This window comes from Callorhinchus milii, unplaced genomic scaffold (genome assembly GCF_018977255.1).
Source record: "Callorhinchus milii isolate IMCB2004 unplaced genomic scaffold, IMCB_Cmil_1.0 Scaffold4, whole genome shotgun sequence".
NCBI lineage: Eukaryota > Metazoa > Chordata > Chondrichthyes > Chimaeriformes > Callorhinchidae > Callorhinchus > Callorhinchus milii.
Genome location: NW_024704745.1, coordinates 72399020 through 72655067, shown reverse-complemented (window position 1 = coordinate 72655067; position 256048 = coordinate 72399020). Strand labels below are relative to the sequence as shown.

The 256048-nt window shown below is 40.5% G+C and overlaps 2 protein-coding genes and 1 non-coding gene across 5 annotated transcripts in view; 2 read left to right on the top strand and 1 right to left on the bottom strand.

The window, feature by feature from the left end:
- ccdc169 (coiled-coil domain containing 169) overlaps positions 1–33585 on the top strand; it is a 35966-nt gene extending 2381 nt beyond the window's left edge. The window contains exons 2-8 of the mRNA XM_007891257.1: positions 1325–1407; positions 2328–2438; positions 2992–3032; positions 18917–19015; positions 23810–23863; positions 32180–32247; positions 32862–33585. Coding sequence (XP_007889448.1) covers positions 1325–1407; positions 2328–2438; positions 2992–3032; positions 18917–19015; positions 23810–23863; positions 32180–32247; positions 32862–32964 — 559 coding nt within the window. The 3' untranslated portion in view covers positions 32965–33585. The remainder of the gene's footprint in view (positions 1–1324; positions 1408–2327; positions 2439–2991; positions 3033–18916; positions 19016–23809; positions 23864–32179; positions 32248–32861) is intronic.
- On the bottom strand, positions 5325–5396 carry trnag-ccc. The gene has a single exon. It is a non-coding gene; the product is annotated as a tRNA-Gly (tRNA).
- A 39977-nt stretch (positions 33586–73562) lies between the features above and the next one.
- dclk1a (doublecortin-like kinase 1a) lies at positions 73563–241128 on the top strand. Of its 3 annotated transcripts, XM_007891263.2 has the most exons (18): positions 73563–73910; positions 74322–74708; positions 85249–85595; positions 154501–154603; positions 163679–163840; positions 178297–178391; positions 186861–186948; positions 188459–188567; positions 188819–188876; positions 189803–189922; positions 190347–190493; positions 201434–201567; positions 203125–203202; positions 207654–207750; positions 213714–213794; positions 214025–214138; positions 222204–222277; positions 239956–240079. In XM_007891263.2, the coding sequence occupies exons 1-18, from the start codon at positions 73907–73909 to the stop codon at positions 240011–240013; spliced, it is 2256 nt and encodes a 751-aa protein (XP_007889454.1). In that variant the 5' UTR covers positions 73563–73906; the 3' UTR covers positions 240014–240079. The 3 variants fall into 3 exon arrangements, with proteins under 3 accessions (XP_007889454.1, XP_007889453.1, XP_007889455.1); XM_007891262.2 differs by lacking the exon at positions 222204–222277 and having other exon boundaries at positions 239956–241128; XM_007891264.2 differs by lacking the exons at positions 73563–73910; positions 74322–74708; positions 85249–85595; ... (1 more) ...; positions 163679–163840; positions 222204–222277 and adding an exon at positions 175543–175693 and having other exon boundaries at positions 239956–241128.
- Positions 241129–256048: the final 14920 nt, after the last annotated feature.

The following is a 256048-nucleotide window of genomic DNA, read 5'->3' as shown; positions in this document are numbered from 1 at the left end:
ACCCACACATACATGTACACATACATACACTCATACATACATACACATACATGAACTCACACACACATACACTCACATACACTCACACACACACACACACACACACAACAACAATACCAACTTGGATTTATATAGCGCCCTCCACGCCATACACTCACACATACACTCACACTCCTGCAGCCTTAACCTCGGGCGTAGTTAATACTGCAGCTTTCACCTCGGGCGTTTTTTTTACTGACACGCAGGCACACACACACACACAAGTGTTACTTCTTCAATATGTCCTTTCCAAATATGGGAATTCTCACGTGTAGATGGCCCTCGTAGAACTCAGTTTGGTTTAGACACTCTCAAGCACAGTTATAAGGTTCCCCTGTGAGTCATCTTCTCTCAAGACTGAAGAGGCCTAATTTGTCTAATTGTTGCTCAAAGCTAACACTGGGAATCATCCTCGTTGCTCGCCTGTACTGTCCCCACAGTAGCACCTCAATGGCTGCCTTGTGTTATGGTGGCCAGAACTGTATGCGGTATTCTAGGTGCAGTTTGACCAGGATACTATACAGCCTGACTTTAACGTCTGCCGATCTAAATTCAACTAAAATCTAAATTTAGCAATATAGCCCAGCATTCTATTTGCCTTGTTTATTGCTGCCTTACATATACTGTTTTGACTTAGTGAGTGATGAGTCCATTTTTTTTTGGAGCCACCTGGGTGTCTGATACGTGGAAACCCATCACCGTGCTTAAGAGTATCCCACATACATGTAGAAACCCCAGAGATAGATTGTTGGAATGGAATGCGCTCTCTCTCCCTGGAGGGATGCATCCTGCTTACCCAATTCCGGAAAGTATTTGGCAAGAACCAAGGGACCCCATAGTGTTCATTGGGATACTGCTGGTGTCTAATCAGCGAAAACTGCATATCTTGCTATTGATATCGCTGTCTGACAAGCTTTCCTACTGTTTGTTCAGCTAGGATTGTTCTACCTCTTAGGGCTTTGGCTTGCAGTGACTCAACTAACATCCTTAAGCCTCTTTCCGATTTCCCTTTGGCAAATTCCATCCTGCCCATGGAGTACTTCTTCCTATTCTTACTTCCATGGGTGAGGACTGAATCAATCACAGCTGTGATGTCCTCTGCAGTTGATTAGCCTGTAAATTGCTCACTATGGGCAAGATATGGGTGAAAGTAGAAGGAAAAGAATAAATTGGGATAATTTTTTTTCTTCTGAAAATTAAAGTTTTTTTTCACTGAAAATGTATTGATTGCTGCTTTATACTATAATCTCTGATTATTTATTGTAATGATTTGCCCGTGACACAGGGATGTCCTTGATCAGTCTGCTTTGGAACTACGCAAGACAGTGTCTCAATTGGAAAAGAGATTAGACCACGTTGAAGATGAAGGTACATGAAGGCAACAGGCCTTAATGTAATAAACATTCATTTTTTGTGAGTTCAAATAACTTTTTTTTATGGGGGAAATTGATCATCTTTAACAGAATGCATTCACTTATTAAGGTCCATAATAATTGGCTGAAATCACAGTTTAAAATATTTTTGTTATGCATTGTTTGTTTTTTGTGTAACCTTGTTCTTTCTTTTTCCACATTGTTATTTAATTCATACTTAAGTTTAGACCCATATTCTTTTTGTTTATTAAGAAAAGCAATTCCTGTATTCTATTGCTTGGTAACTTGATTTGAAATTATAATAATGATAATCCTTGCATTTGATATAGCGCTGTTCACGTCTTCTAGACGTCTCAAAGCGCTTCACAGAATATACTGTAAAGTGAATTGACTGTATATTTGTGAGTGAAATGCAGCAGTCAATTGTGCACAGCAGTGAACCACAAACAGTCGTGGATTGAGTGACCAAATTGTTATTTATTTATTTCCTTGAGGGATTATCAGGTATTAGGAGTAATAATATACAATAATAATAATCCTTGCATTTGATAAAGTGCTTTTCATGTCTTCTAGGCGTCTCAACGAAACTTGCTCAAGGTTTTGCCCTACTGAGAATCAAACCCAGGTGTCTTGGTTGCGAGGCGAGTGCTCTAACCACTGAGCTAAAGGACCCAAACGTCCTGATAGCTATAAGTGGGCATTAGCTAACCCTCTATCCCTGGCTGCAGTGTTACCTACTATTGTAGAGAACATGAACATATCCTTTGAGTAATACAACATGAAATGATTATATACAATTAATTTAACAGTTTGTTTTTACATTTAAAATACTCTATATGGGTTAAAATTGCACCTTGTTTTAAAATGTACTTAATATGCACAACGATTATTTTTAAAAAAACTATTTTTTATTAGGCAGTGAATGGAAGACTAGGTATGAAACCCAACAGGAGCTGAACAGACAGCTGAAAAAGCAAATTGTACTTCTCCAAGAAAAGGTGGAACATATTCGTGGCAATCCTGCTGGTAAATTGTTTCACTTTGACCTCCTATCACCCTCCTACCCCTACCCTCCCTGTCCTCCACTCCTCCTAATCCCAACCCCCAGCTCCGTTCCAGATCCCTGACTGTCCAGCGTCTTGGGATGTACTTCCGATGTGAAAGCTGCTATACAAACATAATCTGTTGTTGGTGTTATAATTACACATACAACAAAAATATCTAATTCTTCAGTTGTGTAGTAGAATCCTTGAATTGCAAATCTCATCAACTCCCTCTTTGGGTTGGATGAATTTAAAATGAAGTGAAACTGGGATGGAAATGAAGTAAAAATTAATGCACCAAAAACTGGAATGGTCGAAACTTCTTAAGGTTCATATTTGCAGAGAAACAAATTTGACTTCTCCAGAAATTATTATTACAATTCCAGAATAAAATGGCAGTCATTTATTCTACATTTTTATTTTTGACATTCCATTTAAGTACAGTATTTTACAATTTTGTTTTGTTGCACAGCCTTGATCTTAGTAAAAATGCAATGGAACATTCTGTTGGGTAATCTTTTGGGTTTTATTTACAGACCGACTGTCTTCTGTGCGTTCATATGAGGAAATGCCAGAGGTAAGTGCAGTACTTTGAAATCTGTTTGCTCGTTAAACAAGGGTTCAGTTCATAAACTCACAATTGTCGTTGGATTAGGAAAAATATTTGAACAGAACATGAAATATTACACGTCTACTACACATCTATGCCAAGATAATAACAACATCGGAAGGAAACCCTGTATAAATCATGAGTTAAACCTGTTCAATTGTGGTCAACCCACTTTAGGAAGGATGTCAGGATCATAGAGAGGGTGCAGAAGGGATTTACTAGGAGGGTACCAGGGAAGACTAGCTTTGAACTATGAATAGAGACTAGAGGAACTGAGCCTAATTTCATTGGAACAAAGAAGATTGAGGGAAGACTTTAAAATTAGGAGAGGTTCTGATTAGAGAAACATCGTGAAATTATTTCTACTGGTTTTAGTCAGTAACCGGTGAACATCAATTTAAGGTTAGGGATCAATTTAAATCAATTTAAGATTTTTTGTGGGATCTGAGGAAAAGGCTGGCAAATGGGTCAGCTTGATTGCTCTTTCAAAAAGCCCAACACGGACACAATGGGCAAGTTGCAAATAATCTGTGTTGACACCAAATCTAATGTTTATATACATATCTATGTATACATAACATTTTGTGAGGCAAATCATAGAATTTTCATTTCTTTCCAACATTTTCTTTCCAAGCATTTATAATAATCCTTGTGTTTGATATAGCGCCTGATCACGTCTTTGAGACATCTCAAAGCATTTCACAGAATATACTGTAAAGTGAATTGACTGTATATTTTGTGGGCGAAACGTGGCAACCAATTGCGCACAGCAGTGTCCCACAAACAGCTGAGGACTGAGTGACCAAATTATTATTTTTTTTGAAGGGGCTATTGCCCCTGGGATAAAGTGATCCGCCAATCGATGGGGCTCCTACTTACCACTAGGTAAGCAGAGGCGTGTGGAGTAAGGAAACCTGGCAAATTAAACCCTGGTCCTCTCGCTTGCGAGGCGAGTGCTCTAACGACAGAGCTACAGGACTCCATTTAATTTAAATAATCAGTGATTTTTAAATGTAGAGATGTGATACTCACTATAGCCACACAGTGGCATCATGTGTGTTTCTGCAATGCTTGGAGTCTTATTTTCAATCTTTGCAAGATGATTTTTAAGCAGTGAATCCAGTGGACAACTGGAAGTGCCTGAGCCGAAATTTCAGAACCTCATTTGAACGCCAATCTCATGTTCTACTTTTTGTGAAGCTAGATTTGGACAAAGGAAGCTCCCAGCCTTGTAGACCTTGTTTCTGAGTGGAGTATCAGAGGGTTCAGCTGCAAATATACCTGAGAACCTGCAGGCTGCACTGTTTCACATATCCGGTTGTGAATTCTGATAATCAGGCACCCTATGTTTTTGTTTAAAAAAGGTACAGCGATAACTTTTTTACAGTATCACCTCTTATGTTGGGCAAGTTTCCTTACTCCACACATCTCTGTTTATCTAGCTTAAGTAAGTGGGAACCCGGTGTTAGTCGATTGGGGGATAATTTTTCCGGGGAAAATTCCTTCAAACTAATAATAGTAATAATAATAATTTCATTACTCAATCCACAACTGTTTGTGGGACACTGCTGTGCACAATTGGCTTTCCCTTTTCGCCCCCAAAATATACAGTCAATTCACTTTACGGTATATTCTGTGAAGCGCTTTGAAATGTCTGAGGTCATGATAAGGTGCTATAGTAAATGCAAGGATTATTATTATTATTAAATACTTCCACACCCCAGTACCTTTCTATCTTCCTCGTATCCTACCCTACTCCTCTGCTCACCCCCTCTGCTCATTCAGCTTGGATTGCTGTGTATCCCGCCCCCTCTCAACCCCACCTTCAGATACTGCGTATCCTGCCCCTCCCTCCCTCTCTTTCTCACTCCTTCCCTCTACCTCTCCAACTCATCCACTAAATCTCATTTTAAAATCTACCTCTTCAACTTTGGTCGCCTCCTCCTCCGTCTCTCTGCCATTCCCGACTCTGTTTTTGTAAAGCACTTTGAGATATTATCCTATATAATAAATTATAATTCTTGCAGTTGATATAGCCCTTTTCATGCCTTCGAGATGTCTCAAAGAGCTTCATGGAATACACTGTAAAGTGAATTGTCTGTACATTTGCGGGTGAAAAGCAGGAGTCAATTGCACACAGCAGAGTCCCACAAACAGTCGTGGATTGAGCGACCAAATCATTATTTTTATTTATATTTGTTTATTTTTTCTTGAGGGATTATTAGCAGGCGTGTGGAATAAGGAAACTTGCCCAAGGTTTCACCCTGCCGGGAATCGAACCCAGGTCTCTTACTTGGGAGGCGAGTGCTCTAACCACTGAGCTACAGGACTCCACGAAGGGCGCTATTTGAATGGAGGTTGTTGTTATAAATTTAGAGTTTAATAAAAAAAAGTTTCTTTGTTACCAATAAATATATATTTATATTTTAACAATGATAGTCAGATGACCTTGGGTGCTACATGTGACTAGTAGTGGAAAGAATCCTCTAACCTCCCTAGAAGTGGAATGAAAAGGAGATCCTGGCTCCTGCAGACAGCATCTCCTATCTTGGCAACGGTGGCATCTGCTGAGCAACAACCAATTACATTTGTATAGTGCCTTTCATGTTGGGAAGACATCCCATGGTGCTGGACAATCAGGGATTTGGACCCGAGCAGAGGGTTGGGATCCAGGGGGTGGAGGGCAGGGAGGGTAGTGGGAGGAGGGTGACCGAGAAGGAGGATCCTAAAATGTGCCTTGAAGGAGGCAAGGGAGGGAACAAGACAAAGGAACTGTGGGATGCGGTTCCAAAGCAGAGAAGCTGAAGGCCCGACTGCCGATGGTGGGGTGGGGCGGCCGGGGCGGGAGATGTGGAGCAGTTTAGACACTGCTGAGCGGAGGAAACAAACAGGTTGATATGGGGTTAGCAAGTCACAGAGGTAGGAGCGGGCAATGCCGTGAAGGGCCTTGAAAGCGAGGACGAGTATTTTGAACTCTATCCTCTGGGGGATGGGGAGCCATTGGAGCCGGGCGAAGGTGGGTGTGATACGGTCTTGGAGCCTGGTGCGGGAGAATACACGGGCTGCAGAGTTCTGGATGATCTGCAGCTTGTGGAGGGAAGAGTTGGGAAGGCCGACAAGCAAGGATTTGCATAGTCGAGCAATGGTTGAAACAGCCTGGCACAGAGCACTCTGAGATATCCTTCACAACCCAGCACTAAAACCACACTGTCATAAAATTAACTGCATTGTAATTTATGTGGAACCTGCTGATGAAATCTAATGAAGGGCAATTAGTAGAGCAGTCAGGGAACAAATTAAGAAGGAAGTTTCTTTCTGTATTTTTTCTGATAGTCATTTTAAAACCCAGGTTAGTGTCTTTCCACTCGTCCTCCCGTTTACAAAATTAACAAAATTCTGCAGTTTTCTTCCAAATGGTAATCTCCAGAAGGTAAATATACATGCCTGAGCAGCATCGGAAAGCTTTCTCTATTGTCCCTGAGACAGAATGCTCCAGAGCACGATGTAAAATTTCTCATTATGCTTTGTGATGTCCAGGCTATCTTCGATTCAATGTTTAACTACAATATTCATCTCAATAAGGCAGTGTATTTTCAAGTGCAGCGAATGAACCACAAATGATATTCATAGAATCATATAAAGTTTACAGTGGAAAAGCAGGGCATTGTGCGTCTGTGCTGGTTTTCTCACGAGAGTCATCCACTCTAATCCCTTTCTCCTGCAATTTCCTGAAAACCTTTAAATACTTTGATTCTGAAGCCGAAGGAACACAACACTTGTGAATAGTTCAGTATGTATATTGTGAGAATGGGATGAACAAAATATTATACTCATTTTGTTTTACTTTAGACGTGACAAAACCCAATGCATGAAAATGAAATAAAATTTAAGACCCAAATTGGATTTTTGAGGTGTGTAGAAAAGACCTGGTTGGAATCTCTTTTTGTAAGATTAAGTGATGTTTTTCATTGCTGCATTTACTGGAGAAATATGTTCTCTTTAGATGAAGTGCACTTGAAGAGTGCAAACAGTGCCGTACATTTTCAGCTTTTGTACAGTGTCAGAAATGTAGTAGTATTTATTCAGCAACTAGATCTGAATTGTGCTTTGTAGTATTTGCCTGTTTCTTGTGCTGGATAATTAAGGGATAAATAAAAACAATGAGTGACAAGTCTAAATACACTGATCAGTTTTACCTGCTTTTCAAGAGTCTCCTTCTCACTGTGCACCTGTGACGATGAGATTTCAGTAGCAAATACCAACAAAGAGTTTCTAATTTCTAATGTTGAGGGTCATGCAGACCTGTAAGGGCAGATAAATGTCGGAGGACACAGAAGGCAAGATAGATAACAGTTTCAAGCAGGAATTGACCATTGGTCCATCTAGCTTATCCAATTACTGACAGTTGCATGTGGCTTTCGACTCAATTTTGTCTCGCCTGTGGCCTGATTTCAGGATTGTGTCACAGTGGCCAAGTTCAGGTTTGCTCGAACAAATCGTGGCTTTGCTTCGCACAACAGGCAGGAAATTATATCGGCAGCGTCCATTTTACAAGAAACACATTAGCAGTAGAGATTTTTACAAGAAGTGATATAAGCTTTGCTTTACATGAAACCAGCCTCCTATGCCCCGGTGATTCATACTTATCTGCTCAGCCGACCCTGAAGGCTAAATGTTTGACATCTCTGACTTACAGGAACTGAAGTCAAACTAGCGAATGTGAGAACAGTTGGCAAAAAGCCTGAGATTGCTTTAGGCGGTAATGAACTGTGCATTTCCATATTGATTATTCATGGTTGTTGATGAGGTCAAAATGTACTCAGGGGCTAGATGAGTCAGCAGTGACCCGTTTGAATCTATTTCAGTCGGTCTTGGCGATGGAGAGGAAACCATACATTAATGTCTGACAGATAACTATTTTCTCAGAGGAAGGGATGAAAGGGTGATCAATAATTTACTATGTGTTATACCCTGAGTATCTGTTGTAATGTATAGATGTTGTAATGGCTCACTGAGCTTGTGTTCAGTCTCTTCCTGATACCAGCATGCTGCAAGTCACAAGATTTTAGATTCCAGTAGGAAATTGATCTCCTGTTGTAAAAATGGTGCAGAGGGCTAATACCCTGACTTTTTCACCCATTCGATTCTGGTTTAAAATCAGGTGGATTGTTCACGAGAAAGGTTTGAATGAAGAAAACTTCAGCCAATTTGATCTCATCCTTCCATAGTGTACACTGTAAAATATAGGAGTATTATTTTATTACCTGGAAGAATTTAAATTTAAAATCCAATTGCTAGATTTCAGTGGAATCAAGTCTTGTGAAATGCAAGGCTGCTTGTGGCATAGTGATGCATATAGGAGCACTACATTCTGGATTATAAGAATAGTGTCAAGATTCTTCTGTCTTGTGTTAACAATGCTATTGTAGTTAAGCACTGAAAGGATATCATTAGCACAATATGACATGGAATTAAGGGCCAAAACCTGTGTTCAGACAAGGTATAAATTCACTGTAAGTTGTAGCTTGATACTTAGAGGAATTGTTTGCTACAGCTGTAGCCTAATATATATAGACTGAGAAATATTGTACCAACTTTTTTTTAAAATGCAGAAAAACAGAAATACATTTGGAATAGTATTTAATTGCAGATTTTATTCCAATTAATTTTGCATTCATTTTAATTGTAGCCCCAAAATTTCTAAATTGTTGTTCTCATGAATTTAATAGAAATATAGTAGAAGTACTACTATACTGTGGTACATGTCAAATGGACACTGTAACTATATGGCACAAAAACTAAAATGTGAACGTTTCACAGTTTCAAGGAATGTTTCAGGGTTACTGCGTCCATCTGTGCCAGTCCTCTTATAGAAGAAACTACGTTATTGAGCAGTTTCATTAAGGTAAAATACAGTCTTTGAGGTAGCAATCCGAGTAGTTATCCTATATCAAGGGCACTATTGTAAAGGCAAGTTATTGTGAGGCACATCTACAGGGTTCAGAAAAAAAAGCATAAGTTGTGTTTTAAATTCATTCTGGAGATGTGCTTGGATCCCTTAGTGAGGATCTAAATTGAAACCAAATTTAAAATCTCTGAATATGAAGTTCTTATTTAGATTTTTTCAGAACTAAACAGAGCCCTGTTATATGGATGACACATGGGGCTGAGAAAATGATGGTGTCTGGGACATTGGGTTTGCTGCCAAAGTGGCTTTCTGCACACTGCAAATGCACAAAAGTGTGCAGGAAATGACATCAGTATGATGACCAATGACCCAGTATGACCCAATGACCCAGAAGTATTCTTTTATTGGGAGAAATTAGATTTATCTTCTTAGAAATCTCTGTCCTATCCTTTTGGGTATTTGATGAGATTAAATTGTTTCCAAGCTTGGAGTCCATTTTCACAACTGAACTTAATTTGCCCTCCTCCTCAGTGGAGTCTAATGTCCTGCCTTTCTCTGGTAAAGATTACATTTTCTACAATTGTAAACCTTCAGTATTGCTGCACAGTAGTTTTAAAAGGATAAGGACCTAATTTCTGGTTAGTTCTCTCTAAACCTGAGGACCTGGGTTTGATTCCCGGCAGGTCGAAATGTTGGACAAGTTTCCTTACTCCACACGACTCTGTTTACCTAGCAGGAAGTAAGGTACCCGGATGTTAGTCGATTGGCAGATTGCTTTTCCATTGGTAATAATTAGTTTAAAAAAATTTATTCACTTAATCTGTTTGTGGGACACTGCCGTGCGCAATTGGCTGCTGCGTTTTGCCCACAAAACATAGTCAATTCAATTTACAGTATATTCTGTGAAGTGCTTTGAGATGTCTAGAAGATGTGGTAAGGAGTTATATCAAATGCAAGAATTATTATTATTATGGTAGTTCAGCTGATTGAAATAATGATTGAGAATGTGTTTGGAGATTTGTGGTGCAACTTACTGTTGGTGGTAATTATCAAGCAAGAGAGCTGAAAATAGATTCCTTTATAATTCAATTGCAATTCGCTGCCAAAAAGAGCTTTTAAACCCACACAAGGAATGTAGGGAAGATTAATTTGGAAGCAGCATCTAATTACTTTTTCTTGAAATTGTAATTCTGTCTTTCAAACTATCCCAGCATAAAAATAATGAATGTACCCCAAAATATCCATCAGATCTGACTGGTTAGGTGAATTAGACGAGATGGAATCCCGTCACTATGCTGTTTATCTAGCAGTAAGCATGAACCCTGTTGTTAGTCGATTGGCAGATCGCTTTCTGGGGATATTAATATATCAAAGGCAAGGATAATTATTATTATTATTATTATGCTAAGAGTATCCAAATCAAACTGAGTGTTCCACATATACATGCAACACATACATGGAAATTTCCCTCTGCCTAGGGTAGAAAATGTACTCTTTCTGAGGAGGAATGCAGTCTGCTTACCTGATTCTGCAAAGTTTTGGGCACTGTAGGCTGGCTAGAGCCAAATCTTTGGCATCCCAGCCTCTCAGCCCCTAGGCTCTGGAACTCTATCCCCCAGTGCCTTCGCCTTCCCTCCTCCCTTTCCTCCTTCAAGGCCGGTCTCAAGACCTTTCTCTTTGACCGTACCTTCAGCTCCCCTCTCGACTCCCTACCCCCTCCTCGCTCCCTCCCTTCCCTCTGCTCACCCTGACCATTTCCCCCCTGCTCGGGTCCTGACCTGACTGTACAGCGCCTTGGACGTCCTCCCGACGTGAAAGGCGCTCAATAAATGGAATCTTGTTGTTGTTGTTGTTGTGGGTTGGGGTCCTGCTGGAGTCTAACCAGCTAAAGTTGCATAGTGGCCACTGTGTGGCAAGCTTCCTGACGAGTGTCCAGCGAGGACCACCTTACCCTTTAGAGCTTTGAATTGCAGGATTAACCTGTACTGAGGAAATAATCTCTATCCCAGTGACCTGAATGCCGTTACAACAAGCTAGTCTTTCATCAATAGTGACTAGTCAGGCACCTTGATGTTCAGTGCTGTATAACAGGCTTACTCAACAACATCCACTTAATCCAGGCACTCTTTTAAAAATAGACATGTCCAATTGACTGTTCAGCAAAGGTCCCTGCAACTCCTTCCCCTTTTACAGAAAATCCTGAAGGCAAATTTAGCAGCCAATTTGTGCTCAGCAGTGTCCCATGAACAGCCACGAAGTGAGTGACCAATTTTATCTAAGAAATTGTTGGCCAGGACACTGGGAGAAATTCTCTTTTTGAATAGTTGCACTTGGATCTATAACATCCACCTGAACAGGTACAACAACAACAACTTGCATTTATTTAGCGTCCTTCACGTCGGGTGTCGTTCCGGAGCGCTTAACAATGGTAGAGTCTGACTTCTCCCAACGCTGCACTGGAGATCAAAGACTGTGAGATCAAAATCTGACGTGGGTTTGAACCCACAACTTCCTGACTTAGAGGCGAGAGTGCTACCACCACTGAGCCAGGCTGACACCTAATTTTTAATTATCTTTAACGATACCCACAAGTAGCAAATTCATGAAGGCTGTAAATGCATATTTTTGGGTTAAAAGAAACTTTTCCCAAATAGACTTTTGTTGACATTGAGCAATTGCCTCCACGAATCTGCACTCCACAGCTCGATTCATGAATATTTTGCATTCACATCACTCGTTGGATTGTCAAGATACTATACAAGTCCAAAAATCTCATTATTTTAGGTGAGTTCTCATTGACTGCTAAGATTTCAATATTAATGGATTGCATTTGTCACAAGCAGTATTGGTGGACACATGTCATTTTGTTAACATTCATTTAGAAAGTTCATTAATTTGTTTGTGGTATTTGTAATGGCATGAGGAATATCAGATCCTAATTGTCTTGTCCTTCTGAATTAATTGTGCACTATCACAGTACTTGATTCACTGGAAACAAGTGGTAATTAAATCAAAAACAGGATGGGCTGCCCTTCTGCCCCCTAAAATACTTAACATTTTCTAAGCTATAATTAGGCAGCGACATTACCGGTTTGAAATATTCTTGCTGCATTTGTACTTATGTGAACCTGCTTTGCTCCTGAAGCTGTTATCTGCTGTGAATTTCAGGCTGAATCACTATTGCACCTCTCCTGACTTTTGTTTTAAATTGCTTCCAAGTCTACATTGACACCATCATCCAACCCCTGCAGAGATTTCTAACAAGTATGTCAGAGGCATCACTATGGATCAGTTTTCAAACCCTCCATGGGCATCTGAAACAACAACAACAAGATTACATTTGTATAGCGCCTTTCACGTCAGAAGGACGTCCCAAGGTGCTGGACAGAGTACAGCATTTCAGACCCGAGCTGGGGTCAGAGGGGGAGCAGGGAGGGGAGGGGAAGGGGGGTGGCCGATGGCATGGTCGAAGAGGAGGGTCTTGAGGCGGGACTTGAAGGAGGGAACGGGCGGGTTGGTAGGGGGTTAGGAGGTCACAGAGGTAGGGTGGGGCGAGGCCATGGAGGACTTTGTATGTGAGGACCAGGATCTTGAACTGGATCCTCTGAAGGATAGGGAGCAAATGGAATTGGGCTGAACTAAATGAAAATCCTAAAGCAAGAGTATTAACTCCTTGAGGAAACCTCATTGCTCAGGTTTTAGATTCAGTTGAATATCTTGGGCCATTGTGTCTCTCAGCTTGAACAATGCTGTATGTATAGGTCATTGCTGTCCAAATAACTACTGTATCATGTCTGAGGATCTGTTTCATCTGATTTTCACATTTTTAATCACAGAACACTATAGATTTTGTTTTGCTTGCTATTGCACTAACCACAGTGTTGTGTTTAAAATACCCAGTGAGATTTCCTGGCTGCTCGCAGTGCCCTTTTTACTGCTGATTTTTTAGACAAGTTTAAGGTAAAGCTGTTTAGAATGACCAGCATAGTGGACAGAATTTCAATTGCTAGGAATGGCATTTATAATCACTGACATCTCTTCCTTAATCACTTTGTAGTCAGTTGATTCCTGTAGCACAACCCACCTAGAGTGTGTGTAATGAACATACCTTTGTTGTTGTTGTTGTTGCTGTTGTTTTTTGTGGAGATCTTTAAATTTGTAAAATGGTTTGCTGTTCAAAATAGGTGCAGTTCGTACAACAATAATAATCCTTACATTTGGTATATAGCGCCTTTCACATCGAGAGCACATCCCAAGCTCTTCACAGGATATACTTTACAATGTAGTGTGTATTTTATGGAGGCCAATTTTCTTATAGCAACGTCCCACAATCATTCATGAAGTGGATGATGAATTTTATTTGGAGAATTATTGGCCGGGATACTGAGAGAAACTCCTCTTTTCGAAGAATGCCATGGGATCTTTAATGTCCACCCGAAGAGGCAGACAACACACCAATTTAACATCTTTGCAATGCAACGCTCCCCCAGCATTGTATTAGATTGTCCACCCAGATTATACATGTTCCAAGTCCTGCATCCACAACCTTGTGACTCAGAGGAGAGATTGTTACCAACTGAGCCAGGCAAACACACACATTTGTTTTGTTCTCGTAGGAAATGTGTCTGCAGTTATAACTTTAAACCATACATTTTCTTCTTATCTCTACTTATCCAAGCCATTGTTTTAATCTGAGATGTTAAAGGATGGAAATTATGGTTGAATAATATTAGTGTTTTATCAATGAAGATTAAGTGGAACCTCATTCATCAGGCAATGCAAATGATCTCTTCCATTATGGCAAATAAGTGACGTTCCCCTATCTGAGTTGCCTCCATTTTAACAGAATATATAAAAATAAACTTAGATTTGTTATAGCACCTTTCATGTCAAGTGGATATCTCATAGATCTTCACAGGATAACAAAAAAATTGGATTTGTTTAGTGCTCTTCACGCCGAACAGTGTCTTGGAGCGCTTATAGATTGTACAGCATGGTGACTGTATTTATATGCGAACTTGACATTGAATTGTCGCACAACAATGTCCCACAAATGGACAGGAAATGAATGATCAGTTATTGGCAAGAACACAAGGAGAAGCTCCCTTGTCTATTTGAAATGTTCACCTTAACAGGGAAACAGGACCTTAGTTTACCATGTTATACCATGTTATAATAAATGGAATCTTGTTGTATCTGAACAACTGCAACAGTGCAGCACCACTCCTGGCACTGCACTGGAGTGTTAGCCTAGACTCTCAATTCAAAGTCATGATGTGGGGCTTGAAGCCACAACCTGCTTGAACCCACAACCTGCTTGAACCCATAAGCGCTCGCTCCAAAACGCGTGAACAAGACCTATATAAATGCAAGTTGTTGTTGCTGCTGACTCGTATGTTATGATGATGAAAGTTTAGACTAGTGAGATTAATTTGCACTACAATTGCCAACTAAGCCAAAGTGTAAAATAAACTGTTTTCTTACAAGTGGGAACAATGTTGGTACAGTGAAGGAACATCTAAAGGACCTTGAACAGCGGGATGCAGTTTGCTGTGGATCAAAGCATTCCTATTGACCAAATTATATTGGTGGTCACAGAATCTCTGCTCTCATAGCGAGTTTACAGAAACTGATTTTTTAGATCATCTGTTGAAATGGAGTCCTGTACCTTAGTGGTTAGAGCACTCACCTCGCAAGCGGGAGGACCTGGGTTTGATTCCTGGGCAGGGCGAAACGTTGGGCAAGTTTCCTTACTCCACACGCCTCTGTTTATCCAGCAGTAAGTAGGATCCTGGTTGTTAGTCGATTGGCGGATCGCTTTTCCAGGGTTAATAATCCCTCCAAACAAAATCAGCGACTATTTGTGGGATACTGTTGTACACAATTGGCTGCCAAGTTTCCCCCACAAAATATACAGTCAATTCACTTTCCAGTATATTATGTGAAGTGCTTTCAGATGTCTCAAAGGCGTGATTAGCACTATAATAATAATAATAATCCTTGCATTTGATATAGCGCTTTTCACGTCTTCTCGACGTCTCAAAGCGCTTCACAGAATATGCTGTAAAGTGAATTGACCGTATATTTGTGGACAAATATATCAAATACAAGGATTATTATTTTTTATAAATGCTGATCCTGTTATTTGGAAAACAAAGTTGAATCACATCCGAATGACCAGTCAGTACCATAAACAGCTATAAAAGCAGCTGAAATGCACTCTGTACGTGACTTGATTACTATCTTTGGTTCCAATAAATACTGTACATACTCCATCTTTTGTTTCCTGGCTCCCATGCTGATCATTTTCTATGAATTTTATACACAATCAGAGGTATAGCCCTATATAACCTCCAAAAGATCTAGATTCTTCAGAATCAGCCAGTTTCCCGCTCAATGAAAGCAATAGCTGACTTCCAGGTGATTAGTACATCTGCCGCCAACAGATGTACTGTATGGTGACCTAATGAACTAGATGTCGAGGTGAATGCAGAAGTGCTGACTGTCAATCACCCTCGTTGTAATGTGTGTTACAATTTTATGGACCCAAACTACCATCATATAACTGGATTCTACCCATCCTTTGGATGAGACCTTAAACCGATGTTCCATCTGCCTGTCCAGGTGGATGTCAAAGATACCAAGGCATGATTCAAAAAGAGAAGGACGTTTTTACCTGTTTCTTGGCCAACAATCCCTCAAATAAAGTTGGCCACTCACTCCATTGCTGTTTGTGGGACATGGCTGTGTGCATACTGCCTCCTGCGTTTGATCACAAAATACGACGACACCAATTTCACCACTTTACCGTAAATCATAAAATTGGTCCTGTGAAGGGTTTTGGGATGTCTTAACAGTGTGATAAGGTGCTATATCAAATGCAAAGATTATTATATAATACTGTTAATTTGCCAAGAGATATTTGTCTCTGTAAATTTATGAAATTTTACTTAATGGCAATATGCATAACGATTGTAATTAAACCTTGACAGTAATGCCTGAGTGCACTGTGATGCTTGTTTCGTGCTTAGGAAAGATTTGGATGTTAATAACACTCACTTGAGTAGTATTGTTGCCATGGAAACCTGGTTGTGACCATGTAATCCAGAGCTCTGACTTATTTCAAATACGGAAATACATTCATATCTTTTAGAAAATAAGGGTCAACCTAGCTCAGTTGACAGTACTTTCTCTTGCTTATTATATCTACTCCCAGAGTTTTGGAGAAAATTAACAAAAGCCAAGGCTTGCGGACCCGAGAGTGTGTCTTGAGGGCACTGCTGGAGTTTAACCAGATAAAACCAGTTTATTGGTGAGTTTCAGTAAGTTTCCCCTGCTTTTCCAGCTCAGACCACCAAACACATTAATAATATAATAATCCTTGCAAATTTTTTGTTATAAATCAGATTGCAGAGGATGATGAGTGGCTTATTCTTTCAGTTCACATTCTTTAATCATGCTTGGTGCTAAATCTTACAATGCGGCATTAGATAGATTTACATGGGTCTGTACAGCATGGAAACAGCCCACACGGCCCAACCAGTCCAGGCTGATTTTTAAAAAAATTTACATTACAATATAGTATATTTTGTAAAGCGTTTTGAGACGTCTCAAAGACATAATAAGGCTCTATATGAAATGCAAGGATTATTATCATTATTCTCCACATGAGACTCCACCCACTCATTACTCCCTCCCATACCCTCCTATTCCTTCCCCTCTCATGTGTGATATCTAGCTTCCCCTTGAAGGCATCTACATTATCAGATTCAACCACCACTTCACCCAGCGAGCACCACATTCTCACTCCCCTTTAATACTAGATGTTACAGTAAAATACAAATTTAAAGACTTGAAACCTGCCTAATGTAAAAATCACACCAACATTAGAATAATTGCACAGACCCTGTTGGTCAGGGTGTAATAGACATTGCTACTGATGGAGGTAGCTTGACATCTTTCACTGACATATATCCAGCCTAACTGAATGTAAATGCAAATAAGACTAATATCAATGAGGGACTTGTAATGAATTTTGCTGTATAAGGAAGGCTCAGCTGATCTGGAACAAACCTATTAACAGTAAAACCACAGGTAATATTTTCTTCTGGTAAATACAAAACCTGGTTCATTTTGTGTTAAGTCACAACATGAGTTAAATCAGCTATCATGTAGGTTTTTACAATCTGCAAAGCTGGGAGTGGGCTGTGAACCAGTACAAATGAATGGGCAAGTTTAATGTCGCAGATGTGACCAAATAGCCCAGCGTTTATACTGCCTAAATATTATCCTAATTACAGTGCACAATGCAGCCAGCAAATCCTTTCATCAACCAGGATTTGTCATTATGCAATGGTGTTAGCATCATACTCCTAATAGTTTGATTAATTGACTTGTGTTTGTTATCACAACCATTTGTGTCTGTCTGTTTGCTGCAAACTTGCTTCATTTATTCAGCTACAGAATGTAATTCTCATACTTGTAATCCTGCTGGATTTCAAATGTATGATCTATTTATATCTACAAATTGCTGCTCATGACATGCATTAGGGTAGTGTGGAAAGCAGTCTGAGACAGACCGATAATCAGTCGAGTCTGTGGAAATTGCTTCAGTGAATGATACGGTTAAGATATTTTAGGAGATTACCAACTGTACAGGTAATTCTATGACCCAACAGTGTGCTTTGGATTTTGATGCAAATCATGCATTATTGGTATTGTCAGTTATATAATCATAATCCGTGCGTTTGATTTAGTGCCTTATAACGTCATCGAGACACCTCAAAGCTTTTACAAGAATTTTTACTGTAAAGGCATACTGACTGTAGTTTTGTAGGTGAAAGTGACAGCCAATTTGCACATAGCAATATCCCAAAGACAGCCATAAAGTGAATGTTTAGTTAGGATTGCCCAATCCTCATGATTGCAAATTTGAGTTCCAGTCTTGACCGACGTCTTTGCTTGCGTCCATTGATCAAGTTTCACCAAGTTTTCTCTGAAGCACGAGAAAGCTTCATCTCAGGAGATATTAAAAAAAAGCTGCCAGCCCTTGAAAAAAATCTAGCTTTTAGTCCTTCCTGCTGAGCAAAGAGCAGTGTAGGAGGGCTATACATACATCTGCAGCCAAAGATTTTCCCGAGCTAATAGCAGAAGGAGTAGGTGTGGCACCAGAAGGTAACGGGGGAGGGGGGAGACTCAAAAAGTAAGCGGATATAAATAACAAAGATAACAGCCATTTATTTGAGATGCATTTCCTGTGAGGTTAAGTTCAAATGGAGGTCAAGGTTATATTTCAAGTCTGTCTGATTTTTGTCAACAAAATATACAATCGATTCACTTTACAGTACATTCTGTGAAGTGCTTGGAGATGTCGCAAAGACATGATAAGGCGCTATATCAAATGCAAGGATTATTATTATTTATTACAGCACATACCTTGTTCTATTTCCTCTTGTTTCTGTTCATGAATAAATTTTGGTGCATGTTGTCATAAAATACCCACATCTGACTTGGTAACCAGACAAGGTACTGCAGCTATTCCTCTCACATTAAAGTGTTTCTAATTTATAAATGATTTAAACTTTTATCCCTTTGAAATTAGTATTCCATAGTATTTATCACTTATCAAATTAGTATTGGTAATCATGAAACTTTGGTATTTTGGGGGTTATTGCAGGTCATTTTAATATGTGGTACAGTAAGTAGTGCTGTGTAATCTTTTTTAAAAAGTCTTATTGCTTGCCTACTCAAACGACAGAAAACAGCCATAACATGGTCCCTGAAGGTTACTTCAGATATTCTTCACTGAACTCACTGTGTGTCCTGGAAATCAAGAAATCTTTGCTGGAAAATCCAGAAGTGCCAAATATTGCAGTTGCCTTTTGCACCAAGAGGCAGTACAGCAGATCACAATATTTTCGTTTTACAATGATGATGTTTTTAGGGTGCACTAAAACAACTGATAAAGCAACTCGAAAAAGAGAAGAAAAGCCTTCAAAACCAGCTGAAGGATTACGAATGGAAAATAGAGCATGAAGCAAAGGTTTGTCTGTTTTTTTTAAAGCTTTCTTGACCAGTGTTGAAGCTTCTTGATGGCAACAGCTCTTTGCTAAGCAAAGATTTTCTCTTTAATGATGAATATATGCACTAATCCTAAATGAAACTACCACGTAGGTAAAAATCAGTATGCTACTTGTCCACTCTAGTCTACCATATCCATTAGGACTTTGGAGTGAAACACGATCTCTAACCCTAGGAATTGCTGTGTATCTACTGGGATCATCAGTTTCATAGCTAATTCAGCCTGAGGGAGATGACACTTATTTTTAGACATTGTAATTATTTTATGGACTGCTAAGGAGCGAAAGGTTGGATGGACCCAGAAGGATTTGAACTCACAAACTTCCTCTTCCAAGTCTGGTGATCAAGCATCTGATATAACCAAGTAAAATATTAATCTGTCTCTAATAGCAGGTGATCCCATCCACTCAATTCATCACAAATAAGATTTTTTTCCCAGTTATTTTATTGAATTATACAAAGATTATATGCTTTCTTGGATCCCCGTGCATTAGAAGTGACATGATACTTGCAAATAAAATACTGAGGATCTTACTCAGATCCAAGGTCATTCCTTGGCAAGAGGTTTGTGCCAAGCAGAATGTGATTTTCATACATCAATGGCAGATTACACAAAATTGACTCAATTACACTGGCTAGACCTAATTCATTTAGTGAAAAAGCGTTCATTACTAAAGTCTATAGTCCTTGTTTAATTACAATCACTGAGCAGGTGCAAAACTGCAGGCAGCCACGAGCTGCTCTCATTTGACTTGGTCTTGAACTGTAGGCAGGAGGTGGCTAGGGTTAAAGGGTGCTCACCCTCCCCATCAAACTTGATCTATAGCTCACCTCTTTAAGGGGAGTGGGAGTGGAAAGCCCCGAGTCTAGGACGCTACCCTGCCTGAGGGGTGCTATATAAATGTTGAGGCTGAGGACCACAGCCAGTCCTCCAAACCGCCCCAGCCCATGGCTTCTTCTTGCCCCTCTCCCCACTCATCAGTGCCCATTCACTTTTGGTCCATCATTCTGCTTGTTGGGATGCCTTCACCTCCTATGGCCGATGGCTCTATCAATGAAGCCAATGGCTCACCTGTCTTTAAGGGGACTGACCCTTCCCCTGAGTTTTACTCCGTTACACCCCACCACCCAAGAATATTTTCACCCACCTCCCTATGCCTTGGATGGTACTTTAGAAATCGGACTCTTTGAGGTTGTTTCACTGATCGCTAAAAATAGGCATTTTTTGCTGTATCTTTAAAATGTAACATTATTTTTCTTGGAAGTTGTCTAATCTGCAAAGGTCCTCCTGATTTGAAAGGCACAATACAAATGTGATTTGTTGTTTTTGTTGGAAATGTTTTGATCCCAGTATATGGTAGGACTAGGCCTCTATTTTCCTTGAAATCTGGTTATTGTTAGCGTTGGCATTGCAGTGTGGGGAGAAATAGGTGAAAATGAGAGCTATAATAATAATAATCCTTGCATTTGATATAGCGCTTTTCATGTCTTCTTGACTTCTCAAAGCGCTTCACAGAATAGACTGTAAAGTGAATTGATCGTATATTTGTGGGAGAAACACGGCAGTCAATTGCGCACAGGAGTATCCCACAAACAGTCATGGATTGAAAATGACCAATTTTTTTGTTTTTTTTGTTTTGGGGGGATTATTATTAGGCGTGTGGAGTAAGGAAACTTGCCCAAAGTTTCGCCCTGCCGCGAATTGAACCCAGGTGTCTCGCTTGCAAGGCGAGTGCTCTAACCACTGAGCTATGGGGCTCCACAGGAGCTGCAGGTGTGGGACAAATTTGAAAACTCACTGGGTGCAGATGAAGTCAGTTCCACGTCTGTGGCACGAGAAGAACTGAGCCAGAATCTGTTAAAATACATCCAAACCTTAGTAGTTCTATAAAGTACAACAACAAATAACATTTGTACAGTGTCTTTCAAGTCAGAAGGCACTGGACAGTCAATGGCACTGGACCCGAGCTGGGAGTTAGGATCAGGAGGGGTGGAGGGCAGGAAGGGTAGGGGTAGGAGGGTGACCAAAGGCCCAGTTGAAGAGGAGAGTCTTGAGCCCGGCCATGAAGGAAGCAAGGGTGGGAGCAAGGCAAAGGGACTGTGGGATGGAGTAACAAAGGATGGGGGCAGAGAAGCTGAAGGCCCGACTGGAAATAGTGGGAGCGGACAGGTCTATATGGAGTTAGCAGGTCGCAGAGGTGGGGAGGAGCAAAGACGTGAAGAGCTTTGAAGGCAAGGACAATGATTTTATATAAGTGCACACAAGGTACTATATAAGTGCACACTACTGTTTGTTGATATGATTCCATATCTACAGAGCCAGAAAATAAATCAATGAATTGAAGCAATTTTTACTTTTTCAAATAAATTGGTGCAGTTCCATGAAATCTTGAGCAATGAAGTGGAACATAAATTGGCGTACATTGGATTTCAGTTAGCAGGCAGGTCATGAAACTAGCTTCATGGGAATAACATGGGACAGTGTGTACTTATTTGGCATAGCTTGAGATGAGCCATGTTGCACTGTTTACAATAAGTGATAAAATTCATTGGTTTTGTCATGAGATGGCATGGCAAATACACAGAGTGGCAAAGGTGTGGGATGGACTGCCTAGGAAGGCAGTGGAAGAGGACTTTTGTGCACAAATTCAAGAGAGAATTAGGCATCTACTTGGCAAAGAAAACTATTTATTTGTAGGCATAAATGGTAGAGTGGAAAGTCTCAAACAGTCTTTTCCAGTCTTGTGTGCTCCTTGTGCTAATTATTTGTAATCTGAGCACATTTGATGGGGTGGAAGTTCTATCAGTTTCTGGGTAAGATTCCAGCTTTCAGATCCATAGAGTAAGATCACAAACAGAAGACTGAATACGTTTAAATGGGAACCTCTGAGAGTGAAAATGTTTCAAATCACCCTTCAGACACTCTGGGGAAGAAAAATCATTTAAAATGCCTTCTCCCTGAAAGTGAAAACAGATATTTCTATTTGCGTTGAGTGCTTCATTCTATCCCTCCTGGGGGCTGTTGCTGTAGTTAGAAGGGCCTGGCTTCTTTACCAGTTTCGGATAATAATTCTGATGCATTTTCGTGTAATTAAAAAATGAGGTTCCAGCCAGCACTAACTATTGTGGTGGAATTATTGTGCCAGGATCAATCCTAATGGGATCCAGCAGGCTGCCTTTTGACAGGTAGAATTAGGAGTAAATTATTCAAATTATTTTCCTCTGGTTTCTTGGGATATGCACTCTGTGCCCCACGCCCCCCACTAGTCAGCTTCCATTTTAACTGCGACATCACACAAATTGACCTGCTTTCCATATGTCCTCAGCTTGACTTTCAATAAAACTCTTGCCTTTTGTTTTTAATTCATTTCCATCTGCTATTAGAGTAATAGATCAGCGGGATTCTTACTTAACATGCATCTGTTTTCACACAGCTGCAGTGGGTTACCAGAAAGGGTGGATGAGGCTGGACTCTTAAAGAGAGTTCTTCCATCAAAAGGAACAAGGAAGTTTGAGGGGTGACCTGATAGAGGTCTTTAAAATGATGAGGAGTTTTGATAGTCAGTAGGGAGAAATTTCTACTGGTTGGCGAGTCGGTACTCAAGAGCATCAATTTAAAATTGTTAGCTAAATGAGCAGATGGGGAGGTTAGGAGAATCTTTTTCCTGCACAGACTGGTTGGAATATGGAATGCGCTGCTGGGAAAATTGTTTTAGGCAGAATTTGCTTAAGCTTTCAAAAGGGAACTAGATAAATATCTAAAAATAAGTAAACTGCAGGATATGGGGAAAGGGCAGGGACTGAAAGGATTGCTTTTAGTAACCCGCTCGGATGCAATGGGCTGAATGGCTTTCTTCTGTACATTTATAAAGTTCTAACCTCTTTATTCTGCAAATGGGAAGATGATTGCGTCAGTATTCTGAGATCAAACACGCTGGAGCAGGGGTTACCAAACTTTTTTTGCTGCTTCCCCCTTTGGAGATTCATGTCTCATGCATGCTCCCCCTCTTTCTAAGAGACAGTATTTTTTGCATAGAACAAGAGGATGTTATTTTCTCAGCTAATATAAGCATAAACATACAACAGAAAGCAATGTAAATAGCACAGTAACACTACTCTACTACTGAATAAACTGTGAGTTTCATATACCTCTCGCTTGCACTAGGTCTACATTTTTACATCGTATTTACCATAAAAAGCAGCTAATGTTTAATCAAAAAGTACTTACCATTAGATTACATAAAAATACATTTACCTCCCAGGCTCCAACTCTCTTCGCATCACTCTCCACGCAGAGAGGTACTAACAAACACTTATACAGTACCAACATAAATACACACAGTAATACAATAATAAGTTTAAACAGGTACTAACATACATACTTATTCAGTAAATGAAGGAAGGGCATTCCATATTCCAAACACTCTATGTGTGAAAATATTACTCCTAACCTTCCCATTTGCTTGTTTGCTAACTGTCTTAAATTGTGAAAATTGTAATATAAAGCAGCTGTCCTGAGCAGGAATTACTGGTGAACAAAACAACAACTTGCATTTATATAGCTCCCATCGCACAGGGTAACATCCCAGAGCGCTTGTTCCAAAAGTATCAACAAAAAAAATCCTTGCATTTGATACATCATCTCATCACATCATTGAGACAGAATGTATTGTAAACAGAATGTATTGTAAAGTGAATTGCCTGTATATTATGTAATCAAATCAGTTTCCCATTTGCTATCTTTTTGTTGTTGCAGGGTTACCATAAAACCATTGATGAACGTCGCACATACCTAGCTGAAATTGCACAGGTAAGCTGCCATTCACATGGATTAAATATGTTGGAAAACCCGTGATCAATAACAACAACAAGATTTAATTTATAGAATGCCTTTCATGTAGGGAGGACGTCCCAAGGCGCTGGACAGTTGGGTCGGGACCCGAGCAGGGGGGAAATGGTCAGGGTGAAGGGAGGGAGCGAGGAGGGGGTAGAGAGTCGAGAGGGGAGCTGAAGGCACAGTCGAAGAGAAAGGTCTTGAGACCGGCCTTGAAGGAGGAAAGGGAGGAAGCAAGGCGAAGGCACTGGGGGAACAATGGTGACATGTTTAAAGAGATTTAAACAACAACAACAACTTGGATTTACATAGCGCCCTCCACCCCAGACGGCGTCTCAGAGCGCTTTACAGTAACGGATCCCGGGGCCGAGCCAGGGGGAGGGGGAGGAAGGTGACCAAAGGTGCAGTCAAAAAGAAAGGTCTTCAGGAGAGACCTGAAAATGGGAAGGGAGGGAGCGAGACAAAGGGAGTGAGGAAAGCAGTTTTAGAAATAAAAAGTGGGATGTTAAAGATTCATGGGACGTGCTGCTTTACATGGGTCCACATAAAAGGAAGTAATTAAATTCTGTCCCACGGCTGATTTTTTTTTCAAAAAGTGCAGTAGAAATTGCTCAAATTAAATTCTTCACCCTTTCCTACACAAAGGAGACAAAACAAATGCTAAATTCTCCTGGGAAATGGCGTAAATTCCAGTAAATGTCTCTGCGCAATGGGTTACATTTTTTTGGACCGCGCCTTTGGTCACCTTCCCCCCCCCTCCCCCTGGCTCGGTCCCGGGATCCGAAACTGCAAAGCACTCTGAGATGCCGTCCGGCGTGGAGGGCGCTATATAAATCCAAGTTGTTGTTGTTAACATAATGCAGAATTTCAAGACTGACAACTCTCTGGATTTATCAACATTGAGAACCTATCTGGGAAGCAAAACAAAGCAAAACATGAAGATATTAAAACACTTTGGGTACATTCAGAGTTCAGAGCTACTTTGTACCTTGCTCTGATAACTGTAGAGAGTAAATATCGTGGAGAAAAATCCAGAATGAAGCACTCAGTTGTTGATTGCGAATCTGAAAAAAAAGATTAATTAATAGCATGGTTAACAGCAATATTTAAACATTTGAGTGAGCATGCTTGATTGCAGTGCGAAATGTAATGCAGTGATTTCTACTAATCCCCACTGAAACAGTGGTTGCTTTCAGACAGCGGTCACAATGTGGCAATATAATATGGACTATAGGTGGAATTTGAAAAGCAGACCATGACATAATTAATATCACCACAATATCAGTGACTTGCTGCACAGATACAGAAAGCAATGCAAAATAGAAGCAGGTGATTCGGCCCTCTTTGCTTGCACTGATGTTTACACACTCCTCTTATTCCCCTCACGTATATCCCTCTATTCCCATTATTACAAATTTATTTTTGAAATTTATCATTGTCTCTTTAACATGGGCAAAGTGGAGCGTGAGCCCAAGCTAGGAGGGAGTCAATGGATGGGGTGGGGGTTAGGGAGGGTAGGCAAAGATGCAATTAAAGAGGTGGGAGATTGATGGGTTTTGAAGGCAGAGAGAAGGGGTGAGATGGAGGGCTATTGGAAGAGAGTTCCAGACAACAGGGGTAAAGTGGCTGAAGCTCACACACCAATAATAGGGCACAGTTTGGGGAGGGGCGGTGAAATAGATGAGAAATAGTCGAAGCAGTGGATGGGGAGTAAGACTTGCAGAAGCTGGCAGAGGTAGGATGTGGTAAAGCCTTTTTGAAGTCATTTGAAGGCAAGGACAAGGATCTTACATTTGATCTGCTGGGGAATAGGGAGCCAGGTGATGATGGGTGCTACAGAGGCCATCACTATTAATCTGGGTAGTGTTATACTTTTCACAAAATTTCAAATACCATGAAATACCCTTAAAATATCAGGTGAAAATTTATAAGCAAGTTAGATGGTTCAAATTATTGATTATTCAGTATATCCCACTGAACATCTTTTTACATGCATGGATTCGTTTGCGACAAGATTCACCGATAGCAGTCAGTCAATGAGGTAATCTCACTGGTAAGCGAAGAGCTGTCCTTCTGAGATTTCCAATCCATTCACAGAGGTGGGAAACTGTGAGTCAGCTGTGATATCGTGCTTGTTAACAGTAAGATTCTGTGTTGGAGACTCAGGTACTATTAATTAATCCTATTGCAAGCCAATGCTTTTTGAATCCTGTAGGTGTCAGCCTGGCTCAGTTGGTAGCACTCTCACTTTCGAGTCAGAAGACACATGTTGGGACTTTGAGCTCCTATAATCAGGCTGACACTCCAGTGCAGCAATGAGGGAGGAAAGGGGTGGGTGTTGTATTGTTGGAGGTGCCATTTGTCAGATTTGTTCAATGTCAGAAACTTGAACCCAATGACTTTATCTGGGTGTTAACGATCCCATTGTACTATTTGAAAAAGGAGTTTTCTCCTGGTGTCCTAACCATCAGTCCCCCCCAAAAAAAGTGGTCACTCACTTCATGGCTGTTTGTGGGACATTTGCTGTGTGCAAATTGGCTGCTGCATTCACCTATTTTTTAAAAAAAGGCACAACATGTTACAGTAACTCCTGTGAAGCACTTTGGATGTCCTCACAGTGTGAAAGGCGGTATATCAAATGCAAGGATTATTAAAAATGGATACTGTAGTGAATATTGAATAATGGAAAATATTTTGAACATTGTTGTAGAGGATTTAAGACGCTGAATTTTGATAGCTGATGCTATTTAACATACACCATGGGATTTTTGAGGTCAGAAAATAGTGCTGGGTCAGAAATAATGTATCACAAATAAAGCCTCAATATTCAACGTGGTATTTATAACTGGCATGACATAAATAATTTGTCTTATAGCAGTGAAATATGGAATAAGTTTCATATGCTTTGTAAGTACAACATTACCTTAGCCATGGACCGTATCATATACAAAATCCATCATAGCTATTGCAGTGACAATTAGAGTCCATCTTGCACTATATTATAAGCAAGAGAATTTAAACCTTTGCAGTTGTCTAGAGATGAATAGACACTTGAGTAATTTATACTTCACATGACCATCCCTGCTATATGTACTTCCCTGAAAGATATAGTGGGATTCTTGCACCATAATATAATGAGATTGCTATTCAAGAAGCGTCAGGGAAATTGATGACAGGCCTGTAAATTTCCATATTTCTATTTTATCCTGCGATTTCATATTGGAAATGTAAAGAGCTTTCCATCTATTGAGGTGGAAAACATGTTGAACACTGTCAAAAAGAATATTCAATAGTCAGCTCACAAGCGTGTTTAAAACAAGTGAAAAAAAATCACGTTTAAATAATGTGTTTATCTGTTATTTACATTCTTGCTATAAACAGTTACAATTTCCTCATGAAATAGTCAATTGGATCCACTTATTTAGAGCCATTAGATTTAATCTTGTTCAAGGGGTCATATTAAGATTGTTCTGTTCAGTTTAATAGCTTTCTTGTTCAGATTCCAGATTGTATAGTGTTTGCCTGGCCAAATTATACCTTCTAATCTTTGGCAAGCATTGCATGATGTTTATTTGTGTAACCTAGAACAATTCACATCAGGAGGATATCTGAAAGCACTTCACACAGCTGACTGGGAGCCTGAGCTGAAGGGAGGAGTAAAAGATGACTGAAAACGTAGTCCAAGAGATTGGTTTTAAACTGGGTTTTGAAGGTCGGGAGGGGCAAAACAGAGAATGGGCAAGGCAGAGTGTACGTGGGATGAAGTTCCAGAGGCTGGGAGCAGAATGGCTGAAAGCTCGCCTATCGATGGTGGGATGAATTGTTTGGGGGGCATGAAGGAGGTTGGTATGTGTTAAGTGAAAGGAGTGGCCAAGTCAGTAGGGTTGCAAGAGGTTTCTGAGGTAGTGTGGGGCCAGGCATTGGAGAGAAATGAAAGCAACGACAGGATCTTGAATTCGAAGCAATACTGGGGAGAGCAATAATGATAACTCCAGTGCTAGAGGAATGACTTACGAGAAAATTAGATAAGCCAGAGCTCCATATTCTTAAAAGGACATCTTAGTTGCCCTATAAAGGTATATAAAACGCTTTTATAATCATGTTAGCTTTTACTGTCAAAGAAAATGAGCACTTATTGTTTTGGGCAAATAAAGCTTTTAAAGGCAAGTTAGGCAGGCAAATTCAGACATGCGTTGAATGGGGGGGGGGGTTAGATATTCACCAATGAAGATTCAGACCCTTCAAAGATGCTACAGACATTCAGCTACTGGTCTATCTGACCAGCATCAGCATCCAAGGCTGCACTCTCCACCTCTCAAAGCCAGTCAGGAACCTCGGTGTTCTCTTCGACCCTGAGCTGTCCTTTCTCCCCCATATCTGCGCCACAACTGGCACCGCCTTCCATCACCTCCGAAACATCACCAGACTAGGGACTACCTCACCCCTCACGCTGCTGAAACCCTGGTCCATGCCTTTATCTCCTCAAGGCTGGACTATGGGAACTCTCTCCTCGTCGGCCTTCCCGGCACCTCCCTCCACAAGCTGCAGGTCATTCAGAACTCTGCAGCTCATGTACTGTCCCGCACCAGGCTTCGGAACACATCACTCCCACCCTCGCTCGCCTCCACTGGCTCCCCATCCCCCAGAGGATCGAATTCAAGATCCTCATCCTCATCTACAAGGCCATTCACGGCCTCGCTCCCTCCTACCTTTCTGACCTACTATCCCCCTATCTACCTGCCCGTACCCTCCGTTCCTCTGGCTCTGGTCTGCTCCACATCACCCGCCCCAACCGCCCTAGCATCGGTGCCCGGACCTTCAGTCCCTAGGCTCTGGAACTCTATCCCCCAGTGCCTTCGCCTTGCTTCCTCCCTTTCCTCCTTCAAGGCCGGTCTCAAGACCTTTCTCTTCGACCGTGCCTTCAGCTCCCCTCTCAACTCTCTACCCCCTCCTCGCCCCCTCCTTTCCCTCACCCTGACCATTTCCCCCCTGCTCGGGTCCTGACCCAACTGTCCAGCGCTTTGGGACGTCCTCCTGACGTGAAAGGCGCTCTATAAATGGAATCTTGTTGTTGTTGTTGTTGTATCTCCAACTGGCCCTTCCTATTCCAAACTATTTATCCTATTCCTAGGATCACGGTGTTGCTACAGAACTTTGTTCCTACCTCTCCCTTCACTTCTTACTCAAGCCCCTGCAGTCCGGTTTCTGTCCTCTCCGTAGCACTGAGACATCATTGGGAAAGTCAAGCTGTCATCTCACCTTGCGATGAAGATTTCCTGTGGCACTACTCATAATGATTAACTTTCTTCTCTTATCCACCTGTCGTACCACACGTTCCTGGTTCCAATTCCTACATGACCCATGGTCTCCACTTCATTTCCTCCAGTGGGTTTCCCTCTTACCCGCACATTGTCACGTGCAGTGTATTTCAGTTGTAACCTCTGTTCCCACATTGGTCTCATCTAATGTAATCCCCCTTGATGATATCATCCACAACCATGGCGTTGGTTTCCACATACACTCGGATGACACCCAAATCTACCTCTTTCTGAATTGACTCTTTGATATTTGTTTTGACTCTCAGCTCTTTCCTTTCTCACGTCTAGTCTCTGACCAAGACCATTTTTCTCAATATTCACCTAGTAACATAACATAACATGTAGGAGCAGGCCATTCGGCCCTTTGAGCCTGCCCCGCCATTCGATCATGGCTGATCTTCTAATCTAACTCCAGCTAATAACCTGACCCTGCCTTATCCCTATATCCCTTAATCCCTTTTGCAATAAGAAATCTATCCATCTCAGTCTTGAATATGTTCAAGGACTGAGCGTCAACAGCCCTTTGGGGTAGTGAGTTCCATGCATTCACCACCCTTTGAGTGAGGAAGTTCTTCCTCAACTCCGCGCGAAGGGTTGGCCTCTGATTTTAAGTTTGTAACCCCTTGTTTTAGTTTCTCCAATCGGGGGAAACAATCTCCTACTATCTACTCTATCATGCCCTTTTATGATCTTATGGGTTTCTATATGATCCCCTCTAATTCTTCTATATTCTAGAGAATATAGGCCCAAATTGGTCAGCCTATCCTCATAACTCATCCCATTCATCCCTGGTACTAACCTATTAAATCTACGCCGCCCCCCATCCAAGGCAAGTACATCCTTCCTTAAATAAGGAGACCAAAACTGCACAATATTCCAGGTGTGGTCTCACCAGGGCCCTATACAGTTGCAGCGAGACTTCCCTACTCTCATACTCTAATCCTTTCATAATGAATGCTAACATACCGTTCGCCTTCCTAATTGCTGCTGCACCTGCAGACTAACTTTCTGTGATTGGTGTACAAGATCACCCAAGTCCCTCTGGACGCTAACACATTCCAATCTCTCCTCTTCTAAAAAATAACCCGCTCTACTGTTTTTGCTACCTAGGTGGATGACTTCCCTACATTAGGTCACCCGCCTCCATCCCTATCTCACTCCCAATGCCACTGAAAACCTCATTCATCCTTTTGTCGCCTCTGGACTCAAATTTTCAAATCCCTTCCAGCTCATCCAAAAATCTGAAACTGTACAAAACTTTCCATGGCCATGAGCCTCATACCCAGTCTACCAGCAGATTGACTACAAGGTCCTCACTCTCGCGTAGAAATTCCTTCACACCCTCGCTCCTCCTTACTTCTGCAATGTTCACCAGTTTCTCTCACTTCTGCTCACTGCCTTTGCTCAACAAACCAGAGCCCCACCCACTTCACCCCACCATCAGCATCTGAGAATTCTGACACCATTTCCACCTTCTGGAACTCCCTCCCTCAACCTATCCTTCTAGTCTCTTTCCCCCACTTCCTATATATTCTTCAAAAGCCACCTAAAACCTACCTCTTTGATCACATCTATGGTAACCTCTCTCCTACTACCCTCTCCTCACTGTGAAGAGTCGTCTCTGCAAAACACTTAGTCTTCGCTCTTTATGAAATGCACAGTATTAATGCAAGTTGTTATACAAACATTGCAACAGAATGGGTTCCTGGCGTATTTAAATTCCGGTATTCTTAAAGAAAAGGAAGATCTATTTAAAAGGAACAATCCTACTTATCCCACAATGTTAGCATTGCCAGACGATATTTCATTCTATCCTGTTTAATCCAGCCCAGTTGTCTTTAAAAGCTCAAAAACAATTGTTTAAGATTGATTCAATATAAATTTTGAAACATTCACCCTATGTGAAATAAGCCATAGAAGTATAAACAGTCACTACACAGTAAATCCTGTGAAACGCTTTATGTCAAATACACGTATTGTTATTTTAAGATGTTGCACATCAATAAAATGTTACAGGTATAACTAAGTGGAATATGTAATGAGTGTGGGTGACCAGTTTATTAATATTTTACTGGTGAGGATAACCTGCACAGCTCATTATAAAGGGAGTCATTTGTTAATAATAAGGTTATTCTCACCAATCTATAAATAGGCAATTCACATTTCCTCATGGGCACAATTCTGCTGCATTTCAAAACGTGAACATAAATATGTGACATGCAAGCATTTTATTTTCCTTGCTTTCCCTCCATTAGCAGAAAGTGTGATGTTGCATTACTGAGGAGGGTCAGTGACACCAATATACTGAGGTAACATCAACAGGAAGAAGTTGAGAGAAGCCCAGTGATTCATCAGGTCTGGTCCCAGGAGAATCCCCCACTCCACCCACCACACATTATTCACGAACATCATTCCTGATGTTGGCCACTCGGTCCTCCCCTTTAGGAAGCATAAAATCCATGTGTCCAATTTGAGGTGGGGAACAAATTATTCCTCCCCATTCAATGAAGGTTGTCGAGCAGGTTCCAGGAGATCTGAGCTACCAACACCACCAACAACTCGCCCTTCACACGGGGCAGTGTCTTGCAGCGCCTAACAGTGTCAGAGCCTGACACTGCAAGAAGGGCAAGGAGCGGGTGACAATAAACACAGGCGAAGAGGAAGGTCTTTAGGGAAAGGAGAAAGCAACACATAAACAGCGTTTAATATCCTTCAGTACCAGCATTATTATAAAGCAACTGACATCACACGGCAGAACTGGTTTCTAGTCTGTAGCTAATGCTTCATAGTTCTGGCAAATGCTGTTGCAAAATTTATGTTTTTCTTAAACATTTGGAGCCATCATAATGGAACGGTGTTAGTTATAAAATGAAACACTTTCACAATAAAATAAATGCAATTGTTGCCATTCTGTGCTAAATGAAATTATCTCTGGGGGGGAAATAAAGCCCCATTTTTTCTACCAATGATCTAGATATCCTTATCTATTGAAACATCAAAGAAGCAGCAAGCAATGGGATCCAGAGAAAAACAAGCTTTGAAGTAAGTATTTTTAGCACTTAATTTTCCTTGGTCTCTCCAAGCAATTTTACAAAATTTTTTGATGTAGAATTTTAATTCAAAAAAAATTCATTGACGTCTGCACTTCTCTTATTCTTGCTCTTGAGAATTTAAAGATTAGCAAGATGCAGCAAAGAAGAGCAGATGGCACAGCAAAGTACCTGCACAATTGTGCATGCGGGGGTGGGTGGGGGGAGGAGAACACTTGCATGTGGAGCCAAGGTTACATTTGATGAATGCTAGATTCTTTGGTTACAGCACTGAAAGTTATCTATCTGATGAAGTAACTGGGGGAGGGGAGAAATCTTTCTACTCTGAGCTCGAGTCAGAAGAGCAGAAGGCACAGAGAGAGAAAATAGGACCGGAGAAAATTGCATATATTTGGTGGAGAAAACTCAGAGGGATTTGAAAAGCAGAGGTGGAGGGGAGAAGAGGAGGGGGAGAATGGGTGTGCAGGATTTTTTTATTTCTATTGATACATCAATTAAATTGGTTTAATTATGTTACGTAAATTTAGAAGCGCTGTATTAAGATGCTACAATGGTTTGTGAAATCAGTGCAAATGAATATATAACAGACAAATCTGTTTATTTCAGAGGAAAGTACAATGTGCCAACTACTCACAGGATATTAGATCTCAAGAAAGGACCAATTAAAAAGACTGCAGCAGTGAAACAGCTCCCAAAATTGAAGCATTGACGTTGGAATATTATGGAACAGACGCAGCGTTCTCTATGTGAAAGAAACATGTTAATTATAGTATTTATGCCCAAATTTAGAAGAGTTATTTAACTGTCACATCGCCTTTATTGCAGATATATTTAGTTTTTTTCAACCTGGGGTGATTTTAGGAAGTTTAAATAATATTTTACAGATTTAGTTATTTTTAAACCGTATTAGTCATGCTTGAAAAGTTTTTCTTCATTTGATTCCAACTCCTCAAATGCACTCTTTGGCTGGGAATGAGTGCAACTTGAATTATTATTCTTGTCAAAAATAATTGTTCAGGCTCCACAGCAACCCACTGAGTCACTGTAGAGACCTCTCCCCAATGCGTTTTGGGAGAACATCATTCTTGCCTTTAGTTTTACAGTCTGTAAGTAGTTGCATTTTTCTCCTTCAGAAAAATCTTTCAGTCCCACTCAGATATTCTAAAGTTAGTGTACACTTCTTGGGAGATACTAGTCAAAAGTGTCCATTTTCTTTCTGTTTAGTCTGTAGAGTTCTTAATTTCTTAAGCATTTAATCAAAATAATAATAATAATCCTCGCAACAAAAACAGAAGTCACTGGGAACACTCAGGAGGTCAGGCAGCATCAATGGAGAGAGGAAAGTGAGTCAACGTTTCGGGTCCACGACCCTTCATTGGAACTGGGGCAAGTTGGGAGGGAGAGGCTTTTAAGGACTAACAGAGAGGGGGAGGCAGGGCAAGGAAGACAAAGGAGAAAGTGGAGTAGAGGACAGGGGATGATGGGTTAAAGAGGTGTTAATAATGCAAGACAAAGGTGGGGAAAAAATAACAAAGCAAGCAGACCAGAGAGAGAAAGGGTATGTCTGGGACCCAGACGATGTGGTAATGGTCACAGAAGAAGAGGAAGGTGAGCTGTTATGGTCTGAGATTGTTGAAATCAATATTGAGGCCAGAGGGCTGTAAGGTCCTAGCAGATAAATGAGGAGCTGTTCCTTGAGCTTGCGCTGAGGCTCAATGGAACAGCGTAGGAGACCGTAGATGGAGAGTTCAGAGTGCGAGTGGGAGGGAGAGTTGAAGTGGCAAGAAACCGGATGCTCAGGGTTGTGCTTGAGGACACAACAAAGGTGTTTGGCAAATCGGTCACCCAATCTGTGTTTGGTCTTCCCAGTGTAGAGGAGACCCCATTGTGAGCAGTGAATGCAGTGAACTACATTGGTGGTAGTACACGTAAATGACTGTCTCACTTGAAAACTGCGTTTGGGGCCTGGACAGTGGTATGGGAGGAGATGAAAGGGCTGGTATTGCATCTCCTGCGCTGGCATGGGAAGGTGCTAGTGGGAGGAGAGCAAATCTTGGTGGTGATGGAGGAATGATCCAGGGAGTCACGGAGGAAACGGTTCCTTCAGAATGCTGAGAGGGGAGGGGAGGGAAAGATATGTTTGGTGGTTGGTTCACGCTGGAGGTGCTGGAAATGGCGGAGAATTATTTGTTGGATGTTGAGTCTGGTGGGATGGAAGGTGAAAACTAAGGGGACCCTATCACAGTTAGGGCCCCCCTAACCGTCTTCGAGACGTCTCAAAGCAGGTCACAGAATATACTTTACAATGAATTGACTATATTTTGTCGGCGAAGTTTAAGTTACATTATTGTGACTAACAGTTCAACTAAACCTGTTAACTTTACTTTGTCTTCATAAAATTAACGCGTAATGAACAAATTGTTGTTTTGAATAAAAGAGTTTTTAATAAAGCTCAGAATAGCCTTTATTTAAATTGAAAAAGACAGGCTCCAGCAGTATAGTTTATGCTGACACTTCAGTTCCTTCACTGTACCAACATCGTTCCCACTTGTATGAAAATAGTTTATTTTACACTTTGGCTTAGTTGGCAATAGTAGTGCCAACTGTAACAAACGGATTCTTACTTACTGCTAGGTGAACAGAGAGAGATGTGTGGAGGAAGGAAACTTGCCCAACATTTTGCCCTTCCAGGAATCGAACCCATATCCTCTCGCTTGCGCGGTGAGTGCTCTACCACTAAGCTCCAGGACTCCAGATTTGGTAAGCGGGGTCTCCTTCGAGCTGAACTGGCTCCAAGTTGACATGCTTGGCAATGGAATGTCAGAACCGAATCAACCCTCTGTGGTAGTCCGGTTTGTGAGCCAGGCGGGACTGTAGTATCACAGCCTCCCTGGCTCCAGGACCTGGAAGGGCAGTCAAGTCACTGGGAGTCATCCCACTCAGTTCCTGTTAACCCTGCAAGCCAAACAGGTAGGGTGGTCCTAGCCGGACAAGCAGCAGGATAGCTTGCCAGACAGCTAGATCAATGGTTTTAGCTGGTTAGACTCCAGCAGTTTCCGAACACAAATTCTGGGGTCCACAAGCCTTGACTCTTGCCAACCTGTCCCTAATACTTTCTGGAATTAGGAAAGCAGGATGTGTCCCTCTGGGGAGAGAGTACACATTTCATTTCTAACAATCTATCTCTGGCATTTCCATGTGTAGGTGGGACGGTTGGAATTACACAGAGACAGCGCTTGTCAAAATCACAAATGACATTCTTTCAGTGACCAGGGCTCCCTCTGCCTCCTCATCCTCCTGGTTCTCTCTGCCGCGTTTGATATAGTCGATCGTGCCATCTTCCTACACTGCATCTCCTCTCTCATCTACCTTCGTGGGACTGCGCTCACACGGTTCGAGTTCTACTTAACCAACCACCTCCATTTCATCTCAGCAAATGGTTTCACCTCCCGCGCCCACCCAGTTACCTGCAGGATACCCCAGGGCTCCATCCTTGTCCCTCTTCTTTTCCTTATCTATATATTCCCTCTGGGCGATGTCATCTGCAGACACGGGGTAAACTTCCACATGTATGCAGATGACACACAAATCTACTTTGCCTCTTCCAGTACCAACTCCAGGTTCGCCCATGTTCTATCAGCTTGTCTGGCAGACATCAAGGCCTGGATGAGTGTAAACTTCCTGCAACTGAATATGGACAAGACGGAAGCCATACTCCTTGGCTCCCATCAACGTTTTCACTCCTACAAATCTAATCTCCTCAACTTCCTTGGGCTCTCCCTCAGACTCACCAAACCAGTGCACAACCTAGGCGTCCGGTTTGACCCCCAACTGTCCTTCCTCCCTCACATCCAGTTCCTGACCAGGACCGTACAAGACTATTTTAAAACCTCCTGTAGTTCTTACTGTCATTATTTGTATTAAATTACTAATAGTGGTGTTCATTATGTAACTTGCAACACTAGAGCCAATTTTCACTTAGTTCCATTTGTACCACAGGTGAAATTTATTATTGCTCTCAGGAAACCAGATCAAACTCTAATAAACAAGATGAATAGACACAATCATTCCAGTCATTAGATTTCCAAAGATGATTTCAGCAGAAGGTAATAACCTCATTACAAAATAATTATGACCAAAGAGCTAGCCAGCCTCCAAAGTAATCTGCAAAATAACAGCTTAAAAAAATTCATTAAAAATTTCCTCATTCATTTATGCTTTGCATGCCATGCAACTATTATTAATCCTTTTAAACCTAATTGATGCATCAGAACCAGATGGGCTGGGTTTGAAGAGGATCTGTGACAAGAAATTAGATTCTTGAGGAGATGCTGTACACAAAGAAAAACCTTGTGTTTTTCTTTGTGTACAGCATAGGGCTTTTATAGGGCCTTTATGCCAAACAGAGCTTTACTATAAATTACCATCAAGAATAGATGTTTTGTAGGCAAACACAGCTGCCACTTTGTGCATAGTTAGATCCCATAAGCCTCAGTGAGGTGAAAGACCAATGTTTTCTGGAGGATTGTTAATCAGGACAAAAGGGACAGTGAGCATCATGTAAGATGCTTGATACAGGTGATAAAGGGTAACAAGGTGTTTGTGGTGAATAACTGGGTATAAAGAGTTAGAAGTCCTTTTGAGGGATACCTCTAACTGGAGCTGTGCAAGTTTGGGGAATGATCTGAGGGGAGGGGAAAATATTGTAGCCAAAAGGACCCTGGAATTCCACTGGAAGGGTTACAGCGACTAAAAGGGCACTATGGTGGACAATCTATACTGTTATTCCATTTGATGAGAGCTTGGTATTATTCAGTACACTTGTGGAAGAGAGTGTAGTATCTCATCTCCTCTCCCCTCAGTTAACCTCTGATCGCGCCATCAGTCCACTACAACATTTCTACTGGAGAAGTACTGCAATAATTGTCAACATTTAAGATAAATCTCTAAAGGAGGATCTTTGCAGCTGATTCCCGTTTGGTTCTTTTCCAAATGTATATGTAGTACAGCTCCAGCAAAGACTCACACAGGATTAACTGCAAGACTCGCTTTCAGACCAATAGTATAATTTCTTGGAACACTTACCTTTGCATATAGAAGTTGCAATTCGGAATAAACTAGAATTGTTAGAGAATTCAGGTTAGAGAAAAATCAGTCAAGGAAGTTTGACAGGCCCATTGCTTTTCTGATTGTAGTTTTGAGGTCAAACCTCTCTTGTAACTATCACTAAATTGTACACTACTGTTAGGAATATTACAACGGTTTGTGAAATTGTTCTGCTAAGAATAAATACGAACAGTTAAAAGCAATCATTGTTACAGTACCAAACAAAATACAATGTGTATCCATTTTAACACTTAGTCTTCCAACAATAGATTCAATACTACTTGTACTATTCTATGTGCACACAAATGAACTAGCTTCCTTAAAATTTGGGAAGGAAAGGAGGATAAAATTAGAATTAAAAATAAAATCGCATTTGATATAGCACCTAATCACGTCTTCGAGACTTCTCCAAGTGCTTCAGAGAATATACTGTAAAGTAAATTGACAGTATATTTTGTGGGCTAATTTTGCGCATCGGTGCCCCACAAACAGTCGTGGATTGAGTGACCAAATTATTATGATTTTTTAAATTTTTTTTTGAAGGGATTATTACCCCTGGAAAAGCAATCTGCCAATCGACTCACAACCTGCTTATAGAGGCATGTGAAGTAAGGAAACTTGCCTTGCATTTCTATCCTGTAAATGTCTAATTTCTCTGTGGTCCTTAAATATTCATCATTTCTTCAATAATCTGAAAATGTTGGGAGATGGCAGAAGAAATAGAGTTCCTACCAATGATTGTTATTACATATCTAAATAAATACATACAACAGGTTAATCGGCATCTAAAAGAAAATTACAGATAATTTGGTTTCAGACATGACTGTTCATCGGAAAAACAGTGGGCTAAGGACTCCATACAAATGTCATAACCCTGGTTGAGTAAAGCTAATTTGGGACATAAATATTGCAAATGTGCATGTACAAATGAACCAGAGAAATTAACAAAGAGTATGAAAATTAAAACATTAATAGCATCCACTAACTTAATTGCTACTTCAACAAGTTCATTAGTGGTTTCTGCACAGGTAGCCACTCCACATTGCATATTGAATGGGGTGTTTTTTCCAACCACAAAAAAGTGGAGCTAAGGAAAGCATGTCTACAGAACCATTAGGTTAACCGTTCCAATTCCCAGAAGATCCAGAGTTCCCATGATAGACAGGAAATGTTAAGACAAAATAGACACTAATTGACTGATGCAGGAATTTCCCAGCCTCATTTTTAGACAGAATTACCAAGGAAGAGTATGTTGCACTAATGACAACACTGAGACTATCGTCTCGCACCAGGCTTCGCGACCACATCACTCCCACCCTCGCTCGCCTCCACTGGCTCCCCATCCCCCAGAGGATTGATTTCAAGATCCTCATCCTCACCTACAAGGCCATTCACGGCCTTGCTCCCTCCTACCTCTCCAACCTACTATCCCCCTACCTACCTGCCCGTACCCTCCGTTCCTCTGGCTCTGGTCTGCTCCACGTCCACCGCCCCAACCGCCCTACCATCGGTGGTCGGACCTTCAGCCTCTCAGCCCCCAGGCTCTGGAACTCCATCCCCCAGTGCCTTCGCCTTGCTTCCTCCCTTTCCTCCTTCAAGGCCGGTCTCAAAACCTTTCTCTTTGACCGTGCCTTCAGCTCCCCTCTCGACTCTCTTCCCCCTCCTCGCTCCCTCCCTTCCCTCCCCTCACCCTGACCATTTCCCCCTCCTTGCTCCCTCCCTTCCCTCACCCTGACCATTTCCCCCCTGCTCGGGTCATGACCCAACTGTGCAGCGCCTTGGGACGTCCTCCTGACGTGAAAGGCGCTTTATAAATGGAATCTTGTTGTTGTTGTTGTTGTTGTAGATATATTGAGATAATTTAGGATCCAAAGTAAGATACCAAACAATGGAGTATCTGAACTGAGTACATTCTCTGAATCCTGCACTGAACCTGGTGGTGTAGCATCAGCAGGTCATGGGAGGTACGGTTCATTCACTGGGCCAGGGATTGTCTGATGTTAAGTCTGCAAGCTAGAGCCCTAACAGACAGGGTGATCTGACCTATAAGCAGCACAAAGCACATTTTGAAGATAAAAAGAGAGCATGCACGACAAAGGGAATTAGGGAGAGAATTCCAAGAGAAGGGAACAGTTTGGTTTGCCCACTGTGGTAGAGCAGAGGGGGCAGGACATGAAATAACAAAGTAGAGGGAGAGGGCTGGATGAAGCATTCCACTAGTGTATGTGTGGTGGAGGTGGGGTGGGTGGGCATGAAGACATACAACAACAACTTGCACTTACATAGCGCCCTCCACGCAGGGCAACATCTCAGAGCACTTAACAGTGGTGGAGTCTGACTCTGAGCCAGAGGGTGGTGGTGACTGTAAGCAGGGTTTGAAAAGGAAGGTTTTAAGGTGGGATTTGAAAAAGGGAGAGAAGGGGCAAGGCGGAGGGATTGAGGGAGAGTGTTCCAAAGTTTTGGGGTGTAGTGGCTGAAAGGTCGATCTCCAATGGTGGGGCGGAGGGTGTGAGGGACGAGCAGGAGGCCGGTGCCAGTCGGGCGGAGGTGCCGAGTGGTGGATTGGGGAGTGTGGAGGTTGGAAGGTTCCGAAAAGTGAAGCGATTTGAACACAATTGTGAGGATCTTGAAGTCAATCCATTCGGTGATACAGAAACTCCATATGCCCTTTTTACAGTGTCCATGACAGCATAGCCAGGCTGGTTCATTGGCAGGACGTGGAAAGGCACACAAGTCACTGAGGGCAGGGACTCTTCCCACTCAGCTCCCATTAACTCTGCAAATCAAAGCCCTAACTATAGGGTGGTCCTAGCAGCAGGAAAGCTTGCTGGACAGTGCCTTGAATGACAAGCTATGCAGTTTTAGTCAGTTAGACTTCAACAGTATCCCAATGCACACTCTTGGGTCCCCAAGTCTTAGGGACTCTTGTCAACCTGCGCTTAAGACTCAGTTTGGTGTGGATACTCTTCAGCATGATGATGGGTTTCCGCACGTGTCAAACACCCGTCTGATCAAAAAAACAAACAAAAAAAACACAAACCATTTTTTCCTGAGAGCAAAGCTGACATAACCACTCCCCTTTCCATGGCTCAAGCAGTAGACGAGGGGCTCAGTTAAATGCCAAACAGATCCTCTAAACTGGCAGGTAGATTGACTTTCATTGTTATTTTCTGGCCACTTCATTTCACAAATTACATCTTATACAGAATTCAACACTGCGTAGACGTCATTCACACTCCCACTGCTGAAATTATAGCGACATCATGTCGTCCCTTCAAGTCAGCGAGGCCAAGGGTATATTAGGCACCTGTTTGGCACAGCCTTTCTTTTGTCTGTAAACTCCCTGCTGACCTGCCACCACTTATTCCATAACACACCACTTCAATTTCCCCTCCCACACACTCATTCCGAACTTCTCCATCCTTCAAGAGTTCGTTAATTCGAAACATTCACATTGCATAACACCAGTTAGAATCAGAGATTACAGCAGAGGATAAGGTCATTCAAACCATTACATTAGTGCTAACAGCTCCATTCCCAATTCCCTGATCTTGCCTCAAACCCTTTTTAATATTTCGTCAAATATTTATCCAATCCCCTTTACAGTTGCTTGTGATCTCAGGATAAACAAAAAAAAACTTGCGCAAAAGTATTCCGTGTTCAAATAACCCAATGCATTACAAAAACTAATCTTCCCTCAATTCACCTGGTGATCATCCAGAGGCTGTGTCCATTTCCAACCAGCAGGAATAATCTCTCACTATTTATCTGTGTCAACACATTTGTGGTTTGTTATCTTGTGAGCTACTAGAGTCGATTATAGTTTTATTGCTTACATAGAAATTTTTTNGAGAACCTCCCCTCCCCCTGCCCAAACTACTAGTCAGACAATTCCCAAACTTCTCCCTCAAATCTCATTTCATTCATTTTCTATTGCTAAGAATTCCATCCCCAAATACAATCATGGTTGGATTACGGTGTATGGTTACGATGGCCCAATTTAAATCCCCTGTTCAGAAAAACTAAACACATAGAGTTCCCAAATCTTATCTTAAAAACATTCCCCACACACAGCCCTTTCTGACAAATGGAGATTGTTATTGTGTGGCTCTGAAGTATTGGAAACAAACAACAACTTGATTTTACATAGAGCCTTTAAAACTCTTTCTTTCTCTCCCCTTTTCCCCCTTCTCTTTTTGTCCCCCCTTCTCTATTTATTTATTTTTCTTTTTCTCTCGCTATTTCTTTCTCTTCCTTTTCTTTTTCTCACTTTTTCTCTCTCACTTTCTCTGTCTCTCGCTCTCTCAACACAGGTGCAAATCTTCTTACACAGCTTTTCTCTGAATGCCCAGCAGTGGCAATAGGAGGCTGGTCTGCCCATTGAGTCCAGGTGAAGTTTGTTAGACACTAATAAAACAGAGCCTGCACTGAGCTTGGGAGTTGTGGTTCCTACTGGAATTCAGTTTGTCTCTTTAACCTTGCACGGTTATCTCTAAACTCCTTTCCCCTTGTCTATTTGTCTGGTCTCTTCCCCCCCACCTTCCCTTCCCGTTTTTCTTAAGTACTAGCCAAGTGACATGCCATGCCCACCTCGAGAAAAAGACATGCTGCTGCGGGAAAAACAGATAAAAAGGTAATTTTTTTTGCACGTCAAAATAATTGGTTAGTTTATCTTTGTGTGGGGTGGGAAAGAAACTAAACCATTACAATCTCAGTGTAAAGTGAGATGATTTGCAGCCCTTTCAGTAATAACAGTAATAACACTCACTCACACTCTAGTTTAAAACTGCATATCTGTGTTTTCATTGAAATAATGATAATAATAATAATAATGATACCAGGGATAAGGGATGCCTCAATGGGTGGTGAAAGCAGATTTGATAGCTCTTTCAAAGAGCTGACAGAGGCACGATAGGCCGAATGGCCTCCTTCTGTGCTGTAAGATTCTATGATTTATCGTTGAGCATCAACTATGCCAACAAACTCATGGACATGTGATTCGTGATTCTGTGACAGTACAAAATAGCTTCTATTTTAGATTAGTGTGAATTTTTGTTTTGTTTGTTTTATTGTTTTATCTGAATTCTCTAATGTTTGCAAGAATGTTAACTGACAGTTATTACCATCACACATATACTTGGTTTGTTATTGATGCAGATTATTAGGACTCCAGCAGATATCCTGCAATGTGTTAAGATGATGTGGTGTACAGTACATAACAGAAGTTATAATAATAATAATCCTTGCATTTGATATAGCGCTTTTCACGTCGGGAGGACGTCCCAAAGCGCTGCACAGAACAAGCTGTAAAGTGAATTGACTGTATATTTGTGGGCGAACGTGGCAGCCAATTGCGCACAGCAATGTCCCACAAACGGTCGTGAATTGAAAATGACCAATTTATTATTTTTGGTTTTGGAGGCATTATTATTAAGCGTGTGGAGTAAGGAAACTTGCCTAATGTTTCGCCCTGCCTGGAATTGAACTCGGGTCTCTCGCTTGCAAAGTGAGTGCTCTAACCACTGAGCTACAGGACTCCATGCTATGCTTGGTAACTGTTAACTGCTCCTAACAGAGGTTTTTCTTTAGGTCAGTTGGATATAAAATGCATGCAGAAACCCATCACCGTGTTTAAGTCTCAAAATCAAACTAGTGAGAGTTCCACATATGTATGACTTATGTTTGCATTGAAGTTCCTACTCCTCAGAATGATGCACCTGTATTTATCTAATTCCAGAGTGTTTAGATGCAGGTTGACAAGAGCCAAGGCTTTGGGGATCCTGGACTGTTGGAATTCAACCAGCTAAAACTGTTGAGATTATCATTGCAAAGCAATGGTAAGCATCCCTTTGTTTGTCTCTATCTGGTAGGGCTTGGCTTGCAAGGTTATCAGTGGGAAGAATACCTGCCACTTATGACTAGTCTGCATCTCCAAGTCCTTCCAATGAGCTAGGCTGGTTGGTCAATCATTAGCTGTTGAATATGTTGGATCTGCCTGGCTTTGGTATTGCACTACTGAAATCGCTATAGACGATCAATTTGATTCTGGTCTTCCAATGTTGGGCATGTCATCTTGGAGCCAAATCAGTCCCAAAGAAACCCTGCTTACCTCCTCTTCCCCCAAAGTAGAGGAGGTATTAGATTTATTCTTGAAGTTTCAAGGTTTCTGAACTATAAAATGAATAAGTATTGTAATGAATTATCATAAAGAAGCATCAACAACAAAGCATGTCAGGCTGGGCTATAAGAGTGATGATAATACCAAGAGAATAACATCTTAACTTAGTAACTGATATCTAACGTTTTATTAAAAAATAAAACAAAATAACCTGCTTAGACAGATTTCTGTGCTGATACCTATTATTGCCACACTCCAATAAGTCTGCAGTGTATGTTACTATAATCAAAGCATAATAATTCTGTTAAAGCTCCTGATCACATTGTGATGTGTCTCAAAGTGACATGTCTCAAAGGATCACAGGATTTTCTTCAGGACTTCACTGTAAAGTGTAGTGACTGTATATTTGTAGATATCCTGAAGTTTCAAGGTTTCTGAACCATAAAAATTACAATGGATTTATAATGAATAATCTGAAAATATGTTTTAAAACTGATCCAAAATTTCCATTCTATAATCAAATTTTATTTCCTGAAAATTGTGTATATATTGTAAATCAATGTGTTGATTATTTTACAGTAATATATTTGATGTTCGTTGTGATGCTGATTCTGATGTAATTAGATTCTTCTTCAGATATTTTTCATGTTGCCAGGAGCAAGGAGTTTATGTAGCAAGGAGCTTATTTAGTCTTGATGTGAAATAACAAATAGTACAATAATTCCAAAACACCAACCAATTGCACACAGTAGTGTCCCACAGTTGTGTATTGAGAGACCAAATAAGTCGTTAGTTTCATTCTTCATTGAATGGTAATCATAACATCTCCAAGACTTCACCCACCTCTTTCACCCCACAGCCCCTCCCCGCCTCCGCGCCCACCCCACTCTCCTGCCGCAACAACTTTGTCAATTTAACACTACCAACAACTTTAGTGTCTTCTCCCAATTTCCTTCAATGCATAATTTCCTTTTCTCAGGTCACCCTCAGTGACACTCTTCACCGGGCACTGCAAATTGTGAGAAAATCAAGGAGAAACTAGCTCACACTTTCTCTTTTCCCCCTTTTTCATTGGTACCTTCTCTTGAGGCCTCCCAGTGAAGATGGGAAACTTGTAGAGAATTAGGGCATGGCAAAGCAGGCTGGCATTAATGTTTTAGAACTCTGAACTATTAATGTTTTAGATAGCATCTGTGTCCCACATAAGGGATGCAGTAGAAATTTGGTTGTCTATGAATATTGCAATATGGAATATTATTCAAGAATTTGTTTTTGTAATCTAAAGAATGCTGTTTGTTTGTAGGCATTTCACATGGAAGAAACAGATATTCTGGTTTGGAAGGTTCAAACGATACTGTGGAACTTAAATATGTCAAGGACATTCAGAGCATCAATTGAAAATCAATCTTCCAGACCTAGATCTGTTTGTATGTGTGTGTATAAATATATATACATATAAAATACATACATTTTAGGAAGTTGCTTTTTACCAAATGCGCTAATGTTCTCATTTTTCTAATGGTGCCTATAAATTAAGCTACAACTTGGGAAACAAAGAAGGTTTGATCAAACCTAACTTGTTAAAAATAGGAATGAATGTTGTTGCCTTGGAGATCTCCTGCTATATTGGTTTTAGGATAAAATTAATCATTTATTCTTTTTCTAATTTCAGCCAATTGACAGCTTTGGCATTTAGACATATTAACGAGCTATAGGAATGGTGTGTGAGCATTATTTACACCGGTCAGTAAGTCAGGGACTAGAGGGCATTAATTTACTGGAACAGGTTGCCAGGGAGAACGGCTGAGACTAGGACCCTGGACGCATTTCAAACATTTTTTTGGGATGAAGTGCCTTCTTCATCCAAACCATTTGTGAGATGATTAGTAAAGCAGCAAAGGGAGAGATGGGAGGATTTTTTTACACAGTAAGTTGGTAAGATGTGAAATGCCCTTCTGGGTGCTGTAGTCGGGGAAGAATCAATATTAATTTTGAAGAGGGAACTGGATAGATATCTGAAAAGAAGTCATTAGCAGGGTTATTGGGAAAATGCAGGTACATGGGACTGAATGGATTGCTCTTTGAAAAAGCCAGTACAGACACAATAGGCCGAATGGCATTCTTCTGTACTATAAATTTCTATGGTTCTGTGTTCACGGTATATTCAGAAGAAACTCTTTATTGTGCCCTTTGATAGAGCGCTCTCTCACTTATAGCACAGGTTTCCTGTCTTCTGACAGCTGGTACCGTGCTAAACTTAGCGGACTTCTGGGTTGTCAGGTTTCTGCTGATGTTCCTTCCTTTGTTTTTAGAACTTTGCTTATAATGAAGTTGATAAGACACTGGACCCATCTGACTGCATTATAACAAATTGTATTTAAAATTGACATAAACCTGCAAAGCTGTATCCTTGCATTGTGTGCTTTGGATAACAAAAACCTGTGCAATGTGACTCCCTTTGTCTAAAAGGAAACAGTAAATGTGTAAGAACATTAAAATTCTATGACATATAATCTGTTTATGGTTGAAGAATATCTCTTGTTATGTAAGACACCGAGTTATTTACTAAATTGCTTCTGAAACGATTTGTCTCTCTTTATTTTCCAATTGCATTGTATTAAATGTTGTGTTATGTCAAGCTATGTTTTGTTCTGTTCCAGACAGAAATTGCTGCTTTGGCTGTTGGTAGTGATGATGCTGTTGAAAGAGTTATAGGAACTCTGCAAAGTCTCCTTGCAGAAATGGCAACCGTGATAATCATGAGAAGCAACTTGAGCAGTGTATCAAACCTACTGGATGATTACAATTTCAGCTTTGTCTTCTTGGTGATCAATTCCTCACCTACTCCAGAAGAGCTACGATTCGTCAAATCCATCAGGTATTTAACAAAATTGAAACAAAAACCAAATCTGTATTTTTAAAAGCTGTTCAAAATTGGGATGGCAGGCAAGCAAAACCTTAAAAAAAAATCAACCTGTTATTTTGGTCCTCTATTGTTTAATGAATTTCAGTTCACCCCCACCCTGACCCTTTTGATGCTAAAGTGCATTTGCAAATTGAATAATTTACTTATCAGCTCAGCTGTCAAATTGGGATAGAACATGAAAATACAGCATTTCAAACACAAGAACGTTAGAGCACTCGCCTTGCAAGCGAGACACCTGGGTTCAATTCCCGGCAGGGCGAAACCTTGGGCAAGTTTCCTTACTCCACACCCCTAATAATAATCCCTCCAAAACCCAACACAATTATAAATTGGTCATTTTCAAGACATCTCAAAGTGCTTCACGGGATATACTGTATGTAAACTGGATTGATTGGACAAATCGTGGGCAAAACACAGCAGCTAATTTGTCCACTTCAATGTCCCTCAAACAGCCATGGAGTGAGTGACCAAGATACTCACCGAAGATTGTTGGCCAAGACACTGGGAGAAATTCCCCATTTATTTTCAAATAGTGCCATGGGATCTTTCACGTCCATTTGAACAGGCAGACGGGATCTTGGTTTAACACCTCATGTGCAGGACAGCAGCATTGACAATGCAGCACATCCTCAGCACTGTTATTGGAGGCTCAGCTTAAACTATGTGATTCCAAGTCCTGATGTGGAGCTTGAATCAACAACTTTCTGACTCCGAGGCGAGAGTGCTACCACTGAGCCAGCCTTACACAAAGGGAAGCAAGGGACTCTTGTTTTATCTTGGAAGACTGCAGAATGGATATAATAATAATCCTTGCATTTGATATAGCATTTTTCATGTCTTCTAGACGTCTCAAAGCGCTTCACAGAATAGACTCTAAAGTGAATTGATTGTATATTCGTGGGCGAAACGTTTCAGCCAATTGCGCACAGCAGTGTCCCACAAACAGTTGTGGATTGAGTGACCAAATGTTATTGCTTTTTTTTTCTTGAGGGATTATTATCAGGTGTGTGGAGTAAGGAAACTTGCCTAAGGTTTCACCCTGCCGGGAATCGAACCCAGGTCTCTTGCTTGCAAGGCTCGTGCTCTAACCACTGAGCTAGAGGACTCCAATGATAATCATAGTAATCATTGTATTTGATATAGTGCCTTATGTCATCGAGATGACTCAGAGCACTTCACAGGTTGTATTGTAAGGTGGTTTGACTGTATCTTGTGGGCAAACACGACAGTCAATTTGCGCGCAGCAACGTCCCACAAACAACCATGAGTGAATAACCAATTTTATTTGGGGAATTTGTTGGCCTGGACACTGGGAGGAGCTCCCTTTTTTGGGATAGGCAGACAGGACCCAGGTTTAACATCTCATCCAAAGGACAGATATGTAAAAAAGGATTACAAATTTATATTAAATTCATTAAAAAAAAAGATTTGCACTTGCATGTCAAGCATTAAAACATGGTCATGAGTCCAAGACGTATTACTATCCTCTACCATTGTGTCTGTAGAATATTGAATTCAAATATCTGATAAGGGCATATGGGGAAGGCAGGGGATTGTTAATAATTTTGGACTGAATTGTGTAAATGTTACTTTTCTAAACTCTTCTGGGTTATTCTGTTTATTAATCTTTGCTGTCTGCTTTACAACAATTGCTTACTAACTGTATTTATGTACATAACAGGAGAACAAATTGGAAAAATCAGACCACAATAATCATTGTTATAATCCCTGAAAACTGTACAGGTATGTAATTAACCATTAACATTTAATGCCAACTATCCGAGTTGTAAAGCTGCCTAAAATGTATTTTTTTTCATTTTAGAGGATTTCACATCCCTTGGAGTAGATATTATTCTAACTGAACCTTTAACACAAGAAAAAGTAAAGTCAGTTGCTCAATACTGCCAAATCACTGGTGAGTAAATATGATTTAATTATAATACTGTAATAGTCATACTCTACTTGGATACAGTCAAGTTTATTTTTCCAGCAAACTGTTGATTATAAAGGAAGAATAGTTGTTATAACTTAAATGACATTGTAAGTAAGTCTTGAGACATGTTGAATGTTGTTTGAAGGAAAATGTTTGTATTTTAAATGATCTGCAAAACTTCCTGTAGTGTTGCATCCTATCGTTCACAGATGGCAAGCAAAAGTTGGAAAGATTTAAAGCGATGAAATTAGTCAAAGAGACTCAGCTGAAAGATCACAGTTCAACCATTAATGAGGCTGAACATAATGTAACTGTAACTAGAAGGTAAGTTAATTGCTTACTGTAATTAGTGTCAGAAATCCAACTGCATAGCAAAAAAATGGTATCTAATGTGGTTTCTATCAATCAATGCTCCTTGAACTAAACCTTTTAACTCTCAGCTCAACTATGATGAGATCATCTGTATTCAATTTAAAAATAGCAACTGCTTAAAACCGAGAAGTATTTTATGTGAAACTACCTGCATAACTAAGAAATTCCTTTCTTGAAAATCTTAAATCTGAATTCGGATGAATTTCTTTTGTGAATATCACAAAACATCAAAACACATACCCATTGAGGGAATCTAATGCCGTTCATACAGTGGATGCCACGTTATAATTCCAACTCGACTGGGAAGCGGCTTATTTTGACTAAAAAGAACATTGTGCGATTTTTCAGAATTGTGGAAAGGAAGATAATTATTTCATTATCTTGTACCTTAATCAGCTCAGAACCTCAGAAGGACAAAGTATCATGTGAATTGGACTCGTCAGTATTGCAAACCTCAAAGTTGATTGCCAAAAAACGGAGCGTAGATGCTTTAGTACACAGCACCAAGGAGAGAATGAGGAGGTAACAATAAGTTTATCGTGCTGCTATTCTTTTGATGTAGGACAAAGCAGAGGTTCATGTAAATCGCTTCAAAGCACTAATTTTTCATATGTATTTATTATTAGAGAACGCATTAAAGCATGCTGTGTCCAGCTGCAAGCCCTTCTACCTCATGTAAAGGGTCGACAAACTGATGTGGCATCAATTCTAGAGATGACTGTGGAATATATTAGATACATTTGTGAAAGGATACCAAAGCCTATGGTGTCAGAGGTATGAACCTTTTTAAAAATACTTTTGACTATGGAAATATCCTAAGAATGTAAACACTGACATTACAATATGCACAGCTTGCAGTTCTAAGGTTATAAATTCTGTCCATCAAATGCAAGGATTATTATTATATCAATGCTCCCAGCAAATCATAGTCCTGGAACACATGAGAAAATAGATTCATACAAGTGGCAAGAGTATGCAACTTGTACATATTCCAGGAATGTTCTTTCATTAAATTGCTCCAGGAAAGACTTTATTAACTCTCTTTTAGGTATTTGAAAAATAATCAAAACACTGTCATTCGCAAAGGCTAGATGAGTAATGTATTTTCCTGAACTAGCATTTGAAACCGACACAGTAAAAAAAAAACTACTTATTGGACATATTTCCAACTTCACAGAAGAATTGATCCAAATTGTATGTGTTGGTGATGCAGTGCAGAACTAGTCTATTTACACTGTGCAAGTATTAAAGCAACTCTTTTTTAGATCCAATTAGTTACCTTATTAAAATGCAAATTTGAACCAGAAATTCCACAGCATTTGTTGTTGCATTATTTTGAAAATCTAGTTTAAGATCCATAAATACTATATGTCTATACCTGAAAAGCCTAGAAGATTACTAGCTTCAGTTCTTTAGTTCCCTGAATAAATTAGAGCTCATAGTTCACCTGCATTGTATAGCACGATTGTGGGAGGACTCCTTTTGGTAGCTTTGTTGTGGAGAATTGAAGCCAAGATCAAAAATTAGACTGAAAAATATTGATTGATTGAATAATCTTGCAACTGACTGAATCAATAAACTCAGGCAGGTGCTGTACGGAGATGGTTATTCATATCTCTAGGATTTTCAAATTCAGAATAGATACATTGCCTGGAGTACAGCACTCTGACATCTTGTTATTAGTAATCTTCTCTTCACAACTTACGAAATAATACAATTCAATAGGACTTTGAACTTGATGAACACCTTGACTGCATTTTAATACTGTCAAAGTTAATGGTTCCTTGTAATGTTCCATCTATATTGGTCAAGTGTATAGATCAGAGCAAAGTCTTTGGGGGTAATTTATTCTGTCTTTTAGGTGCAGTCTCTCAAATAGAATTTGAAACCCTGAAAATCAGTTCCTGGAGCACAAAGATTCAGTTTATATTAAAAAAAGCTCTTCCCTTTTTCTGAAGGCATTTGATTTTTTTCCCCCCTGTTACCGGGGGTAAGGTTCGAAAGGCACCAGGTGCAAAGTCACTCCTATTCATGTACGAGTCTTGATAGTGAATATTGACAGACTATTCAACTATGGAAAGCCTAGCAGCTGAACCTGTTCCTGTCTTCAAGTGACATGTGCACGTAGCGTAGTAGATTTTTCACAAGATTGGTCAGGATAAAGAAGGCTTTTCAGCTCATCTAATCTCATGTCTCTAGAACACCCATCCCACTATTCCCCATTGCAGCATCAAGCTGGTTTTTCAAATGAATCCAGAGACCTGACTTCTTGCTCCTCTCCCACCCCTCCCCCACTGATCGAATTGTGCTGAGGCCAATTATAACAAAGAACTGCTCAGATCAGCTAACTCCACACTAAGACTTCAGTCATCCCGATTGGATGTCTTAGTGCTGCATCATACTCTCATCATACTAAAATAATAATAAATTGGTCACTCAATCCACGACTGTTTGTGGGACACTGCTGTGTGCAATTGGCTGCTGTGTCTTGCCCATAAAATATACAGTCCATTCACCTTACAGTATACTCTGAAGTGCTTTGAGACGTCTCGAAGACGTGATTATGCTTTATTCTTTCGCCTAGCAAATTCTTATGTTTTTAATATCGTCTCAATAGCAGTTTTTTTTTCTTCCATTTGACCAATATGATTATGGTCTTTAAGATTCTGAAGAGACTAGATAATGTAGACCATGATATGCTGTTTTATCTTATACTGAACAGTAGAACCAGAGGACATGGCCTGCGATTGAAAGGGGGAAATTCAGAATAAATCTGCGGAAACACTACTTCAGGGAGCGAGTAGTAAACTTATGGAAGAGGCTCCCTAGGGAGACAGTGGAACCAGAAAATGTCATTTGTTTTAAATTAGATAGATTTGTACTGGAAAATAAATCTCAGGATACAGTATATAGTTTGGGACACAACATGTCAAGCGACTGCCAGGATGGTAGAAAGTGAACTAGATGGACCTTGGTCGTCTTTTGTCTAACAAATTCTTATATCCTTTATACTATTGTCTCAAAGGCAGATTTTGTCTTCTTTCTTCCATTTGACAAAATTAATTTAGTTACTATTATTCCAATGTTTGAAAGACCATTGAGTTTTTGGCAATTTTACATATGTAAGTTATTCTAACTAGGATTTTGCATTAGGCCAGTGGGTATAATGTGTACAAATCCTTTCTTGTGTATTGACAATTTACTTTTCTAACGTTGCAGATGACTGAAATCTTTCGGGCAAATAAAAAGTATTGTAAATATCTGTGGAAAACAGAGAATCACAGATATCCTCAAAAACCACTACCATGTGGAAATGTTTTAACAAACAGGTAAGTTAAGATTAAGGACTTTCTTAATTGGAGGTATGCTATTTTAAGACTGCTGACATGAGGACTTTATGAGGGCCCATTAGCTGTAGATTGATAAACAAAACACAAAGGAACTCTTGCGCTAATTGGCTCCAATTATTTAATGTTCAGCTTTGGCAAGGCATTTCAGTGACAATAGTGTTCATTTCCATTTATGATCCAGTTTGGCTCAGTTGATAACGTTCCTGGCTCTGGAGTAAAAGGTTGTTCATTCAATCCCAATGTCGGGATTTGAGCTGTTTATGTAGCACAGTGGCTGGAACATTGTGTTTTCAGGTGAGTTGTTAAAACGTGATCTTGTGGCTGTTAAAGATCCCATGCCACTAATAGATAAATGCTCTCTCTCTGGTTGGAGGGGCATTTCTGTGCGTAAAACAATCTGCCGCGTTTCGCCTACAATTGTACACTTTGTAGTAAATCCTCCTGAGGTGAATGAAGCGGTTTCAGACATAATTTTTTCTGAACAAAAGAAAAACTAACACACACCTCTGTTTACCCAGCAGTAAGTAGGAACCCAGTTATTAGTTGATTTGCGGATCACTTTCCGGGGGTAATAATCTCTTTAAATTGAAAAAAAATTATAATTTGCTCAATCAACCCACGACTGCTTGTGGGACACTGCTGTGTGCAACTAGATGCCACATTTTGCCCACAAAATCCACAATCACTCCACTTTACAGTATACCTTGTGAAGCACTTTGAGGCGTCTCAATGACATGATAAAGCACTATATCAAATGCAACGATTATTATTATTTATATTATAAGAATTATGCAGATTAACTGGTCATGTTGATTTGTAGGACTTTGTTGTGTGCTGCCAAATTTGACTACATAAACAGTCACTACATCCTACTACGTGGAGTCCTGTAGCTCAGTGGTTAGAGCACTCGCTTTGCAAGCGAGAGACCTGAGTTCAATTCCAGACAGGGCGAAACCTTGGGCAAGTTTCCTTAGTCCACACGCCTAATAATAATCCCTCCAAAAAACAATAATTAAAATTGGTCATTTTCAATCCACGACTGTTTGTGGGACATTGCTGTGCGCAATTGGCTGCCGCGTTCGCCCACAAATATACAGTCAATTCACTTTACAGTGTGTTCTATGCAGTGCTTTGGGACGTCCTCCGGACGTGAAAAGCGCTATATCAAATGCCAGGATTATTATTATTATTGACTGGGGGGGAGGGAGACACATATTTGAATCGTGATATTGCTTGCCTGAGTTGCAGCAAATGCCCAGTCTTACCATGGTGTCTCACTACTGGATATCTGTTGTGATTTGTATATTTAGCTGTAGGCATATGTCCTAGTTCAGTTTTCTTCAAAACACTGGCTTCCTCTCATTGTTGCTTTCTCCCTTTCTCTATGTTTGTTGTTGCTTCTTGTTTCTCTCACCTGTTTCCTGCGCTCCCAATTAAATTTGCCTACAAAAGAAATATGCAGTCACGATACTTTACAATGAAATCCATGAAAGGTTTTGAAATGTGCTTTTGAAGTGAAAGGCACTATATCCTTTGGAAGGATTAATATTACAATATTTATAAGGGCTTTTCCCCCAGACAGCTTTCCCAATTCATATTTGTTCTCTCAGCTTCAGAGAACCATTCAATTTGTGAAAGGGACACAGCCAATTTTGACAATGGATGGACTGTTATAGTAAACACTGCAAATTGAATTGTTCATTCAAACCTTGCTGTGACTGAAACTTAAAATAATCGAGACAATGGTATTTTAAAACTCTGCAAAGCCTTAGTTCTTTCAGTTTTTCCTTCAGGAAACCAATGGATAAGACTAGTTTAAAATCGTTAAAGTGACCAACGGAGAGATTGGTGATTTCATTGGATTACTGGAGTTTACAGCAAGAAAGCGTTACAATAATAATCTTTGCATTTGATACAGTGCCTTATCACGTCTTTGAGATGTCTTAAAGCACTTCATAGAAAATGCTGTAAAGTGAATTGACTGTTTTTGTGGGTAAAATATAATACACTATCAGTTATCATCACATTATCAAATCCTCACACTTGTGCTCAAATCGCTTCACTCTCTGGCGCCTCCCTACCTCTCTGACCTCTCTCCCCAATCCACCACCCGGAGCCTCCACTCCACTGGCACTGGTCTCCTGCTCCTCCCTTGCACCCTCTGCCCCACCATCAGGGGTTGTGCTTGTAGCCTCTACGCCCTGAAACTCTGGAACACTCTCCCTTACCCCCTCTATCCCCTTTTTCAAGTCCCACCTGAAAACCGTCCTCTTCGACGATGCTTATGGCCACCTCCCTCACCCCCACCCGGCTCAGTCAGCCTCCGCCACTGCAAAGCGCTCTGAGACACTACCCTGCGTGGAGGGCTCTATATAAGTGCAAGTTGTTGTTGTTTATAGCACACTATCAGAAATGACAATTTTAAACTAGAATGGCACAAAGTATTACACTATACTGGGATCTAGGTTCATTTCCCACTAGACTGAGGTTTGGTTCTTCTGTTGACTAAGTTACTGTGGCAGAAAGGTCATGATTGGTTTTCGTGTGGCCCAGGAAGACCAACAAAGAGAAAAGTCAAGCACTCTGAGAGGCTATCCTGTGTGAGGGGTGGTAAATAGACACAAGTTGTTGTTGAAAGGTAACAGACCTCTTAACAATGTTTTTATAATAATAATCCTTGCATTTGATATAGTGCTTTTCATATCTTCTAGACATCTGAAAGCGCTTCACAGAATATGCTGTAAATATATATTTGTGGGCGAAATGTGGCAGCCAATTGCGCACAGCAGTGTCCCACAAACAGTCGTGGATTGAAAATGACTAATTTATTATTGTTTTTTGTTTTGGAGGGATTATTATTAGGCATGTGGAGTAAGGAAACTTGCCCAAGGTTTTGCCCTGCCTGGAATTGAACCCAGGTGTCTCGCTTGTAAGGCGAGTGCTTTAACCACTGTGCTCCAGGACTCCATGGGATGTAGGGCTTGTGTCCTGGGTCGTAAGAAAAATGTTGAACGATTGACAGCAATGAAGCATTACATAACTTGACATGTATATCTTGATATTTAAGTTCAATTCTTGTAATAAATATAATTCCAACAGTCAGCGCAACATCTGACAGATTGGAAATGAGTGAAGAATCAAAAACAAGTCAATATTTAAATCCCCTCCAAACTCCCATATTTCGTACTATTTATAAATTCATCTTTGTCAAACTCTTTGAAACATTCACCCTATGTGGAAAGATGCTATATAAGTGAAAATTGTTGTACTACCTAGCTTTTTTTTAGGAAAATCTCATTATTCAGAAATGTGAGACTGGGAGCACTGTGGGATAATTTAATGGAAAATTCAAAACTGATTACAGGCATCACCTAGTTATCTATTCAAAGCTGAACTTTACAGAGGTTGTGTTGATTATATAAAAGCAAGTTCATCCCAATCTATTGATAATTTTTATTATTTTATTGCTAATCCAACCTTTGCTAATATTTATGGAGTCTCAGTGAGCTGCATAATACAATAATTGCATGCCTTACAATGATCTAATCCTTATTTTGCAGGAGTAACAACTTCATGAGAGATTCTTCACGAAAAGTGCCTGAAAGATTTCAAATTGATCCATTTGCAACTGTGGGAAATGAACATCTTGGGATGAGAAAACACTGTAAGCCAGGTACCGTATCTGCTTATAGTAGCACTAAAAGGGCAATACGGTGCTATGCCAGCAGTCTAGAATCATTCCATTCCCTTCAGCAAATGCAAGATGAATTCCATTCCCAGAATGAATAATGAAAATTCACTCACAGAAATTAATTTTGTTGAAGTGCAAATTTGTGTAATTCCCAAATGCAACTAAATCTGTAAGACAAAACTGCACATAAATTGATAACCAACTGACTTAAATTTGAGGGAAATTGGAATTAACAAAATGCTATAAACATCTAACAGGATGTTTGTTTACATTGCTCAATCTTGTTAATCATTACATGAGTTTAGATATTCAGACTATCATAATCAAGTGATCTGAGCGACATTATAGAGTGCTCTGGTCATATAGTTGTTGGTACCATGACAAAAGGGAACTAACCAGGATCTAGACCCAGTGCAGAGGAGAGCAATGAGGATAATTGTGGAGTCCTGTAGCTCAGTGGTTAGAGCACTTGTCTTGCAAGCGAGACACCTGAGTGAAACCTTGGGCAAGTTTCTTACTCCACACGCCTAATAATAACCCCTCCAAAAAACAAAATAATAATAAATTGGTCATTTTCAATCCACGACTGTTTGTAGGACACCGCTGTGCGCAATTGGCTGCTGCATTTCGCCCACAAATATATAGTCAATTCACTTTACAGCATATTCTGTGAAGCGCTTTGAAACGCCTAGAAGACGTGAAAAGCGCTATACCAAATGCAAGGATTATTATTTATATTATGATCCCTAGTGTTAGAGGAGTGAGCAATGATTACACAAGCTAGGGCTCTTGAGAGAAGAGAAACTCAGAAGGGACTTTATAGAGTTGTATAACATCTTAAATGGGATTGAAAATCTAAACCCAAATAATAGTTTAGTAGACTTTGAAGTGGGCTGAATGAAGTAATAATAATATAACTTTTTTTTCAGTTGAAAATGCTGTCAGCCATGGTGTCGAATCTCAAAAGTCAACATTTGATTCCAATTGTTCCAACTCTACAACAGGAAGATTAATGCCCCAGTTTCTGACCAATATTCCTCATCCAAACATTCTTACTTTGTCTCTCTTTTCTATGCAACATGGTCAAAATAATTACCTTCCTAATTTACCTGGGATCTCAAATTTCCCCTCAACTTGTTGCCCCAGTGGTTCATTTCCAACGTTTGTGGTTTCTGAAAGGAGACCTTGGTCTTTTGATAATACCAGACCTATTGCATCCTGTAATGGTGTGTCTTCTTTGCTACCTTTTACTGATTGTCTGAGTTCTTCATCCTCAGTTCCCCAAGGATATTCAATCAGTTCTTGTCCTGTGATGCCTGCATCTGTTATACAGACTGCAGGAAGAAACCTAGGTCCATCCTTTGCTTCCACATTTCCATGCAGTGCCACAAATTGTACACCAGTTAATTTAGCAGCTCTATACCCCACTGAACCAAGTATGCCGTGGACAGTCAACTGGGACCAACCAGAAGGAAAACAAAATATTTCCAACTTAATTCATGAAAACAGTTCTGCCTCTGCAAGGTAAATTTCTGTGTTTGTCATTATATTGTAGGTTTAATATTCTACAACAAACTCATTTTCACAGCCACTCACATTGAATATTGCCCTGGCCAACAATCCCCCTAAATAAAATTGGTCACTCACTTTCCATGGCCGTTTCTGGCATATTATTGCGTGCAAATTTTCTGCCACACTAACCCCCCAAAATGCACAGTTACATCACTTTATAGTATATCCTGTAAAGTGCTTTGAGATTGCTCAACAACTTGATAAGGTCAAATAGACGATTATCATTGAATGAAAAATTTGGCATACACTTCAACTGGAATGACTGTAAATGTGATGAGTGGATTACAGAGTAGTTCCAGTATCAACATTGGGAGGGTTTGTCCCTGCCCCCACAGTGTCACCTGCTCTCAATTTGTGAATTACAAAAGTGGTCTAAATAGGTTCATTGTTGGAAAATGCAGTTATGAATAAACATCACCAAACACTGAAGCTTAGATTTCCCCCCACCCCTCAAAGATGCGTCATGCTCCATTCATTAGGCTGCATTTCTCTTGTCATTTTGTAACCTTGTGTTACTCAGACAACAATCAGCAATTTCTTAGAGTAGTAGATGAGCAAAAGCTGTCAAATGTTATTTCTGTACATTATCTGTTCAGATAAATTTGCATAGCAAGTGGGGAGAAATTTCCTCTGGGTCTAGATTTACTCTTATTTGTGTAGATTATTGGAGTGCCCAGAATCATTGAATTCAGTCTCAATTTTGAATTTTTTTTTTGCAGTTCTTAAAAGAACTTAATGAAACTGGCTTCAAATTAAGAATTTGCAAATCCTGCATTCTCTGAAAAGATGCATAAATAGAGTCAAATGAGATGCAGGTGGAGTTTGTTCCCCATTGTTTACCAACATAAGAACTACAGAAAAATAAAGGTCGGTTGGTTGGAAGTTCATCATACCATTTCATAAGTTTCATAATCTTTTGAACAATTTAATAGAACTGAAGATTTTCAACATTGGCCTAATGCTGTGGAGCTCCTGTAAATATGCCACAGATGATTGAGGTCAACTATCCTGTGGTAGCATTAGCCCATGGCAGGAACTCATCACCTAAGCTACACATGGCCCCATCACTCACTGTAACTGAGAGATTGTACCTTAGTGAAGGGGTACTTTGATAGAGAAGCAAATGAAACATTTCATATTGTGTTGTGGCAGCAGGAACACAATAAACATTTGGATGAACAGAGAGATTTTGAAGTTGGACATTGTGCACACTTACCTATGCATATTTTCTCAACTAGTCTTGTACATACTTATTTGTAATCATCAATTTGTCATTTGTGTTTAGCATTGCATTAAATTATCTTCGTTTGCACAGGGCATTCTGCTGAAGGCACTTGTGGAGATAAATATAGTTACAAAATCAAAAGATCACCACCCTCACCAACCTGGATTTTCAAATATGAGGCCATAGGTTTCAGACCATTTTTCTAGACTTATCACCAACTAAATGTAGAGGCGGCAGGTAATCCTAAACATTAAGCATGAGGCATTGTTAAACTTTCAAATGTAATTTTTATTAACCCTAATAAGAATATATAGCTGATTCCATTGAAGACGAGAAAACAGCTATATTGAAACAAGATTTTTTTAAAAAAATCACAGAGCAATTGTTAAACCGCTTGTAGTTTTATCATTGCTGAAAATATGAAATTGGTTGAGTCAACAGTTTTAGTCTTATATTAGATTGTAACTCTTTCTCCAAGCTTTGATGGTAGATTGTTATTACTAACTATGTGAGGGAGGTAGGAGAGGAAGAGAATCTCGAGACACTAATATTGATATTGGCAGATTAGTTGACTGTGAGATGAAGCTGCTGCACTATATTTTCTTCTTTTCCACTAAGCATTCCTTGATAGCATTTCGTTTTGGGAATGTGGGAGCAAGAACATTTTGTACCCAGACTGAAATGTACCATTTTATTTGATACCAACAAAGGAACTATGATAAGAATATTAGCAACTGTAAGCAGTTTCTGCTATTTATCTTCCTACTTCGAATGGCCTATAATGATTTAAACAGTCAATAAGAATATAATTTGCAGTTAGATGGACTAAAGCGTTGTTTAGCTAAGGGAACGTTGTAAAAACAAATGGATTTATTACTGCAATTAAATTATATTACTAAAAATGCACTCCTGCTTTTGCACAAAGCCAAGTTTTCATTGAAAGTGAAGCAGTTATTCAACTGACTGATTTAGTTTATTTTTATGCTAATTATTGCATATATTTCTCTAGTTTATCTTGACACTATTTATTGTTCCCCTCTGGAATGATTTCTCCAATGAATAGGTGATTGCATTTCAAATAAAATTATATATGTTATTTGAATACAAGGTACATGTTGTAATATTTTCTATTCAATTCCATAACATTTTGTTGAGCGTTTGCATCGTTGCTTTCTTTACTGAACTGGATTATTCACTTATCCAATCAAACATTGCCATAAGTGAAATCTTTTCTTTTTAATTTTTTTTAAACCTTAAACTAATTACTAGTTAACAAACATGCAATGTCCTAATGCTTAGAGAAGTTTAACACTGCTGTGACTTTTCTGCAATGAATGTGTTCAATAAAAAGAATGATATACATTATAACAATGTAACATATGCTCTCTTCTTACTGATTTATCAATCTCCTTATTTCCACTCTATTTTAGTAAAAATCTAAATGTATAATTATTACATTAATAAATATTTGGAAATTTGATATAATGTGGAATTGAATAGTCTATGGATCCTTGAAATCTGCTGTTACCTATTTGAGGTTTTTGATAGTATATCAGACACTTGAAATGCATTGGGTGAGTTAATACGTTGAGTGCTTTACTCCTTGTCGTGAACCCCAGAGTGTGTATTAGTACTGCTGGGATTGAATCAGCTGAAACTTTGAGTTTACAATTGCAAACACTGGTGAGGTTTATGCTGCTTTTGCAGCTAGGATCACCCTACCCATTAGAGGTTTGGCTTGCATGGATAACGGTCCTAATTGAGGACCTCAAGCCCCATTGACTGCTCTGCTCCTCCAAGTATGTCACCTTGGAGCTAAATGAGCTCCAAAGAGACTGCAGATCTTTTAACAACAATGGCCCACCCTATCGCCATACCCTTAATACCTCTACTACCCAAATATTTGTCTTTTTCTTCTAAATATTCCTATTCATTCTGCCTCTATGGCTTTATGGGGCAAAGCATTCCACATCTTCACAACCATCTGTACAGAAGAAATATTTCCTGACAGCTAAGTGTCTTACTCTGATTTTAAGGCAAAGTTACAGCAGAAAGACAAAGTTAAGCAAAACTACAGTAGACAATGTACATTAGTAACAGCAAACAAAAAGATGTGTTGCGACATGCTGAAAATCCAAGAACAACAATTGCTAAAATAATTTGAGCCTACTCAGCAAGGATCTAAGAATCAGACCAAGGATTGGAAGGACTCTGAACAAAATAATAATAATCCTTAATAAACCTTACATTTGGTATAGCACCTTTCACATTAGCAGTAAACACTTCACAGGTGACATATATTTTGTGGGCAAACGTGCCAGCCAATTTGAAAACAGCAATTTCCCACAAACAGCTACGCAGTGAGTCACCAATTTTATTTGGGGGATTGTTGGCCAGGACACCGGGAGAAACTCCCTAGCTCTTTCAGCATTCCTTGTGGCAAGTGGTCTCTCCCTCTTTCAGTTATAATAATCTTTACATTCAATATAGCGCCTTTCACATAGGGAGGTCATCCCAAAGTGCTTTACAGTATATCTTGTAAAGTGCATTGACTGTATTTGTGGGCAAATGAGACATGATTGCTGTCATCTTTGATTTCATTGATGTTATGTACATTTTAGCCTGGAGAGCTGTTTTTTTGTTTAAATGTTTATTTTCAAGGGTTGGTCTAGCAATTGGGTGTGGAATCTCTTTCCCTGGGCAAAGCATAACAACCTCCTAATTGTGCTACTTAAATTGTTACATGATTAAAAAAAGGAGTGGGATTTTAAATTACCACAGCAAATCTCAAAATAATTTATGAACTAATCTGATTCCAGTGTTTCGTAAACCATGCAAGACAGGAATTTTTTTAACCAAAAATCTCTGAAACCGTATGTGTTTCCACTCAACTTATACCTTCCAAAACATGTGGGTTTTTTTTTCTCCAAGCCACTCAATTTCCGAGCTCCACTGATCAGATTTGGACTGCTACCAACCTTTGTTATTGTGAGGTAAGCACTTTCAATGGAACTCTATCAGTTGGAAGGGGAGACAAAAATAGTTTTCCCATTATGTTTTCATATTCAATCTCTTATGCATATAGGCACAACATCATCAGTATTTAATCCTTTAGAAGGACCATATTCTAGTACATAGCCAAATTTCCCTACATGCCTACAACAACAAAATTACATTTGTATAGTGCCTTTCATGTCAGGAGGACGTCCCAAGGTGCTAGACAGTCAGTGTTTCGGACCCGAGCTGGAGGTCAGGATTGGGAGGGCAGGGGGGGGAGTAACAACAACAACAACAACAAGATTCCATTTATAAAGCGCCTTTCACGTCAGGAGGACGTCCCAAGGCGCTGCACAGTTGGGTCATGACCCGAGCAGGGGGGGAAATGGTCAGGGTGAGGGGAGGGGAGGGAGCGATGAGGGGGGAAATGGTCAGGGTGAGGGGAGGGATGGGAGGGAGCGAGAAGGGGGAAGAGAGTCGAGAGGGGAGCTGAAGGCTCGGTAAGCAGGGTGATCAAAAGCACGGTCAAAGAGGAGGGTCTTGAGATGGGTCTTGAAGGAGGCAAGGGAAGGGGAGAGGCGGAGGGACTGCGGATGGAGTTCTAGAGGATAGGCGCAGAGTGGCAGAAGGCCTGCCCAGCAATGGTGGTGCGGGACGTGAAGCAGGCTGGAGCCTGCTGAATGAAGGGAGCGGACAGGATGGTAGGTGGTTAGGAGGTTGCAGAGGTAGGGGGGAGAAAGGTCATGGAGGGCTTTGAAGGTGAGGACCAGGATCTTGAACTGTATCCTCTGAGTGATGGGAAGCCATTGGAATCAGGCGAGGATGGGCGTGATGGGGTCTCGGAGTCTGGTGTGGGAGAGCACATGGGCTGCAGAGTTCTGGAAACTAAAATGTTTCCTTAATTATAGATTATTATTCCTCTGCAGGATGTGAATAACAAGGATCTCAGCCAAATGGCACAAAGCACTTGATTTTTTTTGAGGCAGTTTTCACTAAGGCGGAAATTAAGTTATATGTCTTATTGCACTTGGGAAAACTTACTGTTCAAAGAAAAGTTTGTGTTTTACTTAATATTATTTGTAAGGTGTACTAAGAAAATAGTTACAGAGAGTGATGCAGCATGGAAACAGGTTATTCGGTCCAATTAATCCATGCTAGTGTTTATACTCCAGAGGAGAGCTCCATCCCTTATATTCCTTTCTCCCTCATGTACATCACATTATTCTTAAATACATTCATGCTATTTGCTTCAACCACTGCCTCTAGCACTGAGTTTCACATTCTCAACATCCTATATGTGAAGAAGTTTCTCCTGAACTCCAAATGAGATCTGCTACTAGCTATCTTATATTTAATTAATTTAGTTAATTTAATTTAGTTAATTCTCTCTACAGTATATTCTGTGAAGCACTTTGAGACGTCTCGAAGACGTGGTAGGGCGCTATATCAAATCAAGGATTATTTTTATTGTTATTATTATTTATGCCCTCTAGTTGGGGACTTATAGCAAGTGGAAACAGCCTATCAACATCCATCTTATCAAATGGTTCCATCAATAGATACACTGATGTGTTCTTCTCATAAGTAAACACTCATTTGTGGCTAAAATGCTAAAATGCTGTCTGCAAGACCCAAAAGCAACTCACTGGAAAAAAGCTTAATCCAATTGTATCTGGTATCAGTTTTTTTTCAATTGTAGGGTATTGTGGACTATCAAACTTGGAGTATAGTGCGATGTTACTGATGGTTGTAAATATGCACCTCTTGAGGAAGAGTATCCTGTAAGGCATGTGTGCTTTTCATTCAACTACAGATCACAAATAAAGTTGAATAATTCCAAGTGAAGGTAACAGATTGAGAATAAATCACTCTGCTGACATTATGAACATTGTAAGGAAACAAAGTATGCTCTTCCATCTGTTTGACAATGCTCAATGTTCAACAGTTTGGGCACAGGGAGTGCAATTTTTTTCTGGAACTTTTGAAGACCATTAAATTCTGCCTTATATGCGGGTGATCTGTTGCTGTAAATTAGACCATAAAACAAAACTGGTGTATTTAGGGTTGCTGGCTGCAGACACATGTAAACTCTTCTCCGGGACGGAAGAAAGCCAGGCAAATTTCAGCTTAGTGAAACAATAAACACTGCAGATTTTAAAAGCCTCATATATAAATCTAGCATCATAGAAAAATGCTTTAATAAAGAATGATAATAATAATAATCCTTGCATTTGATATAGCGCTTTTCATGTCGGGAGGACGTCCCAAAGCGCTTCACCGAACACACTGTAAAGTGAATTGACTGTATATTTGTGGGCGAACACGGCAGCCAATTGTGCACAGCAATGTCTCACAAACAGTCGTAGATTGAAAATGACCAATGACCAATTTATTATTGTTTTTGGTTTTGGAGGGATTATTATCCCCAAATGTCATGAAACGTTATCCTTCTGGGAAAATAACTTTATTGGATTGTGAAACAGCCACTGACAATAAGAAATTTAAATGGGCAAATTATTTATTTTTATTCCAGAGAATCACCAAGTTTTGCAGTAGGAGGTTATTTGTCCCATTATTCTTGTTCTGGCATTCTGAAAGTGTAATACTATTTGTTTATTCCTTTCTCCAACCTTTTATCTTATTGATCAAGAAAATAATGCAGATTATTATTCCTCTGCAGGATGTAATTAATGAGCGTATCAGCCAAAATGGCACAAAGGACCTGATTTATTTTGGAGGCAGTTTTCACTATGGACGAAATGTAAGTTATTTTTCTTGAAATTTGGAAAACTTACTGTTTGAAGAAAAGCTTGTGTTTTACATAATATTAATTCTTAGATGTACTAAGAAAATAGTTACATCGAGTGATGGGGCATGGAAACAGGTTTATACCCCTTGATGTATCTCCTTTTCAGATATGTAATTCCCTCTTAAAAGTTAATACGTATACTGTTTTAATCGTCATTCTAGGTAGGGTATTCTATGTCGCTAATAGCCCTCTATGTGAAAAAAAATCCCCTGATCTCTCCCTTTTGCTCTTTTGGTGATAACCTTAAATGTATGTTTTGTGGTTACCAACTCACCGACCAATAATTTCTCCTTTTTTATTTTATCAAAATCCCTCACAATTTTAAAAACCTCTATCACGTCTCCTTTCAGCTTTCCATGTTCTAGTGAAAATAGCCCCAACACCTTAACTCTCTCCTCATAAGTAAAACCTTTCATCTCTGATATCATTCCAGTGAATCTCACTTGCAGCCTTTCTATGGCTTTGCCATCCTTTCTATAGTGGGATGGTGAAAACTGGTAACAATGCTCCAACTCTAACAATTTACACAGGATTAGGATTGCTCCCTTGATTTTATATCTGTGTCCCGATTTATATGATGTAGAATTCCATTAGCTTTTCTTTCACAGCTTTGTCAACTTACCTTCTCAGCTTTAAAGATTTGCATATATTAACCCCTGGGTCTCTCTACTCTTCCACTTACTCCTTTTAAATTTTTAGCATTTAATGTGTAATTTCTTGATTCTATCTCCCCAAATATACTCTTCTGCATTAAATAGCATCTGCCAATTGTCCATCCAATCAACTAGTCTATCACTGTCCTTCAGAAATTACTTACAATAGTTTTGCTTAGTTAGCCACTAACTTTTTTTGTATAATCTGTATATTTTGATATTATGCCCCTTGTACTTGAGCTCCAGGTCATTCATATAATTGAGGAAAATGAGTGACTCTATCACTTGACCTTTTGAGTATATCACTGTTTACATCCCTACAGTCTGTGAAACACCAATGTATGTCTATTTTCTGTTTCTGTCATAGAATCATAGAATATTACAGCACAAAAGGAGGCCACTTGGCCCAATGTGCCTGTGCCAGCTCTTTGAAAGCGCTATCTAACTAGTTCCATTACCTCGCTTTTGTACCATCGCCGTGCAATTTTTTTCGTTTTTAAGCACCTATCCGATTCCCTTTTGAAAATTATTATCAAATCTGCTTCCACCACCCTTTCAGGCAGTGTATTACAGACCGCAACAACTCTCTGGGTAAAAAAAATTTCTCCTGGACTCCTCTGGTTCATTATCTCTGGTTACCAACCCACCCGCCAGAGGAAACAGTTTCTCTCTATCTTCCAGAACTCCTCATAATTGTGAACACCTCTATTTAAATCTCCCCTCAACCTTCTCTGCTCTAAGGAGAACAATCCCAGCCTCTCTCATCTCTCTACATAATTGAAGTCCCTTATCCCTGGTATCATTCATATAAATCTCTTCTGCACCCTCTGCAAGGCCCTGACGACAACAACAACAACTTGGATTTATATAGCGCCCTCCACGCCGGACGGCATCTCAGAGCGCTCCACAGTAACAAATCCCAGTGCCGATCCAGGGGGAGGGGAGGAAGGTGACCAAAGGCGCGGTCGAAAAGAAAGGTCTTCAGAAGGGACCTGAAAGTAGGAAGAAAGGAGGCGAGGTGAAGGGAGTGAGGAAGAGAATTCCAGAGCCTCGGGGCATAGTGGCTGAAGGCACGGCCGCCAAGAGTGGAGCGGAGGACTCGGGGAATGAGGAGGAGGCCAGACCCAGAGGAACGAAGGTAACGGGTACTGTTTTGAGGAGAGAGGAGGTCAGAGAGGTAGGGGGAGGGCAGAGGAGTGCAGGGACTTGAATACAAGGCTGAGGATCTTGAAATCGATCCTCTCTGGTATAGGCAGCCAGTGCAGTCTGGCAAGGACTGGGTTGATTGCGGAACGTAATTTGGTGTGGGTGAGAATGGAGCGGCAGAGTTTTGGATGATTTGGATTTTATCGATGGTGATGGATGGGAGACATAAAGTGTGGTGCCCAGAATTGGACACAATACTCTAACTGAGGCCTAACCAGCGACTACTAAAGGTCGGCCTTCAGCAACCTTTCTATTCAAGTGAATTTGTAAGTGAACATGGCAGCAGATTTGCACACAAGGTCTCAGAAACAGCCATGGAGTGAACGATCAGTTTTATCTGGAGGATTGTTGGCCAGGACACCAGGAGAAACTCCCCATATTTGAATAATACCATGGGATCTTTAATGTCCAACTGAATAATCCGATTGGACCTCAGTTTAACATCTCATGTGAAGGGTGGCATTTCTGACATTCTCGGTACTGGAACGCCAGCCTAACTATCAGCTCAAAGTACCAACGTGGAGCTTGTTGTGAGACATCACATTCCCTTAGCATATTCTTCGATTAAAAAAAGCAAAATTGTCATCTAGTGTTTCTGCCATTTCTTTAAATTGAAATGTCCTGATTCCTCTCCAATTTGGCCTACGCTTTATTTTCTTTTTATGTGTTTATAAAATCTTTTAGGATGTTACTTTGCTTCCCATCAATAATAATAATAATAATAAACCTTGCATTTGATATAACACTTTTCATGTCTTCTAGACGACTCAAAGCGCTTCACAGAATATATTGTAAAGTGAATTTTGACTATATTTTGTGAGTGAAACGCGGCAGCGAGTCGCGCACATCAGCTGTGGATTGAAGTGACCAATTTATTGTTATTATTTTGTGATAAGGTGCCATATTAAAACCAAGGATTATTACTTTTGTTATTATTATTCAGCCTCAACTGACAGCTGATCTAGTGTGGCTCAACTACACCTCTTTTTTCAAAAATGATTCCTTTTTTAGGCTGATATGTGCAGATCCGCACATCTTCTCCCACCAGATAATTGTTTAATCAGACTTGCCTTGGGGCGCTAGGCCGACTCTGATTAACACAATATACAACCAATACATTAACAATTAATACAACACTCATAACCTATTGTCTAGGACATGGCATACTCATTTTCTCCTATCAGCTACCTGGAACATTTGTCATGCTTAGATAGAGATTCTGCAATTCAGCTTAATTTAATTAGAATAGCAGTTCTACAGGTCAGCCTGATGCCAGTTAACAAGCAAAGCATACCTAACTTCACTAACGCAATAATTTAAACAGTAATTTATTTCTGTTATTATTTCTGACATTATTAACATTCTCAGATTCACATATGAATTGTTGTCTTGCCTTTACTAATTGATGATGACGGTGCATCTTAGAAAGGGTTAAAAAAAACAGACTGAAGGCCCTTAGGTATCCTGCAGAGAGAGTGAAAGAGAGCGAGAGATCCACAACAATAGAGGTATGAACTGAACACTTTACCACATCGGAACCACATAGCAGTTGTCACAACAACCAAAGTGTCATTGTCCATTTTCACTGCCTGGTCTGTGAGACGGGCCATTTGCTGAGTTGGATCATGCATAAGGTGTTGTAATTTGTCGACCGTTCCCTATCGCTGCTTCAGACAATGAGGTCCGAAGGTCACATGTCACACCTACATATCAGGCAAAGTCAGTGGGTCTCACAACAGGTTTGAAACGATCTAGGGCATGGTTTAAATCATTCACCATTACAACAAACAATTGTATGACGGTGCTTGACGAAGGTCAGGTTGTCATTTATATAGTGCCCTTCGTGCAGAGTATCCATCGGAGTATGATAGTTACCCAATGGGTAAACATTGCCAAAAGGCTAACGGCAGGTCACTTGGAGAACCCTGAGTTTGTCCTTCACCTTAGGGACCCCATTTGACTGTCAAACACGCTACACACATCTCAGTGTTTCTTGGGATCAAATTTCCCAGCCATAGAGGCTACGTGTTTTAAATCTCCACATGCCTCTGTTTACCCAGCAGTACGTAGGAACCCGGTTGTTAATCGATTGGTGGATCCCTTTTCCGGGGGTAATAAGTCCTTTAAAAAAAATCATAATAAATTGGTCACTTCAATCCACGATTGTTTGTGGGACACTGCTGTGTGCAATTGGCTGCTGCGTTTTGCCGACAATAATATACGGTCAATTCACTTTACGGTATATTCTGTGAAGCTCTTTGAGATATCTCAAAGACTTGATAAGGCGCTATAGCAAATGTGAGGATTATTATTATTATATGACCTGTATCTGAGTTTCCTGGTGCCTTACATCTGTCCTGCATTGATCTATCTCCCATGTAACAATAGTTTTTTTGGGGGAAACCTTAACCATTTTGTCATTTAACTTAATTTGGGAAGATTGCCACACTATGTCTTGGAGGGAACAGAGCTTTATCATCTTTCCTGAGATATCTTAGTTTTTGCCTTGTAAACTTAAACTTCCTTCTGTTGCTTCAGTAATTTACTCACGCATCACATCTGCTAAATCACGTACAGGGAATTTAGAGGGAATTAGATCAATAAACGAAAAGGATATGGGGAAAAGCCAAGAGAGTGAGATTAAACAGAGAGCTAGCACTGGCACGATAGATTGAATGGCCTCCTGTGTGGTAATTTTCTATGGTTCTTACAGCATTCCCAAGCCAAATTTGTCTCACAAATCCCAGAGTGAAACAAAATGAGTTACACAGTTTTTGAATTGTCCAAAAGTTGTTAGAAACTTTAATTGGATTAGAAGTCATGCACTACTAATACAGTCCTTACAAGTTGTTTTGTTGCCATATGTTGTGAAAAACAATCTGTCATGTTAATATATTATAATTTTAACCAGTTTTATTTGAGCAAGTTTGGCAATTCTCCCATTGTCTTCTTGGACATTTGTCTGTTTAACTGAACAGAGGAAAGTAGGAACAGGGGAAACCATTTGGCCCATTTCACCAGTTTATTGGATCTTGGCGGAGTGATTTAATCCCAATGTTCTATCCTTTCGCCATACCCCAAAATAACTACTACCCAAGTATTTGTCCATCTCTCTTTTAAACATCTCTGACAGCTGATTTAGCTTTCTGGGGCAGAACACTCCATATCTTCACAACTCTGTATGAAGAAATGCTTCCTGAACTCAGTTTTAACTATAAATAAAACACTCACTCTGGGATTGAGTGACCAAATTGTTAATTTTTTTAAAGGAATTATTACCCCCGGAAAAGCGATCCGCCATTCGACTAACAACCGTGTTTCTTCTTACCGCTAGGTAAACAGGTGTGTGGAATAAGGAAACTTGCCCAACGTTTCGCCCTGCTGGGAATCAAATCCAGGTCTCTCACTTGCGAGGCAACTAACCACTGAGCTACAGGACTCCATCTTAATAATCCTTGCATTTCATAATAGCGCATCATCACGTCTTTGAGACCATTAAAATTGGATGTGCTCAAATGTTTGCCCCCACTGATGATGAGGCCATTTGACTTGAAATGATGTATAATAATGTGACCAAAGCAATATTGTGACACCTCACAACATTGGTTACTAATAAGATATGTTTATTTTTGCCTTTTGCGCATCATTCATCCATTGACAATTAACTAATGTTTTTTAAATCTCTTTATTTTATGAGCATTTAGATGGAATGTTGTATTCCACTTAGCTCCTCCTCCTTGGACATTCCAATGAGATCAACATTGTGCTGTGTATTATCAACATATATTTGTATCTGATCTCTCCTCCTGAAGCAAAAGGCACTTTATAAATGTAAATTGTGTTGTTTTGTGTTGTGTTCATTATAAATCTATATGGTACTCCTCGACGCATCTTTCCGATTTGACCAGACCTTCATGAATTTTATCCTATTTATATTAGTCATCTTTTACCTGGAATCATCAGCACATTTTATGTTACAATAAATATTTTTCTCAAAATAATTTCTCAATACCAGGGAACTTGAACACACCCTTTTTGGAGCTGCCCAGATGGAGCTTTCTCTATTGATCTATCATTACTCAACTAGTTTTTAAGCCAAATAGCTCATTTGCCATTAATTTCATGATCTGGCTGCTCATTGATGAGTCAGAAATCTTTATTTTATGTGTATAATGTGCAGCTGTTGTCTTGAGAACTATTGGGAAGGTATTAGGAATATTTGCTGGGTAATTGACAATAATATTTCTTTCAACAGTACCCTTTAAGAAATTAGACAGTTACATTCTACTTTGCTCCAAGATAATGGCATTGACAGACACAAACTTATTAAATTCCTATATACATCATTACTGCTCTCTGCCATTACTAGGCACGGTTCAGGTTATGTCAGGGATGCACTGTATTTGTCTGGTCATTTTTATGTCAAGGAAATTCGTTATATTCGTTGGGCCTTTCACGTTGGGAGGACATCTCAATGCGTTTTACAACAACAACATTACATTTGTATAGTGCCTTTCACGTCAGGAGGACGTCCCAAGGCACTGGATGATCAGAGTTTTGGACCCGAGCTCGGGGTCGGGATCGGGGAGGGTGGAGGGCAGGGGGTGAAGCAGGGAGATTGAAAGCACAGTCAAAGAGGGGGTAACTTGAGATGGGTTTTGAAGGGGGCGAGGCGGAGGGACTGTGGGATGGAGTTCCAGAGAGTGGCAGAAGGCCCGCCCACCAATAGTGGGGTGAGCAAGGCGGGGGGCGTGAAGCAGGCTGGAGCCCGCTGAGCGGAGGGAGCGAACAGGATGGTAGGGGATTAGGAGGTCGCAGAGGTAGGGGGGAGGAAGACTATGGAGGGCTTTGAAAGTGAGATCTTGAATTGTATCCTCTGTGTGATGGGATGTTAGTGGAGTCGGGCGAGGATGGGGGTGATTGGGTCGCGGGGCCTGGTGCGGGAGAGGACGCGGGCTGCAGAGATCTAGATGATCTGCAGCCTATGGAGGGAGGAGTTGGGGAGGTCGACAAGCAATGGGTTTGCATAGTCAAGCCTTGATGTTATGAAGGCGTGTATGAGGGTTTTGGTGGCCTGTGGTGTGAGACTGTGGCGGAGCCGGGCGATGTTGCGGAGGTAGGGGAAGGCAGAGCGGGTCATGGCGCAGATGTGGGGTAGAAAAGATAGTTGAGGATCAAACAAGATGCCAAGGTTCCAGACTGGCTTAGCAAGGTGGAGTGTGCAACCATGGATGGTGATGTTGTCAGCACCTGAGGTGTGGAGGCGCTGACGGGAGCCAATCAGGAGAGCCTCAGTCTTGTTGACATTCAACTGAAGAAAGTTAGCTCTCATCCAGGACTTGATGTCTGACAGACATTCTGTCAGTACAGCAGTAGTCCTGGAGTCAAGGGTGGAGGTAGAGTTGGATGTCATCCACATACATATGGAAATTAACCTCATGTCTGCAGATGATGTCACCACTTTACTGTAAAGTGGAGTGACTGTGTTTGGGCGAATGAAGCACCCAATTTGTGCAGACTGATGTCCACAAACAGCCATGATGCGCATGACCACCTTCATTGATCGATTGTTGGCTGAGATAATGGGAGAAACGCCCTTCTCTTTTTGAATAGCGTCTTGAACAGCCACTTGAATTGGAAATTCGAACTTTATTTAAAATCTCGGTTAATGGTGCAGTGGGGCAGGATTTGAAGAAACTAGGATAGGGGCCGTTTGCAAAGATTTGACCCCATCACACACTGCAAATTCCCTCTATTTTTTCAAATCCATATTTATAATTCATCCGTTCTATCCAATTCATCTTTCCATCTATTTTCTCACTCAACATGTTCATGCTGCACTCCACAGAGATTCATCATCTCGAACAGAATCTGAAGTAGTTATGTTAAAAAAATCTGTGAGATGGAAGAATAAATGAACATTAAGGTAAGAGTGGTCCCCTTGTAATATTATTCATCATTATTATTAGTTACAGCAAAAATCATGCAATACATCATGATAAACAGAACTGCAAATAAGATGCAACTTGTCCAATACGATAGTTTAATGAGGAATACATACATATTTCAATTGCCTCATGCCTGCTCACACATTGTGCACATTTATTAAACTGCGCTGGATGGTTCTGTGCATCATGCAAAAAAGTATGTAAACTCTAGTTTGAAGCTCACCTCAAGGCTAATCCATTCATCCTTCTGCATATTAATGGCTAATGGATTCCCTACAGTACCGATTGTGTCTTGTGTATAGATATACAGTAGATTGTTTTTGCTGGGTGGGTGACACAGATGCAGTTGGGGTTTGTTGCACCGCGCAGCAACATTGCTTACTTTGATGATTTTAGATTGCGCTCAAAAAGGCAGGGATGCTCCTCGCTGAGTCATGAAAGCGCACAAAACGTGACTGGAGTTAAATACCTGTTTTCTCTCCCAAACCAGACCTAGCAAAGCGATGGATTTGAAATGCCTGGTGTGGCGGAATACATTTATACGGAATACCTTTTTTTTAGCATTTGACTGGTAACTCTCTCTATAAAATGCCATTGAGGCTGAGCCAGTCTCAAACGCACGACTTGACTGTTGTCCTATATTTTAACAGATGCCATTGTAAGATAGGCTTGCCTATTGTCAAGTCACAGCAAATAATCACAGAGCCAGTCTGATGGTATCCAAGGAGACAGGGATACATCAATCATCCAAATAATATGCTAAACAACTGCTGCATAACATATATAAAAATAAATAACTCCATGAAAAATTGGACCAAATTTACATTTTTGTGTAAGATTCATTGCATCTGATGTCCTTTGCAAAAAAATCCTTCCACACACGTACACCGGCTTTCACGTTCAACGATTTGGAAAGTTGTGTTTGTCTTGAAATCATCTCTGATCAGTAAAATGAGAATTTGACAGTTTATGTGATGTGAATTATATACACACACACATATACACCCATAATATATATTTCCCACCACCGAACCAGAATAATTTGTTCTCTTGCTAACCCTGTGGGAGTGTTAGCTCTGCAGATCACCACAACGTGAAATCTACATTTTTTTTTAGCATTGAAATGAACATGAATTATCATCACTGAAATGCTTCCAGACAGGTTTTTTTCACCCCCCCCCCCACCCACCCACCCTAGTAAGTCAATTTCCCATTCACATTTCCCACCCACGTCTTTTCTGGTTATTTATTCTGAATCTGGGCAGATGAAAGCTTATTATTTTTGCTGAGTGCAATGTGAAATAAGTTTGATTAACTGGTGAGTTGGCTATCAGCTGGATGTGATGAGGTGGTCGAGATGGGAGGGTGTTGGTGTTTGCAATCCGTTAACAGTTTGTCTGGGGAGGATGCATTGAGTGTGTGACTGGTGTGAAGGATGAATTTAAATGAGGGACGGACCAATGCAAATTATAGCTAAAAGCAGCTGCAGCCCACACTCTCCTCTCTCTCTCTCACTCACTCACACACACATACATACATACATACATACACTGAAAAATCTGGCGACACAACAAAGGCATTCACTGCAATTTCTCTCCCTCCATACCTCTTCTGCTCTCTCTCTCTCTTTCTTTCTTTCTCTCTCTCTCTCTCTCTCATTCCACACCCAAATAACAAAGCATCTGGGAAGAAAATCTTCTGGAAATAAAAGCTTCTCTGTTGATCTACTCTGTTCACCTCCATAAATGGGTATGTATGATTTACATATATATATAGATATATATATATATTCCTTTGCTATCAAACCCATTCATTGTGTTTGGATGTAAATGAGATTAATCATCATCACCATCATCAGTAGAGATGCTTGCTCAATGACTATTTTCTAAATTGACAATTTTAAGAAGAAACAGGTTATTTATCACTCCCTCTCTCTCTTTCATACATGTTGTTTAAACCGAGGCATCCCTTTTTTGATGCAATGATTTCTCTTTGTTGTACAGACAGACAGACAGACAGAGAGATCAATGGCTTTGAATGCACATGTTATATTAAATAAAATGCAAAGAAAAGCTGGAATGGATTTACTGTGTCTCCTTTAATAATAATTTAATTGTTTGTGTGGGTTGTTGTTTGTTGCTTTTAAAAAAATAATTCCAGATCAGCTCAAGATGTCTCTTGACAGAGAGTTGGAGTTTGAACATTTTGATGAGAGAGACAAGGGGATGAGGTACAGCAGAGCATCCAGAGTCAATGGCTTGCCCAGCCCCACGCACAGCGCTCACTGCAGCTTCTATCGGACCAGGACCCTGCAGACTCTCAGCTCGGAGAAAAAAGCCAAGAAAGTGCGCTTTTACCGCAACGGGGATCGTTACTTCAAGGGCATAGTGTACGCTGTGTCCCAGGACCGGTTCCGATCCTTCGAGGCGCTGCTAGCTGACCTGACCCGAACTCTCTCTGATAACGTCAACCTGCCCCAGGGAGTCAGGGTCATCTACACCATCGATGGCTTCAGGAAGATCAGCAGCATGGATGAGCTAGTAGCAGGTCTGTGTGTGTGTGTATATATATATTTATACACATCTATATTTTACATATATTCAGAATTAACCCCCTCCCCACCCAAATAGATACAGCGTACAACACCCTCCTGACATCTAGCATGATTGTCATATGTGTTGCCCACAAAATACACAGTCAATTCACTTTTACAGTATATTCTTTGAAGCACTTTGAGACGTCTTGACGACGTGACAAGGCGCTTAATAATAATACTCCCTGCAGTCCACACCAGCTTGCAGAGCAGGCAGACAGACACACACAAACACTTAACAGCTATGGGTTGTGAGCAGTTCCACCACTTTTCAGCCTCGAATCTATTCTGCCCCACCTTCCTATTCTTCGAGTCTGTGTTATCATAAAAAATGATAATAAAAAGCAATGAATAAACACTTCACTGCGATTCCACACAATCGATATCAATCAGTTGTAATTGTGGGTGGGAAAAAAAACCATTTCAGGCCATATAAAAATATTACCGGTTTAGATTATTTTCTTTGCATTGTCAATAGCTGAGCTGGGTGGACCCGATAAAGCCATTTAAAACACTAGCATTCTTCTAGAATAGCAACACTGTACATGACAATCTATCCGCCCATTGTTTGTGATTGTTTTATGTAAGAATAATAATCCTTGCATTTGATATAACGCTTTATCACATCGTTGAGACGTCTCAAAGCGCTTCACAGGATAAACCGTAAAGTGGAGTAACTGTGCATTTTGTGCGTGAAATGTGGCAGCCAATTGCGCACAGCAGTGGCCCGCACAACAGTGGTGGATTGAGTGACCAAATTATCATGATTTTTTAATATTTTAAATGTATCAGTATGTACACGTAACACGTTTAGTATCACCTTCAGAGCGGTTCTTGTGTTGAGCTCGCCCTCGAGTCAAGGGGCAAGCTTGAGTTGGGGAAGTGTCTGTATCTGAACAATAGATGGATGGATGCTTGAATAAATTCTTACAATGGTTCATGAAGGCACTCTCCTTTGAGAATAATGTAGCTCCCAATCTGTCTGCGGGGGAGGGGAAGGTATGACTGTATCAATAATGTAAGCCGGTTGTCATTTTGAATGGAATATTTTATTGCTGACACGAAGTAAGAGCATACAGTGAATTCAAGGACTCGGTTTCAGAATGGTCCTTATTCTTGAACACAGAGATCATCATTAAATAAAGGGTGGTGGGGGGGGGGGAGATGCAGTGTAGGTAATGTACAGGCGACCTGTGACTTCATAGTTGCCAGAGGTCTCAATTAGAATACAATGATATTAGTTATACAGAGACAATTAATGAATGCATCTCCGTGATACAATTCACCTTCAGAGCAGCCCCACCCCCATCCCCCCACCCCCACCAAGAGCACAAGATTGACTGACAATCATGCAACGGCTTCTTTGGAATAAAATGTTGAAAGTTTTGGGTTGTGCAGTGCAGCTGTTTTGATAAATACAGTAGATTGTAAGGCTGTAGGAAAGGCTGGGGTGTGAGGCACATCTGCACTCACACACACAAAGGGGAGAAAGCTGGGTGGAGCTTGTCTGCTTTCTTCAGTCCTTGTGTAAGGAAGGTGTATATACAGTATTGTCCACGGTTTCTCGTTGCTGATTGTGTTTAAATGAACCCCGTTTTAGTTTTGGGAAAAGAATATTTATTAGCAATAGTCCTAAGCAATGCATGTGTTGATTGTTACCTGCTCTCACTGGTGACTCTTGTGCTAAGAGATCACAAGTAGCTCTCTGGTCAAGAGCAATTACTCCACAAGTGTGGTGTTTGTCACTCACTGATGTGCCAGCTTGGCTTTATTAAAATTAATATTTTAGTGGATTTTTAATGAAGTAAACTGGGTGCCAAGCTTTTATTAGGAGGCATACCAAAGGCTTGTGGCCATTTTGAATAATCAAGCTCTCAATCTGTGATGATGATGGATGGGATTTGATGCACAGAACTGAATGTTGGCAGTTTAACAGAAACCTAATTCATTATATAATTTGTAATATATACGTAGATATTTATGTTTAAAATTGAGCATTATCTTAATTTGCATTTCTGAGAGCAATGCGCTGAATTTGAGTGGTCTACTGATTAAAATAAGGAGCCGAATGTGGATTAGATGATCTATTCTGAACAATATGTCACTGCCCATTCTGCAATATTGGTGCGAATGGGGACATGGCTGCTTCTAGAAATAACCAAACTCAGAAACAAACAGTATTGCTTGAAATGCATTTTAAATGCCATCTCCCCAGGGAAGTCAGAAACCTGCTGGCCTTAAATCACTCCCAAAATGTCAAGTAACCTGCCAGAGAACCCAGGTAACTAAGGAAATAACGCACCATTTTGTTACAGTTTTAGTGCCTAGGATTTTTTTTGTGTGGAACAAAATGTCAAAATGAACACTTTTCTGTCCATGATGTTATTATACTGTAATAACAATTGAAGTTGAGTTAAAGGTACAATATTTTACAATCAATCAGAGTGTTGACTTCATGTAGAAGATAAGACGGTAGTGGAGAAATTGTACATTATCGAGGAGCATTGTGTAAGAAACGTCTTGTAACTCAACTATCCTTCAAGTAATATTGCAATGAGTGGAAGCAACTTTTGAAAAAAAAAAGCATTAATAGGAATCTATGGAGGGATATTTCTAATTCAGAGAAATACCTAACTCAAACCATTGCAAATGTTATTTTTTATAAGTGATTTTAATTCTTCCACCTCCCTTGAAGGTGACTCCATTTTCATGACAGTAGAATATGGATCCATGACTTTCACAAATGTTCTGGTGTATTGCCCAAGCATGCATTCCTCATCTTTGAACGTAGACAGTGAATATTGGTAATTAATGGTAACGTATACTGATAATGCCTTGCTCGTTTGCCTACAAAATATAATCACTATGTTTTACAGTAAATTCTGTAAAGCGCCTTGAGACGTCTTCCTGACTAAACCTAAATGAAAGGATTATTATTAATAGTAATAATAGTAATTGTAGTATCCAAATTTAACATATGTAAACTCCCAGCAGAGTTGTTGGAGAGTTATTTCTCCCCTTCTTCATGCAACAACAACAACAACATCTTGGATTTATATGGCTCCCTCCACGCCGGATGGCGTCTCAGAATGTTTGAAAGCAGTCATAGCATTTCTAAAAGGCATCCAGGGCTGTTAATTGTTTTGTTTCTCATTTTCCCTTTCAATAAACATCTCTGGAACTTCCATCTATAGGTGGGATGCATGGAATTCTCATTTTGGTTTGGATATTCTTAAGCATGATCATCTTCTCTCAAGATTAAACTGTGCTGTGCTCTTTCCCGACCTCACCTGGAAATGCTATGGAATTATGGTCACCATCACATAAACCAAAGCCTTGACCCATACAGGCTGGTGATCTAAACCCTTAGAGGAATAGCTTTTGAGGATCAACTAGATAAAGTCGGGCTCCTCAGTTTCAGAAAGAAAGATGTAACAGGGTAAAGCTGAATGGGTCTGTGAGATAATGGGTTAGAGAAAATGAACAAAACTTTCAAATATGCCAAGGCACCAGGAAATAGGGACACAAGTTTAGGGATGTGAAAGTTCACCATCGCTCTTTATAAAGAGGGCAATTAACAGTTGAAACAGTTAACCAGGAAGGGTGATTGAGGTCAGGACATTAGACCCATTTAATGATGTTATAAAACGGAGATGATAAAGATGCTATTCTAGAAGAATGAGATCAGGTGTCAGCTATGATCCATTTGGTAGCACTCCTGCCTCTAGGTCAGAAGGCAGGGGTAGGCTGACTATGTGGGAAATTGGGAAATTTCGCGAGTGAATGGTTCTCAGGCACCCCCATGAATGTCTCCCAATACTTATCACCCCATATAGCCTAGTTCAGAAGTTCTATTTTAGCCCCGACAAAGTTTTTAAACGCACAGAGGTTTTATCAATGCACCCACAAATTGGAGCCCCCAACTCATCGTCCCTATTTTACAGGATAATCCCGAAGGTTTTCAGGAGCCAGTTCGTCACTGTCGGAAGATTGTGAGTTCAAGCCTCGTGTCCTCTGCCCGACCTCCCCCATCATGGGAGAGTAAACTTTCAGCCATTTTGCACCCGCACCGTGGAACTCCATCCCTCCTGCCAACCCTTTAAAGCCCTCCTTAAGACCTTCTTTTTGACTGTACCTTTTGGTCAACTATCCCTTCCACCTTCCTCAGCTCCCCCCACTCCCAAGATTATGCTCCCTGTCCGCACTGTGAAGCACTTTTGAAACATCCTCCTGATTTGAAAGTCGCTATATAAATGTAAATTATTATTATTGTTATTAAATGCATAGTCCAGGCTGACTCATTATTGTACAGGGGCAGGACTATATTGTCAAAGATGGCATGTGCTCTCATCTACTCGCTGAGATGGACTTTAAAATCACAGGACATTATTTGAAAAGAGAAAGGAGTTTCTCTCAGTGTCCTGACCATCAATCTTCCATATAAAACTGATCATTCACTTCATAGCTGTTTGTGCGTCATTACTGTGCACAAAATGTTACTGCGTTTTCCCACAACTTTTAATATAACAGCAATTAATATGACGTACTTTTAGACATTTTGACTTTGTAGCCTATATATTTAGCCTATATAGGTGCAAGGATTATTATTAAATGGGCTGAAAATGTTCTTCATCCGAAAGTCTTTTGTGCTGCCTGGCTCCAATCAGCAAACTCAGCACAGACCTGGGCTAAATCTTGCGCCTTAGAGGAGCTTTTAAAATGTATTTATTATTAAAAAAAAATCTGCCTTTATGATAATATTGAAGGTGGGAGGGAAGGGACAAGGCAGATGGAGTTCCAGAGAGCAGCCGTGTTTTAATTTGTAATGTGCCACACTGTTTATTCAATAAACACCGAGTCCAGGTAATTCATGGTGATTTTTTTGTCATTATTGTGAACTTCATTTATATTAAAGTTGATTGAAGCCTAAATGATCCCAGTGATTGCTACAGTAGTTGCTGACTCACTGTGTTTGGCCTCTGGAATCAACTGACCCAGTTACGAATCCAACTCTTGATTTGACAGTTTTAAAATGTCAGCAGAGGACAGTAAGAGATAGACTTCCTGTCCCAATTTTTTGGTTTATATAAGAGTACTATTATGTTTCTGGTATGATTGGAGTGCTTAGCAGAAAAGAACACCATCTATTTTATACAAATTCTACCTGGGTTGTGTGGCAATAGACATTTTTCCTTGTGGCAACACCAGCCTTTACTTTATCATTGGGGCTGATTATTTACTAATGGTTGAGATTGCATTTCCAGCCGAAGTAGAGACAGAACTTTACCAAATAATCTGTATTTGGTAAATATTATCATATTATCATAATATTATCATAAATGCAGATACATTTGAATAATAAATACGTTTTAAAAGCTCCTCTAAGGTGCAAGATTTAGCCCAGGTCTGCATTGAGTTTGCTGATTGGAGCCAAGCAGCACACGGGACTTTCGGATGAAGAACATTTTCAGCCCATTTGTGATTGCATTTCCAGCCTAAGTAGAGACAGAACTTTTACCAAATAATCTGTATTTTAATCCAAAGGTTACTAATGATGAAAAATGTACCAACTGATGGGTTGCACATAGTACTAACGGTAACCTCATTATAATAACAATTATAATGCTTGCATTTGATATAGTGCCTTTCACATCAGGAGGATGTCTCAAAGCTCTTCACAGGATTTACTCTGAAGTGTTGGGACTGGATATTTTATTGGGAAAACCAAACCCAGCAGACACTTTGTACACAGCAGTTTCCCAATCAACCAAGAAGTGAATTGACCAATTTTATCTGGGTGATTGTAGTTGATAATGGGAGAAATTCCCCTTTCCTTTTGAGCATGGGATCTTTAACATCCATCTGAACACGCAGATAGAACCTTGATTTAATGCTTGATCCAAAGGATGGCACCTGTCACCTTCAGCACTGTATTGGAGTTTTAGCCTAGACTTTGAATTCAAAGTCCAAATGTGTGGCTTCAACGCACAACTTTTCTGACTAAAAAACAACAACAAAATTACATTTGTATAGCACTTTTCATGTCACAAGAGCTGAGCCAGACTGCCATCTTTCATTCTGTTCATAAAAGCTGAAATAAGAATCCTGCTAATTCTACTTTCACATAATTTTCATGCACAATTTAATTGATGCAATATTTGATTAATGATATTTACACAAAAAAAGTGAAGGCTTTTCTCAAAATCAATATGCTCTTGGCCTGAAAGAAAGCAGCTGAAATCCTAAATTGTGTTTTATTATGACAATAAATAAGTTTAAAGTGTAAGCACGGTAAAACATGATTGTATTTCAGCAATGTTTCACTGACTTATCAACTATACTTTAATATCGTGAATGTTGACACCTGCCACCCTCAGCTCTGTGTTGAATTCCTTTCTTGATGTATGAAGTCTAACTAACTTGTCAATTGGACGAATTATTGACTTTGGTTATTGACTTGGATTAGATTGATGCAAGCCAAGCTTGATTGGTAGAAGAGCTTAATATTATGTGATGCATTTTATTTTATATTGCAAACTAATTACACAGTTAAGGTCATAGTCCAGCTCTAAGGCATAAAGGTGCTGTTTGTATTCTCAATTTCACAAAATCATAAGAAAGCTTAAGAAGAAAATCTTTTAATCTTGTTCGTTCTGATCCATCTAGAGTACCAACATTTCAAGAAGATCCACTCTTGGGACATCACTCTTCAAGGCTGAAGAACCCTAGCTTATCTTATCATTTTTAATTGCTCTTCCCTTTAATGTGAAGGATCGGTTATATTGCTTTCCTCTGCAGTACCTTTAAGGCTTAGGTGGCCTCCTTATATTGTGGCAACAAGAACTGAATACAACAACAACAACATGATTGCAATTATAGAGCGCCTTTCACGTCGGGAAGACGTCCCAAGGCGCTGGACAGTTGGGTCGGGACCCGAGCAGGGGGGAAATGGTCAGGGTGAGGGGAGAGAAGGGAGGGAGTGAGGGAGTAGAGAGTCGAGAGGGGAGCTGATCGCACGGTTGAAGAGAATACTGTACTCCAGGGGTAGCAGGACTGAAAACATTGTACAGTTTGAGGAAAACTTTCAAGAATCTGAATTCAACTCAATTGGCAATGTAGCCAGGCACCTGTGTACCTATTTTCATGCTCTGATTGGCAGAGAGTTCAGGGAATGAGAAGTGATGTCCCATAAGGATAGGTGTTGGGGCCTCAGCCTTTCATGCTATATATAATTAACCTGGATATAGGAATAGAGGGGTATGTATCAAAGTATGCCGATGACATTAAGATGTGCAGTACATTGAATGACGAAGTGAGCAGGAAATTGCCAAAGAATATTGATCGATTAAACCAGCAAAGCAATAACAGATGTAGTTCAAAGTAACAAAATGAACACTTGTAAATCTTGGATATAAGATTGCCAGGTGCAAATCCATCCTAAATGGTGAGATAATGGATGAGGGGTCTAGGGATGCAGGTACTAAAGGTATTAAAAACTAGTTCATAGGTGCCGAGAGGAATCAAGAAGGCTATTGGGATGCAGAGCTTTATCACAAGAGTTCATAGATGGGGCTATATTGCTGAAGAAGTTGAGCTTAGATCCCCAGAAATGATACTCAGACTATCTAATGATCTGGTCAGGCTACACCTAGAGTACTGCACACTGTTCTGGTCACCATGATATAAGGGCACTGCCCAGGCCCTAGAGACAGTGCAGAGGAGAACAAGGATGATCTTCAGTGTTATGGGATCAACAATTAGACAAGCTTTAATTTTGAGAGATGACAACCTTATAGAGATGTAAACATTTTAACTGGGATTAAAAAAATAAAGCCAGAACAATACTTCAGGATGCACCTGAAGAGTAGGACATGAGGACATTTGTTTTCAGTTGCAAAGGGCAATTTCAGGATAGATGCTAGTAACTTTTTGTTTACCCACAGGGTAATTAATGACTGGAATAAATTATCAGGAAGGTTGATTAAGGCTAGGACATTGGACTCAATTAAAAAACAAAATTTTAATCTGTGATGGGAGGATAGTAGGGTGGGTATCCTGAGGGATCAGATCAGATGGACCAGAGGGCTTTCTTCATCCAGATTTGCCAAGATAATAGTTTGGATCAAAGGATTTAACGATGGTGAGATGCTTAATAAACTGTGGTTATACAGGTTTTTTTGAAGACAGGATATTGAGGGATGATTTGATTGTTGTGAGTAGGTATTGCCAAAAAACTATACCAAAACACATCTCTCTATTTAGGGAATCCAAAATAAATGAGCATGATCATAAAGCAATGGCTAAGTCAGTGAAACAGCAGGATGGCCCAGAAAAAACAAGAATTAAATGTTCCTAGATATCACAAGATCAGAAGATTGGTCTGGATGAAGAAGGTCCTTTGGCCTATAATAATAATAATAATCCTTGCATTTGATATAGCGCTTTTCACGTCGGGAGGACGTCCCAAAGCTCTTCACAGAACACACTGTAAAGTGAATTGACTGTGTATGTTTGGACGAATGCGGCAGCCAATTGCGCACAACAATGTCCCACAAACAGTTGTAGATTGAAACTGACCAATTTATTATTGTTTTTGGTTTTGGAGGGATTATTATCCAATCATATCCCTACAGAACACCTTCCCTAGGGTCAGTTGGGGCACTCTAAAGAGAGGTAGATAAATACTTACCTTGTAAGGATACAGTATTGAGGGAAAGAGAACAATTGGCAGAGAAATGGAATTAAAGGAGATTCCTGTAGACTTAATGGTGGATCATGATTGATAGGCTAAATGACCTACTGCTGTTCCTCTGTTTCTTTGGCTTGATGTTTGCTGTCTCATACTGTTTAGACATGATGAGTAATGAAGCACTTAACACTCCTTTCAACTTATTTCTTGGAAAATTCTGCCTCATCATTTTTGCTTCTCTTATGTAATACCTTGTATTTATCTGTATTGAATGAATTTGTCAGTGTTGACAATGAGGAGCATAGGCTTGAAGTTGTGGAAGGAGGAGAGAGGGGAGATTGGGTGAGGGGTGATGGAGGAAGAGGAAGAGACAGCTGAGTGAGCAAGATAGTGAGTTATCTTTTCCGTTGTCGACATAAGGAAGCCCATCACCTTGGATTTCACGTTGGATGGAGGGGTGAGGGGAGGGAGTGGAGAGGGTGATGCAGATGAGCAAATCCGCTTAATTTTCAGCACGAGTAAGGACATCAAAGGTCACATAATATGATTTGTATAGAAAAGGGAGTTTGTCCTGGCGAACAATCATCCAAATAAAAGGTCATTCACCATATTTTTGTGGGGTTTTGCTGTGCGTAAATTGGCTGCTGCATTTACAAGCAAATACGCAGTTATTGCCCCTTCACAACAGTGAAGTTGTCGTATGTGCTGTGTCAAACGTAAGCATTATCTTGTTATGAAGTTTACTGTCCATCCACTGTAGGAGCATTGAGTCTATTTTGAGTGTCACCCTTTGGCAAAATCAGCAGTGCTGCAGTCTAGACTTCTGAATCCTGTTGGCAGAGAAATGACATTGATGACTGAGTTTCCAGGCTATACAGGGGAAATCTATTTATCTAATAAAGTCTCATGGTTTTGGGAGAGGAAAAATCATTGGGGGTATGCTGCAATCCAGTGACTCCTAATGTAAGGTAGTTGCACGTGATGTTGAATGAGACAGTATTGTGTTCAGTTGTAATTGTTCTCACAGTTGAATAACTTGCACACTATTAGGAACCCAAAAATCGGAGGAGGCCATTCAAGTAGTCAAACATACCATTTCATTAGATTCACCCACAAAATATACAGTCAGTTCACTTTACGGTATATTCTGTGAAGAGCTTTGAGACGTCTCAACCACGTGATAAGGCTCTATATCAATTTGCAAGGAAGGATTTCATATTATTACGGTGGATCGTTGCATCCCATTTTTTTCTTAATAGCCTTACTTTCCAAGTGTCTGAGCATCTCCTTTTTAAACATCCTGTGGAGTCCTACAGCTCAGTGGTTAGAGCACTCGCCTCGCAAGCGAGAGACCTGGGTTTGATTTTTTTAAAGTAGGAAACTGGTTGTTAGTCAGTTGGCAGATTGCTTTTCCAGGGGTAACAATTCCTTCAAAAAGAATAAAATAATAAATTGGTCACTTCAATCCATGACTGGTTGTGGGACACTGCTGTGCGCAATTGGCTGCCGCGTTTCGCCCACAAAATATATAGTAATTCATTTTCCAGTATATTCTGTGAAGCGCTTTGAGACATCTCGAATACATGATAAGGTGTTATATCAAATGCAAGGATTATAATTATTTCCATTAACTTCTGCTTTGCAGGTCTTCTGGGGTAGTGCATTCCATATTGTTACAACTCTGGGTGAAGAAATGTATTCTTTTCTAATCTAGTTTTAGTCTAGTCTAACTATACTTTCACTGTAATAAATGAAGATCCATTATGTTTATTGGTACATTGATTGAATCATTGTCTTATCCATAGGAGAGAGCTACGTCTGCGCATCTATTGAATTATTTCGGAAACTGGACTACACAAAGAATGTAAACCCCAACTGGTCAGTGAATGTCAAGGCAACTGCATCTGGAAGAACACCACCATCTCTCAGTAGTGCCAAGGCTATTCCCGTTGAGTCGAAAGAGAACAAAGATTTCATTCGACCCAAATTGGTCACCATCATTAGGAGTGGTGTGAAGCCACGGAAAGCCGTCCGGATTCTTCTGAATAAGAAGACCGCCCATTCATTTGAGCAGGTTCTTACAGATATCACCGATGCCATCAAGTTGGATTCGGGAGCAGTGAAACGTTTGTACACACTTGATGGAAAACAGGTAAATGTCTGCGGTGCTATACTAATGCTATTGAATAAAATGGGAGTTGTTTGCTAAAGCTTCAGCTGGACAGACAAACTGGGGAGGGATAAACAATACATGAAGCTGTATTGCTGTATCGAGAACAGCAAGCAAAGGGTGCCACTCTAAAAAATGTCGTAACCAGGGACATATGCCAGGCTTTGTGCAAGAATCAACCTAATGTTCTTTAAGATTTAGTTATATGTACAATGTATAGATGTAAGCCAAATTCAGAATTTTCTTCATTATCATTTGTGATGGTGCAGATGCTCCTTGTGAGTAAGTAAATACTGTGTGGTATGTTGGCAGTTAAGCTAATTATAGATATTTTAAACCGTTAGCCCCGCATTATCACTCCAGGGAAAACTGACTTCATGAAAATGAATGTTTTACATTCAAACACTAATTGCAATAACTCTAGCATCTTAAAGATTAGAACTTCTTCTCAATGTAATTGAATCCTTCAAAGACCTCCACAGCCTTGCTCCTCCCTCCCTTTGTGACCTGCTAACTCCAGATTTACCGGTGCGCTTCCTCCGCTCAATGGGCTCCGGCGTGCTCCATATCCCCTGCTTGGCCCACTTTGCCATCACGGGCGGGCCTTCAGCTTCTCTGCCCCCACCCTTTGGAACTCCATCCCCCAGTCCCATCACCTCAGTCCCTCCCTTGCTTCCTTCCGTCTCAAGACCTTCCTCTTCGACTGCATGTTCGATCAACCTCCTACTCTACCCTCTCTCCCCTCCACTCCTCCTGATACCAACCCGAGCTTGGGTACAAACCCCTGACTGTCCAGCACCTTGGGACGTCCTCCTGATGTGAAAGGCACTATACAATGTAATTTGTTGTTGAGACATCAATGCTACAATATACTTCTATACAGTATTAGTCTCAAGTAACAGAAGTTTAGCTTTCAGACCTAAATAAATTATTGGAATATAAACTGATTTATTGCGCCTGAATTCATTACCCATTGGAATGGATCCCTGGGTTGGCTACAGATGTTTTACTTTGTATCTTCATTCTTCAAGGGTTCATCTAATTTAGTTTTTGTGTGATGTAATTGACACCGCCTCAGTCATCACTTATGGTACTGTCTTTCACACCATAATAGCCCTATAGACTGAGATAAGTGGTATTCCAGGGAGCTGGTCAAGGACCGTCTGGAAAGTACAAAGGTCTTTTCAGGCTTGATACTGGCTGCAGTATTGGGGCCAAGATCACAAATCATAGAAGTTATACCAAGATAGATAGATCTTAGGGATGATGATCATAGCTACTGAACATTAGTTTAATGAGGGAACATGTATATGGAGCACAGAAGTAGACAACAAATCTGCAGGAAGATTTAAAACAAANCAGTAACATAGGAAATAATGTGGAGATGGATAGGAACATAGAAACACGAGGAAGCCATTCAGTCCATTGAGCCTGTTCTGCAAAAGAACAGATTAACTGGAGAAGGATTTTTTTGAAAGCAATTATTCTCACCCTCTGACTCTCGTTAGGGCTTGGGACCAAGGACACTGGATTCACTTTACCCAACTGGCCATTTGCATGTAAACCTGACAATGAATGCTTACGTGTGAGACTGATAGTGAATGTGGATGTGTGAGTCTTAATAATAAATATTGGCCCACGGGTGTGACATTGAATGTTGATGTGTGAGTGCAACAATGAATGTTGACGTTTGAGACTGACAGTGAATGTTGTCTGTTGTATTCACACTTTATTCTCTCCATAACCCAGAGCACTGTGACTAGCTGTAGCTCCCTCATTCATGTCCTTGATAAAATCATCTAACTCGGTAGAGACTGAAACCTGCAACATTTCTCAACACTTTTTGGAAAGCTGCAAAGGATTAGAAAATCAACAGCTTGAAGAGTAGGTAAGGTCTTAAGGGATATGTAAAAAGGGTGGAGAAATGGGATTCAGAAATCTTCCATGATCGATTATAAATGCTGGAACAGCCTCGATAGGCAGAATGCCAACTCCTGTTCCTATACCTTAGGGCAGTTTGAATTTATACTGATTTCTGTCCCTAGTGAAAGATTACATTAAATAGTTTTTAAGAAAAAAACAGTGAAACCATCAGGACCCCCAATTCTACATTGGTATCTTACACTCTACCAATCTGTACCTGTATTGTCCAGACATATGCAGTATAGATATTGTGTCTTCAGCCCCTCCACCCCCCCAACCCCATGGAGTTCACTCCAAAACTGACAACCAAAACTAACACTTGTGGGTTTCTTGGTTGCTAGGTGTAAGAGACGACTCTTAATCACAATAAGGGGTTTAAGTGTGTGCTAAACACCTGGCAGCCTGTTGCCCCCTCCCCTCTTATAAGAAAAGATGAATTCTCAAAATCCCAAATTTGTTGTTTTGGTGAACATTTAACTGTGTGGCAATTTGTACTCAAAGGAGTACCAATCTAAACTATTTTTGTGTTCTTTGCTTTGATAATTACATGCAGTACTGTTTTACAGAGTTCTTGGTATTACTTTTAATGTGTTAACAGCTATGATATGAATGGAATTTAATTTAGCATTCTACAAAGAGTATACATATGTAGAACTCAGTCTGGATACTCTTAAACATGGTGATTGGTTTTCACATGTGTCAGATACCTGGTTGCAATTTTGTTTTACAGAGAGTGTTGTTTTGTTTTGGCAAATGTTAAGGTATTAAAAATGGACTCATTAAGCCATAATAGGCTAATATCCAACATTCTTTACAAGTAGATGCTATTCTTATTATCCTTTTTGAAGACTTTGGAACAGCATCAAGTACTTTTGTTGGGAGTCTGATATATTCTGTTCTCTGTATGTGTGTGTGGGCGTGTTTGGGGGGGTGGTTGTCAAAGTTCATCTCGCCTTTAGTCTTTAATTTGGTTAGTTCAAGTATCCTCTTTTCTCAACAATGGTTCATTAGTGTTGCCCAAGTGGATATTCCTCCTTCAGAGCAGGTATCATTTTCGGTTACAATGAAGAAATTAAGTCCCTGACCAGAATGCAGATTTATAGTGTGAGCCAACAGTTCACAGTAACTAACCTATCGAATGGATACAACATCATCACGTCAGCTACAGAGAATGTAAATTCTTTTTGTGAATGCTCCCAGCAGACCTCAGAAACTAGAACAGGAAGGAAGTGTTGTACCTCAATGCATCTATTTTAATTGTGCATTTTTCCCCATAACCACTATCACAACTCCAACTACAAATCTTTTATCTTGTTCATTTAGAAAGAACAAAGTAGAGCACTATTTCAGATTGTATAAGAATTATATTTCTTGGCTATCTGTGGACAAACGTGGCATCCATGTCCCATAAACAGGTGAATGACCAATTAATCTGTAAAATTGTTGGCCAGAACCCCAGGAGAGACTTACTTCTTCTTCAAGACCCATCTCATGACCCTCCTCTTTGACCATGTATTTGGTCTCCCTCCTACCCCAACCCTCCCAGTCCTCCACCCGTCCTGATCCCAACCAACAGCTCGGGTGCAGATTCCCAACTCTCCAGTGTCTTGGGACGTCCTTCTGACGTGAAAGGCGCTATACAAATTTGTTGTTGTTCTCCATTTGAATGGTCACGCAGGATCCTCTGAAATCCACCTGAAAACACTCGATTTTGGTTAAATTTTGAATATATTCATAATAATACATTCATATCCTCACCAAAATACGTTTACTATTTCTATTTTGAATTTCAGAAAATACAGTTTTGAACGTGTTTTGCTATTTGAATTTCTTGGTGACATTTGCTTTTCTGTTGCCTCTTTTGCTTCGACACTTTATTTTGATAATTTATCACCTAAGACAGGCCTCTCAGTGTTTATTGTTTGCACGGTTTTGCAACAGTAGCTGTGCACCATTTTGTGTCAATATTCTGGTACAGTTGGATAATATATATTTATTGTGTTTTGCATTGCCTGTCAGATTCACTGGGGGTAGGGAATCATTCAACACAGCTCATGTTAACTCTGCAAGTCAAAACCCTAACGGATAGGGTGGTCCTAGCTGGACAAGCAGCGGAAAAGCTTGCCAGACAGTGATATCAATGGCACACTATACGGTTATAGCTGGTTAGACTCCAGCAGTACCCCAAAGCACACTCTGGGATCGTCAAACCTTGGCTATTGCCAATCTGTGCATAATACTTTTCGTAATTAGGTAAACGGAGTGTGCAATCCATTCTCACAATCTGTCTCTGGAATTTCCATGTGTAGGTGGGATGCCTGGAAGTCTCAGCTTGGTTTGGATGACCATGGTGATGGGTTTCCACATGGGTCTGGTGAAACAAAAAAAACACAGTCACAGTTTTTCAATTTTTATTTATCTCCCAGGTAATCTCTAATACTCTTAACTAGTCAATGATTATATTTATTTTAATCTATGGTTTATAACAAAATTAATCAAACTTTGGAACAGCATCAAGTGCTTTTGTTGGGAGTCTGATCAAACTTAAAAATCCAGAAATGCACTGATGAAATCTATTTATAGTCAGTCCTTCTTCAGTATTAACTGCAAAACAAGAGATATTAAATTGGAAACAAAAGGCAAAATACTGCAGATGTTGGAAATCTGAAATGAAAACAGAAGTCCCTGGGAATACTCAACAGATCAGGCAGCATCTATGAAGAGGGGAATGTGAATTAATGTTTCAGGTTGATAACCTTAGGATGAAAGGTTATCGACCTGAAATCTTTACTTGCTTTCCTCTCTCTATAGATGCTGCCTGACCTGTTCAGTGTTCTCAGCAACTTCTGATATTAAATTGGAGCCTTCGGTGATACTGTATTATTGAACTGTCCCTTTGAATGTCTAGAATATCTATCAACTGTTTTTTTCTTTGATGCAAGGTATTTTCTCCTCTCATGGTTCTCCCAGCATTATGCCTTATCACCCAGCTAAAAGTGAGAGCAGGTGCTTCTCTATTGTTATGTGAGGTGTATTGAGGAGTCTAGAGATACCACACTGTTAAATTTTTATTCATTTCTTTTGAGAAAAATGTTGGAAGGTCTCTATTCTTCCCTTCTCGTGATGGCATCAATTAGATTATTTTTTATACGGGTCGGCCGGGTGTCTGACATGTGCAAACACCTATCCCCATGCCTAGGCATATTCAAACTAGACTGAAAGTTCAATGTTTGGGTGCAACATTCACATGGAAATGTTACCTGTGTCTGGAAGGGAATGCACACTCTCTCCCTGGAGGGATGTTGGCTGCTTACCTAATTCTGGAAAGTTTCCAGCGCAGGTTGGCAAGAGCCAAGGGTTGGGGATTCCAGAATGAAATGTGCGTTGGTGTAATGCTGGGGTTCAACCAGCTAAAATTGCACTACAAGCAGTGTCTGACAAACTTCCTGCTGCATGTCCAACTTAACTCAACCTACCCTTTGGCCTTTTGGGCTAACAGGAGCCGCATTTGAAGAATTCCTGCTCCTAGTAACTGGTCTACGCTTCCAAGTCTCCCAATGAGTCAGGCTTACTGGTCTGTTATCAGTGGTACCTTGGAATACTGTGGATATGTAACTCTTTCACGTCGTCCAGACCAGACTGATGGATGAAGTTCAGTTTTCATTGGCTCTTCATTGACAATTGCAACCAAGTCGCAAATAGTGACTCCTTCTATGATTTTGATAATGTGAAGTGGGCCTTGGCAACTTGATGTGATCTACTTCCAGAGCAGAGTTCCCATGGGTGAGAGGTGGCACCGTTCTGAATAACATCAGAAGTTATGAACGATTCCTGTTATGAATTGTCACCGGTTAGATCCAATTACTGTATATCACAATGTTGGATATTCCAGTGATATCCATCTTCCAAAAGCTGCCACTTGGATTAAACGTGCTTGATGCTCCAGTCGTAGGTGGGGAAATAAAGGTAAAAATGATTTTTCAAATATATGTCAAGGTACGGCTGAGCAGCAATAATGAGCTACAGTGCTGGGGAATTGTGAATAGACAGACTAATTGAAGGCTTACATCATTTGTACAGGATCCTAATCTTCTGGGGCTGTTTCTGCAATGGGGCCTGTCCTACAATGGTACCTTGGTGAGAATGGTTTTGAATGTGTAAATGTTCAGCCAATTTTTAGAAGGCTTCATTCTCCACTGGTCCCAGTGAGCATGTCGTTTGGTCAGTTTGCCCATCCCTCATTCACCAGCTCATTGCAAACCATGATCCATTCTTTTGTCTGTGGGCAGTGGAAACATTTCGATTGAATATTCTCTGTAAAACAGAACACCAGTATCAATAAGTGGCATCACACTGTTCCAAAAATAAATATCAATGAGATTATTAGGCAAGTGAATAATAACAATCCTATTATTGACTATGATTGACCTCAAAGATATTCAAAAATGAAATGCTAAAGTTACTTTTCAGTTAGTTGATTTTTGGGGTGAAATTGCTGAGTTCTGGCAACCTTAAAATAATGTAGTGCAGAAATATATTTAGGATAACATCGTTTGCAGTATTAGTAGCCAATGTGTATTGAAAGCTTTAGATCACAATTCTGAAATGTGTCAGTGCTTTAGAGAGAGGTCCAAATATTTATTCATTATAATTATTGCACATTTAAGAGTTTCTTGCAATATCCTGCTTTTGCTAGTGGCTGTATTGTGGTGGATAGGAAGCTGCTGCAATAGAGTATTATGATTTGACTAGTACTCACAAGCAAAGATGTTGAGGATTTGCTTAACTGACTGACAACAGGGAAATATTATAGCTTGAATCTGTCACAAGCTATAACTTATTCAAGCAAAACAGTGCAATGTTTAAATCTGTGAGATTTGGGTGTGAGACTTGGAAATCGGTGAGATTTGTACTGACAAGTGATTTCAGACTGCACTTCTCTGTTTAGCTGAGCTTGTTCTCGCTCTCCATAATTTTGCTTTTAACTCTGACCACTTCTTCCAGACTAGAAGTGTTGCCATGGGAACCCATATGGATCCCTGCTATGCCTGATTTTTTTTTGTAAGAACATGTCTGTGTCTGTTAATTAGGCCTAGACTAGAAGTGATAGTTACTACGGTGTTGCAGGGCCTTTCAGACAATGTGAAAACAAACTGTTATTTCACAGAACATCCTTTGCTGATGCAGTAAATTGGTGAGAAATAATTTCTCATCCACGTAGGATATTGCTGCGCGCAAATTGGCTGCTGCGTTTGCCTACGAAGGCACTGTCACTATACTTTCTGTGAAGAACTTGGAGTCATCTTGCTAAGTGTGCTGTATGAAAAGGAAGGATTATTATTATCTTCACTGACCCTATTATCAAAGGTGTATCACCTGGTATAACAATGGCCTACACCCCCAAAGCATTGTCATCAAACTAGGGGACAACAGTGGCCCTATCTTCTTTTGGCATAAGAACATTTTTGTATGTTCAAACTGTGCCTGTCTAACCCTGGTTCCCATCTTCTTCTTGATCACAATCTTTCTTTGTATGTGTTCCAATGAAACTCTGGCCAGCCAAGTCTCTTCTTCGGCAATTTCAGGACAGACATTAGGAGGTTTTTCTTTATCCAGAGGGTATTTAACTACTGGAACAGGTTGCTAGGATTGGTGGTTGAGGCCAGGACATTGGACTCATTTAAAAAGCAGCTTGATGCTGTGATGGGACGGCGGTAGGTGGATACCTCAGATTTAAGTACTCTGAGACGCTACCCTGCAAGGAGGGCACTATATAAGTACAAGTTATTGTTGTGTTCTAGAGAGATGAAATGGACCAAAGGGCCTTCTTCATCAAAGCCAATCTTGTGATCTCTGGTACCCTGTTGACTGTGGATGGTTTGCCCTGCTTTTGCCTTGATCCATGGAATTTCATTGTATATGCTACCCGATCCTCACGTTCACTTGATCTACCTTGGAATCTTTCATCCCCTTGCTGGACCAGTTAATAGAATTTCCATTGATATCTATAGTAAATCTACAGACTCCTACCACTGCTTCAATTATTGTTCTTTCTACTCTTCATGTAAAGACTCCATTCCTTTTGCTAAGCACCTGCTCCAATCAGTCCACTTTCCACTACAGAGCTGCAAACTGACCTCTTTTCCTTCCATGGGGAGGGTTTCCCATCCTGCATGATCGAGAATGCCCAGGATTTGGTTTCACCCCATTTCCCATGTTGCCATTCTCAAAGCAGTAACAGAATCCCTTTTTTGTTACCTGGTAGTGTCTAGTTTGAAATATTCTTGAACTTCTGATCTTCCTTTATGTACAGAGTAAAACATCAATATAGTTTAATGATTCCTTGCTTAGTTGTGCAGGTTAAATAACTCCCATTGTTGATCAGATACATGAAGGTTATTATGAATTGACAAATATCAGCGTACAGTAACGAAATACTAAAGACATTAATTCTTATTGTGTATGTAAAAACAAAAACAATTTTTTCACGCCCACAAAAATCTATTTGACATTAGAAAACCTTATTTTAACTCTCACTCCTAAAATATTTGTGCTGAATCTCTTTCCCTTCTCCTATCCTCCAGCATGTCATGAACAAGACCTGACTAATATAATAGTAATAATGCAGTTAAAATTCCATTGTAAAGGGACTGCAGATTAGGGTTTCAAACAACAATGGCTACGTTATCGGGAAACATTAATATAACTGGATCTTTTTTATACTGATTAAAGATGAACTCACATATTAATGGTCTTTTGTGTATTTTTTGACTGGTACAACAGTGCTCTTTGCCATTGTCACAGGATGTAAATGTGTGCACAGCTGTTCAGCAGATTGATTACTGAACCCTAATAAACAGTTGACTGGACCTTACAGTTAAAACAGAAGTACTGGTGCACAACAGTTACATAAAGGGTGACCAGCAAAAACAAACAGGTTACAGTCAAAATTATACTGTGGAAGGCAGTCTGCCAGCTGAGGTAAGTTAGACTTGATGACAGATGGGCATTTGAGTAGCCAGTCAGCTATTTTCCTGCACATCTTATCAAGCACTATACAACAGAACTGAACAGAAACTAAAATACAACTTGCTATCATATTTTTGCACAAGGCACTTCTGCTCACAGCTTGAGATTCTGTGAGTTACATCAATTTGAAATCAGGCTGACCATAAGACCGCTTTGCTTCTTGGAGTCTGCGAATAGAATAAATATGCAGCATATGATATATTTATATACACATATGGAATAAATCCTGTAATCACTTCTTTCTTCTGCCCTGATTTTACAGTTGGAGCATTTTTTATGTTAGTTCGAATTAGTCTGCTTTGTCAATTCATGGCAAAGCAATTGGCAAAGGTAGTTGCTAAGCAACAACATCCACGGCACAAAGCAGCGAGACTGTGTGACTCGGTGATGTCATCTTTTGGCGTGATGGGTGGTGGACAGTTTTGGAGCCTCAACCAGTCCGCTCACTGATTCCGAGTTTTTTTTTATATATGAAGGAACCCATTTTGGAGGTTTGCAAAATTCTGCGAGCCTTTAGAATTACCCTGTAGGCAGCTGTTCAGCAAAGGGTAAGGTAACAGATGCTCAATCTTTACAACATGGCTGCAGGAAATACTTAATCTCTTTATCAGTGATCCTGTCCATCCATTTTGAACAGTTCTGCTTAAACTCAGAGATTTTTTCACCTTTTGAAAAACGCCTACCTCAGATTTAACGTGAGCACATTCCATCAAGTTGTTCAAATGTGTTTCATGTCCCCTGCCCCTATCTACCGCACCATCAGCCGGCAGGCTTTCAGCCATTCTGTTCAAGTTCTCTGTAAGTCTATCCTGGGAGTCCCCCTGACTCACCCCCTCCCCTCTTTCGAGGCCTGTCTCAAATCCTAATTCTTTGATTGGACTTTCAGTCATCTGTCCCATCCCCAGCTCTCAACGTCCATCACCCACGGGTGCCCAGCTTGCATTGTAACACACTTTGAAACATTCCTCCCCATGTGAAAAGTACTATGTATATTGTATTGATGGGACTCAGCTGATCATATAATGACTATCTTTCAGTTGCAAAATTGATGTGCCTCATGCTTGTCATGGGATTCCATGCTACTACAACGGCATCGTATTTGCAAATGATCAATAATTCAAGGCACTACTGAGACAAAACAATATATCCCATTTAGAATTGGTAATGGTGCTTGGAGGTCATAAAGGGATGCTCGTGTGTAAAGATGGCTATTTTAATCAATTTAGCAGCTGAACATTCCTCAGTGGACGAAGTATTAGCCATGTTTGCCCACAAAATACAGTCACTGCACTGTATAATATATTCTGTGAAGCACTTTCAAATGTTTCAACGATGTGATAAAGCAAGTATTATTATAAGATGCTTGCCTAAAGACCACTTATCGCAAACTAAAAGGAAGCATTATGATGTTAATCACCTTAAGAATTTCGATAGTTAACATAATTATGGCTGCATTTATTATTGACATCAAATTTAATTTTTCATCTTTAAAGTATTATTTGGTTACTCATGATTTGAAGCCATTGCAGAACCGTATTTAGGGGAAACTCATCAACTGTCTGTTAAATGATGAATTGTTTTAATCCATTTAATTCATGTAATGATTTCCCTTTTCCAAACATCACGCGCACTTATGATCTGCAGTTAATTGAGAAAGGAAAGTGCAGTTTAAAAGGAAGAGCTAACTAACATTTCAATGCAATCAAAAGCTGTAATTCATGTGGTAGCCTGGCTCAGTTGGTAGCGCTCTCAGCTCTGAGTAAAAGGTTCAAGCTCCATGCCGAGACTTTAAATTCATACAGATAGACCCTCTGGTCATTCACTTCACGTTTGTGAGACATTGCTGTATGCAAATAGATTGCTGATGAATATACAGTCATGACACATTAAGGTGTGATAACATACAGTACCTTCAATGGCAAACTATGCAATTTTAGCTGGTTAAACTCCAGCAATGCTCCAAAACACTCGGGGGCTCCCAAGCCTTGAAGTTGTCTGCCACCTGCATAATTTATACATTTTAGTATATTATCATGTTCATATATGTATCCAGGCAATTGCATTGTAACAAAAATGTGAAACAATAAGCATCAAGTAATTGATTCATGTATTTGATATCAAGTTGATCAGTTATTTTTTTTGAAGATCTGAGTCTGAAACAGAGATTTCTTCTGACTTGTCACATTTCTTATTGAAGTCTCACTTATCTAGGCAAATGATACAGATTTTACCCGTGTTGTTTTTAAACCGCATAATAACATTTCCAGAAACTAAAGCTATTCACAATGTGAATGCCAGGCAAGTGATAAAATGTAATGACTGTGTTTTTTCAAATAAAGTGACACCTGCTGTCCTTTCAATGAGTTAATCTTATTAAAATAGAAACTGCAATTGTAAAGGTGATAAAATATACACAAGTCATTGCTGTTAAACCCGGTGTGATGTATAGCACTGTTTTAATAGCAAGATTAGGAACTCCTATTTGCTGGGATGGAAGCTATGGCAAGTCATGGACTGCCTTGCTTGTTCATTGGTGAGGTTCTGCTCCTGTTAATATTCAACATTATTTTAATTCCTTCATTTTTAAAAAGAAAATTCTCCCCTATTTAGCTTACCTGCTCTGTACTATCCAGTATTGTTCAGTGGAGAAGGAACAACAGGCTGCATTTATATAGCACCCTTCACAAGGGGTAATAATAATAATAATAATTCTTGCATTTGATATAGCGCTTTTCATGTCGGGAGGACGTCCCAAAGCGCTTCACAGAACACACTGTAAAGTGAATTGACTGTATATTTGTGGGCGAACGCAGCAGCCAATTGCGCACAGCAATGTCCCACAAACAGTCGTAGATTGAAAATGACCAATTCATTATTGTTTTTTGTTTTGGAGGGATTATTATTAGACGTGTGGAGTAAGGAAACTTGCCCAATGTTTCGCCCTGCCTGGAATTGAACTCAGGTCTCTCGCTTGCAAAGCGAGTGCTCTAATCACTGAGCTACAGGAGGCCCAAGCTGGCTAAGCAAAGAGAGTGGGTGGAAGTGGGGTGTGAGCAGTTTGGAGAGGTAGGGAAGTCCTGGGGCATAAAGTGATTTGCAAATCACTTCATGCCAAAGCACCTCCCTACTTTTCAATCCGTTCTGTGATAGGGAGCCAATGGAACCTTGTGGGGGTGTAAAATTTAGTATGGGTGAGATTATGGGCATCGGAGTTCTGAATCAATTGCACTTTGTGAATGGTGGAGTGAGGTGATGAACGAGCAATATGTTGAAGAAAGCAAGCCGGGAGGTAAAGAAAATGTGATGAGGGTTTTAGCAGCGTTGGACTATTGAGGTCTGGTCAGAAGTGGGCAATGTGGCAGAGGTGGAGGTAAATGGTACTGGTCAGGGATTGGATTTTGGGTAGGAAGGACAATTTGGAATTGAACTGGATGTCTAGGATGCACACGTGTTCAGGGAGTATGAGGGATAGGCTAGGCAGGTAAAGGAGGTTGGAGCTGCTGGTGAGAAGATGTTGACAAGAGACAAGGAGGATGACTTCTGTCTTGTCCATGTTCAGTTGCAGAAAGTTGGCGCTCATCCGGGCCTTGATGTCTGACAAACAGGTGTATAGAACATCAGCGGACATGGTGGATATAAAAAAGTAATAAATAATCCTTGCATTTGACATTTCATCCACAAATATACAGTCAATTCACTTTACAGTCTATTCTGTGAAGAGCTTTGAGACGTCTAGAAGACGTGAAAAAGGCTATATCAAATGCAAGGATTATTATTATTATATTGAGCCTTATTATCTTGTCAAGATGTTGTCAAAAATTCAAATGTGACTGTATTTGTAGACAAATGTGGCAGCCAATTTACACACAGCAATGTCCAGCAATCAGCCATAAAGTGAATGACCAATTTTATCTGGGGGATTATTGACAAGGACACCAGTAGAAGCTGCCTTCTCTTTTTGAGTATTGTCATGAAATCTTTATTGATATCCATGGTACCATCTGCTAATAGACTAATTTGGTACAGCAATGTGTTCCTTTAGGAGGTATTTAGCTCCAGTAAAAGTAAATTTGTGACTTTTATGTAATTTAAAAAAAGTCCACAAATTCTGTAGAGGACCAATATTGCCATCCAATGGCACTAGGATATTGTAATGGATAAGAATAGTTAAATATATATAAATGCAGTATTTGGATAGCAATTGTTAAATTGTCTAGGTATGGAGATTAGCAATTGTTAAATATATGGAATAATAGTATTTAATTTAAATTTATGGTAAGTATTCAGTTATTGAATAACTAACAAATCTAATCGAATTTTTCGAGGAGGTAACGGAAAGGGTGGATAAAGGTAGTGCAGTTGATGTAGTTTACATGGACTTTCTAAAGGCATTTGACAAAGTGCTTGTAAGAAAGATAGAAGCCCATGGTATAAAAGGAACAGTGGCAGCGTGGATCCAGAACTGGCTGGAAGACAGAAAGCAGAGAGTTGTGGTGAACGGCTGCTTTTTTGACTGGAGGGAAGTGTACAGTGGCGTTCCCCAGGGATCGATATTAAGACCGCTGCTCTTCTTAATATACATAAATGATCTGGACTTGGGTATAGCAAGTACCATTTCCAAGTTTGCGGATGACACAAAGTTAGGTAGGGTGGTAAACAGTGAGAAGGATAGTAGCCAACTGCAGGAAGACATAGACAGAATGGTAAAATGGGCAGACACATGGCAGATGAGTTTCAATGTGGAGAAATGTGAAGTAATGCATTTTGATAGAAAAGAAGGGGAGGCAATATAGGCCGGTAATACAATATTAAGGGGGGTAAAAGAACAGAGAGACCTGGGGATTAAGGTAAATGAATCGTTGAAGGCGGCAGGACAGGTAGATAAAGCTGTAAAAAGGGCATATGGGATACTAGGTTTTATAAATAAAGGCATAGAGTACAAGAGTCAGGAGGTTATGATTAACGTATATAAAACACTGGTTAGGCCTCAGTTAGAATACCGCACCCAGTTCTGGGCACCACACTATAGGAAGGATGTTGAGGCATTGGAAAGGTTGCGGAGGAGATTTACAAGAATGGTACCAGGAATGAGGGACATTGATTATGAGGAAAGGCTAGAGAGGATGGGATTATTCTCATTGGAGCAGAGAAGGTTACGTGGAGACCTAATAGAGGTCTTCAAATCATGAGAGAATTTAATAGGTTAGAAAGGGAAAAACTGTTTCCACTGGTGGGTTTGTTGGTGACTCAAGGTCACAGATTTAAAATAGGTCACAGATTTAAAAGAAGCAGAGGGGAGGTGATAAGAAATTTTTTTATGCAGCAAGTAGTTCAAATCTGGAACACATTGCCTGAAAGGGTGGTCGAGGCCAATTCGATAACAACTTTTAAAAACGCGGTGAATGGGTATTTGAGGAGGACGGGTTTGCAGAGTTATGGGGAAAGGGCTGGGGAGTGGGATTGACATTACATTGCTCTTTTCAAAGAGCCGGCACAGACTCGATGGCCCAAATGGCCTCTTTTTGTGTTGTACGATTCTATGATTCTATGAATGTTAAGTAGATACACATGTATGTATTGGTTAAAGTTGGTTATTTTAGTTAGGCAAACTGCTGAGTTGATTTATTTTCTCATTAATGACTTCCAGAATGATTACTAAATCGTATCATAGAATCATAGAAATATACTGCACAGAAGGAGGCCATTCTGCCCATTGTGGCTGTGCCACCTCTTTGAAAAGAACTGTCCAAATCAAACCCACTCCCCCCTCCCTCCCCATAGCCCTGTAAACTTGTCTTCCCCAAATAATTATCTATTCCTCTCTTAAAAGTTGGTATCGAATCGGCTTCCACCACCCTTTCAGGCAAATATTCAGCAATTATCTATATAGCATTTGGATAATATTGGTTCAATATATGTAAATGCAGAATGAAATAGAAATGATTTAATGTACTGTATATTAATAGAATTGAAATGATCAAATATATATATATGCGCAAGATTTGATCGGAATGGATAAATAGCAAATGTATATTTATATGGTAGTAAGGTTTAAATACTGCATATGCATATGGCATTTGGAAAGATAAGATGTACTTTATTCGGATAGGATTAGTTAAATATATGTGTGTAAGGAATGAGTAATATGTATATGAATTTTTTGAATTGCAATTGTTAACTGCTTCTGTAGGGGTACAGCATTTCAATACACTAATTATTTAAATATATATAGATAATATGTCTATGGATGGTTAAATACTGCAGACACACACACACACACATATATATATTTATTGGTTAGGAATGGTTAATAGGTATAATACATATGTATATTGGCACAGGGATGGTAATTTTATGATTTTTTTCCCCACATTAATGACTTCCAGAATGATTACTAAATTGAGAATTCTTATGAGACTGAAGTATCCATTATGGCATAGAAAACGTTCGTTTTCTGAAATGAAGTGACCTCCTTTTACCTCTGGGCCTCTATCTCAACCTGATTATGGAGGGCAAATGACAGACACAGGCGTGAGTTGTTCTGCTGAAAAGGCTCTGTGCATTCCAATCTAAGCTTGGGATGCTGTCCTTGGTCCTGAATGTATGTCTTAATTTTCCTTTCACCAAAAATTACTGGTCGTGTATTAGGACATGTTTCTTTTTAATCCAATTTTATGTCTGTGTTTTTAAAGATGGCTTAAAATACTTTTAGATGAGGGAAACAATGTTTGCAAACCTTTTCTCTCAAAATTCAAAATTTCGAAAGCATTTTTTGAATGACATTGCAGTCTTTACAGAAATAATAATCTAATGGATAGCAATCCCCTAGTATTAGGTAAACAGAGAAACAAAGCATTAAATAATAAAATGCATATTTTAGCAAAAGGTTACATTTTTGTGTGCTTAAGATTTAAATGCATAACATTCAGACTTGCTTTTGATTATTTCTGCATAGTATGTAAGTTTGACAGCTGTTAAACTTAATTTGAAATAATTGTTATAATAATATATTATTATTAAATAATTGTTAAGAATTGTTCCTAACATGGAATTGGTTGGGATCATTCTGTCAACAAGATCAGCAGTGGGCTAGAGGCATGATTTGTAACATGCTGTATGTTTCAGCCCTATCGACTGCATCAGTGATTATCATTCTCTTAAATTGAATGGTACGACATAGACTGCTTGGCAGAATTGTCCTTTAAGAGAGAACTTTGAACAACAAAAATTTGCATTTTTACAGCACCCTGTATAGTGGTGGGGTTGGATGCTGAGCAAGGGAGAAGGGGGAGGTGAACATAGGCGGGATCAGAGGTAGGTGGGATTTAAAGATAAATAAGGAGGGATTTGTCCTAAATATTTAGGATGAAAATGTCCTCTCCTTGCTAAGTGTATTTATTGGTGAAGTGACTTAGGTTGTGCGCAAACTGGATTTGCAAATAGTGAGTGCATGACAAATACTGTAGTGAATCCTGTCACAAACCAATTATCCAACAAGCTGAATGGTGCATCGTGATGAATGCCGACCTCTGCAGAATCTCTACTCCAAAGTATTCAGAAGTTGATGCATATCTGGTATTTATGAATCCATGTTGCAGATATTTCACATTAAATCCAAGCATCTCTATACTTTGCAACATGATGCATTTTTCATCCTTTGTGTCCTGAGTTGTGGAAGGATGTGTGGCTGAGTCATCTCACATGAATGCACAGTAGGAGATTGGATTTTAGTGTCAAACAATAAATTTTCACTATCCTTTGGGGGAAATAGTCAGACTTCTCTGGGCAGCACAGCTTCAGGCAAAAAAAACATTGACCATCTTCAAATTAAGTAATTGCAGTTTTTATTTGTTTGGTCAGCTGGGTGTGTAACACTTTCAGAAACCCTGCTTTAAGAGTATACTAACCAGACTAAGAGTTCCACATATGATTGCCACCTATCCATGGCAATTTCCCTTTTTTTTTGGTTAGCCAGGTGTCTTATACATGCGGAAACCCATCACCATACTTAAGAGTTTCCAAAACAAACTGAGAATGCCTTGCATCCCACCTCCACTTGGAAATCCAGAGAGAGATTGTTGGGATGGAATGCGCAATCTTTCCTGGAGGAATGCATACTGCTTACCTAATTCCAAATGTATTAGGCGCAGGTTGGCAAGAGCCGAGGCTTGGGGACCCTAGAGTGTGCTTTGGGGTACTGCTTTAGTCTAACCAGCTAAAACTGCATAGCTTGCCATTGATATCTCTGTCTGGCAAGCTTTCCTGCTGCTTGTCCAGCTTGGACGACCATAGCTGTTAGGGCTTTGGTTTGCAGGGTTAACAGGAGCTGAATTTCCCTGTGTCATTGCAGTTATGCACTGAGCAGCACATGTTTAGTCTCCAGCCTGGACAATGTATGATATATACTAGATCAATCAGCACTATTCATATGGGCTATTTCTATGTGGGATATTTATTTTTCAATAATAACATCTTTGCATTTGATATAGCACTTTCCATGTCTTCTAGACGTCTCAAAGCGCTTCACAGAATAGACTGTAAAGTGAATTGACTGTATACTTATGGGCGAAAATACATGATATTTTGTTTTCTGTGATTACCTTTTTTATAATTCTTACGGCATTCTACCTTAATGAATAGTAGTCTTCAATGTTTATAGTTGAAATCGTCTTTTCATGATTCACTTGTTTTGTTAATTGCATCAGCATAATTCTTATTTAAATTCATTTTTTTTATGCGTACATGCAGAAATGTGAAAACTATTTTGTGTCACAGAATCCAATCCAATCTCATTGAATAATCCATTCAGTTGCTCAAAATTCTCTTGTATTGTCTCATATGATCTTTGCCGTACGATTGAGGTCTTAAAATTTGATGTGGAAAACAAGCTTCCAAAATTCTGCAGTAATGGTAAATTTTAAGACAATACTTATTTTCCATTCAGGTTCATAAATCTTGCTAAAGAATGTTATTAATACTGTACTTGACTTTAACCTAGCTCCTTACGCTTCATATAATGAGTTAGTTACAAGTATCTTCAGGCTAAGACTAAATTTTAATAGTCTTGAAGGCAATTGTGACTTCAGGAGCATCCAGTTTGAAATAATGGTGATGAATTGTACACTTTTACCTTCCAGCAATATTAAAAAGAATTTTATGACTCAATAGGTAAATTGATCCAGCATTGCTAGTTTAGTTTCACCATCATCTGTTAAGAGGTCTTCGATGTGTATCATCATAGTTTTTCTTCTTCAGCACAGGCCAGTGACTAATTGGATCTTATGCTCCATTGACATCCCTGAAGCACAAATACAATACAGCCACCATGAATGTCTAAAGATGTTTTCCAGCCAAATTGGTGCAGGTTGTGATCATTTATATTCCCAGAGATTCAGAAATTCCCCTCCAGCAAAATGATCATACCAGCATCACAGATTAAATTGTTAGTGCAGAAATAAATGTTTTTCAGGTCCCGATTGTGATGTTGTCTAATATATTGTTGCTGGAATTTTGCTTTATAATAACCCTTAATACTTTCATTATTAAAGATTTCCCTTCTACTGTATAAAATTAATCACCCTTGTCTCCAGACATTTTCATACATGACATGTTTTGTGATACATTACCGTGTGTGTGCCTTGTTAATATGTGTTAAATGACCATGTTATAATTAGTGAGCCATGTACAAGGTGCATCTTAAAATATTATAGTGGTGGCATTGAAGAGCAGAATAGCCAAGGATCATGATCTATTATTTTCACAATGCAACCCAAGTTATGGACGATAATCCAATCATAGAGAGAGCACATCCTGCAATTATGTGTACAAATCATCTCGGGAGAGGAAATCAAAATACAGTATTGAAGATTTTCTTCAATTTGAAAAACTAAACGCTAAAATATATTCTGTCCACAAGTAATCATCCATTTTCTATACATCATTTGACAATAGTTAATGGCTGTGATATTAATTCTAGATGCTCCTGTGTGTTAAGGTGCATTGCAGGCCGAAATGGAGGTTTAGAATAGGTTGATGGGTCTTCAATGATTTATAACATTCCATCATGTCTTTAATGCTTCCTGTAAACAGCTTTCTCATCCATCCCATCCAGTTTGTCATTGATTGCATCTCAAAAGTTAAACTGAGGAGCCTCATCATTTTATTGAGTCATTCAAGGTCTGGTTGAGTAAGTCAGGTTCAAGGAATTACCAACCATTTCCGCAAAGCACATGATCAGGAATAGATGAACTTAAATCTTTCAGGCCAAAGTAAGCATTAAAAAAATGGCATGAGAAACGATTATTTTATCACCTGCTCTTTCCACAGCTCAACACAAACTACTTGACCATTTGACTGCACTTATAGTCACCACACCCTCCCACTTCTTCCTTGATAAGTGTCCAACCTCATCATTGTGCAGTACTCTAAGGCGCTGTGTAATTGCCCTTGGAGGGCACTATGTAAATAGTTGTGTATCATGGCTTCTCTAATTCAAGGGCCTTATTTAAAGTTCTTCATTAGTTTTTAAAGGTCTCTGTGTGGATGGGGACTTTAAAGGTAGGAGGGAAATCTAGAAAGTACAATGTATGACTGAGAGATTTAGAAAGTAGACATTGAACAGTTGTAAATGGAATGGGGGAAGAGAAGTGGAACCCAGCAGACAAGGAAGGGGCAGCAGAGAGGAACTTCAAGAAATTGGACAGATTAGTGCCTAGACTAGAACAATAGGAATATTGGCTGCTAGAGTCAAGTGGATATCAGTTTAAAAACTATCAAAACATCTCAGCTGCTCTTACTTAGGAAGAGTAAGATCCATTTAAAAAAAAGTCTAATAGGAACAACAAAGGTTGCTGGAAAACTATAACCAAACATACGCTGATCTTATTGACCATGCATCAGAATATAATAAAGAAAAAGGTCCAGATTTAATCCATTGGTGCAATCTGACCATCTACAGCTGTGGCAGAAGTGCTATTACTCCATGGCGCTGGTTGCTGTCAGCCTTGAGGAGGTCCCATCTGCTCAATTGTCACTTGCTGCTTTGCAGGGTCAGTAGATGATAAGGTCACAGCTGTGTGGTGAATAGCCTCTGGCATTGGTTATATTAACCAACACTTCAATGCTACTGGTCTTTGTTAATCTGTGTTTGTAATTTAGCCATTATATTGTATATTTAACTATCGTACTTAAAAATATTGACCCATTTTATGAGAATGAAGCTCCAGATATTTTATTTATACCCTTGTAAATTTCCGTCTCAGCAAGTTTGACGGTCAGCATGTCTTTGTCAGTGAACTGGAATCTTTCTTCCTATTATATAAGGAATCAGACACGCTAGCATTAACAATTTTGTTTGCCTATGGATGCAAAGTTTTCAAAATAAAGAAAATCAAGTTTATCAACATATTCCTAAATACTGTAGCTCCTTCAAAGGTTTATAGGTACTGTAATTTTAACATTGGTATCAATGATTTATACATTTAGAAAGCAAAGTTATCTGAGAGAAACTAGGGTGTATCCTAGATTTTAGAAAGAGCTCTGCATTCAAATGAACCTATTTTTTTCCCTTTACTTTCTAACAATTGTTTACACCTCAGGTTGGTTACCTGATAAGGATAATCTCTGATGATTTGACACATCTGTACAATATAACCACAGCTTTAAACCAGATTTCTCTGGTGACCTGTTCTGGGTTTATAGCATTTTGAACCGTTACAGCTCTATAATTACTAACTCTTGCGTAGTTCATTATTAGCCCATTCTTTATTTCTCTGCACATGGGGCTCAGCCTCACAGAATGCTTGTCTGCTGGGACGACCTCCTGACGTGAAAGGCGCTTTACAAATGTAATTTTGTTGTTGTTGTTGTCACCAGTCATCTGCCAATAGATCAAAGATGTTTTATTGTCTTCATTTAGACTGTTGAAATGGGGGAGGAAATCGATAAGTAAGGGTAAGAGGGAATATGGAGAAATAGAATCAAGAGACATGCCATGATCTAATGAAATGAGAGAAGAGACCCGTTGAGCTGAGTATCTTCTTCCTGTTCCTATGTTACCACAACAAATATGACTGTGTTCAGTAGCAATGTGATTATCGGGTGATCTCTTACTGTCTTAGCTTCTGTTCCTTGGGGAAATTCCTGGCCTCTGCTTGCAGGATCCCAGCAGCACAAACGGCCAATAATAAAAGCTCAGTATACAGCAATTGCATAGAGCTGTACTATTTTCTATGCACATTTCATCGGTCAAATTGCCTCCTGATTGCATTCAAATTACATTGTAGTAAATCATTTAGTGGCAGCACTGCTCATCTGTAGAAACCAATGTTGGTGAATTTTGAATGTCAGTCTGTCAAGTTACATTTATCGCATAGAGTCCTGAAAAAGCGATAGATTCTCCTGCTTTAAGATTGCTATGGAAAATTCAAAGGATTAAAAATTAATCTATGACTATTGATGACCTTCACATGCTTTTGCCTGAAGGGTTTTCTGCAGTATCAGAATGTTCAGCTGTTAACTCTTTAAACAGTTTGCAGACTGTACCGCGTGGCTCTCAGTATGAAGCTATGAAAATCAAAAAGGATATTGATAAATCAAAAGTTGAGGAATTCACATTTTGGATTTCATAGCTCTAAATGTCTAAGTACACAATCATATGGAAATAACGCCTACGCTTCTTGGGGAATGGGAGTCCTTTTCGGGTTGAAATTACCAAACACAAAAAGAATCCATTCAAACTACTTATCTTTTTGTTTTAAGTTTGTTATTTGTTTTTAGGCCGCTAACTGGCAAAGAAATGTGACTCTGCATTCTTTCCTGGCCTTGAGGTGAGATTTTATTGATCGCAAGCCTTGACTGTGAATGTTAGCAGGATATTTAATTGCTATGGAGATTGAAGTGGTGTCTGATCCTTTGTTCACTTGATCTGTCAAACATATGTACTTGTGGCAGGAATCACTGTTCAGCAATAATGCCTTAAGACTATTTAAAATCGTCCAAAATTATTAAATCCAGTTTTAATTTGAAAATCTGATCACAAAATCCAGTTAATCCAGAACTCCGCTGCCCTCAAACTCACCCTAACTAAGCTCGGTATCCCCATCACACCGGTTTTTGACAGGATCCACTGGTTCCCTATCACAAAATGGATCAACTTCAAGATTCTCACACTCGTATCAAATCCCTTCATTCACTGGCACCTCCCTACCTCTCTGACCTGCTTACTCCCAAATCCACTATCCATCGCCTCTGCTCGACTGGCTCTGGCCTCCTGCATGTCCCCAACTCATCCTTCCATAGGCTGCAGATCATCCAGAACTCTGCAGCCCATGCCCTCTCCCGCACCAGGCTCCACCCCCAACCTCACTCGATTCCACTGGCTTCCCATCACATAGAGGACACAGTTCAAGATCCTAGTCCTCACCTTCAAAGCCCTCCATAACCTTGCTTCCCACTACCTCTGCGACCTCCTAACCCTGTACTAACCTGCCCGGTCCCTCCACTCAGCGAGCTCCGGCCTGCTCGTGTCTCCCGCCTTGTCGGTCCCACCGTTGGTGGTCGGGCCTTCTGCCACTCTGCCCCCACCCTCTGGAACTCCATCCCGCAGTCCCTCAGCCTCATCTCCTCCATTGCCTCCTTCAAGACCCATCTCAAGACCCTCTTCTTCGACTGTGACTTTGGTCACCCACCTTCCCCCCGTGCCCTCCACCCTCCTGATTCTGACCCCAAGCTCGGGTCTGAAACATTGATTGTCCAGCTCCTTGGGATGTCCTCCTGACGTGAAACATGCTATACAAATGTATCTTTGTTGTTGTCCCTCGTGCCCTCCGTTCCACCATCAGTGGCTGCCCTTTCAGTTACTACAGCCCGAAACTCTGGAAGACTCCCTTTCAATCCCTCCGCCTTGCCCCCTCCTTCCCAATTTTTAGGTCGTGCCTGAAGACTTTCCTCTTCGACCGTGCTTATGGTCACCCCCTTGCTCAGCATCAGGCTCCACCACTATCAAGTGCTCTGAGACGCTATCCTGTGTGAGGGGCGCTATGTAAATGCACGTTGTTGTTATTGCTTTGCAGGGTTTTTCTTTTATTGGGGAAAAAACAGCTTCCAAATTAAGACTGACTTTAAGGATACTCCAAAACTGCAAAATCGTAACGTTTTAGACTAATGGAGTGGAGTCCTGTAGCTCAGTGGTTAGAGCACTCGCTTTGCAAGTGAGAGACCTGAGTTCAATTCCAGTCAGGGCGAAACCTTGGGCAAGTTTCCTTACTCCACACAGAGCCTAATAATAATCCCTCCAAAACAAAACAATAATAAATTGGTCATTTTCAATCTACGACTGTTTGTGGGACATTGCTGTGCGCAATTGGCTGCCGCGTTCGCCCACAAAAATATATACAGTCAATTCACTTTACAGTCTATTCTGTGAAGCGCTTTGGGACGTCCTCCCGACGTGAAAAGCGCTATATCAAATGCAAGGATTATTATTATTATTATTATTATAATGGTCTTGAAGCCATGAGGGTTTTTTGGGGGCCTGGAGCAGGAGTGTTGTTGATACCTCTCCCCCAGCTCCCCTCTCCTTGTCGATAACTCTGAAATATGGGCTACAAAAAATCCTCTCTCCATTCATTACTTTGCAGGAGTGGGTTGTGCAGCTGTCATTACTTCCTGCTGTCTGCTTTCTGCCCCATTACACAGTGAATGAATTAATTTGCAATTCTGTCTATTAAAAAAAATGTTCTTCCTGTTTTAACACTTGTCAAAGCTGTTGAAAGTATTGCTCACTGTTGAAATGAATATAATTCTGATTAGAGTTGCACTCCCACATCAAATTGTGGTACTGAATGTTACATGTAACATATTTAACTTTGATTTTTTCCCAAGGGAATGTAGGAAGGAGTTCCAGAAGGTGGGGGTAGAGAGGCTGAAGGCCCAACTGCTGATGGTGGGGCAGGCTGGCCGAAGCCTGCTGAGCGGACAGCTTGTTTAGGCCATCACCGATAGGCGATCCCCCAATAAAATATGCCCATGACACCCCTCCATGCAAGACCTTTCCAATGAGGTATAAATCATATCTCTAGATAAATCGGTTATTGCGTTATTGGCGGACATACAGACAGACATTTCGCCTTTATTAGTATAGATGTATCTCTCTAGAAGGGTGTGCGAGTCCCTCTGTCACTACTTTGTTACGGAATATCATGCATACCTCATATTTTGGGCCTTAATTAAAGCATTTTTTAAATATAGCTCATCAACGATAGGAGATTCCCCATAATAAAATATGGCCATGAAACTCCCCATGCAAGACCTTTCCGATGAGATATAAATCATGTCTCTACGTCAATCGGTTATTGCGTAATTGGTGGACACACATACAGACATTTTGTCTTTATTAGTATAGATAACAAATATAAACTGCCTCACAAAGCTGTACAGGTTTGCAGAATATGTCAAAATAAGTGAATTGATCTTGCAGATTAAGAATTGGAGCTTTTATTTTCTGCTGCACTCTTTGTTCTGAATCAGAAGGTTTAAGTCCATGTCAGACTTGAGTTAATAATCTTAAATTCAATACTAGAATGCACATAGTCAGTGTCGACATCCATTGGATGAGACTCTAAACCTGAAGATTTATCTTCTTCAGATGGATTTTAATGATTCCGTGATACTAACCAAACAGCAAATGGAGTTTCTCTCAGTGTCCAGACCAACAATCCTGGTGTAGTGGACAGAGCTGTGGTTTACTGACTAGGAGCTCACTGGTTTGAATCCTGGTCCATGCTGAGTTGGCTGGTCTCAGCTGGGACTACAACAGGAAGTTAAATTAGCTCAGGCTTTCCCAGGGAAAAACAAGCTAGTTTCTTGCTCTTGGTCCTTCTACAGTGTTTGTCTGCAAAATACACAGTCAATTCTCTTTACAATATATTCTGTGAAACACTTTGAGACGTTTCAACAATGTGATGAGACGCTATATCAAATGCAAGGATAATTATTATTATTAGAAAAGTAACTGAACACACTAAATTATTTTAAAAAAAGAATCCTCCAGATAAATTGGTCATTGACCTCTTGCTGTTTTGTGGTTGTCTACAAGTTATTTGCTGTGTAAAATGTATATTTCAAGCTTCTGAAAGACAAAAAAAGCGCTTCACGGGATTCACAACAAAGTGGAATGAATGTATACTTTGTAGGCAAACACAATTTGTTCACAGTAATGTCTCACAAACAGCCATGAAGTGAATGACCAATTTTGTCTAGCAGTTTGTTAACTAAGGCATTGAAAGAAACATTCCATCATTTTTTTGAAGAGAGCTACAGGACTGTTAATGTCCACCTGAGTGGGGCCTCGGTTCAATGTCTCATGATGTGAAGTCTTAGCAGGCTCCCACATTGTCTTTACACTTCTAGGCTTGGGTTTAAATATTGTCTTGACTGATGGCATGAAAATCTGCATCTGAAATATTAGCTGCAATTCTGAACACGCTATCATCAATATGATGCGGATGCACTTCTTGATGCAAAGAGCAAACAAAGATAATTTAGATCTCTACATTATTGGTAGAGACTTGTGGACTGAACTTATTTTCATTGTAAAAATTAAATTCATGAGGCAGGAAGCAGCTACCGTAAAATGATGAGGGCAAACAGATGAGAGTATCTGTGCAGAACTTTCTACCATAAAACAGGAACCTTTTACTATTGTCTTCTTATGTTCTAGTTTTCCCCACTGTCATGTATAAGGGTTCTGAATGAATTTCCACAGTCTTAGCTCACTTCTTAATAATTGTATTGTAACAATTAATTGTATTCTGTGACTTGCTTTGAGACATCTCAATGAGATGTCTCAAAGTGCTTCAGATAATATAAGATGCTATATCAAATGCAAGGATTATTATTATTATTTTCATAATCTATGTCCAGTGCCTAGCCTCTGAATGCTGCAAATATATTGACACCGATTGGTGGGCCAGCAAATGCCTAAAATTGGCCAATTTTATATGTATAATATACACATAACAGCAGCACCATCTCTTTTTGATCATTACTCAACCAGAAGATCATTGCACAGAATCTTTTTTCAACAAAATCCCTTCCACTTCCTGAATCTAAATGACTGCTAGGCTGTCTAAGCTGTTGTCTGTGGTCTACGACATGACCTAATTTTCTAGTATCGGAGGAAAAAGATAGATCCTTGCATAATCTGATTTAACATAGTGAAGTCTCAATTTAAAACCAGTTGAAACCACAACAAATGCCATATGCTTACTTGGTTAATCTGGTGAGGCAATTGACACACAAAACATCAAAATTCAGTCATAAATGTGAGTGAACGTTTAAACACTCGGCTGGTGCTAGAGTGGAAGTTTAATGGTCCAATTGGAAATGCTTCTACTGCCTTGTGCAATTGTTTCTAATGTAACTTTTGGATTCCTTGCTACCACTATCATTTTCATCAGCAGAGCCTGCAAAATGATATAATGTAGGTAGGGCTCCTTGTTAATTTACTATGGAGGTTTTGTTGCCCTGTTTATACTGCTGGAAGCAAAGCACCGAATTCCATAGAACATTACATTTTGAAAACAGGCTGTTTGGCCCCACTAGTCCATGTTGGAATTTATACTTCACCAGAGCCTCCATCCTTCCTAACCCCCTCTTCTATATTGCTCTCCCATCTACTTTATGGATGCACCAAGTTTTCTCTTCAGTACGTTGATGCTTTCTGCTTCACCCACAGTTTTCGGCAGTGAGTTCCACATCCTCACCATTCTTTGTGAGCACCACCAGCACTCCAAATGTGGTCCAACCAAGATTTACTATAAAGTTCACATTACTAAAGCTAAGGGCTCAATTTGCATTTTTTTTATCACCTTCTCTACCTGTGCGCTGCTACATTTGGGATAATATTGCACCCTTATGGAGAGTGAAGAATTGTATTTCGCGCTCTTTATCGCATTATTCAGGGTCCATTAAAAAAAGAGGTTGATACAGCATTCTGCACAGTTGCTAGTAAAAAATTCAGTATTTTGCATCTGAATAGATATGTTAAGAAGATAAGTTAATTTCAGGGCCTCATCTTGAATTGTTGTGAAATTACTGTTATTTTGGATGGTATCTATTTAATTTGCGTGTAGAAATTAAAGTGGAAACTTTTAGACTGAAGTCTTAGTGGTGTCACAAATTGCTTGCATACAATCCATATATTCCTAATTGTAAGCAAATGAGCTCTTGCTCTAATGCTTTTGTTGTAGTGACATTGTCTTTGGGGAGTTTTAAAAATGCAATGAAAATTAATGTCACAATTGTAAACTCTCAATAAACTCAAGTACGGTTAGAACATTATTATTATTATTTATATCTACAGCATCCATTTTCATTGTGTATTTTAAAAAGTCTCAGCAGATATTCTTAGAGCAAAGTCAGACTTTGGAAAAACAAAAACATTAAAGAGACTTAATGAACCAAGAAAACAAAGATAAGGACAATGTGATGAAGGCTAAAGAAAGCAAATTTGGCTCAAGTTTACTGCATTTCTTAATTTAAAAAATGCAAATGAGGCTCCTTCTCATCACTGGAAGTACTTTGTTCTTATTGAACAAAACCTGCTTTGAAAATAGATTGAGTTGGCGTGACATTACTGCGAGCTGGCATGACCAAATGTCGAATTGACCCAAGTGTAAAGGATGAGTGGAGTCCTGCAGCTCAGTGGTTAGAGCACTCGCTTCACAAGGGAGAGAACTGGGTACAATTCCCAGCGTCTGTTTACGTGACAGTAAGTAGGAACTCGGTTGTTAGTCGATTGGCGGATCACTTTTCCTGAGGTAATAATTCCTTCAAAAAAAAATTGGTCACTTCAATGAGAAGGAAACAACTGGTTGTGGGACACTGCTGTGCACAATTGGCTGCTGTATTTCACCTACAAAATATACAAACAATTCACTTTACAGTATATTCTATGAGGCGCTTTGAGATGTCTCAAATGCAAGGATTGTTATATTATTTAAGAGAGTTTGGAGTCACAAAGAGAGAGAAGAAGCCTGGAGGCATCCATAGGTTTACAATCTTGCTTTTGCTGATACATTTGGGTGCAAACTAGGACGTCCTCATAGGAGAAGGCAAAATGTTGATAGGAAAGTCATTGCACATCACCCTCATTTTCAGCATAAATACATTGCAAAGTTTAAAGCAGGACACTTGCAAGGGAAAAATAGTGGATGGGAGTATATTCTAAATAATAATAAAAGTAACAATCTTTGCATTTGATATAGCGCCTCATCACATCTTCGAGACCTCTCAAAGCGCTTCACAGAATATACTGTAAAGTGAATTGACTGTATACTTTGTGGCCAAAATACGACAGCCAATTGCGTACAGCTGTGTCCCACAAAGAGTCATGGATTGAGTGACCAATTTTTTATTACCCCCGGAAAAGCGATCTGCCAATCGACTAACAACTGGGTTCCTACTTACTGCTGGGTAAACAGTGGAGAAACACTAGGTGAGCAGAGAGATTTAGGGTTGCAGAACAAAACAGATACACAGTCACTACACTTCACAGCAAAGTATGGTTAAGCGCTTTGAGACATCACAATGATGTGATAAGGCAATACACGTGGAGTCCTGTAGCTCAGTGGTTAGAATGACTTGAATTCTTATCATCTGGACACTGAAAAGGACCTCAGAAGTAAAAGTACAGCTTTCCATTTAGAATGGTAACAATGTCACACAAAAGCGTTTTGAAGCCATGTGCGGTCAATGAGATGGCAAGTTATTTGCCAGTAATTTTTCCACCAGGAAGGATTGTGCTGATCCCATATTAGGGGGCATGGGCATCAGAAATTATTGACTACTTCTTAATGTTTCATAACCGAGGCTTCAATGGTTACTGTTTATTATCTACAACAATACACATGTACAAATATTATTTGATTGGCGAATGGTCCATAAAGACAGACCCAAAAGACCCTTTGGAATTATGAGTTGCAAATTTCCCAATCTTTTGCTAAATGATTACACCCTTTTGGCAATTCTTAATGCAGGAGAAAGGAACAGAGGGAGAGGAGGGGTGGAGGCAAACATGGGCATGGACTGATTTGTCGAATTTCCTGATTCCAAGCTTAATGTTCCAGGTAATACAGATTGACCTGAAATGGACACTATTAATGATTTCATTACAAAAAATTAGAATTGCTTTAAAAGTTATTGGTGGTGTTGGTTCCGTTTGAAACAGGACAGTAGTGGTACACAAGCTTGAGATGTGGGAGCATAGGAAACTCATGAAATATTTATGATGATATATATATGAAAATATCATGAAATATATATATGATAATCTAGGAAATGCTGTACGGAGTTTTGATAGCTCTGATGGTCTGATAGCCTATGACGCAATGAATTGTCTTGTGGTTACTAGTTTTACAGAGCCTCCCACTAATCTCACCAGAATGCAATACATAATGCAAATTACACTTGTTTCAAAGTTACCATTTTGGTAACAAATTTAAATCAAGGAAATATATGAAAACATTTGCACTAAATGCAATTATTGTGAATACTACATCATGTAAAATTACCAGTATAGATAGCATTTCATCTTGATGACCAGTAAGTAAATACACTGTTTTCTGAACGGTGGAGATCAGAAAAATTCTAATGATAATGAAAATAATCCTTGCATTTGATATTGCGTCTTATCATGTCTTTGATACATCTCAAAGCACTTCACAGAATATATTGCAAAGTGAATTGACTATATATTTTGTGGGCGAAATGTGGCAACCAATTGCACACAACAGTGTCCCACAAACAGTTGTAGATTGAGTGACCAATTTATTGTTATTATTTTTTGAAGGGTGAATCTTTGATCTTTGAATCTGTGCTATTGCTCAGGCAAACTGGCTCAATTGGTAGCACACTCACCTCTGAGACAGAAACTTGTGAGTTCAAGCCCCGATCAGGACTTTGAAATCATATAATTTGGGGTGATACTTCCACATGTATGCGGATGACACCCAACTCTACCTCTCTGCCTCCACCCTTGACTCCAGGACCACTGCTGTGCTGATAGAATGTCTGTCTGACATCAAGTCCTGGATGAGAGCTAACTTTCTTCAGTTGAACGTCAGCAAGACCGAGGCTCTCCTGATTGCCTCCCACCAGTGCCTCCTCACCTCAGGCACTGACAGCATCACCATCCACGGTTGCACACTCCATCTTACTAAGCTGGTCTGGAACCTTGGGGTCTTGTTTGACCCTCAACTATCCTTTCTACCCCACATCTGTGCCATGACCTGCTCTGCCTTACCCCACCTCCAACGTCACTCGGCTCCAATACTGTCTCACACCGCAGGCCGCCAAAGCCCTCATACACACCTTTATAACATCGAGGCTTGACTATGCAAACTCAATGCTTGTCGGCCACCCCAACTCCTTCCTCCACAGGCTGCAGATCATCCAGAACTCTGCAGTCCGCGTCCTCTCCCACACATAGCTCTGCGAGCCTATCACCCCCATCCTTGTCCAACTCCACTGGCTTCCCATCACATAGAGGATTCAAGATTCTGATTCATAGAATGTGGATTCATGTGGAGTCCTGTAGCTCAGTGGTTAGAGCACTCGCTTTGCAAGTGAGAGATCTGAGTTCAATTCCAGGCAGGGCAAAACCTTGGGCACGTTTCCTTACTCCACACAGAGCCTAATAATAATCCCTCCAAAAACAAAACAAAATAATAAATTGGTCATTTTTCAATCCATGACTGTTTGTGGGACATTGCTGTGTGCAATTGGCTGCCGCGTTCGCCCACAAATATACAGTCAATTCACTTTACAGTATATTCTGTGAAGCGCTTTGGAACGTCTAGAAGATGTGAAAAGCCCTATATCAAATCCAAGGATTATTATTATTATTAATGTTAGAATGTTACGGCACAGAAGGAGGCCATTCGGCCCATCGAGTCTGTGCTGGATCCTCACCTTCAAAGCCCTCCACGGTCTTGCTCCCCCCTACCTCTGTGACCTCCTAACCCCCTACCATCCTGTTCGCTCCCTCCGCTCAGCGGGCTCTGGCCTGCTTCACATCCCCCGCCTTGCTTGCCCCACTATTGGTGGACGGGCCTTCCGCCACTCTGCCCCCACCCTCTGGAACTCCATCCCGCAGTCCCTCCATCTCTCCGCCTCCCTCGTCACCTTCAAGACTGACCTCAAGACCCTTCTCCTCTTCAGATGGTGGGGGCAGAGTGGCAAAGGCCCACACTGCGAAAGATGCTATATCAAACAGATTTCTGCCTAACAGAACATTTGTTTACATAATGACAAGTCAATAAGACCCAAGTTCAGTGGCTTGAAATTCCTCATGGTCTTAGCATGTGTGTGTGTGTATTTATCCATCCATCCATCAATCAAAGATGGAGTCCTATAGCTCAGTGGTCAGAGCACTCGCTTCGCAAGCAAGAGACCTGGGTTTGATTCCAGGCAGGGCGAAACCTTGAGCAAGTTTCCTTACTTCACACGCCTGATAATAATCCTTCAAGAAAAAAATAAATAAATTGGTCACTCAATCCACGACTGTTTGTGGGACACTGGCTGCCGTGCTTTGCCCACAGCTATACAGTCAATTCACTTTACAGTATATTTTGTGAAGCGCTTTGAGACGTCTAGTATTGTGAAAAGCACTATATCAAATGCAAGGATTATTATTATTATTATATCTCTCCGCATTGTGCTGCCTTTGTCCAACCAACATAAAAGGCTGTATACAAACGTAATTTGTTAATTATATTTGGATAGAGCCTTTCACATACATCAAATCATATCTAATAATAATAACAATCCTTGCATTTGATATAGCACCTTATCACGTCCCAAAGCGCTTCATGGAACTCACTGCAAAGTGTAGTAACTGTGCATTTTGTGGACTAAACGCAGCAGCCAACCACGCACAGCAATGCCCCACAATCAGACGTGGATTGAGTGACCAAATTATCACCATTATTATTATTTTTTTGGCTTTATTGGGCATATACACATAACTAAAAATGTTGATCATCATAGTCTGACTGTACTTTCACATCTCAGGCCTGTAGAAATTTTTCCACAAGTCAGTTGAGCTCTGGCATCTGTTAATGGGTGGAAAATATAATAATAATAATAATAACCTTTGTATTTGATATAGCGCCTTATATCACGTCTTCAAGATGTTTCAAAGTGCTCTGTGGAATATACTGTATATTTTGTGGATGAAAGAAGTAAACAAACCATCATTATAATAATAAACAATAATTTGTCTAGTATTGTGCCTTCCTTCAATGGAAAATTTGTATTATGGTGTAATTATGCCACAGTGTGGTGATCATTCACTACACTAACTTACTTTCACTGCTGTGGAATTGTCACATAGAGTAGAAATGAATGGTTAAGTGCTCTAGGATATCTTACTAAATGTAGTGAATTAACGGAAGGAAGCTTTTAGTCATTGTCGATTGGTTTTAAGTACCTGACTGTAGCCTGACTGTTTATAATCACTTTTTACCCCCTGTCTCTCAGGAAAGGAAATCCAAGGTCTAGAAATTATGACATTAAATTACTAAATGCATTGTCAGTTCCAGTTCTTTGTTTTAAGATGTAAAAATGACATAGAACTACATATTATTATGTACAATATAAAGCTCTAAATGGCGGCAATAAGCAATATACATCATATATATACATATCCCCTACTCACATCACCAAAGGACTAAATAAGTGCTGATGAATGGCATGTTTGAAGAATTGATGACTTAAGGGAGTAAAAATTGCAACCTGTGATGTGTTAATAAGTAGGGCACCTGCAACAAAAATGTTTCAAAATGCTTTTATTGGAAATTTATGTCAAGGGTAATGACTATGTGTTTGTAGACAAATGTAGCATCCAATTTGTCAAGGACCAACAAACTGCTACAAACCAAGAAACCTAAAAAAATTTATTTTAAGAAATAACGTTATAGGATATTATACATAGGTAGTTTGGGACACATGTGCATGCGACTGACAGGAAGGTGGAAGGCAATCTAGATGGATATCTTTTCTCGTCTAGCATTTCTTATGTTCTTATGCTGTCTTCCCGACGTGAAAGGCGCTATATAAATGCAATTTTGTATTTTCTATTGTATTTATTGAATAACCAATTTATCTGAAGGCTTGTTGAACAGGATTGCTGGGAGAAACTTCAAATAGTATCATGGGATCTTTAATTTCTACCTGAATAAGAAGACTAGACAATAGGCTCAAAGTCCTGATGTGGTGCTTGAACCCACAAATTAATGAATTGAAAATTCAGCCCCAGTGGTAACTAAAGACTCCAATCTGAGATGTAAAAAGAGAATATTCCAGCTATCTAGTTCTCTACTGTTAGCACATGCTGGATCCATTAAAATTTTCAAGCCTGAGGTGTTAGGTATTATAATGATAATAATCATAATCCTTGCATTTGGTATAGCACCTTATCACATCTTTGAGCCGTCTCAAAACGCTTCACATAATATAAGTGTCTCGGAGCGCTTGGGGCAAGGGTGGGTAATTGGAGTTTAGGTGCAGATCAGCCATGATATTATAGAATGACGGAACAGGCTCAAGGGGCTGAATGGCCTACTCCTGTTCATATGTTCTATGTGTTCCTACAGTAGCATGTCAGTTATCCGCACACCAATTATCCACTTATCCACTTATCTACATTGGGTAAGATTTCTAGTGATACGATTTAAGTCATTCTGCCTGACTAACTCATGTCACTAGTAACTTCATGCACACGTATGCAGTGTCGTGCAACTTTACGCATATGTAGAATATGATTTCTTTACTGGTAGCTGAAGATAAATCTCACAAATTTAAATACTTAAATTATTGTGCACTTCAGGGAGAGAATCAGACAGAGAGTGCTATCAACTGAGCCAGGCTGACATCTAATAATGATCAGTGGTGGGGATCAAAGGGTGAGATAAATGCAACATCTGATATGTTAATTGGAACTGCTATGGACACAAAAGAGGACCTGGGCTTAAATCCCGGCAGGGTGAAACGTTAGGCAATTTGCCTTACTCCACACGCCTCAGTTTACTTAGCGGTAAGCAAGAACCTGGTTGTTAGTCGATTGGCAGATTGCTTTTCCCTTCAAACAAAAATAAATACATAAATAAATACATACATACACACACAATAATTTGGTAATATGATAATATTATATAAGATATATTATCATAATAATAATCCTTGCATTTGATACAGCGCCGTATCACATCTTCGAGATGTCTCAAAGCACTTCACAGAATATACTGTAAAGTGAATCCATGACCAATTGTGGGACACTGTGGGCTGCTGCGTTTCACACACAAAATATACAGTCACTTCACTTTACAGTATGCTTTGTGAAGCGCTTTGAGACGTCTCGAATGCAAGGATTATTATTATTATTAAATGCAGTTAAAATCTTAAGACAGGTTTGGGAGTGAACATTCCCTTCTCCCTTCCAGATTCTGGGGGAAGGATTTCCAGTTAGGAAGGAATGTGGCTGACATTATTGCTGCTGAAAAGAGCAGCGTTTCAGCACTACTTCACCAGATAATGATCTCTCCTGTGGGCAGCAATAATGGTAGCCTTGCTAATCTCTGGAGATGGGGCGAGGGATGGGGGAGCGTGTGTTCACTCCGAAATCTGTCATTAAGGCCATGTTTTTCACTCGTGATAATTAACACAGCACAAGTCATATTTCCCCTTTTGTGTATAGATTTTGTGCACCTTAACTCCAGAAAGTAATTGAAACAGTTGGGAAGGTACAATCAACAATGATCCTATAGGGCTTAGGGATCTAAGGTATGTTATAATCATTATTTTGCTTACTGCTGCAGGGCAGCTGAATATAATATAAATATAAATTATTTGCTCTCACTGCAATATGATTCTAATCTTTTTTACCCAGTAGGATTGGAACAGCACCAATGCTACTAAATATTACTTGACTCCTTATATACAGCACTGTATATACAGTACAGCATTCAGGAGCATTTACGTACTATCTTTGTCCTCAATCCCACTGGTAGTTGCTTCTTATAGAGGTGTTGTAGGATGCCTGTGCGTTGTTAAGATTGAAGGCTGCAGATTGCGCTCCTGAACATCAATATCCACTGAACCCATTGAGATGATAATGTGGGAAGATTTAATTTCTCTAAAGCACAGTATAATCATGAATGCTGCATCTGTGAATCTGGCAGCTGACTCCATCATTTACATCCTGTTCTTCTGGAATAATTAAAATGTAATAGTCAGAAGAACCAAAATGCCTTTTAAAGGTCACTGGTAATGCATAAATTGACTCCATTAACCCTTGCACTGCCAGCAGATCTGTGGAGACTCTGGCTCTTTTGGACTATATCTGTATCTTTTCAGCTTGTGCCCTGTGGCCCTGAAAAGATGCTTTTTTATTGACTGAAAACCACCGCCGTAGGTTAGTTTTGTGATAACTGATAAAGTAAAGGCGTTAAAACGAATGTGGCTGCATCGTAGCAGGAACCAGTTCAACCTCTGACTCAACTTTTGCATCTAAAAATTAAAATGAGGGCTGCCAATGATTAAGTTCAGCAGGGGAGACCTCTCAAAAGCCCAGAGCAGCCAGAGGAGAACCATCATCAGGAGCAATTCAAGGGTTAAAGGTGGCATAATATTGGAGTCCTGTAACTTAGTGATTAGAGCACTCGCCTGGGTTTGATTTCAGGTAGTGCGAAACATTGGGCAAGTTTCCTTACACCACACACCTCTGTTTACTCAGCAATAAGTAGGAACTCAGTTGTTAGTCGATTGGCAGATTGCCTTTCCGGGAGTAATAAAAAAAATTGGTCACTGAATCCACGAATGTTTGTGGGACACTGCTGTGAGAAATTGGCTGCTGTGTTTCACCCACAAAATATACAATCAATTTACTTTACAGTATATTCTGTGAAGTACTATGAGGCAGCTCGAAGGTGTGATAAGGCTCTATATCAAATGCAAGGATTATTATTATTATTGCTGTCCTAATATTTAAATGCTAGTGAACTGGGATATATAGCACTTTTTGGATGTAGTAACAACACCAGCAAGTTGCATTTAATAGCGCCTTCACATCTCGGAGTACTTAACCGTGATGGAGCCTGATGCCAAGCCAGGGGGAGGGAGGAGGTGACCATACAACGGTCGAAGAGGAAGGTATTCCATCATGATCTAAAAAAGGGGAAGAAAGGGGTAATGCGGAGGGATTAGTAGAGTAAGAACCCAGCAGTAAGTAGGAACCCAGTTGTTAGTTGATTGGCGGATCGCTTTTCTGGGAGTAATAATTCCTTCAAAAAAAAATTGACCATTTCAATTGACAATTATTTGTGGGACACTGCTGTGTGCAATTGGCTGTGCATTTCGTCCACAAAATATACAGTCAATTCACTTTACAGTATATTCTGTGAAGCGCTATGAGACGTCTCGAAAACATGATAAGGCGCTATATGAGATGCAAGGATTATATTATATGTATATTATAGCACCATTATAACATACTTCATAATAACAAGGGTTTGCTTATTGTCTCCTTTGGGCTGTGGATCCTGACATTTACATTTCAAAAAGTCCAAAATGTGTATTGAAAACTCCTGGCTTACTTCGAAACGCCAGGCTGTTTCTTATACACTAAAGAATGGCTAATTTCTGGAGACAAGGTGGGCGCTGATATCACTTTGTGTATGAACAATGTATATAAAGTGACATTGGCAGCAACTTAGTGACCTAGAAATGGACTATTTTGAGATTTCATGGACCACCACATCCCCCCCCCACCTCCCTGCCTATGTAATAAATAATAATAATCCTTGCATTTGATATAGCGCATTTCACGCCGGGAGGACGTCCCAAAGCGCTTCACAGAACACACTGTAAAGTCAATTGACTGTATATTTGTGGGCGAACGCGGCAGCCAATTGTGCACAGCAATGTCCCACAAACAGTCGTGGATTGAAAATGACCAATTTATTATTGTTTTTGGTTTTGGAGGGATTATTATTAGGCGTGTGGAGTAAGGAAACTTGCCCAAGGTTTCGCCCTCTGCCTGGAATTGAACTCAGGTCTCTCACTTGCAAAGCGAGTGCTCTAACCACTGAGCTACAGGACTCCACAATGTGTAATGTGTTCACACCCTCAAAAATAATTGGAATTTTGCACATTCAGAAGGTAGTGCATACACAGAACACTCAAACTTATTTTCAGATTTAATAACTGTGCTATTTTGCTTCAAATCAGCTGACGTATGAGCTACCTAGAAAAGGGTCACACAGTAGAGTGCATTGTACACATTGAATGGCCTTGTTATTGCTTCCAAGGTCTTGAAAATGCTCCAATTCTTAATTGTGATTAATGATCTGTAAATATGGGCACATTTACCAAGGATTTGGCACTAATAGGAGAGTTTGGAACATACTGCATTGCTTTATGGATCAGCAGGGGTTAATAATCACAGGTGAAACTTGCATAGGAGATGAAGCCTTGACTTCCCTGGGGTAATTCAGGAAAACTGCAAGATACCAATCCAATTTTACAGCCTATATTTTTCAACCTGATCAGTTTAATTCCACATAAAATTACCATAGTTCAAGCAGTAGGGAAATGATTGTGTTTCATAAAGGATTTGATTATCTAGGTATATAATCATTTTAACCTTCACTCTCATTCTTAAACAGATATTTATCTGGCTTCTTTCTGAAGGTGTTAATCAGCACAACATTGAGAGATTTTGATGGGAGTCTCTTCAATGTATTTATTCTCATCTGAGAATGTTTTTATTTTAATCAGCCACGATTTTGAGCTTAATAATTAGGTATTTGTTCCCACAATCATAGTTTAAATGTAATGCACTTGCAACTGTACTTCTCAGCCTTTTAAGGACATGAAAATATCGCTTTCTTTCTTTCCGCAAATCAAAAGTTCAATTCTGCAATTTTTTTCATGACAATAACAAACTTAAATATATTTTTAAGCGCAGAATACAAAAACAGGACTGCAAAAAATAACCCAAACTCCTACAAATACCTGGTCACTACACCCTACAGTAAATCCTATAAAACGCTTTGAGATATTTCAATGACTTGACTATATCAAATGTGAGGATTATAATTATTAATCTTAAAATTTATACAGATAAAGAACCCAACTCAGCATAAAATGTAGGAGAGCATTGCTGCCATATTCTTGCCCACAGCTCGGATATACGGCCCTAACCACTGAGCTGTGGGTTCACCAGTTGGAGATGTGGAGCTTCAGAAGCAACTGCTTATATTTCTGCATACATTGCCCATTCAGTACTCAGGCATTAACAAGAACATTGAAATAAGATGTGCATATTTATTCCTACATAGTACACGGGGTGGGGGGTAGGATACTTACATCTTTATTTTCTGTCTAAATACGCAGATGCTAACATCAACCAAAGCAGCATTCAATTTGCCTTTATTTTCTATGTGATGCACAAAAGTTGCTGTTAATTAAAGGGAAAGGTTAACAAGACTTTGGTGAATGCAGAGGGAAATATGTGGGCTGAGGGTGGATTGATAGCTTCAAAATATGTCTTTAAAAGCCAAAGGTGCATCTGCTTCTTTGAACAGTGTTTGGCATTTGCATAATGACTGAACATAATGTTGTGAACTGAAAGCAAGTGACAGATGAAGAGGTGGAAATGCATAGGAAATGGTTTGAACTGTGCGTGACTCCAGTCTGTTATACATGGGTTTTCCCAATATGATTTCATGTTGCACATTGATATAGCATTCCATGTAAAGGTTGCATGAATTAGAACTAAATTGTTTCCAAATAAGATTCATGATTTATGCGTTTCATTACTGCAGTTGCTGTCAAAGATTGCTATGAACAGATGTAAGTGATCTGAATGTCATTTTAATCCTTCTAAGTACTCCAGGTGTGGTTGGTTCACATAAATTGTGTTCAGTATTTTTAAAAGGCTTTTTCCTCCCATCCTTTAAAGTTGTCTGATTTGCGTGTGTGTGTGTGTGAGAAAGCGAGTGATGGCCTCACAAAATGTGGGTAATAATAATAATAATCCTTGCATTTGATATAGCGCTTTTCACGTCTTCTAGACGTCCCAAAGCGCTTCACAGAACATACTGTAAAGTGAATTGGCTGTATATTTGTGGGCGAACGCGGCAGCCAATTGCGTACAGCAATGTCCCACGAACAGTCGTAGATTGAAAATGACCAATTTTTTTTGTTTTGTTTTGGAGGGATTATTGGAGGGGTAAGTTTAAAGAGACATCACCATTGTGGAGAAGAATTTATGAATAGCAGCTTTTATTTGCTGAACCTACAGTGTGATAACGCAATTTAAGTTGCATTGTAAAAATGCTATTGTGATGTCCATTCTTTCTCTCAGGTAATGGCGAGAAAGATACTTTAAGAAAAATATATTTGGCATACAGTGAGAACAGTATAAACATACTGTAACGCCTCTTCAGTTTATTTCTCCAAATAGTAATGGTTTTATTCTGTATTAAACATGTTATTAAATCTATAATCACAGGGAACGAATGCATTTGTCCTTGGTTCAACCAAAGTTCAGGTCTTTGCTAGACCTCTTTTGACCAGGACACACATTTGCAGACAGTGTGAATATTTCAAGCCTTGCCCGTTTCCTTGCTGTGAATGAATAATTCATCAACCCACTTTGGAAGCTAGTGGTTCAAGAAGTAATTCAAGCACTGAACGTTGGGGAAATGCCAAGAGTTACAGTCTGCACAATGACATCATTTCATTTAAACACACTGCTTTTCACACTATAGATACGCAGACCCATCTGTTTATATTAATGTACGCTGTCAAAATTGTGGAAGCTGTCAATGAGAGAGAAGTTGGGGCGAGCCAGAGTGCGTTTACAGTGTTTGTGTATCCTCCACTAGGTTAATCAAGTCTAAGTACTGTACTGTATCATTGTTCATATATGCTTATCATACCAATGAATAGCAGAGATAGGAACTGATATATTGTTGTACTTTATTGCTTCTATAGCCTGTAGCAGCTTATTGTTGCAGCAGAGAACAATTCTTCAATGAATCATTTATACTGTTAGTGTGAAGTGAAGATGTATCACTTTTAACGATAGAATGATACTGAACAGAGGAAGCCCGATTTATACTCCGAACTGATTCAGCACTTCTCATTTATTTCTTTGCCCATGCTTTGCTAAACCTCCTTCGTTCCTCAGTCATTTTGCCCCCTCTTGCATGACACCCCTCTCCGCCACACCTCGTTCCTCCTCACTACTCTGACTCAGTTTCCTCTCAATCTGCTCTCCCTGTTTCTTCCCCTATATTAGAGGAAGAACATTGGAATTAAACAAAGTGACTGTACAATGGTCCGTGATGGCTCCTAAAAAACATTAATCCTTTAATCCTTCTGATCTTCAATTTGTGCGCCTAGCCAATTTTTTTGTTCCAGGCGGAGCAAAACCTTGCACTCGGCGAAAATCAATGACGCTGCAGTTTTTAAACAAAGACTTTAGAAACTGTTCAAGACGGTTTGGGGTTTGGATTTTTATTTATCTTCAAACGGCCTTTATTGAAAGTCCCTTTGGTGACGCCTTGTGTTTGTTCCCTTGCCAAAAGGGCAGGCAGATGACCGGCTCTCAGACTTGTGCCAATCCCGTTTTTCAGCCAACTGCTTGGAGCTGTGCAAGGTGATTTGCCCTCTGCTTTTCGAGACCTGTGGATTAGCACCTGGCCTCCACTCAGCAGAAATCAGAGGCTCAAACCCTCCATGCCTTAGCCTTACAGTAATTGTGTTCAAATTTAAAACCTGTAACAGGTCACTGGGGGCAAGGAGTCATCCCACGCAGCTCCTGTGAACCCTGGACAAGCAGCGGGAAAGCTTGCCACGCAGCGATATCAATGGCAAGCTATGCGGTTTTAGCTGGTTAGACTCCAGCAGTACCCCAATACACACTCTGGGGTCCCCAAGCCATTAATCTGCGCTTAATACTTTCCGGAATTAGTTAACCAGGATGTGTCCATCCAGGGAGAGAGTGCGCATTCCATTCCAACAAATCTACCTCTGGAATTTCCATGTGGGATGCATGGAATTCTCAGCTTGGCTTGGATAATCTTAAGCATGGTGATGGGTTTCCGCATGGGTCAGACACCCGGCTGACACAAAACATTTAAAATCATGCAACATGTTTTAGATATTTCTTAAATTCGGTCTTAATTGGGAAGATGGCTCTTTTTTAAAAAAACATGCAGAAAACTTGCCTTGCAAATCAAGACTGGACATGAAAAGAATTTTGTTTTATCCAGAGGGTTGTTAGGATGTGGAATGTCCTACCTATGATGATGGTTGAGGCAGAGACCTTATTAGCTTTTAATGTGAAAGTATACGGGGGTTAAGGCAGGAGATTAGGACTAAACAACAACAACATTACATTTGTATAGCACCTTTCACATTGGAAGGACAGATAGTTATTCCAGGTGGCCAATTGTAGACATGATGAGCTGAATTACATTTTGTCCTGTAAAGAAATTCAATGGTTCTTCATTTCAGGGAATTGAAATTCTCGGTATGAGATAACTGCTAAGGTCAAATCTGCACTCCATGGTTAGCCTTCTGGTAGATTGGTACAGAGGGCAATCCCACCATTTGTCTTACCAGCCACTGATAAATCTTAAATGCTTTGGACCACATTTTTGGTTAATAATAATAATAATCCTTGCATTTGATATAGCGCTTTTCACGTCAGGAGGACGTCCCAAAGCGCTTCACAGAACACACTGTAAAGTGAATTAACTGTATATTTGTGGGCGAACGCGGCAGCCAATTGCGCACAGCAATGTCCCACAAACAGTCGTAGATTGAAAATGACCAATTTATTATTGTTTTGTTTTTTTGGAGGGATTATTATTAGGCTCTGTGTGGAGTAAGGAAACTTGCCCAAGGTTTCGCCCTGACCTGCCTGGAATTGAACTCAGGTCTCTCGCTTGCAAAGCGAGTGCTCTAACCACTGAGCTACAGGACTCCACCTGTAATTAATGTGATAATCTAATAATAATGATGGCATTCTTTATTCCTCCACCCTCCCCCATACCTACCTCTTATAAGTGAAACAATATGAGAATTTGTAGGAAACTATGATCATACACAAATATAATGGCTTTAATGGAGCTTAATTGAATCCCTGCATTTGTCCTGTCCACGATAAGAACTTGCATTTATATACCTGGTCACGTCAAAACATCTTACAAGCAATCACTGCCAGATTTAATGACCAGAGGCCCCAAATTCCACCTAGCCTTAGCCTGTAACACAGTTTTATCTTACAGATAAATTTGGCCTTCAATCCAGGAATGTTTTAAAATATTTTGACAATATGATAAGCCACTATATCAACTGCAAGTATTATTATTATAATTCATCAAGCACGATTACAGCAGGATAGTATTGTGTAACTCCATCTTTTAGCGGAAATAAAAAAAACAAAAAATAATTTTGTGTAATATCGAATGAGCAATTGACAAGCTTTGGGTTCCTTAACACAGTTCCAGCCAGCTCAAATTGGATTAAAGTGTCATCAATATTTTTGTAACAACACTGAAATATAACCATGGGAATCAGAGACAGGGAGACAAGAATAATCTATAATCAATACCAACTGTCTGCACAATAGCAGGAAAATGATAAGAGTGTGAACCACTGTTTGCATATGTAATACCAATATTAATTAATTTCTGGTCACCTTATGTGCTGTTAGTATCATTTTAGTCCAGAACGTTGGGGAAGAATTATTACTTCTAGCAGTAGTAATAGTAAAATAATATTTTTTTTAAGGAGGAGCGTGATGACAGTTGTTTTGAGGGGAGCTTCAGGAGAGGGAATGATTTATGGTGTCTGCCAGCAGTGGGCAGAGGAGGGGGAGTTGAGCGACCAGCAATTGGGTGGGGAGGGGGTTTAGGCAACAGGTGGTCGGTTTCATCTGGATGATGGAGGATGAGAGGGAAGTAGGAGAGATGGGGGCAAAGCAGTGGAGGTTGGGGCCCATGGTAGGAGCCATAGGAGGAGGAGTAGGTGATGGAGTCTGCATCGGGGTGGTGGTGGTAGGGGGCATAGGGCAGGAGGAGGAGGTGGCCAGACTAGTGTTATCTATCTTGGAGATAAAGAAGTCCAAGACCTCTTCGCACTTGCCATTAGATGTGAAAGATCCTAAATGAAGAGTAAAGTAAAATTACCTACATTGTCGTACTCCTAATTCCTCCAGTGTAGCTTATACATGTCTCCAATCCAATCCAACGGGTTCTAACTAGGTGGAAATGGGGAGGGGATCAACTGGAAGATTTCTTCTCAGCTTTTCTTTATGATTGCATTTTGTTAACTTTGCTCCAATTTTCTCTCCTCCTTCCGTTCTCGCCTTTCTGAAGGTATTAACTCATGAAAAAATACTAATCCATGGGAGCTTTCAGGTTCCTTGTCCAGGTAATCATTAGACAGGCAATGATAGCCAGTCAACAATTGACCCATCGGGAGTCATCTGGAGGATTGTTGGCCAGGTCACCTGGAGCTCCATTCTCTTTCCAAATGGTGTTGTGCAATCTTTACTATCTAACAACATAATATCCACCTGAGGATAGGCAGGCAGGGCCCCAATTTAACATCCCATCCAAAGGATAGTGCCTCCCACTGTGTGCCATTGTCCCAACACAATACTTGTGTTTCAGCCTTGACTATGAGCTCAAGAGTAATTCTAATTCAAACATTTCTCCCACATAGGGTGTTAGGATCTAGACCAAAGATTCCTTAGAGCTTCCTGCAGAGATTTTTTCTGTCTCTCTTGGAATCGCACCATCCTTGGTCTAGATTCTGACAGCTTATACAAGACCTTTTATTCAATTCAGTAACCATTCTACATTAAAATTTCATTCTATAACTGAAATCAGTTCAGAGCCAGAGCCATTCTAGCATCGTGGTGAGCAATCTGTGCTGCATGATGATTGCACCACCCTGCGTTCAAATGACGCAACTGCTAGATGATAGTTTTTTTTTAAAATAACATAAAAATGAGATCTAAACATTTAAAGAAACACAGAAAGATCATGTAACCCAGCTAAGATCCCTTTCAATTTGGTTTAATTGTTCAAGTACTTTCTATTCTTCCCCCACTTCCAATTTGAAAAGGTTAAAGAAAGGTTATTCATTTCATAATTTGGAAGATGTGTTATGTAGATGTTAAGATCCTGTGGCACTTTCGAAAAGAGAAGGGAGTTTCTGCTGATGTCTTGGCCAACAATCTCGCTCCCTAAAATTGATTATTCACTTCATGGCTTTTAGTGGAACATAGCTGTGTGCAAATTGGCTGCTAAATTCACCACAGTCACTCACCTTTATAGTAAATTCTGTGAAGCATTTTGAAACATCCTCCCGATATGAAAGGTGGAATGTCAAATAATAATCGTTGCATTTGATATAGCGCCTTATCACATCTGTTAGTGCTTCACAGAATATACTGTAAAGTGGATTGACTATGTATTTTATGGGTGAACCGCAGCGGCCAATTGCGCATAACAGTGTTGCACAAACAACCATGAAGTGAGTGACCAATTTTATTTATTTATTTTTGCGGTGGGTGGGGGGTGGAATTATTATCCCAGCAAAGTGATCCGCCAAATTGACTAACAATGGATTTCTTACTGCTCGGCAAACAGAGGTATGTGGAGTCAGGAAACTTGCCTCTGAGGCTCTACCCTGCATGGAGAGCGCTATATAAGTGCAAATTGTTATTGTTGTTGTTGTGGCCTAAGGTTGAAATGCAACGATTATAAAGTGCTACATTTATGAGGTGTATTTTCTGCGTTATTATTCATATTGGACGGCGTCAGATACAACGCTGCTGCACGTTCAGTGTCAAATAGAAGCAGTAGATTAATTCTGTCAAGCATGAAACAAAAGATTTTTTGCTCTCACGTTCCACAAAGATGGGTTGTCCTGCCACCCCGTGGCTCAAATGCGAATTGTAGGAACCGCGAACTATTCGGATTTACATTTAAAGGAAAAACACCTCATGAGGTTACTGTTCAAGGTTTTAAATCTTTTCCGAACTAAATTAGAAAATGACGTTATCGGAATATTCAGCATCTTAAATGAAATATTCACAGATTTCAATGTTCTGCCACAGCTTTCCCCCCCTCCCCAACCCCAACTTGCCCTCCCACCCGTCTGTACTCTTCTCAGCTGCCCTCATCTTTCCGTGCTCTCCTCAACTTTTCCCCCTCCCACATTTCCATATTTTCCTCAGCCTCCTCCACCCTCTGCAAGAGTTTTTATAAATATATAAAGAGGAAGAGGCTGTCGAAGGTAAATGTGGGTCCGTAACAGGCAGAGACGGGGGGAATTAAAGTAGGGGACAAAGACATGGCAGAGTATTAAACAAGTACTTTGCCACTGTCTTCACCTTAGAAGACACTGAAAACCTACCAAGAATAGAGGGAAACCAAGAAGACAATGTTAGCGAACAACTTGGGGGAATTAATATTGGTAAAGAAATGGTTTTAGGTAAATTGTCAAGTCTTGAAACTGATAAATCTCCTGGACCTGATGGCCTACATCCTAGGGTTTTAAAAGAGGTGGCTACTGAGATAGTGGATGGCTTGTCTTTGATCTTCCAAAATTCTCTGGATTCTGGAACAGTTCCCATTGATTTGAAGTTTGCAAACGTAACACCATTCTTTAAGAAGGGTGGGAGGGAAAAGATGGGGAACTGTAGACAAGTTAGTCTGATATCAGTGGTAAGGAAAATTCTTGAGTCCTTAATTAAAGATGTCGTTATGGGATTCCTGGAAGACCATAACAAGATTAGGCAGAGTCAACATGGCTTTACAAAAGGGAAGTCATGCTTAACTAATCTTTTAGAGTTTTTTGAAGATGTATCCAGCAGGTTAGATAGGGGGGAACCAGTAGATGTAGTATATTTAGATTTTAAAAAGGCATTTGACAAAGTGCCACACAAAAGGCTATTGCACAAGGTTAAGGCCAACGGAATTTAATGGGAACATATTAGTATGGATTGAAGAGTGGCTAACGGGTAGAAAACAGAGAGTAGGGATAAATGGGTCATTCTTGAATTGGCAGATGTGACTAGTGGAGTGCCACAAGGATCAGTGCTTGGGCCTCAGCGATTTACAATTTACATCAATGATCTAGACGAGGACATTGAATGTAACATATCTAAATTTGCGGATGACACTAAACTAGTTGGGAGAGTAAGCTCTGAGGATGATGCAAAAAAGATTGCAACTGGATAAAGATAGGCTCGGGGAGTGGGCGAGTAGGTGGCAGATGGAATTTAATGTGGGGAAGTGTGAAGTTATTCACCTAGGTAGCAAAAATAGAAAAACATATTATTTTCTAGAGGGGGAGAGATTAGATAGTGTTAGTGTTCAGAGGGATTTGGGTGTCCTTGTACACCAGTCTCAAAAAGTTAGTTTGCAGGTGCAGCAGCAACTAAGAAGGCGAACGGCATGTTAGCGTTCATTGCAAAAGGTTTAGAGTACAAGAGTAGGGAAGTCTTGCTGCAACTGTATAGGGCCTTGGTGAGACCGCACCTACAGTATTGTGTGCAGTTTTGGTCTCCTTATTTAAAAAAGGACATACTTGCTTTAGAGGGGGTGCAGCGTAGATTCACTCGGTTAGTTCCTGGGATGAGGGGACTGACCTATGAGGATAGGCTGAATAAACTAGGGCTGTATTCTCTAGAGTATAGAAGAATTAGGGGAGATCTTATTGAAATATATAAGATTCTTAAAGGGCTGATAAAGTAGACACTGAGGGTCTGTTTCCCCTGGTAGGAGAATCTATAACCAGGGGTCACAGTCTTAAAATTAAGGGTCAGCCTTTTAGAACAGAGTTGAGGAAACATTTCTTCACTTTATGGAATTCACTATCCCAGAAGGCTGTAGATGCTCAGTCCTTGAACATCTTCAAGGCTGAGACTGATAGATTTTTAAAAAAGAGGGATTAGGGGATATGGGGATAGGGCAGGTAATTAGAGTTAGGTCTGAAGATCAGCCATGATCTTATCAAATGGCGGGGCAGGCTCGAGGGGCTGAATGGCCTACTCCTGCTCCTAATTCTTATGTTCTCCCCAGCTCCCCCCAACCCCGCCCCACTCTTGCTATTCTCCTCAGGGGATTTGGCAGTGCCTGTGGTTATGAATGTATGGGCTCTCGTTTTGTTTCTTATTAAGCTCCTAACTGATGGGCTAAGACATGTAGGACTAAAAATTCAGTTCTCAGCACCTACGCACATTGCCTTTGGCAATGTTGGCTTTTAATGAGATTTCCCTTTGTGGCTGTGAATCGGCAAAGGTGCTGCTGTGTGTATCGCTGAATGGAATTTTTGAATGTTTAATCCTCAGGCTAGAAGGTACCTTCTGCAACTCATCTCTGATCATTCTTTGATTATTTTCATTCAAAATCCCAAACCTATTTTATTTTGAACAAAATGCAATATCAAGTAAAAATGAAGTGTACGTTTGACGTAGGGATGACGTTAATACTGTTTTTTTTCTGACTTTCTGTTTTTCCATGAAAAGTTTTCTTTTGTTTCACCCAGCCAATCCACTTTACAATATATCCTGTGAAGCGCTTTGAGACGTCTCAAGGACATGATAAGGCATTATATCAAATGCAAGGATTATTATTGTTACCAGTGCTGGTAATATCATTGTGAAAAGTGACTTGTAGGACAGTGGCTGACAGCTTGAGGGAGCTAAATTAACGTCAGTGGAGATGTGCTCTGGGATTCTGCTGTCTACAGCAGTCAAAGCTAGTTGAGCAGAAAATGTGGGTTTGTCATCTAAAGTGATAATGTGCAAGTTTCCTTTTCTTTTTACCGCTAGCAATAAGTTAAGCCATTCTATTAGATGTTGATGGAATTGAGCAAATTAAATGGCTTAACAACCAGAAATGAACTGTTTAACCTTTGCTAATGATCCAGTTGTTTTGTGCTGATCGTAGGAAACTGCATAATGCGCCAAACTCCACAGATTTTTTGAATAAGTATGAGTTTCAGATTCTAGCAAAAGATTTACTTGGGAAGAAAAAGAGGACATGGAGGGCCTGGAGAGCGCTATATAAATGCAAGTTGTTGTTTTTAAATCCAATCTTTAGACTTACCTGTTCAATTGGTGTATAATCACCTCCCTCCTCTCCCCTTTCCCTTGCTTGGTGTCCGACACGGCCACTGTACAGCTCTTCAAGTATTTATACTGTGTGAAGGGTGCTACATAAATGTAAGTTATTGTTGTCTAGTGATGTCCAAAATTTTCAGGTGTGAGTCTGAATGAAGAGGCTACAAAATGATTTAATGGCCTTAAAAAGATGAGCGATGAAGGGAGTTTGTAGTAAAGATCTACATGCAAGGATAAATGTTGTATTCCAAAACAATCAAGTTACATCTGTGACAAAGAAAACTTTTCCCCTTAAGTGAAATAAAAATATCATCCATTGAACCCTTGGATTCTTCTAAGTTTCTTTTTAAAATGACTGTAGGTGTAAAATTCCATTACATCTATTTAATATGTCTTCCTCAGTGATTCAATTGCTAAAACCGTGATCTGAGAGAGTTCCTAGAGTCAAATTCGGGAATGTGCTGAGTTGGTTAATCTCAGCCAGGGTGGCAGGAGGATCGGTACTATTCAGCGCCTGAGCTAGAGAGGAGAAAGTCAATCAGGGTTTCCAATATCAATGCAAGTCAGAGTCAGATGAGTTTGTGAGGCCCCTCATGATCCCTTCACCTATTGACGCTTTCTGTCCAGCTCACAGTTGAAAAATCTAGACAAGCTATTGTGAAGACCTGATGCTCTTAGAACAACCATTTTAGGTGATTACCCTCATTTTCTGCTCAAATTGGTTTCAAGTGCTGTAGCTTAAGTCAATGTCTTCAGAAGAAGAAGATAGGGAATTGGATGAAACCATATCTAGCTAATTTATTTCTGGATAACAACATTTAAACTTGCTTCATTTTACTGATTACAAATTACCATGTGCCTGTTTGTGGGACTTTGCGGTGGACAAAATGACCACTATGTCTGCCTACAAAAATCAATCACCGCATGTTAATTAATGTGAAGTGCTTCAAACATTCCGATGTTATAGGCACTATAAAAATGCAATTGATTTGCTTGTTCCTTTCACTGAACTTTGAAAGCCTTGAAGAGGCAACGGTGACCAGCTGTTAGTTGCCTTAGCGACCCTTCCATCGCACATCTTCAGGCAGCAGAAAGTTTTCACGGACTTGAGACATCAAACGTGTTTTGGATTCTTTGTAGACCGGCTTCAAACAGCTGTACATTAGGTCAGTGAGGTTTCTTGACAGCTTATTAACTGCACAGGTTTGCCATCTGCTACCATCTTCCATTATCATTCAGCCCAGTAACATTCTAGGGCAGTATTGAGCATTACTGTGGCTGTTGTAGCCTTTGAAAAAGCTGAACTTGTGAAAGAACTATTGCAGTGATAACGCATTCCTGAATTGCACTTTAAGTAGAATCATTGAATCTTACAGCATAGAAAGAGGCCATTCGGCCCATCGTGCCTCTGTCAGCTCTTCAGAGAGCTGAGCTATCCAACTCATCCCACTCCCCCGTTCTTTCCCCATAGCCTTGCAAATGTCAAGCACGTATCCAGTTCCCTTTTGAAAGTTATTATTGAATCTACTCGACCACCCTTTCAGGCAATGCATTCCAGATTGTTACAACTCGCTTCATAACATTTTTTTTCTCATCTCCCCTCTAAAGAGTCTGTAAGAATTTTTCTACCCAAATATGCAACTGGGAAATTATCCACTAACCTGATGCTTTTGTTACATAAAATCCAAATGTGATCCAACCTGTTTATGTAGCGTGTTTATATTGTTTGTTTCCTGCCCACCCCCCACCCCACTTCTGTGATCTCCTTCAACCCTACTGAGTCGGCCACTCCTTTTGCTCTGTGAGAGTGGCTTTCCTCTTATCCCATGTCCTATCTGCCCCACAATCAATGGGAAGGTGGGCTTTCAGCCATTCTGCCCCCATTCCCTGGAACTCCATGTCAGATTCCTTCCAACTTGCTTCCTCATCTCCTTCAAGGTCTGACCCCCCTTCCACTCCCCTCCCTTCTCCCCCTGATCCCAGCTCGGGTCTGAAAAGTTGTACACTGTCCAGCGCCTTGGGACGTCCTCCCGACATGAATGGCGCTATACAAATGTAATCTTGTTGTTGTCTCAAGACTTACCTCTTTGACTGTGCTTTCGGCTATCTTTCCTCTTTTCACCCCCTCGGCTCCCGTTCCCATTCCGGGTGAACAGGCCATAGTGACAAATGCTTTGAGACGTCCTCCCGATGTGAAATCCACTTTATGACTGTAAATTGTATTGAATTTATTGAAGAAGGTTTATTATTAAATACCAAGCTAGATCCTCTTCTGCATGCAAGCTCTTTTTTCATTCAATCTGATGTTGAGGCAGTGTTGTGAGGCAGTAATGCGTCCTGAAATTTCACACTCTGGAAAGTTGTGACACACTTTTTCATCTGCGTCCTCAAAATATTTATAAATAAATGCATACAGTGTCAGGTTAAAGTATCTGAATAGGGTACTAATTATAACTGTTCTGTGAATGTCTTATGCAGCTTTCAAAGCATAAATTCTCCACAATGGTATCATTTAAAATAGAAATGTTGTGTTTGTTCAGTGGGTGTCTGATAAATGTGATGTCTGTCTGTCTGTCTGTCTGTCTGTCTGTCTGTCTGTCTGTCTGTCTGTCTGTCTGTCTGTCTGTCTGTCTGTCTGTCTGTCTGTCTGTCTGTCTGTCTAGCAAAAATGCAGTCAATTCACTTTACAGTATATTCTGTGAAGCTCTTTGAGAAGTCTAGAAGACATGAAAAGTGCTATATCAAAATTCAAGGACAATGTGGACATCTTCCCGATGTGAAAGTCACTATACAAATGCAATCTTGTTGTTGTTATTGTTGTTGTACACTAATAAACTGACAATGTCTGTCCGTCTGCGCTTCAAGAAGGATCTCAATAACCGATTGATGTAGAGATATGATTTATACCTCGATATTTATACCTCATCGGAAAGGTCTTGTGCCTGGGAGTGACATGGGCATATTTATTTTTGGATATCTCCTGTCGTTCACGAGTTATGTATTTCAGTTTTGCATTTTTCACTACAGTTACACCTGGTGGCTGGCAAGTTAAAGTGGCGCTGTGACATATGTGTCACAGAGCATGTGCATATGTACGCATGCGCTGCAGTTACACCTAGTGGCCCCGCGGGTTGACCGTGGCGCTGTGGGGTCCTGTGTTACAGAGCACAGTCGAAGCTAAGCAACGGCAACAACAACAAAATTACATTTTTTAAAGCACCTTTCATGTCGGGAAGACCTCCCAGTGATTATAATAAAATAATCCTTGCATTTAATATAGCGCTTTTCAAGTCTTCTAGACATGTCAAAGTGCTTCACAGAATATTCTGTAAAATGAATTGACTGTATATTTTGTGGGCGAAACACGGCAGTCAATTGCGCACAGCAGTGTCCCACAAACAGTCTTGGATTAAGTGACCAAATTATTATTGTTTTTTTTCTTGAGGGATTATTATCAAGCATGTGGAGTGAGGAAACTTGCCCAAAGTTTTCCCTGCCAGGAATTGAACCCAAGTCTCTCACTTGCAAGGCGAGTGCTCTGACCACTGAGCTACAGGTCTCCTTATTACGCATTACACATTTATTTTTATCATTATAAAGATGCCTATAGATCCTCACACTCGTGTTGAAATCCATTCACTCCCTGGCATCTCCCTACCTCTCCGACTTCCTCACTCCCCAATCCACCACTCGGCATCTCTGCTCAACTGGCACCAGCCTCCTGCTTGTCCCTCACATCCTCCACCCCATCATCGGAGGTCATGCTTTCAGCCACCATGCCCCAAAACTCTGGAACACTCTCCCTCAATCTCTCCGCCTTGCCCCCACCCTCCCCGCTTTTAAGACCCACCTGAAAACTTTCCTCTTCATCCGTGCTTACGGCCATTTCCCCCCTCCCCCCGGCTTCAGTCAGACACTGCCACTGTTATGCGCTCTGAGACGCTACCCTGCGTGGAGGGTGCTGTATCAGTGAAAGTTGTGGTTGTTGTTGCCTAAGCGAAAATCAAACCTTTCAAGGATAAGTAAAAATGCTAGACAAAAGAGTGGAGGCCCATTAAATGAAACTGAAGAACAAAGAACAGCACGGCTGCACTTCAATGCTGAAAGGACTGCAACAGCGCGCCAAAATGAGTTGCCCACTCAAAGAACAGCACAGTCAAAATGAGTCCTCTCACAAGAGTCCTCCCAGATGGGTATAGATAAAGATGAAATGTCTGTCTGTGCATCTGTCTCTGTGTCAATCTACATTCCATATTGGATCATTTGGTTGCAAATGTAGCTGCAACGAGTACAGCTAGTTTACAACAACAACAAGATTATATTTGTGTAGCGCCTTTCATGTCGGGAGGACATCCCAAGGTGCTGGACAGAGTACAGCATTCCAGACCTGAGCTGGGCTCAGGTAGGGGAGGGGAAGGGGGTGGCTGATGGCATGGTCAAAGAGGAGGGTCTTGAGGTGGGACTTGAAGGAGGTTAAGGAGGGGGCGAGGCGGAGTGACTGTGGGATGGAATTCCAGAGGTTGGGGGCAGAATGGCTGAAGGCTCTCCCACCAATGGTGGGGCGGGTGGGTTGGGGGATGTGGAGCAGGCCAGAGCCGGCTGAGCGGAGGAAACGGGTGGGTTGATAGGGGGTTAGGAGGTCGCAGAGGAAGGAGGCCATGGAGGGCTTTGTATGTGAGGACCAGGATCTTGAACTGGATCCTCTGAAGGATAGGGAGCCAATGGAGTCGGGCAAGAGTGGGGGAGATGGGGTCATGGAGTTTGGTGTGGGAGAGGATATGGGCTGCAGAGTTCTGGATTATCTGCAGCCTGTGGAGGGAGGAGTTGGGAAGGCCGACAAGCAGGGCATTTGCATAGTCGAGCCTGGAGGTGATGAAGGCATGATCAAGAGTTTCAGCGTCCTGAGGGGTGAGGTAATGGCGGAGTCGGGCGATGTTACGGAGCCAATCAGGAGGGCCTCAGTCTTGTTCACATTCAACTGTAGGAAATTTGCCCTCATCCAGGACTTGATGTTCGACAGGCAGTCTGTCAGGACAGCAGTGGTCCTGGAGTTGAGGGTGGAGGCAGAAAGATAGAGTTGGGTGTCATCCGCACACATGTGGAAGTTGACCCCATGTCTGTGGATGATGTCACCAAGGCAGAGCATGTAGATATTAAAGAGGAGAGGGCCAAGGACAGAGCCCTGGGGGACGCCAGACATGACAGTGCGGGGGCTGGAGGAGAAACCGTTAGGGGCAACAAAGTGGAGACGGTGAGAGAGATAGGAATGAACCAGGCAAGGGCAGATCCACGAAGATTGGGTAAAGCGGAGAGGTGGTGTATGAGGATGGAGTGGTCGATAGTGTCGAAGCCGGTAGAGAGGTCGAGGAGGACAAGGAGGCAGAGAGAGCCCTGATCACAGATGTTCAGAATGACATTAGTGACTGTGACCAGGGCTGTTTCCGTGCTATGGGCAGCGCGGAAGCCGGATTGGAGGGGTTCAAAGAGGGAATGGCGAGAGAGAAAGGAGCGGAGCTGGGACGCAACGACTCATTCCAGAACCTTCTAATAATAATAATAATCCTTGCATTTGATATAGCGCTTTTCACGTCGAGAGGACATCCGAAAGCGCTTCACAGAACACACTGTAAAGTGAATTAACTGTATATTTGTGGGCGAACTCGGCAGCCAATTGCGCACAGCAATGTCCCACAAACAGTCGTAGATTGAAAATGATCAATTTATTATTGTTTTTGGTTTTTGGAGGGATTATTATTAGACGTGTGGAGTAAGGAAACTTGCCCAAGGTTTCGCCCTGCCTGGAATTGAACTCAGGTCTCTATCTTGCAAAGCGATTGCTCTAACCACTGAGCTACAGGACTCCACAACCTTGGAGAGGAATGGGAGATTAGAGATGGAGCGGTAGCTGGAGAGGAGGAATGGATCTAGGGAAGGTTTTTTCAAGATGGGGGTGATGATGGTTGTTTTTAAGGGGGTGGGAACTGAACCAGTGGACAAGGAGAGGTTGATGACATTGGACAGGAGAGGGGCCAAAAGGTGGAGCTGGGAGATGAGGAGAAAAGTGGTGATAGGATCGAGGGTGCAGGTGGTGGGGTTGAGTTTGCGGACAGTCGTGGTGAGGGAGGAGGGAGAGATAGGGTTGAAGGAGTATAGGAGGGATGGGTGGGGGGTTGATCATGAGGGAGAGGTGGTGGGGGTGGCTGAACATATCCCCTCAATTTTAGATTCGAGGAAGTCCAGCATCTCCTCACAGTTGGAGTTTGAGGAGAGGATGGGTGAGGTATGGGAAGGTGGACAGAGGAGACGGTTTGTGGTGGAAAAGAGAAGTCTGGGGATGTCCTTTGCCTCCAAGATAACCTTGGAGTAGAAGGAGGATTTGGCGGAGGCAAGAGCGCAGTGGTAGGTCTTGGTGTAGTGAAGCCGATGGACTGTTTGGATTTGGTCCAGGCGCGTTTGGCAGCTTGCACTTGTGCCTTGAGGGAATGGAGATGACTGGTGTAACAGGGGGATTTATGGGAGCATGAGGCAGTTCGGGAGGTGAGGAGGGCAAGGGAGTCCAGAATGGAGGAAAGGGAGTTGTGGAGAAAGGAGAGTGAGGAAGGGAGATCGGTCAGGGAGGGCCAGAGGTGTAAGAGTTCAGAAGACTCCAGGGCAGTGGAGAGGGAGAGGGAGGAATTTATTTTCCATGGATGGTATGTAATGGTGGAAGGTAGGGAAAGGGGAAGGGGTACTGAGGTGTTGAGGGAGATGAAGTGGTGGTCTGAGATGGCTTTATCGACGATGGTGAAGTCCGAGACGGTGAGGCCTTGGGTGATCACCAGGTCAAGGAGGTGGCCACGGTCGTGGGTGGGGAAATGGATGAGGAGGGAGAGGTTACGTGAAGAGAGGAGGGAGGAGAAGTCGGCAGAGGTGGAGCAGGAGGGGGTGAAGTGGAGGTTGAAGTTGCCTAAGATAAGAAGGTGTTCAGAGCAGAGGAAGAGGGAAAATAGGAGGGTGGAGATGTCTGAGAGAAAGGTGGGGCAAGACTTGGGGGGACGGTAAACAAGGAGGATTTTGAAGGAAAGCCTGGAGGGATGGTAGAAGGTAAGGTGTTCAAAGAAGGGGAAGGTTCCGGAGGAGTGAGGGGAAAGGCCGAGGGGGGACCGGGAGATGAGAGCCACACCACCACCGATTCGTCAAAATTTCCCAGTATCTGGAATGGAATGCACACTTTCTCTCTGGAGGGATTGCACCCTGGTTTCCAAATTCTGGAGAGTATTAGGCACAGGTTAGCAAGAGCCACGGCTTGGGGATCCCAGAATGCGCATTGGGGTATTTCTGGGGTTCAACAGCTAAAGCCATATAACCATTGAAGCTGTGTGCAAGCTTCTTGTTACTTGTTCAGTTAGAACCATTCTACACATTAGGGCTTTGTCTTGGAGAGACAAATGGGACTTAATGGGAGACCAAAAAAAAAGCACTTTCATGTGTGACAAAATAGTTCCAGTAGAGTTGCAATCACGTGATCTGGTTTGCAAAAAAATACTTGAAAATTATTCTTAGTCCTTCATTTAGTCAGTTCTGCTGTTTAACAATTGGCTAAATTAGTCATTTATAACTTGTATTGTAATGTTAAATGCCTGTAATTGATGCACTATTTGCAAAATCAGATGCTAAATGGATTAAAGTAAACCCTGAATAATAGTTTCACACATGCCATGGCTGCAGGGGGCAAGATGACAAGGTTCATAGATTTACAAAATACACAGTTATCTAAACTCTGTGAAGCACTTTGAGACATCTTCCTCACATGAATGACACTAAAACAAAAGCAAAGATCAGTTTTATTGTTACAGATTTACATAAACTGATAGACTGTTACGGCACTATCGGCACAATTAGTCTGTGCTGCTGTTTATACTCTAAATGACCTTCTTAATCCCCTCTCCCTTCTATTCCCTTTTCCCTCAAATTCAGGATTGTGAAGAGCAATTTTAAGACAGATGCCAAGAGGTATTGCTTTGCACAGAGGGTAATCAACAGCTGAAAAGTGTTATTAGGAAAGGTGTTGAAGTACTGGAGATGAGAACTCGACTAATTTAAGAAGCAGTTTAATACTGTAATAGAAGGATGGTAGATTGGGAGGATAAGATTAAATTGGCCAAGGGACCTTCTTCATCCATATTTTGCTTGTGCTTTATATGTCTGTTCTTGGAATTGGAAAGGAGATTTCGGTATTACCATAGGATAATAACCTTTTTAAAGTTTAACCTTTTTATTATATTTTTGTTTTTTCAGTTTATTAAAAACTATCTAGTTCTTTAATAAAGTTTTCAAAAATCCTTTAAAGATCCTTTATGGATTCCTGTAGCTTCATAGTTAAAGCACTCGCCTCGCAAACAAGAGGACCTGGGTTTGATTCCCGGGCAAGGCTAAACATTGGGCAAGTTTCCTTACTACACACCTCTGTTTACCTAGCAGTAAGTAGAAACCCAATTATTAGCCGATTGGCGGATCGTTTTTCCGAGGGTAATAATCCCTTAAAAATAAATAATGATTTGGTCACTCAATCCACGACTGTAAAGTGAATTGACTGTATATTTTGTGGGCGAAACACAACTTTTTTTTACATAAGAAAGTCTTTTAAAATTGAGATTGGAAGTGAAATCTAGCTGAATTTCAAAATCTCAAACAATTAAATTCAGCTTGTTTCAGGCATTTGCTTATTCCTAACTTGGCAATTGGCTGCCACCTTCCACTCACAAAATATACAGTCAATTCACTTTACAGTATATTATATGAAGCTCTTTGAGAAGTCCCAAAGACATGGCTATATCAAATGCAAAGACTATTATTATTAAAAGTGCATTTGTGCAGACACAGTCTGAATTGCTGGATAGTTGAAACATTTTTGTGGTCAGCCGAGTGCTGATATACGCAGAAACCCACTAACATACTAAGTTCCATGTTTGCCACCTATACATAGAAATTCACATGTCTGGAATAGATTATGCGCTGTCTCCCTGGAGGGACAAACTCTGCTTACCGAATTCCTATGAATATTTGGCGCAGATTGGAAAGAGTCTGGGCTTGGGAACCCCAGAGTGTATGTCGGGCCTACTGCTGGAGTTTAACTTAACTAAAACTATTCCAGTTGCATCAGAAATACCCCCGAACGTCTAGTGTTTGAGTATTACTCTTTCTTCAATTAAGCTGCCGAACACATCGGTGAAACTCTTTTGACCCATTGTAGCAAATGGAATTCATTCCTTCTGTTCTCCAGAGGTAATGTTCCTTGTTTGCTTTTGGCAGCTCATTGGTACAACTTGACCCAGTTGACCAAACCATGAAATGTAACAACAGGAAAAAATACTACAGGTGCCAGAAATCTCAAATAAAAACAGAACTCCCTCACTCACCAAACCAGTGCGCAATCTAGGCATCTGGTTTGACCCCTAGCTGTCCTTCCTTCTCACATCCAGTAATAATACTCACACTTTCATGCCACAAGGATGTCGCAAAGTGATTCACTGGAAAGTGGAGTAACTGTATTTTGTAGGTGAATGCACCAGTCTGTTTGCACACAGTAATGTGCCACAAAGTTCTGCACATATGTTTGGAACATTTGCACTCTTCCTACATTAATGAACTTTAATATACCAAATATGTGGCTATTCTGTGCTATTGGAAGTGTGAGCACTTGAAATGTTTTCATTGGAGCAGCAGCAATGCAGGTGGCAAATATTTTAATTGTAAGTTTAATTGTAATAATATTACAGCAATGTACCACAAGTCGCTGCACATATGTTCAGGAAATGTGCTTTAGAATCTTGATTCCCTTGCCTCCTTCAAGGCCCGTCTCAAGAGCCTTCCCTTCGAACGCACCTTCTGTCACACTCCTAGCCCTGCCCTCCCTGCTCTCCACTCCTCCTGATCCTAACCCTTAACTTAGGTCCAAATCCCTGACTGTCCAGCGGCTTGGGACATCTTCCTGACGTGGAAGCTGTATACAAACGTAATATGTTATTGTTGAAAAATTTTACTTTAATCAATTAAGGATTTTGTCTACTTCTATAAAGTCACCCTGAGGGAATCTTGAAAAACATTCCCTTTAATCAATTGATTTTGTCTTCCTCTATAAGGTCCCCTCTGAGACATCTGTTGTCAAGCTTCAAGCTAATTACTCTTTAATCATGTGTTGGTGGTATTAAGTCTAATTGTTTGAATTAACTACTCCAAATGATTTTCTGGTAGGCTGACATCGGGTAATTGATTTCCTGCTCATAAAATATCCTGATTCTTCAATTAATGGTTGCAGAAAACTAACATTGAGAGTACAGGCTACCATGTGAATCCATGAGAACTATTGATGAGGGTAATTATAAAGGTGACAATTATCATGTCAGTAACCACATTTTTTCCAATGTTACACATCAGTAACCTTTCTGGAACTCCATCCTAGAATCCGTTCGCCTTGTCCCTTCCCTTGCCTTTTTCAAGGATGGTTTCAAGACCTTTCTCTTGGACCACACCTTTGGTCATCTTCTCTCTTGGTCCCCATTCTCTCAAATCCAACCCTAGCTCGGGTACAAACCCTCGACTGCCCAACACCTTGGGACATCCTCCAGAAAGGAAATGAGCTGTATAAATGCAATTTGTGGTTGTTGTTGTGAAGCACTTGGATTTACTGCAGAATGTACAACAACAACAGCAAAATTACATTTGTAAAGTGCCTTTCATGTTGGGAAGACATCCCAAGGTGCTGGAAAGACAGAGTTACAGACCCGAGCTCGGGATCGGGGAGAGTGGAGGGGAAGCAGGGAGATCAAAAGCATGGTCGATGAGGAGGGTATTGAGATGGGTCTTGAAGGTGGCAAAGGAGGGGGTGAGACGGAGGGACTGCGGGATGGAGTTCCAGAGGGTGGGGACAGAGTGGCAGAAGGTCTGCCTGCCAATAGTGGGCCAAGCGAGGCGGGGGACGTGAAGCAGGTTGGAGCCTGCTGAGCAGAGGGAGCATGCAGGATAGTAGTGGGTTAGCAGGATGCAGAGGTAGGGGGGAGCAAGACCGTGGAGGGCTTTGAAGGTGAGGACCAGGATCTTGAACTGTATCCTCTGTGTGATGGGAAGCCAGTGGAGTTGGGCAAGGATGGGGGTGATAGGGTCGCGGTGCCTAGTGAGGGAGAGGACACTGGCTGCAGAGTTCTGGATGATCTGCAACCTGTGGAGAGAAGAGTTGGGGAGGCCGACAAGCAATGAGTTCACATAGTCAAGCCTCGATATTATGAAAGCTTGTATGAAGGTTTCGGCGGGCTGCAGTGTGAGACAGTGGTGGAGCCAGCCGACCTTGTGGAGGTGGGAGAAGGCAGAACGGGTCATGGCGCAGATATGGGGTAGAAAGGATAATTGAGGGTCAAACAAGATGCCAAGGTTCCGGACTGGCCATGCAATGTGGAGTGTGCAACCATGGATGGTGATGCTATCCATGCCTGAGGTGAGGAGGTGCTGACGGGAGCCAATCAGGAGAGCCTCGGTCTTGTTGACGTTCACCTGAGGAAAGTTACCTTTCATCCAAGATTTGATGTCTGACAGGCATTCAGTCAGGACAGCAGTGGTCCTGGAGTCAAGAATGGAGGCAGAGAGGTAGAGTTGGGTGTCATCCACATACATGTGGAAATTGACCCCATGTCTGTGGATGATGTCACCAAGAGGGAGCATATAGATATGAAGAGGAGGGGACCAAGGACCTAGCCCTGAGGAATGCCGCACAAGATGGTCCAGGGGCCAGAGGAGGAGCCGTTTGTGGAGATGACGTGTAGGTGGTGTGAGAGGTTCGATTTGAACCAGTCAAGGACAGAACCCTGGAGGTTGAGGTGAGAGGAAAGGCGGCGGATGAGGATAGAGTGGTCAACGGTGTCGAAAGCAACAGAGAGGTCAAGGAGGATGAGGAGGCAGATGGACAGAATATCATTTGTCACTTTGAGCAGGAGTGCCTCTGTGCTGTGGGCGGCATGGAAACCTGATTGGAGGTGTTCAAGAAGAGAGTGGCAGGAGAGGATGGAGCGAAGCTGAGAAGCAACAACTCATTCCAGGACCTTGGAGAGGAAAGGGAGGTTGAAGATGGGGTGGTTGTTAGGGAGTAGAGAACGGTCCAGGGAGGGTTTTTTAAGGATAGGAATGATGATAGAGGTTTTTACTTGGGTGGGAACAGTACCAGAGGACAGGGGGAGGTTTACGAAGTCAGTGAGTGGAGGGGCAAGGAGGTAGAGCTGGAGAGAGGTAGGGATGGGGTCGAGACAGCAGGTTGTCGGTTTCATACTGGTTATGGTGGTGATAAGAGAGGAGGAGGAGACAGTTTCAAAACTATGGAGGGAGGGATGGGTAGGGGCCAGAGTGGGAGGAGTTAATGTAGGGGTTATTTTGTAGGTGAACACGGCAGCAAATCCATGCACAGCAATGTCCCACAAAGCCATGAAACGAATGGCCAGTTTTATCTGGAGAATTGTTGGTCAGCACACTGGGAGAAACTCCCTTCTACATTCTAGGTCACAATGTGCTCCAGGTCTTGAGGCGAGGACTCGGGTTTGAATAATGGAGATGTGGGGGTGAATTAATATCCTGAGGGTTTTATTTGAACAACCCTGAGGAACAGAGAGTATCTATGCAGAACTTTTCTCCCAATAGACAGAGTGGGTGGGGTGACGTGAACAATAAGGTAGGTTTTTTGTGATCTGGGGAATGAGTGGGCCGCACATTGCTTTTTGTGTTTGATGTCCTTCTGTTCTGAAGCGAACTTGGCAGAATTTGCATGGGTGAATGTGCATGAGCGAGCCATATAATTATGCACAAACATTAGAGAACTGAATGGTAATTCAAAATGTCACACATTGTATTCTTGAGGTGATAATAACCAATTGAAGTGAGGTAGACTGTAACTGCTGTCAGAAGCAAAATCTTCAAATACTTCAGTCTATTTGCTGTCTTATTCTCTCTCAATGAACTAACATTGAGATTCTTGTTCTGACCTCCAACTACTTCATTAATCTGCTCCATTCTCGTCTGCAATATCCTACAGCCCATTTCTTCTGCTGCCATCCTACGCTTTTCCTACTTACTTCCTACTACTGCTTGTTCTTCGCTTCTCCATCCCAACATTGGTTGGCTCTCCTTTAAGCAAGTATACCCCCACTCAATGAAATGCTCTTCCAGAATCCCTTCATTGAACAGGAAGATGGGTCCTCAGCTTATTGTCAAGGAGAGGACCTCCTCCAACAATGCAGAGCATCTCCAGAGAACAAGCAGCAGACAAGTAGGAAGGGCGGAGGATGTGAGCAGGAGAAATGGGCTGGAGGATATTGTAGACGAGACTGGGGCAAGAGCTAGGAAGTAGTTGAAGTTCAGAACCTCAAAAAATCTAAAAGTTAGTTCATTGAGAGAAAAGCAGCCAGCAAATAGACTGAGCGCTAGTGTCAGAGGAACAATCTGCAAAAAAGAAAAGTATTCAAAGATCTTGCTTCTGACAGCAGATATTTTCTTACAGTCTACCTCGTTTCAAATGGTTATTGTCACCTCAAGAATAAAGTGTGTGACATTTTGAATTGCCATTCATGGAAGTGTCAGGCTCTGAACCAAGTCCTGATGGGTAGGTTTGATCCCACAAACTTCAGAGGTGTACAGCTACTGAACCAAGCTGGCAGATGCTGTTCACACCCGTGCAACATGATTTTTTTTCTATTATTTTTGATTTTGCCCACAAAATACAGTCAATTCAGTTTACAGTATATTGTGTGAAGCGCTTTGAGACATCTCAACAACATGATAAGGCGCTGTATCAAATGCAAGGATTATTATATTTATCATTATGGAATCCTCACAACGACAAAAAATTACATTTGTTCAGCACCTTTCGTGTCAGGAGAACATCCCAAGGTGCTGGAAAGTCAAGGATTTGCACCCGAACTGGGATTGGGATCAGGAGGGGTGGAGGGCAGGGAGGTTAGGGCATGGAAGGTGACCGAAGTCTAGTATGCTCAGACTGTAGAATGCAGTGCTATGTTCATGGGACAGGCACAATCAGCAAATCCAGGATGGATTCCAGTTTATCTTTGTACGTGACAAGGTTAAAATACTTGGCCTCAGAATTACAAAAACAGGTCTCGCTGAAGCCATTTTTGTGCTCTGTTCAATTTTAAAAAATTAAATGGACTCATTTAAATCCAACATTTCCCCCTTGAAATATTTTAATGTGAAGCAAATTTATAATACATGATTTTGGTGTATCAAAGGAAAGGCAAAATGTAGTGCAGTAACTGAAGGGTATATAGGCATATTTTTAAATGTCTGAATGTGTTCTCTTGTTCCTTCTTTGTTTTGTCCATATAAATTGTTGTTACGTTTTTCTAATATGAGAAAGTTTTTTAAAATCAGCATTGGAAGTGAAATCTGGCTGAATTCCACGTCCCCCGTTGTCACCACTTTAGAATTCCTGTAATGGAGGATTCCACCATTTTATAGAAAATCTCATACAATAAGATTCAGCTTGTTTCCGGCATCTGCTTATAATTAATTTGTATAATTATAATTGGAATGTACAATTTATAAAATCTCTTTTGTTGCATTCCTTTCAAAGGATTTTAGACCTTATCCAGCACCATTTATTGAAAAGCAGTGACACTGTAATGCTAATCTCCTAATACATGCACAGACCTTCCACTCCAGTCTGGCTGTCAAGATATACAAACTACACTAGCAGTACTGAGCCGAGTCTATTCACAGAAGCTGTGTGTTGTTCAGAGGATTGTCTTCCTGCAGTTGGTTAATGTTGTTATTGAGTGCTTAGATTCTGTCATGAAGTACCCTTCTGTGTGTTTCAAATGACATTTTTTATCCATCTGTGACCAGGGCTCCCTCTGCCTCTTCATTCTCATTGACCTCTCTGCTGCCTTCGATACCGTTGACCACTATATCCTCCTCCACCGCCTCTCCTCTCACCTCAACCTTCATGGTTCTGTCCTTGAATGGTTCAGATCGCACCTCTCATACCGTCTCCATTTCATCTACTCAAACGGCTTCTCCTCTAACCCCCACACCGTCCTGCTGAGTTCCTCAGGACTCTGTCCTTGGTCCCCTCCTTTTTAATATATATATGCTCCCTCTTGGTGACATCATCTGCAGCCATGGGGTCAATTTCCACATGTATGCGGATAACACCCAACTGTACCTCTCTGCATCCACCCTCGACTCCAGAACCACTGCCGCCCTGACAGAATGTCTCTCAGACATCAAGTCCTGGATGAGAGCTAACTGGTGGACTGAAATTTTAATGGTAACAGCACAATTTCAGGGCGGATACCAGGAAGTTTTTCTTGACCCAGAAGGTGATAGAGGCTAGAACATTAGACTCTTTTAAAAAGCAGTTTGATGCCAGAGGTGCTGTCCTTCCGATAAATTGAGGTTCCTTCTGCCTGCTCTCAAACTACCTCCCCATCTCCAACCTCCTTTTCCTCTCCAAGGTCCTGGAACGAGTTGTTGCTTCCCAGCTTCACTCCTTCCTTTCCCGTCACTCCCTTCATGAACCCCTCCAATCAGGTTTCCATGCCACCCACAGCACAGAACCATATGATCAAAGTGACATAAGACATTCTGTTCATCTGCGATCAGGGCTCCCTCTGCCTCCTCGTCCTCCTTGACCTCTCTGCTGCCTTTGAAACCGTCGACCACTCTATCCTCATCCACCAACTCTCCTCTCACCTCAACTTTCACAGCTCTGTCTGGTTCAGATCGTACCTCTCACAATGCCTCCACTTTATCTCCACAAACAGTTTCTCCTCCAGCCCCCACACTGTCTCATGCAGCAATCCTCAAGACTCTGTCCTTGGTCCCTTCCTCTTCAATATCTATATGCTCACTCTTGATGACATCATCTGCAGACATGAGATCAACTTCCACATGTATGTGGATGACACCCAACTGTACCTCTCTGCCTCCACCTTTGACTTCAGGACCACTGCTGTGCTGACAGAATGTCTGTCAGACATTAAGTCCTGGATGAGAGCTAATTTTCTTCAGTTGAACGTCAACAAGACCGAGGCTCCCGTTAGCACCTCAACAGCTCAGGCCCTGACCTTCCATGGCTGAACACTCCACCTTGCTAAGCCAGTCTGGAACTTTGGTGTCTTGTTTGACCCTCAACTATGCTGCCTACCCCACATCTGTGCCATGACCTGCTCTGCCTTCCCCCACCTCCACAACATTGCCCGGCTCCACCACTGTCTCACGCCACAGGCCACCAAAACCCTCATACATGCTTTCATAACATCGAGGCTTGACTATGCAAACTCACTGCTTGTCGCCTCCCCAGCTCCTCTCTCCACAGGCTGCAGATCATCCAGAACACTGCAACCCATGTCCTCTCCCGCACTAGACTCCGTGACCTTGTCACCCTCATCCTCGCCCAACTCCACTGGCTTCCTATCACACAGAGGATACAGTTCAAGATCCTGGTCCTCACCTTCAAAGCCCTCCATGGTCTTGCTCCCCCCTACCTCTGCGACCTCCTAACCCCCTACCAACCTGCTGCTCCCTCCGCTCAGCAGACTCCGGCCTGCTTCACGTCACCCGCCATGCTCGCCCCACTATTGGAGGACGGGCCTTCCACCACTCTGCCCCCACCCTCGGGAACTCCATCCCGCAGTCCCTTTGCCTTATCCCTCCCTTGCCTCCTTCAAGACCCATCTCAAGACTCTCCTCTTTGACCGTACTTTCGATCACCCTGCTTCCACGCTTGCCCTCCATCCTCCCCGATTCCGACCCCCAGCTCTTGTCTGAAACTCTGTCTGTCCAGTGCCTTGGGACGTCCTGCTGATGTGAAAGGCACTATACAAATGTAATTTTGTTGTTGTTGTTGTTATAGTGGACATTAAAGATTACATGACATGACTCAAAAGTAAAAAGGGGAGTTTTCCCAGTGTCTTGATTAACAATCCTCCAAATTCACTTTATGACTGTTTTGGGGACATTGGTGTGTACAACTTGGCTGCTGTGTTTGCCAACAAAAGCGAGGTCACTACACTTCACAATAAAATCCTGTGAACGCTTTGGGATGTCTCGATAACATTATAAGGTGCTATATCAAATGCAAAGATTATTACCAGAGAAAGAAAGATTTTACAATACAATACATTACAAAATTACATTTTTATAGCACCTTATCATGTCAAAATATTTCAAAGTGATTCACAATTACTGTCAAGTGTAGTGACTGATTTTTGTAGGAAAACGCTGCTGCTGTTTGCACCAGCAAATTCCGATTAACAACCATGAGGTGAATGATTAATTAATCGGGAGCATTATTGGCCAGGACACCGGGAGACGATCCTTTCTCTTTTCAAATACAGTAAAGCTGATGTGCTCCCAGTGTGAAAGGTACTATACAAATGTAATTTTGTAATGGATTGTATTGTAAATACATATTCACATTCTATCATATCAGTTGGGACCATATGTTTAGTATAACTTATGCAAATTGTGAGTTATGCCAAACTTGCACAGAATATAAACTCTTGAACGAGACTTGGGCAGATGTACGATTTAGATGATTATACGATTTATACAGACATGAAAGATGCTCTCAGTCTAACTTCAGTGAAAGGGCAGCCCAATTCGACAGCACTTTGCTACTCAAGTTACGTAGTGGAGAAATTAAGACTTTCCTGAAATTTCTTTGAATACAAATATGGGAAACCCTTTTCTCCTTGCTGAACCCACCACTGTGAAGCCTTTCGAGATGTTATCCCATGTAAAAAGTGCTATGTAAATGAAAGTTGTTGTTGGTGATGGAAGGTAAGGGGACTTCTGGAAGAAACTGAGAGAAATTTAAAAGAGTATCTTGTTCATCACTCATGCACAAGCTTGGACTGACCAGTTGTTCCCTCCTTGCAGTGTTATTTTTCCAAGAAAAGACAGTTCATTTGAGGTTTGTTGTTATAGAGGAACTTAAAAGGGAAAAAAAAAGGCAGAGTCTTGTGCTTGTGATGAGCACGGAAACTAATTCAATACTCAACAAATTAATCGCATTTAATTCAAATTAGCTCGAGGCTGCATAAGCAGTGGCAAAACATAGTTACAATTTTCATAAATTCTATTGATTTAACGATAGTTGCGCACAGCACTGTGCCTCACTGATGTCACTGATGTGCCGCAAATTGTGTTATGAAAGCATCACTTTGATGGAAGCCTGTCCTCCTCCAGTGATGCTACTATTGCCATGGTGATTTTATTCCAGCATAAGAGAATGAGACCTGCACTCCATCTCCAGAATTTGCAAACGGCCTCATTTTTCTCCCCTCCAAATCCGTCATATTTGTGCAACAGAGTTAGGTTTTGAAAGCAATATCTGTAAGTGGGTTTAAAGGAAATATTCTCCCGCAGCTCGAACCCCGCAAAAAAATGGGACAAGTGCCGTTAAAAACAGGATGTTTTTTTCTGCGTTCATTTTTTTAAAATAATGCTTGTGCACAATTTTTGCACTTGCTAAAAATGATTGAAAGCTGTGGAACCGTCAGTGGTTTATGATCTAGAACTAAAATGTGGAAATGAAGCATTGCCACTCTTCAAGGAGAGGTTTACACACCTTCTGCGTATGAGGCTTTGCATAATTTTTAGCCATATTTCCGGTGCGCTGCAGGTCAAAATTCAAGTGAATGGGGATAAATGTTTTGATCTGTTATTTAAGGATTCAAGTGATGTTTGGAGCAAGGTCAGGCTTTAAGCTCTACTCTAATGAAGAACATAATGAAAGTCATTTGGAAGATGTTCTGGTAGATTGCTTATATAAGCATAATATTTACTTTAGAGCTTAAATAAATATTGCTAAGCATACAGAAGTTTCTCAAACAAAAACAGAGGTCGCTGGGAGCACTCAGCAGGTCAGGCAGCATCTATGGAGAAAGAAAAGTGAGTCAATGTTTCAGGTCCACGATCCTGTCTTTGTTTCAGATTTCCAGCATCTGCAGTATTTTTCATTTTGTTTGTGCAGACATTTCTGTTCACGTTAATTTCTGTTAATGCTACACTGCACACTTTTGGGATTTTAACCTCTGTGGTTCAACGTGCACGATTAGGGAAAAACAAATGATACTGAAAGATATATGCTTAGGTCCTCTTTGGATCTATGCGCATACTGTACTGTGTATATAAATATACTATTACTTGGGTCTTGTGTATAAGCATACACTAATTCTAAAGTCTATGTAATCTGTTGAAGTTTGCCAGTTTTAGCCATTTTCTGGGGGTATTGCAGACTGTACCTTTCTGCCATTTATCATAGAATCAGAAATGTCAAGCACAGAAGACCATTCAGCTCATTGTGTCTCGACAATCCTACCTCTGCGCTGGAATTATCTGGTTTAATATCCCTTTTTTCATTGTTGTATTGCTACCAACCGTATAGAATACCAGAGTAATGCTCATTGGAAAGGGGAATACTGTACTGTTCATTATAATTAGAGAATAAATAAATGAAAGTGGTTAAAATTTACTTGCAGAGCTTTCTTAACAAATAATCACTAAAACCTGTCTGACACAGACTCTGGGGAATCTACTTGAACATGTAATGATTGCTGAATCAATAGCTGATTTGACTTTCTAACCTGTGAGTTCATTGACTTAGAGAAATCTAAAGGTCTGTTCAATACTATTTTACCTGAGTTTTGTAGAAGTCATTGTGAGAAGCAAAGAAAGGCAAATATTTTGAACCAAAATAAACGTAAAATGAAATCCAATCTAAAAATGTCAGTCCCTCTTGTTTATCTGTTCTACGAATATAAGAGTTTAAATAAATATTAATAACAATAATCCTTGTATTTGATATAGTGGTTTATCCTGTAAGAAAGTGGAGTCCTGTAGCTCAGTGGTTAGAGCACTCCACTTGCAAGTGAAAGACCTGGTTTCTATTCTCGGTGAAATATTGGGCAAGTTTCCTTACTCTGCAAGCCTCTGTTTACCCAGCAGTAAGTAGGAACCCGGTTGTTAGTCGATTGGTGGATCGCTTTTCCGAGGATAGTAATTCTTTCAAAAAATATATAATCACAATCAATTGGTCATTTCAATCCAAGACTGTTTGTGGGACACTGCTATGTGGCCGTGTTTCACCCACAAAATATACAGTCAATTCACTTTACAGTATATTCTGTGAAGCGCTTTGAGATGTCTACAAGATGTAAAAAGGCTCCATATCAAATGCAAGGATTATTATTATTATCTCAACGACGTGATAAGACATTATATCAAATGCAAGCATTATTAGTATATATTTGCTAGTTCTATATTGACTAATGAAACAGCACAAAGTGACAGGAGGTAGGGTAGATGTTCCTACTCAGCCTCATTTTTGCTGTGCTGGAGAGGTGCCATGAGCCTCTACACAGGAGGAGGAGAAGAAATTGCAGGACAAATTGTATCCTGCTCTTTCTTAGTCCCCAGAGTCACACTTCCTGCCAATTTTAAGGGTTGGAATAAGCTGTACCCGTTTCAGGGTTGAAATTTTAACTTCTGTAGTACAGAGTGCATGATTCGGGAAAAACAAATGATTAGAGCAAGACATGTGCTTAGGATGTATGCATATATATTGTTAAATATACTTTTACTTACGACGTGTGTATAAGCATATGCTAATTGAATCTGAATGTCTCTTGTCCAGGCTGTGAAAGAATGAATGTGACTTGTGTCCTCTGTACTCTGCAGGTGATGTGCCTTCAGGATTTCTTTGGCGATGATGACATTTTTATTGCTTGTGGTCCTGAGAAGTTCCGTTATGCACAAGATGATTTCTCACTGGATGAAAATGGTAAGTCACTTCCTTTGTGCCTGAACATTAATAATCATAAAGCAAAAAGGCTGATTTCCCAATACCGAGCATTGTTAGGTCACAGGAAAGGCTGGTTTAGAAAACTGAAATGTCAATAAGTCTTTGACTCAAGTTGCAAACAATACAATTTACATTTATATAGCACCTTCACATCAGGAGGATGTCTCAATGAGCTTAACACAACCGGCTGGATACCTGAGTCTCTCCAAGAGGGGAGTTGAAGGGACGATGGCTGAAAGTGTGGTCATGAGGTAGGTCTTCAGGTGGGCTTTGAAAGTGGGTAGGGAGGGGACAAGTCGGAGAGATTGCGTTCGAGACAGTGGAGGCAAAATGGCTGAGAGTTGAGTCACATTAGGATAGAAATTCCACCTGGATCTAGATTTACACTATTTGTTCAAAATTTTGAAGCCATTTATCTTAGTGCTTACACGTACACATACACGCATGCATGCAAACACACAGTTGAGTCTGTGCAGTACGACTGAGGTATATTTAGCACGGTGCATAAAATTGACTTTGTGTGTCTGAAATGAGAGAATGAGCCCACGGAGTTGAGTTTTGAGTAATAAAATCATAAAAATTAGTGATGGATACTGTTTGTTTGCAGCTTTAATCCATTAGATGGAGAAAAGTTGACATCCGATAGCTTTTCTTCAATCCGTAACATCTGATGTTCGTGTACTTCCACAGTCTGTCCAAACTATTCTAAAGATATATAAAAAAATTGGTTCAGTTAGAGGGACATGATTGAATGATTGAGCACAGGTCATAAATGCAGCAGTTCAAGATCAAATGAATTGTACTGAAGATTAGTCTGAAGTTAATCAAGAGACAGAGAGGAAAACAACTTTTCCAAATAACGATGGCAAAATGTTAGCAGCTAAAAGCATGAACACTAACTATAAACATGAACAGATTAAGTTTAATTTAAGATTCCTCTGGTGCTTATTTTGCTCTGCTTTCCACTTGTAGGGAGCTTAAAGTTGCATTAGCTTACATAATTATTCACAGCACAAAACTGCTAGAGGCACTTCACAGGAAAATATTACAAGAAATATTTATATCCTAAAACATGGAATGCAATACTGAAGTGAAGGCATGGAAGTCAGAGCCACATTTCAAGTAAATGCCACTTTCAGTCACAGACTTTACCTCTGTCCTTGATGGGGTACAGTTTATTGGAGAATATTGGGAGGAATTTCTCCTGGTGTCCTGACCAACAATCCTCCAAATAGAATTGATCATTCACTCCTTGGCTGTTTGTGCACTAATTGGCTGCTGATTTGCCCCAAAATACACAGTAACACCACTTTGACTCTCCTAAGAAGCTCTTTGAGATTTCTCAATGACTTGATAAATTATTCACAGCACAAAACTGCTAGAGGCATTTCACAGGAAAAGTGGTCAGGAAAATATATCAAATACAAGGATTATTTATCTATTATTTATTTATGTCATTGCCATCCTCACCCGACTCCACTGGCTTTCCATCACACAGAGGATACGGTTCAAAATCCTGGTCCTCACCTTCAAAGCCCTCGGTGGCCTTGCTCCCCTCTACCTCAGGGACCCCCTAGTCCCCTACTAACCTGCCCGCTCCCTCCGCTCAGCAGGCTCCGGCCTGCTTCATGTCCCCCGCCTTACCAGCCCCACTGTTGACGGGCAGGCCTTCAGCTACTCTGCCGCCACCGTCTGGAACTCCATCCCACATTCCCTCCACCTCGATCCCGCTCTTGACTCCTTCAAGATCATCTCAAGACCCTCCTCTTTGACCGTGCTTTCGATCACCCTTCCCCCCCGCCCTCCACCCTCCCCGATCCCGACCCCAGCTCGGGTCCAAAACACTGATTGTCCAGCGCTTTGGGATGTCCTCCCGACGTGAAAGGCGCTTTACAGATGTAATTTTGTTGTTATTATTGCCTAAATAGAGTGAGGATATCAGATGGGTTGAAAATAAGAAAAGCTTTTAGGGTTTTACTCTTATGATCACCACTACCGAAATAATGGTTGCAGATACCAGGAAAGGCACCTAAATATAAGGGGGTCTATAGTCCAACTCATAAGTCTAAAAGACACAAGATAATTGAGAGTGCGGAAGTAACAGACTTACATCCTTATGTCAGATTTTAATAAATGGCTTTCTGAATTTCAGAGGAATTAGTGGAAAAGAAGCCACCCAGGTTGAGCAGTGCTTCATTCAGTAATTGTTGTACCGAGAAAGAAACATTTGTGATGTCTCATCCAGTGCTGTTTGTTTGAAGAAACAAAGATGGAAATGACTTGACAGGAGATGTATTCATTGTTATTTTACTGTGTGTTCTGCTGTAAGTTTGATAAAAAGCATAACTTTCAGAAATGCTACTTTGACGCGGTTTTAGTTGGTTGACATGAGATTCGGTTTGCATGACATACAGTATATAACAACAATTTCCACTTACGTAACACCTTTTAAATAAAATAAACTTCTGAAAGTACTTCACAAAGATGATGGAGGAATCACTGAGCAGGGAAGAAAGGACGAGGGATTTGAGAGTGTTGACCAAAGGCGGGGTCAATAAAATATGTTTTTAGTAGGGTTTCATAGACATGGTGAAAAAGCAAGGGAAGAGATTTTGGGAGAGAATTCCAGAGTCAGGCATAGAGGCCCAGCACTCCCAGTCAGCTGTGTGAAGTGGTTTGAGACGTTTGCCCAACTTGAAAGGTATAATATAAGTGTAAATTGTTGTGGCTGTAGGTTAATGAAAAATATTTTTCCTTGTCCCCAATGGAATATCCACATTTCGCTAACCATAGAGATAACAGTAAATTCAATAAGAGGGAATAATTCCAATTCCATTTATACAGCGGCCTTCACATTAAGAGGACGTGATAAAGTACCTAACATGATTGATTGTGCGCTTGAGCTGAGGAGAGGGAATGGGGGTGGAGGAAGATGACCGATGGGATTTGGACACTGTTACAGGAGAATTCAAGAATAAAAAAGAATCAAAATGAAGAATAAGGCAGTAAACGGAGATATTGATGAGCTGTTGGGAGATAGAATTTGGCAGTTCTGTGGCACACAGGATTTTCTTCAGTTTACAAATCAAAGTTCATGCACACAATTACTCAGAAAGCACTTCTAACAAAATACAAATACCATATCTTAGAGAGTTGGCTATACAGTCCATTGCCACATATTCTCTTTCATCAGTTCTGATAATGTGCTGTAAATCTTTGAAGAGCTTTATAATGCTCTTAAAAACAGGCTGACCAAAGCTGACCGAGCTTTATAACAGTAAGCATCCTTGCCTTTGATATAATGTGTTTCACATTGGAAGGACATCTCGGAGCGCTTCACAAGATTTTCTTTAAAGTGTAGTGGCTGCCTATCCCAGAGAGGATCGATTTCAAGATCCTCACCCTTGTATTCAAGTCCCTGCAGTCCTCTGCACCGCCCTACCTCTCTGACCTCCTCTCTCCTCAAAACAGTACCCGTTACCTTTGATCCTCCGGGTCTGGCCTCCTCCTCGTCCCCTGAGTCCTCCGCTCCACCCTCGGCAGCCGTGCCTTCAGCCACTATGCCCCGAGGCTCTGGAATTCCCTTCCTCACTCCCTTCGCCTCGCCCCCTCTCTTCCTACTTTCAGATCCCTTCTGAAGACCTTTCTTTTCGACCGCACCTTTGGTCACCTTCCTCCCCCTCCCCCTGGCTCGGCCCCAGGATTCGTTACTGTGAAGCGCTCTGAGACGCCGTCTCAGCTTGGCATTCCCTTGCCCTCCAGCTGATCATGCAGTTAAAGAAGGAAATAGACTTAGAGAGAGCGAGATGGTAATTTACGACATGGTAAAGTTGGATAGTCTGTGATAGTATTAGAATTCCATTCTCTTTTTAATAGCTCACATAGAATATCTGTAATTACTCATCGACTTTCTTAGTGCTCTAGCAAAATTACCTTTCTCTGACAGACATTTCTTGTTTTTCTATAGTCAGCAATTGTATGACAGTGAATAAGAAGATTGTGTCACAGTAACTGGACCAAGCTGGATTTCTTTTGGTTGGAATGGAAAGTGGCCTGCATTACTCACTAGCAATTTGTACACTCAGATTCTTTATTGTTTTTCAAAGCATTATGTTAATGACCTTAAATTTTAGACTCATGTACTAGGTGCAAGTCAAGGAAAAGGCATTGGATTAATTATGCAATCATTCTCTTTGTAAAAGGTAGGAGTATAAAAAAGGATAGAATGAGGTCACCTGGGTCCAGTGCTTCACAGTCACATAATCCTGTCCTGGACTCCACTCACTAATCCATCTCCTGGGGAATTTCTATAATGAAGTCCTGTAGCTCATTGGTCAGAGCACTCGCATCACAAGCGAGAGACTTGGGTTTGATTCCCGGCGGGGCAAAACGTTGGGCAAATTTCCTTACCCCTTATGCCTCTGTTTACCTAGCAGTAAGTAGGAACCCGGTTGTTGATCGATTGGCAGATTGCTTTCCGGGGATAATAATTCCTTAAAAATAATAATAATAAATGGGTCATTTAATCCACGATTGTTTGTGGGACACTGCTGTGCGCAATTGGCTGCCGAGTTTTGACCATAAATATACAGTCAATTTACTTTACAGTATATTCTGTGAAGTTCGTTGAGACGTCTCGAAAGTAAGGTGCTATATCAAATGCAAGCATTAGTATTATTATAGATGCACCTTGAACCCCCAAAGGTTGAAACAAATCAAGTAAAAACTCCAAAGCTTTAATAGCTGCATTATAAGATTGACCTCTCTCTGTTTATGCATGCTTTGTTTGAATCTGCACCTCTTCCGATACTCTCCAATACTGTTCGCAAACATTAGAATTACATTCTGTGTTTAATAATTCAAATGGCATATCTTTGAATACTTGTCAAAGTTCTTATTGCTCCAGCAAATTACTTCTTCATTGAACCCACAGCATTTTCTGTTTTTTCTATAGTCAGTAATTGTACGGCAGTGAATAAACCGCTGTGTTACAGCAATTAGATCAAGCTAGATTTCTTTTGAGTGGAATGGAAAATGTCCTCCATTACTCACTAGCAATTTGTACCTTCAGATTCTTTCTTTTTAGGCATAATGCAGTTTTCAAAGCATTATGTTGATAACCTTGATATTTAAACTCCAAGTATGAGGAGCAAGTCAACTTTGCTTATGTATGCTACAATACTTATCCAGTTCTTCTTTGAAGTATTCACAAAGATGATGGTGGCAATGCTCTCACGCATTTCATCCTGGGATCTGGGAAGCTTGCAGGGAATTCCTAGTTCTACCATCCACCTAGTGAGGGCTCAAACCCCATGCTTATTGGATATCCAATGAACAACTAGTGGCTGTTCTTCTTGGGGGTGGGGGAGGGGTGGGTAAACGGGGTCTCCTTGGAGTTGAACTGGGTACAAGGTGTCGTAATCGAGCCAGCCCTCTGTGGTAGTCCGGTTCCTGTGCAAAGTAGATCCGCAGTGCTCCAGGTCCTGGTAATGATACCACAACCAGCCTAGTCTCGGCTGAACTTGGAAGGGCAGACCAGTCACTGGGGGCAGAGAGTCATTCCACTCATCTCCTGTTAAACCAGCAATCCAAAGCTCTAATGGGTAGGGTGGTCCTAGCTAGACAGGCAGCAGGAAAGCTTGCCAGACAGCAATATCAATGGCAAGCTGTACAGTTTTAGCTGGTTAGGCTCCAGCAGTACCCCAACGCACACTCTGGATTCCCTAAGCCTTGGGTCTTGCCAACCTGGCGCTACCGCTTCCTGGATTTAGATAAGCAGGATGCATCCCTCCAGGGAGAGAGTGCGCATTCCATTCCAACAATCTATCTCTGGGATTTCCATGTGTAGGTGGGATGCATGGAATTTTTAGTTTGGTTTGGATACTCTTAAGCATAGTGATGGGTTTCAGCATTTGGCTGATGAAAAACATTAATTCACAAGATTATGACAACCTTCTTACTCCAAGAATAGCCATCCTACTCTCTGTTTTTATAATAGTGTAATGGATATCTCCATTGTGTGTGTGATTGGGGTGGGTTGAGATTATGGTTGACCGATACACTGATGTGGAAGAACATTTTAGTGTCCAGGGGTATAAGAGGGAGTCTAGGGAAGCGGGTAAGAGAGCAGCAGGTGGTTTAGCTGATTGGTTTTGTGTATTTGGCTTTCATGAAGGGAAGGGTATCGGAGCATCTTATATAGAAGAGCATCATAACACAATCAAAAAAGTGGACTTTGTCTCACTACAACTTTACCAACTGCAACATTCCTAGTTCCTGTTATGTGATGCTAAATACTTCAGCAATTGAGGAAAACACAAACTTAAATGATATAAGTCAAATGAAAAATCATACGAAGAGGAATGAAATGACAAAACATTATGAGAAATAATAAATAGTGTCTATTGTCAGCTAAATAAACACAAAATGACATTTGAGGTTTATTCAGCTGGCAATAGTCAGAGCGAGGGTGACTATAATTTATTCATAGAACTTATCAGCCTTAAATTGAATTCTGATGTCTGAGCAAAAGGCATATGTACTAACTGGTGTTTCTAGCATATGGGATAAGGCATATGTACTAATCGTGTTTCTGCAAGTAGAACTTTTCATGCAGAGGTTTTCCATATGACTGTATCATGGTCAGACAACAACGACATATTGTATTTATGGGGACCTTTCACCGCTGGAGTATTTCCCAAGGTGCTGGACAGTTGAGGGGTTGCAAGTGAGCTGGGGGTTGGATTCGGGAGGGATAGGGGCCAAAGGGGGTGATGGGGTGGTGGGGGAAGATGACCCGAAGGCACGGTCAAAGAGGAAGGCCTTGAGTTGGACCTTTAAAGAGGCAAGAGAAGGGACAAGGTGGAGGGACTCCGGGATGAAGTTCCAGAGAACAGCGTTAAAAAAGCTAAAGGCCCCAACTGCTGATGATGGGGAATACAGGGTAGGGCTGTGAAACAGGCCAGTGCCTGCTGACTGGAGGGAATGGGTAGGTTGGTAGGAGGTTGCAGAGGTAGGCTGGGGCAAGACTGCAGAGGGATTTAAAAGTGAGGATGAGGATCGTAAACATAATCCTCTGGGAGATGGGGAGCCAGATGGAGAGATGGATGTGGTAGGTGCGCGGAGGCATTCACTAGCAGCAAGATAATGGGCAAAAAGCTGTCTGAATTTTGGTCGAGGACACAATATTTCTTGAAAAGCTCTTTCATGTAAAAGTAACCCTACATCAAGTTGAACCCTTCCAATCTCATGAGAGAGTATCATCTCATCCCCACTCGGTGCTGACAGAGGAAAGTTTGAGATAACTGATAGAGAGTAGGTTAAGAGTTACAGAGATGACGCACCGAAAGTGACTTAAATGTACATCAATCTTTCACAGAGGCTTTTCTGGCAAAGAGGGCAGCAGTACTATGTAGTTATGCAAATAAAAGAACAGTGATTATGGAGAGTAGGGGCATTAGTGCCCCAGGTCAAACCAACTTGTTAAGAGATATTCTTGATCTCGTTTTTGCAGCTGTGGCTCTGTAGTCTGAAATTAAGACAGAATACAAGGAAGTTCCATGTCAAGGAACTTCCCTTATAAATTTATAACAAGAAATGCACTGTTGTTTTACTCCTTTTCTTTGCAATATAGTTTGCATTTCATTGTAATGTGCATATATAAATACACGGCTGTTTATGGGAGACTGCTGTGCGCAAATGGCTGCCGTGTTTTGCTCACAAAATACAAGTCAATCCACTTTACAGTCTATTCTACGAAGTGTTTTGAGACTTCTCAACAATATGATCAAGATATATCAAATGCGTTGATTATTATTTTTATCATTATTGGAGCACTCTGAGACTCTACCTGTATGAAGGGTGCTATATAAATGCAGGGTCTTCTTCAACCGAACCTTTGTCGTAATCTTGTGAATTAATTTTTTTCATCAGCCAAATGCAGAAACCCACCACCGTGCTTAAGAGTATCCAAACCAAACTGAGAATTCCATGCATTCCACCTACACATGGAAACTTTTTATAATTGCTTCTTGTGATTCTATTGTTCCATGCCGACTCTAAATAATGTTTTTTTGATTTTGAATTGTTCTATATATTTGCTTTGAGGGCATGAAATCTCTCTAATTTCCCTCTTGTACCTCAGGTCTCCACGGGCCAAACATTAATTGCTGGCAGGAAGATGGTTGGCAACATTCCTAGAAGCTAGTGTGACTAAAAAAGAGCAGGATACAATTTGTCCTGTGAATTTCTTTCCCTCCTCTTGTGTAGAGGCTCATGGCACCTCTTCAGCACAGCATAGATGAGACTAAGTAGGAACATCTACCCTAACTCCTGTCATTTTGTACAGTTTCATTAGTCAATGTAGAACTAGCAAATATATAACATATACTAATAATCGTTGCATTTGATATAGCATCTTATCACATCGTTGAGACATCTTAAATCGCTTCACGGAATGTATTATAAAGTGAATTGACTATGCATTTGGGCGAAACATGGCAGCCAATTGTCCGGTCATGGATTGAGTGATCAGTAATTTCTTTTGAGAGATTATTAAACCCGGAAAACGATCCAACAATCGACTAACAACCGGGTTCCTACTTGCTGCTAGCTAAGAGACATGTAGAGTAAGGAAACTTGCCGAAGCTTTCTCCTTGCCTGGGAATGAACCTGGATCTTCTCACTTGTGAGGCAGGAGTGCTAACCAGTGCGCTCTGGGACTCCACAAATAAGACTAAGGTTTCTTATAGGTCCTTCTTAAAGAACCCAAAAGCAATGATAAGTCATATTTGCTAGTAAGATAGGTGTATAATATCAGTGAGGAATTACTGCATTTCGCCCACAAAATACACAATTCACTTTACAGTATATTCTGTGAAGATGTCTCAAATGCATGATAAGCGCTATATCAAATGCAATGATTATTATTAATATTATCAAACGAAGAATTCAATCTTGACAAATTGTTATTTCTGTTCAGCTTGTCCATGAGGTTTGTTTTTTGTGAGTAACTTGTATAATGGTCCTTTTTGTTTTGTTGTTCTGCACCAACAGAATGCCGAGTGGTCAAATCCACTTCCTACACTAAAGTACCCGGTGCAGGTCCCTCTGGATCCTCAGCACCATTACAATCCTCAGGACCATCAGGATGGAGAAGTGTCACAAAAAGCCCTGGGCCATCCCGACGAAGCAAGTCCCCGGCTTCCACCAGCTCAGGTAACTGCAATGCGTGACCACAGGTTTTGCTGAGATCGCTGTATTTATGTCATGAAACAGCGCACTTTGCTGTAATGAATACAAAATTGATTTTTCACCAATAAATTGTGGGGTACAAGTTTAAATGATCACAGGCTGGGATCAAAGCACAAATGTTCTTAAATTATTGTCTTAACCTCAAGGTACTGCTCGGTCGCTGTTTTTAATTTTTTACGGTAATTTTACTCAATTTGGAGTTTGGTCTCGTGCCAGCTGTGGATCCAAAGCAGATTCTGGTTAATGCTAATACACACAAATTGTGAATGCACTCCAGACTTTTCAGACCTGAGGATCTTCACACTCGGAGATTAGAAATTGTGATATTGTTATCTCAGGACTGTTGTGAAACAAAGTAAACCAGTGTTTATTAAAACTGTATTGATACTTTCTCAGATAGGACATTTGTGACATGTCCACAGTGATTAGCCAGATTTGTTTGAATCCTTAGTACTCTACCATTGTATCAAAATGTAGCCTTAAAGGCGTCTTATCATGTTGCACAATGCACCCGTTAATATTATTGCAGCTAGTATATATTGTGAATTTCAATACTAAGGTGAAAATGTCAGTATTGCTGTTAAAAATTCACTTGGGAGGAAAAGATCACAAATTGTAATGGAATCTAATCCATATTGACTTTTATGGCAGCCTGACTGGCAGTTTGATGAACTGAGTTCACCAACCAGATATCAGCTTAGTTCTCAACTATTTCACAAGATCAGAAGATTAGTTTGGATGTGGAAGGCCCTTCAGGCCATCTGATCTCATCCTTCCAGAACACCCACACTACTGCCCCCACCATAACAACATCAAGCTGTTTTTTAAATGAGTTCAGCGTTCTGCTCTCTACCACCTTTCCTGGCAACCCATCCCAGTCATTGATTACCCTTTGCATAATGAAACTCATCCTGGTAGCCGCACTGAAATTGTGATTTACAACTCTAAACTTACATCCTCTTCTACTGTTTTGTTGTAGTCTAAACAAATAGGCTGCCAACAAATCGCACTAAATTTGCAAAGGGCTTTCAAATTGAATTGTACACAATGAAACATGATATTAGTGAGAAAACTGTATTTATACTTCTGATGCTTCTTTATTTTTGATTATATAAACTGTATGTCATTTCAAAGTCTACATATAATGATAATTCTAAATGTAGCACTAGGAGAAACTCCCTTCCAGGTCTATTTAAACTGAAAAGTCAGCATTCGATGCTCTCGAAAGTATCAATTATTGTTTCAATGAAGGTTTGCAGAAATTTTGTCCAAATCCTATTACCAGGACATGCATAATTCTGGGTCTTTGGGAAGATGGTTTTCCAGACAAGAATCTGGCCTTTTCCACAGCAATTTAGATAGCTTTGGATGAGGAAGGCCAAGGTAAATATCTGAATAATTGGCTTGTTGGTTACCCAAAGTAATCACTGATCCACCAAACTAAATTTGAGCTTCCTTTAGAAGTGTACACAGCAGTATCTATATTCATTGCATTCATTCACAGAGTTGATACCCAATGCAGGGTATTAACAGACAATTCAATTACCTGTTATTTTAAATTACCCTTGGTAATAGAGCATAATCCCCAGTGAGTCAAATTAGAGTCAATCAATCTCAAATTGGTTACAAAGTAGTTATATTTCAATCATAAGCAACAACCAACTTTTCCACAGTTGGTTGTTGAGTAATAATTATTATACTGGGGTGTTAATAGATAAAGATTAGTCTCCATGTCTAACTGAGCACTTAGTTTGCCCACACAGCACATTCACCAGCTTCACTCTGTACCTTTATTGAGAAATCTAGATAATAATATTATAATAATAATCCTTGTGGAGTCCTGTACTACATTAGTTAGAGCACTCCCCTTGCAAGCAAGAGTACCCAGGTTCGATTCCCAGGCAGGGCGAAACCTTTGGCAAGTTTTCTTACTCTAGCATTTAAGTAGGAACCTGGTTGTTAGTTGATTGGGGGATCGCTTTCCTTTGGTAATAATCCATTTAAAAAAAATAATAATAATAACTTGGTCACTCAATCTACAACTGTTTGTGGGACACTACTGTGCACAATTGGCTGACGCGTTTCACCCACTAAATATACAGTCAATTCACTTTACAGTATATTCTGTGAAGTGCTTTGAGACGTCTTGATGACGTAATAACGCGTTATATCAAATGCAAGGATTATTATTATTTTATTATAGCGCCTTACTCATTACATCATTGAGACGTCTCAAAGCGCTTCACAGGGTGTACTGTCAAGTGGAGTGACTGTGTATTTTATGGCCAAAATGCGGCAGCCAGTTGTGCACAGGAATGTGTCACCAATAGCCGTGGAGTGAATTACCAATTTTATTTGGGGAATTGTTGGCCAGACCAGATGAGCAGTGAAGCATTAAAATTTGCAGTTACCCCCTACCTGCTACTATAGATAGCAAGGTGGCAAATTGTTCTGTGCCTTTACACTTTGGTTTCAAACAAATCCAGCAGTGTTAACTTTGCAACAGTCAAAGGCATAAGAAGGTGAAAACTCCACAAGAGTGCCAAATGCTTAAGTAAATAAAATCTAATTAACTCTATATGTGAGACTGATCAGTAGTATATTTAAGTCACCAATCATAGCATTCGCCAATCTTAAATGTCTTTGGATATCATCCCAATCTGAATTCAGCCTGCAGTTGCTTTAATAAAACTATGTTACTGTATACATTAAAAGAGATTTAATAGGTAATGTTTTCAACAAGCGTTTTAAATCCATATTCAATCTTTAAAACATCTTATTGCTTTATATAAAAATGAATTAGAATAGGGCATTTGGTAGAATAAAGAAACATAATGAATGGTTAGAAAACATCCTCTGGGACATATTTTGTTGCAATAATGTTCTTTCAAACTACAGAAAGTTTGTGAAAATCTATCTCTGTTCCTTTCTCTGGTCACTGAATGTGACATGAGTTGTTATGAACCCAGTTCTTAGCACTAAATTGGATTTCCAACTCAAAGTAGTTGCAAGGAATTTGGAATAAAAAGTGGTGTGCATTTTGGGGAGGGGCTGTTCTTAACATAAGATTGATTCATATTAATATAATAATAATCCTTGGATGTGATATAATGCCTTATCACATTGTCAAGACATCTCAAAGCGCTTCACAGTATCTTTGTTGGTATGGATGAAGAAATCTATTTGATCCATTTGAACTCATCCTTTCAGAAAACCCAAGTAACTATTTTCCTATAGCGGCCAGCTATTTTTTAAATCACTCCAGCATCCTACCCTCAGCCACCCTTCCTTGTGACCCACTCCAGTTGTCTTTTACCCTCTGCGTAAATAAGTAGTCCCTGATGTCTGCCGTGAAATCGCCCTTTACAATTCTAAACTTGGTCCACTTGTTCTACTGTTTCTGTGAAAATATTGTTTTGGGTTTATTTTTTCGATCCTATTTAAAATCTTACATGCATCTTCGAAGTCCCCTCTGAGATCTTTCAAGACTGAAGAGCCCTAGCTTGCATAATTGTTTCTCATGGCTCCTTCTTCTAACACTGGAGATCATCTTCTCATATTGTGGCATCCTGAAGTTTATGCAGTACTCGATGTGCAGCCTGACCAGAACACTATGTAGCTTATGTATGACATCTGAGGATCTGAACAAAACTGATTTGGCAATATAGCTCAGCATCCTGTTTTTATTGCTGCTTCACACTGTTTAGAAATAATGAGCGATGAGTCAGTGAACATCCCTAGGTCTCTTTATGAGTCTGGAGTTAGGCAATACAGTTGGGATTTTGGAGGAACTTTATGCTACATCTAATCTATTTGTAGATGATAGGTTGACACTATTTGTAGATGATGGTTAGAATCGACAAATCACTTTACAACAAAAAGCAAGAAAGAAATTGCAACTCGGCTACTGCCATAGTTTGATGAGTAAATATTTTGTTCCAATAATATAGAGGCAAATGTAAGCATATTTTTCTTAAAATGTCTATCAGGGAAACTGCTTAATAATGATTCTTATGAACATATCAGAACTGAAAAACCTTCTTCAGCTGGAGCTTTCTTGTATTATTCAGTGTTGTCACAAAGAAAAGAAAGAGCTTTCCTATTTTTACATAGCCTATAAAACCGAAACTTCTCAAAGTGCTTTACGGCAATGAATATCACATGCAGTGACTATATTTTGTAGCCAAATGGAGCAGTTATTTTGTGGAAAAAAAAGCACCCCACAATGGTGAATGATAAATTTATCTAGAGGAATGTTGGCTACGACAGTGAGAGAATCTCTCATTTCTTTTTGAATGTCCCATAGAGTTTTTGTCACCCATCTGAAAGAACTAGCAGTCAAGGACTTCAGTTTAACATCCCTTGCGAACGATGCCACTCTGACAATGCAGCAGACCTACCTCCAGTATCACACTGGACTGTCAGCACAGTCTGTTTTTGTCCAGTCATATGCTTTACACATGTGGAGACCTAACAATATGATAAAGAATATCTAAACCAAACCCAGAGTTCCATGTATGCCGCCTACACCTCCAGATTTCTGTGTCTGGAATGGAATCAAACTCTGGCTGATCTGCCTTTCAAGTTCTACCGCTAGCTGGTCTGTCATCAGCAGTGCCCTGGGATGCCAAACATGACACATTGGAGCCAGTTCATCTCCAATGACACTCCTCTTATCTTATCCCGCGCGCTCCCATCACCACAAGGAGGATAGTCATATGCTATGAGATCAATTGGTGGCATGAAGGTGGTGGGTGGATGAAATTTTCAAGCATCTAGACCAAAGGCTTTTTTCCTGATTGGATAGTGTAATAGTGGGCAGATAAATTCTTTCGTATGACGTCCCCTTGATGAATGAAAAATATCCAATGGCACAATTATAGATTTAGGTTCTGTCTGGAGAGAATATTTTCATCTATCTGACTCGAGAGTGAATTTACTGTTCGGTAGCAGTGGGAACAATTTTATTGTGAAAAGTAAGGTCATCTCATGGGAAGCATTGTACATAATATTAAAACATATTTGGATAAATGTGTTTTCTACATGGAGACTGAATGATTTGTACGAGCATAAACATTTTCCAGTCATAACAACACAACAACAAGATTACATTTGTTTAGCACCTTTCACGTCAGGAGGACGTCCCAAGGCGCTGGACAATGTACAGCATTTCAGACTCAAACTGGGGTCAGGGGGGAAGAAGGGAGAGGAGGGGAAGTTGGGTGGCCGATGACATGGTTGAAGAGAAGGGTCTTGAGGCGGGACTTGAAGGAGGCTAAAGAGGGGGCTAGGCGGAGTGATTAGGGGATGGAATTCCAGAGGTTAGGGGCAATGGTGGGGCGGGTGGGTAGGGGGACCTGGAGCAGGCAAGAGCCGGCTGAGCGGAGGGAGCGGGCGGGTTGTTAGGGTGTTAGGAGGTCACAGAGGTAGGGTGGGGCGACGCCATGGAGGGCTTTGTATATGAGGACCAGGATCTTGAACTGGATCCTCTAAAAGATAGGGAGCCAATGGAGTCGGGCGAGAATGGGGGAGATGGGGTCACGGTGATTGGTGCAGGAGAGGACATGGGCTGCAGAGTTCTGGATTATCTGCAGAGTATGGAGAGAGGAGTTGGGAAGGCCAACAAGCAGGGCGTTTGCATAGTCGAGCCTGGAGGTGGTGAAGGCATGCACAAGAGTTTCAGCGGCCTGAGGGGTGAGGTAGTGACGAGTCGGGTGATGTTACGGAGGTGAGGGAAGGCAGAGCGGGTCATGGCTTCAATGCGGGGAAGAAAAGACAGTTGAGGGTCGAACAAGACACCCGGGTTCCTGACTGGTTTGGTGAGTTGAAGTGTGCAACCATGGAGGTTGATGCTGCCAGAGCCTGAGGTGCAGAGGCACTGGCGCGAGCCAATCAGGAGGGCCTCAATCTTGTTTGCCCTCATCCAGGACTTAGTGTCCGACAGGCATTCTGTCAGGACAGCAGTGGTCCTGGAGTTGAGGGTGGAGGCAGAAAGATACAGTTGGGTGTCATCTGCATCCATATGGAAGTTGACCCCATGTCTGCGGATGATATCACCAAGGGGGAGCATGTAGATATTAAAGAAGAGAGGGCCAAGGACAGAGCCCTGAGGGACACCAGACGTGACAGTGCAGGGGCTGGAGGAGAAACCATTAGAGGCAACAAAGTGGAAACGGTTCATTGCTTCACTGGAAATGTATCTGTATTTGTGGACCTTAGTGAGCTAAATCCATTCCTTTTCTTGAAATGGCAACAGTGAAATAACCACATGCATGCAAAAAAACATTAAAATATAATTATCCCCTCTGAATTCTAACACTTGTCTTACGTCAAAACTTAGCTCATTCTGATAATCTACTTAAACACAATTGTGTTTACAAAAACTAGTCCTAACACGTACACTAAATGAGTTCATTAATGAACCTGCATTACGAATAGGTTACACTAAAACAGTTTTTTGTATTTTGCTGTACTGTTCAACTGCCGTGATAACAAGAAACATATTGGTACCATAAAGACTAATATATAATTAAAGGGATCATTACTATCTGCATTCTTCTTTTCATGCACAAGGTAAGCATCAATATTTACAATGACCCCTGGCTGCTTGTTTAAGGGGAGGATAATAATAATAATAATACTTCCATTTGGTATAGTACCTTTCACATCAGTAGGTCATCCCAATGCACTTTGCAGGATATTGTGGGTATAATGGTAAAATGGATTGACCATTTTGTGGGTGAAACGTGGCAGCCAATTTGTTTACAGCAATTCTCCACAACTCCCGTGAAGTGAATGACCAGTTTTATTTATGTTGGCCAGTACAGATGGAGAAACTCCCTTCTCTTTGCGAAAAGTGTCCTGGGATCTTTAATGTTTCATCTGAAGAGTGGCACCTCCAACAATGTAGCACACCACTAGCATTTCATTGGGGTGTCGGTTTAGACTATGTGATTCCAAGTCTCAACGTGGGGTTTGTAATTACATCCTTAAAATAATAATAATCCTTTCATTTGATATAGTGCCTTATCACATATTCGAGAAGTCTCAAAGCGCTTTACAGAATATACTGTTTAAAGTGTTAAAAAGCAAATTGCAGCACATTCTTGATTCCATTTCTTTGCAGCATGGCATTTACAGAATATACTGTAAAGTGAATTGACTGTCATTGGCAGCCAATAAGGTACTTTATCAAACACAAAGATTATTATTATCAGTAGCTTTGCAAATGGAAGTCAACAAAGGGTTTCTTCATACTTCTGCTTTGCAATTCAGGATTCCATAATCGAAACACACTTTGCATGTCAGCTCATTTCCTTTTGTGCACAGATGCAGTGAGTTTATAGCAATTAATGGCTCTATTGGATTTGAGCCAAAATTAAATTGATGGCTGGTTGCCTTTCTAGACTGCCACGATTTTCTAAGCAGTGGAAGAACTCCAGCAATTGGGTTGAAACAGGCCAGCATTTGGAAAGAATGGCACAAGGCTCACACTTCCATTTTGCTCTTTTGAACCACAGGAATATCATTGTATCTATAGAGCAGGATTATTGAATTGGGATAAAATGGAAATGTTGAGTATTGCCTTCATTGGAGAATTTTGTTTTATTCTTTTTAGGAATGGGGACTAGGATTCTTCTCACTCAACTTCTGATAATCCTTGAAGCTATTATCATTATTATTAATGCATAGTTTCGATTCTTTGGCTCTTGAACCTACATTTTCCATGATTAGGTAAACAAAGTGCATCCCTATGTGAACAGATTGCACATGGTGGTAGATTTCTACAATAAATTCTGTGTCAGATTCCAAAATAAAACGTAGTGTCAGAAGTTTGAGTACAATTCCTGTTCCCGAAGTGTTAAAAAGCAAATTGCAGCACATTCTTGATTCCATTTCTTTGCAGCATGGCATTTGTTTTGAAAATGAGTTACAGACAAACTGGTTGACGCAGTAGAGCCTAAACTAGAATAATTGTGCAGTAGACAAGTGTAGGAGTCAATGGATTTTTCCTGCGTCAGAGTTGCTATGGAAACCAGCAGTGCAGTCCGAAACCATGGGAGGAAATAATCTTGTATAAGAATGGGGTATCAGCAAGCAATTTTGATTCGATAAGCCTTTTAAGGGCTTTCCGTTTTGTCTATGCCTGTTTCCTTGCAACTGCGAGGAGAATTTCACTCTTTAAGCACCATAATAATAATCCTTTCACTTGGTAAAGCACCTTACAAGTCAGGAGGACATTTCAAAGGTTTTGCAGGGTATACTGTAAAGTGTAATGACTGTGTGTTTTGTGGGCAATTGTCATCCAGTCAAAAAACATGAACTTCAAAACACTTTTTATTTGCTACCGTAAAGCATTTATAACAATATTAACAATCTTAATTGTCATCTAAGATGCATGTATTATTGTGGTGGTATACATGGCAGCCCATTACTATAGCATGGATTCTTCTAATATAATGCTTTGTTTTACAAAAAAATTATATAACACAACTCAGTCATGTCTCGTTTGTTGAACCATGTATTTTAAGGCTTATATCTTACTCTTATTCAGTCCAATCACAGAGCCAATTGATTAAATGTCTTTGACTGATGACCTAACTGATATTAACCCTTCCTATTGCTTGGGATTTTTTTTCCAATTTAAAATGTTCAATTCGAGGTGCTGACATTTGGAAGCGTAAAAATAAGCTTTCATAATCATTGTTACAAATTTATAAATAAAAAAGCCACTCTGATTACCTTTAACCTGCTTTTTTTTATTATTATACTTCAATAAAAAGTGTATATATCACTGGTGAGGTTAGTATGATATCACTGATGAGGTTAGTATGATATCACTGGTGAGGTTAGTATGGGCAAGTTATTGAGCCTGACAAGTGAGGGAGTTGAATTAATTTGCACAGTTAAAAGTCCCACAATCACTGTGTTATTGATTTTTTTTTGGTCAGCCTGGTCTGACACATGCAGAAACCCATCACCATGCTTAAGAGTATCCAAACCAAACCGAGAATTCCATGCATCCCACCTCCACATGGAAATCCCAGAGATAGATTTTTGAAAGGGCGTATACACTCTCTCCCTAGGGAGAAGCATCATGTTTATCTAATCCCAGAAAGTATTAGGCATAGGTTGGCACTGTGTTAATGACAGAAACTTCACTGATGTTAATTCATCCAGATGATTTCATCTGCAGTGTGTTCATACAAACAAAATTATTCAAAACAATCAATAGAACGGGGAGCGATAAAAGATATATATATATATTTAACTTTAATGCAATATATTCTAGCAGCTAAGTCTCTATTAAAATGTAATTGCAATATAAGGTTGAACTAGTTTTACCATGAGTTCAGATAGAATGCAGCAGCTCTGTGGAACTGCAATATACTTGCTTCTGCTGTTGACTGGCCAACTTCCTGCTCTTGATGTATAAGCCCATCGTGGCTTGGTGACAACATATAATGGCGAGCAGAGGCTTTGCTATAACCCTGCCATTATGTGGGGTCTCGTTTTAAGAACTGTATTATAATAGGGTTGGGCTGCACATAGATCACATTGAATCAAGTTTCCTTACTCCACACGCCTCTATTTACCTAGCAGTAAGTAGGAACCCAGTTGTTAGTCAGTTGGTGGATTGCTTTTCTGGGGGTAATAATCCTGCAAGAAAATAATAATAAACACTAATAATAATTTGCTCCATGACTGTTTGTGGGACACTGCTGTGAGCAATTGACTGCCGCGTTTCACCCACAAAATATACAGTCAATTCACTTCACAGTATATTCCGTGAAGTGCTTTGAACGACACGATAAGACGCAATATCAAATGCGAGGATTATTATTATAAATTAAATTGAAGGAAAACCTAATGGTTACATGGATTTACATAGAATTTACAGGCCATTCGGTGCAACTAGTTCTTGTTGGTGTTTGTACTTTCCACTCTCACCTTAAGTCCCTCTCAAACCCTTCAATTGCCTTCCCTTTCATGCATGTATCTACAAGGGTTTACTGTGTGTTTGTTGAAAGCAGTAGACAGATTTATGTTAGCAAACAAAACTGAATTTAGGTCACCATAGAAAAACTCATTAATATTTCAGAAGATTCAAAGATTCATTGAAGGTAAAGCTTAGATCCTGGCCATTCAGCCCATCCAAACCAGCTAGTGTTTGTACTCTACACGGGTTCTCATTCTAGATCCAATACTTAGTAACATTGGCCTTTTGTGCATTTGCACATGTTTGCCGACCCAACAACTGACTGTAGCAGAGAATTATTGCACAGAATTGTAGAGTCATAGAATGTTACAGCAAAGGAAAAGACCACATGCCCCATCAAGTCTGCACTGGTGTTTTCTTCACACAAACTACCTAGTCTGATGCCGTGCTCTCCACTCACTTCCCATACAACTTTAGTATTCTTTTTCGAGTCCTAAAATCCCTAAAATATGATAAAATGAAATATTAACTTGCAAATGAAAGGCTGTCTCTTCTTGACTGGAGTAAACTGCTCCATCGCTCTTAATGTAGTATTTTATTTTACTATAAGAAAATGTAATGATCACAGGGTAGACTATTTCAAAGCATTCTCTCACTTTGCAGTAGAATCAAAACACTTGGTTATATTCCATTGTTTTGTAGAACAAGTTACACTCTAGACATAGTGCCAATTAAAACAAAATAATTACAAGCATTATTAAAAATAATTGTCTCTGGCTCTGTCTCCTTTCAACAAAATATTCTCCAATTTTAGGAGCAATGTGAGTCACTGCTGAGCCAACCCACTAGCTTGTCTGGAAATGATGTGTGAATGTGTGCAGAAAGATATGGCATTGATATAACTGATAATAAGTGAAATGAGCACAACAGACAATGAAACAAAAATGATGCTGTGAAAAATGAGCCTTCTTTAAACTGAATTCTATTAATTTCAGAGGTTTCAATTCATAATATGGTCCTCAGAGAGTGATCAAATATTAACTTGCAAACCAATGGTTGTCTCTTGATGAATGGAGCAAAGTGCCAACGTCAAAAGAAACAGTTTGTCTGCCTTGAAACACAAGATTTGTGCATGAGGAAAATTAACCTAATGTTTGAAATGAGCTATGGTTCTCGGTGCTTTGCTAAGATTTAGGATTATTTTTTCACATAAGATATAAATCCTTTCAGTGTCATGTGTAGCCTGCATTTTTATATTTTTGTGTTTAATTTGCCCAACTAAAAGATGGCAAAGTCCTTTCCGTGAACCGCAGAAAAACTGTAACCTGGCGATTCAGTCACCGTGGATCTCGTTCGGGCTACGTCATCATCTGTCTCACTTCAAAGCTTTTGACAAGCCACTGTCGAGTCGGCTACCAGATGACTCATTTGCTCTTTGAGTGTCCAATTGTAAGATGAATCATGTATTCGCATTTTATATTATTCCCATTCCCCTCCCCCTGTTTATATTGTCACTGTTTGGGTTGGGGGGGCCGTGGTGGTGGCTGGAGGGAAGAGACTCACAATTTAATAATCTTGCGTAGTTACGGCTGGCCTAATTAACACCTATGATGCAGCTTTAAAATCACCTGAACCACCCACTCCCAAATTTCAGACGTCAGTCTTACGCAAAAAAGCATATGCTTATGATTGCTGCTTCTTACTCAGCTGCCTCTACGAGCAGGGATTTTGCCTGAGTCTGTATTTGTACTGTTGATTGCTTCATTCCATCATCTTCCTACTAGAAGCTTTTTGCAGCTAACGCTGAGGTCTGGAGATTTATTTACGAGGAAGTTCTGTGTGTTGAAATCCTTTTCTCATAATGAAATACATTGAAGGTAAGGCCAACTTGTAGTATTATTTAACACACTAATAAGTTACTCTAATTCTTAACATGTGTTTTAAACTGCAGTAGCAGAACATTGGTTTACTTGATTCTGTGTGAACTAACTGAAGTAAATCAAGCAAACTTTGCCTACGTAACAACATTCACTTAATTTCTAATCAATTATATTTTGTAATGTGCTTTGGCTGTTAAAAGTATTGATATAAATGTAAGTTCTTACAGTATTGTAAAGTTAAATCTGAAAATTATTGTTTTACTGTCTTTTTTTACTCTTCATGCTATTATCTATATCTGTAAGGTTCAACCCCAGTTCTTTTCAAATTTCGGATTGATTTACTAATGCACAAATCTTGAATTTCAATGCAGCAAAAAAATTCCTTTTGAAATTTACATATTTATTCATCAAGAGACAGCTTTGGTTTTCAGCCTCATACTGAAAAATGCTTAACTTACTTAAAAATATCCTCAAGTGTGACTGCAATGGAGGTGCTTGTATGTGCTCCGAAACGTTGCCCTGCATGAAGGGTTCTATATAAATGCAAATTGTTGTTGTTGTATTCTTTTCTGGGAGTTAGCTAATAATAACACTGTGAGTGTCTGGATTAACTATTTTGCCTGAAAGAGTATGATGGAATGTTTAAAAATACTTGGTTTCATTCACTTTATCAAGTTCTTACAATTTTGTAATTTTATTCAAAGAGTTTTAGGTGACCATTATTTAAATGCTGTTCAGTGCTGCACTTCCAATGTATTACTGATAGCTGCATGCTGTCTTTATCCTGCACCTTCCAATGCATTACAACTAACAAACAATAACAACACAAATTAGATTGCTATAGCACCTTTCACGTCGGGAGGATGTCCCAAGGCGCTGGGACCTTGGGACTCAAGGCTGATACAAAAACGATCTGTGATAACACTGCCCATCAATTTGTTGTGGAATAGTGTAGTGTTTCATGTGGACGCACTCAAAAATATGCACAAAGCTCTCTTAATTCATCTCTGACTACATTTACTTACTGCCAAGCAAAATCTTGTCTTCAGCTGTTTTTAATTGGTAGACATTGAAAGCTGGATTTAAAATAGTTCAATGTTCTCTTGTTTGTGTTGGAAGGTTGTGGATTTGAGCTCCTCAAAGTTCAGCTCATAGTTTAAATCAATGTAATCATTTTGATTTGAGATGATGCATTGCTATAATGCCAAACGTTGTTGTTTGAGCTCTGTTGTACAATGAGTCAGTAATGCAGCTCAGGTAATTCAATTGGTGATTACACTGTGTTCTGTGCTACTGAGTCAGACATACTGGGAGGATAAGTCATTTGTAAGGGTGTCTCACTGCTCTAAAGGCTAGGAGGTGAATAAATTGATCAGGACTCTTGTAACAAGTATCCTCTGCTGCCAGATATGGGCAAGTCCCCAAAACTGCACTGGAAGAGTAGAACATTTGTTGAAATGCTTGAAGGGATGTACCCAGAATGTGATGCCACTTTCAGCAAAGTAGGAAGATCAGAGGAAAAAAATAGGGGGAATTCCTGACCTGAGCTCAGATTATATACACTGAACATAAGAACATAAGAATTGCTCCACGAAAGAAGACCAAGGTTCATCCAGTTTGCCTTCCACCATCCATGGCAGTTGCATACACATGTCATGTCCCAAACTATATCCTGAGATATTATTTCCTAACAGAAAACTAATTTGCTTTTGAAAGAATCAACACTTCCTGCTTCCACCCACCTACATTTACTGTGTCAGAATCAGTGATATTGGATCATTCTCTAGGGGGTTTCAATTGCAGTTGTTCTTTACTGGATTCCTTCATGAAAACTCAAAGACCCAAATGGGGACTCCTTTTGGTATCTAGAAGTATGTCATGCTAACCTTGGAATGTCCTGAAAATATATCATGCACATGGAGTGTATATCCAATTGGAAGGAGTTAAGAAATGTCACATATTAGATTCCAATTAATATATGCATTGCATCAAAAATAAATGTGCTTTCCTAATAAATGAATGCTGGGTACCTTGAGGTGCAAAATGGCTGTTATGTTTTTATGCAAAAATGGTCAGTATATTATAATGCTAATTATTGTAAAAATGTTTTAACCACGATGAAACATTATAAAAATGCACATTAATGAACCAACCTTAGGGCGTATTGATCTCAAACAAATCCCACAGAAAAAAAAACTTATTTACCAGAGAGTGATGAGGATGTGGAACTCATTGCCAGAAGCCATGGTTAACATAGAAATCATCAATGCATTCAAGATGAATACATAAGGGTGAAGGGAACAGGAATAAGATTGGGGTGGCTAGCGAGGGGCGGTTAGACTGAGTAGAGGATTATGTGGAATATAAACATCATCACAGATTAAACGGTCCGAATAGCCTGATTTGGTGCAGTACATTCTGTGTAATTCTACAGAAAAAGTGTGTGGAATTCTGTGGAATCTGAGGACCATCTATATCTCAAATGCATTATTCTTATTTCTGTTGTCCCATGCAATGACATGTGTATTCCACAACATGCTAGCCTTGTATGGTGCACAATTGTTCAATGGCAACAACCTTACAGCTGTTTCCTTTTTCAGTGAACGGGACCCCAGGTAGCCAGCTTTCCACTCCACGTTCAACCAAGACCCCAAGCCCATCGCCGACCAGCCCAGGCAGCCTTCGCAAACAGAAGGTGAGATAATGTATTCTAATTACATTTAGAGAGGCCTGACTGGTTCAAAGCAATTAATCATCCCCAAAAAAGCAACAGTGCTGTAGGAACCTGACATTTATTTCAGAGGGATTCATTAACTCGGGTGAACTGCTCGGGGGCGCAGGGGGAGGAAACACAGCTTGTTATATGCATTCAAGACCTGCAATTGTCAAAAGAATATATTTATTTTTGAGAAAAAAAAGCATTGGCCAGTCAATAAGTGGCAACTCAGCTTTGTAGTCTTATATCGTACAACCCTGAGTCCCCAGTGCCATGAACCAAGATGCAATTTGTTTATGGTAAAGGAAAGGCTCATCGATCATCAGAGACAAGTGATAATGTCAGTTGGATGGCGTAATGGATTTAGTTAATATTCTTATTGATTACTGAATCACCTTAGAGAATCCAATGGCCCCAGGCACTGTAGCCAGGACATTGAAATAGATGCAGATATGTAGCTTTGAGCAAATGCATAAGCTTGAATTGATGAGTTTGGTGTGGTTGGAAGAAATAAAGCAAAATCCATTATGTATTCTCCTAGTATCTCTGTCTCTCTTCTCGGTGCTACTATGTTGCCTAGCAACAAGCTAAGCTGTACCATGATCAGTCATTTTCCTTCAGTTCTGAAAATCTGAATGAATCTCAGAAACACAGCTAGAATTTCATCTGATTCATACTGATGCTGTTTAAAATCAAGTGTCGGCTATTGTCGCAGGGCGCCATTAATGTTAGGGATACAACTGAGCATTGCTTTGCAGCAAGAAATACATTTGCTACATTTGTGCTAATTTTGTCCTATAATTTGAAATGTTAAGAAGGGATTAGACACGGCAGAGACTTGGTCTGCCACCTTCCAGATCTTATGTCAAAACAAAAATCGGGCACAGCTGCTGTTACACAGGTTTCACTGAAGGCTGCTTGAGGTTGTGAGCAGAGACTTGGGCAGAGAGTCACTGAAAGTGACCTGAGATCACTTGCAGTGAACAGTGTTTATTTTTGGTGTGGAGAAAGAGCAGCAGACGTTCCATTGAGATTAAGGCTGATTCTGAAGAGCGAAACTGTGTAATGATACGGTTTGCTCCTGCACTAGAGCTTCCCATAGATTTTCTGACTGTCACCAATAACTTCATTCTCCACTGGAATACACATCTTTTTCTATTAACTCTTCTGTTTTCCCCCACTTACACTCAACACAATTTAAAGTGAGCACCGTATTTCCATTTAAAAGAAAGAAAGGTTTGCATATACACATGGAATCTAAAGTAAGGAGTTATTCTGCATTTTTGTGCCTGCGAAGAAAAGAACGACTTAGAAGATGTCTTTTTAGTGTGCAATACCATATTACACTTCATCTTTCAGGAACTGTACCTACCCCTCTCAGTGGATGATTCAGATTCTGTGGGAGACTCAATGTAGAAACACAATGGAGAAAAATGTCAAGGGTTTGATATCTAACAATGGAAAATTCAATTCACTTTTACTCAACTTCTGCATTTTCATTTTTTTTTAGTTATTATTTCAAATAAAAAAAACTTCAAAAAAGATCCGATTTTCACTTTATTAGAGTGTGGAATTGCTTATCAAAGATAATTTTTTTTTGATTAATGTACCTTGTCTTTTTTAATGAAATCTCTTATTCTTCAGATTGTTACACTGTGGGCTTTACAAGCTTGGACAAATTAACACAAAACAGCCAGGCTAAATAGTGTTGTGTCCACATTCCGAGATGGTGGAAATATTTTAGCTCCAATCAATCAAATTTTAAGACTCTATTTTCTCCAATACTATCCTTGAAAACAATGTGAAAATGCAGATGGCTTGCTGTAGTTCTGAATCGAAATTGCCACTATACTAAACGTTTATGTAGTGAGAAATTCACATCAAATCTAGCTAGCAGCTATTACTTGTGCTATAGTGATAATATGATCAAGCATGATAACTACTGGAGAATACGATTCCAAAGCAACACAAACATTGTGGAGTATTAATGGTCAGCCAGCTGTGCTTTGGATGTTCAGGAATAACTGTGACGGTTCCCAAATTTGTGATGTGCTCAAAGCTGATCTTTTGTCCACCTGTCAGGAAAAATAATGCGTTGGTTAAGAAGCATGAAATATTTTATATCAGTCAGTGTTGAGACGTTCGTTTCTATCTGGCCTTTGTGTCATCTGCATCACTCCTACCATAATATGGTACAAAGCAATTTAATTGATGACTGCTGCCCCATGTGAATGTTAAACTGGTTCTTTTTTTAAAAAACACATAGCAACTCACCTCTCAAGTTCTTGTTTTTAAAGCAAGTGGGTAGGCAGTGGATCAGGTCTAGAACACTGTGAAAAAGATTTTCAACATGTCAAAAATCACAGTATTTGTACTGCCATATTCTGCAAGTAAAATATTTGTTGCTGTAGAACATCTGTTTATCATAATGCAGCTGCTCTGAATTACATTCAGAAGCACTGCAGCAGAAAAAAAATGAAAGAATTCCATAGATCACATAACAGGAATCATATCAAGTTCCTTTATGATGTATACTGATTAAGCCATGTCGGCTAAATCACAATAACATGTTGAACGATACCTAATAGCCGAAGAAGCTTTCAAGGCTTTGAACTACATAGTTTCTTTTAAGGTACATGTGATTTTCATTTCATTTGAATTGTCAGCGTAGTCTTAGCTAAGTGCATTGGGCTTTCAAAGTTTAAAATATTTCTGTTGCAATCTTACATCTATAATGCGGTTTAAAAATGCAGATTTATGTACTGCTTTAGTTAACATATGATTAGAATTGGTCTCTGTAGTTCTATTTGAATTATTAAATTTGCTTTTAGTTACTTGAAATGGGGACAGATAGAGAAATTGTTCTTGCCATTAGTCTTGCAACTTTAATCACATTCACTAAGAATAGGTTGAATGCATTTAGCAGTAAGAGGAATATTATCCACCGTAGAGATTAGTTAATGAGCCTATGTATCCGGTTTATCACCGGATAGAAAGTCTGCTTAAGAAACATTGCCTTGTCTTTGATGGTCTTAATAGCAAATGCACATTTGAAAAGATAATGTTAATTTTATTCTTTTATTGTGCATCATTGTCATTTAATGTCATGTATCATTACTTCTCTGGCAGTTTTTGGTGTTGTATTTGCAGCTGTAAGACTACAGCAACCTGTATCTCTGCATGACTCTTCATCCCTTGTTTGTGTGTTTCATTTTTATTGCTGTGATTGTGAAAAGCAGCACATTGAAATTATTCATCCTGCTACAAATGGGTAATATAAAATCATCAAAATTAGATTTACATAAGACATGATATTTTGCGTGCATGGGTTCTAAGAAATTCGATTTTCTTTAAGAACATGCCTATGTTTTAGCATTGTCCGAAGACCGAGTGTAACTGTTCCATCAATTTACTTAACCATTATTATAATCTCTAGGAGTGTAAAGAGTGTCACATGACAACTCATTCACCAATTCTCATCCATATCTTTAGGGAAATGTATACATGTAAAACTGTCTTTCTGTAGATAACAGCCTTCCACAGAAACCTCAACAGGTTCCAAGTGTAGGCTTAGTTCCATTTTTAACATTCATATCTTTTTGCAATTATTAGATTAATATTTTTGATAAGATTAAAGACTGATTGTCTCACTAAAAAGGCAGAAACGATTAAATGTAAACTTGCGGGTTAAAAACTCATTACTAGTGAATCATGCTAAAATTTGATTTCTATTACATTGAATTGACCCCTTCGACCTGGAAGTATACTGCATTTTAGATTTGATTAATGTGAATCAACATCAAATTGATTCTAATAAAACCTTATAAAAGGGCAAATATCCTTCCATTGATAAGGCAACCCTTTTCACTGGTTAAAACTAAGTAACATAGTGAATTTACACATGGAGTTTTCAGTTTCAAATCCCTGATGTTCAAGCTCTCAAGCCTTTTAATGATAAGAATAATCCTTGCATTTGATATGACGCCTTATCACATCTCAAAGTGCTCCACAGAATATACTGTAAAGTGAATTGGTTTTAAAGTGCGGGCGAAACGCGGCAGCGAATTGTGGACAGCAGTGTCCCACAAACAGTCGGGGATTGAGTGACCAAATTATTTTTATTTATGTGTCACTTTTGTGTAAACAACAACAACAACAACTTGCATTTATATAGAGCCCTCCACGCCCGCTAGCATCCATGTTATACCAGCATTCATGCTGGGCTTCTAAACTGAGCTCTTCCTGCTAGCAAAGTATTTACCCGACAACAGAGTGTACTGAGTGTCCTACCCCAGAGAAGCGTCTCTCCTGTCCGTACATTGCAGAGCGGTATTGATGGCAGCTGAAGGAATATTGTGCCCCAAATAATTACACCTGCCTGACAAGACACTGACAAAATAAGGATATGTTGCAGTTGGGAGCCAATGCTCAGTTCCTGACAATGTTCAACCGACAAGTGATTTTAAAGAGGTTGAATTGAGCGATGGACCAAGCATTTCATTTTCATAACTCTTGCACTTTCCTTCCCACTAAGATTACACCTGCTAGCACTATATTTGCCTTAGCATGTGCTGCCTTTTTTCCCAGTGTGTGCTGCCTTTACCCCAATGTGTGCTACAGTTACTCCAGCATGCAATGTGTGTGCTTTATTATAGTATTCAAGCTTTTGCCTTCTCCCTTAGAAGCATTTTCAATTTGCTGCTTTATAGTGTGCACGCTTTGTTTTGAATAGGCTCCATGTAAAATGCGTACCTCTGTGTGTGAGGAATAGATTTGTAGTTGAAGTGATGTGTACAAGGCTGTTTTCACCCAGTCTCCAACCTTATGCAATGTAAAACAGTTAAATCTGCATGCAATTTCCTTTTATTATGCCTGTATTTCAACAATTGAGTCCCACTGCTCGAATATTCAGATTGAAGACATCACCTTATTAATAAATCTTGAAAATGTCAGTGTCGAAAGGATTCAAGCTACTCATCACCCGAAGATGGTTTAATGTTTCAGTCAGAAGTGGTAATCATTTCATGTGTTGACTGATCACGGCAAATATTTTAGATGGGATATTCTGCATTTCCCAGGATTGCTTTTAATTTTATAATGCATGCAGTCAGTTGATTTGAAACAAACACTTTTGCCTAGATGTGTTACCTTATGTATTTACTGAAGATGTGGACTAAACCTGATTCTAAATAAAATCGCACAACCAGAGATGTGGAAATATTTTTCTTTGTAGGTAGCTGACGTGACTCTATCTATACGTTTACAATTTAGATTAGGAATCTTGGGTCTAGCCTTCATTTTTTTGATATTTCTTCTGATATTGCAATAAAACTGCATTTATATAGATAATAATAATAATCCATTCATAATAATAATAGATTCATTTTTAAAGCTTTTTGCACCTGGTATCAGCACCACACACAAAGTCAGACAGAGCATCATTTAAATCATTTCCCGTTATCAATGTAGTGCATCGCACAGTTGCGAACAGGGTAAAAATGCATCTACATGTTTGACATCATTGGCCACTCTCACAAAACTCTGTGCAAATAACCATTTCTTCAATTAGGACTTATTCCTCAGATCTGACAATAGTTAGCTTTTTGATGTGGCACATTTCATTGCACATTGCCACTTCTTTCCTGGTCATTTTAATAATAATAATCTTTACATTTAAAACAGTGCCTTATCACGTCTTCGAGACATCTCAAAGCACTTCACAGAATATACTGTAAAGTGAATTGACTGTATATTTTGTGGGCGAAACGTGGCAGCTAGTTGCGCACAGTAGTGGCCCAAAAACAGTAATGGATGGAGTGACCAAATTATTATTTATAAGATATTTTAATTCATTTTTGAAGGGATTATTACCCCAGGAAAGGTGATCCGAGGCATGTGGAGTAAGGAAACTTGCTCAAAGTTTCGCCCTGCCTGGGAATTGAACCCAGGTTCTTTCATTTGCGAGGCAAGTGCTCTAACCACTAAGTTACAGGACTATGGAAAATACACAGCGTGAATTGTGCTGAGAGCTGGTACAAGTCCTTTTGCTGATCAGAAAAGTCATGAATCGAGCATAGCTTTCCTACCACTTCATCGGGTAGAAATTAATGTCAACTAAAAANTAATATTTTTTTAAAAAAGCAAATAATTGAAGTTAAAAAAAATCATCTAAAAATACACTTTACTAGCAGCTGGGAATAAAAACAAAACCAAACCAATGATATAGTTAAAAGGAAACATAGGGCAGAAGGCTGAGCGAGAAACCATTCTCCAGATGTATGGGGACGCAGAAGGAAGGTGTTTAGCCTGAAACCTGTCATTATGGATATGGCACAATAAAACTACAGCTTCTGTTCTGTCACTAATTCTCAGATCACATACCAGATCTTCCATTCCCCTCCCCTCCCCACCCATAGGCCTCAAGAGTTTCCTACAGTGAAATCTCGGGTAAGTAAACTATCTCTAATCTAGGCTAGATACAGCTGGAGTCAAGTCAGAATAAATTCTGGGCTTTCCATGGGCTTTAATTTTTGGCATAATTTACAAAAGAAGACCCAATTTGCTCAATAAACTTTCAACATTATAAACAGTTTTTGAAAGCTTGGTAGGTTTTACTAATATAGATTTGGAAATAGCAGTGCATTTGTTCACTTTTTAGAATAGTTAAGCAACAATTGATGGAAAGTGATTTATCAACCTACGTGATTAAAGGAGGAGACTATCAGGCCCATTCAGTTGAAGAGCTAATCTTGAATTAAGTGATACAGTATGGCAGGGAAATGCAGCCTTATTACTTAATATTATTTCTTGTTTTAAGTATACAAAGATGGAAATCCTTATAGGGAGCCATTTCAGTGAGATATATTAATGCTTTCTTTTAGTTTCAGGTTGGAGCTGGTTGAAGTGTTATTGGAGATGATCGATCATGAGATTGTTTTAGTGGTTGCAAGAGGGAATCACCTCAGTTCATCCCAACTGCCCTTTAGATGCAAATGAAGCATTTGTTAGTCATCCGCACTTTGCATTTTAATTGATGTGATCAAAATACGGATCATTATGAGGGAAATACTTATTTTATTATAACCTGGGCTTCCAAAATGCAAATATTCACACCTCCATCGGCAACAATTAGTAACAGAGGAAAGCATCGTTATGCTCCTGAGTAACAATTGAATGGCTGGCTGGTTTCTGCTGGAAAATGGTTTGTATATGGTGTCTCCAACATAAATTAACCAGACTGAAAATAGAGATTTCTAGTTTGTTAGCTGTTATTCTTTTGTGCATTCTGCATTCTGCAGTCAGTAAATGATATATTGAAAGCTTCTTATTTCAGGAGTACCACTTTAAAAATCATTCATTGTGACAGAATGTTTTTTCCCACTTAACCACAAACACATCCAATATTTACACCCACTTGGATATAGCTGAGTTAATGTCTGTTTTGTTTAAGAACTAGTTGTTTAACAATAAACTATAAAGCTATTCAACCACATCTACTTGTGAATACAATGACCACATAATAATTCTTGGCTGATTTTTAAGAGTAATTTTGTATTCAAGAGCTACATTAGATAATAATGCATTCATTTTCCTTTGTTATAATTCTTAATTCAGGGTTGGATAAAGCACAGTATTTTTCATGAATGCTTTCTGCTACATGATGAGAAGGTTTGTGTTATTTAAGTCAAAGCTTCAGAGAGAATATACAGTAAACCTCACATAAGTGGTATCAGTTGGGACCATACATTAAATACGATTTATACAATGTATGAGTTTTGTCAAACTTGTATAGAATATAAATGGGACTTGGGCAGGTGAACGACTTAAGCAATTATACGATTTATACAGATCAGACTTACACGAGTTTTACTGTACATGAAACATGATCTATCTGTTGTTAGGTGGGTTCTTTGTCCAAGAGGCAAGTCCAGTTCCCATGGACTTGATTTCACTTAAATCAATGACAAAGGATTTAACCTTCCTATTGGGAATTATCAAGAATTGCCACTATTTTCAGCGTGATTTGACGGTCTTCTTTTTACCAGTCCACAAGGATACAAGTTTAAAGGTCTCCTATACTGTGCCTACAGGAATGCACTGAAACTCCAGTCTTTCAGCTATTTGTTCAGGACACAGAAGAGATCTTATGCACAAACTATGAGAATGTATGCAGACCACCAGCCTTTCCAAATGGCCAGCACAATGAAGAGGATTTATCAAAGTGGGGATTGATAATTTTAGTACTGCCAGAGAGCAGCACATTGGAATAGATTACGCTTGCTCTATTTGATATTGTTGCAGTTGTTTTTTTTTAAGGAGAGAATAAAAGATTCATGGAGAAGCTGAATGTATGTTCTAACATTTATGCAGTTCACAATAAAATAATGCCGCCAAGCCCGAGGGTGAACTGCGTTCACTGATTACAATCGCATTTCTCTTTGCTGCCAGAGCTCTCAGCACAGTGGATCCTCAACATCTCTGGCATCAACTAAAGTCTGCAGCTCAATGGATGACAATGATGGACCTGCGTGTGAAGGTAACAACAGAACCTGTTGATCATTGCCATTCCTCTCCTTAACATGTGTTTTTATTGCACCTTCATCCCAATCCACTAAAATGGGCACTCTTTTCTAATTTATGATAAGTATCCAGGAAAGCTTCCATCATGGTTTAAGGGAGCATTAAGCTCAAGCTAATTAAAGTATATCTTGATAGCACCTTTTACAAAAATGGCACACTCACCGAAATGTACAAGTCACATCCATTCACTAACCCTCGTCTGAATTTGATGTTTCATTAATAATAAAAACAATTTTATATATAAGGAGGCTTGCACAGCTGTTTTCCTGAGTGTCTGAGTTGGGGATTAATAGATCTGTCTCTCACATCTATAATTAAGATGGTTCACAGGTCAGATATACTGTAATTCATACATTTCGCTTTGCAATGATTCATGTATTTGTTTTACAAGCCTGATACCATTTATATATCTGCATTTAAGCTTGAGACGCGGGTTGTTATCCTTAACTTATAAAGTGCATTCATTTTGTATTTGTCGAACAAAGAGTTTAGATTTCATGGTGCTCCAATGTAGCTCCAGTTTAAAACAATGGATTGTGGATTAGTTAAGGGATGTTTTCATCTCAATTCTACAACAAGGCTATATTTTCTTCATCAGTGTCTGAAAAATCTCTTTGTATTTCTTTGTTAGTAATATTATTGTGATGTTTTTGGTAACCCAGATAATTTTGAAAGAACAAAATGATCCCAGGATGGTTTCAGACAGTGGGGTAGAATAGCTGAAATGGATGGTCAGACCAGTGTTTGCTGAGCGGAAGGAGTGGTCAGGGTGTAGGAGGTTGCACTGGCAGAGTGACACGGAACCGTAGAGTGATTTAAAACACTATTTGAACTGTTGAGGAATGGGAAGCTAGTGGAACTGAGCGAGAAAGGGGCTGATAAGATGACTAAGCCTGATGCAGGAAAAGACACAAACTACAGAATTTTCAGTGGTCTGCAGCTTATGTAGGAGGAAGTTGGGGAATCCGACGAGTTTGAATACTCGTGCCTGGACAGCTGAGGGAGAAGACATTGTGGCAGAGGTGGATGATGTGTTAATAAGGGAAATCTGAGCAAGTTAGAGCATAAAAGATACTTTGAATCAAACAGTCGACTGTGGTTCTGCACTGGCTCGATGAGTTGGAGTGTACATCCATGCAAGTGGATGTGGTTAGCACCTGAGATGAGAAAGCGCTGATGGGAGCCAAGTGAAAGAGTCTTGGAAATGATCATTCCTCACATCAAGCTGAAGAAGGTTAAAGCTCGCCCAATACTTGATGTCTGACATATGGTTAGTCAGAACAGCACTGGTCCTGAAATCAAGGCAGAGAGATGGTAGAGTTGGGTATCATAATATTTTGGGATCTTCCATTGATAAGTGCATGCCATCAAAGACGAGCAAGTGTTCCAAAGGGGGAAATTATCTCCAGGTAAAGTCTATGTTTTTGCTACATGATCATGAACTGAAGTATCACTGATTCTTGCAGAAGTCGTGGATGAAATATCTCAAGTGCCAGCATCTATCGCTGAGCGTTATAAAGTTGGAAGGACTATCGGAGATGGAAATTTTGCCATCGTGAAAGAGTGTATAGAAAGGTTTGTACCTGGAAGCAAACTCCCACCGTTTGAGGTGAAATTCTAAAGTCTGTCTTTGTTGAACGGAGGGTTGAAATGTTTATTGGAAGTTCAAGTAATGATCATCTTTATGACACTGGAGACTAACAATTTATTCTCATTAAATAATTCGAAATGGTTTATGAGGCATGCACAGTAAAGGTGAAATTATTTTATTTTTTAAAAAAATGTTTACACACCATGTTTATATGAGCTGTTTTCTTTTTTATTAGGTCAACTAACAGAGAGTATGCTTTGAAAATCATTAATAAAAGCAAGTGCAGAGGAAAAGTGAGTACGGAAAACAATATTTTATTTAAGAGTGAAAATGGGGAGAACTTCCTCATGGGTCTAGAGTTTACTCTTATGTAGCATTTTAAAGAGTCCAGAATTTGGCCAATTCTTAAAAAACGGTTTTCAGTAAATTGTTTTAAGAATGACAGAAAATTGCTTTTGAAGTTAAGACCGAATTTAACAATTTGCCAACTTCTGGATGTTCTGAAACGCTAAATGAATATAATAAGTCTAGACCTATGTGGAATTTTTTCACCAACAATGGTTAGACAGATTAAGGGAGTGATTTCTTTGGTTGGTAAATTTATTCTTAAATCGAAAATCAGACATGTTCACCTGCTGAAGTCCATAAAATATTTAAACAGTATTTTGTGGGGAAAGTGAAAGCATAGAAGTGCAATAATTCTAGAGGTTCGATTTAAATTTAAAGACTTGAAACCTAACATTTATTTCAGATTGTCTTCACTGGGCAAGTCATACACCCTCTAAGCCGGGGGGTAGATTGGTGCATGGCAATAAAATTCTCCATCGAGATCTAGACTGGTCTGGAATTCTTTTGGTGTCAGCTGGGTGTCTGACACAGGCGGAAACCCATCACCATGCTTAAGCGTATCCAAACCAAACTAAGAATTACATGCATCCCACCTATACATGGAAATTCTATTGTTGGAATGGAGTGCGCACTCTCTCCCCGGAGGGACGCATCCTGGTTACCTAATTCTGGAACGTATTAGGCACAGATTAGCAGGACCTAATGCTTGGGAACCCCAGAGGTACTGCTGGAGTCCAACCAGCTAAAACTGCATAGCTTGCCTGGAACTATTACTAAATTAAATCTGAATGACATGCAAATCCACTGAAAATCAGAAAAATATTTTAATCTTACCTATCAGTTAAAAAAACATTTAATTTGATTTTGACAGGAACATATGATTCAAAATGAAGTGTCCATCTTACGAAGGGTCAAACACCCCAACATTGTTCTTTTAATTGAAGAGATGGATACACCAAGTGAACTCTATCTTGTCATGGAGCTTGTCAAGGTAAGAACATTTATTGAGAAATTCAAGTCACAGAGTAAAGTAGGTCAACCAGTCTTTAAAAGAAAATGCCAACCTGATTTGTATTCTAATCGTATTTCACTGAGTCATATCCTCCGGCGAGTAAAGCATCCTAATATTTTATGAATAAAAGATTCTCTTTCAACTCTGTGCTGGAAAAAGAAAGCTTTGAGATTGATGAGCTCCTTAATTGACTTGGGGGAACGGTAAAAAATTCCGATAAGTTAAATTTAATCCGATGAATAAAATGTCATAAATTAATGAGGTATCTGAAATCTTTCACTGCATTGCAATGATTTGATGTTGGATGTACATGGTTTCTGTTGGAATTATGACAGCGTATTTGATGTGACATATCTCAATGTCCGCAACGATTGTTACTGATGGGATGTGCTCTGTTCTTTAGGGAGGAGACCTTTTTGATGCAATTACCTCCACCAACAAGTATACAGAGCGAGACGCTAGTGGGATGTTGTACAATCTGGCTAGTGCTATCAAATATCTGCATAGTCTTAACATTGTACATCGGGACATCAAACCAGAGAATCTATTGGTAAGTTAGAAGTAAAACGAAGAGTATATTCTTCAAACAGTTATGTTACTGGATCACAATAACATGCCAAATATAAGGATTAGGGAGGTAGTATGGAATGGTTGGGCCAAAAGGCCTGTTTCGGTATTCTATATTCTTTGTGATCTTTGTAACCAAGCTGATGTCAATCAATGTGTTGATTCAACATTTTTCCACTGCATTAAATAAAACATGCAGTTGAAGAAATGAAGCACATGATTTTTATTGCAAAAAAATCAGTAAAGTAATGCTATAGATTGTATGATTTAAGGTTCAAGGTTTGTGGATCCTTATGACCTTTTGGAACAGTAAATGCTGAACAAATACAATGTACTAAGGTTAAACAGCACAGCAATGAGATAACTTATGCAACCACCGTTAGACAATGAAAGTACAGAACTAGTGTCCTAAAAAGTGTGATAATAATGTTATTTTCACAGATTGGCGAACATTCAAATGTTATTCATACTGATGTTTTTACACGCAAACAAAACAAGTCTATAAATGACCAGATATTTTATCTCTAAAGGCTGTATTTGTTTCCAAACTACCTGAAAATTGGTTCAAATTAAATCAGTTCGCAAGTACCCCTCAGTCTGCTGGGCCAGGAATTTGCATCATTTTCCATTTGAGTCAAAATTCCAGATAACGACAGGAACTCAGGGAAAATTGCATATCAGGAAAGTTGCAAAAGCAACTTATTCCAAAATCAAAAAATATAGAAAACCGAGGAAACATATTAAATTCTTAATACTTAGGGAGCATATTTCAGGAGTGATGGATTTCAAGACCAGGAAATGACAGAAATCTTGTTTTATGCCCCTGAAGGACAACCTGTATAGTGATATTATGCTCTTTGACATTTCTGACACACATTGGAATTTGTACAGTTCTAATCAGGCACCTCCACAAACGCAATGGATTTTCATTTGTCAGCCTGGATGAGTTGCTGTCACGCTTATCTCTGGGTCAGAAGGTTGCGATCGAGCTTGCTTGTGGGTTCCTTCAAATTTATCTGCTGCAACAGTCATGTTGACTGCACAGTTCTTTCTCTTTCAAGTGATTACCATTCAGCTTGTTATTAGCTGCATGCATCCCATGACATACTTCAAAGGAATTTTCTTGATATTTTCTAGAATATCCCGAAGGCTCTGCAACATGATGATGTTATGCAACTTTCTAATTTACTGAGAAATGTTCACATTTAGAGGAAGGAATGAAATGCTCCAAGTACTAATGAGTTGGTTACTTCTAAGGTTTGGAATGTTGTAGTTGTGTGATATGTTAATGACATGAATGTATCAAGAAGTTAACAGGCAAATCAAGTAAAGTCCACTAGAGTGAAATGAAATAAAGTGTACCCAATTTGCTCAGTTGGTAGCATTTTATCCTCCAGGTCAAATGGCTCTAACCACATGGCTTCGTTTATAATCTAGGTGAAAGTCCAATGCACTATGGAGGGAGCACTCCATAGTGGAGACCCTGTCTTTCAGATGAGACATTAAACAGAGATCCTATTGTCAAGTTTGTTCTTCAAGTGAGCTTCAAAAATCCTATGATGTGATTCAAAAAGATCAGGGAGTTTCACCTGGTATCCTGGTCAACAATCCTCCAGATCTGGAAGGAACAGTCAAGGTCAATCAAAGAACCATAGAAATTTACGGAACAGAAGATGGCTGTTCGGCCCATTGTATATTTGCTGATAGAGGTCTTTAAATTATGAAGGGTTTTCATAGAGAAGTTTGGGAAAAAATATTTCTAGTTGGTCAGTGAGTCAGTGACTAGAGACCACCAATTTAAGATAATTATCAAAGGAGCAAAGAGGGAAATTAAGAGGATTTTTTTTACACAGAGTTGTTATGATAAGGAAATTTCAAGAGGAAACTAGATAGATATCTAAAACGTAATTTGACAAGATACAGGGAAAAAGTAGGTAAATGGGACTGAATGCATTGCTCCTTCAAAGAGCCATCACAGATAAAATGAGCCAAATGGCCTTCTTCTCTGCTATAACATTCATTAGTTCCATCCTCATGGCTGTTTGTGAAAATGGCTGCAGTGTTTGCCTACAAAATGCCATTATACTCAACTCTCATTGCCGTGAAATGTTTTGTGATATTTTAACATGAGAAGACATTATAAAATCAAGTTTTCAATTCATGCTGAATTAGTTTGACCTACCATTTTCACTTTGCAGCATGACTTTGTTTCTTAAATTACTCCAATGACTTGGCCTCAACCGTACTCCATTCCAACCGTTGATAAATTTCCGTGTAAATAATTACTTTCTGCTTTTTGGTTCTGGATTAAAATTGCTTTACACCAAATTGTAGCTGTGCCTTTTAGTCTGGCTGTCTTGGCACATCTGAAATGAAGTATTGTTCTGGGTTTATATTCTCTATTCTATTTAGTGTCATGTTTATCTCTGTATTTACCCTTTGAGATGTATTTTCAAAGCTGAAGAGTACATGATTATCCAGGCTTGTCCCTCTGACACCGGGATCAGATTAGCCTTGTTGCTGTCCTCTGCTCTGCCTCAGGGGGGCCAGCAGCCCTTTCTGTCACGGTGATAGAACTGTATGAGGTCTTCCAGCTGTGAGATGACCAGCCTAGGCACAAACTGTGCAGGAGCTCTGAAGTCTTTCGGATCCCGCTGCGTTCTGAAGGTCAAGACTGGTAACCCTGGTGTCTCCTGAGCTGCCAGGAAAGACAACTGTGTTCTTATTGAAACAATGACATGCTGCTTTAAATAACTTGCATGCATTCCCCGCACACCTTTGGGGTCAACAGCCTGGCTGACAGTCCAGCCGTTACGACTGAGATGGAAAGTCAAGGAGGCAAAATCCTCAAGGGTAACCAGCTGTACATAAAATATAGGTTTAATTTTAAACAATGTACAATATTTTTTGTAAGATTTGAAGGATAGTTTACATCCCCAAATTTGCACATTTTGACAATTTAGTTCAGAGGATTATAGACATTTTTACTGTGGATGTGTGTAGGAACCCAAAATCTGTGTGTCAGACTGGCTCAGTTGGCAGCGCTTTCGCCTCTGAGTAAGAAGGTTCTGAGTTTGAAGCCCCACCATTGGGAATTTCAACTCATAGTTTGAACGCACCGCAATGGCATTATACACAGACATATATTAAAATATAATAAAACTATGAATTTGAATTGACCCAGCAAACATAACCAGTTTCTTTAACTAATCATTAATCTGTGTAGAAGTAGGTTATTACCTATATTTTGTGAATCCAGTTATAGTGGCGTTCACTATAGCTCTGCTTCACTGATAGCATGGGATTCCTGTGGTCACCATCATCATCAATGATATCACTTCTTGAGTGCTGCACTTCCTGCTACGCTCAGAAACATTTCAAAGGAAGAGACATCGGGAGTGCTTCTTGCGCATAGATTGGAATGTGCATAGAGCAACATCAGCGACCACCCGATAACCCAGAAATAGGACATTTTATCGCACTTTCCTTTCCAGTTGGCTGCTGAGACAAAGGACCCAGGTGACCCTGTTAAAAAGGTTGCCATGGTAGCATTATATTTCAACAAATTGTATTTGTTTGGGAATTTTAATTATTAATTTCTCAATTGGGATGGAGCAATGCTAAGATAATTTTTTCTGGATATTTTATACCTTATGCAACGATATGAATTTGTACCAGAATGTTGCGTCCTAATTTTTTTTAAATGGTGAGCAAGTTTGCCCCTTATCACTCCTTGTTCCAAAGTAGCTTCTCATTGCAAATAATGTGAATTGCCTCAATGATAACTGAAGTCAAGGCAACTCGCACACCCATATTCCCAAATATGGGACTCAAACCACCAAAAGGCAGTGCAGGCCAAGTTCCATTTCCTCATTAAAAGTCAACAACAACATCGACAACAAATTACATTTGTATAGGGCTTTTCATATCGGGAGGAAGTCCCAAATACTACAGATGTAGTTAACGTCAGGAATGTTTCAAAGCTCCTTTCGTTCCTCCTTCCCAACCCAGATCAACTCTGAATTTGTTTTTGAAATGTGGGAATTCATTGAATATTTCTTACACAGACTGGGGATCATTATTAGTAAAGTGCTCAGTTATTGTGTGTGAGCTACTGGTACCGATTGTAACAGTGGTCCAACAAACAGTTTTAGCATCAGTTGTCAAATGTTTTTATAGTATTTAGAAATGTAATCATGTGGACCACAACTGCAGAATCTAAATGATATATCAGGTGCAAGGACTACTATTATTATAATTCTAGTGTGAGGAGATTCTCCTCTCTGCACACCCTCCATTCAGGGTGAGCAGACACTATTACCTGTTGTTGGTTGGCACAATGCCTGTATCAATGAGGCGAGGCACAGGGCCAAGATTCTTCCTTTGTGATATTAATTCTGCCTTTCCAGCCATGCTAAACCACATTCCCATATATCAGCAAACAGGTTGAATGCTGCTGGTCATTTGAACACACAGCCATAAAGGAAGATGTCCTCAATCACACTATCACTTAGTCCACTTAGCATTGTGTAACAGTACATGCTTATAAGTGACAGTAAACCATAAACACTGATTTCATTTTTACATTATCTTTGATGTGGGAATTCATTTAATATTTCTTACTGAGGTTGGGGGGATCATTATTAGTAAAGTGCTCAGTCGCTATTTGTGTGCTACTGGTGTAGAATTCCTCTTAATGGATTTAGCCCCTGTCACAGGAAGAACATTTCCTTTATCGAACCGCATTTCTTTCTTTCCCTTCCAGTTTTCTCCCTCGCTCTCTTGAAGCGAGGGAGAAAACTGGAAGCGTTTTCTATCTTTTCTTACCCTATAGTTCTGGCCAGCCTGCCAGTCCCTTGCCTAAGCGATCAACAAAAACTTGCATGTATATAGCGCACTTCACTTAAGATAACGTCACAAAGACTGTGTGAGATGCCAAGTAGGGGGGTTGGGGGAAGGGGACAGGTGATCATCCTTGTGATTCAAACCCAGGTTTCTTGCTTGCAATGTGAGTGCTATAACCACTGAGCTACAGGATGCCACATAATACTTTCCAGAACTAGATAAGCAGGAATCATCCCTCCAAGGAGAGAGTGTATGTTCTATTCCAATAAACATCTCTGGAATTTCTACATGTAGGTAGGATCCATGGAATTTTCTGTTTGATTTGGATACTCTTAACCACGGTGATGTGTTTCTGCATGTGCCAGACACCCGGAGACCAAAACAAATACAACAACAACAACAAGATTCCATTTATAGAGCGCCTTTCACATCGGGAGGACGTCCCAAGGCGCTGTACAGTTGGGTCAGGACCCGAGCAGGGGGGAAATGGTCAGGGTGAGGGGGGGAAGGGAGGGAGCGAGGAGGGGGTAGAAAGTCGAGAGGGGAGCTGAAGGCACGGTCAAAGAGAAAGGTCTTGAGACCGGCTTTGAAGGAGGAAAGGGAGGAGGCAAGGCAAAGGCACTGGGGGATAGAGTTCCAGAGCCTAGGGGCTGAGAGGCTGAAGGCCCAGCCACCGATGGTAGGGCGGTTGGGGCGGGGGATGTGGAGCAGACCGGAGCCAGAGGAACGGAGGGTACGGGCAGGTAGGTAGGGGGATAGTAGGTGGGAGAGGTAGGAGGGTGCAAGGCCGTGAATGGCCTTGTAGGTGAGGATGAGGATCTTGAATTCGATCCTCTGGGGGATGGGGAGCCAGTGGAGGTGAGCGAGGGTGGGAGTGATGTGGTCCCGAAGCCTGGTGCGGGACAGTACACGAGCTGCAGAGTTCTGAATGACCTGCAGCTTGTGGAGGGAGGTGCCGTGAAGGCCGGAGAGGAGAGAGTTCCCATAGTCAGGCCGTGAGGTGATAAAGGCGTGGACCAGAGTTTCAGCAGCGTGAGGGGTGAGGGAGTGCTGTAGTCTGACGACATTCCGGAGGTGATGGAAGGCGGTGCCAGTTGTGGCGCAGATATGAGGGAGAAAGGACAGCTCAGGGTCGAACAGAACACCGAGGTTCCTGACGGCTTTGAAAGGTGGAGACTGCAGCCTTGGATGCTGATGCTGTCAGCGCCTGAGGTGCGGAGGCGCTGACGTGAGCCAATCAGGAGGGCCTCGGTTTTTCGCACGTTGAGCTGAAGAAAGTTATCTCTCGTCCAGGACTCGATGTCGGACAGGCAGCTGTCAGGACATCGGTGGTTGTGGAGTTGAGAGTAGAGGAGGAAAGGTAGAGTTGGGTGTCATCCGCATACATGTGGAAGTTAACCCCATGTCTGCGGATGATGTCACCAAGTGGGAGCATGTAGAGGGTGAAGAGGAGGGGACCGAGGACAGAGCCCTGAGGGACACCGCACGAGACAGTGCGAGGGCTGGAGGAAAAGCCATTCATGGAAACAAAGTGAAGACGGTAAGAGAGGTACGACCTAAACCACTCAAGGACAGGGACTCCTCCGTCCCCCCCGCCACCCCGCGCAGGTCATCTCCTCCAACCTTCACTGCGAGGAGATGCTGGATTTCCTTGAATCCAAGATCAAGGGAATCCGCTCCGCGGTCACTTCCCCTCCAACTTCCACCCACCACCCACCCCTTCCCTCCCACACTCCGACTCCTACCCATCCTCCCCTACACACCTTCGTACCCGTTTCCCCACCCTCTGTCACTGAACTCATCCTATCCCTAAAACCAACCACCTGCTCCCTTGACCCCATCCCCACTCCACTCCTTATCTCCCAGCTCCATTTTCTTGCCCCACACATCACTGACATCATAAACCTGTCCCTCTCCTCTGGCTCTGTCCCCATTCCATTAAAAACTGCCATCATCACGCCCACCCTGAAAAAACCCTCCCTTGATGCGTCGCAGCTATCAAGCTACCGGCCCATCTCCAACCTCCCCTTTCTCTCCAAGGTCTTGGAAAGAGTTGTCGCCTCCCAACTGCGCTCTTTCCTCTCCACCCATTCTCTTTTTGAACCCCTTCAGTCAGGTTTCCGTGCTGCTCATAGCACAGAAACTGCCCTGGTCAAGGTCACCAATGATATCCTGACTATCTGTGACCAGGGCTCCCTCTGTCTCCTCGTCCTCCTCGACCTATCGGCAGCATTCGATACGGTCGACCACGCTATCCTACTCCACCGCTTGTCCTCCCACCTCAACCTTCAAGGCACTGTCCTTGAATGGTTTAGCTCTTACCTTTCCCACCGTCTTCACTTCGTCTCAACGAATGGCTTCTCCTCCACCCCCCGTACTGTCTCATGTGGTGTCCCTCAGGGCTCTGTCCTCGGTCCCCTCCTCTTCACCCTCTATATGCTCCCCCTCGGTGACATCATCCGCAAACATGGGGTTAACTTCCACATGTATGCGGATGACACCCAACTCTACCTTTCCTCCTCTACTCTCAACTCCACGACCACCGATGTCCTGACAGCCTGCCTGTCCGACATCGAGTCCTGGACGAGAGACAACTTTCTTCAGCTCAACGTGCGAAAAACCGAGGCCCTCCTGATTGGCTCACGTCAGCGCCTCCGCACCTCAGGCGCTGACACCATCAGCATCCAAGGCTGCACTCTCCACCTCTCAAAGCCAGTCAGGAACCTCGGCGTTTTGTTCGACCCTGAGCTGTCCTTTCTCCCTCACATCCGCACCACAACTGGCACCGCCTTCCATCACCTCCGGAATATCGCCAGATTACGGCACTACCTCACCCCTCACGCTGCTGAAACCCTGGTTCACGCCTTTGTCACCTCAAGGCTGGACTATGGGAACTCTCTCCTCGCCGGCCTTCCCGGCACCTCCCTCCACAAGCTGCAGGTCATTCAGAACTCTGCAGCTCGTGTACTGTCCCGCACCAGGCTTCGGGACCACATCACTCCTACCCTCGCTCGCCTCCACTGGCTCCCCATCCCCCAGAGGATTGATTTCAAGATCCTCATCCTCACCTACAAGGCCATTCACGGCCTTGCTCCCTCCTACCTCTCCAACCTACTATCCCCCTACCTACCTGCCCGTACCCTCCGTTCCTCTGGCTCCGGTCTGCTCCACGTCCCCCGCCCCAACCGCCCTACTATCGGTGGTCGGGCCTTCAGCCTCTCAGCCCCGAGGCTCTGGAACTCCATCCCCCAGTGCCTTCGCCTTGCTTCCTCCCTTTCCTCCTTCAAGGCCGGTCTCAAAACCTTTCTCTTTGACCGTGCCTTCAGCTCCCCTCTCGACTCTCTTCCTCCTCCTCGCTCCCTCCCTTCCCTCCCCTCACCCTGACCATTTCCCCCCTCCTCTCTCCCTCCCTTCCCTCCCCTCACCCTGACCATTTCCCCCCTGCTCGGGTCATGACCCAACTGTGCAGCGCCTTGGGACGTCCTCCTGACGTGAAAGGCGCTCTATAAATGGAATCTTGTTGTTGTTGTTGTAAATCACACTTTAATTACTTCCAACTAGAATTTCTGTTGCTTAATGGTTAAGATATGATGTTAAAAGAAACAATAAGATATTGTTATCTTTATAACTACTGTATATGACACTTCATTACCATTAATTAGTTCCTGCTTAAAACGTTGCCTGATTTGATTGTGCCTAAGTAATTCATTGTCCAGGCTTCACATGGCTGAACACATCAGAGCATAATGTGCCAAAGAAGGGTATGCTTACAAAGGTGATCCTGGTAATGCAAGCTGACTGAAACAAGGCACTGATGCATTTTTTTATTATAAATACGTTTATTCAATTCACTAAAAACTAAAATTGAACCACACAATTGTTTCCATCTATCTGTTTAGCTGTGTAAGAGAATGAGAAGTCCAATAGTTTTCCTTCGCAGAACGAGGTATATTTAATAATAATAATAATAATCCTTTCATTTGATATAGCGCCTTATCACATCTTCGAGACATCTCAAAGTGCTTCACAGAAAATACTGTAAAGTGAATTGACTATATATTTTGTGGGCGCAACGCGGCAGCCAATTGCACACAGCAGTGTCCCACAAACAGTTTTTGTGTGAAGCTTGCTAATGGGTACTGTTGGGGGGATGTTCATCCACTGAAGCAACATAGGCTCAAGCACCGAAGCATTTCCCATGTGTTTTTGTCACTTATTAGGGACTCTTTGGATCCCCTGTCTGTGCTCATAGATTGGATTGACCTGACCCAGAATAGAGGTGGACCTACTGCAATTAGTTTCAGCTCCTCTATGTCACAGAGGGAGAAAAACAATAAACCAGTTTTCCTGCCCTTGGTTTTTATACTGTGTTCATCATTAAAATTTCAACCCGTTATAAGCAAAGGCACTGAACAACAACCCTGATCAGTGCTCATGTTCATAACATCATTGGAGACCACTGAACATGGAAATCCAGCCATCAGCTCTTGCAGTGCTTAACCTAATCAATTTGTGCTATCAAGCTTGCTTACCTCATTAGACTCGAGATACACATTATGGGATCACCAAGCCTTGGCTCTTGCCAACCTGTGCCTAATAATATTACTAATCCTTGTATTTGATATAGAGCCTTATTACATCTTCGAGACATCTCAAAGCCCTTCACAGAATGTACTGTAAAGTGAATTGACTGTATATTTTGTGGGAGAAACGCAGCAGCCAATTGCGCACAGCAGTGTCCCACAAACAGTCGTGGATTGAGTGAGCAAATTTTTTTTTTGAAGCAATTATTACCCCAGGAAAATGATCCACCAATCGACTAGCCTAATAATCAGGTTCCTATTTACTGCTAAACAGAGGCGTATGGAGTATCAAGCTACCGGCCCATCTCCAACCTCCCCTTCCTGTCCAAGGTCCTGGAACGAGTTGTCGCCTCCCAGCTGCGCTCTTTCCTCTCCGCCCATTCATTATTCGAACCCCTTCAGTCGGGTTTCCATGCTGCCCATAGCACAGAAACTGCCCTGGTCAAGGTCACCAATGACATCCTGACCAGGGCTCCCTCTGCCTCCTCGTCCTCCTTGACCTATCGGCAGCATTCGAATTTAAGTACCTGGGTCAGTAGGCCCAGGCTCCTCCCCGCGCTGTCCTGCTGCCGCTGCCGCTCCCCGATTTAATGATAGGTTATACCATTACACACCTGATTTCTTTTTCAAGGGCTTTTAATAATGACTTTTAATCCATATCCAAATTTTTGGGGTGTGTTTTATGAGGTTGTTACTGTTCAGGCATAGGGTCCATTCTCCATCAGTGCTAGTATCCGCTCAGCCGGCTCCTGCCTGCTCCATGTCCCCCGATTCTGTGAAGCGTCTGGGACACTGTCCGGCATGGAGGGCGCTATATAAATCCAAGTTGTTGTTGTTGACCCACCCGCCCCACCATTGGCGGGAGAGCCTTCAGCCACTCTGCCCCCAACCTCTGGAACTCCATCCCCAATCACTCCAGCTCACCGCCTCCTTCAAGTCCCGCCTCAAAAGCTTCCTTTTCAACCATGCCATCGGTCACCCCCCCTTCCCCTCCCCTCCCTTCTCCCCCCTGACCCCAGCTCAGGTCTGAAATGCTGTACACTGTCCAGCGCCTTGGGACGTCCTCCCGACATGAAAGGCCCTATACCAATGTAATGTTGTTTTATTACATCGCGCCATCGATAATGCAAGAAATTATGTGTTGTGCAGAAACTCGTAGTGTCACAACACATAATATATGACAATAGATAATTAGGAAAACTGGCAAAGCATGTAACCGTATGGACGCTTTGAAACCTGATGTGCAAACAGGAGCTCCTGAATGAGTATGTCCTAGTTGTGAGTGAGGGTTTCCTTCATCAAATTTGTATTGACCCAAATGGTGCAATGCCAGGACATGGAATGTGCCTCCAATATGTGCCCAATTTAATGTTTCCTAGTAGCAGGCTAGCACATCAACTGATGTCCTTTGGGCAATCATTGCTATAGCAACAGGCAAGCATGCAGTTTTTATTTCATGAAATATTAACTCTCTGTACTACTTTTCCCTCTGTAGGTCTACGAGCATCAGGATGGAAGCAAGTCACTGAAGCTGGGTGACTTTGGTCTTGCCACACTAGTGGATGGGCCTTTGTACACTGTCTGCGGAACCCCTACATACGTGGCTCCAGAAATAATCGCAGAAACTGGGTAATGTACCACGTGCATTCCTTCACCACTTTATAGAATCATAGCAATATACAGCACAGAAGGAGGCCATTTGGCCCATCGTGCCATGCCAGCTCTTGAAAGAGCTATCCAAATTAATCCCACTCCCCCTCTCTCTCCCCATAGCCTTGCAAATTTGTCCTCCCCAAATATCTATCCCCTTCTCCCTTGAAAGTTGTTATCGAATCTTGTAGTCAACGGTCGTTTGGATTTTCTGATGTAAACTGTTCTTTGATGGCAGTCCTTTTATGTGTGCCTGATGCTGCAGACTTGACTGAACTTTGATGGTTTTCTGCATGACTGAACATGTGCAGAATTCACTGTCATGAGAGATGTCCTGGTCAGTTCATGAACATACAGTTTCTAGTCAGTTCTGAAATTTTCACCTGCTGTTACTGACCTTCCAAGTGTCATTTCAAGTAGTTAGATGCTCATTTTTGGTTGATAATAAATGTCAGATACAAATCTATGATGTTACTTGTTGTTATCAGAGAAAAACAAGTCTGGTGCATTTCTATGACTAGAAAAGTACATGCTTTGTAATGGAACGTATTTGCATTGTTTGAATAATGACTCTCAGATCAACACAGATTTACATGCCCAACAAATTGCTTGAACTAAACCTCAGAAAAACCTTTTCCCTCCCACTGGATCTGTGGCACATTTCTTTATGCCGAAACCCATTGTTAAAACATACCCAATTCAAATGGGAATTTTACCACTTATGCAAGTGCAAATTAGTCCTGTGGATTTGTCCAGCATTGAGATAGTGGAGATCTAATTCCACTCAACTCCTTCAAATCTCATGCAGAATGAGATTTACAATCTCATTAGTGCACCCTGGATTTAATCTCCAGATGAATATTTAAATCCGTTTTACTTAGTCATAGAATTTTACAGCACAGAAACAAGTTGTTTGGCCCAGCATGTCTGCACCAATATTTTTTACCCACATGAGCTACCTAATCTAGTCCAACTCTCCTTAGCTAATTAACTAAAATTCTGTTTGAAATAATTTATGGACAATGCTGTTGTTTTGAACCTTGCAACCAATTCAAGACTGCCAATGCTTCCTTCTCTGCTCTTGCTGGAGATGATGCAGTTTGACAAAGAGCCCAACCCACTAGCCCAGCTGAAATTGGATAAAGTCCACACAGCCAGGGCAAACAAACAGCACTGGGACTTGAACCCAGAGCATCCCAACTTCAGCTGCTGCGTCTACTAATTTTAAAGTCAAGTATCATCTACAAAGTGAACAATGCACTAATGCTGGGGAGATTAGCTGGTACAGTTCAAGGTTTGGTTAATAATAATAATCCTTGCATTTGATATAGCGCTTTTCACGTCGGGAGGACGTCCCAAAGCGCTTCACAGAACACACTGTAAAGTGAATTGACATATTTGTGGGCGAACGCGGCAGCCAATTGCACACAGCAATGTCCCACAAACAGTCGTAGATTGAAAATGACCAATTTATTATTGTTTTTTACTGCATTTGGCTCATATTCTACGTTCTTAATGAGGAGTTTTGCTTCACAGCTATGGCCTGAAAGTCGACATCTGGGCTGCTGGTGTGATCACTTATATTCTATTGTGTGGATTCCCTCCGTTCCGTGGGTATGTACCGTTCACATTTGTGTCTTTGTTCCTTTGTTCTTTCTAATTTCAAAAAAAATTGCTGATTAAGTGCTTAAGTTGTAATTATTTTTAAGCAGATGTTAAAAGCTTTCGCTCAAACGTACAGCTACAAGTTTTTAATTACACAAGTGTATCTAAGAAAGAGACAAGATACATGGGCAAACAATGGATGCCTTATTATCTAGATCAGTTCTCAATTTATATCTTTCAGTAGCTTAATTGCTCCCAGAAATTCCACCTGAAGGCGACGTGAATAATTACTTAATACTGAATGATTCCTCGTAGCCTCCAAAGAATTATTCACAGATACAGTTAAAGTCCACATAAGTAGCATTCATAATACAGTGAAGATCAACAACAATTGGATGATAGTGAGACAAATAGTGTTATGATTAAGGATCTGAAAGAGGTAATGAGGTCTCAACTGCAGCGATTTCTAATGGGGTTCCTTAAACAGACTCCTGAGATGCCAATGGGAACTCCTTCCGATAACCAGAAGTACCTCTCCCTGTTCCTGCGGAAACCAGTCTAATTTTGGAATGGAGTTGCCCGAGGCCAGATTGATGTACTTCTAATCATCTTGATGAAAGGATTTGTTTGTGACTCAAAGTCATTATTTACTGATCCTTGTTAGAGATTACTATATTTTAGACCTAATCTGTTGCCGTCAAGAATTTCTTAATTATCTGTTCTACCTTATACTGTATTACAGTCACGAGATATTATAATCCTTGTGTTTTATAATATGGCTATTTGTGGGACATTACTATGCTCAGACTGGCTGCCGCGTTCACTTACAAAATAGTTACTACACTATGGAGTATATTCTGTGAAGCACTGTGAGATGTCTTTCCGATGTGAAAGGTGCTATATCAAATGTAAGGATCATTATTACATTGTTAAATGTAAGGATTATTATTACGTTGTTAAATATAGTCAGTAAAACCAGTTAATAACAAGACTGACTGTGGGTTTGATTCCTCCCCTGTGTTCCACTCCATCATGACTGTTTTAGCTGAAGCATTGGACTGACTGGTCAGCAATAGCAACATTGAAGTGCTGGTTAGCAGGAAAGTAACTTAACACAAAGAAACAGAGTATTTCCCCCTTCCCCTCCCCTCCCTCCCCACTCTCCTACAGGCTACCAGGCATTGGTTTGGTACCATTACAATCTGGCTCTCAGAAAACTTTTGACAAGGTTTCAAATGATGTTTAGTGGACAAGATGAAGCATCACAAAACAGTCACGAAAATGTTTGGTTGGCAGAACATTGGCTCAAAAACAATAAATGGAAGACAGTTGTGAATAGTAAACCTTTAAGGCGAAAAAGAGATTACATTTGAGCTACCTTAGAGATTGGTGTTGGGGCACGTTGCTATTTTGATTATATGTAATGGCCGTGGGACTTAAGTTCAATATTTGGAAGTTAGATATGAGAGAGGAAATTAGGCAGACTTATAATATATAATAATAATAATCCTTGCATTTGATATAGGGCTTTTCACATCTTCTAGATGTCCCAAAGCGCTTCACAGAATATACTGTAAAGTGAATTGACTGTATATTTTAGGGGTAAAACGTGGCAGCCAATTGCACACAGCAGTGTCCCACAAACAGTCGAGGATTGAGTGACCAATTTTTTTTTAAAGAATTATTACCCCCGGAAAAGTGATCTGCCAATCGACTAACAAACGGCTTCCTACTTACTGCTAGGTAGACAGAGGCGTGTGGGGTAAGGAAACTTGCCCAACATTTCGCCCTGCCGGGAATCGAACCTGGATTCTATTCGCTTGTAAGAAGAGCGTTCTGACCACTGAGCTACAGAACTTATATTACATCAAGGGCAAAAAGTTACCATGGAATAACACTGTATAACAGTAAAAATGGATTCAAGTGGCAAGTTGATGTGTACCTGAACACCAAAGGGATTGAGGGAAATGATGAGAGGGCTGGCAGAGAAAGGTGAAAACTATCAAAAAGAAAAGGGCTCGTTGGGCTCTATAGCCTAATTTTGCTCCAAAAGCTCTTATTTTCTGAATTAAGTACTCACCTGTACTGTTAAAACACAATAGAAAACTTCCAAAGTATGACAGATTTTAGCAATTAAAAGAATAAATACAGCTTTACATTTGGTCTTTCTGTTTTTTTAATTTACATACAGTATTACGGATTCGTATAAACTGACAAAATACTACAGTGTGATTGGGGTACATGATTAATAATCCTTGCATTTGGTATAATACTTGCATTTGATATGACATGTTTCACATCAGGAGGATGTCTCAAAGTGCCATACAGGATTTATTGCAAAGTGTAAGGACTGTCTATTCTAACACAGCAGTAAATTTGCCCTCAGTAATATCCCCAATTAGCCATGATGGGATTGACTAGTTTTATCTGAGGATTGTTGACCAGGAAAGATTATCTTCTATTCTCAAAGTAGTGTTGTGGGATGTTTAATATTTACCTGAACAGGCAGACAAGAGCTCAGTTTAATGTTCCAGTTGAAGGAAGGCACCTCACAGGTTCACAAGATTGGTATGGATGAAGAAAGCCTTTTTACCCATCCGATTTAATCCCTTCAGAACACCAAATCTACCCCCCCTCCCACTGATGCATCATAGCATCAAGATGTTTCTTAAATGAATCCAATGTACTGGCCTCCAACACCCTTCCTGGCAACCTGTTGCAGTTGTTGATTACTGTCTGCTTAAGGAATCCAACAATTCAGCATCCCCAGACTATGAGTTCAAAGTCCCAATGTAGGGCTTGAACTCACAGTCTTCTGACTCAAAGAGGTTGCTATCAGGCTGACACCAGGTTGGTCAGCACAGGGCTTGATGGATGAGCAGGAAGGAAGACGATGGGATGGAGTAGTAAACGGAAACAGGTCAGCATTTCACAGATGCCCGTTCCTGAGTAGTCCTAGGGAGGCAAGGGCTGAACAGGGGAGGAACCAGATGATAAGTTGGGCAGCTGACATTTAACAAAGAGGATATCCCCCCCCCTCCCCCTCACCTACAAATAGAGAAGACTTCCTGCTGGGAGGATAGCTTGGTATGGGCTGGATGAAGAGCTCAAGGTGATTAAGAAGGTATCCAGGAAAGGTTAGGAGTTTGGGTGAGTGTGCAGGTTTTGCAGTAAGACCCTCTTCACATGTGTGTATGAGACATGTTTATGTTTCTAAAATTGTTCTTGCTTGTTTGTTTATATATTTCCTTGCTGGCAGCCTTTATTTCCTGCACAGTACCGATTCCGATAAGAACTGACAAATTGATTCCAACTGAAACAGCTTAATCATTGGCTGTCAATTATTTATTAGATCTGCATTGCAAATCACCAGATCACCCACCACGGTGCCACTAGTGTTCTAGATCAATCAATTCCTTTTTTTCCAAAAAAAATTTTCCTTTCCTGAAGACAATGACTCAAGACTCATGCTGGAGTTTCGTTTCATGCCAAATGGATAATTTTTCATGTGTGAATTTGGGCTTTTTGACTGGGAAGTGGGTGGGATGATGGCAGTGAGAGGAGGGCAATCCCATCCAAGTCAAATCCTGACATCCAGACACAATACACTTTCCACCAGGCTTCGCTAGATGATAACCAGGCGCAAGATCCCTGGCTAATTTTATTCCCCTAACCTAGCCTGGAGTACCAATCGTAATGTCCAGGGATGAGCAGTTAAGGTCAATTTATTCAGGACAGACTAGGGATTAACCTTACTACATTTATCCACAAACAGCCAGGGACATCTGCAGAATCAGATTATTTTAATCATCTTAATAAGATGACATTTTTGTCATTTGTAGCCTGATTGATGTTGGTGATAAGCACTAAACCAGTGCAAGTTACATGCCATCCTCCATTTGGGAACAGTGCTCCGAATTAACTGATGCTACCATGCTCTCTTTTCTCTAATTAAGACATAACCCTGGGAGAAACACAGGTTAAGAATCAAGGACACTACATCACCTAGTGATTTTTGCACTTCATGCTGCACTGCACTGTTAAGAGCTACTTGACATGGATAATAATCCTATAATAATCCTTGCAGTTGATATAGTGCCTTATCGCGTCATAAAAACCATGATATGAATCCATTACAAGGCTTCTAAATTAATCCATTTTGAGAATCCATTTTTATTTTCAACTATCCAAATAAGGATTGGAATTTATTCATGTTCTGATATTTTGTCTTGAGCTCTTTCTTGTACATTTCTAGGATCCCCATTCACTTCACGACCAAAACTCTGAAGCTACAATTTCATGAAAGTCCAGCAGATGGCATCTGACTAAGAATTGACTGAAAATGTAGTTTCGGTTGTTCCTTATCCCTCCTGTTTTATTAAATAAAAGAAACGCAAGATGTTTCTCTAAGATTGTAACTCGAGGCCTATAATTAAAACCTTAGTTGATGTGATTGACAGACCCAGCAATGATCAAGACGTCCTGTTTGACCAGATACTGATGGGACATCAGGAATTTCCATCACCGTATTGGGACAACATTTCTGATGCTGCAAAAGTGAGTAACAGTTCACAAGAAAACCTTGTGAGTTCTGGAAATGCATCAAACATACACAATTAGTCTTTCTTAAATAAGAAGAGCAGAGCAGCCTGTAAACTAGCAAGGGCGCGCTGGGATGAGTGTCTCACTGTTGTGCTGATTCTCTGAAGACCCAATCCTTAGATTATAAATACATAGAATAGATTCCTACCTAAAGCATTTAATCTTCCTATCATTGTCCTTTGACATGAGCATTAGATTGGTTAAACTGGGGCAATTGAAAGGATAAATATAAACAAGTATATATTTTATGGAAGTTTGCTGTTCTTGAGATATTGGGGCCACAGAAGTGTCATCTATTACATTGGCTAGTCAACATAATCTGAGTGGTAATGTCAAAATGATAGTCTATCCCCGTACCATCACGTGCAGTGTTCCTCAGTGCTCTAACCTCAGTCCTCTCCTCTTTAATATCTGCATTCTCCCACTCATGTATGCAGATGCCATATAGTTTTGTCTCTCTGCCTCCACCATAGATTCCAAGACCATTGCTATTCTGACCGATTGCCTGTCAAATATCAAGTCCTGGATGTGCGCCAACATTCTCCTGTTGAACGTTGATAGGGCGCTGATAGCATCACTATACACTGTACATTATATGCTATACATCTCACAGAGCTCCGAGGAACCTTGTTGTCTTCTTTGACTCTCAAATGTCCTTTAAACCCCACATCCATGCTCTGACCTGTTCAGCTTCAACCCCCCACACCCACTTCCAGAACATGCCCGCATCCGTCATTACCTCTCCCCTTGGGCCGCCGAGACTCTTATCAATACTCTTATCACGTTCAGGCTTGATTACGCCAATGCTCTGCTTCCTGGACTTCCCAACTCTTCTCTCTACAAGGTGCAGACCATTCAGAGTTCTGCAGCTATCGCCCTCTCCTGTGCTAGGCTCCGCAAGCCTATCACCCCCATCCTTGCCAGGCACCACCGACTCCCCATCTCCCAGAGGATTGAGCTCAAGATCCTCGTCCTCACTTTTAAATCCCCCCATTGTCCTGACACACCGTATCTCTGTGACCTTCTCAAAACCTTACCAATTCGCCTGCTTCCTCTGCATAAGCAAGCACTGGCCTGCTTCATATCCCTACATTGCCCACCCGACCATCAGCAGGCAAGTGATTTATTCAGCCCAAGTCTTTCTGCCTCCACTCTCTGGAACTCCATCCTGGCCTCTTCCCTTGCCTCCTTCAGGGTCTATCCCAAGACATTCCTCTTTGACTATGCCTTCAGATTCATTAAGTGTTTGCCCCAAGTGTATGTGTTGGCCACTGCATTAGATATGCATCAGATTTTGTATTTCTTTACAGTAGAATACTACAACTTAATAATAATAATCCTTGCATTTGATGTAGTGCATTATCACGTCATTCAGACGTCTCAACCTGCTTCACAGAATATAATGTAAAGTGTAGTATCGATGAAGCAAATGATCTGATTGAGAACTCCACATCAAAGAACACAGCCTGTCAACAAAATCAAATTTCTCCTTGGTACAAAAGGCCAGTATACAGAACCGGTTTATTGGGATCGATCAAATTAATATTTGAGGAAATATTCAGGACAAATGTTCAGTAATTTGTCAGACATTATTTTCCTGGGAGGGAATTGACCCAGTGAAACAACTATTGACCATCTATGAGGCAATCTTTGATTTTCGTATTGTAGAAAAAGTACCTCTCAAATTAGTGGCTATGAACAATTCATCTCAAGCTGTAAAAAAGGGTTAATTTTGATCAAGCTGTTTACAGCCACTGATTTGGGAGGAACTTTTCCTATACTGTATTATGATTTGAGTTGAAAAAGTCCTCTGTTTCAAAGGCAATAATAAGTTTTCCTTCTAGTTACAATTTTATGCATGCCACTTTATAATGGTAGTTTTGTTGTGAATGTGATTAACATAACTGAGTGCAGGCCAGTGTCATTTCATAATACTTTGGATACAACAACAACAACAACAAGATTGCATTTATAGAGCGCCTTTCACGTCGGGAGGATGTCCCAAGGCGCTGGACAGTTGGGTCGGGACCCGAGCAGGGGGGAAATGGTCAGGGTGAGGGGAGGGAAGGGAGGGAACGAGGGAGGGGGTAGAGAGTCGAGAGGGGAGCTGAAGACACGGCTGAAGAGAAGTAATGTTGCTTTCACTTTGCTGCCTCCCTGCCGTAAACAGTTAATCAAACTAGGTGGCGCTAGTGTTATTGGAAGAGGAAGTGACCAAGTATTTTAAGGCACAGTGAGCTGAGTTACTGATGCTTGTCTTGTATTTAGGCTAGGTTGACCATATTTCCCTGATTTCTGGGAACAGTCCCAGAATGAGGTGTTGTGTCCCTGGCAAATTTGTCCTGTCTTGAGTTCAGTAATAAACTGAGCTAGAACAATAGAATTCTAAGACAGATACACTCAACAGAAAAACACAGCCGTTAATCCAACAAGCTTTTTCAGTACTGCCAGCGTTAGGGATTGCGGTGAGTTCAATTTGTCTCCAGATTTGGTTTATTTGGTTCAATATGATCAACCTAAATTGAGGGGAAGGGGAGCACACATACCAGCAATGTGGTTCTGCTGTCACTGGCTTGTGAGGATGCTTCATTCCTCTCCCCATCCCCCAAATTAGAGAAAATAATAATCTCTGATACAGAGTCACTGTTGTTGACCAGAACATTTTGGGCGTTGGTAAATATTGCAAAATATTTTTGTTTCAAGGCACATTCCTGAGAAGACATCAGCCCTTTGAAATATGGATGTAACCATCATTGATTTAAATGTGTACAGAAGATTAGGAGAGGACATCGATGATGGTTCAGGTTTCCTGCTGTCAGTAATGATTACTGATCTCACAGTGGAGATGACACCGATGGGATAATAAATCAGTAATTAATTTGTGCAGCTCATTTACCTGGATGCAAAAAGCTAGACTTTCCCTTTGGCTTGAGTTAATTTAATATTGATGGCTGAAATGACTATATAATGAAGACCAGAATACAACTGTATCATAAATAGCTATGGGCATAATTGGTGTTGTGCAATACCAATGCTAATTAAATTAAATTGGACTAACTGGGATGAGTGCTCCTTTGGTTAGCTTTTTATGTCTTAGCAAACAAGGAGAGAAGTGTTCTTTTCAAGAACTTACCACAAGATGCTGTAAAATAAGTATACATCGTTAAGACAAACAGATGCAAAGTACTCCAGCTAGCTCGGGAGTATGCAAAGTTCCAACTAGATTTAATATCAAAATTTCAATGCAGGTGCCTCACAGTAGAATGCTTTTAGCTATAAGCTAATATTGCACTAACTGTCAGTCAAAGGTTATGATTTGTGAGCCAGATGTCCAACTCTGAGGACCAGGCTCTGTTGTCATCACCGTAGTCTGATAGTCTGATGTGGGGAAAGGGAAGGTGTTGTCATTTGGTCCATTTGATGTGATAAATATCACATATTCCTTTCCACAGTTTGCAAGCTTCACTGGAATATGTAATGAAATATCATCCTATGCATCAGAAACACTTAAATAATCAAAAGATTTTTAATAATAATATTCCTTGCAAAATGAAGGAAACCTTTGATATATTGTTAAAAAAAACTTTGATATTGTGCTTTTCATGTCAGGAGGATGCCTCACAGGATCTACTGTGTGTAGTGACCATGTATTTTGTAGGAGATCGCAGCAGCCAATTTGCACTCAGCAATGTCCCACAAACAGCCATGAAGTGAATGACAAATTTTAAACTTGTAAAGGATTAAGAGATTCAGTGAGCAGCATTGGGAGGTGTTATAATTTCAGTGACATGAGGAAACCGAATGAACGGCGTAACCTTTCTAGTATTGTTTACATTATGGAACAAAATGTAAAGGTGCTTTTGTGCTAGTAAAATCCCCAGGAGTATATCATACTGAACGTGGGTGAAGGTGTGACAGATGCTGGACGTCTTATGTGTCGTACCATCCCCTGAAATAATTTACATCATTGAAGGACGACTAAACATGTTCCCAAATTTGTTGGAAGTTGAAACAAGACGTGGGTGGGAATTTTCCATTTGGCATGCATATGGGGTTTACTGTCAACTGTAATTAGCTACGGTCTGTGTCACAAATATTTATCTGAGCATTTTAATCCCCCACCCCCTCTTGTTATCGCTGCTCCAGTTCTACAAATGAAGCTTAGACATGGGGGCTGTTTACTAAAAAATAGAATGGCTGTTTGAGACATTCTCAACATTATAATTGGTACATTAAGTGTAGAGATTAATACTGTTACTTACCGTGATGCACTCCCATTTAACGTGATATCCATGCGCAATCGTTCTTACTTGTTCGAGCGCTCATCAGAAAATGATGAACCAGGTGGAGCCCAGGTATTGCCATGTACGAATGATCCAGTATCCCTGTTCAGTTTGGAAAATTGCCCTGCCAGCACAACATGTGTCAGCATGGTTCAGTTGGTAATCACTCTCACTGCTGAGTTAGAAGATTGTGGGTTCAGGCCCCATGTTGGGACTTTGAACATGCATCGTCTAGTGTGATGCTCCATTGCAGTCCTTGAGGTATGCTGCATTAATGGGGATATTGTCCTTCAGGTGAGACTGTACACCTGTCTGTCTGTTCAGGTAGACGATAAAGATCTCATGGCAGAGAAGGCAATTTCTCCCGGTGCCATAGCCAACAATTCCCCAGATAAAATTGGTCATTCACATCATGGCTGTTTCTGGGACATTGCTAGATGCAAATTGGTTGTTGCATTCACCTTTAAATTACAATTAATACCTTATAATAAATCCTATAAAGCCCTTTGCGAAGTCTACCTCAATGGGCTCCCCCGGCCTGCTTCACGTCCTCTTCCTCGCCCGTCCCACCATTGTTGGGTCGGCCTTTTGCTACTCTGCCCCACCCTCTAGAACTCCATTCCGCAGGCCCTCTGGTTCACCCCATCCCTTGCCTCCTTCGACCGTGCCTTCGGTCACCCTCCTTCTCCCCCTGCCCTCCGCCCTCCCCATTCCCAACCCCCAGCTCGGGTATAAAACACTGATTGGCTTGGGACGTCCACCCGATATGAAAGGCGCTGTACAAATGTAATTTTGTTGCTGTTGTACCTGACGTGAAGGGCTCTAAATCAAGCGTTTATATTAAAAATCCCTTCTCATAGACAACAACTGGAAAATAAATCTCCCCCAACTTTATACTTGGGTCTAAAATGCAGCGACTTCAAGCATGATCCTTTAATTAATGAATAATTGATAATTGAAGAATTCCGGGCAGCAGATTCCTTATGGTTATTTTAGGCTGATTCACGGGAATGTAGCCCTGAAAGCACATTGTAGCAGAGGACATTCCTGAGAGTAGGCTTGGCGCACTTCCTGATTTAAACCATTCAAAAGTTGCTGACGCGTTTTAAGTTGTTTGAAATTGCTGCCATCGTGTAATGACAGATATAAAGGTGAAAGTGTGATTATGTGATATGATAACTATCACCGATGATAATTATCACAGGACACACCGCTGGAGAGAAACTTTACCTTTGTGCTCCAGTGATGTGTCATTTTTAGTGGCCACAATTTGACAACTTGTTGAATTCAATCGTAACTTTGAAGTTGGTTTTAAAAGAACTTGAGAAAAGCGGCTTTATTTATTTTTAATAATAATAATTATAATCCTTGCATTTGATATAGCGCCTTATTGTGTTATTGAGACGCCCCAAAGTGCTCCACAGCATATATTGTAAAGCGGGTTGACTGTGTATTTATATTTAAAATGACTCTCGACCCCAGGTGGAATTTTTCCCCAAAGTATATTTTAATTTAGCTATGGGTTGATGGATTATTGCAACTCAGATCTCCTCTCTGCTGGTCTGGATGAATAATTATCCTTCAACTCCACACAAACACTCAAACAGTGATCCAGTCTGTCCTTTTGTTTCACAGGAGCTTATTACCATGATGCTTCAGGTTGATGTGGACCAGCGATATTCAGCACAACAGCTGTTGGAACACCCCTGGGTGAATGTAAGTTTAGTTTACTGAATCCGCTCCCATGAATTCTGGAATATATTTATGAGGGTGAGGACTCGACCATTCGTTGAAGAACAAGTGAATGAGCAGGACCAGAGGAAACCATCTGGCTGGTCCCAAAATTTGAAGGGGAAAAAAAATCCACTTAGTTGGCATGAATGTACAATGAAATAGATCTTTTCTCTTTGGTTGACTTGTCTTGTGTGTTTTGTGTTCTCATGTAGGATGACGGCTTGCCGGAGAATGAGTACCAACTATCAGTAGCTGGAAAGCTACAGAAACATTTCAACACGGGCCCCAAACCGAGCAGCACCACCGCCGGAGTGTCTGTGATAGCAGTAAGCATCTATAATTACTAAATGCCACGCAAGCTTATGCCAGGAAAAGACAGTATCTCTTTTGTAGCCTGCATGGTTAGAATTCAAACAAATATAGTAGTCTCTTTCTGTAACTTCTTCGCAAAGTTCCTCAATTTTCCCCTCCCACCCCTCAAGTCCCCCCCAAAATATTATAATGAGAGAGGAATCTGTGAATTTCTCAAAGCACTTGGACCGCAAGCTATGTCGATTTAAAGAAAAATTGAACTATGCAATATCTAGAGAGGATGGAATGTTTTCGATTTTTAAAAGAAAATTCCGAAGGCAAACAAAATAGATACTGTAACTACAGCAGCCTATGTCTTGGGTGTCATTTCTGTATTAAGCTTTAACTATGAATCGGGCACTGATTTTTTTTACAGGATTTCGAATGAATAGGACAAACAATATATTAGGACAAACAATGTATCTTTGGTTCCGCCATTCTCTTCTTCTTTCATAGTAATGGTGAAGAGTTTGCAAGAGTGTATGCCTGTGTTTATATGAGGGTTGGTAGAGAGGGGAGGAGGGGGCCAGAGGTTAGCAGAGAGAGTGTCAAGGTGGCAGATGTTTGCAGAGAGAGTGAAGGTGGTAGAGAGAGCCTGTGATGCTGGGAAAGATTCTATGAAGCATCTGGTACTTAGCCATAAGACTCAAATGATGTTTCCAGGAACAACAACAAAGCTTTTTATTTGGCACCTGTTTTCAAAATGCTTTCAAATGTATAAGCTATTAAGGTGCATATGAATGTCAGTGGTAAAATAAAAATGTTTTAAGTACGGGGAACACTTAAAAAAGTACTGCCTGTATGAAGATAGAAGCAGGTTTGACTGCTCAATTGTTTGAACTGAGCTGTATATTTCAGAGGAAACTTCTTTTGCTTCTTTTGACTCATTCCAGGGACTATAATTCTCAAAAGGAAATTGAAATTTCATGGAAATTTGAATACAATCAGAAAACATGGTCCATGGTGTAAAACAAAATAGTCCGTTTCAGCTAATAATTTTGTTCCCTTTCAGTGTAAATTGAGTCTCATTAAGCTATTTGCAAAGCACATTATCAAATAAAGCTTTATACTAGATTTGCTCCAGGCCTCAGAATGAGCATAGGGATTTAAGACAGTTATGTCTGCTTTGTTCAGCTCTTCTGCATGTTCTTTCAGCTGGGAATAACCTTTAGCCTTTAACATATCCTGTGAGGTCAGTTGTGTCTTTTGAGGTCAGTCATGCTCTCAATGGTTAGGGTTTTCTAACTGGATATATTCAGTCATGTGGAGACATTTCCTTATAGCTGCAATCTGCATCTCTTGAGTCGATGTTTCTTCTAAGTCATATTTTTTAAAATTTGAGCATTTTAATAAGGTTCTGATATTTTATTATTGAGTTTTAAATATGTTTAAAGTTCTTTTGCATCTTAGATATGTCCTGGACAATGTTATTTGCCTTTTAATTCATTTTAAATGTGCCTATTCAGCAGAAATATTGGAGCTTTGGCAGGATAAAAAAGATAGCAGAGATGGGATAGCAAGATAACAAGTATAGTGTTGTGGTCAGTATGAGTCAGTGATTATTTTTGGAAAATATTTTTATCTATTAGCAATGTACATTCAGTAAAATATTGTTTAAAATTATTAATGATAGTAATAAAGATTAAAATAGTAAACTCCAACTGAACAATTTAACAATAGTGGACTTTATAAGAAAATAGCTTAACTTTTGCCAAGTAGTGTTAACCTTTGGAGATGACCTACATTAATAGGTATATAACATTTCAAAGTGTACCAGAAAAGACTTACTAATGGTTGGTATTATAATAATAATAATAATTAGATGTTAGATTGAGGGGTATAAGAGTTTCAATAAATCATTTCAAAAGGCCTGTAAGAACAGGGAGAAAGGTTGACACATAACTGCATTTTACTTGTGCTGCTGCCATTCCTAGACATTATTCATGATAATACATAATAATCCTTACATTTGATTTAGCGCATTATCACGTCCAAAAGTTTCAAAGTACTGTTAAATGTCTGTGCAGGGTCCAATTTGCACTCAGCAAGGTCCCACAAACAGACTTGCAAGTCAATCAGCAGTTTTTAAACTGAGAGATTGTTGTCTAGGACACCGGCTTAGTCTCCCTTCTCTTTTCAAATCATGCCATGGGATCCCAAATATTCACCTAAACAGGGTGAACCTCGGTTCAATGTCTCATTCGACAATGCAGTGCTCCCACCAGGATTGCACTGGATTGCCAGCCTAGTCTAAAAGCCTAATGTCCTTGAACCCACAACCTTTGCAATCACTTACCCTCACTATAAAACCGTGCAAATAATAGGATCATCATAAATTAGGAAGAGAAAAAGCCTTCCAAAACTACACAGATCAGAACACATCAAAACTCCCTTTGAAAGGATCAAACTGCATATCATGTTTCATGTTTTAAAATATTCCGTAAAGATAAATGAGATTCACGGGAGATTTAACCACAACTTAGTAGATAATATCATGAGCAGTGAAACAGTTTTTAAAAACACACAGCCACCACTAGATGGTGCCTGTAGACAAGAGGAAGTGTCTTTCACTCCATCAGAACACTTTTAGCATAAGGGCACTTGCTTGAGATAAAATGTGGGCGTTGTGTAAGGTGTAGTGAAGTACAATAAGCAGGGTAACATTTTAATATAGCAAATCAGTGTTTTATGAAGAAAGTATCAATATTTCAATTTTTAGGAATATTCTTTACCGGCCAGCAAATCTGGCCAATGTTTTGTCAGGTTCAAACTGATATCATTAGTTTGTTGTGGGCAGAGGCTTAAAGTTTGGTACTAGAATCTCTTGAGTTGTGTATATTAAGGGTTTGTTATATATATATACATAAAAGAAATGTAAATACCCCCTAATGCAGTACATCCTTTGGAGAAAATATGTTAACATTTCAGTAGTTATTTAAAAGCTTCTTTCACCTTAAATGCTTCGAAATAATAGACAAAGAACTCACCTGTATGTTAACCCATATTTCATATGTCCTGTGAATGTCCAGCATTCTGTTTTTTTCAGATATTAATTTTTTAAAAACATATTTCCACGTGTTTTGTAGATATGTGCTATCTGAAAGAATCTGAGCTGAGAGAAGGCCTATTTTATTTTACACTGTTATTCATTCATCCCAATATGATCATTTGCATTTGAAGTCAACAATGCAAACTAACTCGGTATCATAACAATAATCCTTGCATTTGATAAAGCGCCTTACGTCGTTGAGACTCTCAAAGCGTTTCACAGGATACAACAACAACAACTTGGATTTATATAGCGCCCTCCACGCCGGACGGCATCTCAGAGCGCTTTACAGTAACGGATCCCGGGAGCGAGCCAGGGGGAGGGGGAGGAAGGTGTCCAAAGGCGCAGTCGAACAGAAAGGTCTTCAGCAGAGACCTGAAAATAGGAAGAGAGGGAACAAGGCGAACAACACAACAACAACAACAAGATTCCATTTATAGAGCGCCTTTCACGTCAGGAGGACGTCCCAAGGCGCTGCACAGTTGGGTCATGACCCGAGCAGGGGGGAAATGGTCAGGGTGAGGGGAGGGAAGGGAGGGAGAGAGGAGGGGGGAAATGGTCAGGGTGAGGGGAGGGAAGGGAGGGAGCGAGGAGGAGGAAGAGAGTCGAGAGGGGAGCTGAAGGCACGGTCAAAGAGAAAGGTTTTGAGACCGGCCTTGAAGGAGGAAAGGGAGGAAGCAAGGCGAAGGCACTGGGGGATGGAGTTCCAGAGCCTGGGGGCTGAGAGGCTGAAGGCCCGACCACCGATGGTAGGGCGGTTGGGGCGGGGGACGTGGAGCAGACCGGAGCCAGAGGAACGGAGGGTACGGGCAGGTAGGTAGGGGGATAGTAGGTTGGAGAGGTAGGAGGGAGCAAGGCCGTGAATGGCCTTGTAGGTGAGGATGAGGATCTTGAAATCAATCCTCTGGGGGATGGGGAGCCAGTGGAGGCGAGCGAGGGTGGGAGTGATGTGGTCCCGAAGCCTGGTGCGGGACAGTACACGAGCTGCAGAGTTCTGAATGACCTGCAGCTTGTGGAGGGAGGTGGCGGGAAGGCCGGCGAGGAGAGAGTTCCCATAGTCCAGCCTTGAGGTGACAAAGGCGTGAACCAGGGTTTCAGCAGCGTGAGGGGTGAGGTAGTGCCGTAGTCTGGCGATATTCCGGAGGTGATGGAAGGCGGTGCCAGTTGTGGTGCGGATGTGAGGGAGAAAGGACAGCTCAGGGTCGAACAAAACGCCGAGGTTCCTGACTGGCTTTGAGAGGTGGAGAGTGCAGCCTTGGATGCTGATGGTGTCAGCGCCTGAGGTGCGGAGGCGCTGACGTGAGCCAATCAGGAGGGCCTCGGTTTTTCGCACGTTGAGCTGAAGAAAGTTGTCTCTCGTCCAGGACTCGATGTCGGACAGGCAGCTGTCAGGACATCGGTGGTCGTGGAGTTGAGAGTAGAGGAGGAAAGGTAGAGTTGGGTGTCATCCGCATACATGTGGAAGTTAACCCCATGTTTGCGGATGATGTCACCAAGGGGGAGCATATAGAGGGTGAAGAGGAGGGGACCGAGGACAGAGCCCTGAGGGACACCACATGAGACAGTACGGGGGGTGGAGGAGAAGCCATTCGTTGAGACGAAGTGAAGACGGTGGGAAAGGTAAGAGCTAAACCATTCAAGGACAGTGCCTTGAAGGTTGAGGTGGGAGGACAAGCGGTGGAGTAGGATAGCGTGGTCGACCGTATCGAATGCTGCCGATAGGTCGAGGAGGACGAGGAGACAGAGGGAGCCCTGGTCACAGATGGTCAGGATATCATTGGTGAATTGGTGAACTCCGAAGGGAGTGAGGAAGGCAGTTCTAAAGCTTCAGGGCATAGTGGCTGAAGGCACGGCTGCCGAGGGTGGAGCGGAGGACTCGGGGAACGAAGAGGAGGCCAGTCCCGGAGGAATGAAGGCAATGGTACTGTTTTGAGGAGAGAGGAGGTCAGAGAGGTAGGGCGGTGCAGAGGAGTGCAGGGACTTGAATACAAGGGTGAGGATCTTGAAACCGATCCTCTCTGGGATAGGCAGCCTGCGCAGTCTGGCAAGGACTGGGGTGATCGGGGAGCGGAGTTTGGTGTGGGTGAGAATGCGGGCGGCAGAGTTTTGAATAATCTGGATTTTATGGATGGTGGTGGATGGGAGACCGGCGAGGAAGGCATTAGAGTAGTCCAGCCGAGAGGTGACAAAGGCATGGACCAGGGTTTTAGCGGCTTTTGGGGAGAGGTATTGGCGGAGATGGGCGATGCGTCGGAGGTGGAAGAAAGTGGTGCTGGTGAGGGACTGGATGTGGGGGAGGAAGGATAATTGGAGGTCGAACCTTACGCCTTGGTTGCGTACGGTTTCGGAGAGTTTTAGGGGGAGGTCGGGTAGGTGGAGGAGGTGAGAACCGTGAGATTTTAGATGTTGATGAGAGCCAAAGAGTATGGCTTCCGTCTTGTCAACGTTCAGCTGAAGGCTGAACGCTCATCCAGCCCCTGAGGTCTGACAGGCAGGCTGACAGAACATCAGGGCACTGGGGGTCGCAAAGAGAGGTGGAAAAAGAGAGTTGGGTGTTGTCTGCATACATGTGGAAATGTACCCCATGTCTGCGGATGACATTCCCATGAGGGAGCATGTAGATCAGAAAGAGGAGGGGGCCAAGGATGGATCCTTGGGGTGCCCCGCAGGTGACCGGGTGAGAGCGGGAGGAGAAGCCGTTTGTGCAGATGTACTGCTGGTGGTTTGTGAGGTGGGACTCGAACCAGGCGAGTGCAGTCTCACTGATGTGGATGACGGAGGAAAGGCGGTGGAGGAAGATGGCGTGATCGACTGTGTCGAACGCAGAGGAGAGGTCCAGGAGGACAAGGAGGCAGAGGGAATATACTGTGAATTGACTATATTTTGTGGGATAAACGCTAACCTTAAGGCTATGATGGCAAACCTGTTCTTTGAAAGAGGCTTTTGTAGTGTTACCCTTTCTGAACTTTTTCTCAATGAATTAGGCGTTATTAATATTATTATTTCCCGAAACAATAGAAATTCCTGAAATTTACAGGAATGAACGCCAAAGAATTTCAACACAAATTATGGTAGTTACATTTCCTAAAGGTGCTTTCACTAAAAATGGTTGGAAACGTAATACCTAATCCTACATGATCCTACATTTTGCCATAGTCATACGCGCCTTCATTACATCGAAGCTCGACTATGAAAACTCACTGCTTGTCGGCCTCCCCAACTCATCCCTCCATTGGCTGCAGATCATCCAGAACTCTGCAGCCCGTGTCTCTCCTGCACTATGCTCCGCGACCCTATCACCCCCATCCTTGTCCAACTCCATTAGCTTCCCATCACACAGAGGATACTGTTCAAGATCCTGGTCCTCACCTTCAAAGCCCTCCACGGTCTTGCTCTCCACTACCTCTCCGACCTACTAACCCCCTACCACCCTGTTCGCTCCCTCCGCTCAGCGGGCTCCAGCCTACTTCACGTCCCCCGCCTTGCTCACCCCACTATTGGTGGGTGGGACTTCCGCCACTCTGCCCCCACCTTCTGGAACTCCATCCCGCAGTCCCTCCATCTCGGCCCTTCCCTTGCCACCTTCAAGACCCACCTCAAGACCCTCCTCTTCGACCGTGCTTTCAACCTCCCTGCTTCCTCCCTGCCCTTCACCCTCCCTAACCCCGACCCCCAGCTCGGGTCTGTGACTCTGTCGGGACGTCCTCCCGACGTGAAAGGCGCTAAACAAATGTAATTTTGTTGTTGTTTTAGTCATATCTGATGAAAAGAAAATGTTAGATCAAGTTTTAATGTGATGACAGCTTAAATGAACAATAGTTTTGTGATCATTGATATCAGACCGATCGACAGATATTATCATTAAATTAGGTGCAAACTTGGAAGAATTAAACATTTTTATTCCTCTTTTCTTCCACGGTGGATACAGGTACAGTATAATCCTACATCTGGAAGGCTTTCATATGGTCAAATAGTCAGAGATGTGCTTAGAGTAGAATAAGAAAGCCATGTACAGAGCATTTGACATTTTTCCCACTTACCCCAAATGGAACATGTTGCTGTAGCAATGCTTTTAGCGTAACCATCCATTTAAGAACTGGTACAATGCATCCAAGTTGTGGTTGATGAATTGCTTGATGAATTGGAGTGACTGGTAGGTGTGGGACTCGATGATGGGCTGAGAAAGGAGTATTTCACTATTGTGTGAACACAAGGTGTTTGTACTTGATACAAATACGCTAGCTTTCTAAACTCACTAAACCCACGCAGACATGTATTACAAACAGCCAACACCACAAATGACAAGAATTATAAGGGGGGGAGGTGGGGGGGTGAAACTAGTCAGTTGCCAAACACATTATAATTATTCAAGAGATTTATAAAGTGTAAATAAGAACAACGCTGTGACTTCATTGCAAAATGCCTCCCAGTCACAGTATGGTGACATATAGTTTGGGTGGAGAATAAAAGAATGTAAAAACATAGAGCAATATGTTGATGTAAGAAATCTGGACAGTGTTTCAAGCAACATATTACCAGATATCAAACACAATATTGTTGCAAATCTACAAACATATTTTGTATTTCAAAATACACCTGCCATTTACCATTATTGACCGGGTTCAGCTAAACCAAACCAAATTAAATTGAACCAGATGGACGGTATATTGTTTTGGCTTGAATCAGGTGAATTAAATTAAACAGGCCTGCAGTCCATTATGCAGCTGCGTGACTCCAACCATTATCTCTGTGCTGGGAACACCCTACTCCTTTAATTCTGTGGTTTTCTACAATATTGAAGAGTATGGCACCTTACACCATTGCATTGCAAGCTGCAATTGGATGTTTGCAATTCTAAGTTTGATAGTTAGTAAAATGTTGATGTCTGCAGCCCAGAAGGAGTTAAAGTATCAGAGTGGTCTGGTCAAGGGTCTGTTGGGTGCGGGGGACGCAATGGCAATCCACTGAGTTGCCGATTTTTCTCTGCTCAGCTGGACCAGGGGTTTTCCATCAAGAGATCAGGGTCTTTGGACTACAACCAGCAACCAGGAATGTATTGGATAAGGTATGAGATGGTGCAGTGCCAACAGTCAGTGTTTCCATGGCAATGTCCTGGCAATCTCCATTACCCTTATTTCAGCTGTCAGTTTGTTCAGCGAAAACTGTGCGTTTGATTTATCAAGTCCATATGCTGCTTTATCAGTCTCATTGGAATCCACATTAAAACACACCACTCATTTCCCCTTCCCACCCATGGGTCACACTGACATTACCAGCTTTTACTCATTTCAGCTCTTATGTTTTTTTTATACATCGATATACATTTTTCATCATTTTGCATTTACACCTGCAAAGTAATGCAACCTCAATTGGGTTAAAAAAAAAGGTTATCCAGCCTGTTTTTATTATGGTAATACTGTGCACATGCTGGTATTAAAGTTGATATGAAATCCAGCTGACCAAATCAAACTTGAGTTGATTCAGTCACGCTCAGTGGTATCGTGTTTCTATTTTTAAACCTATCGAATGGTTAATTTGTTCCACTTTGCACACAATACCCCTTGAAAAAGAGTTTCGAATGAATCCCGAAACACTAGAAAGCCAGTTCCTGAAATTTCTTCTTTGAATATAAATTAATCTGTAAATATAAAAAATACTTTTTAAGCGGTGTTTCTCACCATTCATTTCCCATCCCCTCCTTTGGGGGAATGGTTAGCAAGTCATCAGCTTATTTTTACTACACGTGGTGATCTACACGTTTCCAGGTGGCTCATATTAAATGACTTGGCCCATCTAAATGTTAACTCTTAATGCATTTTAAATGCACATGAGGTTCACTTAGTCGAAATTCTTAGTCTTTTTTGCTAAATGCACTGTGGAGAGAGTTTGTATTTATTTATTTTGTTGGAGGGAGGTTAGAATTCTTTTTGGAGTGGGGGAGGATTAGGTTGATTTTTTTATTCCATTTGAGAATTGCACAATTCATTCTCTGTCTTGTATTCTTGTCTACATTGGAGAGGTGTAGGAGTACTTTTAATCAGCCAACAGGACAGCCTGGTTCAATAGGTCAAGTTGCATTTTTTTTAACCTCTGTCCCCACACATGTTGGTACAACTGATGTTCTCTCTGTTCTCATGGCCATGGATAGATTCAATTGAGGAAAGGGTCTTTGATTAATGGGCATCTTTTCTCTTATTCTCTTCCTCTTCTCTTACTAAAAGAATTGGATGCTCTATCTTCTTACCTGCCAGTTTATTTAGAGAGTGAGATGGGAATGGACCACATTGTGAATACATTTCTGCAGATGTATGTTATCTCTCGCCTCTTCACCGTGCTTCCTGAATAGAGAATGGGCAGTTGAGCTATGAACTCTTCTAGCCTCTGATAGCATGCTGTGACATGAATTAACCTTAAGGATGCTCACCTCCAGAATGATGTTAATAGCTTGATCACTTTCATCACCATCCCTCTCTCCCCACTTAATTGCATCATTTGAGGGTGACCTTTTATATACATGTTAGATAACTTTTTTTAAGAGTATAGAAGCAATAGAACAATGGAAATTTACAGCACAGAAGAAGGCCATTCGGCCCATCGTGCCTGTGGTGCCTCTTTTTAGAACAATCCTTTCAGATCCATTTCTCTTCCCTTTTCTCATACACCTGTAGTTCACTTTTTAGGTATTTATCCAATTCCCTTTTGAAAAATAATATGGATTCTGCCCAACTATTGCTCCTGGCAGAGCATCCCATCACCTAAGTACTCTGTGCTTGAAAAAATCCTCCTTACCTCCCCATTTGCTCGTTAGCTGGCTATTGTAATTTGGTGATCTTTTAGTTCACTGATGTATCTGTACTCACTGCATTAGTACTAGAAAGTGAAGATTATGAAAGATAAAAAGGAATACTTTTATTTCTATGGGATTTTATTCTACACAAACACTACCTACACTTTTATTAGCATAAAATACGAGTCAAAAATAATTGAATCATGTTTGATTTTTTTAAAAATGTAACTGATGACAAATGAATAATGAATAATGATATTAATTATGAATATGTATTCATAATTAATATCAATGTAGTTTTCCTTCAATTGAATTAATAGTGTATGTCCTTTGTTAAAATCAACTACCCTTCCAATTGATTGCTTGCTCAACTTGTGTGTTCACTACCAGGCAATAGCTGCATGCTGCTCCTCACATTCACAATGGCATCCTGTGTATTACTTGTTACACGTCGTTTTTCACTAATTGTTAACCGTAAAGTGTGCTTGTTGTGTTAACTGTGTGGACTTACTGTTTATTCTGCAGGGTATGGATTAACATTAATAATTAATGTTAATTTCCAACTGTGATCAAAACAATAACAGTTCATACAACTGTTTACAGTCTTTAACACCAATGTCACCCATAAATGATTCTCCATGGCTCACAAGCTTGGGCTGTAGCCTATGTAGAGGTACATTGACCTATATCGATTGTTTCATTACTTGGTGGTAATCCAGACAAAATTGTGTGAATTTGTGCATGGATGCAGATTGAAGCATTTAATAATCAAACACGATACTTTCAAAACCAAATTTTGCTAGTGGCAACATTCAACACTCCATATATAGCCCTTAGGTTTCCTACTAATATCATGTTCCTCACCCCTTCTCCGAGGTTTTTTCTGCTCACAATGATGGGTTTTATGTCACTGTTTTTTTTAAAGCGTGGTCTCCTTGTAGCTGGACTGGCTCCAAGGTGACATGCCTGGCAACGGAATGTCGGAATCGAGCCAGACCTTGTGGTCTTGGTAATCTGCTTCCTGAGCTCGGCGGGTCTGCAGTATTCCAGGGCACTACTGATGACAGCACAGCCTGGACCTGGAAGGGCAGATCAGTCACTGGGGGCAGGGAGTCATCCCACTCAACTGCTGTTAACCCTGCAAACGAAAGCCCTAATGGGTAGGGTGATCCTAGCTGGACAAGCTGTAGGAAAACTTGCCAGACAGCAATATCAATGCAAGTTATCCGGTTTTAGCTGGTTAGACTCCAGCAGTACCCCAACACACACTCTGGGATCCCCAAGCCTTTGCTCTTGCCAACCTGCGCTTAAATCTTTTCAGAATTAGGTAAGCAGGCTGCATCCCTCCAGGGAGAGAATGTGCACACTCCATTCCAACAATCTATCTCTGGGTTTTCAATGTGTATGGATGCATGGATATCTCAGCTTGGTTTGGATACTCTTAAACATGGTGATGGGTTTCTGCATATGCCAGACATGTGGCTGACCAAAAAAAATGTTTAGACATGACATAAACTCCCATCAGATGAGACTACTGCAGTGAACCTTCCTGTCTATTGTCTGCCTCTAAAGACAGCTGGTGGGCTTTCAAGTCCACAATAGTCATACGAATGTGCAGGACTGGAAAAGATCGCTGCAGCCAATCTGTCCGATCCCTAAAGTAAAAAGAAAAATATATCCAAATCTATCTGTCATACCCAGCAATCGATTTCTTTATCAAATAGCTATCCAATATCCCTCTTGAATTTCCTGACACAATTCATTGACTGCAATCTGCAGTGAGAGTGCTCCCTTCAGCTGACTATCATGCTGCTATTTCTGGAAAGATGCTTCTTACTTGGACGTTTGTCTGTTGATACTAAACATAGTCAACCATCCCTGTTATTTCTTCAGCAAAGCAGAACATTTTGATCAATAATACCAGCTGTTCCTTCACAGTTCCTGCTTCAGCTTGGCCTACCCTAGTGGTTTTGTTGGTTCTTATCGGTATTAATAACAAAACACTTATTTTTAGACTTTCTTCTGATTAACTCTACATGTCACCGCCACTATTCGTGCATTCCATTAGTTGACAAACCGCTCTCCTCATTACTTTTGCTGATCCACTGCAGCGATTAAAAAAAATGGAGCAATCCATTGGATTGTAAAATCAATTCATATTTCAGAATAATCCAATGAGTCCTATCACAAAAAGTGAATAATCTATAATATGCAATCATACAGAGTCACATGAAAACCATTTGTCAAACTGCACTTCTGGTCCTAAAATCTGAAAACCATGAGCACACGTAAAGTTTCTGTTCATAATTTCAGTGAAAATCCATGAACACAGGCATTTTCAGTGGCAACAGTCTCCTAAAATAGTAAAATTTTACAGTCTTTGTCTGGGCTATTATTTTTGAGACGCTGCCAAACATCAATAGGTTGATCTAAAGTTGGTTCTTTCTGCCTCGCTGTTGTGACACCGAATAAGTTACTTGAATGCTCGAGTGATGAGAGTTATCACACTTTGGTGTGAATTCAAAGTCTAGGAAACCATGATCGAGAAGAACAGTGATTTATCACTTTGCTATCGTCTTCACAGCTAAATCAACTGCCCACGTGGAAAAAAGAAGGAAATGTGAAAGAGATAAAATGGTACAATTGTTTCCTATCCAGACTTGCCCTGTTTTCAATTTGTAGAGTTGTACACAAGCTATATGGTGTCTTTTGGCCTCTTAATCCTGGCCACCCATTGAGATTTTGGCCAAGGAATTTTCCTTTTTAGGAACAGGAATTATAAAAATCAAATTAATGGTATTGGTCGATTTAAATCTTATAAACTGAAAAATTTTAAGCAGAAGATTTCATGATTTTGTGAAGCAGAGAATCCCGTTCTGATCTCACAGTGGGACCATAACTTACTAGGCTGCTGTCGATCAAAGATCCCGCCAAACTGTTAGTAATCTAGTGCTACTGTTACCAACATTACCACAACAAGAGTTCCTTTCTTCCCCCCACGCCCCACCACCACCCTCCATTCCACCATCCCCAACTTGCAACATCAGGTTTGCAAAATAACATAAGAAAGTACAATCAGCCCAACAATCCTTCTCTTTCCACACAAAATCCACCTTAAAGTGAACTTAATTCCTGTCCCGTCCCTTGAATGAAAGGAAAAGCTCTGCTCAGAATCTTCTCAATTCCAATAGACCTTCCTCAAACATCTAAAACATGCAATAATCTCTCTCACAGCTTTCCGATTGATGTATGCTCTCCATAATATTCTCCCTTTCTGCCCAACCTGAGTACCACAATATAATGACAAAATTTAGGGTGACACTCCAGTGCAGTACTGAAAGTGCCATTCTTTCGAGGAAATGTTAAACTAAGAGGTTTAGGTGAACGTTAAAAATCTCATCCTCTAGGGAAGAGGAAAACGGATTTCTTCCAGTGTCCTGGCCAATAATTCTTCCTCATCCAAAGTTCACCAAACTTGATTAATTTGTCATTCACTTCATTACTGTTTGTGGCTAATTGCTAGCACAGAATAACTGGTACATTTGCCTGCAAAAAACAACTTGCATTTATATAGTGTATATAAATGGACTAGTTGCTTATCTCTGTTTACACATAGCCACATAACTGCAGTTCATTTTTTATTAAGGATGTTATCGACACAGCATCAATTGCTTTTGCTGGGAGTTTTTGTTTACACATTCTTGGGTGGGGGGTGGGAGGTGGGTGGGGGAATAACTTCTAGTCTTCAACAAAATATTAGTGGTTCCAGCAGCAGACAGCAGCTCTTGGTGTCACCTGCTGTGACAACAGGTTTCAACAGGGATTAACAGGACTGGATATTTTGTGCAGAGGAATTTTTGTCCCTTGCAAAATATAACCAGAACGCATCCAGGGGGAGAAATTCCACTTGGGGCTAGATTTTCTCTGTGTAACATTTTAGAGCATTTAGAATTTGGAAAATTGTTGAATTGAGCCTAAACTTTGAAGTCTGATTTTCTGCCGTTTTTAAAACAGAAGAAGAATGGCTGCAAAGTTAAGGCTGTATTAAAGAATCTGCACACAGGTAGAATTTCTCCCCATCCATTGCATGGGAATAATTGGGGAATGTGTGTGTCAGGTTGGCTCAGTTTTAGAACTCTTGCCTCTGTGTCAGAAGGTTGTGGGTTCAAATCCCACATTAGGACTTGAACTCACATAATCTAAACTGACATTTCAATGCAGTGCTGGGGGTGTTGCATTGTTGGAGATGCCGTCCTTTGGATCAGATGTTAAACTGAGGTCCAGTCTGCATGTTCAGGTAGAGTTAAAGGTCCCATGGGCACTATTCAAAAAGAGAAGGAATTTCTCCCAGCGTCCTAGCCAACAATCAATCCCCCAAATAAAATTGATCACTTGTTTCATGGCTGTTTGGTACATTGCTGTGTGCAATTGGCTGCTGCGTTTGCCTGCAAATACACAGTCAATCCGCTTAATAGTAAAATCCTGTGAAGCGCTTTGAGACGTCTTTCCGACATGATAAGGTGGTATACCAAATACAAGGATTATAATAATTATTATTATTTAGGAATGCTGCAATTTGCAACCCTAATTTTTGCACTGAAATAAAAACAACCGGAAGCCAATGCTTGGAGAACATCTTCGAAGATAGACATACTATACATATTACACATTTTCTGTATATATTTACAGTAAATATTTTAACAATTGTGTGCACCTGGACACCTGTCTTGCTCGGTATACCTTAGCCATCAGACAAGACAATCTTCTTTGCTTCTTTCTGTCTTTAAAGCCCTGACTCTCAAAAGAGCTTTGCCAAAATTTTCCCTAAGCCATTATACTAATATAATAATAATCCTTGCATTTGATGTAGCGCTTTTCACATCTTCTAGACATCTCAAAGTGTTTCACAGAATACACTTTAAAGTGAATTGACTGAATATTTGTGGGTGAAAACGCGGCAGCCAATTGCTCACAGCAGTATCTCACAAACATTCGTGGATTGAGTGACCAAATTATTATTAATTTTTTTNAGCTTCCCTAAGTCATTGAAGTTGGTTCTAATGATCAACTACATTATTGATTCCATCTCCCCTTGCTTCTCAGCTCGGTGTCAAGCTACGCCATAGTTAAGCGCTCCGAGACGCTGCCCCGCATGAAGGTCACTATATAAATGAAAGTTGTTGTTGTTGCTGCTGATGATGATGATGCTGGTTGCTTGGTGGGTGTATCTGCCATTGCAATCCACACATAGTCACGTTCATCCAAACAACATCTGACTGCCTTTGTATCATGTCTCACTGCTGCTAAGATGACTCATGAGCCGCATTGGGCAGATGATTTAAGAGTAAGATGATTTAAAAAGGCACAAATTGAAGATTAAACGCAAAAAGGAAATAAAGGATTGTTAGGATTTTCCAAAAACTCTTAGTATAGAGGGTGACTGCAATGTGGAATTCTCTACCACAAATCGTAGTTCATAGAATCAGAAAACATTTGGAGGCCATTCAGTCCATTGAGTCTGCACTGACTCCCAAAGCAAGGTGTTCATTCAATCCCACTTTCTGATTTTATCCCCATACTCCTTCAAACCTCTATCTTTCATACAACTGTTTAAAGTTAAGGCAGATTTCATAAACTGTTAAAAAGAGAATTAAATAGCTGCTTAAAGAGAAGGATTACTGAAGGGATTAGATTGCCTCATGTAGAGAAAACACCAGTGCAGACTTGATAGGTTGACTGGCCTGTTTATGTGCCATAACACTAAGATTAAGAGACGAGGGCTAAGGGAAATGCATGCTATGTAATGGAATTGCGTATACTGCAGCTGTCCTCATACATGTTCATCTGGAAACTAGACATAGAATGCACAAAAGGCTTGACAAAACGTTTACCTTGCGATGGCTTACCACCAAGCTTGGGCAGATTTTTGGAGTATCTAGTAGGGTCACTAAGTATTAGTTCCCCCCCCGCGCCCCTCATGCTCTCAGCTAATCTGACTGGTATGATCCATTCTCCTCACTAGAGCCAAAGCATGCTGACCATCTTTTACCAAAAGTTACAACACAGAAATAAGCTACAACGGCCATCAAGCCCGCTCTATAAGTGTTGGCCATGATTTGATTTGGATTTAACAATAACAAATTACATTTATATAGCGCTTTTCACATTGGAAGGATGTCCCAAGGTGCTGGATTTAGATAAAAGACTGGGGAATAAATTATGATCCAACAAATGTATTTTGTGTTCGGAAATCATGATCAGGGCAATCGTTTAAATTATGATTTTCTCCCGTTCCCGTGTATTTCCTAGATGCTTGTGCTGGAATAACTTAAACTTTAAAGATAAAATTCAAGAAAATATAGGGAAGAGTGGGGTATATGCATACTAAATTATGATAATATATTATATATGCAAACTAAATTAGTTTTATTTTGCCATCATTCTCTTTTTCCTCCTCCTTCCTTTCTAAAGATTTACCTTTTTTTCTGCCTTTTCTCTTTTCCTTTTCTCTCTCTCTACCCACTGGAAATTATGAACAGAACTTGGTTCCTGCCGGGAGATCAGTGAACTTGCTGTATGCTCTGTGTCCATGTGATCTATAATAACCACAGTAGTCATTTTTCAGTCCTTGACATGAATAATTAGGCACATCTAAACCTGGTAGATTGGTAGTTCTGCTGCATTTCTGCCCATTAGCTGTGCCCTAGTTTAAACTGAAGCAAATTCCATTGATTTTTGAATTCCCAGTTCATGGCGCATATTTTTTTCTGATAAAGCGGTTCTATAATATTACTCCCCTATTCTCTGGCCTCGCTGACTTCTACTACTCAGGAACAAAGATATAGATACGTTCATAACACTAGAAGCAGATTAATCAAAGCCAGAGCTTCCAATGATAACATTTCCAAGTCTCTGATGTCTAAATCACAAAGCAGCCTATTTGACTAAAACTCAGTTTTGAAACGTTTCATAATGTATTCAATGTGGTTAGATGATATTAGCACATTGAATGCGCAATAGAATATCACAAATTTTACAGCATAATGTGGAGTCCTGTAGCTTACTGGTTAGAGCACTTGCCTCGCAAGTTAAGAGGAGCTGGGTTTGATTCCCAGGCAGGGCAAAATATTGGGCAAGTTTCCTTACTCCACTCTCCTCTGTTCAACTAGCAGTAAGTAGGAACATGGTTGTTCGTCAATTGGTGGATCGCCTTTCTGGGGAGAATAAACCCTTCAAAAAAAAAAAAACATTTTAGATAATAATTTGCTCACAAAATAACTGTGTGGGACACTGCTGTGCGCAATTGGCTTGCCCATAAATGATACAATTAATTCAATTTACGGTATATTCTGTGAAGCGCTCTGAGACGTCTCGAAGAGGTAACAAGGAGCTATTATTATAATGTGATCGGTTTAACTTAGTTTCTGTGACTTTTCTAATAATATAAATTGTGGTACCCAACTATTTTTTCTAATTTCTAATAAGTCTTTGCTCCTCAGCCGCTTCATGTTAGGGTGCAGTTCCACAAATGTTTATTGACCTCCAAGACCCCACTAAATGGTCACTGTTCATGTGTGCTTGACAGTGAATGCTAGGAGGTCCCTCAGCTATGGAACTTGACTTCTCTTCACATAGGCTACCAATAGATGGTGCTGAAGAGGGACCAGGAATCACAGCTGTTTTTACCCTCTCAAACCTTGGGGAAGGCAAGGGCCAATTTAATTTGCCCCAACAGCCCCCTGACTGAGATCAACAGACTGTGGTTCAAACCTGTGAGCTTCTGGCCTATAAGCTGCACTAGGAAGAGACTAAAACATTTCTAATTTTTCTACCATTTATAAAACAAAATCCAAATCCCCAATCTTGGACCAGCCTCTAATGAAACCAGTTGTTTCTTCGACAAAGACTCTATGTCTCAACGCATTTTTCTTGTGAGGACTTGCATAGAAGTACATAGAATGATACAGCTTGGAAACTAGCCAGTTAGCTCAACTAGTCCATTCCAGTGTGTATAATCCACACTTACTAGAAATACAGAGCATACCGACTGTATGATGGCAGAAGTACCTTTAGATGTTTGGATTAGAGTTAGAAATACTTTTAGAAAGTTCAATATTTAATCAATCCATTTTACAGTATATTCTGTGAAGTGCTTAGAGACGTCTCAACAATTTGACAAGGCGCTATACCAAATGTCAGGATTATTATTGTTATTATTGTCAAGATTAAGTCTATTTACAAATTTGTCAAATTCTGGATTCTCTGAAACACTGAGAAAATAGTGTCAAGCTGGAATTTCTCCCCAAGAGGGGGTAAATGAGCCCAAGACCATTTTGAATCCTTGATTCTCAGTTAAGTCACATTTTGAGACTTGTCAAAATAAACTATTCACCCTAGTTTAGATATGAGACCGTAACCAGCAAAATAGCAAAATATGGCACTGTTATCAGCTGCAGTGCATAGCATGGAGAATATGCAGTATTATGCCTGAGATTAACTTTATCAAACAGCCCACAGACCTGACAGCTGCAGAATGACACCCGATGAGTCTCGGTGTCGATAAACTTTGATGTAAAAAATATTCAGAAACGTAGAGAAATATAGATGACCCAAAGCAATGGCATGTTGGCATTACTAAGGCAATGTCTGACATTCATTGGTAGGACACAGCTGTACTGTTCCACACAAATGCCACCCAATCACAGCCAGGGAAGTTCAGATTTAACACCCAGAGGGAGAGTCAGGAAATCAGAACTTATTCGCTTTCCAGCAGTGTTGACAGGGTTCCAAGTTATCTGTCCAACTCTCAAATGGAGATAATAAACATTGTATTTGATATAGCTCTGTATCACGTCATTGAGGCGTCTCAAAGTGCTTCCCTGAATTTTACTGTGAAGTGTAGTGACTGTGTATTTGTAGACAAATAAGACAGCCAATTTGCGCACATCAGTGTCCCACAAAAAGAACGACCAATTTTATCTGAGAGATTATTGGCCAGGATATCGAGAAAATCTCTCTTTTTGAAAAGGATCTTTACCGTCCACCTGAACAGGCAGACAGATCTCAGTTTAACATCTCATCTGAAGTCTAGCACCTCTGGCAATGCAACACGCCCCCCAGCACTCCACTGGAATTCTGTGAGGTCAAAGTCCCGACATGGATCTTGAACCCCACAATCTTCTGACTAAGGCGAGAGTGCTACCAACTGTGTCATTCTAACACTTCTTATATGGAAAAAGATGATTTAGAGGGGAAAAATAACCTGTTTTGCCTGTTATGAAATCAAAGTCACATATTGAAGGATGTTATTTGCACTGTAAGGTTGAAAGGGGCAGTGGAGAAAATGGGAAAAGTCAAGAATAAGTGGCTAGAAGATGCTGAGCTTCTTTTTAAAAACAACATGAATTTATGAGAATAATAGAATAAAAGCAATAATAATAATCCTTGCTTTTGATATAAATAATAATCCTTGCATTTGATATAGCGCCTTATCATGTCGTCGATACGTCTCAAATAAGTGCATTAACTGTATATTTTGTAGGCGAAATGCACAAAATATTCTGTCTTACCTTGTCATAGAGACAACACGATAAGGCGTGGAATTCTAGTGATCCTGGGAAAAATGAGCTAAGAATAAAATGAATCTCTTCATTGGCATGATGAGATTGCAGTGAGGAAGAAAAAGATTAAAAGCCAATTGCTCAAAGGAGCAATGACAATAGTATACTGATAAAATGAAGGCAGGGAATAGTGCTGATGATTATGCTTTTGGCTCCTCAAATATTACATTGGCGCTGCCTGTGTAAGTACAGTTTTGCCTTTAGTGATGGGCATTGATTATGGAAGAAAGAACTTAGTGACTTTGTAATGGGGTAAGCAGAAGGGAGGGGGCAAGAGGCTTCTCCAGGAGATTTGACAAGAAGCCTGGATTATCAGAATTGTGTCTGTATGTACGTACCAACGTGTGTGTGTAGAGGTTTCTTTCCACTTGTGCATACATGTAAATTCATGTGTTATCTTTGTATAGCAGAATACCCAGACTTATTGCTGGCGTGCGCCATACCCAACCATAGCTTAGTTTATTTGTGCCATTTTATAGAATGGAATCAAGGCAGTTTGATACTCAGTGATTCTGAGGGTACCAAAACTCAAGCCTAATTTGAATTCTAGTCTTAAAAAAACGTAAGAACCAGCTAATAATGAACAAATTATAAATCGTTATTCCACTTTCAAATGTCTGGTGGTTATTTCAGTTATTAGTTTCTAGGTTAATTTTTGGTTCATCTGAACTTTATGGAATGGCCATGTGTGTAATGTCTGCCTCCTGCCCTTGACAACATAAATTGTGCCCAGTAATTAAATGAAATCAAAGAATAAGTTAAAAAAAAAACAGAAAGTCATTCAGAAGCAGGATTGGAAAGAATGAACTCCTTGTTCGCACTGATCTCTGCTCTTTTCCTTAAAACTATGATTCACGTTCGCAGAAAACGAAGGCCGTGGGCGGTTTAATGTCTAGTATTTCTTCATGGGATTCCCTAACAAGGAATCCAAGTTGTACAACTGCAGACCCTCTTCCATTAACTGGGATTTCATCAACTCAACTAGCGGGAACACAATCCATCTCTAGAACTGGATTCTCTTTTGCAGACAGGAATCCCAGCAGGAATCCATATTAAGGAATCCCTCAAAGAATTTTCCCTTCATCCTTCCCCTCCTACGTATCAAATTCCCAAAGTGCTGATAATTGTATCCAGCCCAGCCCAAGTTGTGTCCCAGCATTTGTCAGTGAGCACTCTTGCTCTCTATGTCTTCACTTACTTCAGCCTCAGACAGGAGCTCTGTCTGGAGATGACCCGTTCAAGTATCTTCATTTGTATCAATTACCAATTGAAAGAAAATACAGGACTGCCATTTAATTTTTTTCCCCATTGTCCCCAACAAGAATATGCAAAGCGAAATGTGCTGCAAAAAATAGGTGATTTTAGGGAGATACCAAAAGGACAGGGAGATGATATTAAGTTTCAGATCAATCATGATCTAATAGAATGGGTTGGAGCAGGCTCGATAGACTTAATGATCTCTTCCTGATCCTATCTTCTTGTGTTATTTAGCTCAGTCATCTCAGTAAGTTTGGTGATAAAGGAAAATGAACCTTGTCTGATCATAATTGGGGAACCCTCCTCTATATAAGTGATGTTCTTCAAGTCATTTAGGATGTATGAAAATCCATTGCTAAAGCTGTTAGGAATCAATCTGCTTAAAGAAGCTTGCTTTCTTGCACCTCTAATTCACTTTATAATCTCTTCCTCTCACCATATTTTTCCTCTGCAAAATGAGTTCCCATAAAGTGTTTGTATTGGGTTAGGACAGCCTAAGGGCAACAACTTGCATTTATATAGCGCCCTTCAAGTGCAGTAGCGTCTCAGAGTGCTTAAAGGACATCTGTATGAGTTCATCTTGTTCCTTGGACAGTCCAGCAAGAGACCAACATGCTCTCCAATTTCTCTCCCCAGATTACACAATTTAAGATTGGTGACATTTGGGGTCAAGAGTAACGTAGTGGGATTTTGTGCTACAGTTGGAATTTATGTTTGAGTCTATCGGCGGGGAGTTTTTAGAGCTCAAAAACTGTTCATTTTCTTTAATAGTGTAAAAATTCCTTACGTCCTCTCTCCGATGACTTTTCCACCATTTGTTCTGAATAAGGGTTAAACTTGAGGTTGATGGTGAACTAGCAGCCTGGATCGGGCAGTGGGAAAACACAATATCTTTGGGACTTGACTGGAATAGGGCTGGACGGATGCACTAAAAGGCTTCTGTCTGTTGGCTGCAAGGACATGAATGTGGCTAGTTGTAATCCAGTAGTGAGTGGGGCTTTACCAGCAAATCCACCCACAATTTGAATAAATTGACCACATGATCACTTGATCTTAATTACTTGTTTTGGAAGTTTTCATCTTCTTAAGGAGCTGTAAAAATGCAAGTCCTTTCAACATGTTTCGTCCTCTATTTCTAGCTGTGGCAAGAGAATAGGAAAGAGGGTACTTGGAGTGTTGTATTTGTGAGAGTTGACCAGTTTGTATACGGCACCAAATCACTGCGGAAAACCCAATATGAATTCAAAGTGAGCTGTGCCATGTAGAATCTGTTATTATGGAGCTCAGCTTTGAAGTCCACCATGCAAAAGCAGTTTCAGAAGGATGCCATAATAATAATAAATAATTATAATTATGCATTTGTTATAGCACCTTTCACATCAGGAGGACATCTCAAAGGGCTTCACATGATTAATAATAATAATCTTGCATTTGATATAGTGCTTTTCACATCTTCTAGACGTGAAAAGTGGAATGATTGTATTTTGTAGGCAAATACTGCAACCAATTTGTACACAATATTGTCCCACAAACAGCTATGAAATGAATTATTTATTCATTTTTGGGGGATTGTTGTTTGGGGGATTGTTGGTCAGGACACCAGCAGAAAGTCCCTTTGTTTTTCGAGTAGTGCCACAGGAATGTCCACCTAAATAGGCAGACAGGACCTTTGTTGAATATCTCACCCGAATGACAGCAGCTCCAACAATGCAGCTCACACCTAGCAGTGCACTGGGATGGCAGCCGAGACAATGAGTTCAATGTCCTAAAGTGTCACTTGAACCCACAGTCGTCTGACTCAAAGGCGAGAATGCTACCGATTGAGCTAGGCTGATACCGACTGGTATAAATGTAGAAGATGCAAATCAACTCAGCCTCCACTCAGAAATGGCCCCTTAACCTTGAATGGCCAAGAACTTCAACAGCCCTTCCCCACCTCGATTAAATATCAAAAACATAAAAATGACAAGGACGTGTTTTTTCAGAAAAGTTCCTGATCTGTGGGTGTTCGCCCACAAAACACACAGTCACTGCACTCAAAGACGTCATAAGGACACTGTATGATAAAGACGCTATATGAAATTCAAGGATTATTATTATTCTGTAAAGCTCTTTGGGGCGTCCTTCCGAAGTGAAAGGCATTATACCAAATGTGAGGATTGTTTTGATCTACTCAACAAATCGGTGGTTTTAACTTTTATTTGATTCCTAAGGTATAGAAATAAGAATATTGTTACTTACCACTGCAGCAATATCTCAGCTGCTCCATGGCATCATACAATAATTTCCTTTGACAACTAAGATTAAATTAAATGACAAAATATTTCTAAAGTAATGCATTTAGCCTGACCCTCCAGGTTTAGTAAATGCAATGCTAATAGGATTCTTCTGAAAATTTCTGTTTAGTTACATTTGTAACTTGGGAGCCAACTGAGCAATCAATCTGATTTGTAGAAGTAAAAAAAATGTAGGAGTGATTGGTTTCAACCTGGTTCAGTTGTAGCACTCTCTCTTCTAAGTCTGGAGGTTATGGATTCATGCCCCATGTTGGAACTTTGAGCTCATAGTCTTGGCTGACACTCCATGCTGACATCTTGAGGGAGAGGTGCAATGTCAGATGAGACTTTGAACCAAATCTGTATCTTGTATGTTAAAATCGCATGGTAATATTCAAAAGGAGAAGGGAATTTCTCCCAGTATCCTGGCCTCCAGATAAAATTGGTCATTCGCTTCAAAGCTGTTTGTGGGATTTTCTGTGTGCAAATTGGCTGCAAATACACAGTCAATGCACTTAATAGAAAAATCCTGTGAACTGCTTTGAGATGTTTCGACGTGATAAAGCACAATATCAAATGTAAGGATTATTATTATTGTGTTGAAATTGTAATGTAAAAAGTTAACCAGCTGGGGGCAGCATAAAGATTTGAATGCCGAGCAAATAAGTATAAGAAATGCACTGTTTTCTTTGTCTTTTGGAAAATGTTTTGCTGCTTGTAAAGAGAGCATTTTTTGTTATTAATAATACCTTTGGTGTTTTTTTCCAATTTTGCTTTTGAAAGGAATTTCCTGGACAGTCAAATCAGGACAATTGGATCATTCTGGTTTAGTCTATCTCTCCCCTCCCAACTGTCTTTAAATCCCACCTTAAAACCTACATCTTCGACCAACAACAACAAATTACATTTGTACAGCACCTTTCATGTCGGGAGGATGTCCCAACGCCTATAATAATCTTCCCGTTGCCCCTCTATCTTGCTGATAGAGCAATGTCTGACCCCCCCGTCTTTGTGCAACTCTCTGAAACATCCTATATGAAGGGTGCTATGCAAGTGCAAGGTGTTGTAAATTTATTAACGGTGAAAGGGAATTCATATGAACGCACTCACTGTACTGATTAACAAATACTTTGTGCTTTATCATGTAATGTCTCGATCGGCATTTGGCTGATCATTTACTGATACACTTGCCACACAAAATAGTTACTGCATTTAGACATTATTTAACTCTGAATCCTTTGACAGTTCAAAAGCCTGCATGACCTTGCCCCACTCTACCTCTGCCAACCTCCCACAACCGTACGGTCCCAGCCACTCCCTCTGCTCAGCAAACGCGGGTGGGCTTCACAATCCACATTCACTTCACCCCAAAATCAGAGGGAGACTTTCCACCATTCTGCCCCCAGTCTGGAACTCTATCTCGGAGTCCGTTTGCCTTGCCGCCTATTTCTCTTAGAAACCCGCTTCAACACCTGCCTCCGATCGTGCTTTTGGACACCTGTCCCCATCACCCTGACCTCCTCCCCCAACCCACCCCACCCCACCCTGAGATCAGGTTCTTCATCAGTTGTGTAAAATGCTTTGAGATATCCTCTGAAGTGAAAGTCGTATAAAAATGTAAAATGTCGTTGTGCCCATGCGATAGAGCACTATTGCAAGTTTCTTCTTCAAATGCTCAGAGAAAGAGGCCTGATTTCAGACGTGCGCGCTTAGCATCAGCTCTTTTGGAGAAGTTTAATTATGTTTGTATGTGTGTTTCTGCCACGTGTCACAGCTGCTATTGTAAATCTGAATGATTTATGAACTACTTAATAAGTTAAGGGTTTAACGGTGTCTCCACCCTCATTATAACATAGACCCTGGGAGGCAAGCATTTTGCATATTATATAAAGGCAAATACTGCATTGAATGTCCCATGACATGAAAAAGCCCTCAGCTAAGATCCTTTAGGCTTATAACAGAGACTGCATTACAGGATATTAAGAGACGTATGTTGAGGGTCAGTTAAATTTATTCTTTCTTGAGTGAACCACTTCAGGGGGAGCAAATTATTATGAGTTCTCATTTTGATGAGTACCTGCAACATGTAGACATAATCAAAAGTCAGTAACAATTATTTTTATGTGTTCTAATCTAAATGAGGGTTTCATGCTCCTCAAGGTAATGTTAATGGTGGAGATTGGTTGGTTTTGCTGCATTTTACATCCACAGTTAAAGCTTAACATTTTTAGATCAGGCACCTTCATTATGTGGACCAGATGCAAAGTTTCCTCTATGTTGTCTCACTAATGTTCCTTATCTTGACTCAGAAAATAGGACACTATCATCCACCATGCCAGCTACCCTACAGGAAGGAAATTATTTACTCTATGTCACACAAAAGGAAAAGTTTAACAAGAGTCCACAAAGGGTTACAATAAAATGATAATCCTTCCATTTAATTTGGCGCTTATCACACATAGAAACATCTTAGAAGCAATTCACAGGATGTTACTGTAAAGTGTAGTGACTGTGTATTTTGTAGACGAACTTGCAATGCAACGCCCAAAAACAGCCGTGAGGCGATTGAGCAAGGATTGTTGGCCAAGGTTAAACCATGCCCATTGTCAGCCGATGTTTTGTTTTTAAAATTACGGCACCATAAGAATTTATGAAATGTTTATTGACAAAATGTATATCTGAAATGTCAATTGATTGTCCATGCTGAGATTACAATGGTTGTGTACTGTATGTAGTACATTGTGTGACTCCTACAGTTGTCCAAAACCTGATTTTTTCATTTTGTATTTTATGGCCCTGGCAGACCACCGCTCTTGATAAGGAGAGGCAGGTTTTCCGAAGAAGATGCAACCAGGATGTAAGGAGAAGTTACGTGGTACAAACCAATGTGCCAGAACACAACTCGGAGTCTGAAGATTACTCACCAAGCTCGTCTGAGACTGTTCGCTCACCAAATTCTCCCTTTTAATAAGCCCTGTTCTTGTTAACCAGCTGTAATTGCTTAGTGCAATTTTATAAACCATTTCTTAAGAAATAATGAATGTTTAGTTAGTAAAGCTAGGACAATGTTGCACTGATATATGAACAGTATTGATTCTAGCATGGTTTAATGGAAAAGCACAAGGCATGTGACAGTGTAGGTGAATCCAGATGCTTTGCAATTCAACCATTGTTCTGTATACTTAACCGTATAGGTGCTGTACTTTCCTTCCACCACGCAGCACGTAGGACATGTTCTGTCTCTGACCATCTGAGAAACAACATTGGTTTGTTTGTTATGGTGCTTCTGTTGCTCTTAGAGTATTCAACAGGAGAAATATTTGTCAGTTCACGAATCCTGAATTCTATAAAATGTCAGTGTTCATTGCATTTTCCTTAAGCAAAATTAATCTTTCATTCTAATGTTTTATAATTAAGCTGTGACAGTTAAGAAAAAACACAAGGAACAATTATATAGTAAATCCATGGTAAGAAAAACTTGAGTATTCCAAAATCCAGTGTGATAAAACTCTGCTTGAACAGTACTTATTTCGGAGCATAGAAAGGTGAGATAGGTGACTAGGATTGTATCTGTGTGTACCACCAAGAACCACTGAACAGCAGTATTGTACGATGTGACAAAACTCTAAAGTAAAGCTCCACAGTTTGATATGTAGTTCATTAGAGAAGTAATACAATTTATGTTAGAGTACTTGTATCAACTGTGTAAAACATCTTTGAAGATGAGAAAATTTCACATGGCTAAACTTTTACAATTTTGAAATCATCTTTTACTTCTTAGTAGTGGGTAGGTATCTGATTACCAACACATGCAGTCAACACAAGATCTTTGCTACAGACTGTTTTATAGAAAAGAGTGGAAGTTAACTCATGTGAAATGTCATGCTTTACAGTAGTCATCATCTGACTAAATGTGGTGCATACTACAATAAACAAACAAGCCAAATCTGTGAATAAATGATTTATTGATAACTAGGCTACTGCGCAATGGTTGATGTGTTGTGTCTTTTTCATCAGTCTTTCATCAGTGGGCAGGTGTAATCAAATTGTTGCATGTGATCTTTGCACTTTTGATTCACAAGAAAAACATGTTACATGTGATGTAGAAGACGCAATGAAACTTAAGGAGACTGTCATCACAATTGCCCTGTCATCACTCTCATTACATAAGTATTTGCACTCTTCCCCACTCTCCCTAATTCCACCATCCATAAGCTCCAACTCTTTCAAACCTCTGTCGCCCTCAAATCTCTTTCAAACCTCTCACACCAAACTCCATCTGCCCGTGACCCCATTCCCCATCAAGCTCCACTGGCTCCCCGGTTCTCATTCGATCAGCTTCAAGGTCATCATCCTTCACACTGTTGCATCACCCTGTCTCTCTGGCCTGATCCTATCCCACTCTGCCTCTCACTCTCCCTCATTTCTATCCCTATACCCGCCCTCGATTAACTCAGGTCTGGTGCACCTACTCTACATGAGTATCGCCTTGGGACGTCCTCCTGACGTGAAAGACGCTATACAAATGTAATATGTTGTTGTTGTTGCCAAGCCTTCAGCTAACCTCTGGAACCTCCTCCCTTTATTTTTCCATATTCCCTCTCTATCTGCTTTTCAATCTTGAATGCTTGAATCTAAAATTCTATATAAAAGCTGCTATATCTATATATTAAGAATGCTTTCACCCTTGATGTACACAATGTACGGCACTGACTGAAACATGCCTTCTGGTAAGGGTGAATTTCAAAGCTCATTGCAGGCTTGTCTGTGTGTTCTCATGTGACCATTTTATGTTAAAATGAGAAACTCCATAAATCCTTTTCATTTCTATTATCTGTGAGTCATTAGGCTGTGAGTGCAAACCACTTCACTGAGCCTTCAGTGGCAATCTCACTCAGTGCGAGAGGAAGGCCTTTATGAGAATGCCATTGACCGATGCATTTTGCTAGAATCATTGCTTATGCCCTATTTATACTTACTTCATGGTTATAAGCAATTTAATGCTGCCTCCCCCTGAATCACCACTCAAAATGCAGTGTAAATTAGGTTTAAAATGCATTAGTTCCATTTCAGGGCGCAGCTCCTGAATCAAATTGATCCTTTGGCAACAACACAACATAGCAGGTTTGTACTGCAACAACAACTTGCATTTATATAGCTCCCTTCATTCAGATTCACATCTCAAGGCACTTTATAGTAGCAGGGATGGAGGGAAGTGACCACAGATACCCAGGGCAAGAACAACGTTGGAACAGGAAATGCAAACCCATTTTCTAGCTCTGGATCACACTGCTATTAACAATATAATATAGTAATCCTTGATTTTGATATAGGGCATTATCACATCATTGAGACGTTTCAATGTGCATTACAGATTATAATGATAATAATCCTTGCATTTGATATAGCGCCTTATCACATCATTGAGATGTCTCAATGCACTTCACAGAATATACTGTAAAGTGAATTGACTGTATGTTTTTTTTGGGCGAAACATAGTAGCCAATTGCGCACAGCAGTATCCCACAAACAGTCATGGATTGAGTGACGGATTTATTATTATTTTAGGAGGAATTATTACCCCCAGAAAGCAATCTGCCAATCGACTAACAACCGGGTTCCAACTTACTGCTTGGTAAACAGAGGTGTGTGGAATAAGGAAACTTGCCTAAGGTTTCAGCCTGCAGGGAATCAAACCCAGGTCCTCTTGCTTGCGAGGCGAATACTCCCAACTACTACACTACAGAACTACAATACTGCTGCAAACAATGCTAAACGTTATGTAAATACAATAAAATAAAATACAAATTTAATAATAATATTACTTGCTTTTGATATAGCACCTTATCATGTCGTCGAGATGTCTCCAGAAACAAAAATGAGCCTTTCGAAATCCTTTAAAGCCTTTTGTTTTAAAAATCAATTTGCAACAACAAAAGATGTTATGTTTATATTTGACAAAATATTGAATTGTTACATCAAATACCAGGCAATAGAAAAGGTTGGAATAAATAATTTGCTTGATTGCGATCCATTGGCTACGGGGTGAAATTTTAAATTGACTATCTTTCGTAGTATATTGGAACACTATAGAATGTTTTTATCTTCACATGCAATGCCAAAACTATGGAATTATTATGCAAATTTCAAGCTATTGGTAAGTATGCTACCCCATGCGAAGGGGGTTATATAAATACAATAAAATACAATACAAATTTAATAATAATAATCCTTGCATTTGATATATTACCCTATTACGTCGTCAAGACGTCTCAATGCACTTCACAGGATATACAGTAAAATGGATTGACTGTGTATTTTGTGGGCGAACACGATAGGCAGTTGCGGACAGCGGTGCCCCACAAAAAACCACAGAGTGAGTGACCAATTTTATTTTGGGGATTTATTGGCCAGGATATCGTGGGAAGTTCCCTTTTCTTTTCGAATCGTGCCATGGTATCTTTAATGTCCACCTGAACAGGCAAGTTGCTGTTGTTGTATTCCTGTGGCAATAAACCCCTCTCTGGAATCTGGAGAATGGTTTCTCCTGACATCTGATTTCAACCACAACTTGTACCTTTCAGCTATTTAATATCTCAGTGCCTTTTAGCAATGTATCAGAACCGTTTTAAAAAAAGCGCAAATTACTTTGTTGATCTTTAGCCACTTTTTGGCCTAAATATTTTATTTGTATAACTATTCTTAGGGTAATATCTGGTGAAGAAGAATGAAATTCACACCTTCTGTGGACTTGATTTACGATTTTGTTCAGATAAGACTTTGCAACCATCCCCTTTCGGGGCGGAAATCCTGTGAGTAACATACTGCTGGTTATCAAAAGGAGTCCTTATTCTGATTCCTTATTAAGGAATTCTTCTTATTAAGGAATCACTCCAGAAACACCACAGAGTAGACTCCACTAAGTACAAAAGGAAATAAGAAACGTGAAAATACAATTCAGCCCATTAAATTGAAGGATGTACAATTTATCCTATCATGAGATCTACACATATTTATCTAATCTCCTGAGGGAGGTAAAGCACCACAGGTAAAACTTACACGAATATAAATCTCTGTGAAATCTCTCCCTGATCACCCCAAAGGTAATAAAGCAAAACTCCAGGATATCAGTCGAGCATTACAACCTTCATGATTCAAACCTGACGTCTTGCATTCCACAGATGACATTTCTATAATCCCAGCAGGACTGGAAATATGCTATTCCACTGAGTATTCAATCTTTGAGTCTTCCCAAACTTTATTCCTCATTCCTAAATAAATATTTATCTAGCTGTTTTCTTTTTTTCAAAGTCTGATTATTAACATACTATTAAGGGGGTCTAATAGGCGACGATTTCCAATGGGGTTCCTTATCCAGGAAACCGTATGGGAGGCTCTTTACATTAACAGGAAGAACGTCACAAGAACTCTGCTCCATTGTGAGCAAATTCAAAGAGGTGTTCCCTTGGGTCAATCTGATGTACTTCCAATTTTCTTCTTAAGGAATCAACCTGACTCGGTTTCGTAGAAGTCTCACCTTTAAGGCAGAAGGTCCCATATCTGGAAGTCACAGTCTAGACTGACCCTCCATTGCTGGGGGAGCATTGTATTAAATCAAGGTACCATCTGCCTGCTCAGGTAAAAGTTAAAGATCCCATACCAATATCCAAAAAGGAAGGAAGTTTCTCCTGGTGTCCTGACCTGCCATTGTCCCAGATGAAATTGGCTATTCATGGGACGTTGCAATGTGCAAATTAACTGTTGGTTTGCCTACAAATATATAGTCACTACACTTCACAGTAATTCCTGTGAAGTGCTTTGAGATGTCTCACTGATGTAAAAAGGCTCTAAATCAAATGCAAGGATTATATATTACAGTAACCCCCTCCCCCGGCTTACGCTATGTATCTGGAAGTTGAACCCAGCCGGACCGGGCCTGAAACCAAAAAGCATTTTTTGAAACATTTCCACAGGCCAAATTAAACTTATTTGAAGGGAAAAAATGGAGTTACTAATTCTAACAAGGGACGAGGATTGATTTAATATTTATTATTTCAGCTCACTCAAAATGATCGAGCTCGGAAATTCCTCCCATTCACCCTTTGACAAAACAGCAGAACTCGCTGGGTAACAAATTTTCACACGATCACAAGAGATATTTAGAGGAAGTAGGCCCTTTGGCCCATTTCATCTCATCCTTCCAGAATGCCAAACACTCAATTTTCCATTGCAGCATTAAGCTGTTTCTTTAATCCTGGCCTCTACCACTCTTCCTAGTAACGCGTTCCAGCTATTAACTACCCTTCATGTAAAGAAAGGTTTCCTGCTGTCTCTCCTAACCTTATCCTTCAAAACTTTGAACCCAAGCCATCTTGTCCTGCTGTGTCGGTGTATCTGATAATATTATTCTGTTTACTGTCTCTATCCCATTTAAAATCTTATAAACCTGGTCCTCTCCAAGGTATCTCTTTTCAAGGCTGAAGATAATAATTGTAGTAATAATAACTGAAGCAGTAATTTGCGGAGTTATTGGGAAAAGGTGGGTAAACCAAACTGAAAGAACAGCTCATTATAAGAGCCAGAACCAAAAAATTGGACCAAATGGCTTTCTTCTGTGCTATAAATTTCTCAGATTCTAAAAGCCTTCGCTGATCTAATTGTTCGCTGATCCAGTTGTTCATTATAGCTCATCCCTTTAACACTGGGGATTTTTGTCGTTGCTCTCCTCTGCACTGTGTCTAAGGCCTGGACAGGCTCTCAATGTTGCAATGACTAGAATTGTACACAGGTGCAGTGTTATCCGAACAATAATCAAGAAACTGTAAAGGCTGAGCATGATCTCTGGGGACCTAAAAATAACTGATTTGACAAATCCGTGCAGCTTGTTTGCTACAGACCTCAAAGTATGTTGCCATAGCAACCGACAAGCCAACAAACACCTCCAGGTCTCTTTCAGTTTTCCCTTTGGCAACTTCTACCCTGTTCATGTTCTTCCCAATTTTACTTTCTAAATGCAGTACCTCCCAATTCTATATATCAAACTGCATTAGCCACTACTTAATGTTTAATTCATTCAACCTCAAATTTGCAAAATAAAGACAGAAAGACTAAAAGAAGTAGATTATTTAGTTTAAGTACAATACAGTTTACATTTAATTAGAGCCTTTCACTTCAGGAGGATGTCTCAAAGTGTTGGTTGACCACCCAAGCTTGAGGAGGAGGAGCTGAAGATAGTGATGATAAAATACCCTCATATAATGAAATTTAGACATTTAATGAAACAAAACACAGGAACAGGAAGAATCATTTTTGAATCTGTTACACCAATTTATCATAGAATCGTACAGCAAAAAAGAGGCCATTTGGCCCATCGAGTCTGTGCCGGCTCTTTGAAAAGAGCAATGTAATGTCAATCCCACTCCCCAATCCTTTCCCCATAACCCTGCAAACCCGTCCCCCTCAAATATCCGTCCACCGCGTTTTTAAAAGTTGTTATTGAATCGGCTTCGACCACCCTTTCAGGCAATGCGTTCCAGATTCGAACAACTCGTTGCATAAAAAAATTTCTTCTCTCCTCCCCTCTGCTTCTTTTAGAGACTATTTTAAATCTGTGACCTCGAGTCACCGACACACCCACCAGTGGAAACAGTTTTTGGAGATGGAGTAGTAAAGGAAGCGAGTTCCAGAGGTTAGAGGCATAAGAACTGAAGGCTCAGCCACAGATGTGAGCAGAGAACACGGAGAGATAAGAAAGTAGCGTGAAGTGGATGGATTTTTAGGTGAGCGTGAGGACCTTGAAATTGATCCGCTGTGAGCCAGGAAGCCAGTGGAGACTGCCGAGTACTTTGGTTCAGGTTAGGATGAGGGCAGCGGAGTTTTGAATGAGTTGTAGTTGAAAGAGTTTTAATCCCATTTTCCCCGCCTATTCTCTATACCTCTTAAAACCCTCACTTCCTAAATATGCATCCAAATCAAACAGATCTATTTTGTTCACAATACAGCTGCACCTGGTTTGGGAAAGCATATAAGGTTCAAAGCAATGCAAATATCCCTGAAAGGAATATTTTTCCAAACATCCCATTCGTTTTGTGTTGCTCTTGTTCTTAAAACTACTATTCAGTGAAAGTTTAGGAGCAGAAACTGTATGGAATTTAACCTTCAATGACATTAACTCAAGCAATATGAAGTAAAGAAAAGGGAGGGAAAGTAAACCCATTATAGGGATGCAAGGCTACAAACTGTAGGGATTGAAAGGCTACAATGGGATAGTGTGTAGCTTTTAATGTGAAGCAAGATATGTTAAAAGTGGATCAGGTGCAGATAAAGTGGAAACATTGTGAGTTCAGATAAACAGGGGGTGAGATAGGTGCAGATTATTGGCATCTGTGGAGTCCTGTAGCTCAGTCGTTAGAGCACTCACCTCACAGGCGAGAGACCTGAGTTTGATTCCCGGCAGGGTGAAATGTTGGGCAAGTTTCCTTACTCCACACGCCTCTGTTTACCTAGCAATAAGTAGGAACCTGGCTGTTAGTCGATTAGCGGATTGCTTTTCTGGGGTAATAACTCCTTCAAAAAAATAATAATAATAATAAATTGGTCACTTAACCCATGACTGTTTGTGGGACACTGCTGTGCACAATTCGCTGCTGTGTTTTGTCCACAAAACACAGTCAATTCATTGCACAGTATATTTTGTGAAGCGCTTTGAGACGTTTTGAAGACATGATAAGGCACTATATCAAATGCAAGGATTATTATTATTATTGTTATTATCTGTTATAGGCCATTAGGTTAAGAAGAAGCATAAGACACTAAATTGTAGACACAAATGTGGAGAATCAACTGCAATTGTAACGGGTGACTTCAGTTGATTAAGGATAATTTGAGAGGGTTATAGTAATAATTTTTACATTTGATGTAGTGCCTTATCACGTCTTGAAGACGTCTCAAAGTGCTTCACAGGATTTTACAGTGAACTGTAGTGACTATATATTTGTAGGCAAATGGGATTAAAATACTAGTGGGAGTAAAAGAGGATGAAATGTGCTTCAACATATAACCCCAAATTGCTGAGGATCCTTGAACAGGGGAGGCAATGCTGAATTTAAATATTTCGCCCACAAAATGCACAGTAAATCCACTTTACAATAATTATAAAGCTGTGAACAACTTGGAGACATCTCAATGGCAGGATAAGGCACTCTATCAAATGTGGAGGTGGGGGGGGGGCGTGTGGTGTTGCCGGGCTGCATCAAATTGTTGGAAGGGTGGAGCACAGAGGAGAACTGAAATTCTTTCAAGAATATACAATTGAGAATACAGGATATGAATATACCACAAAGGAAAAAGTGCAGCAGAGGAGAAAGGAAAACTACGTGGATAGCAAGGGAGAAAATGCAGGACAGAAACAAAATCTACAGGTAGAATGGAGGACAGCTATGATCATGACAAGAATAAAATAAAATAATTTAGGAGGCAGTTCAAAAGAGCTCGATTGAAAATGAGATTAAGGTCGCAAGGAATATAAAACACAATCTAAAAGGCTTTTATAAATATATTCATAGTGAGCAGGCGGTTATGGAATCAGTAGGTTCTGTGAAGAATCCCAAAGGGGCCAGGCTATTGAATGAACAACGGATGTCAGATACCTTAAATGGATTCTTTGTGCCAGTATTCACTGAGGAAAATGCAGACTGCCTTCCCAAAGGGGAGGTAGAATTTATAACACAAGACGGGATTTTGAGAAGAAAAGATATAGAGAATAAAGAGGTGCCGGAAAGCCTGAAGGCATTAAAGGACAAGGCACTAGACCTTGTTGAAGCACACACTAGGGTACTCGAACAAGCGGCTGATGATATTGCTTATGTTCTGATGACTATCTATAGGGATTCATTGGCAGCAAGAGTGAATTCTCCGGGATTGGAGAAGGAGGAATGTAATGCTCATTCACAAAAAAGAGGGCCAAGAGGTAAGTGGTGGACATATAGGGCCAGCGAGCCTAACATCTATCTTAGGGAAAACATTGGAAGGAAACTTGAAGGAGGAAATATTGGAGGAGCTAGAGAAATATAACATTCCAAGCAGTCAGCATAGTTTTACAGGAGGAAGTTCACGCTTGGCAAATCAATTGGAGTTCTTTGAAAAGATAATGAAACTTGTGGACAAAGGGGATTGAGTGAACAATATATAGTTAAATGTTAGCAAAGCTTTTGACACACAAGAGTGCTTTACAAGAGGTTGGTCCACAAGATTAGAAGCACGGAATAGAGAGGGGATTCTAAACCGGCTACATCACAGGCGGTTTACACAAACAGGTCATGCTAAATATGTGCAGAATCGGTATTACACAGAGAGACCAATATTGTTTCATAACATCTGGAAGACAAAGATCATCATCACGATATCCCGCAAGGATTAAACGTTCATATGCAAGTGAAGTTTGAAAAAAAACTGTCAAAGTAATTCAATTCTTTACTTTGCGATTTTTTGTATTTTTTAAAAAAAGTGCTTTAAACACATATCTTTTACCTTCTATTCCCCAGGTTAGACTTATGTATCCAACCTCAGTGAGAAGGGCTGGATAGTTCTTTTGAACTGTTCAACAGGAATAGGTCTGGCATATATTACGCTTTAAGACACATCTAAGCTGATTTCCCCTGTGTTAACAATCAATCCCTTATAAGTCTGGTTCACTGCCAAAATCTTCTGGAAACACAAGGAAACATTAAGAAATTCTGGTCTGACAGCTCATGTAGAGCTGACGTGCCCATGTGTGCCTCCTGTGCGATGAGCTTTCTTTAGTACAATACAATCTGTTTCGAATGACCTTCCATCTTCCAAAGCACACTGATAACAGTAACCAACTTTCCTCAATTACTAATGTTATTTCCTGCTTTGTGTGTTTGTGCTCCTCAAACTATCCAAGGGTGGCTTTGAGGACAGTCCTTACTTTATTGATGATACAGGCCTAAACGCCAGGGAACATATGTAAAGTACAGAGATAGCATACGAGAAGGTCTTGACCAATTAACCAGATGGGCTAAGGAGGGAGAAGTGGACTTTAACGTAGATTATTGTAAGATAATACGTATTGGAACCAGAAAGAATAGAACGTGTGCACAACAAAGGGATGTTCATTCGCACAGACAGACAAGGAAAAATATTTGCCCTTGAATTGTTTATTATTAACATCAGGAGTCTAGACCACAAATCTGAACGAGTTAAAGTGATGTCCTGTGAAGTTTGTACTAAAACGCTATTCTCTGCAGAGTGGCTGCTTCAGAGACTTTCAATAAATCTGGGTTCAACTGTTGCAGTGAGATGGTGGTGTGTTTTAGGCGTTGGGGGTCACATTTGCAGTCAGTTAATAGTTATTGACTGGTTTGACTAAAACTTTTGGTAATGTGATAATCATTCAGAAGTTGAAATGATAGCTCAAAATACATTTTAACCTTATTCGCAAAATAAGGATTGGAATATATTCAGAAATTCTGCAAATTTGCAATAGAACAGGAAAAGGTGGAAACATGATAAATCTCAAGACCAGGCTTTGATCCAACCTGCTGTGGAGGAAGCTTTAAATATATATATATATTCACAGTTTGGATGACATGTTAAAACTGATGTCCAGTCTGTCTGTTCAGGTGGACGTTAAAGATCCCATGGCACCAGTCAAAAAGAGAAGGTCCTTTTTGACTAGTGCCACCCAGTGTCCTGGCCAACAATCTCCCAAATAAATTTGGTCATTGGTCATGGCTGTTTCGGGGACATTTCTGTGTGCAAATGGACTGCTGCATTCACCTACAAATACACAGTCACTCCACTTTACCGTATATCCTCTGAAGTGCTTTGAAACAGCCTCCAGACTTGAAAGGTGGTATCAACTGAAAGGATTATTATTTTTNGTAATTTCTGAAATTTTAGAACATCCAATTGTCTCCTGGAGGGAAGCAGTGGGATAGACCCGAGTGTCCGAGGAATTTCTCCCAATAACAACAACAACAAATTACATTTGTTTTATGCCTTTCATGTCAGGAGGAGGTTCAATAAGGAACAGAGTGGCAGTGGGAAAGATGTGACTAAAGGTTTACAACATAGATTTTGAGGCTTATCCCTCTGGAGCCCTTAGGGTTAAAGGTACATTACTAAAGCAGTTATACTCTATGCCTGCCCGTTAAAATAAAATAAGAGTATTAATTTTTAATGTCTGGAACATCGCAAAACACTTTCACAGGCAAAACTGTCAAGTGTGGTAACTGTTTCTGTAAGCAAATGGGTAGCTATCTGCACCTGCAAGCAGCTATGAGATGAATGGTAAACTGTTCAAGAGGATTTTTGGTGAGACTCTGAGAGATAGTTCCTTCTTTTTAAATAGTGTCACAGGATCTTTAAAATCTAATGGAAATGGCAGACAGGACCTCAGTTTAACACCTCATCCAAAAGATGGCAGCGCTCCCCTAGTCTGTATTGAAGTTAGAGCTGATCTGGGAGTTCTTGGTGATATAAATAACTTACAATGCATTTGTGCGTGCTTTGCATTCCAAGACCTTCAACTAGATTGTAGGGATACACGTTTCTCACAGAGATACATTTGCCCATCTGCGCAGAAAGATCTATATGAAAAATGTTTAACGAGCGAACAGCTAATAGCCATAATGTAGACATGTACTTCTCGTCTCTGCGTTTCTTACTTGATTTCCCAGACACTTTAAAAAATAATCTCAATGTAGGATCTTAATAAGGCCAAAGGTTTAAGTCCCAAGTAAATGAACTTTCTCTCTCCAGTAACCTCAGATGTCTTGACTTTTATCAGTGCAGCCCAGACGGTAGGTGTGTGGAACATCCTCTGGGGTAGTGGAGAGTTCTTGTCTGTGTATCAGCCAGACCAGTTAATCCTTCAGAAAACAGCAATGGAATCAGAAACCATGGTGGTGCCTGTGGTCAATCAACCGTCTGACAGGCCAGTGTGAAAGAAGATGGGAACTAAGAGAAGGAAAAATACAAAAAGGCAAGCAAAAAGGCATAGATGCTTAACATTCACTAATATAAGACCTTATGAAGTCCTTATAAATATATTATTTCTGAAACTTTGAAATAAGTTATCCTTCTCATTCTCTGGATATGTTTATACAATCTAATGGGAAATCACAAAGAATAGTTGTCCCTTTAAACAGTTTTCATCTTGTTCCAAGTCAGTTTTGCTCATTATCTTCCACATCCAATGTGAAGTGTCTTCAGATTTGGTTTTAAAACCAGAGACTGGATAGAATCCTTACGAAAAAGCCCAGAACAAAAAAATTGCTAAATAATGCATTTATCCTGGGCTCCAAGACGATACCTCGAGTGATGGGGATTTATATAAATGCAAGTTGGTAACAAAGTTGTTGTTTAAAACAGGCAGATTAACATGGTTTAAAATAATGGTTCCCAATAATGATTTGCACTGTTTGCTTTGAAATTATTGCAATCCTGAACCTGTGCTTTCTTGTCCTGCTGTTTTGGCATATCTCAACAAGAAAAACAACTTGAATTTATATCATGCCCTTCACGCAGGATAGCATCTTAGCTCACTGCATTCTTCACTGTGTATTTTCTCCAACCCATTAAATGCCTTGGACACCTCTATAAAATTCCCTCTAACGTATCTTTTTTGAAGATGATGACCTCCACCTTATCCAGTCGTTCTGAATAATAATGATCCTTGCATTTGATGTAGTGCCTTTCATGTCAGGAGGACATCTCAAAGTTCTTCATAGGAATTACTGTGTATGTTGTAGGTGAACGCAGCAGACAATTGCACACAGCAATGTCCCACAAACAGCCGTGAAGTGAATGACAACAACAACAAATTACATTTGTATAGCGCCTTTCACATAGGGAGGACGTCCCAAAGAGCTGAATTGCCCCAAAAACCAATTTAATTTTGGGGATTGTTGTTCAGGACAATGAGAGAAACTCCATTCTGTTTTCAAACACAATGGGATCTTTAAAATTCACTTGAACATGCAGACGGGACCGTGATTTAAAGTCTCATTTGAAGGACTGTGCTCTGACAATGCAGCACTCCCCCAGTACTGCAATGGGATGTTGGCCTTGCTATGGACTATATGAAATTCAAAGTCCCAAAATGAGGCTTGAACCCACAATCTTTTGACTCTGAGATGACTCCGAGCTATCAACTGAGCCAGTATTGACAACTCACTTTTCTAACACTTGGAATCAGCCTTATTGCTTTCTTCTGCATTGCTTCTCAGGTCTAATTGCACAACACAAATAAACTTTCTCAAAGTAGCAAACTTCTAAAGCACAAAGTGAACACATTTTCCTGGTTCCCATCCTACCTGCCCATTCAGCTCCATTTTGTTCCCTCCAATAGTTCTCCTCTTGTCTCCACTTGGTCACCTCAGTACCAATACCTCTTACCTCTGGATCTAATTATCTCAACTTTCACAGTCACTCTCCCCACCTCACTGAACCTGTGTGCAACTTTGGCATTCTGTTCAACCCTTTGTTCTCTTTCCTTCTTTGCATCCAATCCCTAACTCAGCCTGCTTTTCTTCATCCTCATCACATCACTCACCTTCCTCCCTATCTCATACCTAATGTGTCTGAAATTCTTTAACCTCTCCTTCAGTACCTTGGGATTTGACATCTCTAACGCCTTTTTNGCCAACCTACCCAGCTCTATTATCCACAAGCTGGATCTTATCCACATTTCAGCTGTTTGTATATTTATCTGCGCTAAACTTCACTTACCTATCACCCTCATCCTCGCTACGCTCCACTGGTTCCCTGACTCAACAGATTGATTCTAGCGCCTTGGGACGTCCTCCCAACATGAAAGGCACTATGCAAATATAATCTTGTTGTTGTTTAAGATCTTCATTCTCATCCACAAATCTTTATAGACACTTGTCTCCACCTTTGTGATCTTCTCTGGCCTGAGTCCCTTCAGCTCAGCAAACGCCTGCTGCATATTCCCTCATCTTCTCTGCCTCAGAATTATAATAATGATAATAATCCTTGCATTTGATATAGAGCCTTATCACATCTTCGAGCTGTCTCAAAGCACTCACAGAATACACTGTGAAGTGAATTGACTATACTTTGTGAGCGAAACACATCAGCCAATTGCATACAACAGTGCCCCACAAACAGTTGTGGGTTGAGTGATCAAATTATTATTATTTTTTTTGCAAGGGATTATTATCCCTGGAAAAGCGATCTACAATCAGCTAACAAGTGGGTACCTAATTACTACTAGGTAAACAGGCGTGTGGAGTAAGGAAACTTGTCCAACATTTCGCCCTGTCCAGGAATTGAACCCAGGTCCTTTTGCTTGGGTGGCGAGTGCTCTAAACACTAAGTTGCAGGACTCCGCAATTGCCAGCTGAGGCTTTAAGTAATGCAACAACAACATGCATTTATATAACACTCTCCATGAAGGGTAGAGTATTTAACAATGGCATAGTTTGTCGCCGGGTTAGAGAAAAATTGGAGGTAACCATAGGCACAGTTGAAGAGAAAAGTCTGAAGATGGCCAAAGAAGGGGCAAGGTGGAGTGATTGAGGCAGAGAGTTCTAGAGGTTTGGGGCGTAGTGGTTGAATGGTGGAGCAGAGGGGTTGAGGGACATATAGAAGGCCTGAACCAACTGAGTGAAGGAGGCAAGTGGAGGAGTTGGGTGTGAGCAAGTTGGAGAGTTAGGGAGGTGCTAGAGTATGAAGTGATTTGTAGATGAGTGGGAGAATCTTGAAATCAACACCCCATGTGAAATGTGCTATATAAATGCATGTTGTACATATTAATTTAATTGCCATAGCTTGGGCCACACTGAATTGATAAGGACCAACTCAAATCGATGCACCAACCTAAATAAATGCACCGACCTTTCAATTTTGCAAAGGGATACTTGCCAACCAAATAATAAATCCAGCTGGACAAGCAGGGGAAGCTTGCCAGACAGTGCTTTCAATGGCAATCTTGTGGTTTTAACTCGTTAAACTCAACAGTACTCTAGCACACACTCTTGGGTCCCCAGCCCTTGGCTCTTGCCAATTTGCACCTAATACTCTCCAGCAGCATGCATCCCATAGGGGAAAAATTGTACATAGCATTCCAGACACAGGAAATTTTCATTGGTGTGGATGGCTTACATATGTGAAACACTCAGTTTGCTTTGGATAGTCTTAAGCATGGATGATGGGATTCCTCATGTGTCAGACACTAGGCTGACCAAAACACTTTCTCGCATACACTCGCCTAATCCACATTGCCCAGACATTAACTCTTGGGAAAAGATATTCACTTTTAGTGGGATCTCGTTCTAATGTCCCACTCTTATATCTGATCCTCCCTCACTCCAAGCTTCAGTTATCAAATGCCTGCTGGAGCCCTCCTGATTTACTTGGAGGTTAGTCTCCTCCAATGGCACCTCTTTTATAATAATAATAATAATCCTTGCATTTGATATCGCGCTTTTCATGTCTTCTCAACGTCTCAAAGCACTTCACAGAATAGACTTTTCCCCTCTAAACAGATCTACCTCCTTTCTGTAATTGTGTGCTTGTTCTGTTCTCAATCTCACGGCGAATGCACTCTCTTGCATGGAGTCGAAGAAAGTTACTGAAAGGCATATTGTATCCTAATCTATACCCTCACACTAGGGTACAAGTTTAGCATTCAGGTCAGTCATGGCCATTTGTTATCCTGTATCCAGGGGAGGGATTTGAGATACTATTCTGCGTGAAGGGCAGTATATAAATGCAAGTTGTTGTTATATTATGCTGATCAGTGATGTCTAGAGGTAGAGTAACAACAACACATTACATTGGTATAGCGCCTTTCACTTTGGGAGTACATTCCAAGGCAAATATTGACACTGCTTAAATTTTCTTTT

Excerpts from the sequence above, each read along its gene's own strand:
- dclk1a (XM_007891262.2), top strand. Across the intron at positions 178,392-186,860 it reads GCAGCCTTCGCAAACAGAAG|AGCTCTCAGCACAGTGGATC; the intron begins GTGAGATAATGT and ends CTTTGCTGCCAG. Across the intron at positions 186,949-188,458 it reads TGATGGACCTGCGTGTGAAG|AAGTCGTGGATGAAATATCT; the intron begins GTAACAACAGAA and ends TGATTCTTGCAG.